We start from the raw sequence: 246,150 nt of genomic DNA, 5'->3' as shown, positions 1-246,150 counted from the left end.
GCAGTTCCTTAACAAATCATATAAATATTATATATACATTTTTTCTTTTTTACAAAACTGGAGCCAGCTTGTGACCACAGAAGAAACACAACGGACCCAGAGAATGGTACAGCTTTTCCATGATGAAATACGTTCAAGAACATCATTTTAACACCTGAATAGTTTCTTCACCAGTCTCCTGGTGATGGGCATCAGATTTATTGCCAATGTTCCCCATTATAAATGTTGATCTGATGAATGTCCTTCCGTTTAAATGTGGTTATGCATTGCAGCTTATTTCCTTAGGAAAGATTCCTAGAGACAGAATTGTGGGTCAAAGGGTGTGAGCATTTTTGAACTCTTGATATATATCACCAAATTGCCCTCCTGAAAGATTGTATCAGTTCCATACACAGAATAGAAGAGTGTCTGTTTTTTCCCCCGAGCTTTACCCTTTGCCCACATTGAGTATTATTTTTAAAGCTCTTACCCATCTCATAGAAGAAAGTCTTGTTCTGATGGCTTGTCTTTGATTACCAGTGGGCTCCCCTTCACTGCTTTGCTCTTCACTCCCACTGGAATGGGAATTTTGCTCTAATTTCCACACATATCACATCATTTGTAGTTAATTTGTTGGGTGTCTCTCTGTCTCATTAGCAAGTACTTGACATAGAACTTATACAATGTATCTTAATGCCTTATCCAAGGTTCCTTTGGTTTCAGGTAGAGAACCATCTCACACTATCTAATTAAGGAAATTTATTAAGGATACAAGAGTGTTGGAAAGCTGTCAACAGCAAAGCCATTCTCTCTCTCTCTCTCTCTCTACATGTCTCCTTCATCTTTCTCATTCTGCCAATCAGCTTTCTCATGCTCATGGTCCCACCTCGGTTTGGTTCCAAACACTCACAGAAATTAATTGGCTCTTTCCAAATTCCAATCCCAAATTCATGACTGGCTCACCTAGGGTCTGAAGTCTGCCCAGGGCCAGTCATGGCGCAGATGCTGTGGTTCTCCTCAAGGCATTCTCCTCTCCTACTCAGGTACCTGGCCAGCTGTTCCAGCAGGTTCTATCCTGGTGCAAACTATCCCTGTGCTGTGGCTTTGTCCAGAGCTGCCCTGCCACCCACTGAGTGGCACCTCAATGGTCTAGTTTTCTCTCTCCCAAGGCCAGGCTAAGATACAGCCTCAAGCCTCAGTCCCACCCCTCCAAGAAGCCCTTTTACAACCACTAATCAAACCCTGGCTCAGGGGAAGCAAGGACTGTCCCCTAGAGAAGAATCTGGGGTAGGTTAACATTTATCTGCCTCGGCAGGCAATCTGGATGGGCAGGTTACAAATCTATGAGATTATTCTCCTTATGGAGTCAGAATTTGGTAGCATAACTCACAAACTCCTGAGCAGGTGCTATGGACCGGCCACTCCTTAATACCGAAGTGCCAGGAACATCAAGTTTGAGGTCTTCTGTCCCATACACCCTTCTGATAATTACTTGCCAGATTTGAATGGCTAGAATTGGGACTTCCCTGGTGGCCCAGTTGTTAAGACTTCATGTTTCCACTGCAGGGGGCGTGGGTTTGATCCCTGGTCGGGGAATTAAGATCCCGCATGCTGCGCTTGACATGGCCAAAAACAAACCAGAAAAAAAGGTAGTCAGTTTTGAATGGCTAGAATTTAGCTGGGCTCCTCTCAAGGACCTTGTTTACAGCTTGGGATGAAGGGAGTTCTCCTGTGTAGTCTTGGGTGAGAGGGACTCCTCCACACACCCACAGATAAACATTCCCTTGGGGAGGCATATACTTTCCTGGGCACAGAGCTTTGGCTAGAAGACTGGATGCTCCACCCTGGCAAGAAATCCCAAGGTTCTGTCAAATGCTTACTGAGTTGTCAACTCCAGGGGCCGACATTCACACTGTAGTCTGTTCCTGAGAGCACTGTCTAAATAAAACGAGAATGGGGCCTTCTGGAGCTGAGCTATCTGGGTCTCAGCCTTCCCAGAAGTGGCAGAAAGGACCCACCTGGAGACCACCCAAATGTCCATCAAAAGATGAATGGATAGGGGAATCTCCTGGCAGTCCAGTGGTTAGGACTCGGTGCTTCCACTGCAGGGGGCCCGGGTTCCATCCCTGGTTAGGGAACTAAGATCTCACAAGCCGAATGGCATGGCCAGAAAAAGAAAAGAGAATGGAATGGATAAAAAACGTCATCTATCCATAGAGTGGAATATTATTCAGCCATAAAAAGGAATGAAATACTGACACAGGCTACAACATGGATGAACCTTGAAAACATTGTGCTAAGTGAGAGAAGCCAGACACCAGACACAAAAGGGCATACATTGTTTCCATTCATATGAAATGTCTAGGATAGGCAAATGTATAGAGACAGAAAGTAGATTAGTGGTTACTTTGGGAAGGGGGAGGTGGGGAGATGGGAAGGTGATAGTTAAAGGGCAGGTTTGTTTGTTTGTTTGTTTTTTGCAGTGATGAAGATATTCTAAAACTGACTGTGACGAAGGATGCATAACTCTGTGAATATACTAAGAACCATCGAGTTGTACATTTTAAACCAGTGAATTGTATGGTGAATTCTCTCAATAAAGCTGTTTTAAAAAGTCTCCGGTGCAGAACGAGTGCCCTCTAGGGGCTCTCAGATGTCCAGAGAGAGTCACAGGCCACTTTTTTTTTTTTTTGAGACTTCTGCTAAATTAAAAATCAGAGAAATGCCTAAAGAGGGTAACACAAAGTACAGAAAATGTTATTTAAATTTTTACTGAAGTATAAAATACATACAGAAAAGTGGAAATATCCTCAGTGTATAGCTTGATAGATTTTTGCAAACTGAGCACACCATTCTTGTCACGACTGACTCTCTGGGACTGTCTCTCTCTTGGGAACAATGCCAAAAGTCTAAATTTGAGTCCCGTCGTATATATGAGGCCACTTTTTTTTTCTTTTGAGAGTTTATTGCAACTTTGGGATATTAGTGGTAAACCATATGGTTTTAAAAAACAATATGTGGCTGCACTTAAATTCACATAAAAATAGCATTTTAAAAACCATAATGAAATTTAATCCTTTTACACAGGTTAACAAAATGTATTACAAGAAAAACTAAACATTGGGTTTAACAAAAGCAATATTTTTAAAGTGGAACAATGAAAATATTTTTTCCAATGTTTTACAAATGGTCACCTCTGGGTCCATTTACCACACTAGGGGATAAAAGTTGTTCAAATACAGCTGTGCTCAACTGAGCCACTTACCTGCAGCACAGTAGTACTAGAAATCAATCCTAAGGTCAAGATGTAAGACCATAAGAGACTAGATCCTAAACGTTTTACAGCCTCCTCAGTAAGAGGTGCTTTTCCTTCCCCAAACAGAATGAGGTCACTTCTGAGTGACTCTATGGGACCCCTCTTTTCCTCTCCTTTCTCTCCTTCTTTCTTAATCTCTAGGGTTATGCCATCAAAGAATTTTTTAAAAATAAAAATTCAATTCCTCAGTTGTACTAGCCACGTTCCAAGTATCCAGTAGGCACTTGTGGCAACTGGCTATCCTAGGGGACAGCGCAGATACAGAACATTTCCTTTACCATAGAAAGTTCTATTGGACAGTGCTGCTTTCAGGGATGAGCTCTGATCTCATTTTATCCCTTCCTTGCAAGGTTTCCTTTCACTGCCCACAGCTCCCCATCCTTTTTTTTTTTTAAGTTGGTCAAGGAAATGCTCTGTCAGAACCTAACATAATGTCTACCGGGATAAGCCAGTGGAAATTACGGTGTTTGAAAATAGTTGTTAGGCAAAGAAATACAGCTAATAAATCATCCCAAGGAAATATGCACAACCTCACCAGCAATTAAAGAAATGAAAGTTAAAATAACCCTGCCATGCATTACATACTGTCTAGACTAGAAAAATGTGTAAAAATGATGGACTGTGATATTGCCAACACTGTGGGGAAAAACGCACCATTACCTACCACTAGCCATCCTGGCAATTAGTTAAATCCTCCTGAAGAACCATCTGGAACCATGTTATAGAAACTATAAAGCTATTTTCTGACTAATTCCACTTAACGACTACTGACTACTATATATTTAATAGATAGCTGGTATGAGGTACAGTACTTGGTACTTTACAGAGTTTTAAAAAAAATGTACGCGTGTTTTCACAACAATTCTATGAGGTAGGTAGGTAGCTTTACCTTCATTTAAAAAATCTGCAAACTCTTAGGTTCACAAAAGTTAAGGAAGATACCCAGAATAAAAGAGCAAAATAAGTGGCTGGGCCAGGATTCAATCTTAGACTTTTTGACCTAGGAAGACCTGCTCAGAACACCACATTGCCTCCCATTTCAGAGAATTGCCTCCAAGGGAATGGTACAATTAGGGCGGGGAAATAAATTTACGCAAAAATATATATATTAAAGTAATTATTACACTGTTACAAAGGAAAAAATTGGAAAATGCACACAGAAGACAATGTAAGCTGGTCCCGGCACACAGAAGGCTCTCAAAAAATTCTTTTTAAAAAAGCAATTCGGTGAAAAAGGTCTCTGGCCCTTTAAAAGCCAGAGGCGGGTAAAACAGAGAGAAAGGAGGCGGGTTAAAGAGCTGACGCGAGAAGCTGCTTGCCTTATTTAAATGAGCGTGCGTAAAGGCTTGCCCTTGTTCCTCGCCACGTTCCTCACTCAGTGCGCGTGCGCTGCCTTAACCCTGAGGCGGCTCTCGGCTCCTCCTGCCTATTTAGGTGGGCGGAGACAGTCGCGTGAGTTCCGTGGACCTGCCTTCTCCCGCCCAATTAACCAGCCCCGCCCCCCTCTTGCACATGCGCGTACTTCGGCACTAGACCAGGAGGTCCGTGAATGGCTCCAGGAGTTGCGCCTGCGCTGTGGACGCCTCTGCCGGAAGTGGGCGGGATCGTGTTCCAAAACCGAAAGGGCGGAGGGAGAAAGCGCGGCAAGTGTGGCTGAATGGAAAGCTGAATTTCGGGACCGCCCAAATACCCAGCTGCGGAATTACGGAACCTAGAAATGTAAGGCCAGAATGTGATCACTGGAACTTAATTTTCGATTTTAGAAAGGTTTTACAAGATTATTCTTTTTCACATGTGTGTTAAATAAAGGTTTTAGGGAGAAAGAATTTTCCCTGTTTTCTTTTTCCCCATGACTTTTTTTTTTTTTTTTCTCTCTCCGCCGCACCGCGGGGCTTGTGGGATCTTAGTTCCCCCACTAGGGATGGAACCTGGGTCCCCTGCGGTGGAAGCGCAGACTCCTAATCACTGGACCGCCAGGGAAGTCCCCCCATGAATTCTTATATTCTAAAAGACTTCAGGACTCAATAAGGACACATTTGGGTGCCTATGTGCCAGGTTGAAAACAAGTATTATTTAAAAAAAAAAAAAATAGAGTACACCTCGCCCACATCAAAGTAGGTCCTAGTCAGGATTCCCAGTCAGGAAATCATTAGGAAGAGATGTTGAATAAGAGCCAGAAAAGAAACAAGTCTGCATAGAGGTAAGTGTGATTTTGTGACGCAAAAGTTAGAAATGTTTTGGAAGTCCCCTGTGTCAGTTCATAAACTTGATTCCTTGTGGAAAACGTGTTATATTTTTTATATGTACGTTGTGCTGGATACTGGAGATTCAAAGATGAATATAATCCAGCCCCTGCCCTTGACGAGTTCACACTCAGAAAGGAAGGACAGCAGGGTTCAGGGATACGAATACCCCGGGGAAGGTCCTGGAGGTAAGCATGATAGTGTAGTGACTCCGGCCACTGTCTTGACCAAAGTGGAAGGATGGCCTCACACAACATGGGAGATCGTGTTGAACGCCCTATGAACAGAGTGGGGTAGACTGGGAGTGAGGATGTCCAGATGCCAGGCTGAGGAAGGTTGGCTCCAAATCCAGTGGCCAGGAACCACTGTGTTTTCTTGAACTTGCCCTGCTGGCAGGGAATGAGGCAGAAGGTGACTTTTTGACCACAGTGATTGGTTGAACAGGGAGAAGTTGGGAAAACTCTAACAAAGTCTCAACCTGGCAGGCAGTAAAACCTCCCAAACTGCCAAGTTATGAATTCTAATTTAGGATGCAAACCATGAAAAGGAAAGGAAAGGTGATTCTTGGGTATCCTTAGGAAGTTGCTCAGACACTTACTGGGCTTTTCTCGTTTGGGTAGACACCTTCTCTTTAAACTGTTTTCTCCGTGAGACATAGCATCTTAGAAGGGTCCCAAGCCAAGAATGGACCTGCCGTGAAAGGAATGAACTGTTTCATAGGTACCTCATAAAGAACAGAAAAATAATGAAAATGGCAAACAAGGAAACCCTTAAATGGACTCAAAATACACCAGTTAGTACAACCCTCCTCACAGGGGAGTCACACAGGGCCTCTTGCTCAGAAGTGCCTTGTGCTTGGCTTAATGTTCTGCTGTCACTGTTTTGAAATTCTTAATAATTTTTATTTATTTTATTTATTTATTTATTATTTTTGGCTGCATTGGATTTTCGTTTTTGCGCGCCGGCTTTCTCTAGTTGCGGCGAGCGGGGGCTGCTCCTCGTTGCGGTGCACGGGCTTCCCACTGCGGTGGCTTTCTTGTTGCAGAGCACGGGCTCTAGGCGCTCAGGCTTCAGTAATTGTGGCATGCGGGCTCAGTAGTTGTGGCTTGCGGGCTCTAGAGCTCAGGCCCAGTAGTTGTGGCGCACGGGCTTAGTTGCTCCGCTGCATGTGGGATCTTCCCAGCCCAGGGCTCGAACCCATGTCCCCTGCATTGGCAGGCGGATTCTTAACCACTGCACCACCAGGGAAGGCCCTACGTTATTTTTTAAACTTAATACTTTAGTTGTTTTCTGCTTAAAAGTAATTCATGCTCAAATGATTATCCCCCACATCAGGATAGTGGTTACCTTAGGGGAAGGGAGGGAGAAGGTTAGGATCAGGGAAGAGGGGTCTGGGGTTATCTAAGGTGATGGCAATGTCTTCTTTTTGTTGTTGTTGTTGGCAATGTCTTATTCTTGACCTGGGTCTTAGTCACACAGATTCTCTTTATGATTACTATTTAAACTGTACATATACAATTTATGCATGTTTCTGTATACATTATATGTCACCATAAAAAGGTAATAGTCTCATTGTTGAAAACGTCGAAAGCAAATTTTTTTTTTTAACTAAAGATGAAGAATGTTGACATATTTCCACCACCCCAGCTCTGTGAGTAATAGTTTTTCAGGTGAAAGAAAAAAGGCTATTTGTGAATAAATCTTTTGTTGATTTTTGCCTTTTGTTGGAAGAAAAAGAAATTCTGTGAAGTTGCCAGCAGGTGGCGCAATTAAATAAGATTTAGTCTTTCAGGCTCAAAAGCAAACCAAACCAAAACCAAAAAGCAGCCAACACTTCCCCTGGTGACTGGAAAACATTTTGGTGAATTTCCCACTACCTACAATCTTCCTCCAATATCCACCATTATACAAAAGAACCTGGTAAATATGGCTTCATTAGGGAACTGTCAGACCTAATTCTTCAAATGCATCGAAGACACTGGATGTTTTCTCCCTGTTGCTTGATAGAGGGCCTCCAAAATAACAGGGCTGGCTGGGACCCAGGATATAGGGCTTTTTGTGTCTGCAACAAATGAGGACAGCAAAGATGTCTAATAATAAATACATTCCTCTAATTTTCTTAGATGGCTTTTGAGACGAATTAGGAAGTGTTCAGTTTCTAAATCTTTATCAAGCACTTCCTTCCACTCACATCTCTTTGATAACAGCCACTGGAGGTTGGGTAAGTTTTCACATAAGAAAAAAAGACGTTTTAATCTGGACACCAAGCCAAAGAAAGAGATCAACGTGCTTATCCTTCTCATTAAGATACACTTATTTGGGGGACTTCCCTGGTGGTCTAGTGGTTAAGATGCCGCGCTCCCAATGCAGGGGGCCGGGGTTCAATCCCTGGTCAGGGAACTAGATCCCGCACGCCGCAACTAAGACCTGGTGCAGCCAAATAAATAAATAAATAATTTTAAAAATAAAAGATTTATTTGGGGCAACGTTGGCCTCAGGACTGGGGACAGGATGGTGGTGGCCATGGGAGATTGGTTACATATGAGGAGGAATGATCAGATAAGTAAATATATTAAGGATGACAGGAGCCAGGTTTCCCACTGCTGGAGAGGGGAATAGTGAATCTGGAAAGGGACAAACTAGAATGAACTCTGTGGATTGGAATTGGATATTGGTGTGAAGTCATGGTTTTCAATATTTATAAATAGAGTTATAAATAGAGGTGTAAATGTGTACATATATACATGCATAATATATAAATACAGTCCCTAGATCTGTCCTCAGAGAGAAGAGAATAGTGACATCCCGTAGTGATGAACACACACATCTAATACCCAGAACTTGGTTTCTAGGGAATTTCCTGGTGGTCCAGTGGGTAGGACTCCACGCTTTCACTGCCAAGGGCCTGGGTTCAATCCCTGGTCAGGGAACTAAGATCCTGCATGGCTCAGCCAAAAACAAAAAACAAAACAAAACAAACTTGGTGGGACTTCCCCTGGTGGTCCAGCAGTTAAGACTCTGCGCTCCCATTGCAGGGGGCCTAGGTTTGATCCCTGGTCAGGGACCTAGATCCCGCATGCCACAACTAAGACCTGGCGCAGCCAAATAAATAAATATATTAATTAAAAAAACCAACTTGGTTTCTAAATGCCATTCTCCACTGGAAGGAACCAGGAATGCTTACCTGGTTCGAGCCCCGGTCTGGGAAGATCAGGAGTAATGTATCAGTGTTAATTTCTTGATTTTGATGATTGTACTTTGGTTGATTAGGAGAATGTTCTTTATTGTGGGAAATGCCCACTAAAGTATTCAGGAGTGATGGGGTGAACTGGATGAGCAATCTACGCTGAATGGGTTTGAAAAATAAGTTATTTGTACTGTACTTGCAACTTTCCTTTAAGTTTGAGATTTTCTGGATAAGTTAAAAAGTATATATATATAAATCAACACACAGAATGGGAAAAATAGGGACTTCCCTGGTGGTGCAGTGGTTAAGAATCCGCCTGCCAATGCAGGGGACACGGGTTCAATCCCTGGTCCGGGAAGATCCCACATGCCACGGAGCAACTAAGCCCGTGCACCACAGCTACTGAGCCTGCACTCTAGAGACCACGAGCCACAACTACTGAGCCCATGTGCCACAACTATTGAAGCCTGCGCGCCTAGAGCCCAAGCTCTGCAACAAGAGAAGCTGCTGCAGTGAGAAGCCTGTGCACCGCAATGAAGAGTAGCCCCCGCTCACTGCAACTAGAGAAAGCCCGCGTGCAGCAACAAAGACCCAGCGCAGCCAAAAATAAATAAAATTTAAAAAAAAAACAAAAAAAAAGTACCCCAGGACTTCCCTGCTGGTCCAGTGAGTGGTTAAGACTCTGCACTCCCAATGCAGGGGGCCCGGGTCTGATCCCTGGTCAGGAAACTAGATCCCACATGCCGCAACTAAGACCCAGCGCGGCCAAATAAATAAATATTTAAAAAGGAAAAAAAAAAAGACTCTGTGCTTCCACTGCAGGGGGCACGGGTTTGATCCCTGGTTGGGGAACTAAAATCCCACATGCTATACGGCACAGCCAAAAAAAAAAGTATCCCAAAATAAAATGTTTGTTTTTTTAAAACCCAAATATATAACGTTAGTGCTTTCTGGTGCTTACATATCAGGCACTTTACCTATATCATCTCATTTAGTCCTCACAACAATCCTACAGAGCAACCCCCAATTTACAGAGAAGGCGAATTATGTACTCAGGGTCACACATCTGGCAAGTGGCATTGCTGGGATTTGAACTCAGGTCTGTCGACTAGTAAATCACACAGCCCCAGCCAGCCAGGACTTTACAGTCCCAGGTAGGCCCAGTAATGCAAATAACTGAATAAGGACATAAAGGACATTTTGATACCTGGAGAGTAAATATTAAACAAATAAATTTTAATAGATAATACTGTTTACATTATAAACCTGTGAACAGAAAGATAGGGGTTTAAAATTTCTATCAAACACCTGAACAACATTTCAGGAAAAAAGATTATCGGGGGGGGGGGGTGGTGTGATGAATTGGGAGATTGGGATTGACATATATACACTAATATGTATAAAATGGATAACTAATAAGAACCTGCTGTATAAAAAATAAAATAAAATTCAAAAATGCAAAAAAAAACAACTGGGTTTAATCTACTGTGTTCAGACTACTTTTAAAACCCTTTTGCCTCTACGTTTTCCCTCTATCAAAACTGCTCTATTTAGTGCCACCAATAAATTTTTGTTGGTTTGTTTTCTTTTAAAAATTACTTTAAATTTTAACAGAAAAAAGAAAATTCCATCAGTTTATATGATGGACTATTTTTTTTTTCACTTGCCCCAATATTATTTATTGGAAGAGAAATTCTTTCAATTCCCTTCTTTCCTTCTTCCCTCCCACCATATGCTGGACTATTTCTGTTATACTAAATTCACCCAATCTCTTTCAGGGTACACGAATGATCATATAACTTTAATCAGTGTATATACATTATTTGGAGCTCTACTTTTTTACTTAACATGCTTTAATGTACCTGTTTAAAGGTATCCATTTAGTTCCCATAATGATTTTTAACAGCCATATAGCATTACATGAAATAGACAGGTTATACCTTTTTTTTTTTTTCTGTTTTTTAATTTTTTGGCTGCACCTCGTACCGTGCGGGGTCTTAGTTCCCCAACCAGGGATTGAACCCGGGCCACCGCAGTGAAAGCGCTGAGTCCTAACCACTGGACCGCCAGGGAATTCCCAAGACAGACTACAGCTTACTTAACTGTTTCCCTCTTGTGGGGCACTTGGGATGCTTCCAGTGTGTGGCTGACCTGAAAAATGCTGCTATAACCATCTTTGCACAAATTGCTTTTTACAATCTTGGGGACTTTTTTTTTGGGAGGGGGGACTATTTTGAGCAAGGGCGTTTGTGGGAAGCAGACGAAGGAAAAGTCCCTGGAATTTTCACTTCTCCCTGGGCAGCTGCTCTTATTTTAGAATAGGCTCTTGGCATCCTGCAGTGCATAAGTAACACAGCTACCAGTAGCTGGATGAGCTGGGGAAAGTTCTTTCACCTCTCTGTACCTTGGACTCTTGCTATTTCAAGTGTGGTCCTTGGACCAGTAGTATTGGCTGGGAGCCTGTAGAATTACAGAATCTCGGGTCCTTCCTAGAACCTACTGAATCCCAATCTGCATTTTAACAAGATCTCCAGGAGGTGGCTTAAAGCACACTGAAAGCTGGAGAAACCATGCCTTAGAGTACTTACCTGTCGAATAGGGATAATAAAGGTCCTTCCTCATAAGGTCGTCGTGCATTATATATAATGTATTAATACATATACATAAAGTGCATAGAAGAACACCAAGCACATAGTAGGTGCTCTGTGTTCCTTTTTTCTTTGGCCACGCCACGAGGCTTGTGGGATCTTAGTTCCCAGACCAGGGATTGAACCCTAGCCCTGGGCAGTGAAAGCACCAAATCTTAACTACTGGACCACCAGGGAATTCCCATTTGCTACTTTTATGACTCTCCCCAGCTGACTGAGCAAATTCTACGGCTGGTAGGTCCCTAAGTAGAGTGCCTTAAAATAAGCAAATAGGAGAGATTTCCCCCTGGTGGTGTGGGGAGGGGGTGGGGGAGGAATCTTGCAACACACATTCTCACCTATCATGGTCAGAATCCCTAAGAAGAGGCAGATCCAGCCCCAGGAAGCTGATGAGTGAGTCTGAAAGCTCTTTGGGCAGAAACCGGGACAGGGTGGCAGCCAGGTAAGATCTGATACTTCTGGCAGCTAAGCAGCTACACTGATGGGGGTGGCCAGCCCGTGCCATCTACAGAAAGGCTTGTGAATAATGCACATAAAGTCCTGACCCCACAGAGAACGGTCCCTAAGATTTGCAACCTGACCGCTGGCCAGCTTGCAGAGAAGGTACATCTGCCTAGCTCTCCCTGGGGGGGCAAGGCCAGCCTCTTCAGCCCAGGATTGAGCGGCTGCAAGCATAGGCAAAGGGGGATCATCTTCCCAAATCCTCTGCTTGGTGACATTTAATTCATCCTTCAAGGCCCTGGATTTCCTTTTTGATTCTACTAACCCCAATTAAAAACTATTTTCTGCTTTTTCATCAAGTGAGTGATTTATCTGGTTTTGCAAGCTTCATGACACATTGTATCAGGAGTCTCAAGCTCAGCTGTCTCCAGCCTACATGAAGTAGGCTGGGGCAGTACAACTGAGCCTGGAGGGGACTGTGGCAGCTGGCGAGCCTCCTGTGAAGGGGACATGTGTTCCTCTGGTCCAGCCCATTGCCGAGCACGAACATGAGCCCAGTGTGGCCAGGTCTTTCCACTTTTCAAGAGAAAGTAAAAGTCTGGATTTTTATATGAAACTGTCATCTTTTTCTTAATTAAAAAAATTTATATTTAAAAACTTAATTTAAAAACTTCTGTTTATAATCCAGCCAAACTGGAAACATCCCAAAGTTCCCTCAACTGGTGAACGGATAAACAAATGGATCCATCCATACAATGAAATACACTCAGCAAAGGAAAAAGCAATGAATTACGGAAACATACAATAATCATCTGAATCTCAACTGCATCATGCTGACTTCTGCTGGCCAAGATGCAGTAATATGGACGAGATTTACTTTCTCACCTGAAACAACAAAAAAATGGAGAAAATAAATATGAAATGATGTGTTTTTTCAAGACACTGGACATCAGTCAGTGGAGGACGGTGATCCCTGAGACACAGGAGACAAGTGGGGTTAGCCCTGTGATTGCCCAGCTTATTTTCTTTTTTTTTGGCTGCACCATGCATTATGTGGGATCCTAGTTCCCCAACCAGGAATCGAACCCGCACCCCCTGCATTGGAAGCATGGAGTCTTAACCACTGGACTGCCAGGGAAGTCCCCCAGCTAATTGTCTTGAGAGAGTTTCCAGGCCATGGTACAGGGCAGGGGGACCCCAGGTGGAGCCTGGCAGACCCCCTGAGTTGAGAGGACAGAGCTGAGGGTCCAGGGAAACCAAGGAGGTTAGAATTCTAGAGAGGAGACAGCTGCACATGGAGAATCCAGAGGTCTGCAAAGAGTCCCCTCTAGGATCAGCTGAGCCCTGGTCAACCTGCCCTTGCAAGTACAACTACCGGAGGCCAGGAAAAGAGCTACCTGAAATGACTAGAGGTAAGAGTGTGTGGCACCTACACAGGCCCAGGAATACAGTCTGCTCCTGCACCAGCCAGACTGGAAAACTTCATGATTCGTGGGCACTGGTCTTACCTCAGTAGTGGAGAAAAATTAGCTCCAGACTGAGCACTCTTTTGATCCCAGGTAAATGTTAAAAGCAAGATTCAGGGCTTCCCTGGTGGCGCAATGGTTAAGAATCCGCCTGCCAATGCAGGGGACACAGGTTCGAGCCCTGATCCGGGAAGTTCCCACGTGCCGCGGAGCAACGAAGCCCGTGCGCCACAACTACTGAGCCTGCGTGCCTAGAGCCCATGCTCTGCAACAAGAAAAGCCACTGCAGTGAGAAGCCCGCGCACCGCAACGAAGAGTAGCCCCCGCTCACCACAACTAGAGAAAGCCTGTGCGCAGCAACGAAGACCCAACGCAGCCAAAAAAAAAGCAAGATTCAAAACGATCAAATGGTTTCCAAATAACCACATCCAATATAAAGCTCAAGAATATTTTTTAGAACTACTAAAATACAAAAGGAGGAGGAGGGGGAGGAGGAGAAGGAGAAAAAGGGAGGTGGAAGAAGGCAATAAGGTAGACTTCACAACATCTGACATCCAGTCAACAATAACCAGGCTTGCAAACAAATCCTGTTTCACCCTTTTTGAGAGGTGTTGTTATGGGTTAAATTGTCTCCCAAAAAGATATGTTGAAGCCCCAACCCCCAGAGATGAGAATCATAAATCAAAGTTGGTCATTAATTAGCTGGGAATCTTGAGTAAGTCACGCTCTTTTTCACACCTCAAATAAGAACTGCAAATATTTCTCCGTGTGCTCTTGTGCATTTTCCCCATTCAGAGTTCTCAGAGGGGTCTATGAACCCCAAAAGTTGAGAACCTCTGCAGTAGATGATCTTTAATGTTTATTCCTTCAACAAATATTTATTGAGGGCCTACTGTGTGCTTTAGGGATCCAATGATGACCAAAACAGAGACAAGATCCCTAAGATCTCATGTAGATTATATTATATACCCATGGAGGGAAACATGCAACCAACATGGAGACAAACACTTTCATATAATGGTAAGTTGTATGAAGGAAATAAAGCAGGTGAAATATAAGTGACTCGGAGGAGGCAAGACCCTTTGGGTGTTCAGGAACAGTTTTTTTTTTTTAGAGGTGTTGTTCCAGGTTCAATTTTGTCCCACAGAAAGATATGTTGAAGTTCTAATACTCACTCCCTCAGAATGTGACCTTATTTGGAACTAGGTTTTTGCAGATGTAATTAGTTAAACGGAGATGAGTTCATGCTGGAGTAGGGTGGGCCCTTAATCCAAGGAGACTGGTGTCCTTATAAGAGGAGAGGACACACAGAGACAAGCACGTAGGGAAAGAGGCCATGTAAAACAGAGGCAGAGATTGGAGGGGTGCAGCAAGCCAAAGAATGCTGAGGGTTGACCACCACCACCATAAGCTATGAAGAAGCAAGAGAAGATTCTACTCAGAGTCTCAGAGGGAGTACGATCTTGCTGACTCCTTGATTTCTCACTTCTAGCCTCCAGAACTGTGAGAGAATACATTTCTGTTGTTCAAGCCACCCAGTTTGTGGTACTTAACCCAGTTTGTAATTAGGGCAGCCCTAGGAAACTAATACAGGTGTCATTTGAACTAAGGCTAGAATGATGAGAAAAAGGCAACCATATGAAGATTTAGAGGGAAGAATATTCCATGCAAGGGCAGGAAGAAAAAACAAACAAAAACCGTGGCTGGAGAGTACTTATCGAGAGGGATGAGATAGGAGATGTGACTCGAAAACTAGGCAGGGATAGATCTTGCAGGACCACGCCCGGGAGGTGAGGGAATTTGGATTCAATTAGCATTAAGGTGGTTGTGTCATTTGAGCGACAGAAACAGCTGTCAAGAGAGTCACCTAGAGTCTTAGAAGGCAGGATCTAGGATGTATTGGCTGAAGTAAATAATGACAATGTGAGATGACAGGGCGCTCTCTGCGCTTCCCCGCCCTGCCCGGCGACCTTGCTGGATGGTGAACGTCAGTTCTGGCATTTCAGGCCGTCGTTGGCTTTGGCTCAGTTAAGGCAATGCTCCCTCCCCGCAATCTCCCTTCTACCTCCCGACCCCAGACACCCCCAATACACACAATCTGAGTAAAATAAGCTCTACAAATGCGGTTTGCGGACAAGTTCCCCACCCAAATTAGGCGAGAGAGATTCTGGAGGCGCAGAAGCATTCCCAAGGTGGGGGCAGCAAGAGACCCTACCAAGTCCTGCAAAGCTTCAGCAATCCCCCGGCAGGCGCCCGGCGCGCGGGGGCGGAGCCGGGGCGGAGCGTGCGCATGCGCAGGGCCTGACTCCCGGCGAGGGGTGGGGCGGGCACCAGGGCCGGGGCTGTGACGTCAGGTGCGCGCGTGGCTCCCGCTGCGCAGGAACAGCTGGTGCCTCGGAAGGCGGCCGGCGAGCGGACAGGCGTGGGGTGCTGGTGGCCGGCCGCGCCACGCTGCAGGAGCAACCGCCGCCGCCTCGCACCACTGCACCATGGCCAGCCAACTGGAGCGTTGTGAGCGCGAGTGGCACGAGCTGGAGGGAGAATTCCAGGAACTGCAGGTAGGACCGGGCCACCTAGTCCTGAAACTCTGCTACCTGATGTGCAGGGTATTCCCCTTCCTGCTTGCCCAGCCCGGGCGGTAGGAACCATTAGGGCCCAGAGGTTGCCCCTGGCTAGGCCCTGGGGGCTGGTGGTTCGCGCGGGCCAGCCCCGTCCCATCTCCCAGTATTTCAGTTCTTCATCCCCTTGGGGCGCCGAGTCGAAGCTCCCCATTTCCCCCGCCCTCGCGCCGGCTCTTTGCTCCGCGCACCTCCTTCGCTGCAGAAAGTTGGTCTGTGGCGTCTGAGGGGAAGTTCCAGGCGTGTCCCTGTGGGGGAGGCCGGAGGGGACAGGTATGTTTGGGGACTCAAAGAGAAAGCCCAGCGCCCGCCTCCTCAGGGGTCTCCCGGACCCCGCCGCCGCCCTCCAGCTTTCGGCAGCGCCACTCCTCCTTTGCTCTGGCGGGCCAGCCCTGTCCTCTGCGCTCCAGAGAGACGTGCTTGGGAGCCGTTCACCTTGAACCCGTAGACTTTGCTTAGCGGTTAGAGACCCCTGTTCTCAGTCTTTGGGGCTCCTCTGTCTGTGCCCGCCTCTCCGACGCTGCTGCAGGCCGAGTTTGGCGTTGTGGATGACATCTGTCACTTGTGACAGCTGGGCTGCCTCCTTTAGTGATAGACGCTGCTCCCAGCCCTCACCCGTTTGGCCCAGAGCCTTACACTGGGTGGGGTGAGGGCGGGTGTAAGAGGCCCCTCGAGAGAAGGGCATTGCCGCTGCGCGGGCCTGGCAGGGAGAGTTGTTTCTGACAGGAGGTTCGCACAGGCCTCAGCTACCTACCTTGGTGACTAAAGACGCCTCAGGAAACCTTAGTGTTGGCCAGGAGGGATGCCTGGACCATTTTTGGAGATGAGGCTGTCCCCTCCCGAGCTACCGGCTTGTGTCTGTTTTCTCCAGAGTTGGGCTCTGTTTGCCTTAAATCACATGGAACACCCCAGCCCGCTCCTTCCTGTGCTCAGCTGGAGCAATGACATTTTCTCTGTCCATGTAGCTCTTGTCTGCAGTTTGGTTGGCCTCTTACTGTGTCCAGAGGAGGGGAGGGGAGATTGGCAAGGGTGTCTGTGATGGGTCTTTCTAGATATGATGTCGTAGGTCCAGATGAATAGAGAGAGGGTTGCTGGAGAGACTGAGCAGGAAGGCGGGTGCTTTTTGAGGCACGAGCACAGAGTAAGGTTCCAGAACCAGAAGGGTACTTTTTCTTGGCCTGTCCAGCATGTGTGGGTTTGTGCCCTTTCCTTCAGGCCCAGGGCTTAGGGCCCACTCAGTTCCCAGGGGACCCTTCTGGCTCCACTGCCATCGAGAAGACTCAGCTATTTCTTAACGCTTTGTCCTGCTAGGCTCTCAGGTCATGTCCAGCTGTGGAGCCATGGAGGGTATTAGGGTCGGGAGTGGGAGGAGAGTTTTGCTGTGTGGAGCTTTTGTTGTTCATAATTCCTTTCCCTGGCCCTGCTTTAGACTAGGAGGAGGAGGAGTCTTAACACTTCAGAGCTGTGCAATTAATGCAATTAACAGCAATTAGATAGCTAGTCTTGGCAGGAGGAGGCTGTAAAGGAGACGTTTGATTTGTTGTTATGTTATTACTTGGTGTCTCTGGGGCTCAGGTGTGTGAGGGACAGAGAGGAATTGGGAATTAACCCTGGATTTTGTCCCCTGGTGCACAGCAAGGGTTGTAGAAAGGCTGACCGGGTGGAAACCGTGATGTCCCTTGCTCACGTCTTCGGCAGTGGGGGAACTGGACTGGACTAGGTCTGACTTCTCACCGCCCCCCCCAACCCCCATAATAAATGTGAGAGCTCTGAACTCCTGAGATGAAAGTCTCTGGAAATACGCATATAATAAGTAGGGTATATGTTGTCATTATGTATGTGTTGGGTGGACTTTCAGATATGAGACATTTGTTGGGGAACAGGGAGGTCACAACAGGTGGGCAGGTGGGTGAGGTTAACAATAGGAAGGGTCTTTTTTTTTCCATCAGAAAATTCCACCCTATCTTAATTTGCCTATATCTGCCTCAGAATCTGAGATTTGTGGGTTTCATGTTCATATCTCTCTGATTCTGTCTTTCTTGGGATGATGTATAATATCTCTGTGTTTTACCTCTTCTTCCCTTTTTCCAGTGAAGGGAGGAAAGAGGAAATCTAATTTCAGATCCTAGGGGATTTGAAAGGTATTTGGAATTCCTCCCCACCCCTAAAAAGTCCTAATCTCTGGGACTTTCTAGAGGAAAGGATCTGTTTTCTTTTGCCTGTGATTTGCATCTGCCAGGGCCTCTCTGGACTCAGGGGCAAGGTCGAGTCACCGCGAGGACTTTGGTTTTGCCTGGTTGCGGTTTCGGCCGTGCCGGTGAATTGCGCATCAGTCTGAGACCAGTGCGTGTTTGGCCCTGTGGCCTGTGGTGTGACCACAGAAGGTCACTTACAGATGTGGTGGCAGGTGATTTAATGAGCATTTCCTGTCTTGCCTCTCTGGAAACCTGACCTCGTCCCTCTGCACCCAGGAAGGAGGTGGCCCGAAGAGGCCTTTCCCTAACCCTGACCTCACAGAAATGCAGGGGCCTGGTAGGCCATTGTAAGATTTTTGGCTTTTGTTACCAATGAACCGGGCATCCCTCTGGCTGCTGTGTATAGAATAGACATGAGGCGGACAGGGTGGAAGCAGGAAGATAAGTATTATTTTATTAAAACCCTATTAAAAAAAAAACCCCCAAAAAACCCCTGTGAAATAGATCCTGTTATACCCATCTTACAGAGTGAAAAATATACCCCAAATCACACGGCTTATGAGTACTGGATTCAGGATTCAAACCCAGGCGTTGAACATCAGAGTCTATACTCTATTTTTTTTTTTTTTTAATTTTTATCAGAGTACAGCTGATTTACAATGTTGTGTTAGTTTCAGGTGTACAGCAAAGTGAATCAGTTATACATATATGTATATCCACTCTTTTTTTTTTTTTTTTAAGATTCCTTTCCCATATAGGCTGTTACAGAGTATTGAGTAGAGTTCCCTGTGCTATATAGCAGGTTCTTATTAGTTATCTATTTTATATATAGTAGTGTGTATATGTCAGTCCCAGTCTCCCAATTTATCCCTCCCCCCCCATCCCCTGGTAACCGTAAGTTTGTTTTCTATATCTGTGACAGAGTCTGTATACTCTTAACCACTACCCAAGGCAGGTCTGTGCCCTGGGTACTCTTTTGTTTCTCTCCCATCTTGCATTGCCTTCTGGGCCTCTTTCCCTAGAAGTGGATTGTACGGAAAGAACTCCAGACAGGGAGTCAGGATTCCTAGGTTCAGGCCTGAACTCTGCCACTGTCTAGCATCTGACCTTTAGCAAGCCGCCTCTCTGAGCTTTTCTTTATCTAGAAAACAAAGCCTGACAATAATAGCAGCAACGATAAGAGCTGACTGTATGATACATGGATTATTCCATTTAATCTGAACGACAGCCTGGCTTTATAGATGAGAGTGAGGCTAAGAGATGTTAAGTAACTTGAAACTCGAGGAGCCAGAATTTGAACCCAGGCCTGCTGTATTCATCAGATACTTTTTGGGTTCCTAACACAGTGGGCTCCAACAGTATCCTGAGACCCTTGGCTCTAGAAGGAAACTTTTGGACTTGTGGGAGCTCATTTCATTTGTACGGTGCTTTAACATGATGTGTTAGTAAGGATTCTTAGTAGTAAGTGGCAGAAACCCAGTTGAACCAGCTTTAAGCCAAAAAACAAACAAAAAAAATGTTTGATTGGCTCATGTAGTGGGAAGTCCAGTGGGAAATGGCTTCAGGCAAGGCTGGATCCAGGTGCTTCAATGATGTCTATATGTGTGAGTATGTGTATGTTTCCTCTATGTCAGCTTCATTCTCAACAGTCTCTCCCATGTTGTGGCAAAGATGAGCATTGGCAGCCTCAGGCTGATACCTACCAGTTCAGCAAACCTCAGAACAGAGCATCTTCTCTCCTGTAATTCTAGCAGGAGTCCCAGGGCTAACTCTCGTTGGCCCGACTTGGGTCATGTGATTATCCCTTACTTAACCAGACCCTGTGGCACTAATTGGCTGGGTCTTGGTTAACATGTCTCCCCTGGAGCCCAGGACTGGGATAAGTGCTGTTCAAACCACATGAAATAAGAGTGGTGGAGGGGTGGTCCCATGAAGGAAAATCAAAATACTGGTAGTAAAAAAAAAAACAAACAGAGAAGGATGCTGGACAGGTATCTTTTTAGGGGTAATAGAAACAGTCTAAATCTGTGCCTCACAAACTGTGTTAAGGCACCTCCAAGGAGCTGCAGCAAGCTCACAGGAGCACTGTGGGATAATTTAAATTTTCAAGGGAAACACAATATCTGTCATTAAAAAGAATGTTTCACACATCTTTTTAATGATGTCGTATCTTTGTGAAGTTGGGTTTTTGGGGCTGATTAAAATCAAATACTATGTGAAAATCAATTTAGAACAAGAAATGAGGATGACAGTGTCCAATCTATTCGCAAGGTTTGAGAATTTGTGCAGAGCCCGACAGGCACACACATCCGTAAATAATTTTGGTTACTTCTGAATGAAATAAAAATACTTTTTTCAATTTCTGTGTATTCTTTTTTTCCCAAGAGGCTACTAAGTTGGTAGGACATAAATACTTTTCAATTATTTGGCTTAAGGACTCTGTGAAAAGTTTACTGAGACACTAAGGGTGTGGTGAACCAACAAAGTTTGGGAACCTTTGTTTTATGTCATGATTGTGGTGGTGGTTACACAACTATATGTATTTGCCAAAATTCATTATGTACCCCTGAAAATTGGTGAATTCATATGTAAATTCTACCTGTAAAGCTGATTTTAAAAAACCAGTACATGCCTGTTACATATATCTCATCCCCTAGCTCTTCCACAACTGAGGAAACTAAGAAGTGGCAGACTCTGGACATGAAGGCAGTCTGACTCTTAAGCCTAATCACTTAACCATTATGTTATCCTGTCTTCCAAATGCCTGACATGCATGCTGATGCCCTCACTTACTGCTCCTACAACAGACATTACTAGTCGATCCTGGCACATGACTCAGAATCTTTCCCAGTATAGAATTGATACAGTTTAGGTGAAGTCAACTTGCCATCTTTGGTAGTGTTTCCATGGCATACTGAGTCTTAGTTCAGTATATTCAGCATTCAGAAATCTTTATTTGATGTTGATTCCTTGGAAGGAGAACTATATAAGTGCAGTCTCTTGAAAACTTAGCACCAGCCACACCTGTAAGTGACCACATTTTAGTGGTGGCCATGGCTCTGTTGCAGTCTGCTGGGTTGTCCACCAACTTGCAATGCTCCTAGACCAGGGCCCTGTCTGAAAATGGCATATGATTCCTTTGCTGGCAATTCTTTCTTTCTTTCTTTTTTTTTAATTTTTGGCTGCACCGCGTGGCTTGCAGGACCTTAGTTCCCCGACCAGGGATAGAACCCTTGCCCCCTGCAGGGTTCGGACTCCTAAGTGTGGACTCCTAAGTGCGGACTCCTAACCACTGGACCTCCAGGGAATTCTTGATTGCCGGCAGTTCTTGCAATAAACGTTGACTCAGGAGTTGTGACTCAGCCAAGTTGTGTTAAAAGGGCATCTCTAGATGTTTCACAGCTGTGCTGGGACCTGGACTCATTAACCTCATCTTCCCACTGGGGCAGAGTTTGGGGCCTCAGAGGACAGGAGAGGCGGCAGATCTCCAAATCTTACAGCAGAAACTCAATTGTTTGTGTCTCCCATACCTGGTATAAAAGGATGGTAATCAGACATGTAGGAAAGGAGCTATGGGTATCTCAGCTTACAGAGCCAATGTTAGTGTCTGTCTGTCTCTCTCTGATCTATTCTACATTTTTATAAGTAATACATATCCGCATAGTTAAAAACTCAAATAGGAGATATGTATAAGAATTCTGTAACAGCTGAAAACTGGACACCTAACTGTCCATCAGAATGGATAATTCCACTGAACATCCATAGAGTGTGGTATGAAGATCAGAATGAATAAACTAGAGCTATATGTGTCAACATGGATAAATGTTTTAAAAAGAAAAGCAACATTGGGAGGAGATATGGGGATATATGTATATGTATAGCTGATTCACTTTGTTATAAAGCAGAAACTAACACACCCTCGTAAAGCAATTATACTCCAATAAAGATGTTAAAAAAAAAAACACCAAAACCTCAAAAAAACAAAAAACCAGCAACATTGAGTGAAAAGTTGCCAAGGGGTATGTATAGTATGACATATATAATAAAGTTAAAAGCATTCAAAACAGCACTATGTTTTGCTTACTGACACATGTCTATGTAGTACAAATATAAAGACTTGCAAGGGAGTGATATGGGCCAGATTCAGTAGAGTGGAGATTTGGGCAGGGCCCTGGCAGGAAGCAAATGACTCTTCTGAATGGGTGTCACTGAAAAGAGTCTAAGGAAGGAACTATTTACAGAGGTGTGGCAGTTTAAAGACGAGGTCCCTGGAGCTGGAACCAGTCCTCATCCTAAAGGGGCAGAGGGAAGGGGCAGTCACCAGAGCTTGTTGCAGGGAAAGGGGAGCTGCAGAACGGGAGCTGCAGAGGTCGAAAGCTGTAGCAAAGCAGGGAGGAGGCAGGAGGAACCAATACCCCAGCCTCTCTCTCCTCCCGCTCTCCAGCCTTCTGTCCTGGCATCCCATTGGCTAGGTAGGAGGCAGGGCAAGGGAGCCTGGGAGATGCAGTCCATAGAGGTCAACCTCCCAGGGCACAGAGAAAGACAGAATTGATCTGGGGTGGGCGTGGGGGTGGACATAACCAGCACAGAGGTTCCCCTTTTTGGGGGCAGCAGATGGGAATACCACGTAGAAAGAGTACATAGGGCCTTTCAACTCTTTGTGCCCTATTATTTCTTAAACTGAGGGTGAGAATATGGGTATTAATGTTATATTTGTTTTCTGTTATATGATTTTCTGTCTTTTTCAATATGCCTGAAATATTTCATAATAAAATGAGCAGGAGACCAAAAAGTAACCTAACAGTACCAAAAAGCTTATTAAATAAAATAGTCTCGGGCTTCCCTGGTGGCGCAGTGGTTAAGAATCTGCCTACCAATGCAGGGGACACGGGTTCGAGCCCTGGTCCGGGAAGATCCCACATGCCGCAGAGCAACTAAGCCCGTGCGCCACTACTACTGAGCCTGCGTTCTAGAGCCCACGAGCCACAACTACTGAGCCCACGTGCCACAACTACTGAAGTCCACGCGCCTAGAGCCCATGCTCTGCAGCAAGAGAAGCCACCGGCTGCGCACTGCAATGAAGAGTAGCCCCCACTCGCTGCAACTAGAGAAAGCCCGCACACAGCAACAAAGACCCAACGCAGCCAAAAATAAATAAATAAATAAATAAATAAAAATAGTCTCAGTCATTTATGTGGTTATGACCATGCAAATATCATTTACTGAAGAATCGAGTAGTGTATGATGCTTGCATTTTCTCAGAGATTTTTTTTTTAATTAATTAATTTATTTACTTATTTTTAGCTGCGTTGGGTCTTTGTTGCTGTGCGCGGGCTTTCTCTAGTTGCGGTGAGCGGGGGCTACTCTTTATTGCGGTGCGTGGGCTTCTCATTGCGGTGGCTTCCCTTTGTTGCAGAGCAGGGTCTCTAGGCGCGTGGACTTCAGTAGTTCTGGCACGTGGGCTCAGTAGTTGTGGCTTGAGGGCTCTAGAGCACAGGCTTAGTAGTTGTGGCGCACGGGCTTAGTTGCTCTGCAGCATGTGGCATCTTCCCAGGCCAGGGCTCGAATCCATGTCCCGTGCATTGGCAGGCAGATTCTTAACCACTGCGCCACCAGGGAAGTCCAGCATTTGATTCTTTACTGACAGTATTTACCTTATAACTATACTCTTTCCCCCTGCCTCCAAAGCTCCATCTTTAGATATTTTATCGTGTGTCTCTTTGTTTTAAATAGATCTTTATTGGAGTATAATTGCTTCACAGTACTGTGTTAGTTTCTGTTGTATAACAAAGTGAATCAGCCATATGCATACATATGTCCCCATATCCCCTCCTTCTTGAACCTCCCTCCCATCCTCCCTATTCCACCCCTCTAGGTCATCGCAAAGCACTGAGCTGATCTCCCTGTGATATGCTGCTGCTTCCCACTAGCTATCTGTTTTGCATTTGGTAGTGTATATATGTCAGTGCTACTCTCTCACTTCATCCCAGCTTACCCATCCCCCTCCCTGTGTCCTCAAGTCCATTCTCTACATCTGCGTCTTTATTCCTGTCCTGCCTCTAGGTTCTTCAGAACCTTTTTTTTTTTTAGATTCCATATATGTGTGTTAGCATATGGTATTTGTTTTTCTCTTTCTTCTGACTTACTTCATTCCGTATGATAGACTTTATATCCATCCACCTCACTACAAATAACTCAATTTCATTTCTTTTTATGGCTAGTAATATTCCATTGTATATATGTGCCACATCTTCTTTATCCATTCATCTGTTGATGGACACTTAGGTTGCTTCCATGTCCTGGCTATTGTAAATAGAACTGCAATGAACATTGTGGCACATGACTCTTTTTGAATTATGGTTTTCTCAGGGTATATGCCCAATAATGGGATTGCTGGGTCATATGATAGTTCTATTTTTAGTTTTTTAAGGAGAAATGCAAATCAAAACTACAATGAGGTATCACCTCACGCCAGTCAGAATGGCCATTATCAAAAAATCTAGAAACAATAAATGCTGGAGAGGGTGTGCTGGAAAGGGAACCCTCCTGCACTGTTGGAATGTAAATTGATACAGCCACTATGGAGAACAGTATGGAGGTTCCTTAAGTGTGTCTCTTTCCTTTGCTTGGTCTTGAACTGGATAGTTGGGGGGTTGGGACTTGCTTCGGGCAGCAGAATAGAGTCCTTTCTTCCATAGCTGCTTGTCTGCTTTGGTGCCCCCAGCACTCTGGGTTATTTTTGGAGGTAGCAACTTGAAGTGGGAGTCAATCACGTTTAATAAGCTGGTACTCCTGGCACTGTGTGCAGAGACCCGACTCCCAGTTCTCGGTGAGTGTCTCCCTTGCTCCGATACACTGCTACCTAGTTTAGAAATAAAAATAGTGGTTTGGCATTCTGGCATTTTCTTTGAAAGTTAAACATATACTTAACCATATGACCCAACAATTCCATTCCTAGGTATCTATCCAAGAGAAAGGAAAATATGTATCTACACAAAGACTTGTACATGAATGTTCATGGCAGCATTATTCATAGTACCCAAAAAGTGGAAATAACCCAAATGTCTAACAACTGGTGGATGAATAAACAAAATGTGATATAAATGCTGAGTAGTAATAAAAATTGATACATACTACAACATAAATACACCTCAAAAACAGTATGCGGCGTGAAAGAAGCTAGACGCAAAGCCACATATTGTATGATTCCATTTATATGAAGTATCTAGAAAAGACAAATCTATAGGGACAGAAGTGGTTGCCAGGAGCTGGGAGGAGGGAAGAGTGGGGAGTGAGCGCTCATAGACACTAGGGATCCTACTGGATAATGGAATGTTTTAAAACTGGATGTGGGGCTTCCCTGGTGGCGCAGTGGTTGAGAGTCTGCCTGCCGATGCAGGGGACACGGGTTCCAGCCCTGGTCTGGGAAGATCCCACATGCCGCGGAGCAACTGGGCCCGTGAGCCACGACTACTGAGCCTGCGCGTCTGGAGTCGTGCTCCGCAACGAGAGGCCACGACAGTGAGAGGCCCGTGCACCGCGATGAAGAGTGGCCCCAGCTTGCCGCAAATGGAGAAAGCCCTCGCACAGAAACGAAGACCCAACACAGCCAAAAATAAATAAATAAATAAATAAATAAATAAATAAATAAATAAAAAACTGGATGTGGTGATAGTTGCATAACTTGGTAAATGTATAAAAATCACTGAATTGTACACTTAAAATGAGAATTTTATGACATGTAACGTATACTTCAATAAAGTTGTTAAAAAATGATGATTTAAGTTCTTGGTTTGGTAGAAAAACACCCAATATGGTTGTTCAGAGATCTACATTTTTACGTGCCTATTTAGTTTTTGGCTTGATGAAGGATTTTTTTCAACCAGGCTCCAAGTCCTTGTTTTTGGCATCTTTAAAATGACAGTGCCCAGGGCAAGAGCTTGGTAATGATGAGTCCAAGATTTATGGCTTCTCTTCTTACCTGGTATGGTTAACTTTGCCCAGATGGAAAGCTCTGTTCTTTGGCATGTTAATCTAGATTCTGACACTTGCCTCTTAAATGAAGACACTCAACCCAGACTGGCAAAGTCAAACAGAATAAAATGGCATTTGTTTGCTTACATTAATAGGGAAGTCAAAGGTGTACCGCCTTCAGGTATAAGCCGATCCAGGGGCTTAAATGAAACGATCAGGGCTCAGCCTTTGTTTGCCTCTCCATCCTGTTTTCCTCTCAGTTGGGTTCATACCCAGGCAAGGCAGCCCCATTAGCTCTGGGCTTATATCCTGCTACCTTGAGAACTAGGGGAAAAAGAGTTTCTTTTTTTTTCAACAGTTCTGATAAAAGCCCCACAACTGAGGTTCACTGGTTTTGAATGCTCGTCCCTGAGTCAACCAGCCTGGTCAGGAGGCTTATATTCTGATTGGCCAGGCCTGGGTCATTTGCCCTGGAACCTGGGGTAAACCTGCTCCTAGCCAGATCTCATGGACTGAGTGTTGGGGAGGGAAGGATCTCCAAAGAAACCTTAGGGACATTAGCCAGAAAGGGAATAGCTGCTGAGCTGGCAAAAACAACAGAAAGCTTCCATCTGGCGACTAGTTGCATTCAAGGCCACAGGGCTGACTGGATGAAAGGCAGGATTGGATTGCCTCAGTGTGGCTCATCCTGCTCCTGGAAAAAACATCTCAAAGCACAAGTCCAACTGAGGGTCTGTGGGGACATCCTCAAGTGTAGAGGGCAGCCAGGGACTCCGAGGGAAAACAGGAATTGTACCCTCCCCCACCTTCCAGAACCACCTCACGGATAGTGCATCAAGAGACAGCTGTTGCTGGACTTCCCTGGTGGTGCAGTGGTTAAGAATCCGCCTGCCAATGCAGGGGACACGGGTTCCAGCCCTGGTCCAGGAAGATCCCACATGCCGCGGAGCAACTAAGTCCATGTGCCACGACTAGTGAGCCTGTACTCTAGAGCCTGCAAGCCACAACTACGGAGCCCAAGTGCCACAAGTACTGAAGCCTGCGCGCCTAGAGCCCGTGCTCCACGATGAGAAGCCCACGCACCGCAACGAAGAGTAGCCTCCGCTCGCCACAACCAGAGGAAGCCCATGCGCAGCAACGAAGACCCAACGCAGCCAAAAAAAAAAAAAAAGAGACGGCTGTTGTAAAATGGTACAGCCTCTCTGGAAAACATATGGTATGGCAGTTCTTTAAAAAAGTTAAACATGGATTACCTTATGATCCAGAAATTCTACTTCTGGTTATATACCCAAAAGAATTAAAAGGAGGGAATAGAACAAATATTTATCCACCCGTGTTCATAGTAACATTATTCACAATATCCAAAAGATGGAAGCAACCCAGGTGTTCATCAACAGATGAGTGGATAAAATGTGGTATATACATACTGTAGGATATTGTCAGCCTTAAAAAGGAAGGAAATTCTGCTACATGCTACAATTTGGATGGACCTTGAAGCCATTATGATATGTCTAAATAAGTCAGGCACAAAAAGTATAAATACTGTATGATTCAACTTATACCTAGAGGAATCAAATTCATAGAACTAGAAAGTAGAGTGGTGGTTGCCAGGGGCTGGGGGGGAACAGGAAATTGAATTACTGTGTGACAGGTTTGGAGTTTCAGTTGGAATGATGAAAAAGTTCTGGAGATGGATGGTGGTAATGGTCACTCAGTGATGTGAACATATTCGATGCCACTGAGTTGTACACATAAAATGGTTAAGATGGTAAATTTTATGTATATTTTATTACAAGTAGAAAATTTTTTAAAAATTTAATGATTAGCATGGTACATTTTATGTTATATATTTTTACCACAGTTGAAAAAAGACTGAGAGACAAGCAGTCTGGAAAAAAGTTAGAATCCAAGAAATGAGTTGACAGTCTTTCCTGCTGCCTGTGGGACTGGCACGAGGTAGAATCTGCAGAGACTGGGCGTGGGCGAGGAGTGCCCTGGGAATGGAGAGCGTGTCACACTAAGGACCTTGTTTCCAGCCCCCCAGACCCCACGTTGTCCTCAAGGCTGGCACATCCTGAGGCTGGAGCCCAGGAGAGGGTGGGCTGGAGGTGTGGTCTCCAGTATCGGGTCTCCCATGGGAAGTGGTTCTAGCCAATGGCAGACAGAGAGACGGAGAACTATTAGGGATCAGGAGTGATTGTATGTGCCAAGGGACAAAGTTATGGGAAGGGCCATGGACTTCCTGTCCCTACTCAGTCTGATGCCTTAGAATTGGGCAGAAAATATCACCAGTGAAACATCAGAAAAGTGCCCTTAAGAAAGTCAGTGGGGGGAATTCCCTGGCGGTGCAGTGGTTGGGACTCCGTGCTCTCACTGCAGAGGGCACAGGTTCAGTCCCTGATCAGGGAACTAGGATCCCGCAGGCCGTGCAGGGTGGCCAAAAAAAAAAAAAAAAAAGTCAGTGGGGATAGCAGTGAGTGTTGCTTGGTGAGGTGTGGAGGACAGCTGTCATATGCTGTGGGTGGGACTGTAAATTGTCACAGTCACTCTGCAGGCAATTTGCCAAGATCTGTTAAAACTAAAATCAAGCCTGTACCCTATGACCCAGCAATTCCACTTCTCTTCCCCAGAGGCACTTGCACATTTCCCCAGGGAGACAGTGCAAGGATATTATTCAGTGTTGCATTGTTATAGTCAGAGACTGGAAACAACCTAAATACCCAGTGATAGGAAAATGGCTAAATAAACTGTTGTATGTCCACAGCATGAAGTACTGCACAGGTCTAAAAAAAATGAAATACATCTGTATATTCTTATGTGGGTAGCTCTATAAGACATATTGTTGAGTGAGAAAAGAAAGTTGTGAAATCATATCTATATTCTGATACTGTTAATATATTTTAAAAAATCAGAAGTATGTGCTTTAGGGTGTAAGCTATGCTGCTGTAGCAAAGAGATATCCTAATAAAAGGGTTTAAATGAGGTAGCTTCTTTCTTTCTCACATAACAGTTCAGAGTGGGGTGTGGTCCAGGGTGAGTGGTGTTCCAGTTATCTGTTGCTGCATAAAGCAACAGTAATTGCATTTTGCTCACAGATTCTGGGGGTCAGGAGTTTAGGCAGGGCACGGTGGGGATGGCTTGACCGTGCTCCTCGAGGTCAGCGGCCTTAGCTGGGAAGACGTGAATGGCTGGGAGTAGCTCACATGGCTGGGGCTGGAATCATCTGGAGGTTTCTTGACCCTCATGTCTGGGACCTGAGCTGGAATAACAGGGTTTGTCTTAGTTGGGGCTATTGATCAGACTGCCTCCATGTGATTTCTCTATGTGGTTAGGGTTTCCATGCAGCATGGTGGCCCCAGGGTAGTTGAACATTTTGTTCCAAGAGCTTGTGTTCCAGCAAATAAGGCGGAAGCTACGTGGCCTTCCGTGACTTTTTCTCAGAAATTGTATAGTGTCACTTCTGCCATTTTAAAAAAATTGAGGTATAGTTGACTTAACAGTACTATATGTTTCAGGTGTACAATATAGTGGTTCATAACTTTCTTTAAAATAAATTTATTTATTTATTTATTTGGTTGCGTTGGGTCTTCATTGCTGTGCACAGGCTCTCTCTAGTTGCGGTGAGCGGTGGCTACTCTTTGTTGTGGTGCGTGGGCTTCTCATTGTGGTGACTTCTCTTGTGGTGGAGCACGGGCTCCAGGCGCATGGGCTTCAGTAGTTGTGGCTCGCGGGCTCTAGCGCGCAGGCTCAGTAGTTGTGGTGCACAGGCTTAGTTGTTCCGCGGCATGTGGGATCTTCCCAGACCAGGGCTCGAACCTGTGTCCCCTGCATTGGCAGGTGGATTCCTTTTTTTTCTTTTTTTAACATCTTTATTGGAGTATAATTGCTTTACATTGTTGTGTTAGTTGCTGCTGTATAACAAAGTGAATCAGTGATATGCATACATATATCCCCATATCTCTTCCCTCTTGCGTCTCCCTCCCACCCTCCCTATCCCACCCCTCTAGGTGGTCACGAAGCACCGAGCTGATCTCCCTGTGCTAGGCAGCTGCTTCCCACTAGCTATCTGTTTTACATTTGGTAGTGTATATATGTCCATGCCACTCTCTCACTTCTTCCCAGCTTACCCTTCCCCCTCCCCGTGTCCTCAAGTCCATTCTCTACGTCTGCGTCTTTATTCCTGTCTGGTCCCTAGGTTCTTCAGAATCTTTTTTTTTTTTTTTTAGATTCCATATATATGTGTTAGCATATGGTATTTGTTTTTCTCTTTCTGACTTACTTCACTCTGTATGACAGACTCTAGGTCCATCTGCCTCACTACAAATAACTCAGTTTCATTTCTTTTTATGGCTGAGTAATATTCCATTGTATATATGTGCCACGTCTTCTTTATCCATTCATCTGTTGATGGACACTTAGATTGCTTCCATGCCCTGGCTATTGTAAATAGAGCTGCAATGAACATTGTGGTACATGACTCTTTTTGAATTATGGTTTTCTCAGGGTATATGCCCGGTAGTGGGATTGCTGGGTCGTATGGTAGTTCTGTTTTTAGTTTTTTAAGGCACTTCCATACTGTTCTCCATAGTGGCTGTATCAATTTACATTCCCACCAGCAGTGCAAGAGGGTTCCCTTTTCTCCACACCCTCTCTAGCATTTGTTGTTTGTAGATTTTTTGATGATGGCCATTCTGACCGGTGTGATGGCCATTCTGACTGGTGATACCTCATTGTAGTTTTGATTTGCATTTCTCTAATGATTAGTGATGTTGAGCATCCTTTCATGTGTTTGTTGGCCATCTGTATATCTTCTTTGGAGAAATGTCTATTTAGGTCTTCTGTCCAGTTTTGGATTGGGTTGTTCGTTTTTTTGATATTGAGCTGCATGAGCTGCTTGTATATTTTGGAGATTAATCCTTTGTCAGTTGCTTTGTTTGCAAATATTTTCTCCCGTTCTGAGGGTTGTCTTTTTGTCTTGTTTATGGTTTCCTTTGCTGTGCAAAAGCTTTTAAGTTTCATTAGGTCCCATTTGTTTATTTTTGTTTTTATTTCCATTTCTCTAGGAGGTGGGTCAAAAAGGATCTTGCTGTGATTTATGTCATAGAATGTTCTGCCTATGTTTTCCTCTAAGAGTTTTATAGTGTCTGGCCTTACATTTAGGTCTTTAATCCAGTTTGAGTTTATTTTTGTGTGTGGTGTTAGGGAGTGTTCTAATTTCATTCTTTTACATGTAGCTCTCCAGTTTTCCCAGCACCACTTATTGAAGAGGCTGTCTTTTCTCCATTGTATATTCTTGCCTCCTTTATCAAAGATAAGGTGACCATATGTGCGTGGGTTTATCTCTGGGCTTTCTCTCCTGTTCCATTGATGTATATTTCTGTTTTTGTGGTAGGCGGATTCTTAACCACTGAGCCACCAGGGAAGTGCCTAGTGGTTCACAATTTTTAAAGGTTATATTTCACTTATGATAAAATGTTGGCTGTATTCCCTGTGTTGTACAGTATATCCTTTTTTTTTTAACATCTTTATTGGAGTATAATTGCTTTACAGTGGTGTGTCAGTTTCTGCTTTATAACAAAGTGAATCAGCTATACATATACATATATCCCCATATCTCCTCCCTCTTGCATCTCCCTCCCACCGTCCCTATCCCATCGTCCAGGTGGTCACAAAGCACCAAGCTGATCTCTCTGTGCTATGCGGCTGCTTCCCACTAGCTATCTATTTTACATTTGGTAGTACATATAAGTCCATGCCACTCTCTCACTTCGTCCCAGCTTACCCTTCCTCCTCCCCGTGTCCTCAAGTCCATTTTCTACTAGAATATATCCTTGTAACTTATTTATTTTATGCATAGCAGTTTGTACCTCTTAATCCCCTACTCCTATCATGCCCGTCTCCCCCTTCTCTCTTCCCACTGGTAACCACTAGTGTGTTCTCTGTATCTGTGAGTCTGTTTTTGTTATATTCACTAGTTTGTTTTATTTTTTTAAGATTCCACATATAAGTGATATCATACCGTGTTTGTCTTTCTCTGTCTCACTTATTTCACTAAGCATAATACCCTCCAAGTCCATCCATGTTGTTGCAAATGGCAAAATTTCATTCTTTGTTATGGCCGAGTAGTATTCCACTGTATATATATACCACATCTTTATCCATTTATCTGTTGATGGACACTTAGGTTGCCTCCATATCTTGGCTATTGTAAATAATGCTGCGTGCGTATATCTTTTTTAATTAGTGTTTTCATTTTCTTCAGATATATACCCAGGAGTGGAATTGCTGGATCATATGGTAGTTCTATTTTTAGTTTTTTGAGGAACCTCCATACTGTTTCCACAGTGGCTGTACCAATTTACATTCCCACCAACAGTGTACAGGGGTTCTCTTTTCTCCACATCCTCGCCAACATTTGTTAATTGTGGTCTTTTTGATGACAACCATTCTGACAGGTGTGAGATGATATCTCCCTGTGGTTTTGATTTGCATTTATTTGATGATTAGCAGTATTGAGCATCTTTTCATGTGCCTGTTGGCTCTCTGTATGGCTTCTTTGGAAAAATGTCTATTCAGATCTTCTGCCCATTGTTTAATCAAATTGTTTGCTTTTTGGGTAATTTCGACATATTTTATTGGTCAAATCAGCCACAAGCCTACTTGTATTTAAGGAGAGGGAACAGAGAACCCACTTCTCTATGTGAGGAGTGCTAAAGGCTTGGTGGTCTTGTTGTAAAACAATCACAGGTGGGAAGCCCTGTCACATGAGGTCACCCGGGATCCAGGTTCGTTTGGCTGAGGAGGGCACAGTGGGCTTTGTCATTTGTATTATGCGGCTTCCATCTCTGGTTTCAAGGTAACTGGATCCATTGTTGCCATATGCCAGCCAGGGAAAGAGAGTGGAGGGCAAGCCATTCCTTATAAAAATGTGGTTCAGTTATTCTTGGCAGAAAATGTTGGCTTGACATGTGAAAACTGAATAGCTAGAAATGGCAGGTGTGGTGGTTAAAAAAAAATGTGGTTCAGAACTTACATCACTTCTGCTTGCCACCCAGTGGCTAACTCTTGGTCATATTGCTAGCTGCAAGGGAGGCTGGGAAATGTCTGTAGCTGGACAGCCATGTTCCTGGCTACCACTCAGTGGGGTCCTGTTATTAAAAGGAAGCAAGGGAGAATAAGTATTAGGGACAATAGTTTTTGCAACAGTGTGTATTTTTCATATATATGTATACATAGTTAGGTGTGTGTATATAGAAATAGGTCAGTGTGGAATATAGAAATACATAGTTACATACAGTCTGGAAGAATACATAGAAAAAGATCTAGAAGAAACTGGTAACAGTGGTTACTTCTGGAGAAGTGGGAGAAGACAGGATAGGGGTATATTCAAAGCCGACTCTAGCCGTAGCTGCAGTGTTTTAATTTTTAACGAGGATAATGTCTTCATGTTTACTTGTGGAATTAAATATTAATTCAAACTGAAGGCCTGGTCAGCATCTGGCCGCTGATGTTTCCAGTCTTGGTCTTCTCGTGCCGTGGTGGGACCCAACACCAAAGAGTGCCAGGAGGTGGCATGGCCCAGCTGGCATTGCTGGGGACTCTCAGTCCGAAGACCCCACATTCTCAAAGGCTGCTTAGTTGGGGGTCTCTCTAACCCCTGTCCTCCTCGTCCAGTTCTGGAGGGTTTCCTTTATTACCAGCAGATATTGGTTGAACATTGAGGACTGTTTTGGCACTGAAGCCTCTCTCTGTACAGATTACTTATTAATTACAGGTAGAAAGCTGGTCACTGTACAGTGGAGAAGACAGGTGGACACCACCTCTCCCAAGCAGTCAAAGTTAACATCACAGACACCACATCCCTTCTGATGGGAGACACGGAGGGCCCAGCGTCACTTTACTGGCATTTCTGTCCCAGGTGCATAACCAAAATTCAATCATGAGGAAATATCAGACAAACCAAGGTGGAGGGACATTCTCCAAAACAACTGGACCGAACTCTTTAAAAATGCCAATGTCACGAAAGACAGAAGTTGAGAAGCTGGTCTAGACTAAAGGAGACCAAAGTGATATGAACAGTAATATAGGGCATCAAACTGAATTGGGTCCAGGTCTGGGGGGAAATTGCCATCAAGAGATAGTTAGCATCCAAATTTGAATTTGGATGGTATTTGAGGTGATAGTATTGTTATTGTATCAAAGTTATATTTTCTGTATTTGATAATTGAATGTATAAGAGAATGTCATGTCCTTAGGAAATATGCACTGAAGTATTTAGGAGTAAAGAAGCCTGTTGTCTACAACTAACTCCCAAATGGTTTAGAACAGGAGTAGACAAACTCTTTTGGCAAAAAGGTCAAGTAGTGAGGATTCTGGGCTTTGCGGGCCATGTGGTCTCTGTCACACTACTCTTGCTCTGCTGTTGTGATGTCACAGACAATATATAAATGAATGGGCATGACCGTGCTCCAGTGAAGTTTATTTATGGATACCGAAGTTTCAATTTCATATACTTTTCACGTGTCACGAAGTATTCTTCTTTTGATCTTTTCCAACCAGGCAAAAATTATTTCTAGCTTACTGCCCATACAAAATCAGGTGGCCAGATTTGGCCGGTGGGCTGTAGTTTACTGATGCCTGATATAGAAAAAGAATACACCCAACACACATAAACGCACACACACACACACACACACACACACATGGGAATAAAGCAAATATGTCATAATGCTAACAGTTGGTGAATCTGGGCGAAAGGTATAGGGGAGTTCTTTGTACTCTTACAGTTCTTTTGGGAGTTTGAGATTATTTATTTTAAAATTTTTGGCCACATCGCGCGGCTTGTAGAATCTTAGTTCTCTGACCAGGGATTGAACCCAGGCCCCCTGAAGTGGAAGCACCGTGTCCTAACCACTGGACTGCCAGGGAATTTCCTGGAAGTTTGAGATTATTTAAAAATTAAAAGTTAAATTAAAAAAGAGACACAATTTTCCTCTCTTGGGGCCCAGGAAGGACTGAGGAAACTGTATAAATCCAGGGGACTGAGCCCTCTCATCTGGGGGCCAAGGGAGTCTTGCTCACAGCATTCTTCCATGTTGCTGCTCATTGTTATCTATTCACTTCTTGGCCTTCACTTTTTCCTTATTTTCTGGCTTAACCTTCATATCTAGGAACCTGCTTGACAGACATGAGAGTTTAGGCTCTGGCCTCCCTGTCTGACCATCCTCTTTTTCTCTCTCTCTCTGCTAATACAATTCTCCACCACCCAAGCTAACAGCCACTTTAAATATGTTCATTGGATTATTGTTTTTAATTTTATGGTACCCGTCCCTCATATTGTTTTCTCCAAATTGTTGGTATTTGTCTTAGATTATCAAACTCTAGAAGAAACTAGTTGTTTCCCTGCATATGGCATTATTTTGGGGGAGGTGTGCTGTGGCAGCAATGTTGAGAAATTACTGTGTTCCATTCTCCCTGCATTGGGGTGAAGTCTCTTGTATTTCCTCTGGCCTTATGGCCCTGAATGGTTATTTCCAGGAATGAGATGTTGAGTGTATTGGAGTGACTGTACCTGGGCTAGGGAGGGTTGGCTTTAAGGGAAGAGGTGTGTCGTTTTCTTAGTTGACTTAGCAAGAACTCTCTTCATTGCCAGGATCAGAAACCCAACTCAAACTGGACTAACTGGAAAGAAATTTATTAATTCATGTAACTAAGAGTATTAGATAGCATTACATTCAGACTTGGTTAGATCCAAGGGCTGAAATGGTGCTATGAGAATGCTGTCTCTTACCATGTCTCAATTCTGTTTTCCGTTTGGCTTCATTCTTAGGCAGGCTGTCTCCACTCAGCAGCCCCAGGTGTACCTTCTACCAGATTAGCAAACCCAGGAGAAAGAAGGCATCACTAAACCAATACTTCTAGGTAAAAGTCCCAGGGCTGACTCTCATTGGCTCAGTTTGAGTCATGTATCCACCTCTGAACCAATCAGTTGCCAGGGGATTGGAGGATACTGATTGGCCAGGCCTGGATCACATGACCACTCTTGGCATGGGGACTGTTAGCTCTACTCAAACTGTCTGGATTAAAACTTGACAAGAGGTGGCTGACCTCTCAAAGGCATATTTGGTTGCTGTTCCCATCAGGAAGGATGGAACCTGCGCAGGAAAAAACAGTAGTTCCTTATTACAGAAATGCTGTGCTGTGCTGCCTTCCCCAAATCCAGTCCTAATTTTATAAGCCACATCTTTGATAGGTGTAGTTGTATCATCTTTTTTTTTCCTCTCTCTTTTTTAAAAATTAATTTTATTGGAGTATGGTGGCTTTACAATGTTGCATTAGCCTGCACTGCACAACAAAATGAATCAGCCATATACATACAGATATTCCCTCCCTTTTGGACTTCCCTCCCATTTAGGTTACCACAGTGTATTAGGTAGAGTTCCCTGTGCTCTACAGTATGTTCCCATCGGTTGTCTATTTTATACGTAGTATCAATAATGTATAAGTGTCTATCCCAGTCTCGCATTTCCTCCCACCCCACTCCTTTCCCCCTTGGTATCCATAATTGTATCATCTTAACTGTGAAACTGTGATTTCTGTAGTGACATCCCCAGACACAAGCAAACTGAAAAATGACCCCATTATGTCCTCCTGCACACCCTACCTGGGCTGCTCCATCCCTTAGGATACTCACAGGATCTACAGGCAGAAGCTGGAGGAGCTGACCGCACTCCAGACTTCGTGCAGCAGCTCCATCAACAAGCAGAAGACACGACTGAAGGACCTGAAGCACACGCTCCAGAGGTAGGCTGGCTGCAACTCAAAGGCTCCCCTGGTTTTAAGGGACAGAATCCCAACTCAAAACTGGCCTGGCTTGAGCAGAGAATGGAAATTTTAATGGAAAAAACCAGGAGTGGCTTCAGGCATCACTGGATCCAGGGGTCAAAGGATGTTTTTAGGAATCTGTTTTTTTCCTCTCAATTCTGCCTTCCTCTAGATTGGCTTTACTCTCTGGCTGAGATGGTCACTGAGATGGCCACCAGCAGTGCCAGGCTTTTATCCTCTAGCCTTTCTTCCTACTGGCTTGGCTGTACCAGCAGAGTAAGAACTTGTCTTTCAGCAGAAGTTCTGGGCATGATCCTCATTGGCTGGAATTGGTCATGTACCCGTCTGCAAACCAATCACTGAGACTCTGGTTGGACAAGACTCGGTCATATGTTCACTTTAGGGAGCTGGGGGATGGGACAGCCCTACTTGAACCATACGGGAGGGGGAAGAGGATGAGGCGTAGTTCCCCAGAGGAAAGTTGTTCTAATAAGTCCTACTGGGCAGGTAAATAGCAAGTATCCTTCTCACGGGTGTGGGAGCTCGCCCCTCACCAGGCTCTCTGGTGTAGGGGGTGAGAAGTCCGGCATCCCTGGTGGGGATATGTTTGAGCTCATGACTTAGTTCAGTTCCTGAGGCCAGGATCACCTGTTCACTTCCTAATCCCGTGTCTTCACGGCTTGAGAAGTGCTCTCATCCCCTGCAGGTGAAGGCGTCTGCGGGATACTGTGACCCCCTAAGGAGGCAGAAAAACAGGCTCTGAGTGGCTTGTCCCAGGTCACTTAGCTGGGCCTCCATCCCAGAGTTTGTGACAATTCTGGAATCCTGGTCAATTCTTCCTTTCCCTGGTGGACAATTTTTGGGACGGTTACTGATTATACCCCTATCCTTGACTGACCATTTTGGAAATGGAGGCCCATTAGTCATGGTGTAGAGTGTGGGTGGTTCCATGTAGTGACATCACCACCCTTGGAAAAACACATCTTACTGATGGCAGGACTCAAGAGTCTTTCATCTGCCTAGGGTTTTTCAGTCGTGGCACTATCGATAATTCTTTGCTGCTGGGGGCCGTCCTGTGCATTGTCGGATGTTTAACAGCATCCCTGGCTTCTACCCACTAGATGCCAGGAGCACCCTCTACCCCTGTCTTGACAACCAAAATGTTCCCAGACAGTGTCTTCATGGTTTGGGAAGTGCTCTCATCCCAGGTTTCCCCAGTTGAGAACCACTGAGTTAGAAGGTTGACCCGTGAGTTATGTTCTTACACCATAGACACTTCTGAGAGTGTCTATGACTTGTTTTTCTGGTTTTGAGATTAAGTGTCACCAAAGAATAACAGTCAGACCTTGGTTGGTTGACTGCTTATACTTTCAAAGTGTCCTTCCTGTCTGTACTCTTAGTAATCTTCAGGTTGTTCCTGTAGAATAGCCTGGAAAGTAGTACTGCCAGTAGATATCCATTGAACTTGTACTTTGTGTCCGGTATTCTAAATGCTTAACATTGCATTTATTCACTTTATTCTCACATTGATATTGTCTATAAGGTAAGACTGATGGTATCCCTGTGTTTGAGGTATGGAAAATAAGGCAGAGAGGTTGAAGGACATTCCCAAGGTCATAAGACTAGCAGGGAGCCAGCATCAAACGCAGAGAATACAGATGGAGGACTGAGGTTGTGAGAAGCATTGCGATGGAAAGATGGGAGGGCGGTACCCAGAGTTTCCAGATTCTTCCTGCAGTCTGTGTAACACCCCTGCTTCCCTTACGTCCACACCTCTGACCACAGGTACAAGCGCCATGCCAGTCGGGAGGAGGCAGAGCTCGTTCAGCAGTTGGGCGCCAGCATCAAGGAGCGGCAGAACATCTTCTTTGACATGGAGGCCTACCTGCCTAAGAAGAATGGGTAGGAGCTGGGGACCTACTCCCCAACCCCCAGCGCTGTGGGCAGATGCCCCGGCCTGGAACACCTGGTCTGTGTGACTCCTGCCTCCCTGTTGGGGCTTGAGTTTGAGGTGAAAAGGAGGGAACAAGGGCAGGAAAGAGAAGGAAGCTTCCTTACACGCCTCTCCATGAACCCAGGAGGGGACCTCAGCCCCTCCCGTGTGGTAGTGACATTCCTGGAAGGGCTTTTTCAAGGAACAAGATGAAAGATCTGGTTCCCAGGATCTGCCACATGCCTGATGCCACCTGGGGTCCAGAGGAAAGGTGTTCTCTCTCAAGAGAACAAACATTTATGGAGAGCCTGCTGTATGCCTGGCATCGTGCCGGGGGCTCTCCTGATGTCACTCACTTCATCCTCAGCAACCTGGTGAGTCACATCCAGGAATCTCCATTCTGCAAGGTTCAGAGAAGAGACATTAGGGAGTATCTTGCCCAGGTGGCTCAGACCGGGTTTGGCTGAGCCAGGATGTGAACACTAGACATTCTGACTCTAGAGCTTGTGTTCTTTCCATCTTCCTCCTTCAGAGAAGTCCCATCTCCTTCCTCAAGTGACATCACCGCCACCCTGTTCCAGAGAGAGATCCTTACAATATTGTATCATGACTTGACGTGGGCAGCTAAAAGTACGTCCTGGGAAGCACCCTGACTTTTTTCCTGGTTTGGCCTAGCCCTAAGTCAGAGCCTTCTACTAGAGCCCTTCCTCTTGTCTTCTTTTTTGCTGTATTTGGTTAAAAACTCTAGGCTTTGGGTGGCGATAGCTTTCTACAGAATGAAACAGCATAACCTTTTAGAGTGTGGCTCAGATCCACTTTCCCAGCTCCAATCTCCCTAGTCGTCTCTGCATGTTACATTAGTCAGGAGTCCTTGGAATGTAAATGACAGAAAACCCGACTCAAAGTTGCTTAATTAAAAATAGGGGATTTATTGGCTCTTGTAACTAAGAAGTCCAGGTGTATCTATAGGAATGGCTGTATCCTGCTGCTCAAATGATACTGTTAGGCTGTGTCCCTCATTTAGCTTTCTTTTTACTCTCTTTTCCAGTGTCTGAGTTTTATTCTTAGGCAGGCTTTCTCTACAAGCTGGCCCCAGCAGCTCTGGGTTTGCATCCTACCCGCTTAGCAAATCCAGTAGAGAACGCCTCTTTGTTCTTTAGTAGTTCTGGGTAAAGTCCTGTTACTGATTCTCATTGGCCTAGATTGTGTCACATGATCATTATTGACCCAATCAGGAAGTTGCACCACCTTGGCTGAACCTGGGTCATGTGCCTTACCCTAGAGCCTAGGGGAAAAGTGATTCTCTGAAGGGAAATTGTACTGCCCTTCTAGGAAGTGGGGACTATATGCTAGGTGGGAAAAATGGATGGTCTTTTCACACCTCTGCTCCAGGTACACCAGACTGGAAATGCCCCTAGAATTTACTCATAGCTAGAAAGAAGGCTCTCCTGTTCCCTTTTCTCCTCTCAAACTTCTACTCATCCTTCAAAGCCCAGTTCACATGTTACCACCTCAGTGAAGCCTTTCCAAACCCCTCTCTCTCCCTCTGTGAAATTAACCCTTCTTCCCCTGAGATCTCATAACCCTTTATTTGCACTTTTATTAGTGTGTTAGAGTACAGGCTATTGTAACAGAAGCCTAATGGCACAATGGCTCAAACATGCGTGGTTTTTGTCTCTTACACACAACAGTCCAGAGGTGAGTGGACTCTGAAGGCCAAGACTGGTGGGCTCCCAAGGTCACCTAGGGACTCAGGGTCCTTTTCCAACTTACTACTTCACCCCCGCTTGGGGAGTTGTCCTCCTCTACATGGCCAAAGCTGGCTCACACCATCTCATTTTTAGGAAACAGGGAAGAGTCAGGCAGCAGAGGGCAAGCAGATCCCTTTTTACAAAAATGATTGCCATTTCCTACTGAAGCCGAACACATACATACCATACGACCCAGAAATTCCACTCCTGGGTGTGTGTGTGTGTGTGTGTGTGTGTGTATGGTGGAAATGAGTGCTGAATGTTCACAGCAAGGAAGCTAGACACAAAAGGCCACATATTGCGTGAGTCCATTTATACGAAATGTCCAGAGTAGACAAATCCATACAGATGGAATGTAGATTAGTGGTTGCCAGGGGCTGGGGGGAGTGGGGAATGTGCTGCTAGTGGGTATGGGCTTTCTTTCGGGGGTGATGAAAATGTTCTGGGATTAGGTGATGCTGATGGTTGCACAACATTGTAAATATATTAGAAACCATTAAATTGTATAATTTATTTTTAATTTAAAAAATTTTTATGAGCTCACTTTATTATTTATTCTTTTTTTTTTTTTTAGTTCCAGGTTCACATAGTGAGTTGATATTTCTGTATGTTACAAAATGATTACCACTAAGTTGTATACTTTATTTTTTTAAATTTTTTAAATATTTATTGTTTTCTTCATCAAGTTGCATGAGCATCTACTTTGTGCCCAGCACCATTCTATGTACAGTGGATAAAGCTCCGAATAAGTCAAAGTTTCTGCGCTTTCAAAGCTTACATTCTAGAAGGAAGTGGGGGATGAAAATATATATGTACATACACACATATGTACATAATATAATCATAATTTTTTTTTTATTGAAGTATAGTTGATTTACAATGTTGTGTTTCTGGTGTACAGCAAAGTAATTCATTTATATACACACACATATGTATATTCTTTCTCATATTCTTTTCCATTATAGGTTATTACAAGATATTGAATATAGTTCCCTGTGCTATACAGTAGGACCTTATTGTTTATCTGTTTTATATATAGTAGTTTGTATCTGCTAATCCCAAACTCCTAATTTATTCCTCTCCCACCCCTTCCCCTTTGGTAACCATAAGTTTGTTTTCTATGTCTGTGAGTCTGTTTCTGTTTTGTAAATAAGTTCATTTGTATCATATTTTAGTTTCCACATATAAGTGATACCATATGATATTTGTCTTTCTCTGTCTGACTTACTTCACTTAGTATGATAATCTCTAGGTCCTTCCATGTTGCTGCCAATGACATTTCATTTTTATGGCTGAGTAGTATTCCATTGTTTATATATATATATCAATCACATCTTTTTTATCTATTCATCTTAAATTGTATGCTCTTAAAGGGTGAATGTTATGGCATATGAATTATATCTCAAGTTAAAAAAAAAAAAAGAACATTCACAGCAGCTCTATTCATAATAGCCGAAAACTGAAAACAGGTCAAATGTTCATCAACAGTAGAATGAATAATTACATTGTGGTACCTCCACTCCATAGAATAATATACACAATGGGAAAGAAGGAACCACTGATGCAGACAACGTGGATGAAGCGGGGCGGGGGGGGTGTGGTGCAGTTTACTGACTGGGAGGGGGCACGGGGAGCCTCCTGGGGCTAGAAGCATTTTATTCTTTGATCTGGGTGTTGTTTACATGGATTTGTAAATATATAAAAGTTCATCATGTTGTATACTTAAGATTTGTACGCTTAGGAAGAGCCCTTTTTAAATTGACCTAGAAACTGTACACATGCCTTCACCTCATTGGCTGGAGCTTAGTCACGTGCTCACGTTAGCTGCAAGGGAGGCTAGGAAATACGGTCTCTAAGCCAGCTGAAATGGGAGAAATGGGTTAATCATGAAGGTCATGTCACAGCTGTCATGTTCTCTACTTAATCGTTTTCATTCTCGCTCCATGTGAGGCTTTTACCGCTGAGCTTAGCACCCTATTTTCTAATATCCGGTGCTCAGTGCTATGCTTATTAAGTTTGAATATTTTTGGTTGGGGACCACTCCTGGGTCTGTTAACATGGTGGCCCTCACAGGTCTTTCCTTCCAGGCTCTACTTAAATCTGGTTCTCGGCAATGTGAATGTGACCCTTCTCAGCAACCAGGCCAAGTAAGTATCCCAGAAAACCCTCCACTTGGCTTTACAGAATCCAGGCATCTTGCTCTTGCAACTCAGGAGAAATGGGACCAAGCTAGTATTTTTGCATAAATAAAAAAACGTTCACAGTTGGGACTCTGGCTTTTGGTCTTTTGGAAGAGACTCTGAGGTCTCTTCCTCAGTGGGTAGACCACCTGGGGGAGGTTTCCTTCCTTCCTTTCACAGAGTCAATACATGGGGTGGACAGGACTGCCACTTTCCCATGAGAAATGGCCCCTGCTCCGTTCCACGCCTTATCACACACATTCCTCCTGGGAGGTAGGCAGTCCAGTCCTGTCCACCCAAAATCCATCAGTTACCAGGGGACATGGAGCCGTGGCTTTTCCACTGAAGTAGCTGGTTGGGGGAAGAGACCCTATCTCTGCTTCCTGCCCATCACAGGCTTGGAACCTTAAACCAGGAGTCCAGGGACATGGAAGCTTTGCACACTGGCCCTCTTTCCCTAATTAATCATCACCGTTAATTCAAAGTCTCTTCCTTAGTGTTATCAGCAGGTCAAGAATCTGATGGGGTCAGGGTCCTTCCCCCAGATGGGCTATAGTTATGTGACCTTTCCTGGGGGTGTCTGTCACTGCAGATTTGCCTACAAGGATGAGTATGAGAAGTTCAAGCTCTACCTGACCATCATCCTGCTCCTGGGTGCTGTGGCATGTCGATTTGTCCTTTACTACAGGTGATGGGGTGTGGTGGTGTGTGTATGTGGGCATGCGGGGGTGAGGAGGGCCATGAGAGAGGGATCCAAGGTCTCTCTTGCATCTACAGCATTTGGTGTGATAAGGTGTAGGGTAAAGAAGGACCATTTCTTTTTTTTTCTTTCATTTTTAAAAAAATTAAATTTATTTATTTATTTTTGGCTGCGTTGGGTCTTCGTTGCTGTGCGTGGGCTTTCTTTAGTTGCGGCGAGCGGGGGCTACTCTGTTGCGGTGCGCGGGCTTCTCATCGCGGCGGCTTCTCTTGTTGCGGCGCACAGGCTCTAGGCGCATAGGCTTCAGTAGTTGTGGCACGTGGGCTCAGTAGTTGTGGCTCACGGGCTCTAGAGCGCAGGCTCAGTAGTTGTGGTGCACGGGCTTAGTTGCTCCGCAGCACGTGGGATCTTCCCGGCCCAGGGCTCAAACCCGTGTCCCCTGCATTGGCAGGCGGATTCTTAACCACTGCGCCACCAGGGAAGCCCAGGAAGGACCATTTCTTACGGGAAATAGCAGTCCTGTCTGTCCTACATCTGTCCAACAAATATCTACTAAACGGCTGCTGAAGCGACCTTTTAACATAGTAGTTAAGAAAGAGCCCAAGTGGTCCACCCATACAATGTAATACTATTTGGCCACAGAAAGGAATGAAGTACTGACACATGCTATAACATGGATGAATCTTGAAAACATGATGCTGAGTGAAAGAAGCCAGATGCAAAAGGTCACTTACTATATGAACCCATTCATACGAAATGTCCAGAATAGGCAAATACCATAGAGACAGAAAACAGATTAGTGGTTGTCAGAGGCTGGGGGTAAGGGAAACGGGGAGTGACTGCTAAGGGCGACAGGGGTTTTTATTTTGGAGTGGTGAGAATGTTCTGGAATTAGATAGTGGTGATGGGTGCACAACTCTGTTAATATACAGAAAACCACTGAGTTGTATACTTTAAAAGGGTGAATTTTATGGTATGTGAATTATATCTCGATTACAAAGAGAAAGGCAGTGGGGGGAAGGGTGGGGAGAAAGAGGAAGGAAGGAAGGAAGGAAATAAAAAGAAAGGAAGAAAAGAAAGAAAGAAATAGATTGACCACAGACTGCCTGTGTTTGAATCCTGGCTTTGAAACTTACTGGCTGTTGCCATGGGCAGGTTCCTCTGGATGCCTCAGTCTCCCCATCTGTAAAACGAGGGTGACACCAGGCCCTGGCTCCCTGGGTTGTCATGACAATTCAGTGTGTTAACACTGTGCGTGGCTCTGCCCAGCGCCTGGCACCCACTGGTGTGGTTGAGAGGGTCGGCTGCTCTGTTTGTGTAGCACGAGGCCAGTGAGCTGAGGCTGCGCTGCCCCGGGGGTTTCGTTCCTCTCTCTGGCCCTGGCTCTTCTCCCCAAGTATGGCTTGGGCATTTGGCCCACGTGTCAAGGGTTTATTTCCTGACAGGCGCTTGGCTGGGAGTCCAGTTGCTGGTCTGCCCACTTGAGTGTCCAAACAAAGGCTCTTTCAGGCCCTGGGCCCGTGCCTGCCTGCTGCCTCAGGCCTGGCCCATTTCCCTGGAGGGCAAAGGCTGCTCACGCCAGTAATGCCTGCTCACATGCCCCCTGGAAGGGGTAGAAGTTCTTGATGTGCAACCAGATTTCCTTGCCCTGGGGCCTCTAGGGCCCTCAAAGGACAAACCTGTGGTGTGCTGTGGAGATCTAAGGCTCACTGAGGGCCTGGCATTTCCATGTCTCCCATCCCTTTCTGTATTCATTTCCTGGGGCTGTCGTAACAAGGCACCACAAGCTGCATGGCTTAGAACAATAGAAATATATTTCCTCACAGTTCTGGAGGCCAGAAGGCTGAAATCAAGGTTGAAATCACGGTTGGCAGGGCCGTGCTCGCCCTGAAGGCTCTAGGGGAGGATCCTCCTTTGCCTCTCCCAGCTTCTGGTGGTGACCGGCAGTCCTTGGCGTACCCTTGGTTTAAGACTGTTTCACTCCAGCCTCTGCCTCCGTCGTCACATGGCTATCTTCCCTGTGTCTCTCTCATGGTCTTCTAATGAGGACACAGTCATTGGATTTAGGGCTCACCCTAACCCGGTATGACCTCGGGAATTTCCTGGCGGTCCAGTGGTTAAGACAACACGCTTTCACTGCTGAGGGCCCGGGTTCAATCTCTGGTCGGGGAACTAAGATCCTGCAAGCCGTGCGGCATGGCCAAAAAAAAAAAAAAAAAGTAACCCAGTATGACCTCATCTTAACTAATTACATTTACAAAGATCCTATTTCCAAATAAGGTCATATTCTGAGTTTCTGGGTGGATATGAATTTGGGGGGGGGGACACTGTTTAGCCCACTACACCTTCTGTGGGTTAAAAATAGGGCAGGGGAGGGGGCCTGGATGGGCAGCTCATCTCTGAACCTCAGTTTCCTCATCTGTAAAATGGGAAGTAGTACTGCCTTAGTTTGGGTTCCCCCAGAAGAAACGCCCCCCAAGACAAGAATTTGAATGCCAATAGTTTATTTGGGAGGTGATCCTAGGAAACACTGGTAGGGGAATGGAAGTGAGACAAGGAAGGGTTATCCTGTGGGCACCTGGAGTTCAGCGCTGCTGGGGAACTGTGGGACAGCGAAGGATGTGTCTCAGTTATCCCGCCCGAGGGGCGAGGGAGCAGGTGGTATTTATCCTCCGACTGCTGTCAGGCTAGGAAGGATTGACTCCCAGAGAGTGTTAATCCCCCTGCCCTCCTGATTTGCCTCTGGCACCAGCAGGGTGAGCTCTGGTGGCCTGAGAAAGCCCCTAGGCAGACCAGGAGTTGCACGTTCTGGCTGTTGGAAGCCATGCAGACGGGAATGGGTGGGGTACATGCACCTGCCATGAGAGCCAGCCCTGTGGGGTTGTTCAAGGGTCCAGAGAGATCGTCCACTTAAAACTCCTGCAACGTTGCAAGTTCCCAGTAGTTAGTGCTCGCCTAGAGTGTCAGGCTGAATAATGGTCCCCAAAGATGTGCGTGTTCAGTCCTCAGAACCTGCGAACGCGTGACCTTACACGGCAGAAGATCTTTGCAGATGATTCAGTTAAGAATCTTGAGATGCGGAGATTATCCTGGATTATCCGGGCGACCCAGTGTAATCACAAGGGTCCTAATAAGTGGGAGGTAGGAGAGTCAGAGTCGGAGATGTGATGACAGAAACAGAGGTCAGAGTGATGTGAGGCCATGAGACAAGGAATGCGGGCGGCCTCTGGAAGCTGGAAAAGGTAAGGAAATGGATTCTCTCCTAGAACCTCCAGAAGGAACACAGCTCTGATCTGATGACCTATTTCAGACTCTGACCTCCAGGACTGTAATAGAATAAACGTGTTCCTTTAAGCCACTAAATATGTGCTCATTTGTTACAGCAGCAACAGGAAACTCATATACTTTGGTGGGGCAGACTGAGACCAGCACCTCAAGCATGTCCCTAACGTGCCAGGGCCATAAAACTATTTTCACTCCTCTCTTTACTGATATAGGAAGGGACCAGTGGAAAATATGCTGGTAACCACCACTCGCTCCTGGGGCTGCCTCCTGTCTGGAGATATCTAAGTGACCCTCTGCAGTGGGAGGCCGTCCTTGCTCCCCCGTTTCCTGTTCAAGTCAAGTAGGCCTTTGATTTCCGCAGAGTGAGGCATGTGAGACTCATTTCTTGGACTCTGGACGCTCTGTGGTGCTTCCAAAATTATTACGACAGGGGACATCCATAGCTCTTCCTAGGCTGCAGGCACTGTTCTAAATTCAGCTGATGCTCACAGCAGCTTAACCCAGGAGGTGCTGTGACTCTCCCCGCTTTACAGATGGGGAAGTGACGGCACGGGAGAATCACTGACTTGTCCTTGGTCCCACAGCTGGGAAGAGGCAGAGTCTGGATTGGAACTCCGGCCCCGTGTCTCCAGAGTCTGTTCCTGACCCTCCCGAGACTGCCTCTGCAGGCAGTGGTTCAGCGGGGCTGAGAGTCTGTCATCTGTGACCATGAAACAGGGTCACATAGCTTAAGACACCTTCCAATGTCTTTTTTAAAGATAGCATTTAGTATATCAAATTGATTATTTGGTCTAAGATTTAAACAGATATTTTAATATACACATTTATGCAATATGTAGCATTTATGCTGTAATTGTCTACAAAATAAAAAGCGGAACATGGGACTTCCCTGGCGGTCCAGTGGTTAGGACTCCGCACTTCCAATGCAGGGCACGCAGGTTCGATCCCTGGTCGGGGAATTAAGATCCCACATGCCTCACACGGCGTGGCCAAAAGATAAAAAATAAATAAGTAAATAATAAATAAAAAGTGGAACAATATAAGTGAGCATAATAGGTACAAGTATCCATTTCAACAGGTCAAATTTAGTGATCATCAACACTAATGAAAGCACATTTCCATATATTTAACCTTCAAGGCCCTACTCAAATGTCATCTCTTCTCTGGGGACTTTACACGTTTAAGTAATTAGGAGTCTCTCATCTTCATTCTCCCAAACTCTCCCAAACATCTCCCAACGTCTTTTGTTACTGTTAAAGTTGTATCCTCCCATTTCCCTCCCAGGGCCTTTGTAGTGGGGGAAAAGGATCTCCCAGTTCGGGGATAGAATGGAGGAGATCGGGGGTGTTCTCCCTCCCCATGCAGTCATTTCTATTCCCACGACAAATGGATCTGTGTGACACCAGGAGGTACAGAGCTGCTTCCTGTTGGGGTCAAAGATAGAGTGTTTATCGAGGGCCCGTCAGAGAGAGCCAGTGGCAGGGGAGCCCTCTGAGGGGCTGTCTGTTGCTGGCTCTGTCCCAGGATCCTTCACCCAGGAATGCTCACGGAGGGGGTCAACCTTCCCATTGTACAGACGGCAAAGTGGAGGCCAGTCAAGGTCATGCACAGCGTGTCTAAGGCTCTCCCCTCTGACCAGGGCACAGCACGACTCTAGCTGCCATGTTCTGCCTGCCTTTAAGGCCTGTTCTGCCCACAGTAGAGGAGGCAGGGAGTTTTTTAATTTTATTTGTTTATTTTATTTTTGGCTGTGTTGGGTCTTCGTTGCTGCGCGCGGGCTTTCTCTAGTTGCGGCGAGCGGGGGCTACTCTTCGTTGCGGTGCGCAGGCTTCTCATTGCGGTCGGTGGCTTCTCTTGTTGCGGAGCACGGGCTCTAGGCACGCGGGCTTCAGTAGTTGCAGCACGCGGGCTCAGTAGTTGTGGTGCACAGGCTTAGTTGCTCCGCGGCATGTGGGATCTTCCCGGACCAGGGCTCGAACCCGTGTTCCCTGCATTGGCAGAAGGATTCTTAACCACTGTGCCGCGAGGGAAGCCCAGGGAGTTCTTAAGTTCATCTTTTTGTATGTGCAGCAAAGTTTACAGACAGTTTAAGGGGATGGAAGGAGTTTACACTGGAGTTAACACTGCAGATAGTTTAAAATTGCAAATTAGGTTTCTGGCTTAAAGTCCTTCTCTTGTCATCCCACCAGAAATTTCATATCAGACAGATGTGAAATTTAGAAGGGAAACAGGTTGCCGTGGGCTGAGTGGTCAAGGAAGGAGGGGAAACCTCAGCTAGAGCCTTAAGGGCGGGTAGGATTCATGTAGAAAGGTGAGCGGGGGGATGGGCATTCTAGATGGAGAGAAGACACGCCGCCGCCTTCCCGGGGTCACTGGGGGTTTCTGGAGGCACGCCTCTGTGGGCAGTTCTCATCCTGGTTTGCTGTCCAGCTGTGGTGGCGGGGACAGCCGTCCCTGGTTCTCATGCCTGCCCCCCTCCCGGGCGCTGTTTCTCTATGCCAGGGTGACAGACGAAGTCTTTAACTTCCTGCTGGTATGGTATTACTGCACCCTGACGATTCGGGAGAGTATTCTCATCAGCAACGGCTCGAGGTAATTGGGGGCCCAGCTTTGTGGTGGGTATGGGGAGCCAAAGGGAAATCTGTCATGGAGGTGAGGGCTGTCACCCTCGCCTTGCATTCCCTTCCTCCTTGTGGGGGTGGGGTATTCATGACCATTCAGACCCAGGGAGGAGGAAAACGGTATCGGCTGCTACACCTCATTTGCTGTGCTCAGTCTCTTGCTTACAAGAAACCCTAACTCAAATGGGCTTCTTAACACAGTAGGAAATTTATATTCTCATATCAAGGAATGGGTCCATTGGCACAGACTTCAGGTAAGGCTTAATCCAGGTGTTCAGACAATGTCATCAGGACCCAGTTTCTCTCTGTCTCTCACCTATGCCTTCTACTGTGCTGTTTTTATTCTCAGATTCCAGGTAGGACCCCCCAGCAGCTCCAGGCTCACATCTTTATTTCTAGCATTCCCAGCAAAATAGGGCACGTTCCTCTCTTCCAAGAGTCTCACTGAGTCCTACTGGCACTCACTGATCACGTGCCCATCTCTGAACCAATCGCTGTGGCCAGAGAATGCGCCGCTGTGATTGGCTGGTTGTGAGCCTTGTGCCCACCCCCAGGGCTGTCAATGAAAGCCTAGAAGCTGAGTGTCAGGAGAGGAATGGTTTCCCAGAGGAAAATTAGGGTACTGTCACCAGAAGGTTGAATGGATTCTGGTGAGAAAAGTGGAAGGTCCTCTCACAGGGCAACGAGAGTCTCGGGACTGAGTTAAGATCCACGACTTGCCACTTGCAGGACCCATTTTCCACAGGTCTCATGCCTTTTGGGGGTGTCCATTTGAACCTCTGCACGCCATTCTTGTCCCTGTTTTTCCTGAAACAAAAAGTAACAACCTCCCACCCCTCCCCACTTCCTCCTTCCTGGGGGCTGATAAGGAACGGCCAGGAGCTGTGTATTTAAGATTGGGGTGTTTGCCAAACCCCCAATAATTTGCCACCATCTTACTTCTCTGCCCAGTGGTCTCTTACGGCATATCCCTGCCCTGCCGGGCCTTACCCTGAACGTAGAGCCAAGAGGTAAGGACCAGGGGAACAGCAGTTCTTAGGTATGCAGCCCTGTAGCATTGTAGCCCTTTAGGAAAGATCAGTGTTTCTCAAACTGCATTCATTCTTGTCCCATGCACACCATTTTTACCATGTCCAATATCACCTGGATGATAATTTTCTCACATTTTAAATCCATCCTTCCTTTTTTTTTTCTACTTAAATAAACATTAATTTATTTTGAAAGGAAACTTTATTTCACCACCATACGTGGAAAACCAGCATCAGTTGCAGGAAGGAGGAAATAGTGTAAAAATAGATTTTTATTTTCATTGTCTAATTTATTGAAGTCAATAATCTTGCTTCCTTGAAGGCTCTGAACCTGAGGCCTGCTATTTCTCTTAAGCATGTACATGTGTGTAAAAAGGGAGATTAGCAGATCTCGAGAGACATTAAAGGTGTCCTAGCATTTAACTGAGACTCTCTCTTTGACTTAATCAGGAGAATGGAAAGAACAGAAAACATGACTTCTCACCACGTGATTCAGTATCATCTAGTGTTACACTCAGGTACCATCTAAAACTTGGTGGTACATGCCCCATGCTTTGGGAAACACTGAAGTAGAAAATCTTACCAAATAAATAACATTTGTAGTTTTCCTTAATTTTAGTGAATAGTGTCTTCCAGCTTTTGGGTGGGGTCGGAGGGGACTCAGAGTAGTACATAGTGGGGAACTGGGCCCAGGACAATGGGCCAGGCTTTCTTGTTACTAATTCTCTTTGTGCATCCCTGGGCTTGCTGTCGGCCTTGGAGTTTCCTCCTTCTGCTGGACTCGTATTAAGAGTGTTCAGGGACATGCTACGTCTCTAACAGTCACTAACACTTTAGTAAGAGTTACCCTGGTCACTTTTTTCTGTGGATGGGGGGGGGCGGGTCCCCGAGAGGAGGGAGCAGAACTGAGTGGAGGTGCCTGCAAGTGTGGGGCACACCCGGAAAGCAGGGAGGAGGACTGAAGGGGGAAAGTGGGGTTCCAAAGCCACCTCACTTTCCTGACACTTCAATGGGGCCTTTTCTGGGGCCTCCCTAGGGCTTGTGCTCTGACGGGACAACAGATGCGTTGGTGGTGGGGAGTGTGGAATGAGTGGGGTGGGCCTGTGAAGGTGTCTCGCTTTCTGGAATGACTATGGGAGTTGTGGCCTATTTGTGGGGGTGGGAGGCATGGCAGGTGGATGGAATCCGCGTGATTCAAACTTGTGACTCATCCTCAACATCTGTTGGGTATTTAGCCTCCATCCTCCCCCAGCTCCTTCTCAGAGCTGATTTCTCTCCTGGGGGCGGGCAAGGGAGATGCCTGTGAGGTTTCCCCTCACACTTGGCCCTTATTAGGGAATCGCTAAGAAACCCTTCCAAGAAAGCACAGTGAGGAAGAGGGAGTGGGTCCGGATTGGTATGAATACTACCTTTCTCATTTCTGAAGCATCTCAGGGCTAGCTCTGGAGCTCACAGTTGGTACCCAGTAAACACCCCAGGGTCTATGTAGTAATGAATTGAACCCAAGCTCTGCAATGAGGGAAGGTCATTGGGGCCATACCCATGTTCGAAAGACAGCTGGAACTGAGCCATATGGGTTTCCTGGAGGCTTGCTGCCCAGTTTTGGTCTGACGGGGCCTTTTTCGTCCTGTTCCCAGTTGCATCCGAGACCTGAATTAGGGGTGTATTGGGGGAAGAAGACCTAGAGAGGTGGGGTGTGGGGAGGATGCCCCCATCATGGGCTGGAGCCACCCTTGGTTTGTGTCTGATGCTTCCCATGTGAGATGTAGCTCATTAGCTCAATCAGTGTAATAAGCAAGTCAACTTCCCTTGCAAATTTTGCAAATGACAGAAAACCACCTGATAGGAGTAAACATGAGGGGTATTTATGGGAGCCTATAAATAGTTCAAGGAGGTCAGAAGGGCTCAAACAATGTAACAGCCCCCCTCCTTCTCCTTATTCTGCTATCTCCTTCACTGGCTCCCAACAGCCCAGGCCAGCCTCCTACCAGATCAGCAGTCCGAGAGGAAAGAGCATCTTTCCTCTACTGGCCTAGGGGCGATCTTGAGACAGACTTCCGATTGGCTAGGTGCAGGTCACATGCTCATCCCTGACCCAATCACTGTGGCTGGAGGGATGCAGAGCCCTGATTGGCTGGCTCTGGGTGATGTGCCCAGTTATCTTAGCTCCACTGAGCCACTCAGACTGACTGTGGGGGTGAGGTAGTTCCCGGAAGGAAAGATAAGGGGGAGACCCAGAATGGGGAGTGATTGACAGGCAAAACAGATGTCCTCTACCATAGTTCCGGGCCAGAATGAATAATGAATCAGGAATCATGTTGGCTTTTCTGGCAAGCCAACCCACCAATGCCTAGATCTAATGGGTTTTTATAAGGGCCTTTCCTAGGATACAGAGGTGTAGGGGTGGCAGGGGCAAGAGGGCGCCTCCGTGTAGAAGCCATTCCCCCAGCCGCCCAGATGACCCGAAGCTCAAAGCCAGAAACAGCCAGGGGTTGCATAGTGACTGGTGCCCATGTCTTATGCACACATGCAAACATGGCTAAAGTGTCCTGAAGGGAGCTCTCCAGGCACAATCCCCAGATACCAGGACATGCTGTCCCTACATTCTGGCCACGCAGTGTGCCACCCTTCCTGGGGCATCTACTGTCTGCTCATTTAAAAAGCCCACAAGCTCCTGCAGGCTTCATTTCTGTGGCAGAACGGGCCCCGAGAATGACTGCTAACAGGTGCAGCTTTCTTTCTGGGGTGATACAAATGTCCTAAAACTGATTGTGGTCATGTTTGCACAACTCTCTGAATATACTGAAAAACACTGAGTTGTATACTTTAAATGGGTGAATTGTACAGTGTCTGAATGACATCACAATAAAACTGTTACATAAACACACACATGTGAACGAAACCAGCCCAGAGCTCTGGGGTGTGCAGATGGACGATGGGGCTGGTGAATGCACGCTGGGGAAGAAGCCATTTTTAGCCTCTCCCAATGCCGCTGAGCTGTGTTTATTGGTGGCATCTGTCAGCGCTGGGCTTTGGGCACAGTGAGCTGTGAAATTAAAAGCTGCTGCTCAGCCAAGCTTGTTGCCCAGAGCCTGTGTCTGGCTCCAGCCGTTCCTGTACAGAGAGAGGGCATTTCTCAAGGGACCTTTGGGGGGTAGGACAAAGGACAGTGGGGCTTGCCAGGCCTCCAGGGCTTGCAGAGACTTCTTGGTAGCTCTTCAAGCTGAAAGTCTAAGGATGGGGCCAACTGTGTTTCCAGTCAGAAAATTAGAGCCAGGGGTCCTTGTAGACTCTTGACGGGCAAGACAGGGACAGGGGGAAGGGGAGACTGGGAACAAAGAAGTGGACGGATGTCTCATCCTGTCCCGTGAACTCAGTGGCACCTGCATCAATCTCCTGTCACCTCTGTGCTGGTGGCATCTAGACCAGCTGCTGCTTTCACCAGCTACACCTCCTGGACATCACTTTTTTCATTTCAACATTTCTTGAGTGCCTACTGTTTACCTGATGCTGTTAGTGCTGGGAATAAAGAGCCACCTAAAACCTGGTTCCTCACCACGACCCCTCAAGCGTCCACAGACCATTGCCTTAACACCCAATTTATGGCCAGAACTTCTTTTTTTTTTTTTTTGGCCACACCCCTGCAGCATGTGGGATCTTAGTTCCTTGACTAGGGATCGAACCCACGCCCCCTGCCTTGGAAGCACAGAGTCTTAACCACTGGACCGCCAGGGAGGTCCTTTTCATTTCTTTCTCTCTTTTTATTTTAATGGCCAGAACTATTGAAGGGCTGCAAAGAGAAGAGAGGGGTAAGATGCTGTTCCTGCTTTTATGATGTCTGTGTTCGGGTTGGAAGGTTTTAAGAGCAGTCAGATCCACTTATTAGGACAATGCAGATTAAAACCTCCATGACACACCAATTGTCACATAATAAGACTGGGAGAAATTTTAAAATTGGGTATCCAGCATTGGTGAGGGTTTGGGGAACTCGATAGGCTCTGCTGAGGATGGGAGTGTAAATGGGGATAGCTGTTTTGGAGGATAATTTGAGAAGTAACCATGCACGTGCCCACTGACCCAGCCATCCTGCGTACTTCCTGGTAGCTGCCGTGGGGAAACAGCGTCATCGCGCGGGGGGCTTCCACAGGATGTCGTGGCAACGTGGAGGAGGATGGCAACATTTCAGGAACGGCAGAGCCACATCCTGAAATGTCGTCTCGCATTTAAGAAGTCAGTGACAGGTCCACAGATAGCGGCCTGGGAGTCGAGACAAGAAAGCAAGTTGCAGGATGATTTTAGTTCCAAAGAAAGTCTAATCCAGCAGCTCGTCCCCCAAACCAGCAGATCCTCAGGTGCCACCATTTGGTGAGCAGGAGTGCCCTGGGCCCCATCTCCCCACTTGGCTCCACTCCAGTTCTCTCCCGAGAGAGTTCTGGAAAGATGAAGGTTGAGTGCTAACCCCCACGTGGATGCCTCGGGGGTCCCAATTCCTGGCATCCCAGGGTGCATTTGACAAAGCAGATTGCTGCCACATCATGTTCCGATAACTGAGCTCCCGGAGAGGGGCGGGGGAGCCCAGCAGAGGCCTGAAACACACGCGGGGACTTCGAAGAATAAGAGCTGCCTGTGACACTGGGGAGGGGGTGACAGCCAGGCTGCCTGTCCTGCTGTGGAGTGAGAGCCCTGAGCCGGGGGAGCGCTGGGCTCTGACAGCACGGTTCCCGCAGCTTCTGGACTGACTGGGGCGAGGGCCTGCTGTACATGGAGGAGCAGATGAGCCTAGGGCACGGGGCTCCCAGAGAGAAGCTGCGTCTGGGATGGTGCGAGATGCAGCGCGTGCAGTCTGTTGTCTCTCTGCATCTGTGTGGGGTAACGTAGGTAGCTACAGCTCTGCATAAACGTGTGCGAGTGTTCTGTGTTTATTCAACACGCTTATTGAGCACCTGCCCTTTGCCAGGTGTCACAGATACAGATGAACAGATAAAATCCCTGCTCCTTTTGAGCAGGGAAGGGGGTTCAGGAAACAAGTGAGAAGAAAATAATTTCAGATAGCGCAAGCACCATGAAGAAAATGAAGCAGGGTAATGTGTTCCAGAGCGGGGCTGTCTAGCTGTTTTATTTATTTATTTTTAACATCTTTATGGGAGTATAATTGCTTTACAATGGTGTGTTAGTTTCTGCTTTATAACATAGTGAATCAGCTATACATATACATATATCCCCATATCCCCTCCCTCTTGCGTCTCCCTCCCACCCTCCCTATCCCACCCCTCTAGGTGGTCACAAAGCACCGAGCTGATCTCCCTGTGCTATGTGGCTGCTTCCCACTAGCTATCGATTTTACATTTGGTAGTGTATATATGTCCATGCCAGTCTCTCACTTCATCCCAGCTTCCCCTTCCCCCTCCCCGTGTCCTCAAGTTCATTCTCTACGTCTGCGTCTTCATTCCTGTCCTGCCCGTCTAGCTGTTTTAGATAAGGTGGTCAGGGAAGGCCTCTTGGAGGAGGTGACAGTTGGTCCGAAATTTGAACTTGGACCAGGAGCCAGGCAGGCCAAGGTCTTGGAGCAGAGAGGACAACAAGTTCGAAGACTTTGTTAGTCTTCTCGGGCTGCCATGAAAAGATACCATAGACTAAGGGATTTAGAACAACAAAAATTTATTTTCTCACAACTCTGGAGGCTAGAAGACCAAGATCAAGGTGCCAGCAGGGTTGGTTTCTCCTGAGGCCGCTCCTTGGCTTGCAGACGGCCACTGTGTCTTCACATGGCCTTTTCTCTGTGAGCAGGCACACCCCTGGTGTCTCTTCCTCTGCTTCTAAGGACACCAGCCCTGTTGGATTAGGGCCCCACCCTTATGACCTCATTTAACCTTAAGTACCTCTTTAAAGGCCCTGTCTCCAAATATAGTCACATTTTAAGGTACTGGGGTTAGGACTTCAACGTAGGAATTTGGGGGGGGGGACACAATTCAGCCCATAATAGGCCCCGAGGTAGCAATGGGCCTGGCAGATGCAAGGAAAAGGATGCTTGGAGCCTTTTAGGGTGGGGGGAGGGGGGACAGGGAGGCGGGGCTTGGGGTCATGAGGAGGTTAGGGATGTGTTCCGAGGGTAGTGGGAAGCTGCTGGAGGCCCGAGTGCCTCTCTGGGTCTCTGTGTGATTGTGCGTCTCGTTGGACAGAAAGAGAGGAGAAGTCCTGGCTTGGGTACGTTTCTTCCTCCAAGGAGCTGTCTCTGGGTCACAGGGCGCCCCCCGTAGACACAGGCTGGGAAGCAGGGAGACACTTGCGTTTCTCTCCCGGCCTGAGCTCCTTTTCCTTCTCTTCTCTCAAGAATCAAAGGCTGGTGGGTGTCTCACCACTACGTGTCCACGTTCCTGTCTGGAGTGATGCTGACCTGGTGAGTGTCCCCCGCTGTGCCCCAGGGCCTCTGCTCACTCTCCCCAGGGAGCCAGTGAATGAGGACTGGTGGTGGCTGAGGGGTCCAGGTGCAGGGGCCTTATGGCCTGACTTCTGGGCCACGAAGTGAAGCGTGAGCTTACAACGGGGCTGCAGGGACACCCCAAGTCAGCTGGGGACTTTTCCGAGGAACGTCCTGTCTGCCTCCTGGCTGGGGTGACAGCAAGGAAGTCTGGACAGAAGAAGCACAGGGACAAGGCTGTGACTGATGGAGGGTTAGGGGGAATTGGTGGGAATTGAGGCTTCAAGATGCCTACCTGCCCTCCCCTGGTTCTAGAATGGATTAAAGCAGTGATGGAAATTACCTGATCCAGCCCCAGGGACATGGCGATAAAGAAGGTAGAATTGGGTTTTAAATCACCTTTTCTCTTCTGGTTGGAACAGAGATGGGGTGGGGATGAACAAATGATTTCAGAGTGGGGGCTCATCTTGGCTTTTCCCCCACTTCTCTGCAGGCCTAACGGACTAATTTATCAGAAGTTTCGCGATCAGTTTTTAGCGTTCTCCATTTTTCAGAGTGAGTGTCTCTTGCTCGGATTCAGGGGAGGAGGCTTGGTGTGGTTTTCACCGATGGAGGCTGTTTTGTGAAGGGTGTGTCTTGTGTGGAAGGGAGATGAGACTGGGGGAAGCCCCTGGTCGGCCAGGGACAGGGGAGGGTCCCAGAAATCCAGAAAGAGCCATCCACACCCCATCAACTCCATCCTACCGCCCAGCCCCTGGCCTTAAGAGAGGAATGTCTGACCCACACCCACGCCCTGGAGCTCCAGCCACTGCCTTTTTCTTTTCTTTTTTTTTTTTTTTGGCCGCACTGTGCAGCATGTGGGATCTTAGTTCCCCAGCCAGGGGTCAAACCCGTGCCCCCTGCATTGGAAGCGCAGAGTCTTAACCACTGGACAGCCAGGGAAGTCCAAGTCACTGCCTTTTTCTTCCCTGGATCAGAACCAGACCAGTTGTACCCTTCAGGAACTGAGGGGTGTTGGGGGCACTAACTCTTGTTTTCCTCAAAATGGAAATTTATGTTCTTTTTCTCATTTAAGAATAGCTCTGGATTTATATACAATGAGGGGTTACCTCTGAGAAGCAGAAATTGGATGGTTGGGGACAGGGAGAGAGTTTTACTTTTCACCAAGTACCTGTTTGTTCCCCTTGAATTTTATGCCAAGTGCATATTACCTATTCAAAAAATACAATTTAATTTTTAAATAAAACCCTGCTTACAGGCAAATACAAACATAAGCCAAGAAGGAAAATTACATATAATCCCACCCTTAGGGTGTTAATTGATCTATGTCCTTTCAAACATTTTTATTCATAAATATATATATACACATATACTGCATTATGTATAGTCTACAAACATGGGATCCCTCTACACAGCTTTGTTTATAACCTAGTTTATATTCTATTAACAATTATCATGGGTATTTTTCCACATCAACACGGAATTCTGCCTCCTTAATTTTTAGTGACTACAAAGTACCCCATTGTATGGAACTGTCTCTTTCATGTCTTGGTGCTGGGAGCACACAGCTCCCAGCATGGTGCCACCATTCCAGCAAGCATCTAATGAGTGCCAACTGCATGCCTAGGAAAGCTCCCGAAGTTTCTAGCCTAGTTGGGGCTTAGTTGCAGTCTCAGATAACCTGAGCTCTCTTTGAAGGAATAAAAGCAGGTTCAGACCTGTGTGTGTGTGTTTTGGGGGTGGGAGGAGGTTGTACCCAGGTGTGTGTGTGTGTGTGTGTGTGTGTGTTTTGGGGGTGGGAGGAGGTTGTACCCAGGGGGGGGTGTGTGTGTGTGTTTTGGGGGTGGGAGGAAGTTGTACCCAGGGGTGTGTGTGTGTGTTTTGGGGGTGGGAGGAGGTTGTACCAGGGGTGTGTGTGTGTGTGTGTGCATGCGTGCTTTGGGGGTGGGAGGAGGTTGTACCCAGTTGTGTGTGTGTGTTTTGGGGGTGGGAGGAGGTTGTACCCAGGTGTGTGTGTGTGTGTGTGCATGCGCTTTGGGGGTGGGAAGGAGGTTGTACCCAGGTGTGTGTGTGTGTGTGTATGTGTGTGTTTTGGGGGTGGGAGGAGGTTGTACCCAGGTGTGTGTGCGTCCGTGTTTTGGGGGTGGGAGGAGGTTGTACCCAGGTGTGTGTGTGTGTGTATGTATTTTGGGGGTGGGAGGAGGTTGTACCCAGGTGTGTGTGTGTGTGTGTGTGTGTTTTGGGGGTGGGAGGAGGTTGTACCTAGGGGTGTGTGTGTGGTGTGTGTGTGTATGTGCGTGTGTGTGTGTGCGCGTGCGTGCGCGCTTTGTGGGTGGGAAGGAGGTTGTACCCTCTGGGCAGTGGAGACCTGCCAGCCTGCAGTGGAGGTGTCGCTGGCTCTTCCAGTCCCTGAGCTGGGTGCTGTGCTCCCCCTGCAGGCTGTGTCCAGTTCCTGCAATATTATTACCAGAGGGGCTGCCTCTACCGGCTGCGGGCCCTAGGGGAGAGGAATCACCTGGACCTCACGGTGGGTGAGTAGCCTAGCCTGGGGGGTGGAGGGACAAGCACCGGCCCTCCCTGCTCCCCCAGACCTCGCCATGCACTCCTCACTGGGAACAGGTGCCAGTAAGAACCTGACAAGACCTGCCACACGCAAAGCCAGTCTGCCGACCTCACCCCAGTTGCTTTTTTTTTTTTGGTTTGACATATATACACTAATACAGTTGCTTTTCATAATTCGTCGTGGGATTCCATTTCAGTTGACAAGTGCGAGACCAGCTGTGTGCCAGGCCCTGGATGCTGGCCTCTAGCTTCTTTCTAAATGGATATTTTTTGTCTGTGTTTTATGATGTACATAATCTTAGTCTAGTGTTTTTACACTTATGCAATTTATGTGTGCTTAACTTTCACTCAGCGAGGTGGGTGCCCCATTAGAAAAACTCGGAGAATCCAGGGGAAAGTGTGGTTAATAAAAATCTTCTATCTTTTAAGATGGTCATTTCCATCGAATTACTCTGCACAGTAGGCTCTATTTCATCAAGACTCGATTGAAGTGAAGCATGCAAAAGCCAATTATAAAATGCAAAATCCCGTGCAAATTAAAGAAATTATTAGAAACTTAGTGCCGGCACATCAGTGTTCTGTAAGAGTTGTCAGCCCACTTGGTTCATGGTGACTTGAGGCGTTAGGGCAGTCAGGCCTGGTGGCAGGTGTTCTGCACGTTTCCTGGGTTACTTTCCTAGTGAGCGCTCACCCACCTGGAGGAGGTGAGGGCTGTGCCCCTCCCCCATCCGTGCTTTTGAACCTGGCTAATCTCAGAGTGACTGGCCTGCCTGGGCCACCTCACACGGGCCCTTCGCTCCCTCCTTCCTCTCCACAGAAGGATTTCAGTCCTGGATGTGGCGAGGCCTCACCTTCCTTCTGCCCTTCCTGTTTTGTGGCCACGTGAGTCCCCCTGGAGTTTGTGGGTATCCCTCCGGGAACAGAAGGTCTTCAGGGCTCTCCCTCTCTCACCAGCTATCCCCGAGCTGGGCCCCACGGGGTCCTGGGGCTGGGACGGCCCCAGTGTCCAGGGATGCCAAAGGCAAGAGCCGGAATTGGCCCTCGGCACCAGCACGCCCAACCCCAGGCGGGGTGCCCCAGTTTCATTTTGGGGGGTTGTCAGTGTCTCAAGGGCAGTTGACAGCAGAAGCTGGGGGCCTTGGCGCTCTCCCTGGGCTTTCCCACGTGGGTCTCCAGGGGACTCCGGTGGGCTGAGCAGTGCCTGTCTCCCCTCTCTCCAGTTCTGGCAGCTCTACAATGCCATCACGTTATTTGAGCTCTCCAGCCACGAGGAATGCAGAGAATGGCAGGTATGGTGTTTGTGTGTGTGTGTGAAGCGTGTGTGCGCATTGGTTGGGGGGTTCCTGGGGAAGGTTGGGGCCGCTTGGGGAGAATTCCTTCCTCAGCTCCCCCTGCCCCCTGCCTGCCCCGTAGGGCCCTGCAGTCCAGAGCTCGCTGCAGCTGGGGCCTGGGAGACCGTGGGAGGGAATTCGGGAGACCAGGGAGCCCCTCAGTGGTCTGAGAAACCCAAGGAGGTTCGCGCTAGGAGGGGGGCTGCGGGAGGAGCCCCCCAGGACTCTGCCTGATCCCCTAGGACTCGCACCCTTCACCCAGTTAGCCCAGATCTCTGCCTTCTGCTGGCAAACGCTGCAGTTCGCAGGTAGCTTGTGCCAAGGGGGTTCTGAGGTCCCGGGGGGGCGCGGGGGGCATTTCAGCAAGGAGAGCTGACCCAAGCCGGCGCGGCCTTTGCCTTCTTTCTCTTGTGCTCTCTGCCTCGCCTTCCCTGCCCTGGGCGCCCCCTTCTCTGCGTGCCCCCCACCCAGGTGTTCGTGTTGGCGCTTACGTTCCTTGTCCTCTTCCTCGGCAATTTCCTGACCACACTCAAAGTCGTGCACGCCAAACTCCAGAAGAACAGAAGCGAGGCCAAGAAGCTGTGAGCCACGGGGCCAGCGCCCCTCGAGCCCCGGACTTTGAGACTGGCAGGGGATCCCAGGCGACACCCTCGCTGCCGGGTTCCTCCCAACCAGTGCCAGTGGCCACTGGCAGCAGTGACCTCAGGGGCCAGCGGCATCACTGGGAGCAGAGCCGAGGCCCCGGTCCCCGGCCGGGCAAGAGGAATGTGACCCCAGCCTGTCCGTGCAGTATTAGCCTGCCCCAGCCTCCCTATTTATGACATATTTAATATCGGCCCTCCCCCTTCCCTAGAATCTGCCGCCCTCTTCCCCCGCTGCTCTCCGCGAGACTGCGTCAGTCTTCCTGAGGGGTGGCGGAGGCTTAGCCTCAGGGACCCCCCTCTGTCCCCCATCCTGTCGTTTGAGCCCCTCAGGTTGGGCTTAGGACGTGCCTCGCTGGGGTTGGGTTTCCGCTGACCTGCTACTTAACTGAGTCCCAGGCGGGTGGAAGGAAGCCCTTCCGTGTCCCGGGAAGCCTCCCTCCCCGGGGCACCGCCTCTGCTGTAAGCTCCCGGCCTCCGCGCCGCCGCCGCGCGGGTGTTCAGGTTCTCGGGGAACCGCTGTCCGTCTGTGTCTCGTGCTCTTTGTGCTTCCTGAGTCTGCAGCCTGCTGGCCGCCAGGCGGCCCTGCCTCCCACCGGCCCAGGGCGGCCCTGTGGCGGGAGGGTTTTCTGAGGGTCACCACCAGAGGGCGCTCCTGCATCGTCTGGCTGGTGTGAGGGCTTTTTTTTTTTTTTTTTTTTTCCCCCCCCTCAAAGTTTGGGTCCACTTTTGGGGGCTTTCATGACCCCCGCCCCTCAGCCCACCTTCCCAGATTCTCTCCGTGAGCACTCAGGGCGTGGGGTCAAGCCCCTCGGCGCTGGTTGGGATGTAAGCCAGCGTGGAGGTCTCCCATGCTCAGGCTTCCTCCCTTCACCTCAGAGGTTCTGGAATGTGGGGGGCGCCTGAGCAGGCTCACTTCGAGGAGGAGGCCACACTCTAGAGGCCAGGGCAGGTCTGCTGGTCACCTCACGTTAGGTTCTGTATCTGTGGGGAGGGTGAAGAAGCCAACAGGTTTGGTTGCATTTTCTGCGTCTTCTCCTCATATGGGCCTCAGCCGTCCTTAACGACTTAACTTAGAAATCCCTGCTGACCAGAGTACATAGATGGTGTCCATAATCATGCTCTGGGCCTCAAAGGGGTTTAAACTTTTAAAGTATGAAATTTCCCCTCCCCTCCCCCCAGTAAGATTCCACATAAAAATCCAGATTTCCACTTTCCCTAGAGAAATGGAAAGATCTAGAAACATTCCCACAGAGCAGCATCTGGCTGGGCTGAGCTGCCTTGTCTAGGGTGGGGTGCTTGCTTTCTAATTTGCCATAGGCCCCACCACTCCCTTTTATCCCTGCCCTACTTCACTCATTTGGGTCTCCCATCTGGCCCTTTAGGCACTTGGGTTTGCCCTAGACTAGGAGTTGGCGAACTTTTTCTGTGAAGAGCCAGATGGCAAATATTTTAGGCTTTGAGGGCCAGATGGTCTCTCACACTACTCTAGTCTGCAACTGGAGGGCAGAAGCAGCCAACGCATAAACGAATGGGCGTGGCTGTTTTTCAATAAAACTTTATTTACAAAAATAAAGATTTGGCCCACAGACTGTGGTTTGTGGACCTCTGTCCTAGACCATCATTTGTCCACGAAGCCTTGGACCGAATGCTCTCTTGACTCCCCAGGGTGTGGCAGGGCCTTGGGGAACCTAGGTGGGGTGGCGTAGACTTCAGAAGTCTCTTTCTCAGGCCTAGTGGGGGCCGAAGCACTGGGCAAGGGAGGGGGCTGAGGCAGGAGATACCGGGGATGGCAGGAGCCACCTGAAGCCATCATCTCATCTTAGGTAACGCTGATTCCTGGGCTTACTCAGGAGCCACCAGCTCTCAATCTCTGGGGCATCAGGATCACCTGGGGCACTTGTTTGAAAACTCTTGGGCCCCTGACCCCAGACCTTCTAGGAGGTTCAGTGAATCTGCACTGGGGGTTAATCAAGTCTGTTCTCGCAGGAGGCCAGGATGGCCTTGGTTCCAGATCTCCACATCTTGGCAGAATTGGAGGCTGTGAGAGATGGGAGCCCGATGACTATTTAAATGAGCCAGTGCTGTCCTTGTGCAGACAGTCTGTAGAGAGACCTGACTTGCCCAAGATCACTCGGAGCTGATGTCACTTTTCATCTCGGGTTTCTAGCAAGTAGTGGCGAGCGGAGGGGTTGCAGGTGAGGAGACGCTGAGCAAGGGTCACGTGGATGGTCCAGGGAATACTTTTTGCTTTTTGAGAGAGGTTCTTCTCTGCCTCATGTGCGTCCAGCTCTGGAAAGATGGCAGCCAAGCTGAGGGCTGAGACTGAAGTCCTCTGTTTGGAAGGGAGTAGGGAGGGGGCTGGTGCCGGCCCCCCACGTTTGGGGCTGGGGCCTGTGTTCTCCTGATAGGCCTCGGTCCCATCCTGGTGCCCGAGTTCCTGCGGGGAGGAAGCAAGAAGCTGGAGGATGCAGCCATGCCTATCTCAGGAAACCAGGGAGGCGGGTGACTTGGGAGAGCAGGCTTGGGGGCCGTGTGGAACGCTGCCAAGTCCACATTTATCCTCATACCAGACGTCATTCCTCATCTCAAGCACAGGCTCTGAGGACCTACTGGGTGTGCAGAGGGGGACACACAGCTGGGGGTTGGTTGTGATGAGGGCACTCCTGAGTCCTGGGGACAAATGCTCGTTCCAGGGTGCAGAGGGACTGAGTCCAGCACCCTCGCTCACCACCACCACCACCACGCAGGCTGGAGGGGGGCTCGTGGTCAGAGCCCCAGCTGGGAAAGGAGAGAGTTCCAGAATGTTCCAAGAGCCTGGCCACAGACTCCAGACACCAGGCCCTGGAGACGCCCGACTCCAAGTGCCCTTCGAGAGCTGGGGAGGGGGCAGGATCCAGGGAGCAGTCTGGACCTGGGAGCCTGGGTCCTGTCAGTTCTGTCGTGAGGGCCGTGGGCCCCGCCGGGAGGTGTCAAACCAGCAGGCACAGGCGGTGCTGTTTCTGCCGCTGTGCTTTCTTCATGGCACTGAGGGCAACCTTGGCGGCCTCTCGGAAGACGTCCTCCACGTTCTCCCGAAACTTGGCAGAACATTCCAGGTAGAGGGCAGCTTGGATCTGTTCGCAGGCGCTCTGGCCCTGGTGGGGGGAGGGGCCGCGATTAGACGAGGGGCCTGGAGCATGGGGTCTCCTGTGAGACCCCTCACGGATTTGGGGGCTTTCTGGGGGCGGAGGCCTTGGGGTGGGGACGCTTCTCCACCCCAGGGCCAGCCCTCCCCAGTGTGTGCGGATGGACCATGAGGGCCAGTGTGGTGTGGCCTATGGGCTGTAGCTGCTGCGAGCTCTGTCCTGGCCTCCAGCCCACGCTTCCCCCGAACTCAGGCAGAGATGGGGGCTGACTTCAGCCGAGAACTGGGGCGGGGTGGTGTGTCTGCCAGGCCTGTGAGGAGAGTTGAAGGCCTCAAGACAAGAGGGCTTCCTACATGCTTCTCTCCCCCGCTCTTCCCGAAAGCACAATTCGGGCAACTGAGCTGGCTGTTAGAGTAAAAACAGTATTTCTAACACAAATTTATTAATGCCTCTTCCTTTTTATTAAACTTCATTAGTTTTCCTTTGTGTTCCTTTTATTCTGCCATGCCTTACCCAGAAGGCCACAGGGTTTGGTCAGGCTCACGAAAGGAACCCTGGTTTCTGACACAGACTTGCCCTTCCAGGCCTCTGGGGGGATGGGACAGGGTGGTGGTTAAGGGCTCAGGCTTTGGGGCCAGAGTGACTGGGATGGAATCTTGGCTCCACTTCAGGTTAGCTGTGTGACCCCGGGCAAGCTACTTAACCTCTCTGAGTCTCCATCTCTCCTCTGTAACATGGGGGGCGCTAATAGTACCTGCCTCAAGGTTATAAGCATTAAATGAGGTAAGTAATGTAAAGTGCTCAGACAAGTGGCCTATCGTTATTAATATCTAAAAATTATTATTCTTAACCACGGCAGTCCAGTGGTTAGGACTCGGTGATTTCACTGCCGTGGCCCTGGGTTCAATCCCTGGTCAGGGAACTAAGATCCTGCAAGCTGCTCGGGGCGGCAAAAAAAAAGAAAATTATTATTTTTAGAATCCTGCTGGCTTCAGCTCCCAAAAGGCCACTAAAGCACACCAAGTGCAGAGGCCAAAGACCTGGGAGGCTTTGTGGCCATGGCTGTGTCCTGGCCTCCTGGGCTCCTGGCGATGGGGTGGAGCGGAGCGGGGCGGGGGAGGGGCCCTGGCCCACCTGCGTGTAGGTGATGGGCTCGAGCTGGGCCGCCCGGAGCTTGCGCAGCTGCTCCTTGTCCTTCCTCAGGTCTGTCTTGCAGCCAATGAGCACCGTAGGGATCCCACGGCAGAAGTGGGTGACCTCAGGGAACCACTGTGGAAGGAGAGGGCGGGCATCAGGGCTGGGGCCCTGTCCGTGGCCCCTCCTCCAGAGGCAGGCGGGCTGGGAGAGGGGCCTTACCTTGATGAGAACGTTGTCATAGCTGGTGGGGTTCATGACGTCATAGCAGATGAGCACGAGTTGGGTGTTCTGGTAGGACAGGGGCCGCAGCCGGTCATAATCTTCCTGCCCTGAAACCAGACAGCAGGTGGAGGTCAGGGAGGTACCACTTACTTCTCTACCTGAGTCCCCTGTCTGGGCTCAGATGGGTGAGGGGTTGGGGGTCTCCTGGGCAAGAGACTCTAGGCCTCGGTTTCCTCATGTGTAAAACAGAGGTGGCAGCCCACAGTCCTACACGAGATAAAAGCCATGCAGGGGCTTCCCTGGTGGTGCACTGGATAAGACTCCACGCTCCCAATGCAGGGGGCCCATGTTCGATCCCTGGTCAGGGAACTAGATCCCACATGTATGCCGCAACTAAGAGTTCACATGCCACAACAAAGGAGCCCACGTTCTGCAACTAAGCCTACCTGCTGCAACTAAGACCCATCGCAACCAAATAAATAAATATTAAAAAAAAAAAAAAGCCATGCAGTGATCAGAGATAGGCCTGATTGCAGGGTAAGTGCTGGAAAAACTGCTCGTAATCATGCCAGTGATGATCACCCCTCCCTGCCATCCTTATCCCTGGTGCTCAGGTTAAAAGCGCAGACTCTGAAACCAAATCCGAAGTGAAGCCTCCCCTCCCTGAAGTTTCAGACCGGTGGGGTTGGGTAGGCCCAGGACACTGCAGTTAACAGTGGAGTGTGCCCCAGGGCTGAGAGGTGCATGGCCTCTGGTTGAACTCCTCCTGCCATTCCTGCCAACACTAGGAGGAGGGTGGGGGGTGCTGGAGGTGACAGACGTGCGCCCATCCAGGTCCACTCGGCACAGTGGCTGTCACCCCCGCTGCATACCAGACTCACCAGGAAGAACTGACAACTTCTGACACTTGGTCCCTCCCAGCACCAACTGAATCAGAACCCAAGGCTGGGCTTGGGCAACGGTGGGTTTGGTTTTTTTAAAAAAAACTTTTTTAGTAATTTTTTATATTGACAATTTCACACCTACAGAAAAATTTCAACAGAGAGCACAGAACTCCCTTACTCAGATTCACCGAGGCCTTACGTTTTGCCCACTTGCTTTATCTGTATATATACACTTTGAACCACGTGAGAAGGAACTGCAGACCTTCGGCTCCCCGCCCCCCCCACCCCGGGAGAGTTCCTGTGCGGTTTTTCTAAGAACAAGGACGTCCTCTCACCTACTCAGGACAAGTATGAAACTCAGAAACCAACACTGACGTTGTACTCTTCTAATCCAATCCATAGGCTGTATTCAGATTGCATCAATAATGTCCTGTAGTATTTTTTTCCCTGGTTCAGAAGCAGGCCCGGGATCACACACTGTACGTGGTTGTCATGCCCTATTTTAAAACTACCACAGTGAGAACTGAGAGTCTTTCAGGCCCTATGGCGACCCCTGGCCACCTCTGCAGAAAGACTCAGGCGGTGACTACCTTCCAGGGAACACAGAACTCAGAGCCCAGGAATTCCTGCCCCTCCCTCCAGCCTGTGGGTGCCGGGAAGGTGCCGCCTGCCCTCCGATCCCTCCCTGCCAAAGGCCTCTCAGGACAAGCAGCCTCTCCCAAGAGCACAGACAGGCCACATCCTGCTCCCAGACCCCTGCTGATGACAGGGCACGGCTGCCATCTCCTTTCCCACTGGCCCCCCTCAGCCCAGGGATCCCTGATGGTGTGCAGTGACTGGGAACCCAGATCTAGTGATGGCTGGGCCGGGAGGACTGTCTGTGCTGTCATTCAGCCAAAGTTCCCTCAACACTGGAGAAGGGGTGAGGGGTAGTCAGGGCCCGGCAGACTCAGGCCCTCCTGCCCTCGTTACCAGAAAGCTGGAGAAATCCTTGTAAGATGGTGGGAAACCGGCCCAACATGCTATTCCAGCCCATCTCCCCTTCCCATACATGTCCCCAAACTGTCCCCTCTCCTTACCTTTGTCCACATCTTTCTGATAGGATAGCCACTAGCCCCATGTGGCTATTTAAGTTAATTAACATTAAAAATTCAGGTTCTCCGTTGCATTGGCTACATTTCAAGTAATTAACTGCCACACGGGGCTAGTGGCTACCGTAATGGGCAGTGCGGGTGCGGAACATCTCCATCATTGCAGGAAGTTCTACTGGACGGCATGGCACCATCCTCATCCAAGCCACCGTCAGTCTTCCGTGCCACCTCCTCCCTGGTCTCCTGCTGCCCCTCAATCCATTATCCACCTGGCAGCTGGATGGATGGTGACACAAGTAAAATCACACGCCTCTCCCCTCAACTGAAACACCTTCAGTGGCTCCCTACTGCCCTTTGCAGAAAATCCAAGCCTCTCCCAGTGGTCCACGTGACCCTGGTGCCCACCAATCTTGACTTCATCCCCCTTCCTCCTGCCCCACTCACTCGCTGCAGTACAACCAAGGCAGCCTCCTTGCTGTTTCTCAAACCCATCAAGCTCTTGTGCCACACCTGGAATGCTTTTCCCTCATTTTTTCCCCCATTTCCTTCCTAGCATTTTATTTTTAAACATTCAGACTGACCATCCACAGTATTTCCTTTTTCAAGATAATTGCCTTCTCTCTACTACTTACTGGTGACGCCACCTTATACGTCACACTTTTTTTTTTGGCGACACCGCACGGCTTTGGGATCTTGGTTCCCCAACCAGGAATTGAACCTGGGCCCTTGGCAGAGAAAGCCCAGAATCCTAGCCATTAGGCCACTAGGGAACTCCCGTCACACTTTTTAGAGTGCCTTTGCCTATAAATGATTAAGAAATCTTTACAGGGACTTCCCTGGTGGCGCAGTGGTTAAGAATCTGCCTGCCAATGCAGGAGACACGGGTTTGAGCCCTGGTCCAGGAAGATCCCACGTGCCGCGGAGCAGCTAACCCCGTGCACCGCAACTGCTGAGCCTGCGCTCTAGGGCCCGCGAGTCACAACTACTGAAGTCCACGTGCCTAGAGCCTGTGCTCCGCAACAAGAGAAGCCACCGCAATGAGAAGCCTGCGAACCGCAATGAAGAGTAGCCCCCGCTCACCGCAACTAGAGGAAGCCCGTGCGCAGCAACGAAGACCCATGAAAAGAAAAAAAACAGCAAAGACCCAACGCAGCCAAAAAAAAAGAAACCTTGACAACAACCACCTGCCTGATGTGCTAGTCAGGGATCTTATGAATACTCCCATTTACATATAAAGAAACATGAGCCGTGAAGTGACCCCTCTGAGGTCACCGAATCAGAGCCAGGCCTGACTCCACATTCATTCAATTCCAAGGCCAGTGTTCCTTCTGCTGATACGCAGCAATGCTCTATTCTGCTCTGTAGTGCGCAAAAACAGGTTCTGGGCCTCTACGATATGATGAGCCTCAGAATTCTGGCCTCACGTACACTCTGATTCCCTTTTAGAAACACAGCAGGAGAAGACAAGCAGTTGTAAAACGGGGCTACGGTGTTCTGACGTCTCCTCCCATCTTGCCCGGCTGATTCCTCAGAGAGGCCTTCCCTCACCATGCAAAGTCCATCCACAGCCTGTACTCACACATTTATTTGTTTACCGCCTGTCTCCCCGGAAACTGTAAGCACCCTGAGGGCAGGGTCCGTGTCTGTCCTTAAAAATCATTCCTAGCACCGGGTAGGTGTCCAGTCACTATTGGCTGGTGCGTGGTTGAGAAGTTGTTCAACTCTTGTCAGATGCAGCAGAGACGAGGGCTGAGACATGCCACTGGGCTTCGCAATTAGGGCCTGTGCTGACTGCAACAGGCTTGATGAGGGCGGAGTCAGACTGCAGTGGGTTGAATGAGGAAGTCAGACCAAGCCTGCTCCTGGCTCAGGGCCTCTCCCTTGCTGTTCCCTCTTCTAGAAGGCTCTTCCCAGGTAACAGCATGGCTCACTCCCTCCTTTCCTTCAGGTCTCTGCAGAAATGTCACCTCTTCCAAGAGAACTTTCCAGACTGCTCTGAAACAAGAGCCTCCTTTGCAGTCTGTCCCATGACCAACTATGGCTTTATTTTTCTTCCTAACAAGTATCACTACCTGACATCACAGTTTTTTTCGTTTGTGGGGGGAGATGTCCCTCATGAGCACGTAAGACCCTGAGGACAGGCCATCTCTGTAGTGCTCACTGTTACATCACCTGGCGCACAGACAGGCTCTATAAACATTTGGGGAATGAACGAACAAACAAATGAGCCGGTGAATAAAGTGGAATAATAATCTCTATGGCTTTCAGGTTTGCAAGGGCATTTCACTTCCATCACCTGTGTTAATTTTTTTTTTTTTTTTTGGCCGCACCTCGCAGCGCACAGGATCTTAGTTCCCCGAGCAGGGATCGAACCCGTGCCCCGTGAAGTGGAAGCACAATTCTTAACCACTGGACCGCCAGGGAAGTCCCACCTGTGTTAATTTAAGCAGTCACCCCCCCCCCCCACCGCCCAAGGAAGCTGGGCGGGCAAGTTCTTCCTGTCAGGAGCCCGGTGGGGCTGCGGGTTTCAAGGTCACTGACGGGCTCCCTGTGAGCTGAAGCACCAACGCAGTTCCCAGCTCCAAGGTCAGTTTCCTGCCCAGACGCTGTAAAAGCTCCAATCCTCCTGGGAAGCCTTCCTAATTGGGAATTAATCTCTGGACCTCAGTTTCCTCATCTGTGAAATGGATATGTGAGGAGCAGTTGAGCCTCGATAATAGTAAAAATGATTAGTATCAACAATATTTATTGGCAGTGCTCTCACTCATCACATGCCAGGCCCCATTCAAAGCCCTTTACCTGCATAGACTCATCACTCCTCACTATGATTCCTCACTACTGGCTATTGTTTTTTGTTTTGTTTTGTTTTGTTTTTGTCGAGTCACGCAGCTTGTGGAATCTTAGTTCCCCGACCAGGGATTGAACCCAGGCCCTTGCCCGTGAACACGCAGAGTCCTAACCACTGGACCGCCAGGGAATTCCCACTACTGCTATTGTTATCCCCAATTTACAGATGCAGAAACTGAAGCACAGAGAGGTGAAGTGACTTGCCCAATGTCACACAGCCAAAGGGAAGCTTCATAAAGGACAGAAGACCATAGGTAGGACTATTGGGGTGCTTCTCTCTCAATCCACTCCAGAGGATAGGGAGCTGTCCTCACCCTACAAGCTCCAACCCTGACCCAGTGAGGAAAGGCTGCCAACAAGGGGATCTTGAGAGGGAGGGACTCTGGGAGAGGATGGGTAGCCAGCCCAGATCCCACCGCCTCTTCCCAGCTGTCTTCTTGACTTGACTGTGCCTGGCTCAGCTTTCCCCAGGAGTTCAGTGTGAGCCTCCACACAGGGACCAGGCCTGCAGACCTGGGTGCTGTTGACGTCATGTCTCCTTGGGAGGAGTGGAGTGTCCTGGACACCCCACCCCTATGAGTCAGGAAAGCCAAGCTCCACTCAGACTCATTTTCCATGATCTTGGCACCTTCCCTCTCTGGGCCTCAGTTTCCTTATCTGAAAAAGGGGGTGATAACCCTGCCCTTGATATTGGAAGTAAAGGACTTGTAGGCTAAGCAATGCTGGGCAAAGGTGTGGGCCTGCAGTTACTATTGAAATAGAAACTGAATGGGGACCTGGGTGGGGGATTCTAACCCCAGATCTTTGGACCCACGAGCTCTAGAAGGTCTCCCATCCACAAGGTGATACAATTACCCTCCCCATTTACCCACAGTGATGCCAAGACTTAAAGGGGGCAAAGTCATCTGCCCAGAGGCAAACAGGGGTCCCACTCTGGCCTCTGCAGACGGGCTTGAGAGGTTAAAAAAGCCCCCCGAGTTATGTGCAAAAGGACACATTTGCTTCTGGAGAGGAAAGGTCTTCTGAGCCACAGCTCCCCCAGAAGCTGCCCATCTTCCTGAAGCTGGCGGTGCCGCGGGGCCTGAGGAAGTGAGGCTCACGCGAGCATTATTTCCTTTGTGGGAAGCTCTGCCATGACAGTCATCTTTCGGGGGTATGGTCTCTAAGACCTGGTGCCGGGTTGAGGAGAGGGTGTCATCGGGCCACAGTGGTCCCCAAATCTGCCAGAGGACATCCACAGGGCACGTGGTTCCCAGATCTGGCCCGGGGTGTTGGTCAGGGGAGGGGTGCAGGCAGCGTGAGAAGGGGAAGCTGCCACAAGAGGAACCTACTTTTACTAGTGCTACTGGGGCCCGCCCACCTGTGTCTCCTAACCGCGGCCTGGAGCTCAGACCACGCATGCGCCGACAGACCCGCAGCGTCAGCTCCCCCGCCTCCAGGGCTCCTGGCTCCTAGGCACCCCTCTTGTCCGTGATTCCTGTCTTAGCGACTGCTTTGCGCCCCACTTTTCCTACTGTTCCCATCGCAGGCTGGGAAGGGGACCACAGCTCCCCACCTCCCGGGGCAACTCCAGCCAGTCCTGTGGAGCCCCACCCCAAAGCCCAGCTAGCTCTATCTCTGGTTGGTGTCTTAACATCCCACCTCGCCCCCACCTCCCCTCTCTCTGCCCAGGAAACTTCAGACTTCACCGCAGCTTCCTGCTTCTGAGGGTGTCAGGGCCGGCAGATGAGCTGCTAGGGCAACGGGTGCTCACAGCGTCCGCCCCCTTCACCTTTGCGCACTGAGAGCTCCGTCACCCCTCCATCCACCCTCCCGCCGCAGTGGTGTCTGTAACTGCTTCCGCAGGACGGAGACAAGTAGCCAGACTGTCCTCCCACACGGACCCCTGTGGCTGAGGTCCTGGGTGTGGAGAAGTTCAGCCTCTCGGGGGGGCCACCCCAACCCACAGCTCTGGGCACCACTGGTTGGCTGGAAAGATGCTCCCTTGCCCCCCCCACCTCCCACCATGGGGTCTAGCCCATCAGGTTCTAGAACCTTCTACAACAACCTTTACTAGACTTGGGGCTTCCCTGGTGGCACAGTGCTTAAGAATCCGCCTGCCAGTGCAGGGGACACGGGTTCGAGCCCTGGTCCGGGAAGATCCCACATGCCGCAGAGCAACTAAGCCCGTGCACCACAACTACTGAGCCTGCACTCTAGAGACCACATGCCACAACTACTGAGCCCGCGTGCCACAAGTACTGAAGCCTGCACGCCTAGAGCCCGTGCTCCGCAACAGGAGAAGCCACCGCAGTGAGAAGACCGCGCACCGCAACGAAGAGTAGCCCCCGCTCGTCGCAACTAGAGAAAGCCCACGCGCAGCAACGAAGAACCAACGCAGCCAAAAATAAATAAATAAATAAGTAAATAAACAGATAGATAAATAAATAAATAAAACCACCGTTACTCATCTCTACCTGGGCCACTCCCTTCACCCTCTGTCTCTTTTTCTAGGTGATCACCTGGCCATTCTTTCTGCCACTTTCTTCGGATATCTGTCCACCCCAGAGAGAGAGACGAATCTCATCACCTTTATCACAAAGGACCTTCTCCAGGGGTGTCTCTGCACCCAGGTTTCTTCTTCGTTCATTCATTCCACAAGCCTCGCTCTGGGACAAGCACCATGCTGGGCACTGGCGTGTGGAAGAGGAATGACCCAGGCTTTCCTTCACGCTCCTCCTGACAGTGGGGCTTCCCAAGTCACAGCGGGACACCCTTGAGGGAGCGGCCACGTCTCTTCCCCCCAGAATATCCCTCCTGGGCCGTCCTGCTGACTGCGAGGCCAGTCTACTCCCCCAGGGATGCCACTGAGAGGTTCAAACCCCAGCTCTGCTTTTCTACCGCCTGGAACAGTCCTGCTGGGAAAGCAGGGGGTGGGGGCCAGCACAGAGCTCTGCAGGCAGCGGGTTCAAAAGAATAGGCTTGGGCTGGGGCCTGGGCCTGAATGGCAGAAGGTTAAAAAATCACAATGACAACACTTAGCGAGCCCTTCACAAAAGCCAGGCCCTGCGCTAAGTGCTGCATGTCACATGAATTTGATGTAATCCTCACAACTATTTTAGCCTTGATTACAGAGAAGGAAACTGAGACCTAGGTGTCCCCACTGACACGCAGCCAGGGGAGCCGGCATCAAAGCCCAGGTCTGACTCCAAAGCATGTGGCAGGAAGTTGTGGACAGGTAATCATTGCCCCGAGTGGTCACTACTTCTGATGATTTGGGAAGGAGCTCTCCCCATCCCTCCCACAGTAGCTCTTAGGGAAAATCATTCCTTATACCAAGTAGAAGCTTTCCAGAACCTCTACAGGACAATCTACGCTGATAAGTTCTTTGAGCATCTTTCTCTGGGTGAGGCCAGAAAGACCAGAGCGATCCCTACTCTGGGTCCGATGAGGGAGGCTGCGGTGAAGCCCTGAGGGCAGAGGAAGGAAGGGAGAGTGAAATCTTCCCTCTGACTCGCCCTGCCCCACCAGCACTCTACCCACAAAGTGGGGTTAATGAACCTGCCCCTACCTGGGTCCCGGACAGGAAACATGTGAAACTAAGTGTCCCAGACACCATGATTTTTACTGCTCTTGTGGCCACACCCTTGGGAATTCCTCAGACGCCTTTGGCTTTCCCAGTTCAAGGGGCTAGAGGCATGGCCCTGTTCTGGGGGCAGCCCTGCAGGGCCCTCATCCAACAAGAGAGGGTCCTTAGAGGCCACTATAGGGGGGACACACCCATATGGCAAAGTCAGGAATGGAGGAGGGGCCTGGGGCTGGGAGAGCCCCTTTCCTGAACCTCTCCAGGGTGGAATGAGAGATGTTACTGACAGCCTTATGGAGCGGTGGGGAGGAGAGGGGTGGTCCTGGATTTTGGCCCTATCCAAGGCCAGTTGGAAGACTTCACCTGATACATACAAAGCTTGGCCAACAGGGGAAGGGACACCTGATGACATAGTTCCCTGCAAATCACTAAACACTGAGTCACAGAGGCTGGGTGAGGCCCCAGCTGGGATCCTGACCTTTGCTCCCCAAAGTTGATTCAGCCCAGAGGGGAGTCAGGGCAGGATGGAAGCTCCCCAAGGGTACCAGTACCAGCAGTGTTACCCAAATCCTCCTGTTGGCTGTGCTCCTCCACCCAACCCCCAACAATAGGAACGCGGATGACTGTGACGCAATTAGCATAAATACACTTGCCTTAGGAGCTGCAGGTGGCAGAGAGAACCTTATTTTGGACCTACATTCCCTAGAGCTCTGTTCCTTCTTCAGTGCCAGGAAGAAACAGAACTGTAGCCACAGAATCCTAGAACCACAGGCTCAAAATTACAGACCATAGAATTCAGAGTCATGCACCATAGTCCATGGAATTCCAGAAACATGAGACTCATAATGTGTAGCTCCAGGGCCCTAGAGCCTCAGGACTGTTGGCCACAGAATCCTGGAGTCACAGGCTCTGATCTGTAGCCCAAAGTATTCTAGAACATAGGACCCAGAAATGCAGCCCACTGAACCCTAGCACCAGGGGACTCAGATCTGCAGCCCACGGAATCCTAAGAGACCACAGCCTGTAACACACGAAATCCTGGAACCATGATAAGCAGAAGCAAAGCCCACGGTTTTCTAGAACCATAGGAGAGGAAGGAACCCGTGAGCCCTCAGAACATCAGCGCTAGGAGGGTGGCTCAGGAACTCACCTCTTCCAAATACCCTCCTTTTACAGATGGGGCGACTCTGTCGGCCTCCAGCACCACCCAGTCAGGCGGTGGTCAACCGGTTCCCAGCCAGCGCCCCTCCGCGCCCTCCAGGAGTGACGGGATGTCAGGGCCCGGGAGAGGCAGAAGGGCGGGCGGGGATGCCCGGCGGGGGATGCCCCTCAGGGGAAACCCTCCTGGCGGACCCTAGGACCCTCGCCGCGCAGGCGCACTCACCGGCGGTGTCGTATAAGTTCAGGGTCACCTCCTTGCTGCCCACGGTCACGCTGGCCGTGTACTTCTCGAACACGGATGGGGCGTAGTGCTGTCGGAGAACGGGCAGGGTTGGTTCTTAAGGGGTGCGGCGGGGACCCAGGGTCCGACTGGATCCCCACCCCCACCTTCACCCCATCCGGCTCAGCCCCCCTCACTCTGCTGGGCTCTGGAATTCCCGAGGGGGCGCCCCGGGGTGACGGCCGCCTCTCCGTGCGCAGGACGCCAGGGACCTGGGGTCCGGGCTCGGGGCGCAGGCTGAGGTCCGTCCCTCACTCCCAGTGGTCCCAAGCCCGTCTCCCCCGCCCCCAGCCTGCCTCCAGCCCCCCGGCGGGCCTCACCTCGGGGAAGGACCCCTGGCTGTACACCATGAGCAGCGAGGTCTTGCCGCAGCCGCCGTCGCCCACAATCACGATTTTCAGCTCCTTCTTGCCCGGGCCCGGGGCGGCAGTCGGGGCTGGGGCCCCAGGGTTGTCCATAGCCAGGAGCAGGCAGCACTGGCGGCGGCGCCCTGAGGAGAGCGCTACGGTTGAGCGATCCGGGGCGGGGCGGGGCGGGCCCCAGGGCGGGGCTAAGAGAAGGCCCGCCCTCGGACCCGGCACCTCCTCCGCCAGGCAGCCGGCCTGGTCGACCTCCCAGCGTATTTCCTTCCTGCTAGGCTCTCGGCCCAGAGTCTTCACCTCTCATTCCCAGGGAAACTGAGGCAACTGAGAAACGGAGTGCTCAGCGGCAAGCGCAGCTCCCATCTCCTCTCCTGCTAGTCACGGCGCCCCCCACGCCCCAACCGGCAAGATCTGATAGTTTCCGCCCCTTCCCGCCTGGCACCCTTGATTGGCAGTCTCTGTCTTCGGGCAGGGACCCTCTGATTGGCCGACTCGGCCTCCTCCATCGGGCAGGGTCTCTTTGATTGGCGGACTGCCCCCCAGCCCTCGGGTTCGAGGAGCCTTGGTCTCAAGCTCTGGGAAAAGTCCCCCAGCTTCGCCCCGCCCCAACTATGTGGTCTTGGGGAAGTCCACTCTGACCTCAGTTTCCCCCCCCCCCAGAAAGTAGCATCGGTGGTGCCAGTTAAGATCCCGGCATAGGGGTCCTCTCTGCCCACGTGGTCTGGCCCTGTGGGAGTGAGCCTGTGTGTGGGTTGGTGAATAGCGGTTCCGCTTACCTATCACCCCACCTCCCGAAGGTGGAGGTCTGGCGCCCTCTGCCGGGCGATGGCCTCGGCGCGGCGAGTTTGGGAACAGGTGAGTGGCCCCAGAACCCTTTCGACGGTTGGCCCCAGAACCCTTTCGAGGGTTGGCCCCAAACCAAGCGGGCGGGAACCTCTTTCTAGCAAGGCCCAGAGGCGTGTGAACCAAGCAAGACGCCGTCGAGAAGGGGAAGGGGAAGGTCAGGGTAAATCTAGTTGAGATAAGCTGGGCCCCCTTCCGTCCACTTTGGAGACTGATAAGCCTGCTCCCACCAAGAAATTTGTGTTCTCCAGCCAGCAGCCACATATCCTTCATCCCAACCTTTCTCCTCAACCCCCTCACCCAAACTGCTATTTATTGAGCATTCACTCTGGCCAGGTACTATCAGGGCGGCTGGGTGAAACCACCCCTGCCTCCCACCCCTTCCCTCCCTTGGACTGTCTTTTGCACAAACCAGGCCAGTGGTCAGGAGTGGCAGAGGGACCCCCAGGAGCAGGCATGTACCAGGCAGGCACTGAGACATGGCTAGGTGAGAGAGCAGAATCTTTCCCAGCTGGGGTAGGACATCTGAAAGTTTCCTCAGAGAAGGGCTGGCAGGATTCAGGATCTTCTTGCCCTCACCCCACCCAGAAGATTCCCCATTTTCAGATTCTCAGCAAGGATCAGGTAAACTTTACTTCGGAAAGGAAATCGCCAACCCGGCAATACCATAAATGCCAGGTCAACGTTTTCAGAAAATGCAAGGCATAATCTGACCACCAGATGGCAGCAGAGACTGCCCCCCAGAAGCCCACAAAGAGCCCAGAGCTGGGAAGAGAAGACCCAGCTCCAGGTTCTTAGGTGGAAAGCCCTACCCTGTCACCGGGCCAGAGGGCATTTGCTGGGTCAAGCACCCCTAGACAAATTTACAGCAATTCATTCATTCCTTCTTTGCAGCACACGTTTATTGAGAGGCAATTGTGTTCCTGCCTCTGAGGAGGAACTCAGTCCTGGGGGAAGCAGTCTAAAGGAGTCTGCAAGATGAGAACAATTCAGACACTGGAGCCCCTGTGGGGTTCAGAGAAGGTTGAGAGCTGGGCAACACATGAACTAAGCTTGGCAGTGCTGGCAGGAAGGGCCAGTGGAAGTAGGATGGGTACCCAGCCTGAGTAAATGCATGGTGGCTGGAAACCCCATCAGGTTTGGCAGTGGCTGGGGCGTGAGGAGGGAGGCCAGACATGGTTGTCAAGGTGATGAGGGTTAGATCACAGAGGCCTGGCTACTGGGCTCAAGATGGGTGTCAGACAGGCTCTGAACAGGAGAGGAGCCCAGCCAAAGCTCTTTCCGGTGACCAGGGGGGAGCTGTGATTGGTTGGTGAGGACAGGGCTGGGGCCATCTCTGCACAGTGGCAGCCTGGGGCTGGCAGGAGAGGAGGGGGAGGAAGCCATCACTCAGGGAGAGGGAGGATGGAAGAGGGCTTTGAGGGAGGGGAGGACCACTTACCTTTGAGCCAGGCACAGGCCTGACCTCACATCAGGTACCCTGAAGCTCAGGAGTGACTGGGAGAGTAAGACTACCTCATCTGGGAAGGGCCTTGAGAGAATTCACTTAGAAGGATCAGCCCACTCTGAGCAAACTGTGGAAACTGCTCCAGCCCGTAGGGAGAGGGCACTTGACTTTCCTCAAAATCCTCAGACCTCGGTTTCCACCTTTTCTGTCTAACTAATGGATTTCAACTTATAACAGAAAAAATGACTTACACGAAAGCAGGTCTTCCCAGGCTGGCCCAGGTCCAGGCAGGACAGCTGACACTGGCCCCAGCCTGCCCACCCACCCCTGCCTGGCCAAGAGGCTGGCACAGAGCCCCAGCCTCACCCGGCCTGGAGCGTGTTTGATTTGGACCTGGCTCCAGTGGTGGTGTAGGGGATGGATCTGGAGCTAAAAATACCCAGCAGCCAGGCCAGCTGCTCGGAGCTTCCTTAGAGGTGCTGGGCCAGGGCAGGCCAGCTGAGGCACTGGGAACACACACAGGCCCGGGGAGCCCTACTCCCTTACCTGCAAGATGTTCCGAGGACCCATGCCATTCTTCTATTCACCAGGAATTCCTGGAGAGATTTAGGAGGGTAAGAAAAAATTCTTTAAACTGGTTCTTCCCACAAAGCTGTTGACACAGAAGCCTAGGGGAGCTGGCAGGTGGCATTTGCGGGGGTGAACTGATTTGTGTTCACATCTAGGCCTGGGATCTAGTGAGGCAAACTGATCACAAGAGAGAAGTAGGGCCAGATCCACTTCTGTCTTGTCAGGGCAAGGTCTGGCCAGCACAGGTCAGGATGCGGATGTTAACAACAATGCTAATAGCTTCCACTTCCCTGGTGCCCCAGCACACTCTGGGAGGTCACTACACACCTGAGGGGTCATCCACCCCACGTGAGACAGAAGTAACTGACCATCCTCTGAGGTCCCAGGGATGGGAGGTGGCCCAGCGCAGCCTGGGGGATCAAGGCTGTCTATCCCTGTCCCAGGACTCTCTCCAGGCTCAACATCTGGTGGTGGGGTCAGGGGAGTCACCGCGGGAGTACAAAGAGATACCTCCACAAAGCCAGACTCAGAGACAGGTCAAGGGTTATCTGCCAACCTCCTCCTCCTGGTTCACAGGGGAGACCACGACTCCTGGAGGGGAAGGAGCTCGTCGAGGTCACTGGCCAGATGGAGACGGCACTGGACCCAGGCAGCCTCTGAGATGGCGGAGTGCCCATCTCCACAGTCCAGGCAGAGGTTGTTTCCACCCAGGGGGTCCAAAAGGTCGTACTCCACGCCTGGGCTCTCGGCCAACGGGCCGGAAGGGGCGGGGCCCTGGCGTCCAGTAGGAAGGCAGGTCCGGCCACCTCCGGCCGCCCTTCCGCTGGCGTGGCCCTCTCCAGGCAGGCTCCACCGGCTGGGCGCCAGGAGCAGCCCCGCCCCGAGCTTGCTGGGTGACCGGTGGGTGGAGCCACCCTCTCGGCAGAGGAAGCAGTCTGAGGACTGATAGGCTGCCCCGCCCCTCCCTTCACCTAGGAGGTACTGGCGTGCCAGACAAAGAAATTAGAGTGGGTGAAAAAGGAAAGGAAGCGGGAAGGGGTACGATCCTTCCAGGTCATCGGGACACCTCTCCCTTCCAAGAATCACACCCGGACCACAGTGGAGCACCTCACTGTTCCCTAATTGGTCCGAGGGCGGGAGCGGAGGAACCGGCTGTAACCCTCCAAGCTGCTGCTGGAGGAAAAGTTTTAAATCAATTATTTAACTATCCAATGCCCACGGGAGGTAAAGACCCCAGCCCCGTGGAGCCCCAAGGACTCTATCAGAAGGGATGCAGGACACCCTCAGGGAGCAGAAAGGTCACCTGAGAATTCAGGGAGTTGAATGAACTCATCAACGGCAGAGCCGAATTTAAACCTCCGGATTGGGGCAGACTGTGGAAAGAGGGAAAGGCTCATACGATACTAATAATGTGAGCCTCACCAACTTTTACAAAGTGCCCACCCTGGGTAGGGGGAAGGGAGTCTGGTGCCAGGTGTGGTCGGCTGCACCCCTTTGCCCCCAGCAAAAGACAGCGTGGACCAAATCCAGCTTATCTGGAGACCCTCATGGCGCCAAGGCATGGCAGCCAGAAGGAGCTGAGAGTACCACGCTGGTTACTTTCAACCAAATAGCTTTCCCAGCTCCCAGGCAGTGACGCCAGCAGACAGGTAGCACGGGCAGGAGCCCAGAATAACCCAGCAGCTGGGGCGAGGGGGTGCCACGGACACAGGTGCTGGGCTGGAAGACACCTGGAATCTCATCCTGACTGCCGGTGGTGACCTCCTGACCTTGGGTGAGTCACGTTACTCTCCGGGTGGGGGACACCCCCCAAACCATGACCCATCATGGAACAGCCTGTGAACTTGAAGAAAGGCCACCATCCCAACTCACACACTGGAGTAAAAATGGAGCTGGCGCCCATCCTGCAGAATGTCAGCCTTCCCCTTTGCCCTGAGGCTGTGCCACGTGCCACGAGGTGGGCTGCTGGGGGAGGAGCTCTCAGACAGCCCAGCACCACTCCCCGCAGCCACCTCCGAAGGGGGGCCTACTAGTGTGAAGCCTGTGAGGCCGGCCCCCTTAATCGCACTTAATCCGCCCTCCACCCTTTACGGTAGGCTTCATTATCATCACTTTACACAGGAGACTCGCCCAAGGTCAACCAGCACAGGGGAGAGTCAAGCCCACAGCTGCCTGCCTTAGAGCCTCCCTCGATTAAGCACCAACACGCCCCCAACAAAACCTCTGGGTCAAACCCTACGGCTCCCCCAGTCCTCACTCCAGCCCCCAAGCTGAGGGATGGGATAAAAGTGAGCAGAGCCTATGAGACCCGGAAGTCAAGCCTGGGCCCGAACGAGGGAGGCGGCGCAATCAGCAGCACCTGGACCCAAATGGCTCATCAAAGTAATCGCAAACTAGAGATCACATGGGGGAGGGGTCAGAGCAAGGGCCGCACTGTCTCCAGCTGCGGAGCTTCCTGGAGATAAAGAGAATGGGAAACTGCATGCTGTCAGCTTGCGTGAGAATAAGGAGAGCTGCCATCACTACGAAACGACACCTCCGCACCAAGAAATAGGTCGGGGTTCCAAGCGCACATGCTTGGGTCCTCACAACTCCCCAGGTGTAACCTGGCCCAAAGGTTCTCAAAATGTCTCCACAAGGCAGCATCAGCATCACCTGGGAACTTGTTAGAAATGCAAGTTCTCAGGCCCCACCTACTGAATCAGAAACTCAAGGACCGGGCCTCGGAGTCGATTCTAATGAGCCACCCGTGTGATTCGGCTGCACACTCAACTTTTGACAATCTGTGCAGATGGTGAAACTGGGGCTGAGGGTCTGTGCTGCTTACGCAAGGTCACAGCAGGTAAAATGGATAGCCAGGTTTCAAATCCGGGTTTGTCCCGTTCTACAAACAGGGCTTTTTCTTTTCTTTTTTTTTTTTTGGTTGGGTGGGGGGGCCCTGGGTGAGGTGTAATCGTGGGAATTCCCTGGAAGGGGAAGAGTCAAGAAACCTCTTTCTTAAAGAAAGCTGGCCCAGATCTCAGGTCTTTCTGTTCTTCACCTCCCCAGCAGCCAGACCTCAGAGGGGAAGAGGCCAGCTCACACAGTCACCCCACACGCCCCCAGCGGGGGCCGGAAGGGAGGGCCAGGGCTGGGCCCGGTTTCCTGGCAGCTGCCTGTGTCTTTCACAAGAGGCATCCAGGGCACTCCACCCACCACACAGCACACAACTGGGAAATACTGGGTTGGCCAAAAAGTTCGTTCGGGCTTTTGTAAGATGTTACGGAAAGACCCGAACGAACTTTTGAGCCAACCTAATACATGCAAGTGCAGCCTCTCCTATGCTGTTAAATATGGCAAAGAATTGCACGCCCCAAACTCCTGACAGCGGAAGCTGACAGGCGGGGATGGATGGACCAAGCAGGCCCAGCAGGCAGCCGATTTCACACACAGTCCCACACATCTGTGTGGGGGAAGGGCTGCAGAACCAGACTAGCAGGTTTGGGGTGCCCGCCCTCCCTGGGCTCCAGGCCAAAGCCCCCCAAATCTCTCTCGCAGGCTGGGAAAGGGCTCACACCTACCTTAGTGGGAGAACTGTCAGAGTCAAACTAGGCCTGCTTCTGTCCAAAGGAGGACGGTCCACTCTGGGGGTACCGAGCCCCTTCTCCGGTCATGATCCTGGGGGGAAAAATCGGAGGGTGTTTTAGGGCGTCGATGGCCACAAACCGGACACGGTCTCCATGAGGGAAGGGGAGCCTTACAAATGCCGCTCCCCCCTTCCCAGCTGCCAAGGCGGCCCTCACTCCAGAATGAATAGGAGGGGGGTGTGGATGAATCACTAAGGTTCAGCCCGGGCGCCGAGCAGCAGGCGGCGGCTCATCTGCATTTCCAAAGGCCCGCCCCGTCCGCATCCCCTCCCCCAGGAAGGGCCGGAGACGCGAGGGTTTACCCCAGAGCCCTCCGCCTCTGGGGATCCCGGGGAAGGCCCGCTCGGCTTTCCCAGGCCCCAAACCCCACCCCACCCTCCAGAGCGCCGGCTGGCCGGCTGTGCCTGGACGGCCACCTAGGGACGTCGGTAGCCTGCGTGAGGGCCTCACGCCCCAAGTGGGGACAAAAGGGGCCCACCCGCCCCTCGGGCTCGGCTATCAAAGGGCGGTTGGAAGCCGGACGTGGGCGCCGAGGCTCGGGGTGGGCAGCAGAGACGGCCTGGGATCAGGGCCGGGCTGCGGGGAAGAAGTCCGCGGCCTCTGGAGGAGCCGGTCGGGGTCAGGAGGCGGCCTCGAGGCCCCGACTGGCCCCGTGGCCCTTTGCTACTGGCTCCCGCGCGGGAGGGAAGAGAAAAGACCCCGCGGCCGCGCCGGCCTCCTCGTGCCCGCGGGGGCCCCCAGGTCGGGAGCGGGGTCCGAGGAGGCTGCGGAACCCGCGCTCTTCGTCGACGTTTCCCCGGGCCAGGAGCGTCCCCGCAGGCGGAGGCCTGGAACGCGGGCGGCGCCGCAGCGGCCTCCCCTCCCCCCACCCCCGGCCCCGCCGCCTCCTTCCCTCCTCCCGCCTGGCGCGCGGCGGCCGCCACCGCCCGAGCCGCGGGCGGCGCGCGAAATGGCGCCCGTCTGACCGCCTCGCCCGGCGGAGGCGAGCGCGGGAGCCACGGCGCGCGACGCCCCCAGGCCCGCGGCCCCCAAAACGGCCTCCGTGACCACGCCTCGACCCGGGGCGCTGTGCCCTGCGGGCTCTCGGGGACCGGCCCGGCCGAGGGGCCGCCGCCTGCTCCGGGCTCCCAACAACAACCGGGAAAGGAGGGAGGAAGGAAGAGAGCGGCCGCCATTAGCCAGCCGCAGTCCCGCCCTGGCTCTTGCCCCGGCCTCGGCCTCGGCCCCGGCCCAGCCGGCGGCTCTGCTCTGAACCTGAAAATAAAACTCGTGTTTGGGAGGGAGGAGCGAGCGCGGCCGGGAGCACAGGCAGCGCTCGGGCTGCAGGCGGGAGAGATGCTGCGTCATGGTGCCAACATGGACGCCGGCCTTTTGTCCTTTTTTGCTCAGGAAGCGCAGGCGCACCCCGGAGCCCCGAAAAACCGGCTTCGGAGGGCGAGACCCCCACAATCAAAAGGGAAAGAGGCCCCAGGCCCGGAAGGAGAGGTTTCCTCGGCTTTTGTGCCCCCCTTCCCCAAAGCACTTCAATTTCTTCTCCCACCAAGGCTCAGACCTAGAAAAGCGAGGAGGACGAGCGGAGGCGGCTCCGTGGATGCCCGAGGTCGCTGGGGAGACCTTCCTCTCGCCTCCGGGGCAGAAGGGGCAAAAGGGTCTGAAGAGCCCTTCTCGTCCCCACCCCGCCACCCCTCCCCGATCCGGCTGCCAAACATGAAGCTCCAGAAACCTTCTCCCCTCAGCTCCCAAACATTTGCAGCCCTTGGCCTGCTCGAAAAAACATTTCCTCGAAGGGGTAAAAGGCACTTTTTCTGTTGTTGGTGGTTTTTTTTTTTTTTACTTACCCGCTCAGCCCGGTGCCATGGAGTCTGGAAGATCAAGCTGGGCGGAGGTTTTGGAGGTGTTATTGTAAAAAATATCTTTTAGGGGGATTGTTTAGTTGGGAATATTTGGGGTAGTGGTGGTGTCTTTTTTGTTGTTGTTACCTTTTTAAAGTTACACTCTCATGGCATTTTCTGCTCCTTCCACTTCTGCAAATTTTCCAGGGTTGGGTTGGCAAAAGGCGGCTTCGCTGAGGACTGTTTACTGCTCTGGATATAGCAATGGTGTGACCGTCATTAAGAGACAAAAGGCGAAAATACACAGTCAAATCAAACAAAAGGCAAAAGACGCACCGGCCATCCCAACCACCATAGAAAATACCCCCGAGTTAACGATGGTGTTTGGCTAGAACCAGCTAGGACTTGTTTTCCAGTTTTAATCTAGTTTCCTGTGACGGCTTTAGTCTCTTTACACAAAGAGGTCTTCCTTTCCCTCACCCCCCCCCCCACCAAGACGAGAAAAACAGAGATGTTTTTCTTCAAATAGATCGATTTTCAAAGAAAGTGTACATGTTACTGGGAAGAAAGCTGACTAGCATTTATTGCTGTAAACATTTTCAAAAGCTTAAAGCTAAAACCCTAGCTGTATAAAAGCAAAATCGTCTAAAAGCATTTTAACTTTTGTTAGACAAGAGCGACAAAGACATACATGCAGATGAAGGTTCAGAAAATTAAGGACATCTCAGCAACATTAACATGAAAACTGCACTGCGTAAGGACAGAATGGACTGGGTACTTACAATGTAAAAGGTTTTTAAAAACTTAAAAGAGTAACGACTGCTTACAATTTTTTGTTGCTGCCATTTCGCTAGTCCTAAAACTATACATTTAAAACATTACCTTGTTAAAAAGAGAGCAGAAGGAGTTAATAAGATGGCCAGGTTTAAGTGTTTAATAGAGGAAACTATATATATATAAAAATTTATTGTTCAGTCAAGAGAATACAGATCAAGACAGCTCCAAGCTCCCCCCACCCACCCAAGAAAAAAAAAGAGGAAAAAAAATTAAATATGTCGTTTACTTAGGTTTTTTGGAATTCAAAATTGTTAACTGCTGACATTAATGGTGTGCTATGACCTAGTTATACAAGACAAAGATGGATTCCAAGTCATAAGGAAAAATCCAGATCTTTTTAAAAAGTCTTCTTCATTCTTCCAATTGTGAGTCCTTTAGCCTGTTGACAAATGTTAAACACAACACTGAGGCGTCCTGAACTGGATGGTGGAGTCAAAGGAAAAACATTCCCCATTTGCAACAAAGGAAAAACCCACTTGGCCATTTAATTCCATTGCAGAAAAATGGCTCCCCTCATCTGTTGGCCTCTCCTTGGTGTCTGATGAAGGATGTTTTGAGAGCAGCGTCTAATAACTCAAGCCCTATAGAAGCCGCGCGCTGATTGGCTGCCGCGCCCTGCCGCCCTGCTCCAGCCAATTACCTACCCACGGCCAAATTACAAACCCCGAAAAGAGCCCCAATGTGAAATACACCACCACGAAGCCCCAGCGAGGCGACTTCCTCGCCTCGGCCGCCCGACAGGAGAGGCAGAGGGGGCTACAAACGCGTCCTCGCGAAGCCCGGGAGCCTTGGAGTTGAACTCACAAAATGGAAGCCGCGCGCTGATTGGCCGCCGCTACTCCCGGACCTTTAATAAAGAAAGGGGAAGGAAAGATAAATGCAAAAAAGGGGGACTCTCTCTTCCGTCGGTGACTGGAGGAAGGGGGGGGGGTGCGGGGAGAGAAGCATGTGTTCACAATTACAGGGCGCTCCTCTCCAAAAATAAAAACAGAAAGAAGCTTCTATCACCCAGGTCCAGGCAAGGGCTGCATCCTCCCAGGAATGTGAATGCTAATTTGGTTAAAATCCTGGTTTCCCTTCCCCAGCTCCGCTCCGGGGGGAGGGGGTCGCGGGGCAGAAGAGGAAGCCGGAGCCGAGATACCTCGATTGCAACTCGTCTTGGAGCCTCCTTGCCGCCCCTCACGGCTCTCAGCGTCCAAACACACAATCACACACACACCCCAAAACCCAGCCCTTTCCCCTGAGCCCCCACGCGCCCACCTCCGGTTTTGGCAGTTTGGAAACAGTTTTGGAGGCCCCAGGCGCACGCCGCGGCGGCCGCGGCTCGGAGGGTAGCCCCAGCCGCGGGAGGTAGAGCTCGGGGAGACCCCCTCCCCCGCCAGCCAAGCCCCCCACCTAAGTCCCAGCAGAATAAATAAATTAAAAGGCCTTCCCCCCGGGAGGGGGGAGGCAGTGTGGGAGCGCGAGAGTGAGGGGTGGGGGGCCGCTGGGGCCCGGGGCTTTGGCGGCGCAGCTGCCGCCGCCGGGAGAGTGCCTGGGGAAGCGGCGAGGAAGGAGAGGGGAGGAGGAAGAGGAGGAGGAGGAGGAAGAGGAGGAGGGTGAGCGCTCGGGTCGGGCTCCTTAGCGGTGTATTGTGGGATGTGCGGCTACTGGGAGCCGAGCCTCCGCCGCCAGCCGCCTCCCGGGCAGCAGCAGCAGCAGCAGCAGAGGCGGCGGCAGCAGCTCCGGGCCCGGCAGCCGCGGCGGCGGCGCTCCCCCCCTCCCGGCCCCCCGTCCGGCCGCCCCGGCCTCGGTTCCCGCGGGGGACACCATGTACTGGCTGGCGGCGCAGGGAGGCCGGCGCCCGGCGGGGATGTAAGCGCGGCTCGGGGAGGGAGAGGCCGCTGCCGGCAGCCGGGCGGCCCGAGCCCCCAGCCCCCAGCCCCGGCCCCGGCCCCCGCTCCGGCCGAGCGGTCGGGCGGGCGGGCGGCGCCAGGCCTGCCGCGAGCCCCGCGCCCGAGCCGGGCGGAGCGAGCGAGCTAGCGCCACGCCGGGCGACCGGGCGGGCACCATGGGCCGGAGCCCGGGTCCTCCGGGTGCCCCGGGCCCCGCCAGTCTGCACCAGGGGCCCCCGGGAGCCCCTCGCAGCCGCCCCGAGATGGTGGCCGAGCGGGCGGGCGCCTAATTCTCCGGAAGGGTTATTCTCTCGCTCCATTCTTATTTTGGGGGGAGCCAGCGAGACAGCTCCTTTTGGGGCGCGCTGGTAAGGTGGGAGGGGGTGGGGGCTGGACGATTTGATTCCTTCGCGTGTGTGTAGAAGCGGCCGCCGCCGCCACCGCGGCGGAGACGACAACAACTTGCTCGTTTTCAGGTTGGGTTAACGGCATGGAGAACAGTCACCCCCCCCACCACCACCACCAGCAGCCCCCGCCGCAGCCCGGCCCTTCGGGCGAGAGGAGGAACCACCATTGGAGAAGTTACAAGTTGATGATTGACCCGGCTTTGAAAAAGGGGCATCATAAACTGTACCGCTACGATGGGCAGCATTTCAGCCTGGCGGTGAGTAGCCGGCGCGCCTCCCCGCCGCCCGCACCCACCCTCCGAGCCGTGCCGAGGAGGGTGGGGGCGGAAGGGTCCGATCGGCCCGGGGACCCCCCTCCTGACCACCCGGCCAGCTGTCAGCCGGGTCCGCAGTCCTGGAGTTTGACAAGTGCCTGGAGAAGGGGGGGGGGGGCTTGCCCCTGTCCCTGGGGAGTGGGACCAGGCCACCCATTCCGCCCCCCCCCCCCCCCGCTTCCTCCCCACAGATGTCCAGCAACCGCCCGGTGGAAATTGTCGAAGATCCCCGGGTCGTCGGGATCTGGACCAAAAACAAGGAGCTGGAGCTGTCGGTGCCCAAATTCAAGGTAGGGCTCCTCCCCCCTGCCCCGCGCCCCCTTCCCCCTGCCCCGCGCCCCTTCCCCCTCTCCCCAAGCCCCGAATTCGAAAATACCGCCAGGCTTGACCGAGCCCAGCCGGATTCTGAGTTCCCGCCGTCCGGGGCCTGGGAAGTTTTGGCGGGGAGGGGGAGATTGCAAAGAGAGGGGTGTCCCCTCTCGGCTACTGTAAACAGAATAACACTCGGTGAAACTGTAATCAAGGCGCTGATACAGTATCCTGCCCACCCAGCTGGGGGCTCCGGGTCCCCACCTGGCTCCTGCCAGCCCAGGGGCTCGGCCCTGGGACCCGCCCCCCTTCCCAGCCTTGTGGCTTTAGGGGGACAACTTCCTAGCCCAAGGGGTCGCCCCTGCCCTGGCAGCAGGGAGAGGAGGCTAGAGTGGGGGGTGGGGAAAGAGAAACTGTTTCTTTTTCCCCTTTCCTTTCGAACCCAGAGGACTTCCACGTTCCAAACGATTTAATCCTCCGCTTCCCGGGCCCGCCCGCGTGCATTTTTTTTTTCCAAAAAAAATTTTTATTTTCTACCTTTCATTGTTTTCAAAGGGCGGGCGAGTGGGGAATTTTGTGTTTTCCCTTCGGTTTCAGTGTTCTCAACCTCCCTTCCCCCTCGTCCCCTGCCAGATCGATGAGTTCTATGTGGGCCCGGTGCCTCCGAAGCAGGTGACATTTGCCAAGCTGAATGATAACATCCGTGAAAACTTCCTGAGGGACATGTGCAAGAAGTATGGGGAGGTGGAGGAGGTGGAGATTTTGTACAATCCCAAGACCAAGAAGCACTTGGGCATCGCCAAAGTGGTCTTTGCCACGGTCAGGGGAGCCAAGGAGGCGGTTCAGCACTTGCACAGCACTTCGGTCATGGGCAATATCATCCACGTGGAGCTGGACACCAAAGGTGAGTGGAGGCCCGCTCAGGACAGCCACCGTGGAGGAGCCACAAGACCTGTCAGTGTGACCCCCTCCTCTCCCAGAGCCCCTCTTGCAGTGTTCGGGAGCCCCTCACTCTTCCTTAGGTGCCCCCTTACAACCTTTTCTTTCTTCGCCCCCTCCTGAGGGTAGAGTCACGTGGAGCTAAATGTGTTGTCTGTTGCTAGGAGACAAGCTATAATTTACCAAATGTGCCGGTCCTTGGCCACTGAACCCCAAGGGACCACCCGGAGGCTTCCCCACCGCTGACACCCCCTCGGGCCCCGCGCGGAGCCCTGGTGGCCTGAGTTTAGGCGGTCCCCAGTGTTGCCGTCTGTGTTAGGAGAGAAGGCAGGGTTCGTTTATTTGTGGGGGGAGGCGCTGAGGGAGAGCCACTAGGACGCCTTTAAATACCCAAAGAGTATGTCCCTCCACTAAAAAGAGAGTCCTCCAGGGATCTGGAGTGCCCCTCCCCCACAGGCCGCCCCTTCCCCTTGGAAGTGGGAACCAATCTGGGCCTAGAGTGTGGTTTCATTGATAATGCTCCCGTTGGAGCTGGGCGGGCTGCTCTCGGTGCTCTAGGGTTGACACTTTGTCTTCCCTCCTCTTTCTTAAAGAGACAGCACCACCTCCCAAGCAGCGGAATCCCGCTCTGTGCTCACTGAGCCTCTGAGCGGCTGCTGGGAGAGCCGGGCTGGGGAAGCCATACCTCCCACCCTCAGGGTCCTGGGAGGCTTCTCCTCCGTGCTGGCTGGGGGGCTGGCAGGACTCTAGGGCATCCCGTAAAGTTTGCCTGTGGCCTCTCTAGAGAAGTTCCTACCAATACAGAAGAAAGTGCCGGGTGCTCTGAGGCCCAGCCAGCCCTGTGACTGGGCAGAGACTGTTGGGTCCAGAGCCCCTGGGACGTCCCCTGGGAGACCCTGCATGGGAGGGTTTAGGTGAGTGGCTTCCAGAGGTTTTGTGAGCACGGGGTTTAGGGGCAACCCGGGCACACCAAACCCAAGACTGGAAAATCTAAACCTTTCTTTTTCGCCTTTAATAATGAGCACATATTGACTGAGTCTCTAAGACCTTGCTTGGGGATGCAGAGGGACACTGCTCCTGGGTGGGCACAGTTATCCTATAAACTCTTGCCAAACCTGTCCCTAATTCTGAGGTTCCTCAGGGCACAAGCCAGTTTCCTGTTCCAGCCACAGCGCCCTTCACCTCTCTTCTCTAGTTTCTCACGTCTCTGTTGGGGAGACCCCTTGGGTGGTTGCAGGCTGATCTCTCCCTGAGAATCAAATGTAGAGCCCCTCCCCCATCACATGCCCATTTTAAGGAGCAGTCAGCCCTCACCAAAATTTCATTTCTGCAAAAAAAAAGAAAAAAGAAAAGGCCCTTAGAGACTGCCACCAAGTTTGTATTTCAAGAAAGAGACCGGTAAAAAGTAGCTCAAGGAATGCGTCTCCTTTGCATATGTAAGCAGCTGCCTCAGAGGGCTCTATAAATATCGATAATCTGGCCCCCTGGTCTATAGAGGCCTCTCTCTGCCATGGGGTGGGGCTGGGGTGGAGGGTTACCAGACGTGGCTCAGTGGGACGGGGGAGGACCATGTGGAGTTCACAGTAACCCAGTACCAGAGTGCATTTTACAAACTCTGACAGTCACCTGAGAGAGTTAACAACAAAACTGTCACTCCTGTGTCACTGGGTTTCCTCTTCACTTGCTATAAGGCCCTGGATGTTAAGTGGGAAGGTGAGAGGATGGGGATTACCTCTTTCTTTGGGTGGCATGGCCCAGGTGACAGTAAGGGGCTTTGTGTTGGGGCTGGCATTTCTGTATTTGGGGGAGTCCCAGTGCCACGAGGCATTAAATTCTGAATCTCAGGATCAGAAAAATCATACAGTTTAGCAGCTTCATTGAACAGATAGGACTCCTGAGTGAGGTACAAAGAGAGAGAAGTGGGAACTTGGTCAGGGTCACTTAGCTTCCCTAGGCTTGGGGTCCCAGGCACAGGGGCCCCACAAGGATGCCCACCTGTGCGGGCTGCCCCATCCTGGAGCCTCACTGAGTCCTCCCTCCCTTGCCTTTTCCCCAGGGGAAACCCGCATGCGGTTCTACGAACTGTTGGTCACGGGCCGATACACACCCCAAACCCTCCCAGTGGGCGAGCTGGACGCTGTCTCTCCAATCGTGAATGAGACCCTGCAGGTGGGTTTATGGCTGTCAGTCCTTCCCCCACCTCCCCACCCCATCACCCGCTCCCTGATGTGGCCCCCACCCCACTTCACCATCTCCGGTGTCAGACACCAGGAAAGGAGCCTGGCTATGCCCACCAAGGCTTCCAGCAGTGGGTCTGAAAGCCCTGTTTGCCAAAGCTCTCCTCTGGCGCGGCCCCCAGCCCTCTCCCTGCACACGCTGGGATTCCCATCCCAGAGATCCAGAGTCCACGTGCTTTCCATGTTAACGCTGAAACACTGCTGTGTCCAGGGTCCTAGCGTCTGGTGTCCCCTGCACCCCTCTACCCCTGCCCCCAGAAAGCCGAGTTCAAGTCCCTCCTTCCAGAGCAAGATGGATTCCTTCCCCAACCACTGCCTCCCAGGACCTCACCTGGACCACCATCTCATGGGGAGGTTCTCATCCCAGCTCCTACCCCAGCATCAACCCAGCCACCCTCTGGAACAGCTTTTCCAGAGTGAAGAGTCTTCGCTTACTTGCTGGTCAGCTGTTTATCAGGCACTTTATGTGTTACACTATTTAAACCCTAAAACATCAAGAGGTTGGAGGGACAAGGCCCTTGGCCACCCCCTCACTTCCAAGACCATCGTCTGCTACCTCTACCTGGAAGGTCTTTGATATCTGACAGCCTGGGGCAGGACGGAAATCCCAGTTCAAACCAAGATGTCAGGGTCTTATCTTTACTCTGCTTTAAGGATTAGGAAAAACCCTCAAGGTTCTCTGAGGATAATTGGCTACCCCAAGATTAGAGAAGGTGAGGACCATCCAGACACTCCTCTTTAATCTCCCCCCTTCCCCCCCACCCCCGCCGCCGCTTCCGTTCACTATGCTGCAGTTCTAGAGTCACCAGTTTGGCTCCGAGCTCCCCGGTAGCTGGAGTGAGAGGGGAAAACAGTCCCATTCTATTGCACGTTTTTCCCCCAGTGATCTCAGACCTATCTCTCTTTCTCTCTCAAGCTGTCAGATGCCCTGAAGCGCCTCAAAGATGGTGGCCTGTCTGCAGGCTGTGGCTCTGGCTCATCCTCTGTCACCCCCAACAGTGGTGGGACACCCTTCTCCCAGGACACTGCTTATTCCAGCTGCCGCTTGGACACGCCCAACTCCTACGGACAGGGCACACCGCTCACGCCGCGCCTGGGCACCCCCTTCTCGCAGGACTCCAGCTACTCCAGCCGCCAGCCCACGCCCTCCTACCTCTTCAGCCAGGACCCCACAGCGACCTTCAAGGCTCGGCGCCACGAGAGCAAGTTCACGGACGCCTACAACCGCCGCCACGAGCATCATTATGTCCACAACTCTTCTGCAGTCACCGCAGTGGCAGGGGCCGCAGCCACCTTCAGGGGCTCCGTGGACCTCCCATTTGGGGCAGTCAGCAGCAGTGGGGGCAGCAGTGGCCCTCCATTCAAGGCCCAGCCACAGGATTCAACCACGTTTGCCCACACTCCACCGCCTACCCAAGCAGCCTCCGCTTCTGGAGTCCCATTCAAGTCGGCTTTCTCTCCGTATCAGACTCCTGTGCCCCCTTTCCCCCCGCCCCCCGAGGAGCCCGCTGCCGCAACCCCCTTTGGGGCCCGTGACGGTGGGGAGTTCCGGAGAGTACCTGTGCCCCCGCCCCTGCCACCCACTGAGCCCCTGACGAAGGAGAAGCCAGGCACGCCGCCTGGACCCCCGCCCCCTGATGCCAACAGCATGGAGCTGGGCGGCCGGCCGACCTTCGGCTGGAGTCCCGAGCCCTGTGACAGTCCTGGTACGCCCACGCTGGAGTCGTCGCCTGCAGGGCCGGAGAAGCCCCACGACAGTCTGGACTCACGGATCGAGATGCTGCTGAAGGAGCAGCGCACCAAGCTGCCCTTCCTTCGGGAGCAGGACTCAGACACCGAGCTGCAGATGGAGGGCAGCCCGATCTCCTCCTCCTCCTCCCAGCTCTCCCCACTGGCCCCCTTTGGCGCTAACTCTCAGCCTGGCTTTCGAGGCCCCACACCACCCTCCTCACGCCCATCCAGCACCGGCCTGGAGGACATCAGCCCCACACCACTGCCCGACTCGGATGAGGATGATGAGCTTGACCTGGGCCTGGGGCCCCGGCCCCCACCCGAGCCAGGCCCCCCAGACCCTACCGGTCTTCTGGGTCAGACAACTGAGGTGGCCTTGGACCTGGCTGGAGACAGGACCCCAACCTCAGAGAAGATGGATGAGGTACCATGATGTCTGTCCATCTCTGTCTGGGATTGGTTTTGTCTGTCTTGTGGCTCCCTCTTTCCTCCTTGAAACATCCTCCCCTTAGGATAACTAGCTAAGACACAGAAGCAGCAGGGCTGGGGCAGCCAAAATAACAGATCAAAAATAAAAAGAGAATGAAAAGAGGATACGAAAAGCACCAGGGGCTGTGACTGAGCAGCTGGTTTGCTCTGAGCTCCCTAGCAGCTTTGGTGAAAAGGGAAACATGACCTAGATCTGTTGCTCTCCTTACTAGGTATGGGAAGTCAAGACCTTTTTCTGGGGATAAATTCTGACTTGAGCTTCTTTGGTTGGAGTTTGCTGAGATCCCAGAGAGTTGGACTGTGGTGATGGTTTTGGGCCTCCTTCTCTGTTGGGTGGCTGGGACCTGATCAGGACTGGTCCTGACACTCAGGCAGATTTGGGAAGAGGGATCAGCCAGAGTGTTCTGCTGAGCTAGGTCAGGTGGCAGCTCTGGAGCACTGTCTCCTAGAACCTGGTGCCCTCTGAAGAGATGGGAAACCATGGTGGGCAGGGAGGACATTGAAATGTTCCTTCTCCCTCTCCCCCTGCCTCCAGGACTGAAGGAGTTAAGGGTTAGCCCAGGGGGAGGGCCACAGCCAGAAGCAGGCAAAGTTAACCACCCCCCACCCTCTGCCCACCCAGAGATCCTCCTCTGGGGTCTCACTGCAGCCTGAGGGTCGGGGTGGGTGCTGCTGCATGCCACATTCCCTTGGGGGAGGATTCGGTCATCTTCCTTGGCTCTGCTCCTCCCCCCTCCTGGTCCAGGCACCTGCCCTGGCCCTCCTGGAGACCTGCTTTGGAACCTGTGGGCCTGGCAGGCATGAGCAGCCAGGAGCTCAGACAGAGCTCTGTGCCCCTGTGGGCGGTAGGGAGGAGGGTCCCTCCTCCCCAGGTCCTTTGATTAGGCCGATTTGGCTGCCTCAGGGAGGAACAGAGAGGAACTTGGCTTGCCTGGGAGGGGACTGCAGGTGGCTGGGGCTCCTGGGGGCCTCCAGGCTGTTCTGGGGAAGTGGTTTCTGGCGCTAAGGGGTTCAGGCAGGGAGAGCTGACAGGTGTGCAGAGGTGGGGGGCGGGCTGCTGGTCCTGCTGCCATCCTCCCTTCTTCCCTCCCTCTCCTGCCTGAGGTCAGGGGATGTTTGTTTAACCGTGCTCACTGGCTGATCCAGGGCTGGGAAGCCCAGAGGAGCCAGAGGGAATGGGCTTTCCCACGGTGTCACTGTAGGAAAGGGGAGACTGAGGCCCAGAGAGCTGGGGTCGGGGATGCCCCGGGACATCAGCCCAGGGAAGCCCGGGAGTACTGATAACCTCCAAGATGGCCCTCGGGAGCCCCCTGCTGACAGTCGGGAGAGCAGCTCCCGGGTTCCTCCGGCCTGAACCCGAGGGAATCCCAGCCTAGGCTGACCACACAGGAGAGCAGCACAGGGGGACACTCCCTTTCTTCACAGAGGCTGATGGTTAAAAGTTCCGGCTCCAGTCCTTAAGTCTTGAGCCCCACCTCTGTCACTTACTGGTCATGTGGCCTTAGGGAAGTTACTTTCCCTGTCTGAGTCTCAGTTTCGTCATCTGTGAAATGGGATAGTGAGAGTAGCTGCCTCACACTAATCTCGGCTTGAGTGAGGTGCTGTATGGGAACCTCCAGCCAGGCACGGCTGGAGCTGAGGCCGAACACTCAGCCACCAGTTCCCGCCGGTTCTCGCCCCCGGACGCGGACGCGGGAGGGGCGGAGGGAGGGGCAGGGCCTCGGGCCGGGCTGGATCCGGGTCTCCTTGTGATTGGCTGGCGGCCGGTGCCGGCGTTAACCCTATGCGTGCTGCGCCTGCGTGCTGGGCGCTGTCCAGGACTGATCTGGCGCTGTCCCTGGGTATCCGCCTGAGCCTGCCACTGCCTCCCTCAGCATGTGTGTGGGACCCTGAGAGGCAGAGTGTGTGTGTCTGTAGAGGGGACAGAGCAAAAGCAAGAGCTTTCTTCTGCTGCCTTAGGTTTGGTTTTCCTCTTCTCTCTCCCCCGCCCCCCATTTCCCTTTGAAGCCTCCCTCACCTGTACGTCCGACCTCTGACCTTACAGCCTGCACAGACCCTGCCCCCTCAGCCTTCAAATGCACTCCCTGTCCCTGGTAACCTACAAAGGCTCTGTCTTCCCAGCCATGTTCATCCAGGGCAGGGCCTGAGCCCCCTTCTCGCCTCGGGTCCTGACACAAGAGCCTGGGGGTAGCCCATCCCTCCTCTCCCCACCCCTGCTTTGCCTTCTTGCTCCACCTCTACCTTGTGGACCCCATGTCCCCCTCCAGTTCCAGGCATGTGCATCCAGCTCCCCAAAGCCCCATGTCTGAATGAAAAGGGGCCCTTTCCCATTTCACAGCCAGGTCATGCTCGACTCCTCCCATTCACCTGGTGCCACGGTCCTCGAGTCCCACAACAGCCCCCTGACGCCTCACTCCGCAGGCACCCTGGGCTTGCATCCCAGCTCTCTGACTGGCTGTGCCTCTTGGGCCAGTGATTGATGTATAGCTCTCTGAGTGTGTTTCCTCAGCTGTCAGAAGGGATTGGACTAGAGCCCTGCCTTGTGAGGTTAGGGTGCAGATGAGAAATACGAGATATTATGTGCTGACTACACTCAGCCCCACCGCGGCCCGTACTAAGACTATATGACAGGAGTAACTAAGGAAAAATGTAAAGACATACCTCCTATTCGTGCACTCTTACTACTGCTAAAACGCCCCCCCTGCTCGTGTCACCTTCTCTGCCAGGCCCTCTCTGCCACAGTGAAGACTACAGGCCAACTGGGAACAAAGGCCAGTGAGCCACTTCCTGGTGCAAACCCGGGCTCCATCTCTTAGTGGTTGTGTGGCCTGGGCAAGTTACTTAAGTTCTCAGTGTTCCAACTTCCTCATCACTAAAACTGGTGATAACAGACCTACTTTACAGGGTTGTTCTGAGGATTAACTGAGTTAACGTATGTAAAGTGCTTAGAAAGGTGCCTGGCCTGTAGAAAAGGCTACAGAAGTTTTAACTATTAGTATTATCTTCTCTGAATGCAAATTGAAACATAGAAAAGGCTACAGAAGTTTTAACTACTAGTATTATCTTCTCTGAATGCAAATTGAAACATAGAAAAGGCTACAGAAGTTTTAACTATTAGTATTATCTTCTCTGAATGCAAATTGAAACATAGAAAAGGCTACAGAAGTTTTAACTATTAGTATTATCTTCTCTGAATGCAAATTGAAACAGAGTATCTCAAATTGAAACAGAATCTTTTTCCCTCTTGACGCCTCACTCCCCTTCCCGGCTTGCTTTTTCTCCATGAAGGACTATATATTTCACATTCTTCCTAGTTATCCTTTGCCTTGTCCCTCCAGAAGTTCAGCCTCAAGAGAGCAAGAATTTCGTCTGTCTTGTTCACCACTGTGTTCCCAGCACCTGGAACAGTGCCTGCTACACAGCAGGTGCTGAGCAAATGTTTGTTGAATGAATGAATGAGTGAATCTGCATGATAACCCCATGAGGCAGGTACTATGGTGCTCATCATGCAGATGGGGAGACTGAGGCTTAAAGAGATTAAACGACTTGCTCGAGGCCACGTGGCTGGGAAGGGAGGGGACCAGGATCAGAACTGCGGAAGCCACGTTGCTCGCTAGTCTTGCAGAAGGCTTCTTCTCTGACCTTCCGGTGTTCAGCAGGGGGATCTGGGAGCCTGCTGGGCCGCCCGGGCTCACCCTCACCTCTCTCTCCTTGCTCTCCCTGCAGGGGCAGCAGTCCTCGGGCGAGGACATGGAGATCTCAGATGACGAGATGCCCTCAGCCCCCATCACCAGCGCTGACTGCCCCAAGCCCATGGTGGTGACCCCCGGGACGGGGGCTGTGGCAGCTCCCTCCGTGCTGGCCCCGACCTTGCCGTTGCCCCCGCCCCCTGGCTTCCCACCACTGCCCCCGCCCCCACCACCTCCCCCGCCCCAGCCCGGCTTCCCCATGCCCCCTCCTCTGCCCCCGCCCCCGCCCCCACCGCCCCCAGCCCACCCCGCTGTGACAGTGCCCCCGCCACCGCTGCCAGCACCGCCGCCCGGTGTCCCACCCCCGCCCATTCTGCCGCCGCTGCCGCCCTTCCCGCCGGGGCTGTTTCCCGTGATGCAGGTGGACATGAGCCATGTGCTGGGCGGCCAGTGGGGCGGCATGCCCATGTCCTTCCAGATGCAGACGCAAATGCTGAGCCGCCTGATGACGGGCCAGGGCGCTTGCCCCTACCCGCCCTTCATGGCCGCCGCGGCCGCAGCCGCCTCCGCTGGGCTGCAGTTCGTCAACCTGCCGCCCTACCGGGGCCCCTTCTCCCTGAGCAGCACTGGCCCCGGCCGCGGGCAGCCCTGGCCACCCCTGCCCAAGTTTGACCCGTCAGTGCCGCCACCAGGCTACGTGCCACGCCAGGAGGACCCGCACAAGGCCACGGTGGACGGCGTCCTGCTGGTCGTGCTCAAGGAGCTCAAGGCCATCATGAAGCGGGACCTGAACCGCAAGATGGTGGAGGTGGTGGCCTTCCGGGCCTTCGACGAGTGGTGGGACAAGAAGGAGAGGATGGCCAAGGTGGGTGGGTGGCGCAGCCCTGCAGGGGGGCGGGCGGGCCGGAGGCAGAGACCCGGCCAGGCAGCCTCTCTCCTCCCCAGGCACGGTACTGGCAACACTGCCACCCAGACCCCCAAAGCAGGGTAGTGTGAGTGTTACTTTGTGAAACCGGTGTGTCGATGACACAGGTGTCATCTACATACAACGCGTTTCTTTTGGATTCCAACCTCCAAAGTGCGAGAGCCCCTGCTCCGATGCGGGCAGCCGTAGTAGCCGCTTTGCAGGTGAGGAAGCCGAGGGTCAGGGAGGCAGAGTGGGGCCCTGGGGGCGTCCTGAGTAGTCGGCACAAAATGAGGTAGGTTCCAGGAAAGGAAGTGCCCGGTTACCATGTGGCTGTCACTGTTGAGAGGATGGCAGGCTGCTCAGGGGACAGGGCTGGTGGCAGCGCCGTAACCATGGTGACCTCCCCCTCCTCTCTTGCACCCCAGGCCTCGCTGACCCCGGTGAAGTCCGGTGAGCACAAGGACGAGGACAGGCCGAAGCCCAAGGACCGCATCGCCTCCTGCCTGCTGGAGTCGTGGGGCAAGGGCGAGGGCCTGGGCTACGAGGGCCTGGGCCTGAGCATTGGGCTGCGCGGGGCCATCCGCCTGCCCTCCTTCAAGGTCAAGAGGAAAGAGCCGCCGGACACCGCCTCGTCCGGCGACCAGAAGCGGTTGCGACCCTCAACCTCCGTGGATGAGGAGGATGAAGGTTTGCGCCCCTCCCCTCGCCGGGTGCTGGGATCTTCTCCTCCGCTGCGCCCCTGGCCCCGCTCTGACAGCCCTCCCTCCCCACAGAGTCTGAGCGGGAGCGGGACCGCGACATGGCGGATGCCCCCTGTGAGCTCGCCAAGCGGGACCCCAAGGGCGTGGGTGTGCGGCGGCGGCCGGCCCGGCCCCTGGAGCTGGACAGTGGCGGGGAGGAGGACGAGAAGGAGTCGCTGTCGGCGTCCTCGTCCTCGTCAGCGTCCTCGTCCTCGGGGTCCTCGACAACCTCACCCTCCTCCTCAGCCTCCGACAAGGAGGAGCGAGAAAGCACGGAGGAGGAAGAGGAGGGGGAGGAGGAGGAGGAGGAGGAGGAGGAGGAGGAAGGCCCCAGGAGCCAGATCTCCTCCTCCTCGACCTCATCCATGTCAGATAAGGTACCGTTCGGGCTGGGGAGGCCTGGGGTGCTGGGCCAGGGGAGGGGGCCCTTCGGCTCACCTTTCCTCCATCCCTCTCCCCCAGGATGACGATGATGAAGACAGTGAAGACAGGGATGAGTCTGAGAATGACGACGAGGACGCAGCCCTGTCGGAGACGAGTGAGAAGGAAGAAGCGGACTCAGATGGAGGTGAGCGGGGCTCCTGGCCCAGCCCGGGGTCCCTCTGCAGAGGGCAGAGCCCGTGCAGTAGTCAGCAATACTTTGGGGGCAAATTTCTTGACTTTGAAGTGTGAACTCAGTAAAACACAAACAGGGCATGCCCTATGATTTCTTTTTCATGAAGTATCCAGAACGGGTCAATCCATAGAGACAGAAAGCAGACTAGTGGTTGCTGGGGTTAGGGGATGGTCGATAGACGGGTGATAGCTAAAGGGAACGGGCTTCTTCTAGACAAGTGCTAGTTGTCTACGTTGTGCATCTACTAAATACCACTGTATCGTTTACTTTAAGATGGCTAGTTTTATGTTATGTGGATTTCACCTCAGTTAAAAAAAATGTGATGACTAGTTAGTACCGACACACACACACACACACACACACACACACACACACACACACACACACGCCCCCACATACCTGAGGGCCATGTTCAGCCCGGCGCCGCCAGTTGTGAGACCTTTGGCGAAGTACCTGGCTGGAGCACAGCAGATAATGACAGGGCCCCTGCCTGTGTCCCCCGCCCAGAGGAGACAGTGAGCATCGCCACCTCCAAGGCTGGAGCTGAGTCCTCCAGTGAGAGTTCTGAGTCTTCTGACTTCGAATCAAGCTCCGAGTCCTCCTCATCACCCTCAGAAGATGAAGAAGAGCTGGCAGCGGGGGAGGAGGAGGAGGAGGAAGATGAGGAGGAAGGGGAGGAGGCAGCTGCCGATGAAAGCATGGCTCCTGCTGCTCCTGACGAGGACTTTGAGGACATGGCCACGGGAGCATCCGCGACGGAGTCACTGGTCCCAGAAGAGGAGGTGGACGTCGAGGCTGAGGACGAAGCCTCCGAGGCTCGGACCCCGATGCTGGAAGAGCCCGCCTTGCCTGTGGGTGTCGAGGAGCTGGCTGGCTGCAAGGAGCCCCCCGACGAGCCAGGCCTGAACCAGGAAGGGGCCAGGTTGCTGTCTCCAGAGCCCCCTGCTGGAGAGATGGAGGCCCGGCCCCTGCCATCCCCGGAGCCCACCCCAGGTAACACTTGCAGCCCCTGGGAGGGCGGTGGGCATGGAAGCAGGATGTCCTCACCATGAGAATGAGCCCAGGCTCCTTTATGCTAATCACTTAACCTTAACGAGTCAGTTTCCTCATCTGTACAATGGGATCCGTGGATTGCGCTTCCCCTATGAGGTCATATGGGAGGACAGAGTGAGATGACTTATGATGTGCCAGCATGGAGCCTGGCGCCTGTTAGATCCCAGAGGGGTCTGCTGCTGTCACCACTCCTCTGTCAGTATCTCCCTGGGGTTTAGTCCTTGGACCATTAATTAGTCCCATGAGATGCTCCCAAAAGAGGGGGTGTGGGTGCGGGTGCGTACGGTCATTTCAGTGACAGAAAGCAGCAGAGAAGGCCTCGGGGTGCTGGGCCAGTTGAGAGGGGCCATGGACACTGCCCCCTCCACCATCTTGGTGGAGCTGCACAAAGCATGTTAAAGGCTCTAACAACGCTGTCCAATGGAACTTTCTGCAGTGATAGAAACGTGCTGTCCAATAGAACTTCCTGCAGTGATAGAAACGTTCTCTCTCTGTCCTGTCCAATACTGTAGCCACTAGACACAGTGTTGCTAAGAGCACTTGAAAGGTGGAGAGTGCCACTGTGGAACAGAATTTGTGATGTTGTCTCATTTTCATTAGTATAAACTTATATCGTGGTTAGTTTGTAGCTATAATAGTCCTTGAGGAAAGAAACCCATTGTATTTTGTTTAATTCTGTGTTATTTGGCTATAGAACCACAGGTCTTTGAATATTGTTAAACATGTTAATTGAGCCTCTATTGTCGTTCCCAGTACTGTTTTAGGAACTGATAATACAACAGTGGACCAAACAGACAAAAATACCTGGGGCTTACACTCTGGGGCAGGTTGATGGATGACAGCAGATAAGTTAGAAAATGTATTCTATGACAGTAGAGATAAATGCTAGGAGAAAACCTTAAAGGCTCTGACAAGTCCTGCAGCAAAGAGACTTGTTGGATTTTATTTGATAGACCTCATTTTCTTGGTTCATGGAATGTTCCCTGTTCACAGGAACACCGTTCTAAAGACAGTATCAAGGGCTACAACCATGTCTCCTGCATCTTTGATTTACTCCCACCAGCATTTATCAGACACCTACTGTGTGCCTGACACTGGGCCGGGTGCTGAGCAGTCCTTGAGTGGCTTAGCTGGAGAAGGACAGTGTGTATACTCACAGAACCCCTAGGGACCCAGAGGGTATGAGTGCATACCCAGAGACGTGTCAAGTGCATAGTAGGGCAGCATAAGTAGGGCGCTGAGGGACATCTGAATCAAATAATAATAAAGGTCTGGTTTTTGCCCACCTCTCTGCAGAGAACAACCTGGAAGTGGAGCCTGATTCCCCGGCGCTGCTCTCCTTACCCCTGCAGCCACCGTTGCCGCCCCCTCGACCACCCCGGCCACCCAGCCCACCACCAGAGCCCGAGACCCCAGACCTCCCACTCCCACCAGTCCCTCTGGAGCCTCCCCATGAGGACCAGCCCCCGCGTACTCCAGGCCTCTGTGGCAGCTTGGCCAAGTCGCAGAGCGCAGAGGCAGTGCCGGCCACACCGAGCGGGGAGCCCCTGCCGTCGGGGGGCAGCAGCGGCCTGCCCCTGAGCTCCCCGCAGCTGCCAGGCAGCCCCTTTTCCTACCCATCCCCATCCCCCGGCTTGAGCAGCGGGGGCCTCCCGAGGACACCTGGCCGGGACTTCAGCTTCACACCCACCTTCCCCGAGCCTGGTGGGCCCCTACTCCTGCCTGTCTGTCCCCTCCCAGCTGGCCGGCGTGATGACCGGTCTGGCCCCCTGGCCTCCTCTGTGCTCCTGGAGACAGGCCTGCCGCTCCCTCTGCCCTTGCCCTTGCCCCTGCCCTTGGCATTGCCCGTACCCGTCCTGCGGGCCCAGACTCGGGCCCCCACCCAGCTGCCACCCCTGCTGCCTGCTCCGCTGGCCCCCTGCCCACCCCCCATCAAGAGGAAGCCGGGCCGGCCCCGGCGATCCCCGCCGGCTGTGCTCTCCCTGGATGGGCCCTTGGTCCGGCCGCCAGGAGGGGCCCCCCTGGGCAGGGACCTCCTGCTTCTGCCAGGCCAGCCACAGACCCCTGTCTTCCCCAGCACCCACGACCCCCGGACCGTGACCCTGGACTTCCGGAACGCGGGGATCCCGGCTCCCCCCCCACCCTTGCCCCCCCAGCCTCCTCCGCCCCCGCCTCCACCACCTGTTGAGCCCACCAAGCTGCCCTTTAAGGAGCTAGAGAACCAGTGGCCCTCCGAGGCCATCCCTCCGGGTCCCCGTGGGCGCGACGAGGTCACCGAGGAGTTCATGGACCTGGCCAAGGTGCGGGGGCCCTGGCGCCGGCCACCGAAGAAGCGCCACGAGGACCTAGTGGCCTCAGCCTCCCCCGAGCTCTCGCCGCCGCAGCCCCTCTTTCGGCCCCGCTCGGAGTTTGAGGAGATGACCATCCTGTATGACATCTGGAATGGCGGCATCGACGAGGAGGACATCCGCTTCCTGTGTGTCACCTACGAGCGTCTGCTGCAGCAGGACAACGGCATGGACTGGCTCAATGACACGCTCTGGGTCTACCATCCCTATATCCTGCCAGGCAGGGTGGGGGGGCCGCACCTCCCGGGATAGCGCACGTCACTGACACTTATGGAGCAGTGTCTATGCTGGCACCGTGCCAGGCTCTGTACAGAGTAATCACTGGCACTTTTAAACACTGCCCTCTGTGCCAGAATTGGCAGGTCTCGGGGCTAAATGTAACAATGTGATTGTACAATGTGACAGAAGCAGGGGCTGACAGAAGGCTCACTCTCCCTGGCCCCCCCCCCCATCGCCTAATTTAATCTTCCCAACAGCCTAGTGAGGTAGGGGCTGCTATTATTCCCATTTTGCATCCGAAGAAACCGAGGCTCAGAGAGGTTAAGTTACCTGCCCAAAGTCACACAGCTATGAAGTAGCAGAGTAGAGATTTGAACCCAGGCAAATCTGGCTCCAGAATCTGGGTTCTTAGCCATGATGCCACACCACAGTCGGTTGTTACCACAACCGTATGAAGTTGGCGCTGCCTTTATCCCTGTTGTACCAAATGAGTTTATTGAGCATTTACTCTGTGTCAGGAACTCTGCTAAGCAGCCTAAGCATCTGTAGTCATTCCATGGGGCATCGTAATTACCCCAGTTTGCATATGGGGAAACTGAGGCAGAAGGTGGAAAAAGAAACACACCCAAGGCCATGCAGCTGGGTACCTGTCAGAGTTCCGACCACGGTGGAGTTGGCCAGTGGGCAGGTGCAGGGAAGTGGTGTAGGTGTGGGCAGTGGAGCTGGGCGTCGTTGGCCTCCTGCAGATGGGTCTGAGGGTGGAGAGGCCAGGCCCGGGAGGGCGGGTCTCCAGCTGGACTGGGAGGGGCTCTCCGAGAATGTCCATGTGGCCCTTGACCCACACCCACCCACCAGCCTCTCTTCAGCTAAGAAGAAGAAACGGGACGACGGCATCCGGGAGCACGTGACAGGCTGTGCCCGCAGCGAGGGCTTCTACACCATCGACAAGAAGGACAAGCTCAGATACCTCAACAGCAGCCGCGCCAGCACCGATGAGCCCCCCACGGACACCCAGGTACGGCCATCAGGTGCCTGGACACCCCGGAGCCTCCCGGGCTGGGCAGAGGGTGGGGGCCCTCCTGGAGGGGGTGTCAGGCGCCGGGAGCGGTTGTGGAGCCAGAGGGGCTGGTACACGGAGCACGGAGGGTGCTACTCCCCTGGGTGCTCAAGTGTGAGAGGTGAGGTGAGGGGTGGGCAGGGGAGAGCCTCCGAAGGGTTTTAATCACGGATACAAACAGAGTTGAGTTGCATTTCCAGAAGTTTCCTTCATTCTTCTTTAAGGAAATAAATCGGGTAGGTTGGACATGGGGGGCCATGTGGGAAAAAGTGGATGCGTTTGAAAGACTCTCAGGAATATGTGAACATTAGAAAGTCAAATGGATGGGACTGGGGGCCTGACTGGTTACAGGAGGCAGAATGGGGTGGGACGCTGCTGGGTCCGGCCTTGGGGACTGCGTAGCTGGATGCCAAGCACTGAGGTGAGAAGGAAGGTGGGACCCCCACTTTGGGATGGTTTGGGGAACATCCAGGTCGTGAGGTCTGGCAGACAGTTAGATATATGGGTACAGTAGAGAGCTTGGGAGAGGGACGTCTGGTCTGGGGACCTAAATTTAGGCATCATGAGGATGGAAATGTTAACCAAAGGCCACAGCAGGGGTGAGCCGACCCGGGGAGAACATCTGGAGGGGAGTGAAGCTCCAGGTGTCAGTGGTTGGGACAGAGGAAGAGGGAGGCCAAGAGAGGGAAGGGATGCGAGGGTGTTAGGAAGAGCCGTGATTTAGAATGAAGCCACGGGGCGTTAGGTAGATAGACACCCCCCATCTCTGTCCAAAAAGCAGAGATGCTTTCAAATCTAGCTGAGAAGGGAAGAGATGGCAAGAGTGAAGAGAACGCTGCGTCGTCATGTTTAAGATTAGAGGAACTTGAGCACGTTCAGATTCTGACGGGAAGGACCCAGTAGAGGAGAGGTGGCTATTAGGAAAGGACGCCCAGAGCAAGGAAGCTGGGAAGCTAGGGCCACAGAGCTTACGGTGGGGTTGCCAAGGATGGGACGGGGACACAGGTACCCTGCGGCCAGCTCCCCCAGGCGGCCGCACCCCTCTCTGATCTGTCACCCGCCGTCCCCGTCCTTGTACCCATCCTCACAGGGCATGAGCATCCCAGCGCAGCCTCACGCCTCCACACGGGCCGGCTCGGAGCGGCGTTCCGAGCAGCGCCGCCTGTTGTCCTCCTTCACTGGCAGCTGTGACAGTGACCTGCTCAAGTTCAACCAGCTCAAGGTGAGGCTGGGCCCCACCTGGGGCGGCCGGGGTGGCCACAGAATCCGGGACCAGGGCTCTCACCCCCATCCTCTTCCCTCCCCCAGTTCCGGAAGAAAAAGCTCAAATTCTGCAAGAGTCACATTCACGACTGGGGCCTGTTCGCCATGGAGCCCATCGCGGCCGACGAGATGGTCATCGAGTACGTGGGCCAGAACATCCGCCAGGTAAGCGCTGCCGGCCAGGACAGGCGTCGGGGTGGAGCCGCGGCCAGCCCCCGCCCAGACTGAGGCCTCTTCCTGGCCAGGTGATTGCGGACATGCGGGAGAAACGTTACGAGGACGAGGGCATCGGTAGCAGCTACATGTTCCGGGTGGACCACGACACCATCATCGACGCCACCAAGTGCGGCAACTTCGCGCGTTTCATCAACCACAGCTGCAACGTGAGTGCCCGGCTCGGGGCCGCCGCCCCTGCTGCTGTGCCAGGAGGACCCGGAACCCGAGGGCACAGGAACCGGCGCGGCCTCCTTCCCGAGCTCGGGGCCCACGAGGATAGCGGGGAGGGAGGTGGAGGTGTGAGGCCTTATCCGAGGAGCCGTTCTCCTCTGAGCTTCAGTCTTCTCACCTGTAAAATGCGCGTAACGAGACCAGAGGTGCTCATGACGTGGTCCGTACAGCTGGTAATCACGGAGCTCCTTCTCCGTGCTGGGCGTCCTCCATGCCTCGGGGCCAGTGCTGGCCAGTAGAACTTGCTACAGTGCCGGAAGTGCTCTGCGTCCTTGCTGTCCGCTGATATACACGTGTGGTGTTGAGCGCTTGAAACGTGGCCAGTGTGGCTAAAAAACTGAGTGTTTAATTTAAATTAACTTAAAGAGTCACACTCGGCTACTGACGGCTGACATGGCACGGGTCTGGGTGTGGAGGTGGGCGTTGATAACAAGGGTGGTCCTCTCGAGAAGATAAGCACAGGGAGCTTCAAATGGAGGACAGGTACCCCTGGCTGTGGGTTCAAGTCTTGGCACTGCTACTTAGTGAGCGACCGTAGGCAGGTTACTTCATGTCTTGGTGCTTCGGTTTCCTAATCTGTAAAACTGGGATGATAACAATCCCTCCTCGTAGGTTGTTGGGAGGACCAAGCGGGTTACTGAGGGCAGGCCTTCTGTGCAGATACAGCGGGCGCTCAGTACGTGCCAGCTCACACGACTGTGACTTGATCATACCCTGGGGCCCGTAGGGACTTCGCTGTGCGTCTCCCGTGAGAGCTGAGGGATAAGAGGGAATTACCCGGGTGCGGTAGTGAGTGAGGTGAGGCCTGGGGCAGGGAGGGAGAACACCTGTTTGAGGGGCAGTGGGATGAGGTAGGGGGCAGAGGGCAGGGTGAGAGGATGAGGTTGGCGGGGTTGGTGGTGGCTGGGTCACTCAGCCATGTAAGCAGAGCTGAGAACTTTCTCTAAAAGCCGAGGCCGGCTATTGCCCTGGGGTGACAGGATTTGCTGTCCCTTTGGAAAGATTTCCCTGGCAGCTGGGTCAGGAGTTATTCCGAGTTCAGAGAGGCAGCGGGAGCCGCTGCAGTCCAGGCAAGTGATGACAGAATCAAGAGGCCCTTTGAGGCAGAAGCCGCTGGGCGTGGTGGGCTGGATCCAGTACTGCTGGCGGGGAGGCGGGGGGCAGATGCTTGGGGGACTGGGTGCATGGAATGGCCACTCCCTAGGTTTGAGTTTACTGACTCCCAAGTTGTCTCCTTGAGCTGCCAAAGGTGGATATCAAGCAGCTAGTTGGATCTGGGGGCCTGGAGTGTGGGCAGGCAAACCTTTTCTGTAAAGGGCCAGGTAGTAAGTATTTTTGGCTGTGTGGCCCAGACCATCTCATAGCAACTACTTAACTGCCACTGTAACAAAGGTAGCCATAGGCAATATGTAATGAATGAGCGTGGCCGTGTGCCAATAAAACTTTATTTTCAAGAACAGGCAGCTGGGGGCCGGAGTTCGCTGACCCCTTCTCTAAAGCTCAGAAGTAGGGCCTGGGCTAGAAACATAAATTTGGGGATCACCTGCGGTATAAAAGTAAATTGAATATTTCCCTGCGAAATTTGTTATTATTACAATCATGATTCTTATTTAATATCAGAGACAGGGGGGCCTGGTCCGCCAGATGGGGAAGCCGAGGCCTAGGGCAGGTGGCCAGTGGGCAGTGGGGTCGTGGGGCCAGTACATCAGGCCTTGAGCAGGGGCTCGGTTGGGTTTGGGGGACTGCGGTCAGGGAGGGCCCGGGTGGGGTCCCAGGTGGGTCGGCTCACCCTCCCCCCCACATCCCACCCACAGCCCAACTGCTATGCCAAGGTCATCACCGTGGAGTCGCAGAAGAAGATCGTCATCTACTCGAAGCAGCACATCAACGTCAACGAGGAGATCACCTACGACTACAAGTTCCCCATCGAGGACGTCAAGATCCCCTGCCTCTGTGGCTCCGAGAACTGCCGGGGGACCCTCAACTAGGCCCGGTGCCTGGGGATGTCAGCCGCCCCCGGCGCCCGAGCGTGGACCCCTGGCCCCGGGGCCAGACCCCACCTCCCACCCCCATTTCAGGTGCTGTCCCTCTACCCAGCAGCCGTGCCAGGGCCTGGCGCCCCCAACACTACCCCCAGGACCCACCGCAGCTCCGGCCCCTCAGTGGGAAAGGGCTTCTCTGTCTCTCAGCCCATGTCTCTTTCATTTTTTTAAAGAAATGCTCCTTTCGGGACTTTGGTTTCCGGTGTAAATGTCTCCCCCCACCCCCCTACCTCCCTGGCCGTGTCCCCTTCCTCCACCTCTTTCTCTCCGTCTTCTCTGTCCCGCCTTCCCTTCCCCGTCAGCCTCTTCCCATGAATGCTGCTACGTTGTTTTCGTCTTCTCATTCTTTTCTTCCTCTTCATAAGAAAAGACGCTTTAACCGATGAAATGTGAAGGCAGAATCAGAGAGCGGGGACCCCGGCGTGGTTTGATGGTGTGTCGGCCCACGTTCTGGAACCCTCCGGGCCCGGGCGCCGGGCCAGGTGCTGCAGAGGAGGGGGGTCGGGCCAGGCGGCTTTGACCTCAGAACACTACGGAAGGCCCCCTCTCTGCCGGTGGACTCAGTGAGAAGACCCCCCCCCTCTTTCCGACCCCCCTCCAGTCTGTTCCTTCCCCAGGAGCCTGGGGGTGCCTTCCCCGCTCCCGCTCCCGCAGCAGACCCTGGTGGAGCCAAGCTGGTCCCAGGCAGGAATTTCCCCTCGGGGCTCTCCCTGCCACCCCACACCCCTCCACCCCCCAAATCTTGGGTTCAGTGTTTACTTTCTCATTCAAATGCCAGCGGGGGGGGAGCGGGGCTGGGCAGGGGGGCGCTGGAAAGGTTGTGTTTACTTACCCTCTCCTGCCCTCACCTTCACCCCCAGGGGAGAGAAGCACCTCCCACCAGGGCAGGCAGTCCGAGTCCCGCCACTGCCACTACGGGTGTCTGACCGAATGCGTGTGGCGTATTTTTGTTTGCTTATAAGCTTCACCCGCTCGCCCCAAGCCCATAGCCTGACCCTGCCAGCAAGCCCCTCGCCCCAAGAAGTCAAGAGCATATTTATTTTCAGAGTGAGAAGATTTATTTCTCCCAGAGAAAGGAAAATCTTGGAAAAGATTTAAAAACTCAGATCTACGTCTGACAGGTTTTTGGTTTTTTTTTTTTAACCCTTGGCATCATCTTCTTTAGAGTTCCTTTCCATGGATTTTTTTTTTTTTTCTTGTGCGTGTATAAAATCAAAACGAAGGGGAAAAAAATAGGTTTTTGAAGTTCAGAACAGATTTCTGTACATAGGCTGCCATAAAGGACTTTTTTTCGGGAACATTGTTTCTTGTAGAAACATGTGGGAAGACTTTTTTGCTTATTTCTTTGTACTTCCAAAAAACCACACACACACACACACACACACACACACACACACACACAAGCAAGTCCCCCGCACCCCAGGAAGCAAAGCAGGCATGTAAATAATTTATGGAAAGTGACTGTTGTGACCAGAAGTCATCCTCACCAAGACGGGAGAGCTCCCGGCGGGGCTGTCCCCGACCCCGGAGCCTCTGGTATCTCAGCTTGTGTCAAGCTTGTTATCATGTAAATTCTGTACAAAGAATTGTTATTTTTCTCTTTTTTTTTTTTTGTCGTTGATGGTTTTGTTGTGTTTTTCTTTTTTTTTTTTTTTTCAATTTCTTTACCCCATGCCCTCTCTGTTTGAGACTATGCCCACCGGTTTCAAGGTCCATGAAATCGGTGGCATTAAGACATGGAGGGGGACCTGGGCACAGCGGCAAACTTCTCTTCCTTTTGCGGTTTTCTGCCTCATTGTGCAACTGAGGAAATATTTATTTTTCACATGAGGACATGTGTAGTTTGTAGAGACGACCGATTTAAGTTACTTCTGCAGCCCCCAAGGGGCTGTCTTCAGTCTGTCCCCTCCTCCCGTAAAAGAAGTGGGGCGGGGGGAATGTGAGGAAACCAGGGTCCAGGGTCCTGCCTCACCCCTCACCCTGGCCTCACCTTGCCCAACCAGCCTTCCCTAAGGGCGAGCAAGGGCCTGGACCCTCCCTGTCCCCAGGAACCCCCGTCCCACCCCTGAAATGGCTTGCAATAGCCAGAAATGTGTCAACTCATTTTTCTTTCAATGCCTTCATTTTCATTGAACAAACCTCTGCTTTTGAAGAATTGGGGGTTTCTGCTTTTTCTTTTTCTTGTCCCTGCCCCCCCCACCGCCTCCCTCCTCCAGCAAAGAAGAGAACCCATAAGTTTTAGGGATGTTTGTGCATATAGACTCTCATCATACGTAACTTGTTTTGAAGAGAAGTGTTTCCGTTGTGGGTGTGTCTTGCTGTAAATATTTGTTCATATTTTTGTGAATTCAATACTATGTACCATTGTATTATAGTAACTTTTATAAAGCAAACCATAAATATACTGACTTTTCTTACAGATACGCCATCTCCCTTGCTCTCCTCTCTCTTTCTTCTCCTCCTTCTTTCTTTCTGTTGGGGACACACCCTTCTCGCTAAGGAGCGGGTGCTCCGGTAGTCAGGGGTAGGGGTGGAAGGAGCTAGGTGGGGTGTGAGCCATTCAGACCATCTGCTTTTTTAAAAACATATTTTTTTTTCTTCCACTTTTTTTGAGCTATAATTGACATACAGCACTGTAAGACCAGCTCTTCTTAAACTCTAAGCCTGTAGGTGGATTCTTTGAACTGGGACAAGTTATAGTCAGGCTAGACCTTCCACAGCTTTCAAGTTTTCCTTCTAGAACTCTTCTTAGAACCTTAGGTATCTAACAATGCTAATGGTCTACAATTAAAGGAAACAAGATCAAATATCCTATTTCTATGACTAGAAGATGTTGGAAAGGTGGTACCTCAGAAATGATTAACACTAAGGAGACATCACTCTGGTCTGTGAGGCAGGAGGGGGCTGATAAAACAGTCACCAGTTGAGAATTAAATGTATGCAGTGTTGTGGGTATTCCACAGGTTCTGTGCCCCATAGGTCTCAACTCTGCCTGATCCAGTGGTGGGGTAACTGAGGGACCCACAGAGAGTTTGTTAGAAGATGTCCACTTACCTTTGAGAAGGACAGGCTCAGAACCTCAGCAAAAAGCAGCATGACTGAAAAGAAGCTCACTTCTTACTAAGGAAGCGCAAATTATACCATGATACCACTTCCCCTGTCAAGTGGCAGATACCAATGTTGGTGAGCGCGGGGTGAGGGGCACTCACGCACCGTTAGTGGAAGCATTAGTTGCTGCAACCTTTAGGAGGAAAAATTAGATATTAATGATCAATACTTAAAATGCACATAAACTCTTGGCCCAAATGTTCCACTGTCAGGAATTGAATCTGAGAGCCACGAGCAGGCAAGGATACTGTACAAGGACGTTCTTTGCAGCCTTACCTGTGAGCAAAGAAATGAAGGTAAGGGAAAGTGTCTCTCATTGGTGGGCTGTTTTCTTGGAATTGTCCATCCAGACAGGTGGACACCACTAGAGTTGGATTTGTGGGAACAGAAAAAGAGTTGACAGGCACGGCCAGAAAAGAGAAGGTAGGGGCAGCTGCTGGCCATTCGCTTATTCATTCAACCAATATTTATTGAGCACCTACTATGTGCCAGGTACTCCTCTAGGCACTGGGGCTACAGGAGTGGAGAAAACACGCTTCCTGTCTTCAAAGTGATTGTGTCCTTGTGGGTGAGTCAGGCAAACATGAAGAATAAATGCTATGATAAGGAGAAAAATAGCTATGAGAAGGGGGTGTCAGTGGGAGAGAGGCGAAATTTTAAACAGGGTGGTCAGGGAAGCCCACTTACCTGACATGTGTAGAAAACTCAAAGGAGAAAAGGGAGTCAGCCCTGTGGAGACCCGGGTCAAAGGAGATAGGGAGTTAGCCTGTGGAGACCTGGGGGAAAGGTATTCCAGGCAGAAGGAACAGTGAGTGCAAAGGTCCTGTGGCAGAAGACTGCCTGGTGTACTTGAGGACCAGCAAGGAGGCCTGTGTAGCTGTAGCCGAGTGACGGGGAAGGGTGAGTAAAGGAAATGAGCTCTGAGAGGTAGACCTGGTGGGGGAGTGGGGGAGGCAGATGCTGCAGGGCAGCACAGGGACAACCCAGGGCGTCCAGCCCAAGGCTCACAAAAGAAACACACATGCAAATCTGAGTTTCCTTCAGGTTTCCTCTCCAACCTGCTGCCGTATTTTCCACCTCGATCAATGGCATTTCTATTCCACGCCTCCACCCACCACTGCTGCCGCTGGTTACCTAAGCTCAAAGGCTGGAAATCCTGGGCTTCTCCTTTCCCTCAGCTACCAAGGCTGATGGTTCTCCTTCTACAGTATTCAAATGCATCCACCTCTCCCTCTGTCCCTCAGTCCCACAGGGAAAGTCCTCTCTTCACTGCTTCTGCTGTGGGGGCCAAAGCGAAGCCTCAACTCAAGACGTCTGCGTGCACGGAGCAGATGGGGCTGTGCTGGTGAGGGGCAGGTGCCAGGTAGACTTGGGCGAGAGCCCCTCATCCAGGCCCCTCTCCAGAAATAACAAGAGCAAACACATAGCGCTGACGCTGTGCCAGCAACAGTTTTAAACATCTTTGATATCAAACTCACCGTAGTGTAGGACTCCCCTGGCGGTCCAGTGGTTAAGACCCCGCGCTTCCACTGCAGGGGGCCCGGGGTTTGACACCTGATCAGGGAACTAAGATCCCACATGCCGCTCAGCCACAAACAAACAAACAAAACAAACAAAAAACAACAACCAAAAAACAGCGCTAGGAGGTATTATCCCTATTTAACAGACAAGGGAAACCGAGGCACTGAGAGATCAAGTAGCTTACCCAAGACCACACACAGCTAGCAAGCGGCTGACGAGGTAGTGGGGCTCCCTAGTCTGTGCTCAGCTAATGAGGGTCGGCTCTGCCCATGCCCCATCTGAAGAGGCACCTACCGCCCTGCGCCAGCTGGTTGTCACTGCACAGGAAGGCAAGGCCAGAACTGCCTGGTTGTCCCAGGTGGAACCAGAACCGTAGAGTTTGTATGTGAAATATCCTGACCTTCGGAAAGGTTGAATCGAGTTTGTTAAAACCAGGCAGACGAAATAAAATACATCTGTGAGCCAGATCTGGCCCGTGAGCCACCAGTTTGCAACCCCATGTGTTACAGAATTTCCCTTCTTTGCATGAACCATGGGAAAATAGAGGGAGGGTATCCTTGACCAGCAGCACTGGCCTGGGACCTGCCGTTGTTCCTCTGGTTTCTCACTGCTGTTCTTTTCATTTCTGAATTCATGATTCTAGAAGCCCTGATTTCTATAACCTGAGGGGGGTGGAAAAATTCCTCCCAATTCCTCCATTATACCAACTCCGATTTTTTTTTTTTCTTACACTGAGATCCACCTGCTCCTAGTTCTGAGTTGACTCCTCCCCAGGGAGGGCTGTCAAGAATCAGAAGTAGGTTCCACACGGACTCAGAGGCAAAGAATATACAAATCAATTTTCACTGCAAAGTAAAGGAGCTGTTACAGTGGAGGATTACTGGACTGAATGTCAATACTATGACATAGTATGAGTGTGTTTCATGTTTGGTAATTGCAATCATTGTTGCTTTTGTTGTGGTCATCCATGTACAATGCTTGGTGTCAGTCGATTTATCTCTTGTAAAAATAAAATACAGTGTGTGTGTGAAAAAAAAAAAACAAAAAAAAAAAAAACAAACAAAAAAAAAAAAAAAAAAAAAAAAGAATCAGAAGTAGGGAATTCCCTGGCCCTCCGGTGGTTAGGGCTCCACGCTCTCACTGCCCAGGGCCGGGGTTCGATCCCTGATCAGGGAACTAAGATCGCACAAGCTGTGTGGTGCAGCCAAAAAAAAAAAAAAAGAAAAGCAAAGAAAGAAAAAATCAGAAGCAGAAGAGATCCTATTTGCCCCCACCTCTTCTTCTCCGGTTTTGAAGAAAATTTTCCTTCTAAGTGTTTTAGGACCAGTAGCTCCTTTCCCAACTGTGTCATTCTTTTTTGCAAGGGCCATTCACACTTGAGTATGAACTAGCCTCTCTTCAAGTGGAGTCCACGCCTGGAGCAGGGTTGGGGGGAGTAGAGCTGCATGGGGGGTGTGAGGGAGTAGGCACTGGTGTCTGTCGTGCTGCGGGCAGAGGGCAGAAGCTGAGGGGCGCAGATCCCTTCTACCAGCTCTCACGCCAGGAACCATGTGCCGTGGGTGCTGAGCGAGGATGATGCCCCAGAGTCCCTGGGCTAACACTCTCCTAAGTCCAGAAGTTTGGGTTCAGGGCAGCAAAGTTGGGTACAGCTCATCCTTGGAGATCATAACGCCATCGGACAGGATGCTGCCAAGCTTTGTCCCACCTTAGGGCCTTTACCCTTGCTGTACCCTCTTCCTGGGATGCTCTTTCCCCATATTTTCCCATGGCTGGCTCCCAAATGTCACCTCCCAGAGGGGCCTTCCCTCGATCGACATTAGTCCTTCCTCCCACCTTCACCTCTACACAAGCTCATCACCTGCTTTATTTTCTTAATAGCATTTACCACTCTACAAAACGCTATTGTCTGTCTTTCCCTTTAGCGTGTAGGCCCTCTGCACCTCTTGGTTCCAGAACTCCCCGCGACCTGCGCGGTCCTACTCAGCCCAGCGCTTGCCCCCGGCGCCTCCTCGGCTCCCGCAGCCTCTCAACCCCTAACGCGGATGTCTCCTACAGTGCTGCCGCCCTGAGCTCCCCCTGGCGGCCAAAGAACCTCACTGCTCCAGCCCGGCACAAACACGTGGACACCGCCTTGGACCCCAGTCCGCTTTATTCCGGAGGGCGGGAGACTGAACAGCCCAACCGAGGGAGCGAGTTAGGAGGTAGGCGGAGTCTTGTGGGGGGCGGGGAGGTCCCGGAGCCGGCTGGTGGGCGGGGTCTAAAGGGAGCGGCCAGTAAGGAGGGCTCGCTGTTCAGGGCCTGTGGAGTGGGCGCGTTCTAGGACGAGGGGGCGTGGCCCACCGTGCGCCGGCAGGTGGGCGGGGCCTCGGTGGGTCAGGCGTGCCCAGAGCGGCCTACATTCCGGGCGCAAGCCCGTTGGTCTCCATGTCAGTGAGGTTGCCCCGCAGGTCCTGCTCCTCCTCGAAGGCCTTGAACAGTGAGTTGAAGTTGCCGGCTCCAAAACCCTGGAGCGGGAGAAAGGAGGTGAGCTGCGGGCCCAGAAAGCCAACCGCTGGGGACAGGCGGTCCTTAGTGGTACCTGGTGGTTGTAGCGCTGAATGACTTCCAGGAAGAGCGTGGGCCGGTCCTGCATGGGCTTCGTGAAAATCTGCAGGAGGTAGCCTTTCTCGTCGTAGTCTACCAGGATTTTCAGCTCCTACGTGGGAGACAGGGGACTGGGTAAGGGGGAGGCTGGCTGGCCCCTTAGCCTGGAATGGTGGGATATTTAGAAAGGCCGTGGGGGCTCCTGCACCCCCAAAGCCAAGAAAAGACCCTTTTCTGCAGCAGTTCCAGACACCTCCAAATAGATCCCCCAACTGTCCTATTACCACCTCCCCGCCTCAGCCCCTGTGTTAGCCACCCAAGGCCGGCCTGGACCACCCAAGTAGCACCCACACAGCTCTCCCTGCTTCTGCTCTTGCCTCCTTACAGACCATCTTCCCCACATTCAGGGATCTTTCAAAAATCAGATCATCTCACTCCCCTGTTTAAAACTCTCCAGTGGAAACCAGAACCCTCATATGTGGCTGGTGGGAAGGTAAAACGATGCAGCCGCTGTGGAAAACAGTCTGGCAGTTCCTCAGAAAAGTAAAAGAGTTACTATATGACCGACCCAGCAATTTAACTCCTAGGTATCTACCCAAGAGAATTAAAACGTATGTCCACACACATACTTGTTACCCAGATGATCATAGCATTATTCATGATAGCCAAAAAGTGGAAACAAATGTCCATCATCTGATGAGTGGGTAAGCAAAATGTGGTCTATTCATCCAATGGAATATTATTCAGCTATAAAAAGGAACAAAGTACTAACACGTGCTACAATATGGATGAACCTTGAAAACATGATGCTGAGTGAAAGAAACCAGTCACAAAAGATTATATGATTCCATTTATATGACGTGTTCAGAAAAAGCAGCTCTGTAGAGACAGAAGACCAGTGGTTGCCTAGGGCTGAGGGTGAGGAGGTGGAATGGGGAGATTGGGAGGTGGTGGCTAAGAGGTTTGAGGTCTCCTTTTAGAGTGATGGAAATGTTCCAAAATTGATTTCAATGATGGCTGCATAATATAGTGAAGAGCCAAAAGCCACTGAATTGTGTATTTTAAAAAATGATGTATGTTATGTGCCTTAAATATCAATAAAGCTGTCAAAAACAAAACCAGAAAAACCTCCAATGGTTTCTGGCCACAGAAGAACAAAATCCGAACTCCTAAATAGCCTACCAGAGGAATCGGCTCCTGCCTACCTCTTTGACCTGGGCCACTCCTCAAACACTTCCTTTCATTCACTCTGGCCCTCTTTCTGTTTCTCAGATACTCAGAGCTTGCTCTTGCCTCAGGACCTTTGCACTTGCTGTTCCCGCTGCCAGGACTGCTCTTTCTCTAGGTCTTCACACAGCCAACTCCCTTTCATCATCTCGATTTCACTGAAATGTCACCTCCTCAGAGGGGCCTTCCCTGACTGCCTCCTATGTAGCAGCCCCAGATCACTCTCTGTCATAGCCTGTTATAAGTTTCTGCACAGCACCAACTCTCTCTCTCTCTCTCTCTGATGGTGTTTGTGTTATTTATTTGTCATCTGTCTTCTCACTAGAATGCAAGTTCCATGACGGCAGGAACCTGGTCTGCTTTCCCGGCTGCATCCCAGTGCCTGATGCAAGGTTTAGACAACATTTGTGAGGCAAGATGGAACTCAGGGCTTGTTCTCCTCGACTGACCGAGGATCCTGTTCTAGGCCTTACCTCCAGAACATCAATATTCTCCTTCACCCGGATCTTGGCCGTTTTGAGCTTCTCCCGCAGTTGTTTGTAGTATGTGGACGGAACAGCCAAAAACTCCATGCCTCTCTCTCTCAAGTGGTGAATCTGTCTCAGAGCAGGGTCAAGGTCAGTCCTTCTCTCTCCATGCTCAACACTCCCAGCCAGGGGGAAGTGCTGGGCCGGGAGGAGGCAGGGTCCCTACTGCAGCTTCCCCAAACTGCCAGGATGCCGTGTGACCTCATCCCCTTCCTCCTCTGGGCCTTGTGGGTCCCGATGGAAGAACAGCAATCACTCACATTCATGGGACCTCACTACGTGCCTCTCTCGAGCACTTTCTATGTACTGTCTGATTATGTCGATGCAGTAATCTTTTGAGACATTTGGATGATTATTCTCCCCGTTTCATAGCTGGGAAAACTGAGGCATTGAGAAATTAAGTATTGATATCTATTCTCAACATAGGGGCCAGAGGGATTTTATTAAAATACAAGTCAAATCATGTCACTCCTCTGCTTACCCAACGGTGGTGTCTCAGAGTCAAATTCAAAGTCCTCACCATCTGCCCCCACTCCTACCTTCTGACCGCATCTCCTACCCTTCTCTTCCTTGTTCATTCTGTTCCAGCTGCTCCTTTAACCTTCCTCTACCCTGGCTGTCCCTTCTTCCTGGGGCGCTTTCCCCAGATTTCCACTGCTTCCTCTCTGTCTTCTGCATTCTTAAACGTCTCCTTCTTAGCGCCAGGACTTTGGTGACCGCCTAATTTAAATATACAAAGTCCTGGGACTTCCCTGGTGGTCCAGTGGGTAAGACTCTGCCCTCCCAGTGCAGGGGCCTGGGTTCGATCCCTGGTCAGGGAACTAGATCCCATGTGCCGCAACTAAGAAGCCCGCGTGCCACAACAAAGATCCCGGGTGCCGCAACTAAGACCTGGCACAGCCAAAATAAATAAATTAAGTAAATTTAAAAAAAAAGAAAAGGAAAAGAAAAACTTGAAATTAAAAAAAAAGTCCTTCACCCTCCCTCGCCCGTGGCCCTGCTTTATTTTCCTCTAGAGCACTCACTGCCATCTAACAGAGCTGTTTTACTAATTTTATTTTGTGCCTCCATAAGGGTGGAAACTATTGTCTTGTTGGCTAATGTATCCCAAGTACCTGAAACAGTGCCTGGCACGTAGTAGGTGCTCAATAAACATCTATTGTGTGAATGAATGAATGAATGAAGTTGCCATGGTCATGGTGAATTCTTGGTTGGGCCGGGACTGCATGGGACAGGTCAGGCTCTTGTCCACTTGGTCATACTGCCACATTAAGAACAGGTGGGACCCAGCCTCCCCAAGGGCTGGAGCCATAGACTCAGGACATTTAATTTGGATGAAAGGACCTAGTGGATCTTGTAGCTTAATATCCTCATTTTCAAGTTGATGCAACTGAAGCCCAGAGAGGGGGTTGAATCCCCTAAAGACTCACAGTAAGTTACTGGCAGAACCAGGTCTAGAGCCCAGGCTTCTTGTTACTCTGGCACTTGCTACTTCTGTAGCAGCGAGACCAGACTCTCTAGGGTGGGAATATTCCTGCACATGCACGAGCCAGTAAGGGAGCCCTGTCAGCCGTCTGGGCTGACGAAGGGGACCCAAGACTGCCACTCGTCACCCGCATCCCCAGACTCTGACTCCATTTTGCAGAGTTTGGCTCTGGAGCTGAATGGGAGGTGAATTAGGACCAGGAACGGGCTTCTAACCGCTGTGATGATGTCTTCAGTCTTGAGAGCGATGTGCTGGACCCCAGCGCCCCCATTATAGTCCACATATTCCTGTGGGAGGGAAGCAAGGAAACCATTGTCAGTGGCCCCGTCACCCACACCCCTGCCCCTGCGAGAGCCCTCAAACCTCTTTCTTCCCTGCTTCCTTCTTCCCCAGCCAAGGTCCCTGGGGCCCGAGGGAGGCCCCACCTGGATCTGGGACTTCTTCCTGCCCGGCGCTGGCTCGTTAATGGGCATTTTGATGGACTCCTCGTAATTGGCCACCACGATGGACCGCAGAGAGCTGTACTCCGTGTGCACCTGCGTGTCATCCACGGACCAGAAACGGTGGAACTGCAGGTTCTTCAGGTACCTGTGGGGGGTGGCCGGAAGGGCACAATGGCTCTGATGTTGGCCTGGGACCTGCCCCCCGCCCCTACTCAACCTTCCAGAATTTGTTCCCTGAGCAGGCTCCAAAAAGGGTATCGCCTTTCACATCACGCACATCAAAGATCTGTACCTTTATTATGACAGTTTTCCTTTGGGTGGAAGTAAAGCATCTGATAACAAGATCCATGTACATGGCACCACCTCAACAGATGGAGGTGCTTTTGAGAACGGGTACTTGCTTCTAATTTGCACACACGTGCTCTTTGGGTAGTGACAGCCCCTTCCTCCAAGCCTCCCTGGACTGTGACACCCCCTGTGCTGATTCCCCAAGGTTCCTCAGAGGGAGGACCGGTGGGTCACTTTGGGCCTTAAATCCTCTGGTCTCCATGGTGACAGTTTTACAGGGAACAGATGAATCAGTGACCTCAGACTAACCTCCCCCCACCTCGTGCTCTATTTCTCGACAAGACCTGGGAGTGGGCCTGTCACACATGTGGGAAGGGCTTGGGCCAGGGACTCACCATTCTGAGGCAGACACCATCTCTTGATCAGGCTGGTTTCCCACAATGTGATCAATTATCTCGAGACTGCAGTTGGGCCTGGGAGAGGGCGGCAGTTAGGGGGTGAGGAGAAGGCTACTCCCTAAATCTCTTCCTTCCCCCGGCCCCTCAATAACAGTAACTGCTCATTATTCCATAGCACTTACTATAGACACTTTATTTGCATCAACTCACGCACTATTACTAGCCCCATTTTACAGACGAAGAAACTGAGGCTTAGAAAAATAACTTGCCAAGGTTAAATAGCTAGTAAGTGACAGAGCTGGGATTTGAACCAAGGCAGTTGGGTTCCAGACCCTAGGCTCTTGGCCTCTATGCTGCCTCTTCAAGCCATCCTGGGGGATATTCAGGGGCTCCCCAGCAGGGACCAAGATGCTCTGTCCCCTCTGCATGGAAGAGAGGGCACCCCACCCTTGCCCCAAGGGGCACTCACAGCTTGGAAAGTAGGGGGTCGACGAATGCTGGGGCCTCGAATCCAGGCAGGAACCAGCCGGTGTAGTTCATCTTCTCCACCAGGGTGTGTGTAGTATCCCCATACTGTGGGTGGCGAACAGCCTGAGCTCCCATCCCTGCTGAGGCCAGGCTGCATTTCATGGTGCCAACACAGCCCTGGGTTCCAACCCAGACCCGGCCCTAACTCCAAGTGTGATTTTGGGCAAGTCACTTCCCCTTTCCAAAATGAATTGCAGTCTGACATTTGGGAATTTGGCAGTCTGTCTGCCCCACAGGACCAGAAGCTCTGTGGAGGCGGGGATGCCGTTTTGCTCATGATGCTGTCCTGGCATATAGTAGGTGCTCAATTAAAATGTGTTGCCTGAATGAAGAATGATGAGGGTGTTGGATCTAATTATATGGAAGGGCCTTTTCAATCATTCTAACAATCTTTAAGTTGTATTAAATCTTGAGGAGGAAGGACCTATGATTGTATCAGGTGCTAAACAGACTTGGTAATCTTTGCTGCGTGTCTGTGATATGCCAAGCGCTGTTGTTCTAAGTGCTATACACGAATCATCTCATTTGATCCTTTAAATGACCGTGGGAGGAGTTATAGCTGAAGAAACAGGCACAGAATGGTTAATTAGCGTGTGGCAGATCACACAGGTGGACCACGCAGGTGGTAACTTGCTCATTTAAACGGAGTCGCAGAGAGGTGAAGTGATTTGCCCAAAGTCACACAGCTTGAATGGGGCGGGGCTTCCCTCCCACCTCCTTCCCCAGACCCACCCATCTCCTTCCTTGCATCCCCATGCTATCAGCCCTCACTGGGGAGGATGGGAAGCCCAGAGGCGTGACTGTTAGCCCTCCTCAGCGTCTGCACACCAGCCAAGAATACAGGAAATCAGGGTCCAGGGAGAATGTCTGCACTTTGAGGCACAAGTGTGGGATGGTGTAATGGAGTCGGGGGTTGGGGAGGGGGGTCCTGGCATCTAAGTGGGTGCTGACAGCAGGAGGGGTGGGGCACTGAGGTTAACTCACCGTCTGCAGCACGGCAAACTTCACCTTCCCAAACTTATCTTGCTCTACCCAGGGTTCCCGCACGATCTTGGCACCTCGTTCCCGGGCTTTCTGCAGAGGAGATGGGGTGGGGAGGTGGTCAGTGCTGGACCCTTTGGCTGCCCCTGCTGGATCCCCTCTGCGTGGTCCTGCCGCAGCCTCCTCCAGTTTTTCCAGCCCCAGGCAGGAACTCCAGTGAACTTTAGCTGTTGCCCTTGACACCCATGGCTCATGCCCATTTGGCAGATAGGGAAACTGAGGACCAGGCCCAGAGCTGGGGCTATGGAAGACAAACCAGGTGGAGGTGGGGGTCTGTCCTGCCTGTCCTGTGCTAACTCACTCTGTGGCCCTTCCCCCTCTCTAGTCCTCAGTTTCTTCATCTGTAAAAAGGGTGGTTGGATAAGACAAATACAAGCTGACATTTATTGAGCACCTACTATGTGTCACACCCTCTGCCAAGTGCCTTACATGCATGAATCATGTATCTGATATTTAGCAAAACCTTATTACTGCATGTCTATGCTTATCACATGTCAGGCACTGTTGTAAGTACTAGCCTCTTTAATCTGCACAGCAACATTACATGAAAGGCACTATTATTGTCTCTATTTTATAGATGAGGACATTGAGGCACAGAGAATTTAAGTCACTCACCTGAAGTCACACAGCTAATAAGATTGAGACCCAGCAGTCTGCCTCTGGAATCTACATTCTGAACATCTAAACTGCCTCTTGAATACAGCGTTTGGTACAGTCATGCTCAAGAAATGATAATTGTGATCTCGTTTCCTCTTTGTAACAACTCAGTGAGGTAGGTGGTTATCCCCATTTTACAGATGCAGAAACTGAGGCTCAGACAGAGGTTGCATGGCTACTAAGGGGCAGAGTGTCACTGGAACTCAGGTGTGTGTCAACCCACATCTGGGCACATCACTCCAGCGTGGCAGTGTCCTCCAGCCCTGACTGATGGGGGTCCCTGTCGCAGACAGAGGGCAGGCCGAGCCTCACTGCTTCGTCTCCGTGCCAGCCCAGGTGCGGCCTCACCTGCACGATGTAGTCACAATCCTCCACCTCGAAGGCAATGTCCTTCACTCCGTCGCCGTGTTTCACCAGGTGATCGCCCATCTCTGTGGCCGGCAGGGGAGGCGGGTGGCGCTGGAGTCGAGGCCCCTCCCCTGTACTCTCAGCCTTCTGGGCTTCATCTCCTTCTAGGCTGAGGCTCCCTCCCTGAACCCTGATCCACCCCTGTGTCCCTAACCCCACCCACAATACCACGTCTCCACTCCCTGGCACCCCGAACCCTCTGGGGCCCCCTCACCTTTGTTCCAGGGGTTGAGGGCAGAGGAGAAGATGAACACAATCTAAGGCGTAGAGGAGAAGGGAGGCGTGGCTGGTGGCTCAGGCGAGCTTCTGGAGGTGCACCTCCAGCCCCGTTCCCTGCCCACCAGCGGGATACCCCTGGTGGGACATTAGGACAAGACCTCTCTTCCCAGCCAGGTAGGACTGTTGACCCTGGGTTCCTGTCCTTTCTCAGCCTTAGCTTCCCCTCTGGTCCTGAGGGATGGGGGCTTCTCCCGTGCCAGACCCTCCTGGGGCCTTGGGATGAGCTGCCAGTCAAGCCTCCCGGTGGGGAGAGCCCCAGGGACCCACGGACCAGGGCACTGCTCAGGTTTCCAGGTCTGACGTCTGAGGCCTTTGCCAACTGTTCTCGAACATCTGTGAGACCAGCGTTGGGCCAGGCCGAGAAGTAGACCAAACCAAGAAGGTCCCTGTTGCGTGTCGTACAAAGGTGCCAGTGGAGGGCCCAGCGGGGGCTGACCTCAGTGCACGCTCCGCTAACCACACCAGGCAGCCTGGAAGAGCACTGGGCCACCTGGAGGAAGGGCTTCCTGGCCTCCTGCACCCAGAGGTGCCAGAGCTGTCACGGAGCTCAGAGACCAGCAGGGAGAGAGATGGCCCTCCTGGATGGGTGGGGTCCTGGGTGTAGACTCACCTTCCCTTGCTTGATCACGTGGCTGACCATCTCCCGGGAACCCGTCTCCAGGCCCTTGTAGGCTAGGGGTTCAAAGCCCATCTTGCTGCAGTAGTACGACGCAGCCTGAATCACAGAGTTGCAGACGGGCCTGTGAGGGTCGAGGGGCCAGCCCCCAGTCCCCCCAGCCTATCTGCCCTGTTGCCCCAGGTGCCGAGATCCTCCTGGGAAGAAAGCCTGCTCCCTGGCCCACGCTGATCTCAGGTAAGTTTCCCACTGGGGTCCGCGGCCCTGATTGTGTAATTAGGATCCAAAGAGTGACTGTCCGTCCTGGGACTCTCCCAGCATTGGCCCTGATCCTCCCCTCCCAGGGCCCAATCACAGACCCAGCTGGAGACCTGCCCTTGTCCTGGAGGCCCCCTTGCCTGCCCTCTATCCACTCCCAACACCTTGCCCAGCTTTTACCTGCTTCGCGTTGCCAACCCAGAAGGTCACGGAGTGAAAGTGGAGGAATTGGCCTCTCTCAGGCTGCAGAAGAAGAGAAGGGGCAAGGCTGAGTCCCTAGAAGCGGGTCTAGAAAAGTGCAAGTGGAGAGGTGTCCCCTAGCCACCTCCCTTGTCCCACCCTCAATCCCAGAACTGAGGAGAAGCCAACCCACCCCACCCCGCTGCCCTGAAGGCTTGCCAAGCCTCGAAAGAGGTTTCTCATGTAGAAATTGAGCTCCTGTGGTCTCAGGATTGGTGAGCCCCCCCTCTCCCCCAGGAGGCCTGCCCAAGTTTCACAGGGGGAAACAGCCTTATGCTACAGCGACACAGATTTAAGTTAGACCTTAGAAAGAACTTCCAGACAGGATTAAGAGATTGGCAGGAATTTAAGAAGAGGTAAAAGTTTTTCTTAGGAGGGCAAGGTTGAGTCCAGCTCAGTCTAGACGTGGCGGGGGAGGGCAGAGATGAACTTGAGTGTGCATCCAGAATGTCACATAACCATTGTAGCTATTATTCCTCTTCTGCTCTTTGCTAACATTCCAGTCTCCCGGGGCCCTGACCCAACATTTCCCCTCCTGCTTACCTTCTGTCCTTTGTTGCTGTAAGTTGTCTAAGGAGAAAGAAAAGGACAGTAAGACATGGAAACTTGGACACAAGGTGCTTCTGGAAATCTCACTGCAGATCCGTGCCGTTGGCAAAGGCTGCCATGGCTCCAGGCAGGCTCTTACCATGACTGGTCTTGGTCACACTTCCTGCTGGCAAGACTGGGATGAGAGGCCAGCAGAGTGCTGGACAGAAATATTTAACACCCAGCAAGTCCCGCCCCTGGCCTCCTGGCCTTCCTGGGGGTGGGAGCTGATCCTGGAAGCTCCTAGGCCTGGAAGCCTCTGATCCAGCCACGGCCTCATTGGACAGGGTGATGCTGTCAGGCCTACAAAGGGGGAGTGACTCGCCCAAGGCCACCAGCCAGATGGGGGCAGAGCCGGGGCCAGAAGCCAAGGGCGCATTCTTTCCAGGACCCTGGGCTGGGACTGCGATCTTTGCCCTCCAGAATCCAAAGCTGAGAAGCCAAGGCCAGCTTAGGTGCAGAGGTGGCTCCAGAATTCTTATTCAGGGAGAATTTGAGGGGGATTAGGGACTGGTCTTGAAGCCAGCCACTTGTTTTCATAGCAAGTGTATGGTTTATATTTAGGTAAAAAGGTTGTATTCGATAGTGGTTAGAGGCATGGGTATGGGGGTTTGAATCCTGGAGCTCTACATACTACGTGACTGGGGAAAGTTACCGAACTCCTCTAAGCCTCAGTCTCCCATCTGTAAAATGGGAGCAATAGTAGTGTGGCAGGGCATTAAATGAGATAAACTAAGCTTTTGGAATAGAATCTGGCACACAGTAAGATCTCTGTTAATGCTGGTTATGATTAGTTATGTTTCTTTGGGGCTTTGGTTGGGGGGGCTGATGGAGAATAGGGGGGCCTTGGCATTGCCACAGCCTGGGTGTTGGGAAAGAGGTTGTGGCCCTACCCCTGGCCCAGAGTGGTGGGAAGGGGGAGCTTACGGCCCTGGGAGGAGGAAGGCCTGGGTTCCGCCCCAGCATCCCCCATACCCGAATCCTCAAGGCTCACTTTCCTGGAAGATGGAGTGGTGACTGCTGGCCAGCTGTGGCGTTTACCCGAGAGCTCCAGGACAGCCCCCTGCCTCTAGCTCCACGTCAGTCCCCAGAAACTCTGTTGCTGAGACATCTTCCTGGGGAACTGACTTCATCAACTATCCTCATTGCCTGGAAACTCTTCCCAGACCCTGATGCTGGCAGTCTCAGCCAGGGACTGTGCCAACCCCACCCCACCCTCTTGCGTTTTGGCTCCCCAAATGTCCTGCATTAGCCGTTTTTGTTGTTGTTGTCTTTTGAGAGTAATATTTATTTTGTCCTAATTATAAATAATTCATAGTGTTTTTTTCCAATTTATTTAAACTAAAAAAAAAGTTTATAGGACTTCCCTGGCGGTCCACTGGTTAAGACTCTGCGCTTCCACTGCAGGGGTCGCAGGTTCGATCCCTGGTCGGGGAACTAGATGCCACATGCATGCCACAACTGAGTCCATATACTGCAGCTAAGAAGCCCGCATGCCACAACTAAAGATCCCAGGTGCTGCAACTAAAGATCCTGCGTGCCGCACCTAAGACCTGGCGCAGCCTAAATAAATAAATAAATATTAAAAAAAAAATTCCACTGTGTATATATATACACACCACATTTTCTTTATCCATTCAGCCATTGATGGGCGCTTAGGTTGCTTCTATATCTTGGCTATTGTAAATAATGCTGCCGTGAACATGGGGATGCAGATATCTTTTCGAGTCAGTGTTTTTGTTTCCTTGATATATAACCAGAAGTAGAATTGCTGGATCATAGTTCTACTTTTAATTTTTTGAGGAATCTCCATATTGTTTTCCATAGTGGCTGCACCAATTTACATTCCCACCAGCAGTGCACAAGGGTTTCCTTTTCTCCACATCCTTGCCAATGCTTATGTCTTGTCTTTTTGATGATAGCCATTCTAACAGGTGTGAGGTGATAGCTTTTTGGGGTTTTGATTTGCATTTTCCTGACGATTAGTGATGTTCTGCATCTTTACATGTACCTGTTTGCCATCTGTACGTATGTCTTCTTTGGAAGAATGTCTAGATCTTCTGCCCATTTTTCAATCCGATTATTTGTTTTTTTGCTAGTGAGTTATGAGTTCTTTACATTCAATATATTTTAGATGTTATCCCCTTATCAAATATATGATTTGCAAATATTTCTTCCCACTCAGTAGGTTGCCTTTTCATTTTGTTGATGGTTTCCTTCGCTGTGCAGAAACTTTTTAGTTTGATGCTAGTCCCACTTGTTTACTTTTGCTTTTGCTTTTGGTGTGAGAAGCCTGTTTTTTTTTTTTTAATACAGAAAAACAGATAATCTTGGCAAGTTATGACCTCTAGGATCATTCAATCCAACATTCTCATTTCTCAGATGAGAAAAACTGACAAACAGCAAGAAGGTGCCTGACATTACTCCCCTCTTTTCTTCCTCCCCTCCTCCCTCCCTGCCTCCCATGTCTTTCCCTCCCAACCAGGGAGTAGAGAGGGGCTTGTACCAGGGAGGAGCCCCCCTCCCCACCCTCCTCAGCAAAACCTGCTAGGTCCCCTGGGCCACTCTCAAGTTTCCACCTCCTCCAGGAAGCCCTCTCAGAACTCCCCAGCCCCAGGTCAGAGGTTCAGCTGCTTAGTTGCCATGGGTCAGCTTTAGTCAGCAACCCCCGAGGTGGGGCCCAGGACAATCAGAGAACTTTCCTAAGCCACCCAGTTAGCAAGTGGCAGGGTAGAACTGGAATGGGAATCAGGCTCTTCTAACTCCAGAGCCCACACTTTTCATCTCTGTCTTGCCTTCTAGACAAATGGGAGATACTGATCCCCCAACTAGACAGATGGGGAAACCAAGGCTCGGAGAGGGAACATACGTCCCTAGGGTTGTGGAGCTGGTAAGAACAGAGATCCAAGCTCCGGCCTGTTTGCTTCTGAAGCTGGATCCCCTTCCACCAGTCCAGACACCTCTTTCCTTTTCTCTGTTTTCTGGGCAAATCTGGAGGCAGGCGAGGTGGCCCCACCTCCTTATCCTGTCCCTGTTGGGCCAGCCTGCCCTCTGGGTCCACCTTGGTCTCCTGGGTCTAGGTTTCCAACTGAGAAAATGGGGGTGGAGGTGGCCCAGAATGGCGCTCACAGGCCAGAAGTTTCCACGGTGGGGAGGTGTCTCAGCGCAGCCCTCCCGTCCCGGGAGAGGAGGAGGACCTCGTCCCCTTGCTCTCGGCAGCAGACTCAAACCCCCGCTCGCGGAACCTGGCCTGGCCTGTGTCCTCGGCACAAAGTCAGTGTTTGCTGAACCAAGGAAGCATGTCAGCAGCAGCAGCCTTGGATGCCAAAGGCAAGTGTCCGGCTCAGCTGGCCAGGGCTGTTGTCTTCGTCCCTCCTACCCTCTGGACTTTGCTCTCGGAAACACTGTGGGTCGCAGTCACACTCGGGATACACCCCTAGGTGCCTCCCCCATCTGTGGGCAGGGGTGGGGGAGGGGGGACCTGTAGGACCCAGCCTTTGGAGCCCCCGCGTCCCCTCCCAGATGCTCCCTCTCAGGCTGCGCCCAGTTGGAGAAGAGGTTAGCAGCGGATGGGTATGGCTGTCTTGGCTCTTTGTTCCCGAGTGGCCAGTTTATGCCCCTCCTGAGCTAGGAGCTGGGTTCCAGAGGCCTTGCTCAAGGAGCCCACTATTCAGATGGGCTCACTGACTCGCCCTCCACTGTGCCCTGGTGTGTAGAAAAGGGTGAACACAGCAGGCTTGAGGCTGCTATTTGTAGAAAGACCTGCTTGCAAGGTTGAGCCTTGGCTGGCTTCGAGGAACTTGGGTTTCAGGAAGGTTCCCCCCATCCCCAGAAATGATAAGAGTCACTCACTGGGCCTAAACTGTACAAACAATGTGGCTTACACCAAACACCTGCTTGTCTCCTGGGAGCCTGGGATTTTGGTACGTGCTGTGCAGTGGGTGCCTTGGTGACCAGCCTCCAGTGAAAACCCTGGAGCTTTAGGCTCAGGCACACTTCCCTGGTAAACACTTTATAACCTCTTGCTGGAGGAAATAAGTGCATCCTGTGTGACCCCACTGGGAGAAGACCCTTAGCATCTTGCCCCTGGTTTCCTCTGGACCTTACCCACACTTCTTTTCCCTGGGCTGAGTTTGCTCCTTTTGCTGTAATCCAACTTAGCCGTGAGTATGACTATGTGCTGGGTCCTGTGATCCCTCCTCATACATCATCAAACTTGGGGGTGGTATTGGGAACCCCTGACACAGTGGTGGCAGCAGTGAGATTCGCCTGATAGACCCTCGACTCACTGAAAGATGGTAGAAATACTGTTTTGGGAAAGGAAGGATGGATTTGCAAGGGATGTCCTTCCTAAGATGTGAATGTGAGATTCCTAGCTGTGTAAATACTGTCTATCTTCTTCCTCATGGCCATGACCGAAGTGGCCTTGGCCCTGAGCTCCTTTCTGAAGACCTTGCTGAGCACTCAGTACCTGCCCAGGGGCCTTGGGGTGTCCTGCGTGGCCTCCTGGAAGGGTTGACCAGCCTTTTATGCCTGGGTGGCTGTGGAGTTGCTGGCAGTGTGAGATAGCAGCTTAACTACAGCCGAATCTGCTGTGAGAGGTAAAAATTACCTCTGGGATTTGACAGCAACAGATGGAGCCCCAAGAGAGCTGACTAGCTGCATCCCCGTGGTTTCTCTAGGCTGCACAGGCTAAAACGAGGGGGAAATGCCCAGTGTGGGTGTTGCCTTTGGTTTTTTGTTCTCTCCTCTAGACAGGAGGAAGAACAGCCCAAACATTCCCAAAGGTGAGCTTTAGGTGGCCCGCCAGATGTTGAAAGTTTGCATTAGTTTTTCCTCTAAGTGGGAAGAAAAAAGTTAAATCTGTTCCCAGAGCTGGAGAAAAGCTTTAGATAAACCAGAGGGGGAAAAAGGGCGGGGGTGGGGGGATGCTCTAGCTGCTGCTGCCATAGCCTCGCCCACCCCACCCCCTGCCCGCCTCCCGCCTCTGCCGTGAATGTTGAATTTATTGCTAGGGGTTTAAATAGATTTGCAATGAAAATAAAGGGGGAGGAATTTTTTTAATGGCTTTGCGTTTTATAGCTATTACATATGGATGTACGATTGAAGCAGATATAAAATGTTACATGATTATAATTTCATAAGTACGAGAGGGATCATCATTAGGGAGAGCTGCAAGAAAAAAAAAAAGCGTCACTGGGACAAAACTTTCTTGCATTTTGCCACATGGGCAGCTTGGAATTTGAGTTCTTTGAGTATCGGAAACAGAACAATTATTACTATGATTTTTGCCTATTGGATCCTTCTGAGAATAAAAAGGAGACAATGAAAAAGAGAGGCAATCTCTAAATGGAGATACATTTTTGAGGTTTGGAAACAGTCTTTAGTTGCTAATGAGCTCCTGTGAAATCACGTCTGACTTTAGAGACAGTTTGCCATGACTTGCCTATTTTTGAGGGACTCAGCTTGTGTTCTAGGACCAACACGACAAAAAGGGCATGGGAAGGCCTCGGTTGTCTCTTGAACTTGGGTCACAGCTCTCTGGTTTTGCTGCAGCAGAAGAGAAGCTGCTGTCTCCCATCCCCGCCAGCTTTATTGAGGAGTAATTGACAAAGTACTGATAAGAGAAGCTCATCAGGTCTAAACTCGACAATGAGGCTTATGCCGATCACCTGCTTGCCTCTGGGAGTCTGGAATTTTGGTACATTGTACCAGGCAGAGGCTTCGCAGGATTTCCAAAGATGTCCATGGCAAAAAAAAAAAAAAAAAAGGCATAAGATCTCGTGCTATAGCTACTACCCACGTGAATCCCCACCCTCATTTATAAGGCCGTTCATTTCTCTTGGTTCATCTACCATCATTGAAAATACTGTGAACAACTTAAATGTCCATCAACAGGGGGTTGGTTAAATACAAGGAAACATTAACTATAAAACGAATGAAGAAACTTTCTATCTAGTGATGGGGAAAAACCTCCAAGATACATTGTTAAGTTAAAAAAAAAAAAAAAAACAAGGCACAGAACAGTGTTTATAACTTACCATTTGTAGAAAAAAAAGTTTATGGATCTTTTAAAATTTTGTTCTTTCAGTTTATTTGAATTTTCCACAGTGTAAAACATGTCATTGATTGTCAGCCACTGAATGGAATTTATTTATTTATTTTTAAGTTTTATAACTTTAAGTATTTGTTGATTTTAAGTGTAGTTGGAGTATAGTTGATTTACAATGTTGTGTTAGTTTCAGGTGTACAGCAAAGTGAATCAGTTCCAAATGGAATTTAAATACAGAGAACCAGTTCAGCCTTGCCGTTTGGAATCTTCTTCTTTTGGGAGCACCCCAGGCTATATATAGTTTATTTCCTTCTCTTCATGTCTAATTTCACTTCTGGTTCGGCAGCAAAAGATATTTGCATGATTTACACGATTTCAAAAGTTTTTAAATGGCTTTTTGAGGGTCATAGTTATTGAAGTGTAATTTATATAGAGTGAAATTCGCCCTTTTCAGCGTACAGTTCTATGAGTTTTGAAAACATAGTCACGTGACTATCACCACTATCAAGATATAAAACAATTCCATTACCCAAAAACATACCCACTCACCCATTCACCGCTGTGTACCTTTATAGTCAATCCCTCCCCCACCCCAATCCCTGACAAGCATTGATCTATTTTCTGTCCACATAGTTTTGCCTTTTCCAACATGTCGTATAAATGAGTCAGACAGCAAGCAGCTTTGTGAGTTTGGCTTCTTTTACTCAACGTCATGCATTTGAGGGTCCTCCATGTTGGTGCCTCAATGTGGACTGTGTTTCTTTTCAGTGCTGAGAAGAGTTTCATTGCATTGGTCTACCAGAGTTTGTTAACACTTCTTATTAACTCTTTAAAATCAGCTGATTGACAAATCGAACAAGACTTGAGTCTTGGTTACAAGACAATATAAAAGTAGGGACTGGGCTTCCCTGGTGGTTGAGAATCTGCCTCAGTGCAGGGGACGTGGGTTCGAGCCCTGGTCCGGGAAGATCCCACATGCCATGGAGCAACTAAGCCCGTGCGCCACAACTACTGAAGCCCGCACGCCTAGAGCCCGTGCTGCTCAACAAGAGAAGCCACCGGAATGAGAAGCCCGCGCACCGCAGCGAAGAGTAGCCCCCGCTGGCCGAAACTAGAGAAAAGCCCGTGCACAGCAATGAAGACCCAACGCAGCCAATTTAAATTTATTTAAATAAATTTTAATAAATTTATTTTTTAAAAAACTTGCAACTTAAAAAAAATAAAGTAGGGGCTTAGAGACACTTTCCTTCATCTTACAAAGAGAAGAATTTATGCTATGCTCTCTAAACATGTTACCTCAAGAAACAGAAGTTTCAGAATTTTATTTATTTATTTATTTATTTATTGGCTGCACCACGAGGCATGCGAGATCTTAGTTCCCTGACCAGGGATCGAACCTGTGACCCCTGCAGTGGAAGCGTGGAGTCTTAACCACTGGACCGCCAGGGAATTCCCTAGAATTTTATTTAAAGCAATAAAGAAAAGCAATTGAAACCCAACTAAAATAAGTTGTATGGAAGCAGGGAGTGGAAAGGGGCAAAGCTGGTGTGAAAAAGTCCTTTTTCTTAAAAAAAAAATGTCTTCATCCTTCATAATGAGATGTCAGTGAGTAGGTAAGTCCAGAAAACAAAACAAGAAACTCCCAAATGAGTATGGCCTCTAAGAAGAGGAGGGAGATGTATGGGAGCAGGGAGGGAGGCCATTTCTATTTCTTAAAGTCCTTTTATTTTTATTTTTAAAAAGTTATTTATTTATTTATTTAGGCTGCGCCCAGTCTTAGTTTCGGCATGCAGGATCTTCACTGCGGCATGCGGGATCTTTAGTTGTGGCGTGTGGGATCTTCCCCAACCAGGGATCGAACCCAGGCCCCTGCATTGGGAGCATGGAGTCTTACCCACTGGACCACCACGGAAGTCCCTTAAAGCCCTTTTAGAGGACAGTGACCACAAGGGTCACAATGAGGGTTTCTGGGGTGCTGGAAATACTGATTACAGAGTGTGTTCACTTTGTGAACATTCATTGAGATCTGTGTGCCTAAGATTTGTGTACTTTCAGGATGGATATTATCTTTCAATAAAGAAAACTATTAATTTAATTTATTGTGGTGCAATACACATAATGTAAAATTTACTATCAGTGACATTTAGTATATTCACAATGTTCTGCAAGCATCTATACTACCTACTTCCAGAACATTCTCCTTATCCCCAAAAAGAAATCCTATACCCCTTAGCTGTCACTCTCCAGTTTCCCTGCCCTCTAACCCTAGACAACCACTAATCAGCTTTCCATCTGTATGAATTTGTCTATTCTGGACATTTTATATAAATCGACTCATGCAATATGTGGTCCTATGTGACTGGCTTCTTTCACTCAGCACAATATTTTCGAAGTGCATCCATGTTGTAGCCTGTGCCAGTTCTTCATTTCTTTTTATGGCTGACTATTCCATTGTATGCATATACCACATTTTTATTTATCCATATTCATCAGTTGGTGAGTTGATTTCCACTTTTTGGCTATCATGAATAATGCTGCTAGGACTGTTCGCATACAAGTTTTTGTGTGGACATACGTTCTCATTTCTCTTGGGGATATACCTAGGAGTGGAACTGTTGGGTCATAGAGTAAGTCGAACATTTTGAGGAGCTGCCAGATTGTTTTCTACAGCGGCTGCACCATTTTACATTCCCACCAGCAATGCACGAGAGAGTTCCAGTTTCTCCACATCCTCTGCTAACATTTGTTGTCATCTACCTTTTTTATTCTAGCTGTTGCATCTCTTATTGAAGTGGTCTCCCCCACCCCTTACCCCCGACACTGCACGTCTTGTGAGATCTTAGTTCCCCGACCAGGGATCAAATCCATGCCCCCTGCAGTGGAAGCGCGGAGTCCTAACCACTGGACCGCCAGGGAAGTCCCCTCATTGTGGTTTTGATTTGCATTTACCTAATGGCTAATGGTGTTGATTTTTATGTGCTTATTGTTAATTTGCATACCTACTTTGGAGGAATATCTACTCATACTCTTTGCCTACATTTTAATTGTATTATTTGTCTTTTTATTACTGAGTTGTAATGGTTCCTTATGTATTCCCTTTTCAGGAATCAAGTCCCTTGTCAAATATATGATTTGCAAATATTTTTTCCCATTCTGTGGGTTGTCTTTTCACTTTCTTGCTGGAATCATGGGCAGCACAAAATTTTTTAATTTTGGTGAAGTCTGACTTATCTATTTTTTCTTTTGTCACTTGTGCTTTTGGTGTTGTATCTAAGGAGGGGGGCTGATTTTTTAACTTAAAAGATTTTCAGCTGAAGGAGTGTGATCTGTCTCAAGTTGTCACCTCTGGAAGCAGAGCACTTTAAAAAAGATAATAATAAGAACAACAAAAACTCAGATTTTCTGGTCGCTTTGTTTTATGTGCCAGGCACTGGGCTAAGCATGCTAAGGGCTATGTCCTTTATTTTTATTTTATTTATTTATTTATTTTTTATAAATAAATTTATTTTTGGCTGCGTTGGGTCTTCGTTGCTGAGCGTGGGCTTTCTTTAGTTGTGGCGAGCAGGGGCTACTCTTTGTTGTGGTGCGTTGGCTCAGTAGTTGTGGTGCACGGGCTTAGTTGCTCCACAGCATGTGGGATCTTCCTGGACCAGGGCTCAAACCTGTGTCCCCTGCACTGGCAGGCAGATTCTTCTTTTTTTTTTTTAATAAATTTATTTATTTATATTTGGCTGCGTTGGGTCTTCGTTGCTGTGCGCGAGCTTTCTCTAGTTGTGGCGAGCGGGGGCTACTCTTCGTTGCGGTGTGTGGGCTTCTCATTGCGGTGGCTCCTCTTGTTGTGGAGCACGGGCTCTAGGTGCGCAGGCTTCAGAGTTGTGGCACACGGGCTCAGTAGTTGTGGCTCGCGGGCTCTAGAGTGCAGGCTCGGTAGTTGTGGCGCACGGACTTAGTTGCTCCGTGGCATGTGGGGTCTTCCCGGACCAGGGCTCAAACCCATGTCCCCTGCATTGGCAGGCAGATCCTTAACCACTGCACCACCAGGGAAGTCCCTATGCCCTTTAATTATTAAATCCTCTAACAACCCTGTGAGGTAGGGGCTATCATCTCCATTTTACAGATTGGAAAATGGAGGTTTACAGGCGTGTCCTTTAGAACACAACTAAAAAGTGACAGAACTGAGAATTGAACCCAAGCCTGACTCTCTCCAAAGTCTATATGCTAGCCACTTCCTGCCATGCTGTCGTTGTTTTTGGAAAACGCTTTGGGAATGACCCCTGAGCCCATTTTCAAGCAGCAGGAGCAAACCAGCCTCCTGGACCCTGGAGAAGCTTCCTCTTCCTTTGGCTTGTGGCTGACTGGGAAGGGTTGGCTTCGCAGGGGTGCTGGGAGGGGATGTGAGAGAGGTAGGAGCACTACAGGCCTTCAGGGGGGCTCTGTGGACAGGCTAGCGGGGAGCAAAGCCCTGGTGTAGGCAGAGGTGGGGACTCCTGCTGAGCAATCTTAGGCAAGTCACTTCACCTCTCTGAGCCTCAGTTTCCTCATCTGTAAAATGGGAATTATAGTAGTACCTCCCTCATAGGGTTGTTACGAGGATCATCTGAGCTAGTGTACGTAAAGTGCTTTGCTTGATGCCTGGAACACGATAGACTCAATTAACAGTTACTGATTATGCTTATTATTATAAGGAATGTGGGAGGGTCTCAAATATCAGGTTAGGGGGCTTGGGCTTTATCTTTGAGAGAATGAGGAGCTTTTGAAGGTTTTATAGCAGAGTTGCAACATCATCAGGACTTTAAAGGCTTCTGCTCAAGGTCAGCATAGGGAAAAGCTGTGGATAGCTGCTGTGCTTGGACCGGAGTGGCCCAGTGGCCTATTTGTGATTCTGTATTATATTTGAGGAACATAAATAAACCAAAAGGCTTTCTTTACGTTTGAAAATTGGACCCCCAAACAGTCAAATAGCCCTGTGCCCTGTTTCCTAGAGTCTACAACTCCAGACCCCCAAACAGACAGAACTAATGAGGATTCAGAGGCACAGCCCGTGGATAGAGCCTCCCCGTCCTCTGCCAGGCTCCACAGACTCCCCAACAAGGGCTGAAATAACAGTTGGGGAGCAGAGGGTGTGAGGGCTGGCCGGGGTGCCCAGCTGTTATCAGGGCTAGTGCAGCGGGGCAGGGCCAGCTGGGTGGGGCTGGTCCTTATCTCTTGGGGCACAGAGCCCACGTGCCTGAGCTTTGGGGTGACAGGCAGCTGTATCGCCAGGCATCAGTGGTGGCCTGGAGGGTCCAGAGAGTTGATGGCATGGGATACGGCATCCCTGGGCTCTGGAGACGATGTGATCTTGGGCCACTTCCAGCTCCTCTGTGAGTCTCAGTGTCCCAAACTGTGTAAGCAATGGGTGCCCAGGGTCTGATGTGCCCAGGACAGAAGGCTGTCCTCTGTGCTTGGCTCTGGGGCGTTGAGCAGTGTCCTGGATTTTGTTGGTTTTGCCTCTCCAGCATCCATTCTGACTAACACAAAGAGACTAAGACTAAGAATAATAGTAACAACGACAACACTGTCTCTGAGCACTTATCCAATATCAGGAACCAAGGTGGGGGCGGTGGCGGTTGTCTGTTCAGCCACTGGCATTGATGTTGTTTAGATTTGCTGGCACAAAATGATAAAGTCAACAGACTTTTAGCAGTTTTTATTATTATTTTAAAATTCTCTACGGACAGTGCAGCCCTGGGGTAGGCATGGAGATAGATATTCTGTTCCACCTCCCTTCAAGGAAGGACTTGCTGCCCAGGTGCGGGGGTGGGGATGGGGGGAGTAGCTGGCTATCAGCTCCTATGGGATCTCCCGTAGCTGCACAGACTCTGCCCGAGGTCGCCTCTTCCCAGGGCACCCCGCACCTGGTGGCTGAACAAGGCAGGGGTGGAAAGGTGGCCCTTTCAGCCCAGTGGGGGACAACTCTGACCCACAAGTCTGTTTCCAGAGCCCCTGGTTGGGGTTGGCCAAGGCCTGTTGGGCCTCCACCATTGACTACTCCTTCTCCCCAGTCTGGCTTCCCCCCTTCGTTCCACCGGTGTTGACACCTAAAAACATCTTGTACCCCAAGCTCTGTCTCAGCTTCTGCTTCTGGAGAACCCATTCCATGACCAGCCCTGCTACCTGCACCTGGGGTGGGCAGCACCCCCTGCCTCTCCCCGCTGGGTGTGCCACTCCCAAGCACTGTGCCTATTTTATCTTCTCAACTCACTATTATTTCTCCCATTTTACAGATGAGGAAACTGAGACTCAGGAAGATGAAGACTTGCCCAAATAATAAATTGTCGGAACTTGCCTGCTGGCTCAGTGGTTAAGATTTCGCCTCCCAATGCAGGGGACATGGGTTTGAGCCCTGGTCCGGGAACATCCCACATGCCGCGGAGCAACTAAGCCTGTGCGCCATAACTACTGAGCCCGCGCTCTAGAGCCCTCGAGCCACAACTACTGAGCCTGGGTGCTGCAACTACTGAAGTCCACATGCCTAGAGCCCGTGCTCTGCAACAAGAGAAGCCACCGCAGTGAAAAGCCTGCGCGCCGCAGCGAAGAGTAGCCCCCGCTCGCCGCAACTAGAGAAAGCCCATGGGCAGCAATGAAGACCCAACACAGCCAAAAATAAATAAATGAATAATTTTTAAAAAAATAATAAATTGTCCACTGTGATTAGAAAGTGCTGAACAAGAACTTGGATCCAGACCACGTTTATATCACTATGTGGGCTGCTGTCCAAACATAAAACCAATCCCTTTATTCCAGGTCTCAAGGAGCTTAACATCCACTGGGGAAAACTATGTGAAGGCTCTGATCCAGACTTTATCATTTTTAAAGTCTAAAGCAGGTCCTGGCCAGCATTTTCCATAAAGAACTAGATAATAAATATTTCAGGCTTTGAGGGCCATATAGCCTCTGCTGAAACTACTCAGCTCTACAATTGTAGCATGAAAGCAGCCAGAGGCAGTATGTAAATGAATTGGCATGGTTGTGTGCGAATAAAACTTTATTTACAAAAACTATTTGCAAAAACATTCTGTGAGGGGCTTCCCTGGTGGCGCAGTGGTTAAGAATCCACCTGCCAATGCAGGGGACACGGGTTCGATCCCTGGTTTGGGAAGATCCCACATGCCGCGGAGTAACTAAGCTGATGCACCACAACTACTGAGCCTGCGCTATAGAGCCCTCGAGCCACAACTACCGAAGCCCGTACGCCTAGAGCCCGTGCTCCGCAACAAAGAGGAACCACCGCAATGAAAAGCCCGCGCACTGCAACGAAGACTCGCCCCCGCTCGCCGCAGCTAGAGAAAGCCTGCACGCAGCAATGAAGACCCAACACAGCCAAAAATAAATAAAAAATAAATTAATTAATTAATTAAACAAAAAACAGGCTGTGAGCAAAAAACCAAAAAAAGCAGACAAGCATCCATATTTGGACAGAGAGCCAATAGTTTGCTCACCCCTGCCCTAGACAATCAATAAAACAATTAAGCATTAGTTTGTAGCCGTTGCTGAATTCTGTGGTATAAGTACCCCTATGGCCAGTTTCAAACTACCAATGTAAGCTAGTTTGAACTTGGAGTTGAGAACCGTATAAGTAGTAACGTATCACACAGAAAAATAGACAAAAGCCTAGGTAGTACTAAAATGTAGTGAAATAATTAGGAAATGATGAGATTTGAGCATTTATTACCTTTGTTTTCATGATAGTTTATTTAGTTGTAAGTTTATATTAAATTTTTTTCTGCTTTTTAATGTAATTTTTAATATACATAATTTACTTTTAAGTTATCTGGTATTTTAAAAAATTTTTTCGCAAACTTCTTGAAGAATTCACAGTGGGCTCTCCTGAGCCTGTAGGAACTGCTCTGCTCTGGTTGCCTGAGGTTTAGGGGGCGGGAGGCCCCCATGACTGGGGAAAGGGCAGAGGACATCAGTGGCCCTGGAGGAGGAGCAACTGCTATGACATCAGGGCCCAGGGCACATCAAAGGGTTTTCTCTTTCCTCTCTGGCCAAACAACTATCTCGTCAGTTGCTCCATTATTTGCATAAACCCAGGGTGAGGTTACTCAAGATCAGCCATTGATCCCTTTCGAACTGAACCTGTGTCCCCACCATCCAAAGTCCCTAAACTTTTGAACATCTGACACCCTTCAGTTCGGAACGCTGACTTTCATTCTTCACACGGGCAATAGGGAAGTTAGCTTTGGCCTCCAATTTGCTGTGTTGCCTTCAACATATTGCTTAACCTCTCTGAACTCCCTTTTTCCATTTCTGAATATTAGGGAGCGCTCTTATGAGTCTTCGGTACCTACAGGGATAGGAGTGACTATGTGTCCAATGCTTTGCATTTAATATAACAGCCCTATGAAGTAGGTGTTATTATTATACCCATTTTACAGTTAAGGAAACTGAGGCTTGGAGAAGCTAAGTGGCTTATACTATAAGTGGTAGAGTTGGGATTCATTCCCTCTACTCCCAGTCCAAGTTTCTTATTTTTTTCTGGTGTGTCTCCCTGCGTCTGGAGATCTTCAAGATTTTTACAGATGAAAGGGGTCTGAGGGCTTCCCTGGTGGCACGGTGGTTAAGAATCTGCCTCCCAATGCAGGGGACACGGGTTTAAGCCTTGGTCTAGGAAGATCCCACATGCCACGGAGCAACTAAGCCCGTGTGCCACAACTACTGAGCCTGCGCTCTAGAGCCTGCCTGCCACAACTACTGAAGCCCCCATGCCTAGAGCCCGAGCTCCGGAACAAGAGAAGCCACTGCAATGAGAAGCTCATGCACCACAACAGAGAGTAGCCCCCGGTCACCACAACTAAAGAAAGCCCACAAACAACCTAAATGCCCATCGACAGACAAATGGATAAAGAAGATATGGTACATATATACAATGGAATATTAGCCATAAAAAGGAACGAAATTGGGTCATTTGTAGAGACGTGGATGGATCTAGAGACTGTCGTACAGAGTGAAGTAAGTCAGAAAGAGAAAAACAAATATCGTATATTAACGCATATATGTGGAACCTAGAAAAATGGTACAGGTGAACCGGTTTGCAGGGCAGAAATAGAGACACAGATGTAGAGAACAAACATATGGACCCCAAGGGGGGAAAGCGGCGGGGGTGGTGGTGGGATGAATTGGGAGACTGGGATTGACATATATACACAAATATGTATAAAATAGATAACTGATAAGAACCTACTGTATAAAAAAATAAATAAAATTCAAAAAAAAAGAAAAACTCGCATGCAGCAACGAAGAACCAATGCAGCCAAAAATAAATAAATAAATAAATAAATTTATTTAAAAAAAAAGGGGGGGGTGTCTGAGTAGTCATTAGTCCTGGGACTTGGAACCCAAATGCCCCAGAAGCCAGGAGAGTGACGTAGAAGAGAGAAGAGCTGGGTGGAATTGTGGAGTCGTATGCTCACACCTTGTCAACAAGGGTGATGATTACTGAGCTTCAGCCAGTTATCCCCTGTGGGGATGTGGGCTAGTTTGGCCAGATTTTGTTCAAGAGAAGCTGGAAATTTGAATTTTTATGTGAAATCCATTGATTTAAAAATTATTCTGATTTTGGGAATTCCCTGGCTGTCCAGTGGTTAGGACACCGCACTCTCACTACCAAGGGCCTGGATTCAGTCCTTGGTTGGGGAACTAAGATCCCACAAGCCGCGCGGTGTGGCCAAAAAAAAAAAATTGTTTTAATTCCATTAATAGGAAATAACCAGAATAGGTAAATCCATAGAGACAGAATGCAGATTGGTGGGTCAGGGGCTGGGAGGAGGGAGGACTGGGGAGTCACTGCTAACGGGCATGGGGTTTTCGTTTTGGGGTGATGAGAATGTTTTGGAGCTAGATAGAGGTGGTGGTTACATGACGTGAATGTACGAAATGAATTGTTCACTTAAAAATGGTTAATTTTATGTCATGTGGCTTTCATCTCAATAAAAAAATTGTATTTGTTCTAACATTTTTATGACTGTTTTTTGATATTGATAGAAAGTGTTTTTATCAAAGGTTAATAATACACAGAAAAATGCAAAAAGTATATGGCTTTCTGAATTTTCACAAACTGACCACACCTGTTTAACCAGCTCAGATATATATTTTATTTTATATTTTGTAACAGAATTAATGCAAGTTGATATAGAAAAAAATACACATAATTAAAAGTGAAAAGAAAAGAGAGAGAAAAAAGGAAAAAGAAAGTAAAGAAAACTAACCCATTCATAATCCTTCAAGCACAGAAAACCACCATGGACAATTTGGGCATATCCACCCAGACCGCCTTCTAAAAATGTATAAACATATGATACTTTTCTGTTACATTTTGTGTATACTTTGTAAACACTGTTCATGCTAATAAATACCTATGTTGATCATAAGTGTGCGTGTCTTTCTTTGAAAGGCCGTGTCGTGATGATTTTAACCAACCTCTAGAACCAAATGTTTAGGTTGTTGCCAAAATCTTGCCATTAGACACAGCATCTACAATGATCTGTCTCACTTGAAGTTACAGTTTTGTGCTCCTAAACAATTATTCCTGTGTTAAATTACTCTGAATTCATATTAGCAAATATCTTATTTTCTAAATTGCTTTCTCTCCTGCCCTTTCTACTCTGCCCAGGTACTAAATATTAACGATCTCACATGTATAATCCCCTACCTTGCTTCATGCTTAGGCAATCATATACAAGCATATTACAGGCACATATAAGGGGGAAATGACTTTGTTGTATGAAAACAGTATCATGCACTTTGTGGCTCTCTGCATCTTACTTTCCCAAATGTTTAAGTATTGGCACCTGTGCTGGATATTCTTTGTGCCCCTCCAAGGCTCTTCCCTCTCTGTCTTATTCTACACCCTAAGCCCCTTTGCTCTCTGGCAACCAGAGGCTCCAGCAAATGAGAGGAGACCGGCAGTGGGGGGATGGGGGGTGGGGGAGCCCCCTCTGCCAGATGTTTTTTAAAAAATATTTATTTATTTATTCATTTGGCTGCTCCGGGTCTTAGATGCGGCATGTGGGATCTTTAGTTGCGGCATTTGGAATATAGTTCCCTGACCAGGGATTGAACCCGGGCCCCCTGTATTGGGAGCGTGGAGTCTTAGCCACTGGACCACCAGGGAAGTCCCCAGATTTTTTTTTAACATCAGCTGTGTTCCTCTACTGAAGACCACACTCCTATGGGTGGCTACGGCCCTCTCTGGGATCCCAAACTGCTCCCTCCCCTTGCCCCTTCAGATCTGGGAGTGATAGCCCACCCCACTGTTGCCAGTCCTAGCCAGTTTCATTATCCCTTATTTGCTCCCTTAAACTTGCTGGTGACTCTAACCTTTTCATTAAACATACCTTAAATACCCTTCTGAGTATGCCCGCTATTTCATGATGGGGCCCTGAACTGACTCAGCAACTAAAATTCTTAAAACTCTCAGTGAGCCAACTCACACAAATGTGACACCAGTTAAGACCCTGGAGGGAATTCCCTGGTGGTCCAGTGGTTAGGACTCCGCACTTTCACTGCCTTGGGCCCGGGTTCGATTCCTGGTCAGGGAACTAAGATCAAGCTTCGGGATGTGGCCCCCCCCCAAAAAAAAGACCTTGGAGTCCAGCCTCTTGACTTATAGATGCAGGTACTGAGGGTAATTGACTTCCCAGTTTGCCTGGCTCCCAGTAGGCCAGGGCAGAGGGAAAATATGGAAGATCTGCAGGGTCCTGGAGGCGGGGAGTATGATTGTGACCGCCCAGGTCTTGTGGGTACCTCTCGGGTCTACTTCCCAATTCCCTTTCTCCTGGCCTCCTTCTTGTTCTGAAATGAAAATGAGAAAGGTATGGATGTTTGGAAGAGGCAAACAATTTAAGTTCTGCTACATCTTGGCAGCTTTGTAAAACAAAGGCTATGTTGCCTGCCTGTGGCCACTGCAGGTAAGATGAACCAGAACACATGCACCGCAATGTTCATTGCAGCACTCTTTACAGTAGCCAGGACATGGAAGCCACCTAAATGCCCATCGACAGAGGAATGGATAAAGAAGATGGGGCACATATGTACAACGGACTACTACTCAGCCATAAAAAAGAACAAAAGATTACCATTTGCGGCAACATGGATGGACCTAGAGATTGCCATACTGAGTGAAGTACACTGAAGACACAGAAAGACAAATATCATATGATATCGCTTATATGTGGAATCTAAAAAAAAAAGGGTACAAATGAACTTATTTATAAAACAGAAGTAGAGTCACAGATGTAGAAAACAAATTTATGGTTACCAGGGGATAAGGTGGGGAGGGATAAATTGGGAGATTGGAATTGACATATACACACTACTATACATAAAATAGATAACTAATAAGGACCTACTGTATAGCACAGGGAACTGTACTCAATACTCTGTAATGGCCTATATGGGAAAAGAATCTAAAAAAAAGGAGTGGATATACATATGTGTATAACTGATTCACTTTGCTGTACACCTGAAACTAACACAACATTGTAAATCATCTATGCTCCAATAAAAATTAAAAAAAAAAAAGATGAGCCAGAACAATCAGAATAGGGAAGGAGCAGATTATTCCCTCCGTGTGTTCCGTTAGAATCCTTGATTAAATACTCAGTCAAACATCTGAAGCTAAGCCGCAGTTCACAGCCTCTGAGTCCTCAGTGCGTGGGACACACAGGTAAACATGCATTTAGGATACCAGATGGAAAGTGCAGTAAACAGTCCAGCTTTGGAGCAGGTTAGAGGATGATTCCCAGGAGAGGTGATTTGAGCTGGATGGATCTTGTTATTTTATATTTATTTATTTATTTATTTATTTATTTATTTATTTATTTGGGTCTTCGTTGCTGTGCGCAGGCTTTCTCTAGTTGCGGCGAGTGGGGGCTACTTTTCATTGTGGTGCGCAGTCTCCTCATTGCGGTGGCTTCTCTTGTTGTGGAGCACGGGCTCTAGGTGTTCGGGCTTCAGTAGTTGTGGCACGCAGGCTTCAGTAGTTGTGACGCGCAGGCTCTAGAGTGCAGGCTTAGTAGTTGTGGCTCGCTGGCTTAGTTGCTCCGTGGCATGTGGGATCTTCCTGGACCAGGGCTCGAACCTGTATCCCCTGCATTGTCAGGCGGATTCTTAACCACTGCGCCACCAGGGAAGTCCAGAGCTGGATGGATCTTAAAGGAGGAGCTGAAACCAGACTGGCATGAGATGATGTCCTAGAGAAGGGATGAGCAGGCGCTAAGACCCAGTGCTGAGAGAGACTGAGCGATAAATGCGCCAGAAACTGCTGGCAATTTAGTGTGGCTGGATATGTGTGTGTGTGTGTGTGTGTGTGTGTGTGTGTGTGTTGGGGGCGGGCGTAGGGGTCAAAAGTCAAGCAGGAATCAGAAAGGTCTTGAAGGATAAGAGAAGGTGCTGGAAAGCCATTGAAAGCTTTTAAGCAGTGGAGTGACAATGTTATTCCTTGGGTAGGTTATTCTGGCTGCTGTGTGGAGAATGGATGGAAGCGGCAGCTGGAAGCTGAGACAAGTTGAGAGGCCTCGGAGATCTGGGGTGGTGGGATGAGAGCAGAGGTGGAGGTGATGGAAAGGCTTTGAGAGCTATGAAAGCATATGAAGGGACAGGATCTAGGTCCATTATAATAATAACAACTTAATATAGTGACTTAAACAATAGCTCTGGTTTCCGACTGTATAGGAAAACAATTTTTTTTGGAAAAATAAATTTCAAACCTCAGAATAGTTGCAAGATAGTTTCCATGAACAACTATATATCCTCACTGAGATTAACCTATTGTTACATTTTGCCTCTTTTTCTCACTCTCTCATTTTATACATACATACATATGTGTGTGTATAGCTTTTTTTCCTGAACAACTTGCAAATTTGTTTCAGAAATCATGACACTGAACCTCTAAACACTTCAGCATTCATCTCCTTTTTTTTTTTTATAAATTTATTTATTTATTTTTGGTTCTGTTGGGTCTTCGTTTCTGTGTGCAGGCCTTCTCTAGTTGCGGGGAGCGGGGGCTACTCTTCATCGCGGTGCCCGGCTTCTCATTGTCGTGGCTTCTCTTATTGCAGAGCACAGGCTCTAGACGCGCAGGCTCAGTAGTTGTGGCTCACGGGCTTAGTTGCTCCGAGGCATGTGGGATCTTCCCGGACCAGGGCTCGAACCTGCATCGCCTGCACCGGCAGGCAGACTCCCAACCACTAAGCCACCAGGGAAGCCCAGCATTCATCTCCTTTGAATAAGATTTTCTAATATAATCACAATACCATTATCTTACTAAGGAAAATTAATATCCATACACTATAATATGAAGTCCATATTCAAATTTCACCAATTGTCTTTTTTTTTTTTTTTTTTAATTTATTTGGCTGCACCAGGTCTTAGTTACGGCATGCGGGATTTCTTAGTTGTGGCATGCATGTGGGATCTAGTTCCCCGACCAGGGATGGAACCTGGGCCCCCTGAATTGGGAGCGTGGAGTCTTAGCCACTGGACCACCAGGGAAGTCCCCTAATAATGTCTTTTATAGCTGCTGGTTTTTATTTTTAAAATTCAAAGATTGTGTGTTGCAGCTAGTTATTGTGTCTCTCTCTTTTTTCTTTTCTTGCATCAATGTTAGAAATGTTTATTTAAGAGATAATTGAGGCAGGAGTTCCCTGGTGTTCTGGCGGTCCAGTGGTTAGGACTTGAAGCTTTCACTGCAGTGGCTGGGGTTCACTTCCTGGCTGGGGAACTGAGATCCCGCAAGCCATGGTGCGGCTCGAAAAAATAAAGAAGAGATAATTGAACAAAATGTAGGAGGCCTAATGTAATCGGTTCTACTTTTTTCTGTATAAAGGTTATTTTAGCAACTTTTTATTTTGAAATAATTTCAAAGTTACATAAAAGTTGCAGTGATAGTACAAAGAATGTTCCTATATGTTTCACCCAGAGTCACCAATGATTTACACTTTGTCACTTTTACCTTTTCATTCTCTTGTCTACAAATCTATCTACATATATGTAGAGATTTTTTTCTGAACCATTTGAAAGTAAGTTGCTTCTCCTGCCTCTAAATACTACAGGGTGCATTTTCTAAGGACATTGTCTTAAATAACGCAATACGAGTATCAAAATCATGGACTTTAACGTTGGTACTATATTAAAATTTCCCCAATTGTCCCAAGGATGTTCTATATAGTTTTTTTTTTCTTTCTATTTTCTTTTTAAGGGAACCAGGATCCAATCAAGGATCACATATTGCATTTAATTGTTGTGTCTCTTTAGTCCTTAATCTAGGTGATTGCCTAGCTTCTGTGTGGATATTTCACAATAACGACCTTTCTGAAGGGTTCAGGACAGTTGTTCTGAAGAATGTCCCTCAATTTGGGTTTGTCTGCTTGTTTTTCATGACTGGATTCAGGGCAAACATGTTTGACTACTACATAGGTGATGGTGTATCCTTTTCAGTGCAAAATATTAGGGGGGACATGTTAAGATGTTAAATGTCACCGTTTGGTTAAGCTGGGTTCAAATTTGGGCTGTTTATTTTGCTAGTTGGGCAAGTGGGTTATTGAGATGGTTTTCTCAGCTGTCAAATGAGGGTAATAATAATCCTCGTTTATGAGGTTGTTGAATTCATACACATAGGGTCCTTAGAACAGTGTGATGCATTGTAAGTATTTGATAAATTATTAGTATTACTATTATTGTCATCATCAATACTATTTTTACTAAAATTTATAGAGACCTTAATATGAGACAGGCACTGAGTTCAGTGCTCAATACTTTACCCCTCCAGCACCTAGGACAGTGTATGGTACAAAGGAGGCATTCAATAAATATTTTGGCAAAATGTTAGCACTATGAGATAGATTGCTATCAATACCCAACCAACTCACAGATGAGGAAACTGAGGCTCAGAGGAGTGAAGTAGTTTACCTAGGTCACTACTGGCAGTAAGAGGCAAGAGCCCAGATTTGAACCCAAGCTTGTAGGCTTTGTGAAACAGGGCATGAGGAATCTGACTATTTTGTAAACCCTCAAGCGCTGTGTAGATGCAGAGCTGAAATGGAGCGCCATGCACAGGGCGCTGGTACATACATGCAGTAGGCGCTCAATACATAGCTGAATGAATGAGGAAAGAAAATGAATTAACTAGGAAGAGTTCATCATGTCCCGGTCGGGGCCAGCGCTTGGGTGGGACCGGGAATCCTTCCGTCTTTAAACCTCCCCTCCATGAGTCACCACAGGACCGCATGTTCCCGCAGTGTGTGGCTTCCGGTGACCACGCCCCACCGACAAACCCCGCCCCTCGCTTTTCCAGGCTCCCGCGAAAGGCCGCGGTGTTTTGGCCCGCGGGCGGAGCCGTAGGCACAGTCTCCTCGGGCGTCCGCGGTCGGGAACCCGGCCGTCCGGGCTCCCGGGCCGAGGTTCGTGATGTCGGAGAAGGAAACGAGGCAGAGCGGAGGCTCCCCGGAGGCCAGCGGGGTGACTGTCAGCGACATACAGGAACTGATACAGCGCAAGGAGGAGATCGAGGCGCAAATCAAAGCCAATTATGAAGTGCTGGAGAGCGTGAGTGCGGGCACGGGGCTCCCGGGCGGGCGTGGGAGGCGCCCCGAGGCCTTCTCGACCCGGCGCCCAGACCCGGGGCGGGGACTGAGAGACCCGGGCGGCCTCCGCTTGAGCTCTCAGCTGTGAATCTCTCCCTCCCTGGGAGGCCCAAGGCGCCGCAATTGCGGCCTCTGTGGGCAGCAGGCAGTGAGGCAAATAACGTGAATAACTAGGAACAATTAGAATTGATGTTCTAGCAAGTATTTGTGGAGTTCTTGTTGGGTGCTGGGCGCAGTTGTTAAGCGCTTGACATTGGTTAACTCGTTTAATCCTCCCAACAACCCTTTGAGGTGAGTTCTGTCATTTCCCCCATTTTAGGGATGGAAAACAGAGGCATTACTTAAACCTGCCTCAAGTCACAGGGCCAATAAATTTGCAGAGGCAGGGTGATAATCACCTCTATCATCAGTCCTTGTTGAACGGTTACCAGATGTCCTGTGCTTTACTAACCACTTTACCTTAGAGCTTCTTAAGCTTTAGTGTGTATGCGAATCACCTGGAGAGCTTGTTAAAACTCAGATTCTGTTGGCGGACAGATGTGTGGGAGCAGCTACTGCATTTCTAGCAAATTCCCAGCGATGCTGATGGCACTGGCCTAAGAACCCAGCTTTGAGTGACAGGAAAGGCTCGTTATCCTTATGGTATAAGGAGGAAACTGAGGCCCAGAGTGGGGGCAAATCCTTGCCTAGGGTCAGGTAGGTTGGAAGTGGCAGTGGTGGGTCTAGTTCTTAGGTCTCTCTGGCTCCAAAACGGATACAGTTTTTCTTAAGCCACCTAGTGTAAAACCACAAATCAATTTGCCGGGGAAGAGTAAATGAATTACATTCTATGTAGGGTGGATGGAATGCATTTTAGGTGATGGGAGTAAGATGAAGTATCATATGGAGGTCAGGATACCATTTTACTGGGTGCTGACTATGTGCCTGAAGGGGGCCGGTTTATGTATGTGTTATATCGTGGACTCCTCTGAACTACTCTGTGAAGTTGGTTTGTTATCCTGAGGTTCAGAAAGGGGAAGTCACTTGTTCAGAGTCACAAAGTGGGATTCAGATCTTACGCCTGTTGAACCCAGAATCTGTGCTTTCAAGTGTTGTGCCAGCAATTTCTCACACCTTAGTTACTTTGCTACTGCTCTATCTGTATACCTCATGTACTGTTACTCCCTTGATATTTTTCTTTAAGTTGCCTCACTTTTTTACTTAGTTTTATTTTTAAAGGAAATCTTTTTTTTTAAACTTTGGGTTTTTATTTATTTATTTATTTATTTATTTTGTTTATGGCTGTGTTGGGTCTTCGTTTCTGTGCGAGGGCTTTCTCTAGTTGTGGCAAGTGGGTGCCACTCTTCATCGCGGTGCGCGGGCCTCGCACTATCGCGGCCTCTCTTGTTGTGGAGTACAAGCTCCAGACACGCAGGCTCAGTAGTTGTGGCTCACGGGCCTAGTTGCTCCGCGGCATGTGGGATCTTCCCAGACCAGGGCTCGAACTCGTGTCCCCTGCATTGGTAGGCAGATTCTCAACCACTGCGCCACCAGGGAAGCCCTAAAGGAAATCTTATAACTTCACAGCATATGAAAAAATGAGACTCTCTTTCCTTAAATATAAGATAAAAGTGTATATCAAGGTGATCCATCCAACTCTCTGTCACCTGATAAATGGATAACTGAAATGTGGTCTATCCATACAACGGGATATTAGCCAATAAAAAGGAATGAAGTGCTGGCACATGGCTACAAAAAGTGCATGAATCTTGAAAACATTATGCTAAGTGAAAGAAGTGCATCACAAAAAACCACACATTTTATAATTCCATTTATATAAAATATCCAGAATAGGTAAATCCGTAGACAGAAGGTAGATTAGTAGTTGCCAGGGGCTGAGGGGAGGGGGGAATGGGAGTGACTGCTAGTGGGTCTTAGGTTTCTTTTTGGAGGGTGATGGAAATGTTCTAAAATTGATTGTGGTGATGGTTTCATAACTCTGTGAATATTCTAAAAACCATTGAATTGTACCCTTTAAATGGGTGGATTGTATGGTGTGTGAATTATATCTTGATAAAGCTGTTAAAAACAAAATGGAGAGGCCCAGAGATAACAAGTGATCTGGAGGCGATATAAAGACCAGCACCAAATGGAGACTTTCTCCCTGATTATTGAAGGGTTGAAGATAATTAGAAAGGGAATGGGTTATTTAATGCCCTGTGTGTGAGTTGCCAGTGGTGTGGGTCCCAACTTTGGAAAGCAGTGTCTGATGTGGTATTGACTTGGAGAGGCCAGTCAACTCTTAGTCATTGTGGGCAGGCAGGAGGCAGATACAGATATTTAGCCCCTGGCACATTTATACTGTATCTATAGAGAGTCCTGCGCTAAGAGAGTATACGAGACCCCCTTCCCCGCGAACAGGAAACAGTAGGTGTAACCCAGAGGCTTTCAGAGAGAAAGGGACAGACATGAATGGAATCCTTCCCCCATGTACACTTTCAGAGAGAAAGGTACAGACACGAATGGAATCCCTCCCGCTAGCACGTGAGTACACTAGGCAGCTGGTCTCCGTGCTGATAATTACAGCCATCACTTATTACTTTCTATGTATATTAATTTCCTAGGGCCATCATAACGAATTACCACAGCTTGGTGGCTTAAAACAACAGAAACTTATTCTCTCACAGTTGTGGAGTCCGGAAGTGTGACATCAAGGTGTTGGCAGGTTTGATTTTTTCTGGGCGCTCTGAGGGAGAATCCGTTCCATGCCTCGCTCCTAGATTCTGGTGGCTGCTGGCCGTCCTTGGCTTGTAGCTGCATCGCTCCAGTCCCTGCCTCTGTCTTCACGTGGCCTTCTCTCTGTGTCTCTGTGTCCCAAATCTCCCCCTCTCTTTTATCAGGATACCCATCATTGGATTTAGGGCCCACCTTAAATCTAGGATGATCTCTTCTTGCTGATCCTTCACTTAATTATATCTGCAAAGATCCTTTTTCCAAATAAGGTCGCATTCACAGGTTCTGGGGTTTAGGACTTGGGCGTATCTTTTGGGGGCCGCTGCTCACCGCTCTGTGACTGTGCCTGGCACTGTGCTAAGCACCCTACGTAGGTCAGCTCGTTAATTCTCAGAACAGGTGGGAAGGGAGGTGAGTGCCGTTATTCCCATTTTATAATCGAAGAAGCTGAGGCCCAGAGAGGTGAGCCTCTTAACCAAGGTCACCCAGATTGTATGTGGCAGAATTGAGCTTGAAATCAAAGTCTGACTGAAAATCCCTGCTGTATGTCATGTAACATGTTTCATTGCTTTTGTGCACCATGCTCTGACTTAGGTAGGACAAGACTTTAAAACATTAAAACAAGGGAATTCCCTGGCGGTCCAGTGGCTAGGACTCCGCGCTTTCACTGCCAAGGGCCCAGGTTCAATCCCTGATCAGGGAACTAAGATTCCACAAGGTGCGCAGCACAGCCGAAAAAACAAACAAACAAACATTAAAACAAATGTGTTGTTTTCCATAGGGAATACATTGCCGTGGTCAAAATTCAAAATCTACAGAAAGGATACATAAGAGGAAGTCCCTCTCCCTCCGCTGTCCCCTAGCCACCCCATTCCTCTCGCCAGACGGCAGCTGGGGTTCCAGTTCAGTGTTCCTTCCAGGGATGAAAAGCCTGTTTGAAGGCCCCTTTACATCTCTTTTTATTTTCAGAAGAACCAAAGTCCTGCCTCAGCTGGGTGCTCTTTGGGGTTTTTCCTCCCCTCCAGCTTCCAAGGCCACCAGCCAGGTGTCAGCTGCCCGTAGGAAGGAGGGTTTGGAGGAGCGGAGGAAGAGGCCGGCCTTGGGGCTGATGCTCAAAGGAGTCCTTAGTTTTATCTGCGCTGCTCTAACTTCAAAAAAGGAGAGTGGATTCACGCATTACTGGCGTTACTAAAAGTCAGTTAAAAAATGGTGCCCACCACAGAGGGCAGTCGTGAGAGGATGTGGGAAGGGACCTGGTCTGTGCCAAGTGATCAATATATGGCCGCTGTCGTTACTGTCACCTTTATTATGACTGCAGAGGAAGAGAGTCTGGGGAGAGAGGCCCGAGGACTTCATACCTGTGAGATCTTTTTGACCTCATTTCTTCCCTCCAGCAAAAAGGCATCGGGATGAACGAGCCACTGGTGGACTGCGAGGGCTACCCCCGGGCAGACGTGGACCTGTACCGAGTCCGAACCGCAAGGCACAACATCATCTGTGAGTGACCCTCTCTGGGGACGTTCCCCCACCTTGCAGCAGAGGATGTTTAAGGCACACAGAGGAACCGCCAGTATTCCATATCATCTGCTTCCCTCGCTTCTGCCTTGATGGGATCATCTCATTGTCTCCATCAAGGGACTGAGAACTAAGGGAATGGGTTAGATAGACTCTAGGGGGTCTGTCTTTATGGTTTCATTTTTCATTTTGTTTTTAGGGACTTTGCTTCATTGCGGAAACTTTTATTGCAATAACAGCAGAAACCCAAGTCAGATATTGCTTATGGTCCCAATCAAATCAATTACGTCTTAGGAAATACGTTTAGCTATTAATGATAATGGCCTAACTATGGTCACTCAAACAGAAAATAGCTCAGTTCCTCAGTAAAGACATTCGGAGGTAGGCAGCGCAGGGCTGGTCATCAGAAACCCAGGCTCTGCCATCCTTAGGAAATTCATCCATCTTCAGGGTCACCATGTCCATGTTCCAGGCAGGAAGAAAGGGAAGGAAGAAGGTAGGAAGGGCACAAGCTCCTATGCCAGCTGGCACCCCTCCTGTTAAGGATCTGTCCTGCAAGTCCCACTCCCCCCGCCACTGCATCAATTTCTGCTTTCCTTTCATAGGCTCCTCTGCCTGCAAGAAATGTTCCCCACAATGGGCATGTTGCTATCCTAAATAAAATCTCTTATTTATGTGTGTGTATATGTATTGTATGTATGTATATACGTATGTATTTATTGTCAAGGAACACAGAGAGTAGAGGTTGGGTAGTTTATTAGTCTTCTGTTTCTGCTGTAACAAATCATCACAGACTTAGTGGTTTAAAACGTCACAAATTTATTATAGTTCTGGAAATGAGACATCCAAGTGAGTCTCACTGGACTAAAATCAAGGTGTCAGCAGGGCTGTGTTCCTTCTGGAGGCTCTAGGGAGAATCCATTTCCTTGTCTTTTCCAGCTTCTAGAAGCTGCCCACACTCCGTGACCCGCAGCCCCTTCCATCTTCAAAGCCAGCAGTCACATCTCTCCAGCTTCTGGGTTTGGCATCACGTCTCTTTCTCTCCCTCTCCTGCCTCCCTCTTTCACTTACAAAGACCCTTGTGATTACATTGGGCCCACCACCTGGATAATCCAGGCCAGTCTCCCCATCTCAGGGCCCTTAACTTAATCACACCTGCAAAGCTCCCTTTGCCATGTAAAGTAGCAAATTCACAGGTTCCGGGGATTTGGATGGGAACCTCTTTGGGGCCACTTTTCACGCTGCCACAGGTAGGCAACCAGCAGTCTCTACCACAAAGTCATATTAGAAGGGAATTTATCATCCACCTTTCCGCCTTAATGACTTCTGTTTTACCTGTGAATCTTGACTCTATATACAGCGTGCTTTGGTCTAAGGCCAGGTTTCTCAGTGAGAGTACAGGTAGCCCTGGGGTGAGACACAGCTGAGGATGCCAAAGTTTCCTCAAAGCCACACTACGATCATAGGACTTCTTAGAGCGTCACTTTTCCTTGAAGATGTTGGGAAAAGAAGCATGCCATTTTAATACTGAAACAAATAGGAAGATACAGAGTAGGGAAAAACCATGTTAAGACAGTCAGACTGGAGGGAAATTTGGGGCTTTTGGCTAAACCCTTGGACGCCCCAGGGAAGCAGTCCACTCGCTCCCCAGTTAGGAGGATTCTGGGAGAAATTTGAGAAGCCCTAGCCCACAGTGTGAGGGCGGGCACCGACTTATTTTTTTCCAAATGGTTGGCCTGATGTTGCAACACCATTTAGTCTGTTCTTTCTCTGTTAATTTGAAACACTAACAATATTGCGTATTAAATGTTTAGACGTGCTTATGTCTCTTTCTGGGCTTTTTGCTCTGTTCCGTTGATCTCTCTTTTTGGGTGCTAATATCATGCCATCTTAATGACTTTAATATACGTAAGAGTCTGAGCGATTCCTTATTGGTCTTCTTTTGAAAAACTATTCTCACAAGTTTATTTTATTTAAAAATAGACTTTTTAAAAAAAAATTTATTATTTATTTTTGTCTGCATTGGGTCTTTGTTGCTGCGTGTGGCTTTCTCTAGTTGCGGTGAGCGGGGGCTACTCTTTCGTTGTGGTGTGCAGGCTTCCCATTGCAGTGGCTTCTCTTGTTGCGGAGCTTGGGGTCTAGGCTTGCAGGCTTCAGTAGTTGTGGCTCTCGGGCTCCAGAGCACAGACTCAGTAGTTGTGGCGCACAGGCTTAGTTGCTCCACGGCATGTGGGATCATCCCGGACCAGGACTCAAACCCCTGTCCCCTGCATTGGCAGGCGGGTTCTTAACCACTGCGCCACCACGGAAGCCCTAAAAAATAAACTTTATTTTTTAGAACAGTTTCAGATTTACAGAAAAATTGCGAAAATAACACAGAGAGGTCCCGTATACTCTGTACCTAGTTTTCCCTGTTACTAGCATCTTCCCTTAATATGTTGCATTTGTTATAATTGCAAGTTTGTTTTTTGAAATGTACTTTGGAAACATTTTGTTCAAGGAAAAAATTTTTTTGATTCTGATTAGAATTGCAGTATATGGTATATACAGTCATTCATTCCTTCACCCAGCAGCAGTAGCTTGAGACTTACTGTGTGCCAGGCCTCTCTGAAGGCTCTGGGGTCCTCGTGGAGCTTATCACCTGGGGGACCTTTTCTAGTCTGAGTGACCGTGTATTATACACTGACACCATTTTAAGTCTTCCTGCCCAGGTTTATGTCTTCATTTATTCAAGTCTGGGCTCCTTCTCGTGTCTGCCCCAGTGGGTTGAGTGCTGGAGGCTCGTAATGCCTGAGGGCCTCACCTGTGCTCCAAAGTGACAGGAGCAGAGGAACAAGGTCAGGTGGCCTTGCGTGCCCACAGTCCAGGTGCCTGGAAAGTCTGAAAGTCTGTGGCCTACGGATGCTAGACGTGGATTGGCAGGCAGTGCTGGTTTGTTCAGGCCTCTGGAGCTCTTCACAGGGAACTGGCTTTTTTTTTTTTTTTTAAGTTTTTTTTTTTTTGATGTGGACCATTTTTTAAAAGTCTTTATTTAATTTGTTACAATATTGCTTCTGTTTTATGTTTTGGTTTTTTGGCCGCGAGGCATGTGGGATCTTAGCTCCCTGAGCAGGAATCAAACCTGCACCCCCTGCGTTGGAAGGTGAAGTCTTAACCACTGGACCGCCAGGGATGTCCTAGGGAACTGGCTTGAATGAGGTGCCGAATCCAGAGCCGTAGAGGAAGTTGTCTTTAGGTTAAAAAAAAAGTTAACCCAAATCCCAGCCACTCTGGCGGACTGGCCTGCAGAGATGACTTACTTGACCCACACAGTCGTTCCCAACACTTGAGTTAACCGTCAGCACTGAAAAAAATCAGAAGGTTTCATCCCCGAACTCCTAATTTCCAGCTTTTCTCCCTGTTGCCTCTCCCAGACTGAATATCACCAGTCATGTGTTGGTAGACTTGGCATCATTTTTTCTTCTAGAGGCATTAAGAGAAAAGCGAAATCCTTCTTAGCCCCAGCCTGCTCTACTTGTGTTTGCCCCTTGTGAGTGTTTGAGTTTGTGGCCGTGGATTCAGCTGGTCAGTTCCCTCCTACTGCTCGCCTTTCAGGTCTCAGCTGAAACGGTGCTGCCTTTGGGGGGCCTTCCCTGATCTCCTGGTCATCGAAGTCATCAGGTGTCGTTGTAATCACTTGTCCCACAGCTGCTTTCCTTGCAGGACCGTAAGCTTCATGAGGGCAGCCCCTCTGTCGTGTTCACAGATAGGTCCTCAGCTTCTAGCACAATGTCTGGCATATAATAAGTGCTCGTTAAATAGTCAGTGAATGAACGTGTGGGTCTTGTGTCCTCAGCTGTCTTCTCGGCCCCTGACACGGTGCTCTCCTCCAGGCTTGCAGAACGATCACAAGGCGTTGATGAAGCAGGTGGAGGAGGCCCTGCACCAGCTGCATGCTCGCGACAAGGAGAAGCAGGCCCGGGACCTGGCTGAGGCCCGCAGGGAGGCCATGAGCCATGGCCTGGGCCAGAGCCAGGACCTCAGCCCCGCTCAGGCCTTCGCCATAGTGAACAGCATCAGCCCCGGCTCGCCTGCCAGCATCGCAGTAAGCCAGGGCCTGGCCCGCTAAATCCACACCCCGAGGGCGCCTTGGGGCAGGGTTGCGGGTGGGAGGCTGTGGACAGACAGACCCACGCTGTCACCAGTGCAGCAGACGCCGGTGAAGGCCCGCTGCAGCCCAGCAGGAGTCGGCCCCTGCTGCCCCCTCAACTAGCTGCAGAGAGACCCTGGGACACAGGGTGAGGGTGGTAGATGTCCCCGGAGAGGGAAAGAGGCTCTCTTCTTGGGGCCGATTTTAGCTGGGCGTTGAGTAACGGACATGAGAATGACAACAATAGCTGCCACTTGCTGAGCCCTCGCTTTGCACCACGTGTCCTGCCAAGTGAGTTATAGCTCACCTGGTGTGTTTAGAAAAGTTTTAACAGCTTTATTGGGATATAATTCACATACCATAACTTTAACCCGTTTAAGGTACATATATGATTCAGTAGCTTTTAGTGTATTAACAATCAATTTTAGAATATTTTCATTATCCCAAAAAGAAACCCAGTGTCAATTCGCCATTACGCCTCAACCCCCCCATCCCCCCAGGCCCTGGCAACCACCAGTCTGCTTTCTGTCTCTATGAATTTGCTTATTTTGGACATCTCATATATACGTAAATGGAATCATACAATATGTGGTCCTCTGTGACTGGCTTCTTCCTCTTAGTATCATGTTCTCAAGGTCCAGCCATGTTGGAGCATGTATCTCAACTTCATTCCTTTTTTAATTTTTTTTTAAATTTTATTTTTTATTTAAAAAATTTTTTTTATTGGAGTATAGTTGATTTACAGTGTTGTGTTAGTTTCAGGTGTGCAGCAAAGGGAATCAGTTATACATATACACATGTACATATATCCACTCTTTTTTTCTTTTTTTTAAGATTCTTTTCCCATGTAGGCCATTACAGAGTATTGAGTACAGTTCCCTGTGCTATATAGAAGGTTATTATTAGTTATCTATTTTATATATAGTAGTGTGTATATGTCAGTCCCAATGTCCCAATTTATCCCTCCCTCAACTTCATTCCTTTTTACTGCTGAGTTTAATGTGCTGTCTGGATAGACCACGCTTTGTTTATCCATTCCTCAGTTTCCATTTTTTGGCCATTATGAATAATGCTACCGTGAACATGATGTACAAATTTTTATGTGTACCTGCATTTTGTTGTTGTTGTTGTTCAGCCTTAGTCTAGTCTTTTTTTGAATTTTATTGTGTTTATTTATTATTATTTTTTAAAAAAATAATTATTTATTTATTTATTTATTTTTGGCTGTGTTGGGTCTTCGTTTCTGTGCGAGGGCTTTCTCCAGTTGCGGCGAGCGGGGGCCACTCTTCATCACGGTGCGCGGGCCTCTCACTATCTCGGCCTCTCTTGTTGCGGAGCACAGGCTCCAGAAGCGCAGGCTCAGCAGTTGTGGCTCACGGGCCCAGCTGCTCCGCGGCATGTGGGATCTTCCCAGACCAGGGCTCGAACACGTGTCCCCTGCATTGGCAGGCAGATTCTCAACCACTGCGCCACCAGGGAAGCCCTTATTTATTATTTATACAGCAGGTTCTTTTTAGTTCTCCATTTTATACTTACTAGTGGATACATGTCAGTCCCAGTCTCCCAGTTCATCCCACCATCCCCCACCACATTCCCCCCTTGGTGTATGTGTACCTGCATGTAATATTTAATCCCACAGCCGTTCTCAGGGGTAGGTACTAATCTACCCCATTTCACCCATGAGGAAAAGCCTCAAAGACCTGGAGTACCTCGTGCCAGGACGCACAGCTTCTAGGAGGTGGACCTGGGTCCTGCCAGTCGTCTTTAGTGATCGCAAGACTGCAGGTTACACACAAGCTCTGTTTTATTCACCACTGTGTGCACAGCATCTGGCACAGGGCTGTCGTCAGCCTGTGACGAGTATTTGTGGAAGGGATGGGTGAATTGTGAGCTGTGTTCTTAGAGTGACAGGATCACTCTAGTCCTGGGTCAGCGTTGTGCCCATGGCTGCTTGCCTGGGGGCCTTTAGGGCCAATGCGTCTAAATTCTGACCCCTGAACAAAATAGGCCAGATGAGCCTGCCTCTTCTTGCCCCCAAACCTGGTTCAGGACCCCAGAGAGCTTTTCCCCATTTTCCTCCAGGCCTTTACAACTGCCAGCTGTTCTCAGACACTGGGCAGACCTGGCCACCTTTTATTAGATCTGCCCCTGGAGGAACCCCCGGAGGAGGTGGCCCAGTTATCCACCGCCCCTCCCTGCCCGAGGTGTCTAAATCCCAGCCTCTGCATCGCGCCTGCCGTTCTCCCCTGTAGAAAACACGCTTATTAAATTGGGAACGCATGGGAGGGTAAAGAACACCAGAAGAACATTTAACCTCTAGCCTGATTTTCTGTTTGCCCTTCTCTCTTTAGGGTCTGCAAGTGGATGACGAGATAGTGGAGTTTGGCTCTGTGAACACCCAAAACTTCCAGTCGCTGCAGAACATTGGCAGTGTGGTCCAGCACAGTGAGGGGGTGAGTTGGAGGTATTACGTGGCATCTGACCAGTAACCCTGGAATTGCCGGGGCCAGGAAACGTGGCCGGGGCCTTTGACGGCTGCCCTCAGAGTGCTGTTTCTCAGGCACAGTCCCTGCTCAGGGCCTTCGCATTTGCTGTTCGCTCTGCCTAGAATGCTAATCTTCTTCCTTTACCCTCCACCTTCCTTCCTTCCCTCCCTCCTCTTGTACAAATGCCACCTTCTCAGTGAGGCCTTTCCAGCCACCCTGTCTAAAATACCCCTCTCCTGCTTCCTATCCCCGTTTTCATTTAACAAGGTTTCTTAGAGATCTTTTCATCTCGGCGCACACCTCGCTCTTTTTCACTGCTGCATAGCACTCCATGGTATGAATGGATAGAAGTTTGTCCACCTGCTGCCTTATCAGTGGACGTCTTGTTCATTTCCAGTTTTATGCCAGTGTGAATAGTCGTGCATACTTGTTCACAACTGTGCACACCTGGAAGTAGAATTACAAGCTCTCAGCAAATGCACACTTAAGATTTTAATAGGTAATTTGAAAAAGTTTTACGAATTTGTACCCTGACCAACAGTATGTGAGTCCAGTCGTCCCTCAGTATCCACGGGGGATTGGTTTCAGGACCAGTGCAGATACCAGAATCTGTAGATGCTCAAGTCCCGTGGTTGGCCCTCTATATCCACGGATTGTGCAGTACTGTATTTATTGAAAAAAATTCACATGTAAGCGAACCTAAGCAGTTCAAACCCGTGTTGTTCAAGGGTCAACTGTGTATCATATCATTAGCAGTACTCTATTATTGATCTTTTAATAACTTTGCTAAAATGCCATCTTGTTTTAATTTGTATTTTCCTGATTACCAGTGAGATTGAGTACCATTTCTATGAACTGTCTGTTAGTCTTTTTTCCCACTTATTTTCTATTGGGTTATTTGTCCTTTTTAAAAATTGATTTGTAGGAACTCTTTCTATATTCTATATATTAAATCTTTGCCTGTTTACACATTGCATATGTCTCTCCTGATTAGCTCCTTTTCTTTTAACTTTCTTTATGGTAACTTTGATTACTTGAAAGTTTTTTTTTTTTTTTTTTTAAAGAGATTAGAAGTGGTCCCTGATCAGATTCAGGGCCAGTTGCTTCTCGGAATGTTTGGTGATATTCTTTTTAAAGTTTAATTTTTATTTATTTATTTATTTATTTATGGCTGTGTTGGGTCTTCGTTTCTGTGTGAGGGCTTTCTCTAGTTGTGGCAAGTGGGGGCCACTCTTCATCGTGGTGCGCAGGCCTCTCATTATCGCAGCCTCTCTTGTTGCGGAGCACAGGCTCCAGATGCGCAGGCTCAGTAATTGTGGCTCACGGGCCTAGTTGCTCCGTGGCATGTGGGATCTTCCCAGACCAGGGCTCGAACCCGTGTCCCCTGCATTGGCAGGCAGATTCTCAACCACTGCGCCACCAGGGAAGCCCACTTGAAAGTTTTTTGTTTTAATTCACTTAGATATCCATTTTGTTAAATTTATCAATATTACAGGGCTCTTTGCTGCCAAAACCATACCTGAGGATTAAAATAAAGAAATACAGTACAGTGCATAATAGTGTAGTACTGTTCAAACAGTAGTATATTAGAACTTGATTTGTGTGCCTTTTGATAATTTCATTCCTTAAAGATATAATAAAAGTTGAAATTCAAAATAGGCTGCAGCCTTCTAGTTTCTGGCAGAATATGCCATTAAAAAACACTTCCACGTAACCATCTCATCCTGTTTCTCAGTAATGTAACCCCAACAAAACTTTTTTTGGCAAAGATCCATACTTTGCAGGAGAAATATGGGGCTCAAAGTCCAGAGAAATTACTAAAGGTTTTGGTTCGCAAATGAAATCTTCAGTTCAACCGACAATTCTTGGTTTGTCTTGCACCCACTCAGCCCCCACTTGGCCACACTGCTCATCCACGTGTAACTCATCAGAAGGCAGGCATCGGGCCAAGAAACAGTTGGCCAGTGTTGGCGCCCTGCTAGAGGTCGGGCCCTCATTTCTGCACTGATTGACACCTTCATCAAGTCTGTACTTATGTGGAAGTTTAGAATTTTGATTTTGTCAAATTCATCAGTTTTTTGCTTTATGGCTTTGGCATTTTGTGTCTTCTTAAAGAAATTCTTCTAGTACTTTTATTGTTTTGTCTTTAGCTTTTCTTTAATCCATCTGGAATGTATCTTTTATTATTATTATTATTATTATTTATTTATTATTTTATTTTTGGCTACACCGTGCAGCTTGCAGGATCTTAGTTCCCTGACCAGGGATCAAACCTGGGCCCCCTACAGTGGAAGCTCGGAGTCCTAACAACTGGACTGCCAGAGAATTCCCTATTATTGTTTTTTATAACAGTTTAATTGATGTACAATTCACATAACTTATAGGTCATCCATTTAAAGTGCATAATCCAGTCGTTTTTAGTCTACTTATAGAGTTGTGCAACCATCACCACAATCAATTTTAGAACATTTTCATTACCTCAAAAAGCCTTGTACCTATTAGCAGTCACTCCCTATTCCCCCCATATATACCAACCCCTGGCAACCACTAAACTACTTTCTGCCTCTATGGACTTGCTTATTCTGGACATTTCATATAAATGGGATCATACAATATGTGATATTTTATGACTACTTTCACTTAGCATAGTGTTTTCAGGGTTCATCCATGTTGTAGCATGTGTCAGGAACTCATTCCTTTTTTTTTTTTTTTAATAAATTTATTTATGTATTTATTTTTGGCTGCATTGTGTCTTCCTTGCTGCACGCAGGCTTTCTCTAGTTGCGGTGAGCGAGGGCTACTCTTCGTTGCGGTGTGCGGGCTTCTTATTGCGGTGGCTTCTCTTGTTGCAGAGCATGGGCTCTAGGCGTGAAGGCTAAAGTAGTTGTGGCATGCGGGCTCAGTAGTTGTGGCTCGCGGGCTGTAGAATGCAGGCTCAGTAGTTGGGGCGCACAGGCTTAGTTGCTCTGCGGCATGTGGGATCTTCCCAGACCAGGGCTCGAACCCGTGTCCCCTGCGTTGGCAGGCAGATTCTCAACTACTGCGCCACCAGGGAAGCCTGTTATATAATTCTTATGTGTGTGATTCTTTATTCTGTTTCTTTGGTCTGTTTGTTCAGAGCCTTTCTGGGTTCCCTGGAACAAATCCATTTGTTTCTGCTCTGCTTCCCTTTAACCCCTGGCCATAAAGGTGTATTATTTGTCTATTGGTGAGTGAGAAATCACCCCAGAGCTTTAGCAGCTTGAAGCATCAAGCATTTATTATCTCATACAGTTTGGGGGGTCACGCAGTGTCCAGGAGCCGTGTAGCTGGGTGGTTTTGGCTCGGGGTCTCTCATGAGGTTGTGGTCAAGATATAAGCAAAGGCCGCAGTCATCTGAGGGCTTGACTGAGGTTAGAGAATCTGTTTCCAAGATCCCTCACTCACATGGCTGTTGGCAGGAGGCTTCAGTTCCTCATCACGAGGGCCTCTCCACAGTGCTGCTTGAGTGCCCTCACAGCGTGGTGGCTGACCTCCCCAAGAATGGGCGGTCCAGGTGAGAGCAGAGAGGAGTCAGCAGCACCTGCTCTGACTCAGTCTCTGAGGATTCACACTCTCACTGCCACTTTATTCGTTAGAAGCGACGAAGTCCAGCCTACACTCAAAGGGAGGGGAATTAGGCTTTAGCTCTAGAAGGAAGGAATTTCAAAGAATTTATCCTTGTGGCATGGTACCTTTGTTACCTCTTTACTGTCCCATCATCATTTTAGTGAGATTTCTAGAGATGATGCAGATGTAGGTTCATTCTGTTATGTTTACCCAAAGTCTCTTTTTCACTCCTTCCTCCCCACCCCACCCCCAGCTTGCTAGTGTGTCATAGTTTACTCACATCTCTTGGGTACCTTGCTGCACATACTTTTAAACTTTGTAGTTGTCTGGGCTCATTGTTACTGGTTTGTTTTGTAAATATGTCTTTTTTTTTTTTTTTTCCTGGTAGAGGTAATACATACACATGGTAAAAACAGAACCAAAGAACATGTAATGAAAAACCTCCCTCTCCTCCAGGTGCATTTCCTGTCCTCCAAAGGCAGCTACTTTCCAACTGTGTGTCCTTCATACATCACACAGAGCTACTGGTTGCTTTCATTAAGGTCTAATTGACCCACAGCAACATCCCCCCTTTTCAGTGTCCAGTACTGTGAATTTTGTCAACTGTATGTAGTTATGTAAATGTCACCACACGAAGATACAGAGCAGTTCTACAGCCCAAAATGACCTCATGCTTTTGTAGTTAAGCCCTCCCTGCACCCCCATCCCCCAGAAATCACTGATCTGTGCTCCATCCCTGTAGCTTTACCTTTTCCAGGATGTCATATAAGTGAAACTGCAAACTATAAAGCCCTTTAAGTCTGGCTACTTTCACCCAGCGTCATGAATCTGCGGTTTTCCACGTTGTCACGTGCATCTGTAGTTCATCCCTTTTCACTGCTGAGTAATGCTCCACTGTGTAATGAGCCCCAGACTCTTCATCCATTTCCCAGTGTGGGGCATTTAGGTTGTTTTCCAGTTTTTGGTGATTACTCATAATAGCTACTGGTTTTTAATTTGTCTTTTCCAGTTAAATATATTCTTAGGCTCTTTATAGGCCTATAAATCCTTTTTTTAAAAAAATTGAAGTATAACTGACAAATAACACAATATTAGTTTCAGGTGTACAACATAGTAATTCAATATTTGCATATATTGGGAAACGATTGCCACAGTAAGGCTAGTTAACATCTGTCACTGTACATAGTTACACATTTTTTTCTTGTGAGGAAGACTTTGAAGATTTACTCTCTAGCCACTGTCAGATATGCATAGAGTATTACTGTATACCCGAATGCACAGCGTGGTGACTATAGTTAATAATACTGTATAAGACCTTCTTTACAAAAGTAGTCATTGAATGTTTTCTAACAACAGAACCTTTTCTTCAAGTGAAATTTCCTGGGGAATTCCAATATATCAAACAGATAAAAGCTGAGCTGCTGGGATAGGCTAGAGGGGGTGGGGGGACCTCACGCCCTCAGGGCCTGGGGTTCTCCTGGAACCAGAGCCCAGCTTGAGAATCAAGGATCTGGGTTTCCATGGTCTCTGCTCTGTGAATTAAAAAAAAGTTTTTTAAAACCCGGCAGCATTCTATTGTTAGACTTTTAGGTACTTTCCAATTTTATGGGAACCTGAAAATTAACACTCTTGTAGACAAAGCTCTGTTTCTTTAGATAATTTTCTAAAGGTGAGTTTCTGGAATGCATATATTTTCAAAGGAAAATAACCTTGAATTAAAATAATTTTTCTCTATTATAAAAATAATGTGTATTTTATTCAGCCATAAAAAGGATTGGTGTACCGATATGCTATAACATTAATGAACCTTCAAAGGATTTCTGGTAAGTGAAAGAAGCCAAACAGAAAGGGCCACATAGTTTATTTATTTATTTATTTAAATTTATTTATTTTATTTATTTATTTTTGGCTGCGTTGGGTCTTCATTGCCGCACGCGGGCTTTCTCTAGTTGTGGCGAGCAGGGGCTACTCTTCGTTGCGGTGCACGGGCTTCTCATTGCAGTGGCTTCTCTTGTTGCGGAGCACGTGTGGGCTTCAGTAGTGTGGCATGCGGGCTCAGTAGTTGTGGCTCACGGGCTCTAGAGCGCAGGCTCAGTAATTGTGGCGCACGGGCTTAGTTGCTCCACGGCATGTGAGATCTTCACTGACCAGGGATCGAACCCGTGTCCCCTGCATTGGCAGGTGGATTCTTAACCACTGTGCCACCAGGGAAGTCCCAGAAAGGGCCACATATTTTAGAATTCCGAAATGTCCAGAATAGGCAAATGCACAGAGACAGAAAGCAGATAGGTGGTTGCCAGGGGCTGGGGGAGGAGGGAATGGGGAGTGATTGCTAATGGGTATGGGGTTTCTTTTTGGGTGATGGAAATGCTCTGAAATTAGTTAGTGGTGATGGTTGGACAAGTCTCTGAATTATATACTTTAAAATGGTGAATTTATTGTATATGAATTATATTTCAGTAATAAAAATAATGTGTTTTTATTGTGAAAAGAAATTACACAATGTGAACGTATTTCAAGTAAGGATAAAAGTCCTGGATTTCTCCTTGCCTTGTAGTACCTTCCCTGCTCTGAGTCCTGGGCAAGGTGCAGGCGCTACAACAGGGAACAAAACAGGTCAACCGAGGGTCCGTGGGAACATTTTGGTTGGGGAGATGAGCATTAATCAAATAATCACAGATATGTAATTGTACACTCCAACGAGTGCTATGAAGGGACAGTTCAAGGGGGCTAGGAGAGCAAGTAGTGGGGTTCTGATGTAGTTTGGGGTTGAAGGAGAGTGTTCCTGAAGACGTGGCCTGTAAGTGTATTGAAGTTTATCAAGACCGGCAGGGAGAGGAGCCCACCAGCAGGGTCAAGGCCCTGAGGTGAGAGGATCAGAGAAGGCTGATTGGAACCCAGAGCAAGGAAGAGAGGGAGAGGGGAGGAGGCGGGGCCCTTCTTCATTGTTCCTGAGCAGCAGTAGAGAGCCGTGCACTCTTCCAAGCTGGAGAATAACAGCTGTAAGCAGCTTCGTGCCTTGAAAAGATTTCTCCAGAGGCCAGGTAGAGAGCTGATTGGAGGGCTGACAGAGTTTTAGCAGCCAGGTCAAGAGATGGTGGTGTCTTTGACGAATGGGCTGGAGGTGCAAGTGGGCAAATCAGAAAGACATTTAGGATGTGCCATAGGTAGAAACCTTCTGGATTTCTAGCTCTCCCAGGGCCATCATTTCCAGAACTGGAAGCACATCAGTGAAGCTCTCACACGTTTTCTGGGTGTGGGTGTGTATGTCTACAGTGATTGCTTTTTGAAAAAGAAGTCATAAACAAGACCTACTCTATGTACTGTTCTGGATGTTTCCCCCTTTGAAAACCTCGGTACACATGTACCATATTCCCTGGCTTGGTTTCTCATCGTTCATTTAACCAGCCCCCCATCCTGGACATTTAAGCCGTTGCCAATATTTGGTCACCACAAATAGTGGTGTCATGAATATTCTTGTCTTGTGTGAGGGTTTCTGTCAGAGAGATTTCTAGAAGTGGAATTACTGGGTTAAAGGCAATGCACATTTACCGATTTGATAGGTGTCATCAAGGTGTCCTCCCAGAAGCTTGCGTTAGTTCATGTTCTCTCCAGTAGTGTATGTGAGTGCTTATTTCTTGACCCCTCCCCAACTGTGTTATTGTCAGTCTTTTATTCTGTGACAATCGAGGTGAAAAATGGCGTCTTTTTTTGTTTTTCTTCATGCTTTATTTTTTCCGATTCAGAGATCCCATTGATAGATCTGCCTTAATATTTTAAAATTATGGTAAAATATACATAACATAGAATTTACCATTTTTAAGTGGCATTAAGTACATTCACATTGTTCGGCAACCATCTCCACCACCCTCTCTAGAACTTTTTCATCTTCCCAAACTGAAACTCTACCCATTAAACACTAACTAGTCATTCCCATCTCCCCAAGATTCTGGCAACCACTAATCTACTTTCTGTCTCTATGAATGTGACTGCTCTGTATACAGCCCTCTAAGTGGAATCATACTATATTTGTCCTTTTGTGACTCATGTGTTTCACTTAGCATAACGTCTTCATGGTCCATCCAGGTTGTTACATGTGTCAGAATTTCCTTTTTAAGGCTGAATAATAGGGCCTTCCCTGGTGGCGCAGTGGTTTGGCATCCGCCTGCCAATGCAGGGGACACGGGTTCGAGCCTTGGTCCAGGGGGATCCCACATGCCGCGGAGCAACTAAGCCCGTGTGCCATGACTACTGAGCCCGCGGGCCACAACTACTGAAGCCCTCATGCCTAGAGCCCGTGCTCCACAACAAGAGAAGCCACTGCAATGAGAAGCCCGCGCACCGCAACAAAGAGCAGCCCCCGCTCACCGCAACTGGAGAAAACCCGCGTGCAGCAACGAAGACTCAATGCAGCCAAAAATAAATAAATTTATATTAAAAAAAAAAAAGGCTGAATAATATTCTGCTGTGTGTATATACTACATTTTGTTTATCCTGTAATCCATTGATGGCCACTTGGGTTGCTTCTACCTTTTGGCTATAATGCTATTCACCATTTTGGTGAATAATGCTACTATGAAATGGTTATACAAATATCTGTTCGAGTCCCTGCTTTCAGTTCTTTGGGTATATACCAATATGTTTAACTGCAGGTTGATATGGTTATTCTATTTTCAATTTTTAAAAATATTTATTTATTTATTTTGGCTGTGCTGGGTCTTTGTTGCCGTGCGCGGGCTTTCTCTAGTTGCAGCACCCGGGCTTCTCATTGCGGTGGCTTCTCTTGTTGCGGAGCACAGGCTCTAGGCATGCAGGCTTCAATAGTTGTGGCTCGCGGGCTCTAGAGCGTTGGCTCAGTAGTTGTGGCACATGGGCTTAGTTGCTCCACGGCATGTGGGATCTTCCTGGACCAGGGCTTGGGAATGGCAGGCGGATTCTTAACCACTGTGCCACCAGGGAAGCCCTATTTTCAGTTTTTTAAGGAATAGTCATGCTGTTTTCCATAGTGGCTGCACCGTTTCACACTCCCACCAGCGGTGTACAAGGGTTACGATTTCTCCACATCCTCACTAACTCTTGTTATTTTGTTTTTGTTTTTTGTTTTTTTTTGATAATAGCCATCCTAATGGGTATAAGGTGATATCTCATTGTGGTTTTAATTTGCATTTCTCTAATGATGAGTGATGTAGGCCATCTATTCATGTGCTTATTGGCCATTTGTATATCTTTTTTGGAGAAATGTTTAACTTCTTTGCTCATTTTTTAATTGGGTTGTTTGTTGTTGCTGTTGAATTCTTCATATATTCTGGATATTAATCCCTTATCAGATATATGATTTGCAGATATTTTCTCCCATTCTGCGGGTTGCTTTTTCACTATGTTGACAGTGTCCTTTGATGTACAGAAGTTTTTAAATTTGATGAATCTTGTTTTAATTTGTAATTTTCTTTGGTGTGTATTGTGCCTACTTTAATTTTTTTGTTAAGGTAATACATACGCATAGTAAAGAAGAAATAATGGTACAGAAAAATATAAAAGTAAATGTCTTCTTCTCTTACTCCAAACTGCTAGTGCTTCTTTCTGGAAGTAACCACTGTTAACAGTTTATCTTCCAGAAAACTTTGTATGCACCAAGCAACACATATGTCTATTTATTTATATTAATTAATTAATTAATATTATTATTTTTGGCTGCACTGGGTCTTTGTTGCTTCGCGCAGGCTTCCTCTAGTTGCGGCGAATGGGGGCTACTCTTTGTTGCAGTGCGCGGGCTTCTCATTGAGTTCGCTTCTCTTGTTGTGGAGCATGGGCTCTAGGTGTGCGGGCTTCAGTAGTTGTAGCACGCGGGCTCAGTAGCTCCGCGGCATGTGGGATGTTCCCGGACCAGGGCTCGAACCCATGTCCCCTGCATTGATGGGAGGATTCTTAACCACTGTGCCAGCAGGGAAGTCCTATGTCTATTTATTTATTTATTGAATTTTTAGAGCTTTTATTTTTTTATTATTATTTATTTTAAAATTATTATTTTTAAATTGAAGTATACTTGTTTTACAACACATATGACCTTTTAGGACATATATTCAAATGGATTCATACTTTGCTGGTTTTGTTTTGTTTTTACTAAACAAACTGCTATTCACTATACTGTATTTGAACAATACCTTATTGAGGGATATTTTGGGTGTTTTCAGTGTTTGAAATTTATAAACAGTCCTGGGATAAATGCTTTGTTCATATATCATCTTGTACTTTTGCAGAATATATCTTATATGCACCTTTTAAAGATGCTTTGTTGTTGCTGGGGGCAGTTGTGTTCTTCCAGGAAGACGGAACCAAATCTGTAGCCCCACTGCCTGCCCCCAGAGTGCCACGTCCTCCACATTCTCAGCAGTTGTAGGAATTACGCCTAAAATAAGCATCCTTACTACCAGTCTGGTGGGTGGGACTTCCTTGGAGGTCCAGTGGTTAAGACTCCACGCCTCCACTGCAGGGGGTGTGGGTTTGATCCCTGGTGGGGGAACTAAGATCCCACATGCCACACGGCCAAAAAAAAAAAGGACAGTATCTCAGCATTCTAGCCTGAATCTCTTTGAGTACTAAGGAGGTTGAACATAAAATGAGCTCATTTTCCTTTCAGAAGCCCCTGAATGTGACAGTGATCCGCAGAGGGGAGAAATACCAGCTTAGACTCGTGCCAACACGCTGGGCGGGAAAAGGACTGCTGGGGTAAAGTATCCGTGTCCGTTCATTCACACTGCAGCGTGCACTGAACGTTTGCTAGACACAAAGCTGCGGGCAGGAGGTGGGGTCGTTGGGAAATGAAGGGAATTTCCAGACTGCCTGTAGCAACTCATGATAAATCCTTGTGGCGGGAATGAGATTCCAGGTATGGAGGTGGAGGGAGCCCCGGGCGCTCTGGTTCTTATATTAACTGGACGTTTGCTTTGAAAGAATGAAAGCATGTAGGTGAAAAGCTCAGGACGGCTCACCTCTGATCTTCTTGAATGGAGCCACCAAACTTACACTGTTCCTTTTTTTTTCCTTCCAGCTGCAACATTATTCCTTTGCAAAGATGATTGTCCCTGGGGAACAGCAACAGGAAAGCATATTCCCTTGCCCCAGACTTGGGTCTAGTGGGCATTTCCTCCTTCTCTCCCTGAAGCTCAAGGATCTGGAAGAGGCTGGGAGCCTGAACTTCTAGGTGGTGGAAATGCTGTGGCCTCCCAGTGTGATCTCTTGGGATTAACACATTGTTAAAAACTTGATTTGTGTTCAGCATCTTTTGCAAATTAGGCCATGGCCCTAAATGGGAATCCTCTGGATTGTGAGCAGGTGGGCGGGAGTTATTCTGGTAGGTGCTGATGTGACTTTATTCTTCTAGAAATTTTGTTTTTTCCCCCCAAATAAACAGTTTTACAGTGTTGATCTGACCATGTTATCACCTCAACTGAATTTCCTGTGAACTTCTCAAACCAAAGCTCAGATGGGAGTTAGATCAGCCTCATAGAAAGTTGGGCAGAACAAACTAACAATTGTACTGAGGTCAAGATTTGACCAACAGCATCTCTGGGCCGTCATCCTTTAGTGAATGGGGGTTCCAAACGCTCAGGCTGCACCTGCGTTTGCACTGCAGCAGTGCTGCTCTGGATGCAGGATGATTGAATCTCCTGGCCCTGCCCTCGGATCAGCACTTTTGTAGACTGCTAAGGTGTGTTGACATTGCTGATGGGAACCAGCAGTGTGTGCAGAGCTGTCTTCTTGCAAATGCTGATTCCTCCTTCCTTCCTTTTATTTTCTCTCTTTAACATGGCAAAGTGAGTTTCAGTGATTCCTAGTGCCTCCGTGTTTTACTTTTTTTCTCTCTTCACCGTATCACAGTGTTTTATTTCCACAGTTCTTGCAGACCACTTTCTGTTTCACAGGGCATCTGGCACATTCTACTGAGGCATGCTTGGGTTCCTCGGGACTGGATTTGCTTGGCTTAGATACAGATACCAGCTCGCCCTGACGGGAGTCAGTACTGGGTGTGTTTCCAGCCATGGGTGCTCATGCTTGACTGGAAAGCCTTCCTGTTGAGTGTCTGCCCCCAAACACCATGGATTCTAGCCGAATATCCACGTGGATTTCCCCCCTTGTAGCCACAGACGTGCTGTGTTTACCAGTGTTTGCTGTTTAAATTGTTTTTCTAATTCCACATCTTTTCCAATCTTTTATAAGCCCTAGGCTATAATAAACACAGCTTGTCCCATCCAGCAATCCCTTTTATTTTTCTGAGATGTATGCAAATGCATCAACCAGCATTGGGGTATGAGGGTGGGGTGGGGATGGAGAGACTCATTCACATCCTCCTAAAATGATAGCAGCAGAGAGTCTTCTGCATCAGTGCCTTTGGCTGGTTTCCTGCAAGTCCCCCCTTCAGAAACCTCAAGATGGCCACGCAGGTGGGCTGTCTTTTGTGAGATTGTAATGGAGAGACACTTTGAGGTGGAATCATCCTAATAGACTTAACAAACTGGTTTGGCAGAAACGTTATGTGATAAGATAACGTAACCTATGAAACATTTAATCCCAGCTGGCTAAAATTTTCTGCACAACATGCAGTGCCCGGGCGAGGAGGTGGGGAGGAGCTGTGTGCTGCACCAGTGAGGCCGGGAAATTTAGTTTGCTTTTGACAGAATTTTATCAAACCGTTCGTACTTCTTCACATAACTTTGTCAAGTCTTCAGAAAGTCAGAGTTGCTAGGATTGGCTGCTGCAGCTTCTCAGGGGATGGCACCAAGGGAAAACATGCGGGAGAGTGGGAGGGGAGGAGAGGAGAGGTGAGAGGAAAGCCGATTTCACCTCCCGAGTCGCGGCGGCAGGGGGCGAGCTCGACCAGCTCCCCGCTCCCCGCTCTCGCTCCCGCCGCTTTCTGGGCACGTGACCGCCGTCCAGCCTTCTCGCTTTACGGCCCCGTTGCCTGCAGCGGCAGCGATTACCATGGAGACGGGGCTTGGGTGGCGACCGTAACTAGGGAGCCCTTGGAGGAGACAGCGGCGGCAGCTGGAGGCCGGGAGGTGGACGAGGGGTTCACGCGGCGGGAAGACCCCGGTCTTTGAGGACCAGGGTGGGCGCGCTCTGTGAGTCAGGGGCGGGGGCCCCGGCAAGGAGGGGCCTGGTGCCTCTTGGGGGGCGCTCACCCCACCTGGGCTCAGCCTGGGGCAGCTCCAGGGAGACCTGAGCTGGAGGAAGGGGCCGCGCCTGGGCTTTGTGCCCCCACGGACGCACACACCTGCTCCCCGCACGCCCCATGAAGAATTTGGCAAAGTTTGGCAGTCGGAAGAGGCTCTGTCCTAAGGGCCCTAGACTTTAAGTCTTAGCAATAATTTTTCAGATGGCGGAACTGAACATTGAGAGGTCTGCTTCTTACTCGCTGTATGATCTTGAATAAGTCACTTCACCTCTCAGAGCTTCAGACTCTTAAGTTTGCTGTAAGGAATAAACGAGAGAATATGTTAGGCTTTTTAACATTCTAGACTGCTACCATTTCTCAAGCACTCTGTGCTGCAACTCGAGCATTTTACATACGTCATTTCATCTAATCTTCACAACACCCCCAGAATTTAGGGTTATCATTTTAACTTTGCCTGTGAGCAGATTTAGACTCCGAGGGGTAAAGTGACTTGCCCAAGGTCACAGAGCAACTGAGTGGTGGAACTGGGATTCAGTGCCAGGAGAGACTGACTGGAAAGCCAATACTTAACCGCTAAGGTACCTGCTTCTTCCCTTATTCGTATTATTAGAATTGTTGCTAATACCTGGGCTATCATTTTGCTGCCTGTGGGAATATGAATATATATAAACTGAGTTAGAGGGCTCTAAAATTATTCTCAGAAAGATGAGGCCCGGGATCAATATTTTTAAAGATTTGAGACAGGCTTTCCTAGGAGTATGGCATTCTTTTTATTCCCATGGAAGGGAGCAGAGCTGGTATTGCACATTTCATTGATAGGTTTGTGGACCAGGAAATCAAAATGGAAAACAGAGGGCCCTGCTGATTATTATGCTCAAAATTTCTCTAGAGACATCTCCAAAGAGAAGAATGTCAGATGCAGAGGAAAACCCACTGGAAGAGACAGAAGAATATGGAGAAATAGAAATGGAAGAAGGAGAAGATGAAGACGAAGAAGAAAAATATCCAAATGATGAAGGGCTAGAAAATATGCAACAGGAATTAAAAGAAGATAACACATTAGCATGGAGAGGGTCTCAGGAGGAGGGGGAAGAGGAGGGGGAGGAAGGGGAGGAGGAAGAGGAAGAAGGGGAAGGGGAGAAGAGAGTGGGGGAGCAAGAGGAGGAAGAGGAAAGGGAGGGAGAGGAAGAGGGGGAAGAATTTGGGAAGGAGGAGGAGGCTGTCAGAGAAGAAGTGGAGGAGGAGGTTGCAGGAGCACAGGAAGAAACCACAGTGAAGCCCCAAGAAATCACCAAGTCCATGATCAGTTTGGAGAGACTTACACCAACTGATTCCCAATCAGTCTTGTCAGGAACACTCCCAGTAAGTAGGAATTTTCATTCATTCAATCATTCGTGTGTTCATTCATTCATTCCTAATCATTAATTGAATGCTTGTTACCCACTTACCTGCCAGGCTCTGCAGATATAAAACCAAGTAAGACACAGTCCATTCTTTTAAGGAGCTCTAGGGTATGTAGGGAGGCAAACATTATAAAACTAAGTGCAGTGATTGAGAGGTACCTAGGAGATATGTATCTATATAAAGGCCGACTTGACCCAGCTTGGAGGATGATCAGGGAAAGCTTCCTGGAGGAGGTGTGTACCAGAGCTGACTTAAAGGACAGGGGTTAGCTGGAGTGTGCTTGTCTAAACAGCCTGTAGAAATCACCTCTGGTCCAAGGAGAAGTGACTCTCTGTGGCTCTGTGGTGGTTTTGGAGGCCACCAGTGCCACTTAGAAGAATAATTTTGCTGTTGTGGGTCTGCTAGTAGGCAAAGGATAAACCTGACACACCCACGATTCATGTTATTTGAGTACAGAATGTCCCAGGCTCTTTTTAAAAAGTGCTTCATAATTCCGACGTGAGGCTAACACTAAGACTGGCTGATTAGGAAGAGAAAGGAAACTAAATGAGGGCACGTAGCAGCGTGTACCGTATTTGAAATCACAATCTCCTTTTTATTTCTTTTTTAAGAAAACCTATAGTGGTAGAGAGTCAAAGCATTCATTACAATCAGAGCTTTTGGAAACACTCGAACTTTCAAGAAGCATGGTCTCACAATTAGAGTTTCTTGATTTGGATCTAACCACTTCTGCGGAACAACAGCTTAGTTCCCCTGAAAAGCAGCCTTCAGGCGACCTTGCAGAGAGAACCGACCAGAGGCCCCAAGATGAATTGGGACAAGAAAGGAGAGACTTGGAACCAGAAAGGGGAGACTTGGAGCCAGAAAAGAGAGAAGGGAGAAAAGAAAAAAGAGTATTATATGTAAATGAGAAGAAAGAAAAAGAATTCCAGCCCAAAGCAAGGATCCCTAAGGTGTCACTGGTCTCCACTGCCACCGAGGACATTTTGTTCCAAAAGGATGACAGTGCCAACGTGTATCCCTTGGTAAGTGCAACATGCTTTTAAATTTCCCCCAGTGTTTTGAGAGTATTGTGAAATAGGGGAATTTTATGCATATGGAAAAAAATACCACCAGAAAGCTCCTTTTTAAGCTAATCACAGACCTGTGTCGTTTTAAAGTTCAGTTTGGAGCTGTGGCTGGACATGTGTGACAGCATGTGGACACGAACGCTGCATCTGGGTTCAGCAGCGTTGCTCTGCAGGCAGGAAATTCCGCACGTGGTTTGTCCATTGTATAGGACGTTGTTTTCTTGGGGGAGACTCCAAATCGACCTCTCCCCTCTCCCCTCTCTCTTCTCGCTCCATCTCTCTCTCTCCCTCCCTTTCCCTCTCTCTCTCCCACATCATAATACTCCTCCTCCATACCACCAGTTCCTTCCCTTTCCCTCCTCTCCTCGCCTCTTCTGCTGTAACTGGCTTGATCCCTTTACCAGCTCCTAAAACCACCACAGGTTCCTAAAGCTATCCATCCCAAGATAGATCAGTAAGTCAAAGGTCTGGAAAAAGTGAAAGCCACCGGGAAAAGCACCAGGCGGTCCCAAGGAGTCTGCCTTTGCTGCCGCTGACAGTGTTCCAGGGAGGCGCCATCTGCGAGGGTAAAAATATTATCATTTGCCAAGAGAAGGAAGAGGAGGGTTTTTTTTTTTTTTCCTTCTCCTTCTTTCTTCCTCCATCTGCTACTTTCTGAAAATTGTTTCCTAGGATTCATCTTTTTTTCTCCCCCCACTGTAGATTCATGCCTTTGGAAGATTCGTAAGTGATGGACTGTGTGTACTTAATGCAGTTCCTAACACAGAATGAGCACTTGACAAGTGTTAACAACTAGGTGATGGTGGTGACGGTTGTGCTGGTGGTGGTGACTGACGGAAGGGTGCCGAGGGGGAAGTGCAGAGAACTGACAGCCTCCTTTCTGTAGATTTGGCCGACTTTGAGCAATGGAGTTGAAGGTTCAAGCTTGCAATTGCTCAGTCTGAAAGAAAGAATAATTGAGTTTATTTATTTATTTGGCCGCACTGAGCGGCATGTTGGATCTTAGTTCCCCAATCAGAAATTGAACCCTCGCCCCCTGCAGTGGAAGCTCGGAGTCCTAATCACTGGACCGCCAGGGAAGTCCCAAGAATAATTGAGTTTTAGAGCCCATGAAGACATTTGTCTTGTTTAGCCAACTAACCAGAAATCAGGTAACGTCCCTAATAAGAGCAAGTGATCTTTTTATCCAGGCCCCAGCTACCTGGACTTGACAAAAGCCACTGCACAGGTCTGGGCCCCCTGTTAGCCTTGGGCTCACTGCAGAACCAAACTTTCCTAGGCCTACTCTCTTTGCAGGTTTGCTTAGCTCTTTGGGTGCGCCGTCTTTCTTTTTCCTTTCCTTTCGCCTTTATTGTTTCTTCTTTTTGTTAAAATGAATAAGCGCTCTTTATAAAAAAAAATATACAAAGGCAAAGATTCCTCTTCTCGGACACACTCCCATCCCAATCCCGTTTTCCTGAGGTGACTACTTTTGCAGTTTGGTATAACTGTATCTCTCCAGACCTTTTTTGGTACATATATAAACATGTATCTGCGTGCGCACACACACACGATTTGTGTTTTTAGATGTTTGTTTGTTTGTTTGTTTTTTATCCAGTGAGATATTCTGCATTTCTGCATAAATGTTTTTGCACTTAATATGTCTTAGAGGATTTTTTATATCAGTGCATGTATATCCACTTCCTCATTTTAAATTCGGCTGTTTCCTTATTGATGGCCATTTATGCTGTTTCTGATTTCTTGCTCTCACCAAAGGTGCTTCAGTGCGTGTGTGCCTCTCCATCTCTGTGCTCACAACATATCCTCCTTTTCCTATGGGCTCCCCCGGCTTATCCCAAAGGCCTGTAATAACTAGCAGTGCTCATGGTAAATAGACCTAACCGTGAATACCATCTCCGGCCAAGTAACAAGGTATCATGTGTTTATGAGAAGGAATCATATAACTATCAAATACAGTGAAATCTGATTTTGACAATAAAGTTTTGTTTTCCAGATGACCATGTTTTAGAAGAAGATTGATGTGAGAGGTGGCTGTCTCCATCATCATTCGCCATGAGTGTTAAAACTAGTGCAAAATGCGATGAGTGTTGGTACTGTGTGATTTCGGTTAATGTGAGGCTCAAGCAAGGAAGTTCTGTTACTACTGAGTGAGGTCAGCCCAGTTTTGACCTTGAAAGAGTTGTTTTACCTGGAGACAGGAGTCTAGTTAAGAGTGTTTTCTTTTTGTAACTAATTTGTTAAATCTCAAAATAAATTTCCAGGACGACTATCAGGCCTTTTAGAATTAGCAGGTTTCCAAAAGAACCATCTCACTTGAAGAAATTGGCTCTTAAGAACCAGCCAGATATGAAATAGTTCCGTTCCTAGAAGTTGCAGCTTGAGGCAATTATGATTCCGTAATTCTACCACTCACGCCCACGCAATAAAAGACCTAAATGTAAATATAAGTTACAGCGAATGAGCAGATAGAATCAGGAGAGAATGGGGAATGAAGCATGTAGGAGAGAAATCGGCCATGTCGCCCACTCTGTCTTGGGAGAAATATACGGTACATCAATTTAACCTTAAGTATCATTCAAAGATCAGAAAGGAAACTCACCAGATTTCATTTCTTTATTTATTTTTCTTTCGGCTGTGAGGCATGCAGGATCTTAGTTCCCCAACCAGGGATGGAACCCGCACCCCCTGCAGTGGCAGCTCGGAGTCTTAACCACTGGACCGCCAGGGAAATCCCATCACCAGATTTCATTTCTATGCTCCAATATAACCCACTGATTTTTGGTAACTAATCACTTAGCCATCACTTTAAACACTCTACCACATCAGCCTTGGTTAATTTTTTAAATAGACTTTATTATTTGGGGGCAGTTTTAGGTTTATAGAAAAATTGAATGAAAAGCACAGAGAATTCCCACATAATCCCTTGTGCCTCCTTCCCCCCTCGTCTCCTCTATTATTACCATCTTGCATTAGTGCAGTACATTTGTCGCAATTGATGAGCCAATACGGATGAATTAGAATTACCTTAAGTCCATAGTTTACCTTAGGGTTCACTCTGTGTTGTACATTCTCTGGGCTTTGACAAATGCATAATGACATGTATCTACCATTGTTGTTTGATACAGAGTAGTTTCACTGCCCTAAAAATGTCCTGTGCCCTACCTGTTCATCTCTCCCTCCCCCTCATCCCCCCAACCCAAGCCCCTGACAACCATTGATTTTTATTGTCTCCATAGTTTTGCCTTTTCCACAGAGTCATGTGGTTGGAATCATACAGTTTGTAGCCTTTTCAGGCTGGCTTCTTTCACTTAGCAACATGCATTTAAGGTTCCTCCACATCTTTTCATGGCTTGCAAGCTCATTTCTTTTTATTGCTGAATAATATTCCGTTGTATGAACGTACCACAGTTTATCCGTAATTTTTGTAAGAGACGTTGAATACAAAAATATACATAAACAAACTACTATTGAATTGGAAGCAGTAGTCAGATTTATAATACCTATTATTTTTCATTTCATGAAATATTTATTTTGGACTTGTTCCTGGCAGTGTGGAATTTTTAATCCTCCTAAGGGAGTTTTGTCTCTTTTATACTTTATCCTTCCAGGGAAAATCGTGTATAAGGAACAGATACCCAGGCTGAATAATTGCCTTTCTTATGAAGTTACTTAGTGACTTTATTATAACTTGTCCATTCTACGTACTCTCATTCAGTAAATTGAATTTCACAACGTGAAGTGCTCACTGTGTGTCTGGTACTGATCTGGGTCTAGGTCCTGGGGAGAAGATGAATAGGAAGTTGTTTCTATTTACTGTTGAAGACTTTCTTTTTTTAAAGGAAACGTCTTTATTGAAATATAACATAAACAGAAAGAGCACACGCAAGTGTAGAACTCATTGAATTCTTACACAGTAAACACTCCTGTGTAAGCACCATGTAGCTTTTCTTTTCTTTTTAAATCGAGGTAGAATTCACATCCATAAAATCCACCCTCTTAACTTTTTCTTAAAAGATTGTGGTAAAAGGCACATAACATAAAATTTACCACCTTAACCATTTTTAGCTGTAAAAGCTCAGTGGTATTGAATACATTCACATGGTTGTGCAGCCACTATCATCACCCATCCCCATAACTCTCTTCATCTTGTGAAACACACACTGTACCCACAAACACTGGCTCCCCATCCCCACCCTGGTCCCTGGCTACTGCCCTTCTACTTTCTGTCTCTATGAGTTTGACTACTCTAGGGACCTCATATAAGTGGAACCATTCAGTTCATATTTCTCTTTTTGTGACTGATGTATTTTGCTTATATAATGTCCTCAAGGTTCATCCATGTCGGAACATGTGTCAGAATCTCCATCCCTTTGGAGGCTGCATAATACTCACCTTTTGTTTATCCATTCATCTGTCGATGGACACTGGCTTGTTTTCCACCTTTTGGCTACTGTGAAATATGCTGCTATGAACACGGGTGTACACATATCTCTTTGAGACCCTGTTTCCTGTTCTTTTGGGTAGATACCCAGAAGTGTACTTGCTGGAGTATATGGTAATTGTATTTTCAGTTTTTGAGGAACCTCCATACTGTTTTCCACAGCAGCTGCACCATTTCACACTCCCACCAGTAACGCACAAGGGTCCCAGTTTCTCCACATCCTTGTAAAGTTTACCCTTTAAAATTAAAAAAAGTTTATAAAATTTATTTTTGTTGAAATACAGTTGATTTACAATGTTGTGTTAGTTTCAGGTGTACAGCAAAGTGATTCATATGTATGTGTGAGTATATATATATATTTTTTTTTTTCTTTTTCAGATTCTTTTCCCTTATAGGTTATTAAAAGATATTGAGTATAGTTCCCTGTGCTATACAGTAGGTCCTTGTTGGTTATCTATTTTATATATAGTAGTGGGTATCTGTTAATCCCAAACTCCTAATTTATCCCTCCCACCCCCCTTCCCCACTTTCGTAACCGTAAGTTTGTTTTCTGTCTGAAAATTTACCCTTTTAAAGTGTACAGTTGATTGGGGTTTTTTTGTTTTTTAATTAATTAATTAATTTTATTTTATTTTTGGCTGTGTTGGATCTTCGTTTCTGTGCGAGGGCTTTCTCTAGTTGCGGCGAGCGGGGCCACTCTTCATAGCGGTGCGCGGGCCTCTCACTATCGCGGCCTCTCTCGTTGCGGAGCACAGGCTCCAGACGCGCAGGCTCAGTAATTGTGGCTCACGGGCCTAGCTGCTCTGCGGCATGTGGGATCCTTCCGGACCAGGGCTCGAACCCGTGTCCTCTGCATTAGCAGGCAGACTCTCAACCACTGCGCCACCAGGGAAGCCCCAGTTGATTGGTTTTTAGCCTGTTCCCTAGGTTATGCAACCATTGCCAGTTTCTAATTTCAGAACATTTCCGTCCCTCCAAAAAGAAACCCATACGCAGTAAGCAGTCGCTCCCCAGTCCCCTCCCCTCACCCCCTGGCAACCACTGATCTGCTTCCTGTCTCTATGGATCTGCCTATTCTGGACATTTTATGTAGATGGGGTCACACAGTATGTGGTCCTTTGCATCTGGCTCCTTTCACGTAGCATCACGTTTTCAGGGGTCGTCCGCGGTGTCGCGTGCTCTTGAGGACTTCTCAAGGTGATGTGTCTTCATTGGCTGATGATGTGACTCCTTCTCCTCCAGGACTCAGGCCGGGAGTACCCGGCGTCACAGCTCTGGGTTCGTGCATCGTAGCGTCTTCCCGCTTTTACCTTTGTCTTCCAGACCATGACCTGGTCGTTCGGATGGAACAGTTCCCTTCCTGTTTACTACATTCAAGACGAAAACCAGAGAGTTCTTCTGTATGCCAGTGCTCACACTGCGGTCATCTACAATGTCTTCAAGAATAACCAGCACCATCTTCAGGTTTGCAGGTTTTCTTACTTCAAGTGAAAGAGGTTGTCTTTAACCTGAATATAGCACTTTGGTTGTTATTGTTGTTGCTTTTTAATTAATTAATTGATTTATTTTTGGCTGTGTTGGGTCTTTGTTGCTGTGTGCAGGCTTTCTCTAGTTGCGGCGAGCAGGGGCTACTTTTTGTTGTGGTGCGCAGGCTTCTCGTTGCGGTGGCTTCTCTTGTTGCGGAGCACGGGCTCTAGGTGCACGGGCTTCAGTAGTTGTGGCATGCGGGCTCAGTAGTTGTGGCTCGCAGGCTCTAGAGCGCAGGCTCAGCAGTTGTGGCGCATGGGCTTAGTTGCTCCGTGGCATGTGGGATCTTCCCGGACCAGGGCTCGAACCAGTGTCCCCTGCATTGGCAGGCGGATTCTTAACCACTGTGCCACCAGGGAAGTCCAGCACTCTGTTTTTTATTTCAGGGGTCAACTTCATTCCATCTCATTCACGTTTTCCTTCCTCTCTTCTGAACCATAGCAAATTCTGTTTTTAGGAACACATTTTATTGTTCGTTTTCTCTCTGATTCTAATCAGAATCAATTGACAAATAGCAGTTGACTTTAATTTTATAGTAACTAGAATCTAAAGCATCTGTATTTTTTACATTTCTGTAAAAATGTGGTCAGGAGAGACCATGTTGTCTCCACAGGACTATGGTGAGATGCAAAGGGCAGGGATTCGGACCTAATAAACACTCAGACTCCTTTCCAGGGCTCAGAGGGCTTTGATCCTCCTACTCATGCTGAGAAGTGAGTGTTAATATTCCCATTTCACAGGAGAGGAAACTGAGGTTCAGAGGGATTTAGCTGACTTGCCCAAGGCTGTGCTAGCAGATGTTGAAGCCAGGTCTTACATCCAGGTCTCCTGACTTGAAAGTATTAAGTAGGTCAGTCTTTCCTCCTGTCTCCTCCCTCCAGCACTTGGCTTTATTTACACCCTGCTCCGTGCCTCCCCGAATGCCCCACATGCCTGCCTTCCCCTCACCGCTCTGCCTCCTCTGTTCCGGATTTTTTTGACCTCTTTCGTTTTCATCATTTACCTGTCCAAATGTCACGTTTTCCTGGTGTCCGACTTTCTACTAGTTAACCCGGTAAACAGTTCCCTGTTACCCTTTTCAGTTGACATATAAGGACCTTCCTTAGTCAATGCCTAGATCAGAAACTTCACAAAGTATTTTCCAAGAGCTCAGCCAGTACTCAGCATCGTGCCAGGGAATCCAAGACACGTGGGTGTAACTTAAGGAATTTGCTTTCTAGAAGTCCTGAAATACACACACAGTCAGCAAGCAGCCCTTCTCAGAGCTGAGTTGAACGTGTAGCGCTGAGCACAGAGGTGGCAGCAGGGGGAGAAAGCACAGTGTGGTGGGCAGGCTCAGAGTCGGGGGCGGGCGGGGCCGAGGGGCTGAGAAGCAGTGAGCAGCCAGGCGGGCGTCCAGCCTCCGCAGGGTTGGATGGCTGGGGGTGGCCTCGGCCATTCGTTCGTTCATTCATACATCCCACATGTATTTATCATAACCACTGTGTTTCAGGTGATGGGTCTGTAGTCATGACCAAAATAGATCTAGTCCCCCCTCACGGAGAGACAGTCGTTAAACAAGTGAACACTTAAGCATATACCTAAAGATTTTAACAGTTGCTCGAAAGGAAATGTGAAAATGCTCTAAGAGGGAAGAATCAGGGTGAGAGGAGACTTCCTCTGGATTGAGTGGGCAGGGAATAAAAAAGTGCTGTTTGGGCTTCCCTGCTGGCACAGTGGTTGAGAATCTGCCTGCCAATGCGGGGGACACGGGTTCGAGCCCTGGTCTGGGACGATCCCACATGCCGCGGAGCAACTAGGCCCGTGAGCCACAACTACTGAGCCTGCGTGTCTGGAGCTTGTGCTCTGCAATGAGAGAGGCCGCGACAGTGAGAGGCCCGCGCACCGCGATGAGTGGCCCCCACTCGCCACAACTAGGGAAAGCCTTTGCACAGAAACGAAGACCCAACACAGCCAAAAATAAATAAATAAATAACTTAATTAATTAAAAAAAAAAAAAAGGGCTGTTTGTGCTAAGACCTGAAGGCTGAGCATGAACCAACCCAGGGCCATTTTGCAGGGAAGAGCATCCCAGACAGACAGAGAGAGCTCTGAGTTTTCAGGCCTCGTGTGTGAGGCCCAGAGAGGAGGCCAGAGTGAGCGAGGGGTGACATGGAAGGAGGGAAACAGGGGCTGTTTCCCGGCTGCCATCTTGTTTGTGTTTCCAGAAGATTCCTCTGTTGTGTGGGGAAGACTGTAGGAGGATACGAGTGAAAGCAGAGAGGCCTGTGCGGAGGCTTTGGTTCCAGAACTGCTCAGTGGCCTGAGTGAGCAGTTCTGGGGGAGATGAGGCTGGTAGGGAGGTTCAGGGGGGCTGGAGGTGGGGGGACCTGGACATTTATTCTCCACGTGGGTTCAGAGTCGGGTATACGCCTCGACCCCTAGGAAGCCACTGTTCTTGCAGGGAGCGCAGCTTACCCTGCGAGTGTTTTGAGGGGAAGTTTGAAAACCTCTGGCTGTGGAGAAACACCAGGGAAGGCGGGTGGGAGTAGGATTTTCAGCCAGCGGCATCTGGAAAGGGAGCTCAGGTGTGCCTCCGGGACTCTGCCTTTCCTGCTGGTGCCAGGGCTGGGCACTCCCCCCAACCCCTGTCTCAGAGCGACTTCTCTCCACGTCTGCAGGGCCACCCCAACGTCATCTCCTGCCTCTGCATCAGCGAAGACAGGCGCTGGGTCGCCACGGCTGACAAAGGGCCCGACTGCCTGATAATCATATGGGACTGCTTCTCGGGGTAGGCACGTCGCAGCCGCTTCCCCCCGCGTTTTTGTGCAGCGTCTGCCACCATGACCCGCAAAAAAAGGAGTCATGCCGGTCCGGGGGTACAGAAGCCGGTGCTGGGAGGCAGGGCGAGGGGCGAGGTTCTCAGGGGAGGTTGTCTTATTGCCTCAAGGCCTGTTGGGATGACATTACTTTGGTGAATTTCCCATGGGTGATTCTTGGCTCTTTAAGTCCAGAAACTTGGTTTGTCGGTGGCCCCCAGGCGGACTGGGTTGAGGGAGGCCAACTCACGCTCACCCAGCTGGGAGACCCAGAGAAATCATGTGACTTCCACCATCTGCCAAAAAAAAAAAAAAGACTAATTGTACTTACTGTCTTCATTTCCCTGGGCTGCTGTAAGAAATTACCCCAATCTGGGTGGCTTAAAATCACAGAAATTTATTTTCTCACTGTTCATGAGGCCAAATGTCTGAAACCGGGGAGTCTGCAGGGAGCTCCTGGGGCCCTGAGAGAGAATCTGTCCCATGCTGCCTTCCTGCTTCGAGTGGTTGCGGGCATCCTTGGTGGTCCTTGACCTGTAGACACGTCGCTCCAGCCTCTGCTTCCATCTTCATGTGGCGTCTCCCGCTCTGCGTCTCTCTGTAAGGACTCCAGTCATTGGGTTTAGGGTCCACCCTAACCAGTATGACCTCATCTTAACTAATTACATCCTCAGAGACTCTCTATCCGTATAAACTCACATTCTGAGGTTCTGGGTGGAATGAATTTCGAGGGGGCGCTCTTTGACCTACTCTACTTACCCTACGGGATTGTGAGGAAGATCCAGAGCACAGCACCCGGCCTAGGATAGATGCTCACAGATGTGTGTCCTTTCGTAATTCCTGGTCCTAGAGGCAGAGAGCAGTGCTAGATTCACCGACAAGACTGTAAGGCCTTGGTTGGGTGTGTAGGGGGGTGGGAGGGGGTGAGGTGGGGGGTGGACAAGTCCAGGTGGAGAAGAAGATTAGGAGGAAGGTATGTTGAATGTCCTGTGACACAGGAGCTGCTCTCTCCCGGGTGACCGCTGGCCTCCCTAGGGCCGTATTACCTCATCATTTCCCTTGGCCGCTCTGACACCGTGTCCCCCTGGCCCTCGTCCTGCTCGCTGTCTGTTCCCTCTCAGACTCTTTTCGGCCTCATCCTCCTGTGGCCCTTCCTTAGCTGTGGCCATGCTCTCCAGCCAGGCAGGAGCAGAGCCAGGGTTTGAAACCGCGCCATCTTACTCTCAACAGCCGTCTCAGTGTTTCCTGTGTGCTGATGGGGGAGCTGCTAGAGGGCACTCCACCTGCACGTCCCACGGGCATCTCCTGCTAAAACGTCCAAAAGTCCTGCGCCTCCACCTCCAAATAACTTCTGACCCCACATCCACCGCCTCTGCCCGCCCTCTCCTGTGTGGGCCCTTGCAGTAGCCTCCTGACCGATCTCCCCTACTGCAGTTTCACTCTTCAACCCAGCCTCCGTGACACTGAACCGCTTTTAAATGTATATACAATTCACTGGCATTAATTACATTCACAGTGTTGTGCAGCCATCGCCACTCTTTCCAGAACACTCGCAGCACCCAACCAGAAAATCTGAACTAATGAATTCCTCATTCTCCCTCCCCTCAACGTCTGATCTACTTTCTGTCTCTAAAGATTTGCCTATTCTGGACATCTCATGTCTGTGGATTCATACAATATGTGGCCTTTGTGTCTGGCTTCTTTTACTTAGCATAATATTTTCAAAATTCTTCCATGTTGTAGCATGAATCAGTACTCCATTCCTTTTTATAGCTGTTTAAGATTCCATTGCATGGATATACCACATTTTGTTTATCCATTCATCTGTTGATTTTTTAAAAATCACTTTAATACATTTTAATTGGAAGCTAAAGTCTCCTTTGGCCACCATCTCCAATCCTAGTCCTCTAGGTAGTCAATTTGGTGTGTTTCCTTCCAGAACATTTGCTGTTGTTTTATTTATTTATTTTATTATCTTTGGCTGTGTTGGGTCTTCGGTTCGTGCGAGGGCTTTCTTCAGTTACGGCAAGCGGGGGCCACTCTTCATCGCGGTGCGGGGACCGCTCTTCATCGCGGTGCGCGGGCCTTTTCACTATCGCGGCCCCTCCCGTTGCGGGGCACAGGCTCCAGACGCGCAGACTCAGTGTTGTGGCCCACGGGCCCAGCCGCTCCGCGGCATGTGGGATCTTCCCAGACCAGGGCTCGAACCCGTGTCCCCTGCACCAGCAGGCAGACTCTCAACCACTGCGCCACCAGGGAAGCCCTTGCTGTTGTTTTAAATGCACATGTGTAAGGGGACTTCCCTGGCGGTCCAGTGGGTAAGACTCCGCGCTTCCACTGCAGGGGCCACGGGTTCCATCCCTGGTCAGGGAACTAAGATCCTGCATGCCTCAAAGCCAAAAAAAAAAATACACATGTGTGGCCATCATCATCTATCATCATGTGGTTTTTCTCTACAACATTTTGAGTGTGATCTTTTCCCACGTGCAAAATCCTAATGGGCTCCCCTGCTGCCTGTTGCCAGCTCAGCCCTTGTTACAGGGAGTACATGCTCACATCCTAGCCATGCAAACACCTCCCCCACGAAATCAAATTCCCGTCTGCTTGCCTAGTGGTCATCTCTAGCGATTACATGCTTTTCAGCTGCAAGAAATGGCACATCCACCTGACACACATGAGGGAAAGTCATCTCCTGCATCAGGAAGTCCTGAGGCAGGAAGGATGGGCCCCTCTGGTGCCTCTCTTCTCTCAAGCCTTTGCTGACAGCTCCCCTACCCCAGGCGGAGCTGGCCTCCATTCAAACAGTGTTTATCCTTTGCTTTTTTCTTGTTTATAGAGCTGTCTCCCCCACTAGACCGGGGGTGACTCTGGCAGTCATTTTTTAAAATTACAAAGTGAAGTGTATCTGTGGTCAACAATTAAAATGGTATGTCGATATGAGTTTTATGATATTGCAAATGATGACTCTGGGAACCCAGAAAGGATTATCTGGTTTTAGAATTAATATTCACCTTATTAAAGTGATAAATGGTACTTCTTCCTTGAGATTAATTCAACTTAAATCTTACTGTGTAAATCTAGCATATTTTTGCAATTGCCTGTAAGGGGGCTTTGATTAATGTTTGGTCTCACAAATTTTATTAACTCCTTTTAAACATTTTAAACTGCATTTAGAAATTGAATATATTCAGTTTCATCTTTAAGTTCTTTAGTAGTCTGATTAACAAATAAATCCTTCACCAGTACTTAGGTAATTCTTGTAAATCTAATAACTTAGACATAAATATGGCAAGTCCTAAGTTCTCTTAAGTGTTCTAGTATTGTTTATAAACCTAATACAATTTGAATTTAAAATCACAAGTCTAAATCAACTACAGACTTTCAATTAGAATCACAAATTAATCTGTTAGAGACTCTAATATGTTAAATTCTCTTAAACATGACCCATTCTTAAAAAAAGGAACAAATTCTCTTATCACAAATATGTTAAGAGTACAGGTCCAACTGACTTCATCTTCTCTGCATTTAATTCTAAATATCCCCGGGGATGAGATACACCTTCCCATGAAGAACGTCATTTTGTCATTCCCAACAACTTTAGGACTCCTTTCCCAAGGGAATTTTCGGGGCCACGTCTCAGTGGGATAAAATTTCTCAAGTGACAGAGAACCAGACAGGTCCTCAGCTAGGGCACAGACTTGGTTCCAGCCAATTGGGACACCGATGTGACATACTGAGGCCTGTGCATATTCTCTGTAACAAGGTCTCCATAATGAAAAACCAACGGGGGGTCTGCATAACCCGCGTTCAGGGATTAAGTCTTCCTACCACCCACTCTTCCAGTGGAAGTCAGGGACCCTCACCACATCACAGCTTACTTCCATCATTGCTTCAGCTGTTTCTTGCATTTCTTTGGCTCTCTCAGATATTCAGATAGCATCTAATTAAATTCTGCGTGTGTTAAGGCTTTGTCTGCATCTTACAGTTCTAAAGTCTTGCCAGTGACACAATACAGACGTGTAGGAAAAAAAAAAAAAAGGAAGTCCCCCTTCACCCAAACCTATATCCAGAGTCACCATGTAGTTTGGAGTTCATTCCTCCAGAGTTTTTTCTATACATATAAATACACACACACACACACACACACACACACACACTCTCTCTCTCTCTCTCTCTCTCTCTCTCTCTCTCTCTCTCAGGATGATGCTACGTCTACTGTTTTGCTATTTGCTTTTTTCCACAAAATTTTGGTCACTTTCCCAAATCTACCTCATTCTTTTGGAAGGTGGCATACATTTTCATTATATGGTTTACCATGATACTTTTTAAACAAATCCCATATTAATGGATATTTGTGTTGTTTCCAGATTTTTGCTATTAAAGCAGTGCCACAGTAAGCATGAATTTGGCATTTATCTCTGTTTACTTTTGCTATTATTTCTCTAGGAAAAAAAAGTTGTGGAATTGGCGGGTCTTAGGGTCTGTGCATTGAGGATTTTGACAGATGCAGGGAAGTTGCTGTCGAGAAAGCCTGTGCTTGTTTACACTCCCCCTTCTGGAGGAGGACGCCGGCTTTCCTGAAAGCTAGGATGGTGTCCTAGACATCTTGTTTCATGTTCTCATCCTTCACGCCTGGCACAGAATCAGCACTCGATAATGAAGGAGAGACTAGAGCTCCAGGAGAGAACAAATAGCACGTTTACATGCTGCCCTGAGTTAGTTTTTGTTTTAAATTTGAGGTAAAATTCACATAACATAAAAGTAACCATTTTAAAGTGAACAACTCAGTGGCATTTAGTATATTCACAGTGTGGTGCAACCACCACCTCTATCTGGTTCCAAAACATTTTCTTCGCCGCAGAAGGAAACCCTGAAACCATTAGCCTTCACATCCCGATCCCCTACCCTCTGGAAAACACACATCTGCTTTCCGCCTCTATGCATTTGCCTATCTTGGAGGTTTGATATAAATGGAATCATACAATATGTAGCCTTTGGTGTCTGGCTTCTTTCACTCAGCACCATGGTTTCAAGGTTCATCTGTGTTGTCGCCTGTGTCAGTGCTTCACTCCTTTTTTATGGCGGAGCAACTTTCCGTCATGTGGGTGGACCATGTTTGTTTCTCTGTAGCTGTTCTGTTCCTGACCTGGGTGTCCCCCGTCCTGTTTTGCAGCATTCCTGTGCACACGATATTCGACAGCTGCCCAGAAGGTGACGGCATCAGGGCCATGGCCATCACCCGCGACGCCAAGTACCTGGCGACCATCTCAGACACTGAGATCCAGGTACAGGGCCTGTCACGGCAGCTTCAGCGGCTGGCCCGCCTGTCACAAGTGTCCCCGCGAGCAGCTCTGCTCAGGCCGTGTGGCGTCTGTGGTTCTCTGGGTGGAGGGGGGTGACCGGTCAGGGGCTCCCTGCCTGCAGCTTAGCTCACTGTGCTTTGCTCAGTTAGTGGAAGTCACTGGCTTACCACAAGGGGTGTAGGTTCCTCCAGTAGCCTTCAGGAACCTTCTCACTCTCCTCTGTTTGCCATCACTTACAGAAAGTTTGCATCTGGAGGTGGACTTTAGCAGTGGAAACACCGGCCTGCACTCTTAACCTTCCCAAAGAGTATGGTTTTCAGGTGAGTTCATTTTGAGCCTGTAAGGATCCACCTAAAGGTACACTGAAGCCAGTTCAAAGCTACTTTTTGCTTTACTGGAGTTTTGTTATGGTGCACTAGAGCTTTTTAAAAACTCCTGTCCATGATCTCATTTTATTTTTGATGACAATAGCTAATTTTTTTGATCACTTCTTATGTGTCAGATTCTGCTAAGTTCTTTGCATACAGTATCTCATGTAATCCATGCAAACATGCTGAGAAGATGTTACTGTGGGATTCATATTGCTACTATTAACTATCAAATAATAGGTCTAAAGTCACCCAGCTAGCAGCCTTTCTTATTCTAGAAGCATGTTCTGAACTGCTCTTCATATAAGGGAGTTATTATTCTCGATTTGCATGAGGTGACTTGCCGAGGGCACCCAGACCATTGACTGTGCTGCTCTGCATCGTCTCATTCATGCTCGCAGCCGTCATTCACCTGCATTTATTGAGTACCTACTGTGTACCAGACACTGTGGTAAGTATGTACGTGGCTTGTGTGAACCAGAACCCAAGCAGGGGGTCTGGGTGACTGGCCTCAGCGAGGCACACATCATCATCAGCTTTACGTCCCTCTTCTCTCCTGCTCTCCCTCCGCCAACGTTCCTTTTTTTTTTTTTTGGCCACACCGCATGGCTTGCGGGACCTTAGTTCCCTGACCAGGGATCAAACCTGCACCCTTGGCAGTGAAAGCGTGGAGTCCTAACCACTGGACCGCCAGGGAAGTGCCCCCCCCAAATTTCCTTACTTCTCAAAGCTACCAGCCATACCTGGGTATTTAGGATGGGTTTTTCTATTGCTACCAAAAATGCGTTGGGGATTTTGATAGAGATTGCATTGAATCTATAGATGGCTTTGGGTAGTCTTGTCATCTTAACAGCGTTCGTTGTCTTCTGGTCCATAAGCATGGATGTCTTTCTGTTTATTTTATTTGGTTTTTTTTTATAGATTTATTTTACTTACTGATTTATTTATTTATGGCTGTGTTGGGTCTTCGTTGCTGCACGCGGGCTTTTCTCTGGTTGCGGCGAGCGGGGGCTTCTCTTCTTGCGGAGCACGGGCTCTAGGCGTGCAGGCTTCAGTAGTTGTGGCTCACTGACTCTAGAGTGAAGTCTCAGTAGTTGTGGCGCACGGGCTTAGTTGCTCTGCGGCATGTGGGATCATCCTGGACCAGGGCTCGAACCCATGTCCCCTGCATTAGCAGGCGATCCTTAACCACTGCGCCACCAGGGAACCCCTATTTTTATTTATTTTTGGCTGCGTTGGGTCTTACTTGCAGCATGCAGGATCTTCATTGAGGGACGCAGGATCTTTCGTTGTGGCCCGCGGGCTTGTCTCTAGTTGTGGTGGGCGGGTTTTCTCTTCTCTAGTTGTGGTGTGCAGGCTACAGGGCATGTGGGCTCTGTTGTTTGCGGCAGGTGGGCTCTAGTTAAGGCATGAGAGCTCAGTAGTTGTGGCACGCGGGCTTAGTTGCCCCACAGCATGTGGGATCTTAGTTCCCTGACCAGGGATTGAACCCGTGTCCCCTGCATTGCAAGGCAGATTCTTTGCCACTGGACCACCAGGGAAGTCCCCCAACTTAATTTTTGAGGTTCATCCATGTTGTTGCATGTATCAGAAGTTTGTTCCTTTTTATTGCTGAATAGTAGTGCATTGAATGGATATGTCACAATTTATCCCTTCACCGAATAGATAACTGAAGGACATTCGAGATTTTTCCTGTTTGTGGCTATTGAAAATAGATCTGCATGAACGTTTATGTACAGGTCTTTGTAGGGGTATATGCTCTCATCTCTCTTGGTCATTATCTTTGTTTTTGAAGGATATTTTTCCCTAAGTAGAGAATTCTAGGTTGGTGGTTATCTTCTTTTAGTACCTTGAAGATATAGGTATCATTCCATTGTCTTCAGACTCACATCATTTCTATTGAGAAGTCAACTGTCGATCTTACTGCTACCTTTTTGAAAGTTATGTCTCCCCTCCCAACCCCACCTTCCCCAGCCATTGTCTCTCTCTCTCTCTTTTTTTCGGGGGGTGCTGTGCCTCACGGCTTGTGGGATCTTAGTTCCCTGAACAGGATTGAACCTGGGCCTTGGCAGTGAAAGCACTGAGTCCTAACCACTGGACTACCAGGAAATCCTTAGCTATTGTTTCTTTAAACATTATTTCTGCCACATTCTTTCTTTCCTCTCCTTCTGGGACTCCAATTACATGTAAGTTAGACCTTTTCAGCTTGTCCCATAGGTCTTTTATTCTTTTTTCTGTTCTTTTGTGTCTTTATGCTTCAGTCTGGATATTTTCTCCTATAATTTATCTTCCTTTTCTATTAACTATTTTTTTGGCTATATTTAATTTTCTGTTAAACCATATTTTGTGTTTTTTATTTTTTACTTATTTTTAAAAAATTAATTTATTTTTATTATTATTTTTGGGCTGCCATGGGACTTCGTTGCTGCGTGCAGGCTTTCTCTAGTTGCAGTGAGTGGGTGCTAGTCTTCGTTGTGGTGCATGGGCTTCTCATTGCGGTGGCTTCTCTTGTTGAGGAGCATGGGCTCTAGGCGCACGGGCTTCAGTAGTTGTGGCACGTGGGCTCAGTAGTTGTGTCTTGCGGGCTCTAGAGTGCAGGCTCAGTAGTTGTGGTGCACAGGCTTAGTTGCTCCACGACATGTGTGATCTTCCTGGACCAGGGCTCGAACCTTTGTCCCCTGCACTGGCAGGCAGATTCTTCTTTTGTTTTCTTTTTTTTTTAAATAAATTTATTTATTTTCTATTTTTATTTTATTTTTGGCTGCTTTGGATCTTCGTTGCTGTGCGTGTGCTTTCTCTAGTTGTGGCGAGCAGGGGCTACTCTTCATTGTGGTGCACGGGCTTCTCATCTCAGTGGTTTCTCTTGTTGCAGAGCATGGGCTCTAGGCGCATGGGCTTCAGTAGCTGTGGTTCGTGGGCTCTAGAGCGCAGGCTCAGTAGTTGTGGCGCATGGGCTTAGTTGCTCCACGGCATGTGGGATCTTCCTGGACCAGGGCTTGAACCCTGTCCCCTGCATTGGCAGGCAGATTCTTAACCACTGTGCCACCAGGGAAGTCCCGTGTTTTTTCTTTTTTCTTTTTCTTTTTATTTTTCTCCCACCCTATGCTTTATTCACTTTTTTTTATACATCTGTATTGGAGTATAATTGCTTTACAATGTTGTGTTAGTATCCCCCATCCCTTCCCTGTTGAGCCTCCCTCCCACCCTCCCTATCCCACCCCTCTAGGTCGTCGCAAAGCACTGAGCTGATCTCCCTGTGCTATGCAGCAGCTTCCCACTAGCTATCTATTTTACATTTGGTAGTGTATATATGTCCATGCCACTCTCTCACTACGTCCCAGCCTCCCCTTCCCCCTTTGTGTTGTCAAGTCCGTTGTCTACGTCTGTATCTTTATTCCTGCCCTGCCACTAGGTCCATCAGTACCACTTTTCTAGATTCCATATATATGCGTTAGCATACGGTATTTGTTTTTCTCTTTCTGACTTACTTCACTCTGTATGACAGACTCTAGGTCCATCCACCTCACTAAAAATAACTCAATTTCCATTTCGTGTTTTTTAAACCATTTTTTTTTTCAGATCTAGAAGTTCCATTTGATTTTTTTTTTAAATAGAGTTATCTGATTGCTGATCATCAGGGAAATGCAAATTAAAACCACAGTGAGATATCACCTCACACCTATCAGAATGACCACAATATAACAAATATTGGAGAGGATGTGGAGAAGAGGGAACCCTCGTGCACTGTTGGTGGGAATGTAAATTGGTGCAGCCACTGTGGAAAACAATATGGAGGTTTCCCAAAAAACTAAAAATAGAACTTCCATATGACCCAGCATTTCCACTCCTGGATATATATCTGAAAAAAACTAAAAACACTAATTCAAAAAGATACATGCACCCCAGTGTTCGTAGCAGCATTGTTTACAATTACCAAGATATGGAAGCAACCTAAGTGTCCGTCAACAGATGAATGGATAAAGAAGATGTGGTACATATATATAATGGAATACTACTCAGCCATAAAAAATACCTGGATCTCCTGGGGGTCTCTTTCTGTAGATTACTTTTCTCCCTTGTTTTCCAGTTATTTGGACATGTCTTTTTCCTATGCCTGGTTATTTTTCATTGAATGCTAAATGTTGTGCTTTAAAAAGAATAGGAATAATTTGAGGCTCAGGTTGATAATAACTTCCTCCAAGGAAGACTTACTTTTGCTTCTTAGAGGCCTTTGGCAAAGTGGTCACCTCGATCTAATCAGAGATTGAGGTGATTTGAGGCTGATTTTCAGCCTTTGTGAGGCCTCATCCATGCACTTGCTTTCACCAGTTCTTCACCCCACCCAGGCCTTTGTGTTGTCCTGAAATTGATCATCTGGCATTGGCATTGGTAGTTTACATTCTTGAAATGAGGCAGCAATCAGCAGGCAAGGAATAAGAGATGGGGTGGGAGAGGCAGGAATGGAACTTAAAAAGCATTTCTCGGAAAGCAAATACCATATGCTAACACATATATATGGAATTTTAAAAAATGGTTCTGATGAACCTAGGGGCAGGACAGGAATAAAGACGCAGATGTAGAGAATGGACTTGAGGACATGGGGAGTGGGAAGGGTAAGCTGGGCCGAAGTGAGAGAGTGGCATGGACATATATACACTACCAAATGTAAAATAGATAGCTAGTGGGAAGCAGCTGCATAGCACAGGGAGATCAGCTCGGTGCTTTGTGACCACCTAGAGGGGTGGGATAGGGAGGGTGGGAGGGAGACGCAAGAGGGAGGGGATATGGGGATATACGTATACGTATAGCTGATTCACTTTGTTATACAGCAGAAACTAACAAACATTGTAAAGCAATTATACTCCAATAAAGATAAAAAAATCAAAGAAAAAAAAAAAAGTATTTCTTGGGACTTACCTGGCAGTCCAGTGGTTAAGACTTCACCTTCCAATGCAGGGGGTGCGGGTTTGATCCCTGGTTGGGGAGCTAAGATCCCTCATGCCTCAGCGCCAAAAAACCAGAACGTAAAACAGAAGCAATATTGTAAGAAATTCAATTAAGACTTTAAAAATGGTCCACATCCAAAAAAAATCTTTGAAAAACAAACAAAAAAAGTATTTCTCCAACCCATCTCTCATCCATCTCCTGCAGCCCTCCACGTCAGGCTGCAGCCGCCCGCCTCCCATGCGTATATCATTTCAAGACATACACCTTGTCTCCCCAGGGATTTCTCACTTGTTGTTACTTAGTTTCCGCAGTTCAGGTTTCCTTCACTTTATAGTGTCTGCAGGGTTGATTTTTGGGGAGGGAGCCAGGCAACCCATGCTACACACCATCTTGGCAGGAATCAGAACCCCCTTCCAATATTTTGCATTCGTTCCAAGTTACCTTGTGGCCCTGTTAAATTTAGAAATGAATACACAGCAGTCTTTGTCCAAAAGGACACAGAATAAAGGTTATTGGTGAATACTAGTTTACTTTTGCTTGCTCCAATTTACAGATGATGAATTATAATAAATAAGACTAAATAAGAAAGGAAACACGTTTGAGACCATTACTTTTAACACTCAGTATTTAAATTATATTCCTATTGCTTACAAAATGCCATGTCTGTTTTTTTTTCTTGTTTTTTTGTTTTGTTTGTTTGTTTTTGTTATTTTGGCCATGCCACGAGGCACGTGGGATCTTACTTCCCTCACCAGGGACCGAACCCGTGCTCCCTGCAGTGGAAGAGTGGAGTCTTAACCACTGGACCACCAGGGAAATCCCCCATGTCTTTTCTGTTTTATATTCCTACTCAGTTATTTATTTTAATTAAAAATATTATTTAACTTTAACATTCAGCTTAACCAGAGAGAAACAGAAAATGTATTGTAATGTAACATATTTTCATACTTTATATTTCAGAGCTACCTTACTTTTAATCCAACAAATAATAAAGAATTGGTGAGCAATAGTAAAACACAAGCAATATATTATATGTGGGTAAGTAGAAATATTTTCATTTGTTTTAAATGTATAAACAAGTATGTGTTTATTCTTTGAGTACAGATCTTTTGGTAATGTAACAATATAGTATCTACTTAGAAAGCAATAAACATATATTAAAATGTTTTGATTTAATTATAGCATTTATTTTAGTCCCATTGGAAATTAGCATATTAAATCAGAAGCAGATAATTTAAATTTCATTTAATTTTTTAAAGTAATGTGGCAAATATTTATTTGAATATATTTAAGGTCTAAAATATGTTCAAGATCAAGGGTTTTTCAAGATCTTGGACTTTATTTCCTTTTAAAAAGGAATTAGCAAACAGATTGGCCATATATATACTGACACAGGGCAAAATCATGAGATTAAAAAAAACTTCAAAAGTTAAACATAAAATTACCATATGACCCACCAATTTCTAGGTATATACCCCAAAGAATTGAAAACAGGCATTCAAACAAATGCTTATGCACAAATGTTCCTAGCAGCAGCATTATTCACAATAATCAAAAGGTAGAAACAAATCAAATGCCCATCAACTAATGAATGGATAAACCAAATGTGGTCTATCCATATATGGAATATTATTGAGCCATTAAAAGCAATGAAGTACAGACGCCTGCCACACCGTGGATGAACCTTTAGAACATTATGCTGAATGAAAGAAACCAGACACAAAAAGCCACATACTCTATGATTCCATTGATATGAACTGTCCAGAATAGGTAAATTCATAGAGACAGAAATCAGAATGGTGGTTGTCAGGGGCTGGGGGGGATGGGAGGTGACTACTTAATGGATAGAGGGCTTCCTTTTGGGGTGACGAAAGTGTCCTGGAACTAGAGGGAATGATGGTTGCACAGTATTGTTAATGTACTAAATGGCACTAAATTTTACACTTTAAAATGGTTAATGGTTAATTTTATATTAAGTGAATTTTCCTCAATAAAGAAAATGCTAAACAAAAACACATTGAATTGCTGATTTTCAGTGACATTCATTCCTTCAAGTATTAATTATAGCTTCAAAGCCTTATAAATGTAGAATTCAGATTTGCATTAACTACCACTTAGTCACAATCATTTGTGGCATTTTTTATGTATTTACTTTTCTTTCAGAATGTTTCTAGATGCCCCTAGAGACAGCAGGTTATCCTACCTGTAGAAATTGCAAAGCTCTGACCCTGTTCAGATGCATTTGTTTTGATTTTTGCTGTTATGTAGCTCTTCTTTTGGAAACCAAGTCTTTTTTTAGTAGTGATTTTTTTTTTCTGTGCTTATCAGTATGAAGAGGGAGATATACTTGTTCACAGTGCCCCACTTTTAACAGAAAAAGTGAGTATGCCTGTTGTGCTTTTTTTTACATCTGACTTTGTGGAGAATAAATATGTGTGTGTCAGCTTAGTCATTTTGGGCTACTCTTTGTATGTCTTTATATTGCAAAATGATTTGAAATTTTTACTTAGGTCCTTTACCACACTGAATGGCCAGTTAAAAATAATGGAAGGATTGTTCAAAATAATATGGAATAAAAATAAATGGCAGGGACTTCCCTGGTGGTCCAGTGGCTAAGACTCCGCACTCCCAATTCAGGGGTCCTGGGTTCGATCCCTGGTCAGGGAACTAGATCCTGCATGCCGCAACTGAGTCCGCATGCCTCAATTGAAGATCCTACACGCGGCAACAAAGATCCCTCGGGCGGCAACAAAGATCCCTCGGGCCGCAACTAAGAACCAGCAAGCCAAATAAGTATTTAAAAAAACAATAAATAAATAAATAAATGGCAAAGAAAGTTTAGTACCATGAAAAAATACCCAAGAAAGTGATGATTTTTATAATGTATGTGTGCACATGACAAAAGATGAAAGTTAATTTGGGGTGAAAAAAGTAAAGTAGTTGAACATGAGTGGATCCCTTTAAGCTGCTCAGTTTTCAGAGCAATAAAAATGATACTGGGTGCACTTCCCTGGTGGTCCAGTGGTTAAGACTCGGTGCTCCCAATGCAGGCAGCGCGGGTTCCATCCCTGGTGGGGGAACTAAGATCCTGAAAGACGCAGGGCCAAAAATAAGACAATAGATGGATGGATAGATAGATAGATAGATAGGACCATTTTTTAAAAATTATGTTGGGTATTTAGATGTTTAAGAGCCAGTAGAAAGGTGGTGAGCCAGGCGGTGGCGGGAACGTTTTATCGTTCCTGCTTTCCTTGAGTGATTGCACCTGAGGTGGACCTCGAGTCCTGTCTCCTGCAGCAGTTTCTGCTTTTGATACTCACATAACCTGCTCTCACTGTGCACCTGACAATGATTTTTCTGCTTCCCTTCTTCACTTTTGGTTTGACCAATAAAACTTTATTTTTCAAGAGGGCATGCCAAAAGACGATGGACACAAGGCAAGATTATTCTGTCTGCAAACTTTGCTTTTCATACATCAAAGTATCAAAAAAAAAAATACAGTCAGTTCTCATTATTTGCAGCAGTTATGTTCTGTAAGGTCTCTGTAGACCTGAATTAGCGGATGCTGAATCATTGCTCCTAGGAGAGATACAGGAATAGGCTCCTGCCAGCCTAGGGTCACAGTACTTTCACTGACTGACAGATACATGACCTTGTTTAATGTATGTTTCTGTTTAAAGACGCCATATTTAATATATAATGTTGGTTCCTTAATGTTGGACTCACTAGATAGAACTTCTGCCTGAATGAGGCTTATCTAATACAGGTGTATTCTCTGTAAGGCACGTCCCAGCCTTCTTGGGCTTAGGAGCAGTAGACAGCATTTCAGTACCATATTCAGGAGCCAATTTAAATACCAAAATCACCAACAAAAAGCACCAAAAAGAATTTCAAACATCACATTAAACAGGCTAGGAAAAGGACACTTGTCTCTCGTTTGAGAGCGGAAACAAGAAGGCACAGAGTTGCCTTATTTGACCTCAGCTGGGAATGTCACGTTTTTCACCACTCGGCACGTGCACACATCTGCAAATGATTGTGAAAGTGCCACGAGGATTGATTTGGGGGTTACAAATAAATATCAGAAAGTAAGTAAATTCACAAATACCGAATCCACAAAGAATGAGGATCGGCTGCAGTTTGAAATGATAAAAATGCCTCGTGTTGAAACAGGGCTGTTCTTAGAAAGAACGTGATGTCCTTGCTTGAGCAATTGTGCTTCTCCTGACCCTCTTGTGTTCAAGTCAAAGAGGTCCACCTTAGGATCTTCTCTGCCTAAGTAGAGAGTCAGGCAGCAAACTTACTGTATCATATGACGGATCGCCGAGTTTCCTTCATGTATTCACTCAGTAAACATTCACTGAGGGTTCACTCACTGCTCTGGGTTCTTTCTATGCTTCATCTCTAAGACACTCTCTAAGAAAGATGGCCTAGTGCCTTATCCTACGTAGCACACATTTAATAAGAAGTCTTAGGGCATTTCTATGTACAGCACTTAAATTTCCACTGATGGGAAAATAATTTATGATCAAAAATAAACTGAGAGAATTGTTTTATAATATTTTACAGCTGGAGCATGCTTTGTCCACCAGAGACATTAGTTTCTTTATCAGTCTCTGAAACCTCAGTAAGAGAAGTTGAACAGATATAAACGATGATTAATCACTCCTTCATTTGCTTTAAGCAAACAGTTTAATTAAGCCAGTACATAACCCTTCACTTGCTCTTAGCAAACCTTCAGAGGTTCAAAACTGCCTGGATCATGGCAATCCATGGGGGAGGGTTTTTTTAAATGATTTTTTTTTTTTACTTTATTTTTTTCCTACTATATTTAGGTAAAACATTATAAAACGTCGTGTCGATAAATGTTTTGTTTTATATTTACTCCCAAAGGTAACTCATAACCTGTCTCTTGAAATGCAGACATTCAACAAGCTCGTGGGAAAATTTAGCCAGTCAATCTTTCATCTGAATTTAACCCAAATACTGTCGGCGACACTGGAAGGGAAGCTGGTTGTCTGGGACATTTACCGCCCACCGCCATCTGCCTCCACCTCTTCGGGCTTTCCCCACATCACACCTTGTAAACTGGTTCATTTGCAGAAGGAGGGTATCACTGTGCTTACTACAGTTGACAGGTACTTAATTAATTAAAAAGTAGCTATAGATGATTATAAAATTATTTTAAAACCCTTTTGGATGTATACACATATGTTGTACATGCATAGATTGTTTCTTGGGAGAGCCAATTAACTGGGAACATTGGCTGCCTCTGAGGAAAAGAACTGAGAACTAGAATCAAGGATGGGGGTGGATTTACTTCTTTTTATAGTCTCATTTGTACTGATTGGTTTGCTTTTTTTTAAAAAAAAATCATGGGCATGTATTCCTTCTTTTTTAAAGTAATTTAATATTTTATTTATTTATTTTATTTGTGGCTGCATTGGGTCTTTGCTGCTGCACGCAGGCTTTCTCTAGTTGCGGCGAGCGGGGGCTACTCTTCATTGAGGTGCACGGGCTTCTCATTGCGGTGGCTTCTCTTGTTGCAGAGCATGGGCTCTAGAGCACGTGGCCTTCAGTAGTTGTGGCACGCGGGCTTCAGTAGTTGTGGCTCGCAGGCTGTAGAGCACAGGCTCAGTAGTTGTGGCGCACGGGCTTAGTTGCTCTGCGGCATGTGGGATCTTCCCGGACCAGGGCTCGAACCCGTGTCCCTTGCACTGGCAGTTGGCTTCTTAACTGCTGCACCACCAGAGAAGCCCCAGGCATGTATTACTTTTAACAGTCCTTTTGTGTTGGTGAAACAAAAAGTAACTAATCTTTTTTCTTCTGCCCTAATTAGACTTATTTTGCCCATACTTTAAATTTAAGAAGAGGACATAAATAGCTATATATTTCTTTCTGATTACAGAATAACATTTACCCATCGTGAAAAGATGAACTATAACATAACTTTATAAAGTTCCCTAACTCTTTGATTTTGAGAGACTGTGGGAGCACATAGATGATCTAAGCCTTGTGCCTTAGCCTCAGACATAAAGGGGTTCACATTGCCAGATGCATCCCTTCCTTGCCAAGTGACCTTGGACAAGGGGCTTAAATGTGCTGAGCCTCCATTCTTCCATCTGTAAAGTAGGCATAACAATACTGTCTCGCCAGAGTGATTTTGTGAGGACGGCTTGCGGAATCTTAGTTCCCTGACCAGGGATTGAACCCTGGCCCCGGCAGTGAAAGCTCTGAGTCCTAACCACTGGACCACGGGGGAATTCCCAAGCCTTGTAAAACTCTTAGCATGCCATCTGGTACAGGGGAGCTCTAGGTACAACCATTATCCATTATCAGTGCTGGAGACGATTGCCTCGTGACAAGAACCCTGCCCGCATGGCTGGAGTCATTGTGCCATCTGCTTTCCAGAAGCCCTTTGCTTTCTTGACCCTTTCTTTTAATACAGAGGAACAGTGAGGTCCTGGCGTGGCTTTACAAAGACAAATGCAAATCGTCATCTTCACTCACTTGATGCGAAAAGACAGTAGTAGAATTGCAGCTGGTGATGCAATCAACTTTTAATTGTTGGGGGTTAGGACCCAGGGAAGACCAGGCCTGCGTTTCCTTTTCTCCATGTTAAATAAAACCCAGCCAGGACCCCAGAGCCCTTGCAGGAAAAGGTCTCCGAAAACACTTGGCTTGTTTTGCCGTTTCTGTCCAGCAGAGGGCTGTGAATGACATTCTAGCCAATTACTCGGCCCACCTGCCTTGCTTATTAATCAGAAACCTCATTTAATCACTTTGCGTATATAAGAGAAAATTCATCCCACACCTCCCCCTGCCCCCCGTGATTAGAATTATGTCAGAGGCTTTAGAAAAAACAAGCCCATTTGGGATGGCTCTGAGGACTGGAAATAAAAGCCGTTTTGTCACGCAGCACTGCCTTTGGCTGTGGTGACTGGACAGGGTTTTACCATCGATCGCTCTCACAGCAGTGTCTTCCTGTATCCCGTTGCCAGCCTGCGTGATTTCAGAGGGATGGTTGATGGACTCTGTTGTCATCTGTAGTCTTACGGCAGAGGGTGTAAATCACTGCCCACTGCCATGGCGTGGGACTGATCTTGGGCGGCAGGGAAGAGGAGAGCAGAGAGCGTGGACTTTGCATAAGATACACCTGGATCCCGGCATAGTCTAGCCACATGGCCCTGATAGGGTTGCCAGGTTTATGTACGTCCCAAATGTTGCATGGGGCAACTGCATTTGGGACCATGCAATATATGGGACGTACTTATTCTAAAAATTTACTCATTGTTCACCTGAAATTCAAATTTAACTGGGTATCCTGCATTTTTATTTGCTAAATCTGGCAATCGAGGCCTTGAGCCTTAGTTTCCTAGATGTGAACTGGGATGACAGTAAAATCAGCCACATAGGGCAATATTTTTTAAAAAAATAAATTTATTTATTTATTTGTTTTTATTTTTGGCTGTGTTGGGTCTTCGCTGCTGCGTGCGGGCTTTCTCTAGCTGCGGCGAGTGGGGGCTACTCTTCATTGTGGTGCACAGACCTCTCACTGCAGTGGCTTCTCTTGTTGTGGAGCACAGGCTCCAGGCACGCGGGCTTCAGTAGTTGTGGCTTGCGGCCTCTCTAGAGCGCAGGCTCAGTAGTTGTGGCACATGGGCCTAGTTTCTCAGCGGCATGTGGGATCTTCCCGGACCAGGGCTTGAACCCGTGTCCCCTGCATTGGCAGGCGGATTCTTAACCACTGCACCACCAGGGAAGCCCAGGGCAGTACTAAGTGAAAGTTTTTACAATGCCCGGAGTCCAGGGGCTGACATATAATTAGGTGTTCAATAGATGGTACTCATTACCATTATTTAACAAGCCGATGTTATTCTCCATTTCAGCTATATTGTCACAGGTGACATTCAGGGTAACATCAAGTTCTACGATCACAGCCTGTCCATTGTGAACTGGTACAGCCACTTCAAACTGAGCTCCATAAGAAGCCTGTCCTTCTCAAAGACCCCGGCAACTCCTCCGATCGAAAATACAAACTATCCTCCAGACTGCACTTTAAAAGGTGACCTTTTTATTGTAAGGTGAGTTGTTAATGAATCTCATCATTTGCATGGTCAAAAAGTGATGTCTTCTTTTAGTTTGTGTACAGTGGGATCTTCTTCCTGTTCCTGGGATGTGAACTCGAGGGAGCTGGCCTCCCTAGTCAGTCCTTTACCTGGCATGCAGATGGATCTCCTTGGCTGATTAGTATCACTATTTAATCGATTTTTTAAGCGAAACATCATTCTCCTGTTAAGAACGTCTAGTGATGGGAAGCCGCAAAGGGCTCTAATCTCTGTTGCCTCTGGAGTCCTTCTCTGTAGGTTGGTCTCCTTTCTCGAAGCTGAGTTTGTCCTAGCACTACAGTTAAAGGGATTTGATAGTTAATAGCCATAACATTTCAAGACAGAATTATCTGTGAGTCTGCTTAATTACCCTTGTGGTATTTGCAGGCACATCTGTATGTGTGCACCAAACTCCATATTTGCATACACAAATGAATATTTGCATGTGCAGATTAGCTAATTGTACAACTGACTGTCCATCTGCATACTTAATGACTCAATTTACATGTAGAAATGTGGGCTTTTTCACTTGCAAATGGAGGCTGTTGGGTATTGGTGGTATATTTTTGGAGATGTTGGGTTAATAATGTCACTAAATTACAGACGACAGAGGCGTTTCATGTGCAATTAGAAGCAGAATAGCTGGCGTGCCCCATTCCCTGCAAACACTGATGCTGTTGGGTCTCTCCTTGGCAAACAGGAATTTTATCATTGGAACGTCGGATGCGTCAGTGTACCACTTAACAGCAGATGGGACCAAACTTGAGAAGTTATTTGTAGAGCCCAAGGATGCCATTTGTGCCATCTCCTGCCACCCGTACCAACCCCTCATTGCCATCGGGAGTTTCTGTGGGATGATCAAAGTGTGGGATTATGAACAGAAAAAATACCTCTTCAGCAGGATCTTTGAGAAGGGGCTTGGAGTCCAGAGTCTGACCTACAACCCCGAAGGTATTTTCATTTTGTCAGCCTGTCTTAGGTTCTAAACTGAAAACAGACCCAAATGGCTAATCCCTTGGCTGTCACAGCTCCAGGAAGGTTACCTTGACCGTCTCCCCGCACCAGGCCAGATGGGACGCCTTCTCCCCCTGGACCCTGCAGAGCTCCGTACCGCCTGGTCTCATCCCACGATGCCATGCTTTCCAGTTCACTTCTCCTTCTCAGGACCTTGTCTGTCGTGTTCGTTGCTGTCTCCTCAGCACCTAGAACAAGGCCTGGCGTGGAGTCGATGTTTCTTGAGTGAATGAAGTCCTTTTCGATCATTGTTCTCTGGCTTGTGATTTCAGGAGCTCTCCTCGGAGCTGGCTTCACAGAAGGGACTGTTTACATTCTTGATGCAATGTCCTTAGAAAGTGAAATCCCAGAGCCTTTCAAATATTCCAGAACCAGTGTGACTCACGTCAGCTTCTCCCATGACTCCCAGTATATGGCGACCGCTGTGAGTATTTTCACTCAGTGCCGTCCAGGGGCTCAGCAACCTTATTTAAAGCCACAAAGGGGAGGGGCTGGGAGGTGGGGGGGCTGGGGAGTAGCTGCTAGAGGGTACAGGTTTCTTTTGGGGGTGATGAAAGTATTCTAAAACTGTGATGATGGATGCACAACTCTGTGAATATACTAAAGCCCATTGAACTGTACACTTCCAGTGGGTGAATTGTGTGGGAGGTGAATTATATCTCAATAAAGCCGTTACAAAAGGAGAAAGGGGTGGGGGAAGTGGGGGTACTTCTGCCTGAAAACAAGACCAGGGCCTCAGAACTTCCAGACTTGGACTCTGCTACTCTGACAGCTCGTTTTGGTTTGTTAGTTTTTCGGAACCCTTTCTCTGCATCCAGGGTTTTATCTTTCCCTTTGATTTTTGACGAGATGACATTCTCATTTAAGCAGAGTCTTCCACCGAGCATTTCGGATTCTGGTCCTTCCCTCTGTGAATAGGGCTCTTCATCTCAGTAAAGATTTTTCTGGGACCCCCCACCTCTCCCTTCCTTCCAGTTCTCTTGGGGGGTGGGGTGGGCTGCGGGGAAGCAGCCGGCCTCACTTGAACTTCTGTCCCGCACACGCTTCCCAGCAACGCACTGACTCAGGCGCCCCAGGTCCCTTCAGGCTGCTCCCGCCCACTCCCCGACCCCTGTCACTCTCAGCCATCATGTATATATTTTTTAATCGTACCTTTTAAAATTTTGTGTAGCCGGATAAAGAGAAGGGAGGACAAAGGCAGAAAGAGTCGGGGTTTCAGTTTCCAACAGAGAATGAGGTGGGGACCAGCAAGGAGAGTAAGACCATAGTGTCAGACAAATACCGTCTCTCCCTGCCCCCACCTACCTACTTTGAACCTTGATTTTCTCATCTGCAAAACGGGCATGATTTTACTACTTGCTCCAATAGACTAAGGTTTTCTTTTTGCATAAAATTTCTAAAAGCAAAGTTAGTATGAAAAACATAGTGATGATTCTTAAGTTACAAAATCTAAAAAGGAGCAACTTCTGCTCTTTTGCTCATACTCAGGATGTAAGTTTCACCGTGGCTGTTTACGTGGTGAGAGTCAAAAATGGACGAAGGGTCTGGGAGTATTTGGCAAGACTTCGTTCTCATCGCAAGAGCATTCGAAGTGTCCTGTTCGGGGTTCATCTGGACAGCAATGAGCCGAGACTGCTGAGCCTCGGGAGAGACAGACTCTTGGTGAGCTGTTTCATTTTCCTTTGCCTGGTCACCAGGGACATGTCTCGTTCTCGTTACCTCCCTGGCGTCTGGCACAGAACCAGACCCACAGTATGCGCGCGTGTGTTTGTTTGAGAAAATGAATGTATGACAAAGCAGCGAAAACCTTTCCGAGTTGGCGCTTGGCCTTCATACGGCTCTGACACCACACAGGGACTTGTGTCCTGAGTGAGGAGGCTCCTGGAAGTGGCATGTTGACGGCGGGGGGTGGGGGGGGCGTGCTCCCCACAGCACGGACAGCTCAGCCACCCTCGCCTCTCAGTGTGCATCTGGAAGCCAACACTTACACTTTCTGTGTGTCTAGGGGACAGGGCCAGGCTTTTACCTCAATGTGACAACTCAGAGAATATCAGAGGGAAAGGTAGAGACAGTGGCAAATGCAATATTACATGATCGAGCCAAAAGGATTCAAAATCAATCGATCTATCTGTGCTTCCATCTTAACTTCCTTCCCTCCCCCCCTTACTTCCTTTATTCTATCCATCCTTCCTTCTGTCCACCCGTGCTGGTCTGGCCACCAAAGCCTACATATGTGTGAAATTCAGCAGGCTGCTAATTTATGACTGTCAAGTGCTGAGATTTAGGTATGAATTAGCTCCTACCCTCAAAAAGTTCCCAAGATAATGGTAAGTGAAGCAGTACAACATAACTGTAAGAGTTCAGGTTTTGGAGTTAGTTGGACCTAGATTTGAATTCTCACCCTCCCACTTCTTAGCTGTGTGACCTTGGGAAAACCACTGAACCTCTCTGAACATCTGTTTTCTCATCTGCAAAATGGGCACAACTACTGCTTTGCTGGGGAGTCGTGAGTACTAAATGGCATCATCTTGCTCATAATGGATACTCCGTATTGGTAGCTTATTAGGTGTAGAAGTTTAGGCAAGTTTCCTCCTAAAAGACCTGATGCTGTCTCTCCCCAGAAAAGGACTGTTGACTGACTTCATTCACCTCAGTCCTCATGTGTGTTCATCTGGGCTTCTCTGTAGATCGAGTATAATCTACTCAAGAGCTACAAAGACCACCTGGAAGTCCTGGACATTCACCGAACCGACCAGGGCAACTACCCCACCTGTATGGTCTGGTACCCGCCACTTACCAAGGAGCAGTTCCTGCTCATTTGCAACAGTGGCTACAAAGTGAAGCTTTTTAATTCAACCACAAAAATGTGCAGGTAAGCATGGGAGCTTCCCGCTAATGGCACGTAGATCCGTTTCTCAGCGCCCGGCTTATTTCAAGTCCCACCTTAAGGACCTGCAAGCAGCTTGGCTACCATCACAACCCTCCTCACTTTGCAGAGGAGGAAACTGAGGCACAGATAAGGGAGGTCGTTCTCACCAAAGGTCACATGGTTAGGAAGTGCCAGAGTCAGGATTCAAACCCAGAGCCCTCGTTTCTGAGCCCAGCACTGCACGGGGATAAGGTACCCAGAGCTCAGTGCCTGAGGCTCAACGAAGGAACTGGACCCTGGGGCCCCGGAGAAGTTGCTGATGTGCAATGAAATCTTCTGTTCTTCCCTCGTGGATAAAAACAGATAGTTTCAGAATGGACTTGAAGACACGGGGAGGGGGAAGGGTAAGCTGGGATGAAGTGAGAAAGTGGCATGGACATATATACACTACCAAATGTAAAATAGATAGCTAGTGGGAAGCAGCCACATAGCACAGGGAGATCAGCTTGGTGTTTTGCGACCACCTAGAGGGGTGGGGTAGGGAGGGTGGGAGGGAGACGCAAGAGGGAGGAGATATGGGGTATATGTACATGTATAGCTGATTCACTTTGTTATAAAGCAGAAACTAACACACCATTGTAAAGCAATTATACTCCAATAAAGATGTTAAAGAAAAAACAACAGATAGTTTCACCTGAATACTACCAGTTGTTTAATTTTTCTTATTCTTCGTTCTTAAAGGAGTTTTAAGTTCAACTGATAGTATTCTTTGTTCTCTCAGTAACTATTTACTGGGCCCCTACCTGAGCCAGGTGCTGTTCTAGGTGCTGAAGATGGAGATGAAAACAAAACAATGTTTCTGTCACCATGAAATTTGCATTTTATTGGGGAAGTGGAGTTCATGTTAGAAGCTGGGCTGGAGACCCATGTCTGAGGTCAGCACACCTGGTGGTTTAAAGCCGTGAGATGAGAGAAGATTCCAGAGGGGAAGGGTAGATGGAGAAGCGGTCAAAGGACCAAGCCCAGGGCATCGAAAGCTTAGCATCTTAGAGCAGTGGTTCCTCCATCCCGAAGTAGGTCTGCGTCTGTGGCTGGCCTCTTGTGCTGCTAGGCCTGTGGGTCCAGGCTTTGCCTCTCGTGATCAGCACTGATTATGGTGCACGATCCCTGTGTCGGGGCCCTGCATTTGTCATCCCGTTTCATCTGCAATAACCCTGCAAAGGATTGTGCCACTGGGGATCAGAGAGGTGATAAAACTTGCCCCAGGTCAAGCAGCTGGTCAGGGCAGGACTTGACCCTTGAACCAAGCTGTGACTTTGTCCTCTCCTTGGCATCACTGGGCCCTGTTGCAGCCCTGGCTTTGGAATCCTAGCTAGTCAGCCCTGGCAGGCAGCCTCTTTCTGCCTGTGGTTTGGCTGCCTCGTGGGTATGGCCGGGAAGAGCAGAGTCAGGAGAAACTGGAGGTGAGAATGCTTTAGTGACCCCACCCAGGAGGAGGAAGTTGGAAAACACCAACAGCAGCTGGCCCCATGCTTGAGGAAGACCTTTTTTTGGAAATGTATCTCAGATAAGATAGGTCCTCAAAAGGCCAGGATCACCCAGGATCTTTTTTTTTTTTTTTTTTTTTCCCCAGTAACCCTTTTTAGAAGGGTCCAAGGAAAAATGACTGAAAAATGCCGTTTCATGTGGCAGGGACAGGAGAGAAATCCAGCACAATTTTTTTTTAACTATTAAAACACTGGGAAGGAGACATTTGAAAGAAATATGTAAAAAGGAGTTTTAGGAAGATTTCAGAATCTTTGTACATCATCTTTAACGGACACAAACTTTTTGGACAAAGAATATCCCATAGATGTGCCTGGTCCTGAGAACCTCTGAGCTGGCTGAGCAGGTGGCTGGGGGATGCGGGATGGAGCGGCCCAGGCTTGGAGTTGCCGCTAACACTTAGTAACAGACACAGAGCCAAGCGGTCAGGAGCTTCTGCCATTGAAGATCAGTGGGAAATTAGCATAAAGCAAATTTCTTTTTTTTTTTTTTAAATGTTTCCATCCATTGCATTTTTTGTCGCTATTATTTTTTTCTTCCAGTTTTATTGAGATATAATTGACATACAGCACTATATAAGTTGAAGGTATACAGCGTAATGATTTGACTTACATACGTCGTGAAGTGATACCACAGTACGTTTAGTGAACATCCCTCAGCTCCTATAGGTACAAAATTAAAGAAATAGAAAAACTTTTTTTTGTATAACTTTTTATAACAGTTCTTTTTTTAAAAATTTATTATTTACTTATCTTATTTTTTGGCTGTGTCGGGTCTTAGTTGCAGCACGCGGGCTCCTCTCTAGTTCTGGTGCGTGGACTTAGTTGCCCCGTGCGGCATGTGGGATGTTAGTTCCCTGACTAGGGCTCGAACCCGCATCCCTTGCCTTGCAAGACGGGTTCTCAACCACTGGACCACCGGGGAGGTCCCTAGAAAAACATTTTTTTCTGTGAGATGAGAATTCTTAGGATTTACTCTCTTAACAGTTTTCATGTGTGACACACAGCAGGGCTCACTCCATTTACCATGTGGTACATCACATCCTGAGGACTTATTTATCCTGTAACTGGAAGTTTGTGCCTTTTGCCTGCCTTCATCCGGTTCCCCCTTCCCCCAACCCCTCCCTTCTGGTAACCACAAATCTGATCTCTTTTTCTATGAGTTTCTTTGTTTCTGAAGTATAATTGACCTATGTCACTATATTAGTTCTTGTTACACAACATAGTGATTCTATACATTTATACATACTTCCATTCATTTCAACATGATCACTACAATATGTCACTGTACAAAGATATTACATAGTTATTGACTATATTCTCCATGCTGTACATTTCATACCTGTGACTCATTTATTTTGTAACTGAAAGTTTGTACCCCTTAATCTCCCTCACCTATTTCTTTCCTTCCCCCATCCCTCCTCCCCTCAGGCAACCACCAGTTTGTTCTCTGTATCTGTAATTCTGTTTCTATTTTGTTACATTTGTTCATTTGTTTTGTTTTTTAGTTTCTACATGTAAGTGAAATCATACAGTATTTGTCTTTCTCTGTCTGATTCATTTCACTTAGCATAATACCCTCTAGGTCCATCCATGTTGTCACAAATGACAAGATTTTTATTCCATTGTGTATCTTCTTTATCCATTCATCTTTTGATGGACGTGTAGGTTGCTTCTATATCTTAGCTATTGTAAGTAAAGCTGCAATGAACATAGGGATGTGTATATCTTTTCTAATTAGTGCTTTCATTTAGAGCCATGAAGTTAGGAGTTTCTGCCATTGAAGATCAATTGGAAATTAGTATAAACCATCTTTTTAAAAAATATTTTATTGAGGTGAAATTCACATAACATAAAACCAACTGTTTTAAAGTGAACAAATCACTGGTATTTAGTCCATTCACAGTGTTGTGCAACTACCACCTCTATCTAGTTAAAACATTCTCATCGCTCCAAAGTAAAAACACCTTGCATAAAGCATCTTTTAAGTTGTAGGAATAATAAAGCCCTGTAACCACAACTTAATTGGGAAGGAATTGCCTTTTGATGATAAATCCAAAATAATTAAAAAATGCATTTAAAAGCATTTGGAAGAACGTGAAGAGGCAGTTCACAGACAAAGGCCAATAAAACCTATGAGCAGATGCTCACCAGTACATCAAAGATGCAAATGAAAACAAGACTTCATTTTTCACAAATCAGATTAGCAAAGATAAAAATGATGGATAGCGCCCGGCGTTGGCAAGGGTGTAAGGGAACCAACCGGCTGCTGGCGGGTGGGGGTGGGAGGTGTGGGGACAGCAGTGTGTTACCCTCTATTAAATTATAGCCTGTCTTCTGACTTCTAGGAATGTAGCCCACAGAAGTACTCACACAGGATGCCAAGACATAAGTAAAAGGATGTCTTGTTTGAAAATATTTTTAAAAATGGAAACAATCCAAATGTCCATTAATAGGGAATTAGTTAAATGATGGCTTGTCAGTACACTGAAACATGATGCTGCTTTTAGAAGCGGAAAAAAAAGAAAAAAGAGAAGATAGCTCTCTGCATAGTAACACGGAAATATCTCCAAGGCATAATATGAGATAAAGCAAATTGCCAAATATGCATGAATATATTTTCATCTAAAATTATATTTATGTAACTTATATATTTTCATCTAAAATTATAATTATATGGGCTAGAATATATATAAAAGAAGTTCTCGAGTCGTATACACCAAGCTATTACCCATGATTATCTTGGGATAAAGGGTGCAGCCATGTAGAGTTACGGGTAGATTTTCTACTTGATGTCTCAATATTTGAAAATTTTCACAATGAATATGTAAAATGTTTTCAATCAGAAGAAAAAGATATTAATTTTATGAAATTGTTAGAAATTTTGGCAGTACTAGGTAGCATTTATATAGCTCCTACTATGTGCCAGGAACTGTTCTGAGTGCTTTATATATATTAACTTATTTAGTGCTCACTACAGTCTTATGGAGTAAATACTGTCATTATCCCTATTTTACCAGTGAGGAACCTGAGGCCCAGAGGGGTTGACTAACTTGACTTTTTTTTCTTTTGCTTATTTATAATTTAAATTAAGGTATAATTCATATACCATAACATTTACCATTTTCAGTGGCTTTTTACTGTATTCACAAAGTTGTATAACCATCATCACTATTTAATTCAAGAACATTTTCATTACCCCCCAGAAGATATCCCAAACCCGTTAGCAATCACTCCCCATTCACGTCCTTTCCCCCCTGATCCCCCACTGCTCCACCCCTGGCAACACCAGTCTACTTTCTGTCTGTATGGATTTGTCTATTCTGGACATTTCATGTAAATGGAATCATATAATATGTGACTTCTGGTGTCTTGATTCTTAGCATCATGTTTTCAAGGTTCATCCATGGTGTAGCCTGTGTCAGTTCTTCATTCCTTTTAATGGCTGAATAGTATTCCATTGTATCCACAGACCACATTTTGTCTACTCATCCATCCGTTGTCAGTTGGGTTGTCTCCACTTTTTGGCTATTATGAACATTTGTGTATCAGTTTCTGTGTAGACATCTGTTTCATTTCTCTTGGATGTAGACCTAGATCATATGGTAACTATATTTAACCGTTTGAGGAACCGCCAGACTGTTTTCCAAAGTAGCTGCACCACTTTACATTCCTGCCAGCAATATATGAAGGTTCCAGTTTCTCCACAACTTGCCCCTAATTTTTAAGGGTCAGAGCTGGGATTCAAACCAGAGTCTGTTCTCTTAACCATCCTCTTCCCTGCCTCTTCCCACTCAATGATATTTGAGGAAAGTCCTTAAACATTTCTACTCAAATGACTAGATAAGGGTGACTTACAATTAGCTGATGCATTGTCTACCAGCTGGTCATTTTAGTGTCTTTAACATTTCACCTAATTCTCTGTGCACGTAAACCTGATCCTGGATCATCCAGCCTGATACTCTCCTGCATCCTGCAGCCCAGTGGTCACGGTCAAGTCTGCCTTCAGAGCTCGCCCCTGCTCACCTCTTCGGTTTTACCTCCCTCCACCACCAGCCTTCTTTCTGCTTTACTGTTTCTGCAGTTTTCAAGCAATAGTCCACGTCCCATACCGTTGACCTCCTGTGCCCACTGCCTGTTTTTCCGTTACCTCCATATTTTCTCTGCCTTTCCAGTTCACCTTCCCAAACTCAGCTCAGATGTCTCCTGATAGATGTACCATCACTCCTTCCTCAGCGCAGGCTCCGTGCCGGGAATTTGCCTGTCACCTCACTTATCCCCCCCATGGTGCTTCCATGTCTGTTGTTCCCGCAAGGCTGAGAGGTTAGCAACCACATCTCACTCATTTCTGAGTCCCGACCCCCCGTCACGGTGCCTGGCACAGAGAGGTGCTCAAGAAAGACATACAAGGAGCGTCTCCTGTTCCCACCAGACACAGGCTGGGTGCAGGGGACACAGGGAGAAAACACATCCAAACGATGAGAGGCTTAAAATATAATAAGATGAAATAGCTACCGTCCTTACCCTGGGGCAGACCCAAGTTTTGTGGGGTGTGAAGTGTATTTGGCTTTGTGGGTCCTCTTTTTTTAAAAAAGATATATAATTAAGAATAAAAAGTGGGAACTTCCCTGGTGGCGCAGTGGTTAAGAATCCACCTGCCAATACAGGAGACACGGGTTTGATCCCTGGTCCGGGAAGATCCCACATGCTGCGGAGCAATTAAGCCCGTGCGCCACAACTATTTAGCCTGCACAGTAGAGCCCGCGAGCCACAACTACTGAGCCCGCATGCCACAGCTACTGAAGCCCATGCGCCTAGAGCCCGAGCTTCTCAACAAGAGAAGCCACCGCAGTGAGAAGCCCGCGCACCGCAACAAAGAGTAGCCCCCGCTCGCCGCAACTAGAGAAAGACCGCGCGCGGCAGCAAAGACCCAACACAGCCCTAAATAAATAAATAAATAAATAAATAAATAAATAAATAAATAAATAAATAAATAAATAAAATAAGCGACAAGGATATACTGTGAAAAATATATATTAAAAAAAAAGAATAAAAAGTGGCCAGTGCCCCTCCCAGGCCTCAGGAGGTGTGTGTGCAAGGAAGGGGTCCTTATGCGCAGGTCTGGCCAGCTTCAGGGAAAATCCACCTCTGGGCTTGAGATCCTGTCCTGGAGCCTCCCCTCAGATCAGATTCCTAATTAGCGTAAGAGTGTCTGAATTCAGAAGTCGGACTGCTGTGAGGGTGCGATTCATTACAGTTTGATGCGCAGATGGATTTTTGGAATCCGCGCGTTGCCTTTAGACCTGCTGTCAGCTGTCTGGACACCAGGCTGAGGTCTTGGCCCCGCCGTGGGGATGGGGGTGTTTCCTCGCATCCTGCTGACGTTCCTCCCGTGCTTGCAGCATTTTTCCCATCCCTTGTTCGCGTGCACGTTCTCGAGGCATAATGTTCCCTTCACTCAGCTGTCAAGGAGGAAAGTCAGAGCCGTGGCTGTGAAAAGCATCCTTCACAAGCAGAGTTTCCCCAGAGCGTTCGCCGTTTGGAGCTGTTGCCCCTTATTTACGGCTGCTGTTGGCGGTTGAGGGAGAGGTTCTTACAAATGGGCTTAGCTGAGCAACAAGACAGGAAATTCAGAATTTAAAATGTATAGGGCAACGTGAAAGGGAGCAAGTCATAAAACCTGCCTTGGGATTTGTGGAATTTAGAAAGCGTTCCTTTTTTCTCTTGCAGAAAGACACTCCTCGGGCCAGTTTACGGATCTCCCATTGAGCAGATACAAATCCTCCCAGTGAAAACCCCTCTGGAACTTCAGAAACGCTACATGGTGTTTGTTAACAGGGACAAGGTACCAGCCCTTTGCTCTCTGCCCCGTAAGGTGACCGTGTACTTGGAGCCGGAGGCAGTCTCAGGTATTTCAAGACTCAAGAACGCCGGCTTTCACAGCCAAGCCCGCGACTCCCATCCTGCTCCACAGTGAAAATGGCCATAAATGAGCGGGAATGACTCTCAGGAGAGTTACCTCATTTTCTCTACTCCCAAAAATACAAGACACATGGTCCACCAAAGGGTTTTTCTTTTCTGATTTCTTTACAAGGAAAAATCTTATAAAGACATACAAGTTAGTTACACTTAGTTGTATATTTGATGACTAATCTATATGGGAAGGCATAAAATCATAAGATGCCAGAATTGTCCTGGAAAAGCCTGGACATGTGACCATGAAGATAGGAGGAAAGCTTCCTTTCTGTGTCCCTGGTGGAACCGGCATCTCTCTCCCAAGGGACCACCGTGCAGGGCACAGTGTGTGCGAAGCCCCAGCCACGTGAAATGCAGCTCTCACACACTGAGGTGGCTGGTTCTGGACACACAGGTCCTTCCCGTAAACAGATCTGGAGGTGACAGGTGACCCTGCCAGGCCCGGCCTGGGGCCCAGTTATCTGAGTCTGAATATCTAGTTACATCTTCCTTTCTAGGTTGGACTTCAGATCTTACCAGTTGATGGCAACCCACATAAGACATCTGCTCTTATATGCCACCCCAGCGGGGTGGCTGGAATGGACGTTTCCTATGACGGCCGCTACGCCTTCACAGCAGGAGGGCAGGACCGGACGGTGGTGCAGTGGGAAATCAATTTAAGGTACGTGATGCGGCGAGAAGCTTGGCCCCATAAGAAGGGGGCCGAGTGGAGACCCCTTCTTTTCACTCAGGAACAGCAGACAGGTGTTAAACCCCTATGACGTGCCAGCCACTGTGCTGGGCCTGCGGGTCCAAAGACAGCCAAGACTCAGGCGTTGCCTTTGGGGTGCTCCCTGCGACACCCGCTCGTATTAATGTGCAGACAAAAGGTTACTGTTCTGTCCCAGGGACCCATGGTATTTGCAGGTGAGGCCGTGTGATTCCACCTTGTTCACCCGGGCCCCATGAGATACTTCTCACCCTGTCGCCGCCTGCAAATTCACACCAGTTAGAGAGATCTAGCCTAAATCTCCAAAGAGTGTGTTACAGAAATAGTAAGAGTATCATTTGAAATGTGTATTTTCAGTCTACTCTTCTCACCCCCCTGCCCTGAGCTGAGAATCTCTGCCTAGGGCGAGGCTGGAGAATTGCATGGTTGAGCATCAGAGAGACACGGACTTTGAAGTCAAAGAGACAAGGGTTCAAATCTGAAGCCTACTCTCTGCTAGCTGTGGGACCTAGGGCAGGTTTCTTAGCAGCTCTGATCTTTGGATTCCTTGTCTGTGAAATGGGGGTACATGGGGGTAAAAATAGGGACTTTTACAGGATCCTTGTAAGGATCAGGTAGGCTGATACATGTAAAGCACACAGCAGAGATAAGGACTCAGCAAATTAATCATTTCCTTTTGTCTCTTCTTCCTTATAAAGGCATTTGCTTATGAGCTCAGGATCTTTGTTACTAAAAAAGGGGGCAACCACCATGGTGATCCTCTCATCTCCCCAAATTCAGCGAGCAGCCCCGGGGCAGAGCCAGTTTCTTGTCTGACCACCTTCTCCAAGCCCCTGCCTCTCAGGTGGCCCCCTGCCTGGCAGGGTCCCATTGAGGAGCTGGGTAAAAGCAGCTCGGAGGCGCCGAGCTTCCTAAAAGAACAAACCTGTTTCATGGCTCCCAGTAAAAGCACGCCCCTTACTGTCTGCCACGTGCACATCTTTCTTCTGTGCAGTCATCGAAGCTTCGCCCCTTAACCTGAATAGGAGCAAGAACAGCGAGGTTAATTCCCTTTGGAACCGTGGGGGTTTCAGTTTGCAGTTGCAGCCCTGACCTTCACCTCTGCCTTCACCTAAGAGGGCAGATCTTGGGAATTTAGAAGCTGGAGGTGAGCTCTCCCCTTGAAAAGAACCTCCTGATCAGGGCCCCAGAATGAGCTGCTTAATTCCTGGACACCTAGCCTGTTACCTGGACCGATGGGGCAAGCAACACCCTGGTGGGAGAACAGTCTTCCTTCTTTCGTTTTTGTCCTCTTCTCAATCATCTTGGGATCTGCACTAGTAGAGATTTAAAAAAAAAAAAAGCACCCACTTTCCAGTAGCTTTCCTGTGCATGGCCAGAGTCCAGGCTTCTGAGAATTTCAATTTAATCTGTTGCAGGGACAAAAGATCATTATAAACTAATTAGCACTTCATTGCTGCTTCTGGTGTTTTAATATGTTCAGTGCTTCACTAATGGGAAGAAATATAAAAACCCTAAACAAGTAAACAAACAAAATTCCCTACCAGATCTACTGATGGCGAGTCGTAGGGTGAAATGAAGACGATAAATCCTCTCGCGTTCACATTATTTTAACCAGCCCACTCCTAGGCCCCCAATCTATCATTGCAGCATCTCAGACTTCCCCTGGGAGACCCCTTCCCTCATCTTTCCCCCTGTCTTGGCTGGCAGGCCACCCTCTTTCTCTCCTTGTCTGGCATCTGTTTTAAAATCCCCCATTTTTGTGCTCAACCTCACACCCCCCTGTAATCCTGCTGCCTTGCTCAGACAAGAGCAGAAAGACCTGGATTCAAATCCCACCTCCCCTACTACTTGCTGTATGACCTGAGGCAAGTCCCTTCCCTTCCCTGAGTCTCAGTTTCTCCATCTGTTAAATGGGGATATTATCACCGTGTTCAGAGCTGTTTTGAGGGTGGTGATTCCTACCACTGCTGTTCCCCCTCCTCCCTCCCCCCACCCCGTCCCCTCCTCTCCCCCCTCCCCCTCCTCTCCCCCCTCCCCCCCTTTTTTTGGTTGTTGTTGTTGCTAACATGAAAGCCTTTGTTTTTAATTTGGTTGATACACATTTGACAAAATATTTTAGAATAAAATAATCCATGAACAGGCACAAGGTATTTACAGTAACAACTGTGAAAAACATAAAACTGACGTATTCTTAAACAGTGATGTCTATTTATAAAATTTTTTGTTGTGAATCCGGAAGACTTTCAGTTCTGCTCATTACCCTGGTCTGAAGCCCCGACAGATGGTGTGTAAGGCCCAGGAGTAGGAGGTGCAACTCTAACACATTTGGCAAGTAAGGATCATCTGTTGGTTTGCACTCACAGGGAAGTGAAGGGCCAGATCTTGGGGTAAGGTCCCCTTTCTCTTCCCCCTCCTCCCTCTCCTCTCCCTCCTCTCCCTCCCCTCCCCTCCCCTCCCCCTCCCCTCCCCCTCTCCTCCCCTCCCCTCCCCCTCCCCTCCCCTACCCCTCCTCTCCCCCCTCCTCTCCCCTCCCCTCCCCCACCCCTCCCCTCCCCCTCCCCTCCCCCTCCCCTCCCCCTCCCCCTTCTCCCCTAGAGAGCGTTTACTGAGCTCTTGCTATATGCTGGTTGCAGTGCTCACTGTTTCTTGGGCTTTAGCTCTTTCCCAAAAGCACTGAGTATATTTCTGGGCACACACACAGTAGGTTTTCAGTAAATGTACCTCCATCTTGTGCCCCAATGACCTCTTTTTTTGTGGCAAGCATTAGAACCCAACTTAGGCAGAAAGGGGAAGTTACGAGCGGGTCCTGGGGTCTCGGGTCACCGCACCGCAGGGAGAGCAGGCCAGCCCGCCCTCAGCATTTGCTCTCCGCTCGCCTCTGCTGTTGCTGTCACTCTCTGCAGAGCTGGATTTCGTCACTCAGCGGGAACTCGGCCACTGACAGTCCCCAGATTTCACACCAGAGAGAGGGAGTCTCTTGCCCCAGCTCTGGTGGGACAAGCCCAGCCCCGTCCCTCTGGCTCTCAGGTCAGCTGAGCTGACGGTGGCCAGGAAGCAGGGGACGTGGGGTAGTCCTGACGGCTGGAGGGCTGTTCCCAGAGAATCCGGAGCTCTGTGCGCCTGTCCCCTGGGGCCTTCCTGGTGGCGACTGGCTCCTCCATGTCACCTGGGCCTTTACCTGGCCCTGCTTCAGAATCAAATGGCCAATAGTGGCCTCACTGCCCACAGAGCCTGTTGGGATTGGGCCTGGGCCTGGCCTGGAGGCCACAGAGCGGGAGCCCTCTCAGCCGGACACCTGCCTTGATGTCCGCCGAGACCGGGGTGAAGACTGGGCCAAGAGCCGGGTGAATATCAGAGCCAAGAGCCGGGTGAAGACTGGGCCCTACTGGAGACGGTCCTCAGGCCCACCTGGACCCCAGGCCCACCTGGAGAGTACACCAGCTCCATGGACCTCACGCAGCCTGCTTGGGTGGGGCTTGTGCGGGGCCGTGACAAGAGGACCGAGGACTGTTTTGTGGCTGACTCTTGCAGGAGAGCCGTAGGTGCACCTCAACACCCAGTTCCACAGTAATAATAGTCCTGAGCCAGGCCCGGGGCCGAGTGCTTTCCGTGTGTTGTCTGATGTGTCCTCACAGCCATCCTGTGGCGTAGGCACTGTTGGTATCCCTGTTGTACAGATCTGGAAACTAGCTCCGAGGGGTTCAGTGATCTGCCCAAGCAATGGAGTAATGTGCTGGGGCTGGGATTCACATCAACCCCACACCGCAACAAAGATTCATCACAGGAGGAAAATAAAGGGCTTCATGTCGAATCCTTTCTGTGCATTCACTTTAATTTTCACAACAATCCCCTGAGGCAGACCCTGTAATTATTTCCATTTTACAGAATAGGAAACTGAGGCCCTGAGTGGTTAAGTCACTTGCCCATGATCACACTGCTTGCAAGTGGCAGAGCCGGGGCTCACAGGCATGTCCCTTTGACTCCAGCTTCTGTATACATAACCACTTCCCTGCCATGGTCTGCACAAAGTGTGTCTTAATAACCCTACAAAGAGGCTAATGGTCTGATTAGCAGAAATCCAGTTAGTGGATTATTAAGATGATTTCATATTATTATTAGCATTTTGTATGAGGCAAAGTCAGCCTCATACAAAAAGTAGGTTTTCTTACCACTTAAAGGGGCTATTTTTGGAAAAATCTGACCCTGTGTTAGAGAGCAGAGGTTATTTTTATCTGACCAGCGTGGGTCCCTTGCGGCCTCCAGAGTTTTTATGGAAGCAATTAGCGACGGCCGTCCACCTGTGCCACATCCCATTCTTCTGGCTCTGGTCACATGCAGATCTAAAGTTACAGGAGGGCCGCTTGGCTCGGGGGACTGTGGACTCACCACCCTCCCTCCCTCCCCCCCACCGCCCCCCCCCCCGAGAGATTGCAGACAAATTGCCAGGCGTCTGCCCTGTCATCCACGAGAGAATATCATCGTCATTAAGGCGGGTGCCCTGTACCACCGGGTTCCACACTTGAGATTGAATTTTCCATTTGCAGCTTCATTTTGGAGGGAATTTGCTTAACAAGTTTACAGAGACCCTAATCGTATCCTCGCTGTAATACCCTTCGGAGGTCCGCAGCTGGGCATTGCGGTGCATTGCGTTCCCGACTGACTGCTGGCTAATAACGATGTTTCTCTCATTGTTCTAGTGCCCTGGAGGCAGCAGTTTCTCTTGGGGGCGAAGACCTGACCCCATTCTATGGTCTGGTGTCTGGTGGCAGGGAAGGAAAATTCTACAGGGTAATTGTCCTCAGAGTAAACACTTCCTGGTAACATCTAGTTAAGTCTGTAAAACAGATGTGCCCAGGGTTAACCTTCTTGCTTTTTGCCAAAGCTGTTTTCCCCACTGAGCTTAAAATGTACTTTCTAGAAAATGTCCTTGAAGTCTAAATGGCTGCTTCAGACTTAAGCCAAAAATGCATGTTGTGTTTCCACTTTATTTCCACATAGGAGCTGGAAGACTATTTTTACTATTCTCAGCTCCGTAGTCAAGGTATTGATACAATGGAGACTAGAGAGGTGTCGGAACACATCTGCCTGTCGGAGCTTCCTTTTGTCATGAGAGCAATTGGCTTTTACCCATCGGAAGAGAAGGTAGGTAGAATGAAAACAAGAACAGCCATGGGATGTGTTATTTATAAAAACGACCTCAGGGAGCAATCATTATAGGTCAAAGTAAAAATTTAACACTGTTCTTACATAAATGGATCAGAAAGGAGGTCCTGGGCATAGCAGATGCACTGCTTAGAAACAGACTTGCCGTAAAGATATTCCTGTAAGGCGGATTCCTTACCAGAGTTTGATGTTGGTAAGAGCATGGGCTTTGGAATTAGACAGAAGGCCCCTAGCTGCATGAGGACCAGCCTCATCCAGTTCAAAGAGTTGGTGCCCGCACAGCACTTGGCACAGAGTAGGCGACGTAGGAAGAGCTCAGTAAATGCTCGCTGTTGTGATCCTGTCCCTGTAGCTGCCATTCACCTGGCCTGTGTGAATGGGCTGCTCCTGCGAGCTGGGTGCTCACGCCGGGCTGCGGATGGAGCTCAGGAGATGCAGAACCTCGTAGCACACCCCAGCTGTAAGGGGCTCCCAGCAGGGGCCAGAGGAAATGGTCCTCGTGGAAACTGTGGCTTAAAATGCAACTGATTGTGTACTCTCACTTGAAATGCTAACACATTCTCATTGTAGAAAGTTTGGAAAAAATACACAAGTGGAATGAAGAAAATAATTACCTATAATCCCAGTACACAGAGACAACAGTTATTGGTATCTTCCTGGATTGATTTATATATAATACATACATATATATATATATATATATATATATATACATATACATAATTTTTAAAAACTAATGGGTACCATATTGAATATATATTTTTATCCTATATTTTCACTTGATATGATGTAATACGCATTTCCCATTTCATTAACAATTCTCTGAAAACTTGATTTATAAAGGATATAGCTTAATTTTAAAACTTTGTCTGATTTAGAAAATAGACCTGTAAAGAAGAAAATAGAAATGACTCAGAGGTAATCATTTTGGTGGACTTCCTTCTATTGTTTTATATTTAGACATAGATAAACAAAGAATTGTCATTATGTGGTGTATATAGGTATATATCTCAACATTTTACAGAGTACGTGTGTATGTATATGTATACGTGTATAGCAACATTCTCAGTAACTGTTGTTTTGTGAGCATGTGGCGAAAATTCCTCGATAATATGCTTTTTACCCCTGGCTTTATTAAGATATAATTGACATATAACATTGTGTGCATTTAAGATATTCAATATAGTGATTTTATATACGTACATATTAAAAAATGATTACCACGGTATGGTTAGTTAACACATCCATCCCCTTGCATGGTTACAGTTTTTTGTGTGTGATGAGAACTCGAAAAATCTACTATGTTAGCAACTTTCAAATATACTGTACTGTATTGTTAACTAGAGTCCCCATGCTGTACCTTACACCCCCAGGACATGTTTATCTTATAATTGGGAGTTTGTACCCTTTGACCACTTTTCACCCATTTCTCCCACTCCCCACCCCCTGCCCCTGGCAACCACCAATCTGTTTCTGTTTCTATGAGTTTGGGTTTTTTTTAAGATTCCACATACAAGTGAGATTGGACAGTATTTGTCTTTCCCTGTCTGACTTGTTCCACTTAAAGCAATGCCCTCAGGTTTCATCCATGTTGTCATACATGGCAGGATTTCCTTCTTTTTTATGGCTAAATAATATTCCAATAATATTCTATCATGCACACAGACACAATCCACATTTTCTTTATCCATCCCTACCAACAATGCACAAGAATTCCCTTTTCTCCACATCCTTGTGAACACTTGTTTTCTCGTTTTTTTGATGAAAGCCATTCTGACAGGTGTGAGGTGATAGCTCATTGTGGTTTTGATTTGCATTTCCCTGATGATTAGTGACGTGAGCACCTTTTCATGTACTTATTGATCATTTGAATATCTTCTTTAGAAAAATGTCTATTCAAGTCTTCTGCCCATTTTTTAAGGGGGTTATTTGGCTTTTTTTTTTTGAATTATTAGCACCTTTAATTATTATTTATTTATTTATCCTTTTTTTTTTTTTTTTTTTTTGGCTGTGTTGGGTCTTCGTTTCTGTGCAAGGGCTTCCTCTATTTGCGGCAAGCGGGAGCCACTCTTCATCGCGGTGCGCGGGCCTCTCACTATCGCGGCCTCTCTTGTTGCGGAGCACAGGCTCCAGACGCGCAGGCTCAGTAGTTGTGGCTCATGGGCTTAGTTGCTCCGCGGCATGTGGGATCCTCCCAGACCAGGGCTCGAACCCGTGTCCCCTGCATTGGCAGGCGGACTCTCAACCACTGCGCCACCAGGGAAGCCCGGCTATTCGGCTTTTTGCTATTGGTTGTGAGTCCCTTATGTATTTTGGATATCAACCCCTTATCAGACATGTGGTTTGCAAATATTTCCTCCCATTCTGTAGGTTGCTTTTTCATTTTGTCAATCGTTTCTTTTGCTGTGCAGAAGCTTTTTGGTTTGCTGTAGACAACATGCTTTTGAAAGGCTGTATACTCAGTTGATCCATTCCCCAGCTGACAGACACATAGGTTGTATGAAGTATTTCGGCTGTCAGAGACATGGCTGTGATGCACATCTCTGCGTATGGTTTTTGCACACTTCTCTGATTATTTTCCTGGGTCGGAGTCCTAGAAATAGAATTACTGGGTCAGAGAATATGAACTTTAAGGCCCGTTGCCAAATAGTTTTCCAGCAATGTAGCATTTTGCAGCTCACCATCAAGCATACATAACTCCTGAAACCCAGCTAAGACTCAACGTTCACATTAGGTGTCTGAGCACATTTCAGTGATGTGAGCTGTGGTCCCAGTCCTTTCCCCTGGCTTCAGTGGCCTACCCAGAATCACCAGTTTTTGGGTGCTCCAAGTATGACTGGAAGGTGACTTTTATTCTCCAAGTAGCGTCTGGAGAAATGAGTTTTCAGAGCCCATAAACCCAGCTGAGTCTTGAATGAGTACCTTAAAAACATCAGGGGGACTTCCCTGGTGGCGCAGTGGTTAAGAAGCCACCTGCCAGTGCAGGGGACACGGGTTCGAGCCCTGGTCCGGGAAGATCCCACATGCTGCGGAGCAACTAAGCCCGTGCGCCACAACTACTGAGCCTGTGTTCTACAGACCGCAAGCCACAACTACTGAGCCCCCGTGCCATAACTACTGAAGGCCACGCGCTCTAGAGCCCGTGGTCTGCAACAAGAGAAACCACAGCAATGAGAAGCCCGCGCACTGCAACGAAGAGTAACCCCCGCTCGCTGCAACTAGAGAAAGCCTGCGTGCAGCAACAAAGACCCAGCGTAACCAAAAAAAAAAAAAAGAAAGTCAGGGATTCTTTAAGCTCCTCAAAAGGTCTTTTGACCAGTGTTCATTTTGTAAAAGTACATGGTCAGAAACAGAAGCAACTACCCGGAAAGTTTGTGCAACCCACATAGAAGTGTTCCCTAGGGCTGTGTTTCTAAAGCATGTCCCTTAGAACATTGTTTCCCAAACTGGCAACCTGCAACAGAATTACCTGGAGCATTTACTAAATAATCAGATTCCTGGGCCCCATCCCAGATCTAGCCAATCAGAATCTCGAATTATGGGGCCTGGGAGTCTGCATTTTCCACTTTGCCCCTTACCTGGTAGTCCAGCCGGGAAGAGGTCCTCCTCCACAGTGCCGCACAGACTCAGTTGCTACCTGCAGTGTCTAAGGATCATATTCATATGAAACTCACCAAAATGCCATCATGGGCCATATGTCTCACATTTCCTGTAAGCACTCAGGAGCCTCTCTCTGATGGCTGCAGATCCAAGCCATCCTACTAGGGAAGCAGCTCCGGGTAGCAGCTGGGAGCACAGCCTCCTGGGTCAGGTGGCTCTGGGTTTGACTCCTGACTATAAGCACTCGCCAGCTGAGAGACTTGGTCAAGTTTCTGAACCTCCCTAAGCCTCAGTTTCCTCATCTATAGAATGGGGCTAATAGTAGTACCCAGCCCCTGGAATTATTGTGACGATTAAATGAGTATCTGTTTAGTACAGTACAGGGCACATGTTAAATGTTTGAAAAAACACCATCCAGTATTATTAACTCCACCATCCATCCTATCCTCGTCTCTGGATGTGTGATTATAAAAGGCCTTTAGATGAATGTCTCTCTGACCCTGTGGATCTTTGTTTACAATACCCTTTCTAAAATCAGTTTTTTATTTTCTTGATTTGTCTGGTAAAGAGACTTTATGTAAATGGCCGAAAGTCATCAAACTGGTGGCAGCCTTCTCACTCAGGATTCTTGATTTTAAACCCTGGGCTCATGTAAATGTGTCCTCTGCAGTCCTGCTTTGTCGATAAGGGAATTCTGGGTGTTTATCCTTTGTGACTGTCACCCACCTGCCACACGAATCGCTGAAGGAGGAGGGTGGCACAGAGTGGCTGTGGTTTTTCTGCTTCCTCTAGAAGTAAGAAGTGTAATTACCAAAGGCTCACTCTGTTGTCCTATCATTGGCCAAAAATAATAAAGCTTAACAACCTATTGAAATCTTGCTGATGAGTAAAAAGTACCCAGAGGGACTTCCCTGGTGGTCCAGTGGTTAGGTCTTGCTGCTTTCACTGCCAAGGGCCCGGGTTCAATCCCTGGTTGGGGAACTAAGATCCCACAAGCCATGCAGCGTGGCAAAAAAAAAAAAAAAAAAAAAGTACTCAGAAAAAAAGGTTAGTCTGCAACAAATGTTATAAAATGACATTGAATATTATTTTACCCACATTAAAATGGTCATTGCAAGGTTGTCACCGACTGTTGTGTCACTGACTGTTATGTCACCCCTCCCCCACCAGCTGCTAAAAAGGGGTTTCAGTGCCCTACTCAGTGTCTTCATAAATCCCCTGGACTCCAGGGTTTTTAATCCACTCAAAAAATAAATTTACTCTTTGGAGAGGTTTTCTGAAGGCCCCCGATCCAGATGTGGCCACATCCGAGTGCAAACACTGTTCGCTGATGAATTAGTTTATATCTGAAGCTCCGAAGGGAGAACTTTTTGATCTTTAGTTTCCATCAGATTTATAACGATTTTAATAAAAATGTTTTCGGGGCTTTGAAACTTTTAAACCCAGGCTTCGTCATGGTTAATGAAACATTTCCTATTAAGATGCAGCTGTTCCCCCTCCCCCGAGAAGTTGCATGAAGAAGTATGTGCCGCTGATAAGAGTATTTTCATACTTGGTTACTTGAAAGACTTAGAAACATAGACTCAAGCCAGCCCCCCAAGGCTCTACATTATTTATATTTTTCTTACGTCATTTTAACTGCCTTGGGGATTTGAATTTAGTCAGTGTGGTAGATTGAAGCCAAATTATACAAGAATGTAACCCTCCCCAAAGAATCCCTAGCCATTCCCATCTTCTGCAGAACACAGCCAAAGAGGTGAGGTAGGCTGCTCTTACAAATCTTCTTTTTTTTTTTTTTTTAAATTTTTATTTATTTATTTATTTTTGGCTGCGTTGGGTCTTTGTTGCTGCGTGCGGGCTTTCTCTAGTTGCAGTGAGCGGGGGCTACTCTTCGTTGTGGTGCACGGGCTTCTCATTGCAGTGGCTTCTCTTGTCGCGGAGCACGGGCTCTAGGTGCGCGGACTTCAGTAGTTGTGGCACGCAGGCTCAGTAGTTGTGGCTCACAGGCTCTAGAGCGCAGGCTCCGTAGTTGTGGCTCACGGGCTTAGTTGCTCCGCAGCATGTGGGATCTTCCCGGACCAGGGCTTGAACCTGTGTCCCCTGCATTGGCAGGCGGATTCTGAACCACTGCGCCACCAGGGAAGCCCACAAATCTTCATTTTTTAAAAAAGAAAGATCTGCAATGTTTATAATGTTATAAACCCTAGGTTTGGGTTCCTAAGTTAGGGCTCTTCACAGTTTGTATAGCTGATTTCACATACGAGAAAGTTTCATCTTCCATCTTTATATATATATTTTTCCCTCCGGGACTTTGGAATATCATGTCGGGGCCAGGCCTGTGCGTCACATGTGTTCCCTGGTTACTTGTGGCTATGTTTCTATTTAGCTTGCAGAGCGTTTTAGATTCTTGGTAAGTTTTTGCAATGAATTAGCAGCAGTTCAAGCACTTAGTTCTATAAATTAAGGCCAGTCCTGACAGAGAGGTGTGTGCCCAGCAAGAGTTCACATCGTGGAGGCTCAGCAAATCTTGGTCGGATGAGTAAACGAATGAATGATACGCTCACCAGTCATGTCTGACTGCAAAAACAATAAGGAAGATAGAATCCCTGACATTATTGTTTGATCTCAGAGTAATTAATAGTAGCCCTAACTATTTGGTGTATTCAGCAGCTTTAGCCTTGTTTAGGAGGGTTTGGAGAGGAAATAATCACTTAACTTTTTTAACGTGCTTACCTTTGGACCCAGCAATTCTGCTTTTAGGAGTATATCCTACAGGAAAACTCAAGCAAGTGTAACAGTGACGTACTGCAGGATAGTTTATAATAGTGAAAAATTAAAACAACCTTAAGGTCCGTTGATAAGAGATGGGGTAAATCAAGTAAGGCACACCTACACTTAGTAGTTATTAAACAGTGAAATTGACCTACGATTCTTTTATTCCTGTTCTCTTCTTTTTTTTTTTTTTTAATATTTTAAATTTATATATTTATTTATGACGTGTTGGGTCTTTGTTTCTGTGCGAGGGCTTTCTCTAGTTGCGGCAAGTTGGGGGCACTCTTCATCGCGGTGCGCGGGCCTCTCACTATCGCGGCCTCTCTTGTTGCGGAGCACAGGCTCCAGACGCGCAGGCTCAGCAGTTGTGGCTCACGGGCTTAGTTGCTCCACAGCATGTTGGATCTTCCCAGCCCAGGGCTCGAACCCATGTCCCCTGCATTGGCAGGCAGATTCTCAAGCACTGCGCCACCAGGGAAGCCCTCTTCTTTTTTTTAATTCTTTAATTTTATTTATTTGGCTGCGTCAGGTCTTAGCTGCAGCGCATGGGCTCTTTGTTGCAGTGCGCGGGCTTCTCTCTAGCTGCGGCACGCGGGCTCCAGAGCGCGTGGGCTCAGTAGTTGCGGCGCATGGACTTAGCTCTCCCATAGCAGGTGGGATCTTAGTTCCCTGACCAGGGATCGAACCCATGTCCCCTGTACTGGGAGGCGGATTCTTAACCACTGGACCACCAGGGAAGTCCCTGACCTATGATTCTTGCTTGACTCAGAAAGAATGTGCTGGTTTTATTGTTAAAGGACAAAAGGCAAGTTGCAAAACAGTATGTAAAGCATGACCTCACTTCATTAACGATAATATATAGATCTCATATATGCCTAGCAAAACTGAAAGAACTTCTTCCAAACCCTTAACAACACTGACTTCTGAGGCACGGGATCCGTGAGAGCTTTTACTGTCTACTTTCTGCCTATCACCTCCATCAGCTGGGGCCTCTGGTACCAGCTGGAACCCAGCCCTGGTTGCCACCCGTAGTCGGAGTTCGGGGCTGCCCTGGGGGCTCGCGCTCTCCTGGCCTCGGGGCTCCCCCGTGTGCGTGTGCACGCTCCAGGTCATTCCAGACGTGACGCTCAGCGTCTTCCTCCTTTTCCACAAAAACAGAAAGCCCATCCACACAAGACAGCTTCCCTGAAAAACTGGGAATCGCCAGACAGATTCATGCATAACCACATTCCACAGCAGTTTACCTAAAACTTCTCATTAGACCTTCTTCCCAATCCCGATGACCACCCCCAGGGGGGCTTCCTTGCTGGTCTTGACCCCCACCGAGCTCTGCTCCCCCTCTTCCTTCCCTGAGGAGCACCCCCTCCTGTCCCTCCGCTGGCCATGCCAGCTCAGCTCTTAGCTTCTGTTTCCAAATCTGCAGTATAAGCCCATCTCTAGGGTTTACAAATGAAAAACTTCCCATTTAGTCGCATCCACTCTCCTTAGAAGACCATCGTGGCTGTAAATTGCCGGGGAGAGGGGCGGCTCATACATACATTTCTGTAGAATTTAATTTTTCTTAACTACAAGCGGTAGCTTGTACTGCTTTTGTTTTCAGAACAAAACCCAGAAAGATAAACGAACAAATCCTCCCCAAGCCTTGTGTGCTAATCTTCGTGGCTAAACCTCGGTCCCAGCTGGGGTGGAGGGAGCGTAGCCAAGTGGCACAGCCGCCCGCCATACGAGGAGGAGAAATTTGAGCCAACGGTCATGGGCACAGTTTCTGCGCTGATGAAGACCCCATGGGAATTTGGAAATTCGCACTTTGAAGAAAGGTCCTCAGTGGGTTGGATTTGTTCTGAAGCATAAATATCAGGAGGTGTTTCCATCCTGAAAGTGAGAGAAATGGCCCACTGCTGTCGGGAGGCCTTCCTGGTCCACTGAGAACCCTACGCCAGGGAGCGCTGCTGTTGCCACACTTACAGCATCTAAAGAAAGAAATCCTAAAATGCTGCGCGGCCACTAAAAAAGAATGCAGCTGATAATATCAATAACACCAACAGCGGCAACAGCGGACCAGCCCTTCTCGCTTGAGCGCTCGCTGAGAGCCAAGGACTGTGCCAGCCCCCCTGGCGTTTCGTCCTCACAGCAAGCAGATGCGTTTATCATCTCCATCTTACCAGCCAGGACAGTGAGGCTTAGGGGGATGAGGAAGCTTGCTCGGCCACTCAGGGCCGCGGTCTGTACCCCAGCCGGCTGGTCTTAGTGCAAACAAAAGTCAGGACATCGAACACTGGCCATTGCTGAGGGATGGGGAATGATAGAGCACTTTACTTCTATTCTTACATCTCCAGTGTTTGCATTTTTTATAACAAGCACATATTCATCTTTACTGGTTTTATGATGATAAAAGAATAGATCATAGTCATGGTGAAAATTACATTTTTAAAAACTGATGTTATTTGCTTTGTTACTTGCCTTTGCCATTGCTTCACTTCTGTATTATATTTCTTTTTTTTTTTTTTTTGGCCTCACTGTGAAGCATGTGGGATCTTAGTTCCCCGACCAAGGATCAAACCCGCACCCCCTGCATTGGAAGTGCGGAGTCTTAACCGCTGGACCGCCAGGGAAGTCCCTATTTTTCTTCCTTTTATGATTATTATTATTTTTTTTGGCCACACCTCATGGCTTGCGGGATCTCCCCTGACCATGGCAGTGAAAATGCAGAATCCTAGCCACTAGGCCACCGGGGAACTCCCTATTTTTCTTCCTTTTAATCAACTTTATTGAGATATATCACATATCATACAATTCACCTATTTAAAGTGAGTCAATGGCTTTTAGTATGTTCACAGAGTTGTGCAACCATCACCACTATCGAATCCTAGAACATGTTTATCACCCTAAAAAGAAACCCTGTATCCATTAGCCGTCACTTCCCATCCCCCCTCCTCAGCCCCTGGCATCCACTAGTCTACTTCCCATCTCCAGATTTGCCTCTTCTGGACATTTCATATAGATGGAATCATGTGATGTGCGATCGTTTGTGTCTGGCTCCTTTCACTGTTTTCAAGGTGCATCCATGTTGTAGCATAATCAGTACTTCACTCCTTTTTCTAGAGGAGTAAAGAAAAGAGAAGTCACTGCGGTGGTTTCTCTTGTTGCAGAGCACGGGCTCTAGGCGCATGGGCTTCAGTAGTTGTGGCTTGCGGGCTCCAGAGCGCAGGCTCAGTAGTTGTGGCGCACGGGCTTAGCTGTTCCACGGCATGTGGGATCTTCCTGGACCGGGGCTCGAACCCATGTCCCCTGCATTGGCAGGCGGCTTCTTAACCACTGCGCCACCAGGGAAATCTGTCATTCAGATTTTAAAACCTTTAAAAACGTTCACCTGGGATGGGGAAGAATCCCCGGAAGTGCTTGCAGCCTGGGCCCCGTGAGGGGCTGGGCGGAGGTCACCATAAAGGGCGCTGGGAATGGTGGTGTTGTCATCTCTGAGCCTCCCCCCAGCCGGCAGACAGCAGGGAGAGAGCGCTGTGGCCCAGCACCGAGGGCTGGCCTTCTCCTGGGTCGGCGTCCAGTGCGCAGGACCTGACGGGAGGCAGCTGTTGTGCAGATCGTTACTGGAGAGGGGCGCAGCTGTGAGTGACAGAGCGATGCGCCAACAGCAGAGGCATCTCCAGCCCTGGAAGCTGCTGCCCAGCCCCTCCTCCCCTGCCCCAGGTCAGTGCGAAACGCCGCCGCGATGGGCCACACGGAGTGGGTGTGAGGCGAAGAGGACGCTGTGAGGAAAGACTGTCTCCTCATTTGCCAGGGACGGTCTAGAGAGCACTAGGTGTGTGTTAGGAGGAGGGAGAGTCCTTCCAGCCTGCGAGGCTATGAAACTATCACAGAAGAAACCGACCCGCACCAGGAGCCCGTTTATAAAGACGAGGAATGGCCCCAGTTCAAGTGTATCATGTTCCTCTCCGTTTAACAGGGAGGTTATAAAACTTAATTATAAGACACAATTCTAAGGCCATCAGTGGCTTCCTGCGGCTGACAACAGGATCGCAAACCCAAAGGCCTATGGGGAGAATGACAGCGGCAGGAGTAAAGCAGTCCTGGGCCAGGGGACCCCGGCCCTCCAAGGACAGGCCATCCTCACGTCTCGGGGCCTGAGCAGCGGTACCAGCAGAGGCCCAGGGGCCGACTGTGTAAATGTTTAAAAGTTATAAATCAGGAATTCCCTGGTTGGGTCCAGTGGTTAGGACTCTGCGTTTTCACTGCCGAGGGCCCGGGTTCAATCCCTGGTTGGGGACCTGAGATCCTACAAGCTGCATGGCGTGTGGCCAAAAAAAAAAAAGTTATAACTCAAATGACAAGCTGTTGAATAGATACTCGACCTTGACAGTTCTACCTTTTTATAAAATTTTAATTAATTTATTTATTTTTGGCTGCGTTGGGTCTTTGTTGCTGCACGTGGGCTTTCTCTAGTTGCGGCGAGTGGGAGCTACTCTTCGTTGCGGTTCGCGGGCTTCTCGCTGCGGTGGCTTCTCTTGTTGCAGAGCACGGGCTCTAGGCATGTGCAAGCTTCAGTAGTTGTGGCTCGCGAGCTCAGTAGTTGTGGCTTGCAGGCTCAGTAGTTGTGGCTCTCAGGCTCTAGAGCGCAGGCTCAGTAGTTGTGTCGCCCGGGCTTAGTTGCTCCGCAGCATGTGGGATCTTCCTGGACCAGGGCTCGAACCCGTGTCCCCTGCCTTGGCAGGCAGATTCTTAACCACTGCGCCACCAGGGAAGCCCCCCTTTTTTGAGTTTTAAGAGAACTTCTTCCATGGCCTCGTTGTGCCCACGGTGTTTCATTCATTCATTCATTCAGTAAATGTTTCTCTGGGCCCCCACGATGTGCCGGGCTCTGAACAAAGCTGCTGTGGAAATAGAGATGAACGCTACTGCTACAGCTTAATGGAGGAGACAGATGTGGGCCTGAAGAATTAGAATATGCCTCACAGCTGCCACCCACCATTACTCTCTGATGAAAATCACGAGCCGGGTGCTGATTCTTTCTGGCATGAGCATCACCTCCGCTAGCTGCTGTGGGGTAAGAGCTGGTTCTCAAAGCTGTGGCCCCCAGACCAGCAGCACAGGCCTCACCTGGGGATTTGTAAGCAAAGCAGATTCTCGGCCCAGATCCCAGACTCACGGAATCAGAAACTCTGGGGGTGGGACCAGCCATCTGTGTTTTAACGGGCCCTCCTGCTCATGTTGATGCCTGATAAAGTTTGAGATCCCCTGCCTTAAAGCCATACTTCCCAACCTTGGCCACACATTCATATCCCCTGGGGAGCTTTTAAAAACTATGACCGCTCATACTCCACCCCAGAACAATTAAATCAGGATCTCTGGGAATGGGGCCGAGGCCTTAGAATGTTTAAAGCTCCCTGGGTGAATCAAATGAACCACTGCCTTAGTGGATGACAGGCCAGCGTGAGAATGCCAATAAAAGGCCAGGCTGAAGCCAGCCAGAGCGCTCTGGGCGACCGCGGGGCCTCCCACTCCTCCCACCGGGGCCCTGGGAAGGCTCTGGGCATTCCATTTGGGCTCCGAGGTTCCTCTCCCAAGCATGACCCTCGTTTAGACATGTAGCAGCACCTGCCTCTTCAACTAACACAGAGCAGGCTCGGGAAAGAAATGTTGTGATGCTGAAACTGCCAGCTCTCTGCTTGTTGAGCAGTGATTTTTGGTCAGTCATTTGGGGAAAGAGAGTAAGAGGTGAATCACCTACAGAGTGGTTTGTGCCAAGAATGTTCTCTGAGATCTTTGGAATGCTCCGGGTATGAGTAACTCCAGGCACTTTTGGATTCCTTTTTTGTCCTCTTTGGGTTAGCCTCCTATTTCTGAATTGAGTTTGAATCGTATATTGCATTTGTAAAGTACACATATCATTTACATTATAATTTATGTATTTATAAATTATAATTTATGTTCTAATTACATGCATTGTAATTAGCAAGGGCATAGGAAGTATAATAATCACAAGAACAATTACTGCCAGTTGAGTGCTGACTGTGTTAGGCACTATGTCAGCACTTTAGATACATTGTCACGGTAAGCGTCAGATCAGCCCACTGCAAATGGTTTACCATATTACTCCCTTTTTCAAGACAGGAAACTGAGGATAAGGAATGTTAAGTTACTCACCCAAAGTCATATAGAAAATGGAAGAACCAGGTTTTGAACCTAGGTCTGCCATCAAAGATCATAGTGTTAGCCCCAGTCTCCTTTGGCTCATAGTAAGTGGTAGCACATGCATATACTAATAGTATTAAAATCATATAGTAGAATCTGTAAATAATATATGCTACTGGATAGTTTTATTTATACACAAAAATTGTACATAATTTAACATGCAGTTGTACATAATATAAACTCAATAAATGCTGTATATGAAAATGTTACCAATTAGAGCTACTTGCATAGTACCAATTATGGTTCATTTGTATCCATAACCAATGATGTTATATCTAAAGACCATTCCTGGAATGTTGCATTGAGGATATATGACTTCTTTGAAAATATTAGGCGATTACTAAGATACAGTGTAAAAGGGGGAAAAGCAGGATACAAAAGCAGGATACAAATATACACATACCAGTTTTGTAAAAAAAATAGACACATGTATTTTATATGCATGGGAAAAAGTGGAAGGAAGGTACCCCAGATCTTTCACAGAAATGATGGTTGGACTGCAAGAGGTTTGTATTTTCTTCCTGTTACTTGGGGCAAGACCAAGACACTAGGGTGTTCCAGACAGGCTAATATTTGGCGTTGTTTCAAACTGGTGCTCTTTCAATTTTTGCTCTACATTTATTTAGTAGACAGGGAGAAATTGGCTATCTATTGATAAATATTGTGTACAAATACAGATTCTCTTCCTGATTCATTCCTACAGACCAAAAGAGTTCATGTTCTGGGGAAAAAAAATTATTTCCCACTTTTCTGTGGCTCTTATTCTCTCTCTCTCTCTCTTTCTCTCTCTCTCTCTCTCTGTAAAATTCAAAACCCTGCAATTTGGAGGGACACATATTAGTTTCAAATGTAGACACTAAAATAAATTACTCATTTCTAGCCCTTTGTCAGGCACAGTTCAGGTTTCTGAATTTTAGCCGATTGCAGTGTGCGTGGTACAAAACTACTGCACAGAGAAGGCTGATGGGAGTGAGGAGTGGTTTTGTTTGTTTCTGTGTTCTCTAGTTCTCTCCTCCTGGCGTTCTGCCAGTTACTCAAGGAGCCCGGCGTGGAGACCTGCATTAACTGGCACCACATTTCCATTTGAATCCACAGACATGTCAGCACTCTGCTCATTCTAGGAAATTTGGAAAATACGCAAAGAATGACTTTCCAAATCAGAAAGCAGCCCTCACAGGATGAGTTGGGAATTGTTCCCTTTTCTTATGTTTTTGGGAGAGTTTGTGGAGGATTGGTATTCTTGAAATATTTGGTAGAATTCACCAATGAAGCCATTTGGTCCTTGGTTTTTCTTTGCTGAAGCTGTAAAGTTACTAATTCAATCTATTTACTTGTTATAGGTCTGTTTAGATTTTCTCTTTCTTCTTGAGTCAGTTTTGGTCATTTGTATCTTTCTAGCAATTTGTCCATTTCACCTAAGTTATCTGATTTGTTGGCATATAATTGCTCATACTCCTTTTAATCTCTGTAAGATTGGTACTGGTATTCCCTCTTTCATTCCTGATTTTAATAATTTGAGTCTTTTCTCTTTTTTTTCTTGGTTAGTCTCGCTTAAGATTTGTCAACTGTGTTGATATTTTCAATGAATGATGGCTTCTTAGGTCTTCATTTTAAAAATTATATCACCTAAGTTGTATGTATGTTACATAGAATCTTTTGAGTATATAAAACATTGCAGGATAAAGATGGAAAAGAAAGAAAGGAAAAAAGAATCATGGTGCAGTTAGTTGTCTTAAGAAACTTACCACAGCCTTAGGTCCTATATTTGAGTTTCACACTGAATTATTTGCTTATTCATCTAGACTAACTTCTAAATTCTTCAGGATTCCATCTTTTAAATGAAACTAATATCTTCTTCACAAAGCAAGGATGTAGTAGATACACTGTGAGATACTTAGGTGAAAAGTGAAGAAATGAAACACTGTTCATGCCAATGCTAATAGTATTGACCAGTTGGACAGTGGATCAAGGCTGCTGTAAAATTTAGTACCACAAAGTGGGTTGCTTCACACAACAGGAATTTATTCTCTCATGGAAGTCTGAAATCAAGGTGTCAGCAGGGTCATGCTCTCTATGAAACATGTAGGGGATAATGTGTCCTCGCCTCTTCTAGCTTCTGCAGTTACCATCAATCCTTGATGTTCCTTGGCTTAAGCTGTATCCCTCCAACCACTGCCTCGGCCATCACATGTCCATCTTGGCCCTGAGTGTCTCTTTCCTCTCTTTATGAGGACACTGGTCATATTGTTTGAAAGGCCCACCCTCCTCCAGTACAACCTCATCTTAACTAATGACATCTGCCATGAGGGACTGAGGGACTGGGGGTTAGGACTTCAACCTATCTTTCTTTGGCGGGGGCGGGGGGGGGGGGGCGTGGATACAGTCAGCTCATAACAGACATGTTCTAAGCTAACGGCTATCAAAGTGTCTTTTCTGCTTACCATGGTCTTTTTTTTTTTTTTTCCTAAACCTCTTCCCTAGATTGAAGATATGTTTAACGAAATCAGATTTAGTGAGTATGTGGACACTGGAAAACTAATTGACAAAATCAACCTACCGGATTTCTTCAGAGTTTACCTTAATCACAGGCCACCCTTCGGTAACACCATGAGTGGCATCCAGCGGAGCTTTGACATTCTTGGTTTTACCAATTCAAAGGGAAAGAAAGCTATTCGAAGAGAGGATTTTCTGAAACTGCTTCAAACCAAAGGTAAATACCTAAATAGGTATATCTCGTAACACCCTTGAGCCATTCCCACTGGAGAGAACTGAGCTGGGAGACAGACCACCCCCCGGCATCTCTGATTTGACTGGACTTCAGCCGCGAGGATGCCGCTTACTGACCCACGTGGCTGGCAAACACGGGGTAAAGGGAAGGATGCCGGGAACCAGAAAGATGCAGTTTATGTTCCAACTTCCTGGAACTGCAAGATTCAGGGCCCTCACTCGTAAAGCAGGAATACAAGTGCCAGCCATCAACCTCACAGAGCTACTACGAGATTGGGTTGCATTTGTGAAATGAAACCACACCAAAGTAAAACTTTTCATTTTTACCTATTCTCTTCCTCATCGTATTTTTTTTTATTATTTATTTATTTATTTATTTATTTATTTATTTATTTATTTATTTTTGGCTGCGTTGGGTCTTTGTTGCTGTGCACGGGCTTTCTCTAGTTGCGGCGAGCGGGGGCTACTCTTCGTTGCGGTGCGCGGGCTTCTCATTGCAGTGGCTTCTCTTGTTGAGGAGCATGGGCTCTAGGCGTGTGGGCTTCTGTAGTTGTGGCACGTGGGCTCAGTAGTTGTGGCTTATGGCCTCTAGAGCGCAGGCTCAGTAGTTGTGGCGCACGGGCTTAGTTGCTCTGCAGCATGTGGGATCTTCCCGGATCAGGGCTCGAACCCGTGTCCCCTGCGTTGGCAGGCGGATTCTTAACCACTGAGCCACCAGGGAAGTCCTTCCTCATTGTTTTATGTGAGGAAGTCAAGTAGCCCTTTTCTCTGGGCGATCATTTCATCTTAGCCAAACTGGTGCTTCTAATGTGAGGGAATTAGAAATGAAGCTAAGCACAGTCTTTGTCAGAATGCTGTCTTCTTTCTCTGCACAAGCCCCAACACAGTCCCCTGGGTTGGAGTCCCATTTGTAGCGCTATATAAGGAAGTCTATGTGACAGTAACATGGGACTCCCTAGATTGTTTTTGTGTCTCAAGAAAACAGTGGAATCATCCTCTTGAAGACCTCAGAATGATGATGCTGAACTCTGACGTGAGGCTTAGTCCCACGAGCTGAACAGCCTGCTTTTCCCTTTGTGACGCCCAGGTGAGCACATGACGGAAGAGGAGATGTCTGACTGCTTCGCTACACTGTTCGGACTGAATCCTGAGGGCTGGAAATCCGAGCCCACAGCCTCTTCTGTCAAAGGTACTACAGTGGGCTCTGTCTGGACATGTAGCTGAGGTGCACTAATTTGTTGGCGACTTAAGTGCCTTTATGTCTTCTAACTGGTGCAAGCCACTCTCCTTCATACCATGCACACAACAAAGCAAGTCTGTTGGGAACCCAACATGAATAAGTTATAAAAAGACCAGGGAGTGGTGGTCATGTCTAAGAGATGAAAGCTTTTGTTCTTGTGCTCCGTCCTTCCTTTGTGTCTCCCAGCCTTGTTTCTTCCCTTTATTCCCCCGATCCAGTCCTCATCTGTCCAGCTTGGGTAGGCGAATCCTGGCCACTAGTAGAGGATACAGTTCGGAAGCTGTTTCAGAAGAGGTATTGTCAGGAGAGTCTTGGATGAGGAGAGGGAAGGGACTCGGCAGGCAGGCACGAGCCCGATTTCAAGCTGCCAGAGCTTGAACATCTTTAAAGATCATCCTAGGACTTCCCTGGCGGTCCAGTGGTTAGGACTCTGCGCTTCCACTGCAGGGGGCGTGGGTTCGATCCCTGGTCGGGGAACTAAGATCCCGCATGCTGTGCAGTGTGGCCAAAAAAAAAAAAAAATCCTCCTCTCCTTTCCTGTCTGAGGATTTCCCACCTCCTTCTTTTAGCTCACTGACCCCCTTGTGCTGGAACGTGTCCGTGGACAACCTCGAGTGAGGCCCTGCTGCCCCCATGGGGTCGGGAGCAAAGACTCCTCACCAGGCTTCCTTCTCCCTCTCCTTCTATTGTCTGTTCCCAATTTCAAATTGAACAGAGTTCCTAACACAGACAGTTCTAGACTCCAGGATCTGATGGGTCATTTCCAACCTGCAAGCTCCTCTACACCATTCCTTGTGTACCTGGGATCTCAGAATGTAACTTTCCCAATTGTTTTATATACACACACATGTATACAGTGTTCCTAAGTGTCTCAAAACAGTAAAATCAATGATGCCTTGTAGCTGAGGCTTTCCAGTGAAGTGTGCAGAGACTTGGGTAACGGTGCTCCAAACCCAAACCACAAAGGAGGGATTTTAACCAGTTTCCACCCAAAGGGTTTTCACGGAATCAGAGCCAAATCCCAGCACAAAGCTCCTCTCACTTTTGTTTAGTATCATTTCCTCATATTTTTGGAAAATGCTTCTGAGTTAGAAACCTAATTGTTATGAAGGCATTTGCTTTCTTTTCTTGTTTGGTTAGGTTCAGAAATTTGCTTTGAAGAAGAACTTCCAGACGAAATCACTGCAGAAATATTCACGACTCAAATTCTTGGCCTAACCATTTCCCAAGATTCTGGACAAGATCCTACGGTCAGTGAAGTTGAAAGGAGTGCCTGAAGCACAAAGGACTTTGTGTGTGTGTGTTTCTTCCAAGAGGCACTGCTTTTCCCGCATTTCCCTACCCCTACTCTAATCTTCAGAACGTTTAGACATTAAAAGCAAATTTCTGTTAAGCAATGGAATTCACAAAGTTGGACATTCCACTGTTTCTGAAATAGAAAAGTGGGTGGAGGCAAGAAAGACACTGGCAGCTGGATGGAAAGGGTGGCTGGAGACCCCGGCCGCCATTCTCATGCCTAATCCACGGCAGTGCTGCCTGGAGGGGGTTTGGACAGGGTGAGAAGGTGGCGTGGTCCCCGGGGGCAGAGGGGGCCTGAGCCAGCAGCAGGCCTTCCTCGTGGCAAGTGTGGCCTTATTTCTATCCCCTCAAGCGGCACCTGGACCCTTAGCCTAATGAGGCCTGATACGGATCGTCCCAGCCTGCTCTTAGGCTGGGGCGGGGGCGTTGGCTGCTCGGGGCTCCCGAGAGCCCTGGCTTGTGGCTTCTTACCAGCAAAACCCCTGAGCAGTTGTGTGCGGCCGTTATGAAGAGCATCACTGGCCATGCTTAACGCCGGTGGCACCTGCCAGAGAGAATGCAGAAGAGCAGCCCCGGAGCCCCGTGTGTACTGCAGCTGGACCAGAACCCGCCGGCCGGCCTCCCCGGGGCAGAGCTCAGCGGACGGGAGCCGCCCCCTCACACGGCGCACGCGCTGCACAGGCCCGTGTGGTTGATCCGCAGCCTTGAACTCCGCTGGGCTGCAGAACGCGTAGCAGGCAGAAGCGGTTCCCCGGCTCGGGATGTGGAGGGAACGTGACTAAGGCTTCAGCAGCATTCTGACCTTGAAGATAGGGCACCCTCGTCATATAAACAGATGGAAGTTATGGTCTGATTTTGAGAGTTTTGTCCTCAGTTATGAGGTCTCGCTCAGGCAAATGGGCCGAAGGTTATTCTCCACACGTGCTTAGTCCGACACACCCGCCCGCCACTACCAGCTCCTTCCCCGGGGAAACCAGCCTTTGAGATGATGTTTCTGACCCCCAGAGCAGGGGTCCGTGTGAGGGAAGCAGAACGGCGGCCGCCGCGCCCTCCTCCAGGCCCGGAGCCCCCTGCGTGGCGGCCGTTTGGAAACCTGGCTCTGTGGGTCCTTGGGACAGCCCGGGGCACGGAACCGAGCCGTATCCCCGACCCAGGCTGTGTCACCGCAGCCTTGGGACAGCCGGCGCCCGCTCGTCACGCTGTATACCTCCAGCGCTTTGCAACCTGGTTTACATTTGGTTCTTTTTGAAAAACACAAAAAGAAAAACAAGCTTTGTGAATCAACTTTGCAGCTGCTAAGGGCTTAGGAGAGACAGACTACCAAGCCAGTTACAAAGTTCCCGGGGACATTTTAGGGAACAGAAAACTCTCAAGTGACTTGTTCTCTTCAAAAAATAACTCAGAATTGGATGCACTCTGGACACCCACCAGGGGCTTCTTTCATCAGGTCCGGCTCCCTCTTTTTGGTTCTTGTTGACGACATATATTGGAGTCATTGTCTGGAGCAGAACCGGCCCATGACCAGTTGGACCCGCGGTGGCGGGGCTGGGGAGCAGGAACCGCCCTCAGGCCCGGGCTGAGCCGCTCCCTCTGCGCTGAGTCGGTCCGGGGAGGGGGAGGGGGAGGGCGGCCGCTCACCGGGAAGGGGGAGGGTCAGGGCGGCCGCTCACCGGGAAGGCCCAAATAGCAGGGGACTGCAGCATCGATGTCAGCGGCGTTCCCACCCTGCTCCCGGCCCAGCCAGGCCACGGGCGCCCCTTCTCTCCCTTTCTGCTGGTGCTTTTCTCGGGGTATCTCTCAGCTTGTCCGACCAGGGTGAAGAGCAGCTTATGTGCACCTTCCAGCCCCGGCGGGGCGTCTTCACCTGCTGGCCACGCAAGCTGTGGAGAGGCCGGGCCCCAGCACCCGGGTCCAGGGGAGGAGGAGGAGGGCTGCCTTCCTGCCAAGAGAGCAGAGAGCTCAGACTCTCCCAGCCATGTGGGTAGCAGAGCAGCGACACCAGAAATGGAGGGAGCAGAGACCGAAGACGGTCTCGCTGGGCTTGTACATCAGACGTAGGGACGAGACGCTGGACACCAAAAAGCACCATGTGATGTTCTTTTGAAAAAACAATACTGTTTCAGATGGGGCCTCTGGCTACCGACCTCTGCATCCTGGCCTGTTGCTTCCAGAGTTCAGGAGCCCGTGGAAAAGCCATGGTCGTCCAGGAACCACCCAAAGCCTCCCCCGCCCTTGACTCTCTCCTCCAGACCCCCAGGCCCCTCCTGGGCAGGACGAGTGTCTTGTTTGCACAGCACCAGCCCACGGGCCGGGCCGGCCTGGGCTTGCGTCCTGCCTCTGCCATTTAGCAGCACCCTGTGTGCCCTTGGGTGTGGCTAATCTCTTAAACCTCAGTTTCCCCGTGGAACAACTCCTGGGGTGGTGGTGAGGATTAAAAGAGATATTGCAAATAAAAGTGTTCCTGGCATAACGTAGTGCTCAAAGTAGGACAGCAGCTATTATCACTGCAGGCAGAAACTGTGCCTGAGACTGGGGAAGACGTTTGATGAGAATTAATCTCTCCCGACTCCAGGGTTTTAGCATCTGTTAACACTTGCTCAAATAGGGGTCTCTGCAAGCTTTGACAAAGGACCCTTGATAAATATTTGTGGAACGACTGAATGAATGAACGTGAAGCTCCAGTGCTCTTTTAATAGCTGACTTAGCTTTTGAATCAAAGTGAATCCGGCCCCCACAGGCCGTCACATCAGGGTCAGCAGACTCTCTGGAAAGGGCCAGAGGGTAAACAGTGGGGATCTGTGGGCCGAGTGGGCTGCTGGACGCCTCACCTCGGCCGCTGGAGCACAAACGCAGCCACACAGACTCTGGTCCAGAAAAGAACGAACGTGGCCCCATTCCAATCAAACTTTACTTGTGGACGCTGAAACTAATTTGGATTTCGTGAGAATTTCCACATACCGTGAAATCTTCTTCTTCTGAGATTTTTTTCAACCACTCAAAAATGTGAAAACCATTCTTAGCTTGCGGACCACACAGACACGGCGGCCCGGATCTGTCCCGCAGGTTGCAGTTTGCTCCACCTCCTAGGCCAGGATGACTCTTTCCAACAGATTTTTACAAATGCGACGAATGTGTAAAACACCTGACTAGTACTCTTCAAAAAAGCCCAGGTCATGACAAACAAGAAAAGACTGAGAAACTGTCCCAGGTCGGAGGAGACTAAGGGGACACGATGACTAAATGTGAAGCAGGATCCTGGGTTTCTGGAACGGAAAAAGGACATTAGGAAGAACCCGGTGAAACCCAGAGGAAGTCTGTGCCAAACTTAATTTCTTAGTTTCGATCAGTGTATCTTGGTTGCCTAAAAGTGAACACGAGGGAAGCTGGGCGAAGGGTCTGTGTTAACTCTCCCTACTACCTTTGCAAATCTAAAATATTTCAAAATCAAAGCTATATTTAAAAATGAGGGAATTCCCTGGCGGTCCAGTGGTTAAGACTCTGTGCTTTCACTGCCGGGGCCCGGATTTGATCCCTGGTCCGGAAACTAGGATCCCGCATGCCTCGCAGAGCGGCCAAAAAAAAAAAAAAAAAAAAAATCCTGTACCACCTTTCTGCCTCAGCGACCCCTGAATTGTTTCCACGAGCTGCCCTGTGCCTCACAGCTCTCAAGCCAATGCTCCTGAAGCCAGTCCGGGCCCCTGCTCCTGGGTTACCTCACGTGCCAACTGTCCTCTGTGAAGCCGATGTGCTTCACGACAGTGCAGACAAAAAGGGGCTTCTTTTTTTTTTTTTTTCCAAAAAGATCTGTGTCCTAAAGCCATGGCTGCCCTAGACCCTGGGGTTTTTGGCCTGACCATGTTCTTGAGAGATCTGGAGGACAGAGGTTCCCCTGCAGGCAGTGGCTCAAAACTGACTGTAATAAATAGACACACGACACTGGGACTCAACAGTAAGTTGCCACCCTATTCATATGTCATATAACATCCTTTGCTAGCTTAGCGTAAAGGAATATCACACACACACACAGAGGCACACAACCTGAGTCGATGCAACATTCTTCCAGGGCAGTGCAATGCTGAGTGTAGGGACCAAGCTCCTGGGACAGTAAACCCGTCGCGGGGTTCTTTACCGTGTTTCCTGAGCTGCTGATGCCTGAGGCAGGCCTCTCGCCCCGCCGATAACCATGGGTATTTATCAGTGCCCAGGCGAGAGGCATCGGGCCCCGAAGATCACTCTCCACTGTTGGCATCCCTGCCTTTTTCTCCATAGTTTGAAATCACCAGCTGTGAGTGGGGAAGTTCAATACCAAGGTCGCCCCCATGGAAGGGAATGAGCCATTGTGTTCGGCCCTGCACCCCCTCTTGTTCCCTCCTTTTTTGTTGATGGGAAGTCAGAAAACACTTCAATGTAAACATGGTATTTATTTTTTTAGATCTTAGTCTTTAAAGCAAGTGGGTTTTTTCCTTTGGGCGGGGGCGAGTTTAGTTCCAACCACCACTACAAGCTCTGCCAGCACTTCAGACAACACAGAAGCGTGTGCTGTGAAGGACAGTCCCCACAGCGTGTCTGTCCTGGCGGAGGGAGCCGTGGGCGGTATTGTGACCCTGGGTCTGATGCAGAGAGAGCGCATCAGGTGTAGGCGCTGTCTAAAGTGCTGGCCGCTACCCAGCTTCTCCTCCGTGTGCATCTGATTGCTTCGGAGATGGACTTCATCCATCCATTCATTCACGAATTCAGCAAAGAGTGAGTGTGCGCCAGCACTGTGGTAGGGATGGGGGTACAGTGGTGGACAAGACGGGCATGGCCTTTGTCTTCGGGGATCTCTCGTTAAACAAACACATAACTATGTCGTTGCAAACTGCGGTCATAGAGGAAGAGCCAGGGGCCTATGAGATAGAATATCATGAGGGAACTGTGCTTTAGTTAAGTGATCAGGGCCGGTCTCTCCAAAGATGAGGCTTGTAAGTTAAGAGACAGTCATGGAAAGAGTGGGGAGAACCTTCCAGACTGAGGGGACAGTGCCACCAAGGCCAGAAGCATTCAGTGAACCAGAGGTTTGTGTGGTCAGACCCTAGAGAGGGATGTAGGCTCAAGGTGAGGTCCTCAGGAGTCTAGAACGATCTCTGGCATTTCTTCAGCACTGCCGTTGCATGATGCTTCCTCATGAGTCCGAACAGGAATGTTTTCATGTGGGCAATGGGCAGGAGGAATGGAGGGAGGCCAAGTCTTCAAGAAGATGATCTGGCCTTTCTCATTCCTTCACTTTCAAAGAGTCTTGATATGGGACTTCCCTGGTGGCGCAGTGGTTAAGAATCCACCTGCCAATGCAGGGGACACGGGTTCGAGCCCTGGTCTGGGAAGATCCCACATGCCGCAGAGCAACTAAGCCCGTGCACCACAACTACTGAAGCCCGCATGCCTAGAGCCCGTGCTCCGCAACAAGAGAAGCCACCGCAATGAGAAGTCCACGCAGCACAACAAAGAGTAGCCCCTGCTCTCCACAACTAGAAGGCAGCAACAAAGACCCAATGCAGCCAAAAATAAATACATAAATAAAATTTTAAAAAATTTAATTACAAAACCTTGGAGAAGCTTTTAAAAACAAAACAAAACAAAGAGTCTTGATATGGGGTATGCTGCCGCTCAGAGGAGCCCAGGAAAGACCATAGATAAGTCTTGTGAGGAGCCAGCCCTGAAGCTGGTGTGTTCTCTCACGTGACGCTGGACAAACGTGGGGAAGCTCACCGTGGGTTTCAGCCCCGTAAACCTTAAACCCTGAGTCGGCATCAATACATCCTTCTTAGTTTTCCAGGGATTTCAACATTTTAAAAAGATGTAACCACAGTTTTCCCCGTGATCTTGTTGTCCCTTTGTGCACAACCATGTTTAACTACACAGTCCCCTGAGTCGCTGGCGGTATCCCAAAGGCAGCCAGGTGTACAGCGAAGCTGCAGCAGAGCTCGCCACTTACCCTTTCCTCAGTGTGCTGTCAGTCACCTGTGCCTTTCACTAGGATAGAGGAGAGAATAGCAGTAACTTGTGCCAGATCCTCTAATAGTGACCTCAGTTGAACTGTGTGTGCCCTGGTGCTAAGGCCTAAGATAAAATGTGGCGGGAAGCATGTTTCTTTCCCTTTAGAAGGTTATATTGTAGCGAGGGAAACAGACATGTCAATACAGTATTTTGTGATGTGACATAGGGGCGTCCAGAGCAGGTGGGTGGGAAGGAGGAGGTGATCAGGGCAGGTGGAGGAGAAATTACATAAATGAGGCACTCTAAGCCCATCTGAGCAGTGCCTGGGGGCAGTGGCAGGAGAGCAACCCAGAGAAGATAGTGATCACATTATGAATGGCCTTGTGTGCTGAATCAAGGAGGTTAGACTTGATATTAAAGGGAAGGGGGAGAAGTGGATCAAACTTGGATCTCAGAGGCGTAGGGCTGGGTGATGGGCAAGAGGGGTTGGCTGGGGAAAGGGCCCACAGCGAGGAGATTATTATAGTAGTTTGGGGAGAAGTGAAAGTTTGCAACAAGAGAAAAGGCATTCAGGAAGGATAAATAAGTATACAGACTAAGAGGCAGCTTAAATAGGGTATCAGCCATGATCTTTGGTTTGGAGTAATAGAAATTGGCTCTGGTTAGCTTCAGTGGAAAGGGACTTTATGTGAAGGCTATCAGGTAACTCATAGGCTCAATGGAGCGACTGAATAAGCAAGCTCTGAAAATGACCAGGAACCAATGGCAGCCAGGATGCCAGTGGCGCTGCCACCACTGGGAGCTCAGTGCGTCCAATACTTAGGCTCTCCAATGGCCACTTCTGCTGGAAGTCATTTCTCCGCTGCCCCTACACACCCTCGAACATCAAAGTCAAAATCAAAACCACAATGAGATACGCCTTCACCGCCACAAGACTAATATGAAAAAGACAGACAATAACAAGTGTGGGTGAGGATGTGGAGAAATTGGAACCCTCATACGTTGCTGATGGGAATGTAAAACGGCACAGCTGCTTTGGAAAACAGTCTGGCAGTTTTTCAACATGTTAAATACAGAGTCACCATATGACCCAGCAATTCCCCTGCTGGGTATGTAGCCAAGAGAAATGAAAATATACATCTGCACAAAAACCTGTATACTTATCTTCATAGCAACATTATTCATAATAGCCAAAAAGTGGAAACAACCCAATGTCCATCAATGAATGAATGGACGAACAAAATGTGGTAAATCCATGTAATGGAATATCATTCAGCCATAAAAAGAATGAAGTATTAATACATGGGATGAACCTTGAAAATATGCTAAATAAAAGAAGCTAGGCACAAAAGGACACATATTGTATGATTCCATTTATGTGAAATGTCCAGAACAGGCAAATCCGTCGAAACAGGAAATAGACTCTTGGTTGCCTAAGGCTGGGGGGAGAAAGAATGACAGCAAATGGGTAGAGGGTTTCTTTTTCGGATGACAAGAATGTTCTAAAATTGATTGTGGTGATGGTTTCACAACTCTGTGACTATACTAAAAAACACCTTAAAAGGGTGAATTTGGGGACTTACCTGGCAGTCCAGTGGTTGGGACTTCGCCTTCCAGTGCAGGAGGTGCGGGTTCAGTCCCTGGTTGGGGAGCTGGGATCCCACATACCTTGGGGCCAAAAAAAAAAGGCCAAGACATAAAACAGAAGCAATATTGTGGCGGGTTCAGTGGAGACGTTAGAAATGGTCCACATCAAAAAAAAAAAAAAAAAAAAGAACAACCAAAAAAGGGTGAATTTTATGGTATGTTAATTATATCTCAATAAAGCTATTATTTAAAAATAATCAACTGGCAACCCAATTTAAAAAATGGGCAGAAGACCTGAATAGACATTTTTCTAAAGAAGACGTACAGGTGGCCAACAGGCACATGAAAAGATGCTCAACATCGCTAATCATCAGGGAAATGCAAATCAAAACCACAAAGAGATATCACCTCACATCTGTCAGAATGGCTATCATCAAAAAGACCACAAATAACAAATGTTGGCGAGGATGTGGAGAAAAAGGAACCAGTCACTATGTTATATTCCTCAAACATATTATATTGTAAATCAACTATACCTCAATAAAAAAGAAAATCAACCTACTAGACCATCCACCTGGGTAAGGTTGGCACCCATGCCCAGGACCTAACCCCCTGGGAAAAAGAGGGACAAGCCCCCTCTAGCTTCTGTAGTGGGGGGCAGCCTCCACCCACAAAGGCTCACCCAGAACTAGGAAGGGTATTCAGATGCTGGGCGGCCAAAATGACTGCACACGTGGGAGCGAGAGAAGACATTCGGGCAGCCTTCTGGATTCCTGACCTAAGAGCTCACCAAGCACGTTGGTAGATGCATTCCAACTCTGCTCCAGGTCACTGGGTCATGACCGGACTTCTGTGTTTAATCATTCATTGTTGGAAGAGCCAGCGTTACAGCGTCTCACCTCTGAACACATCTGTCTCTTGAAGCACTTTATATCTACTATCTCTTTGTTTCTATATGGCCTCAAGTGGCCCAACTTTTAGGCAAGCCAGTGGCTGCACGGATGGATATACAACTTGCCAGTCTATTAGTATTTGAGCTGGTGACCATTTTTAGAGCTGTAATTATAGGCAAGAAAAAGTAGGCAGAGAAGCAAATTGGAGTATTTGATTTATCAAAGAAAATGTTTTTAATGGCTCCCCAGTCTATCTGAAATTCATCATCAGGCCCACATTATGGGGGAGACCTTCCCTACGATAATTTGGGACCCTGTTGGGCTCCACCAGTGGCGTGCTGGTAAATATTTACTTGTCCTCTCTGGGTGGGGGAGGGACAGGAGGGTCCCGAGAGCACTCCCACAGGGCTGATTTGCAACTGTCCACATCCTGATGACTGTGGAGTGGGGAGCACCAGTCCAGAGACACAGGAGAACAGGGCTCTGGCCAGAACTCTGCTAACTGGCTGTGTGACCGGACGGTAGCGTCCCTTTTAAAAAAAAATATTTTATTTATTTATTTAGGCTGCACTGGGTCTTAGTTGCAGCACGTGGTATCTTTGTTGCGGCATGCGGCATCTTTGCTGCGGCATGCGGACTTCTTAGTTGTGGCATGCATGCAGGATCTAGTTCCCTGAACAGGGATCGAACCCGGGCCCCCTGCACTGGGGGCGCAGAGTCTTACCCACTGGACCACCAGGGAAGTCCCAGTAGCATCCTCTTCTGTGAAAGGAGGGAGGCTTCAGCCTCCCCAGCTCATCCTTTCTGTTCCTGTCTCCGAGGAAGGGACTGTATTTCATTCTGTGGTTGGAGTGTTCCCTTCATAGTTTTCCCTCTTGGCTGGGCCTTGCTAACGACCTGCTCCCCAAACACCAAAGCACCTCTGTTTATGAAAACAGCGCTCGGTTGCAAGTTGCTAGGCGAGGACCAAGGTGCCCAGAAGCGCCAGGGCTGGGCCTGCATTTTCCTCACAATCACCCATCTCCATCTCTGTTCCAGAGTTATTCTTCCCCTCCCCACACCTCCCACCCCATGGTGAATGAGCCTTCATCCCCGGAGGAGGAGGAGTGACGTTAAGGGTTGAATTTACCAGCCTAGGGAGAGTAGTTTGACTTCAAACCCCAGTGTGGGGCATACTGATGCAAAGATCATCCAGGTCTGTTATTTAACAAATGCTTTCTGGTATCTAGCACTTACTGTGTGCCAAGCGCTGTTCTAAATTCTTGACAAATACTGTTTTGTTTTTTGTTATTGTTGTTGTTTTTAATTGAAGTATAGTTGATTGACAATGTTGCATTAGTTTCAGGTGTACAGCAAAGTGATTCAGTTATACATATATATGTATTCTTTTTCAGATTCTTTTCCCTTATAGGTTATTACAAAATATTGAGTATAGCTCCCTGTGCTATACAGTAGGTACTTGTTGGTTATCTATTTTATATATAGTAGTGTGTATATGTTAATCCCAAACTCCTAATTTATCCCTCCCCCCACTTTCCCTGACAAATACTGCTTTTAATTCACATAACTCTGTGAGGCAGGTCTTATTTTCATCCCCATTTTACAGATGAGGCACAGTTAGGTCAAGACACAAGCCATAACTAAGTAACTCACCTCTGGAACCCCACGATCACTCTTTTAACGTGTCTAAGATAATCACAAACATTCAGAGAGAGCTTGACTTCCAGTCTCTGGTAACTAGTTATACAGACTAACGCTCAAGCTGAAAGCAACTAAAAATGCTAGAACATATGCTAGAAAACATATTTTAAAAAATCCTAAAAGCCACCACATGCTGACAAGATTGTAAGGAATAGGCGAAACTGAAGGAAAAAGAGAACCCTGAAAGCTAATCCAGCAAGGAAGCCACTTGAACCCTGTAGATATTTGGCAAGTCTGGCATATTTGAACTTCAGCGTGAATGGTTTTTTTGAGGCAAGAGGTCGGAAATCAAAGTCCAGGGTCCACACTGGGTGGGAGATGAGACCTTGCCCAGTGGTGTGCTGGTAAATGCTTATCACCAGCTCTTGGTGGGGTTGGGAAAGGGTCCTGATGTATTATCGCATTGACCAATTTCCATAGTGTAAATGCTCCGCCATGGCTGATTTAGAACTATTGATAGGAGGTCACTGAACAGAGTTGGGAAGCGCAGGCTTGCCAGTCAGCTGCAGCACATCACTGACCCCACCCTGGGGACAGTAAGCAAATCAGTCTCACTCACTTAGGCAACCTATATTGGC

The 246,150-nt window shown here is 48.5% G+C and overlaps 6 protein-coding genes and 1 long non-coding RNA gene across 36 annotated transcripts; 5 read left to right on the top strand and 2 right to left on the bottom strand.

Moving 5' to 3' along the window:
• Positions 1-15,663: 15,663 nt before the first annotated feature.
• Positions 15,664-62,917, top strand: TMEM120B (transmembrane protein 120B). 2 transcript variants are annotated; one of them, XM_059894944.1, is made up of 12 exons: positions 15,664-15,838; positions 36,752-36,870; positions 38,677-38,793; positions 42,663-42,722; positions 43,348-43,443; positions 49,243-49,332; positions 56,721-56,786; positions 57,301-57,362; positions 59,246-59,338; positions 60,187-60,251; positions 60,590-60,658; positions 61,172-62,917. In XM_059894944.1, exons 1-12 carry the CDS (start codon positions 15,770-15,772, stop codon positions 61,283-61,285), a joined length of 1,020 nt encoding a protein of 339 aa, XP_059750927.1. In that variant the 5' UTR covers positions 15,664-15,769; the 3' UTR covers positions 61,286-62,917. The 2 variants fall into 2 exon arrangements, with proteins under 2 accessions (XP_059750927.1, XP_059750928.1); XM_059894945.1 differs by lacking the exon at positions 49,243-49,332.
• On the bottom strand, positions 62,884-86,554 carry RHOF (ras homolog family member F, filopodia associated). Of its 8 annotated transcripts, XM_059894948.1 has the most exons (10): positions 86,434-86,554; positions 85,978-86,020; positions 84,484-84,588; positions 82,439-82,535; positions 78,855-78,904; positions 75,977-76,146; positions 75,600-75,687; positions 65,826-65,935; positions 65,604-65,738; positions 62,884-64,478 (listed from the first exon to the last, which is right to left on the bottom strand). In XM_059894948.1, the coding sequence occupies exons 6-10, from the start codon at positions 76,112-76,114 to the stop codon at positions 64,314-64,316; spliced, it is 636 nt and encodes a 211-aa protein (XP_059750931.1). In that variant the 5' UTR covers positions 76,115-76,146; positions 78,855-78,904; positions 82,439-82,535; positions 84,484-84,588; positions 85,978-86,020; positions 86,434-86,554; the 3' UTR covers positions 62,884-64,313. The 8 variants fall into 8 exon arrangements, with proteins under 8 accessions (XP_059750931.1, XP_059750937.1, XP_059750930.1 ...); XM_059894954.1 differs by lacking the exons at positions 85,978-86,020; positions 86,434-86,554 and adding an exon at positions 85,650-85,965 and having other exon boundaries at positions 76,795-78,904; XM_059894947.1 differs by lacking the exons at positions 85,978-86,020; positions 86,434-86,554 and adding an exon at positions 85,400-85,954.
• Positions 86,555-86,798: 244 nt separating this feature from the next.
• Positions 86,799-110,254, top strand: SETD1B (SET domain containing 1B, histone lysine methyltransferase). Of its 2 annotated transcripts, none has more exons than XM_059894046.1 (17): positions 86,799-87,027; positions 87,524-87,711; positions 87,960-88,058; positions 88,711-88,981; positions 91,073-91,185; positions 92,170-93,408; positions 97,200-98,027; positions 98,495-98,756; positions 98,843-99,186; positions 99,272-99,377; positions 99,933-100,418; positions 101,775-103,034; positions 103,894-104,060; positions 105,193-105,324; positions 105,411-105,530; positions 105,611-105,748; positions 107,627-110,254. In XM_059894046.1, exons 2-17 carry the CDS (start codon positions 87,538-87,540, stop codon positions 107,798-107,800), a joined length of 5,913 nt encoding a protein of 1,970 aa, XP_059750029.1. In that variant the 5' UTR covers positions 86,799-87,027; positions 87,524-87,537; the 3' UTR covers positions 107,801-110,254. The 2 variants fall into 2 exon arrangements, with proteins under 2 accessions (XP_059750029.1, XP_059750030.1); XM_059894047.1 differs by lacking the exon at positions 86,799-87,027 and adding an exon at positions 87,364-87,415.
• A 4,360-nt stretch (positions 110,255-114,614) lies between these two features.
• On the bottom strand, positions 114,615-124,216 carry HPD (4-hydroxyphenylpyruvate dioxygenase). The gene is made up of 14 exons (XM_059894457.1): positions 124,151-124,216; positions 124,006-124,032; positions 123,403-123,465; positions 122,959-123,063; positions 122,284-122,326; positions 122,010-122,092; positions 120,948-121,037; positions 119,905-120,008; positions 119,433-119,510; positions 118,732-118,894; positions 118,522-118,593; positions 116,767-116,889; positions 115,062-115,178; positions 114,615-114,987 (listed from the first exon to the last, which is right to left on the bottom strand). The coding sequence occupies exons 1-14, from the start codon at positions 124,151-124,153 to the stop codon at positions 114,877-114,879; spliced, it is 1,182 nt and encodes a 393-aa protein (XP_059750440.1). The 5' UTR covers positions 124,154-124,216; the 3' UTR covers positions 114,615-114,876.
• On the top strand, positions 114,670-137,118 carry LOC132347702 (uncharacterized). Of its 9 annotated transcripts, none has more exons than XR_009497271.1 (7): positions 114,670-115,006; positions 116,619-116,910; positions 118,700-118,890; positions 121,582-121,713; positions 121,802-121,868; positions 121,951-123,201; positions 136,369-137,118. It is a non-coding gene; the product is annotated as an uncharacterized LOC132347702 (long non-coding RNA). The 9 variants fall into 9 exon arrangements; XR_009497274.1 differs by lacking the exon at positions 136,369-137,118 and adding an exon at positions 132,874-132,905; XR_009497273.1 differs by lacking the exon at positions 136,369-137,118 and adding an exon at positions 125,458-125,634 and having other exon boundaries at positions 121,993-123,201.
• Positions 137,119-146,482: 9,364 nt separating this feature from the next.
• On the top strand, positions 146,483-168,583 carry PSMD9 (proteasome 26S subunit, non-ATPase 9). Of its 2 annotated transcripts, none has more exons than XM_059894862.1 (6): positions 146,483-146,692; positions 150,837-150,939; positions 154,830-155,041; positions 157,438-157,539; positions 167,801-167,886; positions 168,209-168,583. In XM_059894862.1, the coding sequence occupies exons 1-6, from the start codon at positions 146,555-146,557 to the stop codon at positions 168,234-168,236; spliced, it is 669 nt and encodes a 222-aa protein (XP_059750845.1). In that variant the 5' UTR covers positions 146,483-146,554; the 3' UTR covers positions 168,237-168,583. The 2 variants fall into 2 exon arrangements, with proteins under 2 accessions (XP_059750845.1, XP_059750844.1); XM_059894861.1 differs by having other exon boundaries at positions 146,484-146,692; positions 167,798-167,886.
• Positions 168,584-170,188: 1,605 nt separating this feature from the next.
• CFAP251 (cilia and flagella associated protein 251) lies at positions 170,189-238,823 on the top strand. Of its 12 annotated transcripts, none has more exons than XM_059894260.1 (22): positions 170,189-170,279; positions 171,222-171,694; positions 172,348-172,761; positions 178,571-178,711; positions 181,435-181,544; positions 186,746-186,857; positions 187,115-187,195; positions 193,151-193,228; positions 194,519-194,569; positions 197,114-197,328; positions 200,080-200,274; positions 200,999-201,249; positions 201,585-201,736; positions 202,801-202,974; positions 204,000-204,184; positions 211,456-211,570; positions 212,199-212,362; positions 217,111-217,201; positions 217,412-217,555; positions 232,634-232,862; positions 233,967-234,068; positions 235,260-238,823. In XM_059894260.1, exons 2-22 carry the CDS (start codon positions 171,242-171,244, stop codon positions 235,394-235,396), a joined length of 3,594 nt encoding a protein of 1,197 aa, XP_059750243.1. In that variant the 5' UTR covers positions 170,189-170,279; positions 171,222-171,241; the 3' UTR covers positions 235,397-238,823. The 12 variants fall into 12 exon arrangements, 11 of the variants coding, with proteins under 11 accessions (XP_059750243.1, XP_059750244.1, XP_059750245.1 ...); XM_059894261.1 differs by having other exon boundaries at positions 170,189-170,910; XM_059894262.1 differs by lacking the exons at positions 232,634-232,862; positions 233,967-234,068; positions 235,260-238,823 and adding an exon at positions 225,549-226,318.
• Positions 238,824-246,150: the final 7,327 nt, after the last annotated feature.

The sequence above is a fragment of the Balaenoptera ricei genome, chromosome 14 (assembly GCF_028023285.1).
Source record: "Balaenoptera ricei isolate mBalRic1 chromosome 14, mBalRic1.hap2, whole genome shotgun sequence".
Lineage (NCBI taxonomy): Eukaryota > Metazoa > Chordata > Mammalia > Artiodactyla > Balaenopteridae > Balaenoptera > Balaenoptera ricei.
This window is presented reverse-complemented; position numbering and strand designations above follow the sequence as displayed.

Bases quoted from the DNA above. Each gene is read 5' to 3' on its own strand.
- SETD1B (XM_059894046.1), top strand. From the start codon at position 87,538: ATGGAGAACAGTCACCCCCCCCACCACCACCACCAGCAGCCCCCGCCG. The intron at 88,982-91,072 runs GTGAGTGGAGGC...CCTTTTCCCCAG, and splicing joins CGTGGAGCTGGACACCAAAG to GGGAAACCCGCATGCGGTTC. The intron at 103,035-103,893 runs ATATCCTGCCAG...ACCCACACCCAC, and splicing joins GCTCTGGGTCTACCATCCCT to CCACCAGCCTCTCTTCAGCT.
- HPD (XM_059894457.1), bottom strand. The intron at 123,466-124,005 runs GTAAGCAGGAGG...CTTCTTCTGCAG, and splicing joins ACAGCAACAAAGGACAGAAG to CCTGAGAGAGGCCAATTCCT. The intron at 122,327-122,958 runs GTGAGTCTACAC...TCTACGCCTTAG, and splicing joins ACGTGATCAAGCAAGGGAAG to ATTGTGTTCATCTTCTCCTC.
- CFAP251 (XM_059894260.1), top strand. From the start codon at position 171,242: ATGTCAGATGCAGAGGAAAACCCACTGGAAGAGACAGAAGAATATGGA. The intron at 186,858-187,114 runs GTACAGGGCCTG...CATCACTTACAG, and splicing joins TCTCAGACACTGAGATCCAG to AAAGTTTGCATCTGGAGGTG. The intron at 204,185-211,455 runs GTAAGCATGGGA...TTTCTCTTGCAG, and splicing joins TCAACCACAAAAATGTGCAG to AAAGACACTCCTCGGGCCAG.
- PSMD9 (XM_059894861.1), top strand. From the start codon at position 146,555: ATGTCGGAGAAGGAAACGAGGCAGAGCGGAGGCTCCCCGGAGGCCAGC. The intron at 157,540-167,797 runs GTGAGTTGGAGG...TTTTCCTTTCAG, and splicing joins TGGTCCAGCACAGTGAGGGG to AAGCCCCTGAATGTGACAGT. The intron at 167,887-168,208 runs GTAAAGTATCCG...TTTTCCTTCCAG, and splicing joins GCGGGAAAAGGACTGCTGGG to CTGCAACATTATTCCTTTGC.
- TMEM120B (XM_059894944.1), top strand. From the start codon at position 15,770: ATGGCCAGCCAACTGGAGCGTTGTGAGCGCGAGTGGCACGAGCTGGAG. The intron at 36,871-38,676 runs GTAGGCTGGCTG...CTCTGACCACAG, and splicing joins CTGAAGCACACGCTCCAGAG to GTACAAGCGCCATGCCAGTC. The intron at 56,787-57,300 runs GTGAGTGTCCCC...ACTTCTCTGCAG, and splicing joins TCTGGAGTGATGCTGACCTG to GCCTAACGGACTAATTTATC.
- RHOF (XM_059894954.1), bottom strand. From the start codon at position 77,134: ATGAAGGATATGTGGCTGCTGGCTGGAGAACACAAATTTCTTGGTGGG. The intron at 65,936-75,599 runs GTGAGTGCGCCT...GTCTGGTTTCAG, and splicing joins GAACTTATACGACACCGCCG to GGCAGGAAGATTATGACCGG. The intron at 65,739-65,825 runs GTAAGGCCCCTC...CTCCTTCCACAG, and splicing joins ATGACAACGTTCTCATCAAG to TGGTTCCCTGAGGTCACCCA.